Below are 288358 nucleotides of genomic sequence, written 5' to 3'. Positions count from 1 at the left end.
TTTGAGCACATCTATCACTGAGAGTCTTTAGGGTGGTGCAGGGCCTTTCAGACTGCTTAGTCTGTACTTTTTCACGAACTGTAAATTCAAAAGGAAGGAAAAAGTTTATCCGAGAAACATTGTCCACTTTGGGATCAGCAACTACAAGAAAATTTACTGGCTGAATGACTAGACCGTAAATAAGTAAAACTAGAAGTTTCACTAGTAAGAGCACATGATGGCATCCATAGACTAAAAGGATTGTCTCAGCTGCCTGCAAGAACTGTGACCCTTATCTTAAGTAATTGTATTGGTTTAACAAGGACATTGAAGCACAAAGGAGCATCACTGTCAGTGAGTACATTCATGTAGTGTTTGTCTGGGAATGCATCAAAGGTTTTATTCTGAGAATTCTGCACTTTCAGAGATTTATTATTCACCTGATTCACTGCACAGATTGGTGCACATTTGCTTCGAAACTGCTACAACATATTTCTTGCAAGTGACCATTTTTGCTTCACCTGTGACATATTACTCACTAACGGGGCCACAGACTGTTTTCATGGTAAAGTAAAGGAGGTAAACAGTGTTGCTGTTTACGTGGCCTGTCACTGCTGATATATGGCCAAGCAGTTCTAGGCGCTTAAGTCCGGAACTGCGCTGCTGCTACAGTTGCAGTTTTGAATCCTGTCTCAGGCATGGCTGTCTGTGATGTCCTTAGGTTACTTATATATGTGTGTTTGCACAAGTGTATACCTGTCCTTTTCCCCCCTAAGATAAGTCTTTCCACTCCCAGGATTGGAGTGACTCCTTACCCTCTCCCTTAAAACCCACATCCTTTTGTCTTTCCCTCTCCTTCCCTCTTTCCTGATGAAACAACTGTTAGTTGCAAAAGCTTGAATTTTGCGTTTGTTTGTGTGTCTATCAACTTGCCAGTGCTTTGGTTTGGTAAGTCACATCATCTTTCTTTTTAGATATATTTTTCCCACATGGAATGTTTCCCTCTATTATATATACTTGTTTATAAAATCATCCAGAGATTGAGCAACTGGTCCTGCCAGAAGTGGAGTGATATCCTGCTCGAGTGCCGCAGGAGTGCGAACAGCTGTGATGTCTCCTTCCAACGTAAACAAACTTTGGGCTACACAGCAAATTTTGTGGGTTTGATCTGTTTACTCAGTATGCAGTTCTCATTCTCAAGTCTGACATAAGCTGCATTATAACATCCCTGATTAAGGATTCTGTGTATACAGATATATGAAATTGCAATTTGTATTTTCCATGTAGACTAGTGGCTTCTGCCCACATGATTATTGTCAAAAAATTGTTTTTGTAATACAAAAAATATTCTAGACAACTCAGGTTCCACTGTATTTGTGTGTGTCTCCAGTTTCTGTATTAGGTAATACACCTTGGGACTTAGTGATAGGAAAGTGGTCTTTTATCTTTCTGTTTGGAAATTTGACAAGCCAAAAAGTATAAGTGTAGTCATGAGCATCTTCACACTGTGTATTAAATTGCAAAAAAGATATAAACCTCGGTGGTATGGGAGGTGTTACTGTTACATTTGCAAAAGCTTGCACTGCCTGTGATGTAGCATTAGTATATGTTGTACGTGTTTTATGGTTGAAAAACTGCACTCTCACATAATTAAAAAATATTTAAGTTCCAGTATGCACACACCATGGATTCCGTGCTCATTGCCACTTTTGTAAAAGGCAATGTATGCTCACACTATCATAATGGGTTGCCATGTTTCATTCACAACAAGAGATACATAGGGTGGTCCATTGATTGTTACTGGGCCAAATATCTCATGAAATAAGCATCAAACGAAAAAACTACAAAGAACAAAACTTGTCTAGCTTGAAGGGGGAAACCAGATGGCGCTATGGCTGGTATGCTAGATGGCACTGCCATAGGTCAAACGGATATCAACTGCATTTTTTAAAATAGGAACCCCCATTTTTATTACATATTTGTGTAGCATGTAAAGAAATATGAATTCTTTAGTTGGACCACTTTTTTTTGGTTTGTTATAGATGCCACTGTAATAATCACAAACGTACAAATATGTGGTATCATGTAACATTCCGCCAGTGTGGACAGTATTTGCTTTGTGATACATTACCTGTGTTAAAATGGACCATTTATCAACTGCATAAAAGGTCGAAATCATGTTGATGTACGGCTTTTGTGATCAAAATGCCCAACAGGCATGTGCTATGTATGCTGCTCAGTATCCTTGATGACATCATCCAAGTGTACAGACCATACGCTGGACAGTTACATTGTTTAGGGAAACAGGAAGCGTTCAGCCACATGTGAAATGTCAACCATCAACTGCAACAAATCATGATGCTCAAGTAGGTATTTTAGCTGCTGTCGTGGCTAATCTGCACATCACTAGCAGAGAAACTACGTGAGAATCGGAAATCTCAAAAACATCCATGTTGAGAATGCTACATCAACATCGATTGCACCCGTACCATATTTATATGCACCAGGAATTGCATGGTGATGACTTTGAACATCATGTACAGTTCTGACACTGGGCACAAGAGAAATTATTAGACGATGACACATTTTTTGGACGCGTTCTATTTAGCGACAAAGCATCATTCACCAACAACGGTAATGTAAACCAGCATGATATGCACTACTGGGCAACGGAAAATCCATTATGGCTGTGACAAGTGGAACATCAGTGACCTTGGTGGGTTAGTGTATGGTGTGGAATTATGGGAGATAGGATAATTGGCCCCCATTTTATCAATAGCAATGTATGCTGAATTCCTACATAATGTTCTACCAATGTTACTACAAGATATTTCACTGTAAGACAGAATGGCAATGTACTTCCAACATGATGGATGTCTGTCACATAGCTCACATGCGGTTGAAGCAGTATTGAATAGCATATTTCATGACAGGTGGCTTGGTCATCAAAGCACCATACCGTGGCCCACAAGTTCTCTGGATCTGACGTCACTGGATTCCTTTCTGTGGGGAACATTGAAGGATATTTGCTATCATGATCCACCAACAACACCTGACAACATGTGTCAGTGTATTGTCAATGCATGTGCGAACATTACGGAAGGTGAACTACTTGCTGTTGAGAGGAATGTCATTACATGTATTGCCAAATGCATTGACGTTGATGGACATCATTTTGAGCATTTATTGCATTAATGTGGTATTTACAGGTAATCACGCTGTAACAGCATGCATTCTTAGAAATGATAAGTTCACAAAGGTATGAGTATCACACTGAAACAACGGAAATAAAATGTTGAAACATACCTATGTTCTGTATTTTAATTTAAAAAACCTACCTGTTACCAACTGTTCATCTAAAATTGTGAGCCATATGTTTGTGACTATTATAGCGCCATCTATCACAAAGTGAAAAAAGTGGTCCAACTAAAACATTCATATTTCTTAATGTACTACACGAATATGTGATAAACAATGGGGGTTCCTATTTTAAAAAATGCAGATGATATCCATTTAACCTATGGCAGCGCCATCTAGTGGGCCAACCATAGCGCCATCTGGTTTCCACCTTCAAGCTAGACAAGTTTTGTTCTTTGTACTTTTTTCATTTGACAGTTATTTCATGAGATATTTGGTCCAGTCATGATCAATGGACCGCCCTGTATACAGGATGCTCCTTAAGCTCACATTTGAAAGCAAATCCAGTCCATGCCATATCACTGTTCTCCCTATGACCAGTAGTCCACAATATAAAGACCTTACCCAAATTGGCACACTCACTTTGCATATATACATCACATCACATCTGACACACTGGCCTGAGACCAGCTTATACACCAGATACTGCTGTTGTTTTGAAGCTGTTCCACTTGTTATCATTCTGATGCATTTGATAACATTTTTACTTCATATTTCAGCCAGTTGTACTGATACAAGCAGGAAATACACTCACAATGATCGATTCCTTATTTACATAATATTTCATTCATTCTGATAACTTGTGTGAAGATGTAGTAATTGCTGCTAACAGTGATATATTTAGTTTCACTGTAAACACTGTTAATTAAGAGACACTTGTGAACAGGCATTACAACAGAGTGCTATACAAAAATTAATGTAAGTTTATCAGTAGTTCTGAAAGAATTGAAACACTCAATATAAAACACTTATTTCATTCTTTCTGGTAACCTATTTCAGTTTTCTAAAATTAATTAACTTAAAATATAATTGTAATTAAAGATTAGCAAATTTACTTTCACCAGGTGAGCCATTATGCTTGATAGATTCAAGGATTTAACATTATACTTTTGTTGCACCAGACCCTAAATTATTCAGCTAGTCACTCACTGGGGATTTATATAAATGCATAGGATTTCAAATATGTCAACTTTACTTGTAAGTCAGTAATTCAAAGTGGTAGCATAAAAAATAGTTCTGTAATATTTTTCACTTTAACTAGACATATTTCAGTTATAACAAGTTCTTGTTGAAACCTATAGAACATCTGCTCCAATAAATTTTCGTTTTAGAGTTTTATGAACAAATATGTAAATTCCAAAATCCTAAAACATCATTACCCGACTTAATATACTTTGCCCACTAGAAACCTGTCAGTCAAAGCCATAGCATTCAGTATGTTAACAATATGTAGTCACTTATGCAGTATATTTATGAATCTCTTCAGTAAAAGGACAGTTTGCACCTAAACATCAACTATACATTGCTTTGAGCTTACCATCTTCCATAATTACAGTGTGCATTCCTCCATGTCAACTATGAGCACATACATTTCTGTGTGGTATTATCAGTTATCACAAAATGTATTGAGTCTACTGCCAGTTTATTTCTACAGCAACTTTGTGATGTTCATCTGACAGAAACCATATGTGAAGATGCCCTGTAGACATTTAACCATTGTTAGATTAATTTGGAGGTTATTGTATGTGTCTGCCTGTTGTTAATGTCCTATGTGAGAACAGACTGGTCCATGCATTACTATCATTGACAATAAATGTGAAAAGCAGTTGAAGTAATAAAATGCTGTGTTAAGTGCAGGTATTTCAGATTTATTCACAAAACCATTTTACAGTAATCTGACAAACTTCTGCTGATGAGACACTGAGTGCAATCTGGTGATCACAGGTTAGTACACTTACATCATGTGGTGCCACCATGTAAGGAAGCATTTCTGTTGTGGCACCATGAAAAGAACTTCCAGAATTCTGAATGATGTTGATGGGCAGGGGTTAAAATTAATGGAGAAGAAGTTATATTTAAAAATCAATCTTGCAAAGGTAACATGTTTTATGATTGGGAGCTAGAACTAAAATCAGGTGATTAAAAGGATGTAGTAATTGAACGTGAACTTGATCTTGATAGCGGGGTAAGATTAGAAGAACCACTCTTATACGATAAAGTGACTGATATATATTAGTGACACACCACCTAGAGCATTGCCTATAGAAGCTCTGAAGGCTAAAAAATGAAAAAGTTATTTTAAAATAAGAGATCAGGACAGTGAAAATAGACTAATGAAGATAGTGGAAGTCTATGTTCAGTTTAAATTCAAAAATGATCAACAGTAGTAGCACTCTTAGAAAGGATATTAAAAGTCATATTAGTAGTCAAGATTTGAAACTGGATCAAACTAACAGGGAACTTTGTAATTTAAAATCAGACTTGGATGGTAAAATGAAGTCAACAAAAGGGTTTAGAGAATAAGTTAGAAAAAACAAATGAAATTGAAATTAGATGCTTTTGGTAATAATATGGTACATAAGAGAAACAAAATTTGAAAAGTTGTAATAAGGAGGTGGAAGTTGTTGTTAACTCCTGCCAGCCTGAGGCCACAGAAACAGGTTAAACATGTTTGGTGTTAGTAATAACAAAGTGATTTCCAATGAAAAGCCAATGATACTGCTGATTTTCACATGCAATTATGTTGAAACAGGTGGTGCACAGATAACAAATGACTTGATTGACAAAGATAATGATCAGGGTGAAGAGCTATGAAAAAGTTGTGAAGCTATCCATAATGTAAATGAACTGTGATTAATGTTACAATGAAGTCTGTGGGGATAAGGAAAGAAATGACTGACAATGCAAATTTTGATTATTTTAGGAAGATTACTGCTAAATTACCTGTACCAGATGTATTTAAAATTTTTGAACCTGACAACGAAGTCTAAACAGTTTAAAGGTGCAGAATGCAATTTTCAGTTTGCATGCAATGTTTAAAGGAATTATATATGGCAAAATATGGAGTGTGCATAGAATTTATTGCCTGCCTTGTGGTGATGGCAACTGACTTGAATAATAAGATTATGATCTCAACCTAAATGGTGGAACTAGATGGAGGAACAGGAGATCCTAGTAATCATGAATCTGTGAAAAGGTAGGGTGTTCACTGAACTTTAGTGAATACACTACTTGGCAAGTAGTGCCTTCCTCCACTGGGTGGTTCCATTCTTTTATCAGATCACACCCTTTTCCAACTATTTAGGTGCTGAAAAAGAAAGGTAATCATCTTCTAAAATTTTCAATTGTCACATATAATTTGGTTACAATTAAACTTTCACTACTTGAGAGGGCCCCATGAAAAATGAGTGATTTTAAGACAATGCAACTTTGTGGAAACATTTACATGGACATGCAGAAAAGATATAATGAATAAATCATTGAAATAAATACATTATATATAATGAATAAATCATTGAAATAAATACATTATAACTCAACATGAGAGGGTAACATTTACTAATTGTGTACCGTATTTACATTCCAGGTTACAGACATTGCCCAATGTGATGCCCGTCAGCAACCACAGTGCCCTGGAACCTATAATGTGACCATTTAATTTAGGCACCCAACTCAAAATACTCAGCTATTATTGTCATCACTTGAGTATTTCAAGTGTATTTGCCTGCTCCTGCTTGTTCCACCTGAAAGTTAGATCTTGGATTGCCCACATTGTCAGGTAATTGTAGTTCGTCTTCTTGTATAAAATTATGTAGACAAAACATATAAATCTGTTTTATAACACTTGCATTGCAGCACAAGATGAATTCATACACACACTACAAAAGTCAATACAAGACTGCTTAAAAACCTGTTACAAAACTGACTGACTCTGACTGTTGGCGCTACAGATTCAAACAATTAGAACATAGCTTTTTACATTGTTTAACATAGTAATTTTGATGATTTCAATTAAAAGTTGTACAGTTAAACAAAATGGGTTACAAAATTTAGATTAATAAATCATTGCAAAAACTCCAGAATAACAAACGTGTCAAAAGAATATCATTTACATTGCCAAGACACAGACAATCTAGTTTTACAATAATATATGATTTACAAACTAAATAACTCTTTGAATTACAGCAGTGGTTTTATTACTAGCATGTTTCCTGGCTGTTTCCAGTAAACTGAATAATAATAACAAATAGGTTTTCCTCTAAGAATTTTATAAATGTGTGTTTTACTATTAGTTCTGATTCACTGAGTACATCTTTGAATAAAAACTGTATTTTGTAACAATTTTATTATTATATTTCATATCTGTGGTCAAAGTACCACTATTTCATAAATTTAGTCAGTTATCAACATTAAAACATGCTCATTAAAATTTGCTACATCGCATACATATTGCAGAGTGGTATCAAAAGGTTTATTTGGCCACAGATTGCAGTGTTTCATTAATTGGTTGGTTTTGGGGAAGGAGACCAGACAGCGAGGTCATCGGTCTTTTCATTAATTCTGTTACTTGCAAGTCACATTAGAGATTGCTCTGATGCTGTCCCGGACTGTCTCAGGTGGGATATTGGCTACCTTCCTTGCTATGCTCATGTTCAGTCTCCAGTGTGTATTAATCTTCCATTGTAAAACACTGTCCTTTAGCTAACCCCACAACCAGAAATCACACAGTTTCAAACCTGATGATCTAGGTGACCATGCAGATTGCAACGATCAGCCAATGATCCAGTTTTCTTCAACAGTGTTACAGAGTAACCAATTACTTCATAAGAAATCTGCCATTGAGCTCCATCACACATCAAAACAGTTGATTCCAAAGCACCATAGAGCAGGGCTCACATGTTCAAAAGCAAATAACTGTACCATAATGCAATTCATGCTGCAAGTCCTTGGTTCATGGGATCATTGTTCCTCAAAGAAAAATGGGCCAGATATGAACTGTGCGATGCAATCTCACCCCACACAAAGCAAGCACTATGCAGGGGAACATCATGAATGTGTGTTTGTGGTGACTATCGTGAAGTGTGACAGTTGTGAGCGTTCACTATGCTAGTGAGTGAGTGTAAAGTGTGTTTCTTCACTCCATGAAACTTTCCAAGGCCACACGTCATCAGCTTCAAAACGTCCAAAAAAATGTGACAGGAAAATCTACTCCAATGTCTCTGTCACATGGCAAAAGTTGGTGAGTAATGTGAAGTTTGTATGAATATCATTTTATACCTGCTAGCATCACTTTTTGAGTGGTGGGCCATGGAATGTTCAGCTGTTGTGACAGATCATGCACTGGTTGAAGATCACAAATTGTGTCCCACATTCTCAACCAGGGCAGCAGTAACTTCTTCTACAACTTGTGGCACAATTGCTTTCATCCTCGCCCTTGAGCAGTTATCAAATTGCCAATTAATTCAAACTTCTGAATCTTGATCTTCAATCCAGGTGCAGAAACAGGACCTCTCTGTGTTCTTATAATGCATGAATGTTATGAAGAGCAGCAGAACTATGCTGTTGTTTTCATAAAACAGCTTTATGTGTCAAGCACTGCTCAGCTTTTGCAAGCCCTTGTTGGCTATCTTGCAGCTGTAATGCAAACTAATGTTTGTGCTTCAAACCCATGTCACTGTATGAGTATTAGTGTCTAATGGCAAGTCATGACACTAATACTACTAAGAATACAAATCTCATACAGTGTGGTTGGGTACACACATGGCAAATAGAATGAGATTTTAACTCTACAGTGAAGTGTGCGCTGATATGAAACTTCCTGGCAGATTAAAACTGTGTGCTGGACCGAGACTCAAACTCAGGACCTTTGCCTTTTGCGGGCAAGTGCTCTACTGGCTGAGCTACCCAAGCACGACTCATGCCCCATCCTCACAGCTTTACTTCTGCCAGTACCTCATCTCCTACTTTCCAAAGTAGAACTCTTGCCCGCAAAAGGCAAAGGTCCATGGTTCAAGTCTCAGTCTGCACACGGTTTTAATCTGCCAGGAAGTTTCATATCAGGGCACACTCTGCTGCATAGTGAAAATCTCATTTTGGAAACATCCCCCAGGCTGTGGCTAAGCCATATCTCCACAATTCCCTTTCTTCCAGGAGTGCTAGTTCTGCAAGGTTTCACAGGAGAACTTCTGTGAAGTTTGGAAAGTAGGAGACAAGGTGCTGGCAGAAGTAAAGCTGTGAGGACGGGACATGAGTGATGCTTGGGTAGCTCAGTTGATAGAGCACTTGCCTGTGAAAGACAAAGATCCTGAGTTCGAGTCTCAGCCCAGCATACAGTTTTAATCTGCCAGGAAGTTTCATGTGGTAAATAGTTTTCCATCTACACTAGCTCAAGTAACAAAAGATAAATTATAACCACCCAGTAAATGGAAAGATGTACTTCACTGGCTGAAATTTCTTTATGTTAAAGGAAAGAAACAATATATGAAAGGATCAAAGCAAATGTTATTCCAATAGTACATTTAAAAAAGTTAGGAAAAATGTTTTTCCCTTTCGGATTCTATAATCAGGAAATTTCTGTAAACAATAAGTACTCATTTTCAGCAGAAAGTAATGCAAAAAGTTGAAGTGAACTAGAATTATGAAAAAAAGCAGGGGAATCTATAAGTTGTAATGAGACTGGTCTGACCACATTATGTTCTATGTACCAGTTATAATTTCTGATATAAGATATTTCATCATGGACTTTGTGATAACCTTTTTTAATTGTCGTAAATTTTGTAAATATTTCTTATAAAAAATTTTCTTCATAATTTTAACAAATCTAAATGTCAGAGAGGTATTTAAGCATGGAGAAATTTAATAACATTTGACCAATGTGTTGTTATCTTTGTATTTAACAATTCATGGTCTATCTGTGGATAAAGTAAGTTAGCTGTTGTAGTGTAGTTTGCAGAGAAGTTGTGTATAGCTGCATGTGGTCAAAGTTGGGCGAGTTTTGCCCATTATGTCTAAATAACACTGCTCAAAAGTATCTTTTTATAAGTGTCAACCACAAAGAGAAAGTGTTATTTTAAATCTGTGCAATTATTTCAAGAATTTATCAACAAAGTGAAAACCAAAACATGTTCATTGTTTTGATTAGAATTGATGCAACGGGATGAAACCTGTGAAACTCTGTAAATCCAAATATATTGTCTCTATTCTACAATAAGGTGAGAAAGAAGACCTCTAGACGTGAATTACGAGAAACAATGAAGAAGAATTTTACCAGCTAAATACCAATTATTTGATCAATCAACGTTTTGAACTTTCCACCCTGTTTGCTCAGTGTGCTGTTATGAACAACCAAGTATATGTCCTGAAATCAGCAGAGACAGAATTTAAATAATAAATTTGAGTCAGAAAGTACAACAAAGGGGTGCTAGGTATTTGTGCAGCAGCTGTAAAGGAAAGGTTTCAGGTAAGTTTATCTACTTAACTGAAAATGTTTGTCCAGTACTAATGTGCCACATTATTGCCCTTCAAGCTGAAAAAAAGAAAGCAGAAGTAAACAAATGTCATGTTGCCTGTAGTAATGCTTATGGAAGTAAAGATTTGCCTTTCTACAGCACTTTATGCTTGCGTTAAAAGAAATATGTTGTTTGAAGTAAATTGAGACTTTCCATCAGACAATGTTCTGTCCGATGAAAGAGAAATACTGACATCAGCCACATGTAGACATTGGAGTACTTCAGTGGCGACAAGGTAAAATTTTTACTAGACTGGGATTTGAAACCAGATTTCCAACTTTACTTGAATCATTGCCTTGACCACTTTGGCCATCTGAGCATGCCTCCCATCCAACCATTGCACACTGTACATTTTCCCTTTTCTTGCAGCATCTCACATGGTTCATGCAAGTGGTCACACCAAGGGTGCACACACATTGAAAATATCATGAAATGCGGTCAAGGCATAGACTTCACTATTATATGTGAGATGTCTGTTCTGAGTCGAAGTACTTAGCTGGGTTGTAAAGTGCTCGTCTTCCATGCAAGCTGACCCAGGTTTGATTCCCAGCCGGGTTGGAGATTTTCTCCACTCAGGGACTGGGTATTGTGTTGTTGTCATCATCAGCAGCGCCCAAGTCACCCAGTGTGGCATCTACTGAAATAAGAGTTCCACTAGGTGGCCGAAGTTTCCCGAATGGAGCCTCCTGGCCAGTGATGCCATCCACTCATTTCCATTTTTGTCTGTTCTGAAAGATATATGTATATGTTGAAAAACTTATCTTTCAGCTCCACAGTACTTCAAGTTTACCTTCTGCTGTAATTACAGTGTTAATTTCTCTGTCAACTACATTCACTTTTGTTTAGTATCATCAGTTATCAGTATACGTACTGAGTCTACTGACTGTGTAGTTAAACATGAAATCTTTGATGCTCTTCTGGAAGAATACACATGTGAAAGTATCTTGTAAACATTTAGCCATTGTCAGATTGATTAATATCCTGTATGAGAATGGAGACTTGTCATCATGTTACTATGAGTATTAATAAATGTGCCAAGCAGTTAAGGAAATTAAACATGGTGTTGAGTACATTTATTTGAGAATTCATAATGAAACCAGTTGATTCCAATTGAAGGAAGTTCCACTAATGGGACACCAAATGCATTCCAGTGATTACAGGTTAGTATACTTACTTCTTGTAAGAGGTTGCTCCTGATGACAAGTACCCTATGAGCAGTGGTCCTATGACGGTTGGCAGTAATGTGGCAGCAGCTATTCATTTCCATAGTGACATCAATTGGTGCTTATGCTATGGTCTTTCATCTGTACTGGGGTTGGACAACAATATGAAGAAACCATGAGAAATGCCCATTCGTGAACATAAACGAAGAGGCTAGCCAAGTCTGCAGGTTACACTGTTGTATCTGACCTCAAATGGCACATGTGCAATGCCCTTGATATACTGCAGGTGTCAGTCATGGTCAGAACAGTGTTTTGGGTAATTGTTTGTAAATTATGTCAGGACTAAGTGAATTTGAATGTGGGCAAAATGTTGATGCTCATATGGTGGTTTCCTCCACAACCGAAGTACCCAAAGTGTTTGGTGTTCCAAGAGGCAGCAGGTTAAAGATTTTTACCATATAAAAAGTGAAAAAATATTATCCACTAAGTCACAATGTGGAATAAAATGTGTGGTGAGTGAGCAATATTATGAAAAGAAAGTTGCTACTCACCATATAGTGGAGACGCTGAGTTACAGACAGACACAATAAAAAGTCTGTCACTGTATAAACTTTCAGGCATCAAGGCCTTTGTTGAAAATAGACAATAGACCCACACACACACACACACACACACACACACACACACACACACACACACACACACAAATGCAACTTAGCAACACTAGACAGCAGCCTCCGGAGCTGAAAGCCACACTGTTAGCAACAGCAGCAGTGCATTATTGAAGTCGCAACTGGGTGGGGGTTAAGGAGGATGCTGGAGTGGGGATTGGGAGGGATAGCAGGTTAGAGGTGGGGGACAGTGAAATGCTGGTAGGGAGTCACAATGACGATGTGGAGGGGGGAAGGGTTAGAGCAGCTAGGTGCAGTTGGGAGCTTAGACAGTGGGCAGGTGAGAGGTGGGGGGCGGGGGGTTGTGGAAAAGGAGAGGAGTAAAAAGACTGGGTGCGTTGGTGGAAAGAGGGTTGTGTAGTGCTGGAATGCACTGCTGAGTAGGCAAATTGCAACAGGGAATAACAATATTAATGTGCTAATAGTAAACTGCAGGAGCGTCTATAGAAAGGTCCCAGAACTGCTCTCATTAATAAACGGCCACAACGCCCATATAGTACTAGGGACAGAAAGTTGGCTGAAACCACATGTAAACAGTAATGAAATCCTAAACTCAGATTGTAATGTATACCGCAGAGACAGGCTGGACAGTGAAGGGGGAGGTATGTTTATAGCGATAAGAAGTGCAATAGTATCAAAGGAAATTGACGGAGATTCTAATTGTGAAATGATTTGGGTGAAGGTTACGGTTAAAGCAGGCTCAGACATGCTAATTGGATGTCTCTATAGGCCCCCGAGCTCAGCACCTGTTGTGGCTCAGCACCTGAAGAATAATTTGGAAAATATTTCGAATAGATTTCCCCACCATGTTATAGTTCTGGGTGGAGATTTTAATTTGCCAGATATAGACTGGGAGACTCAAACGTTCATAACGGGTGGCAGGGGCAAAGAATCCAGTGAAATGTTTTTAAGTGCTTTACCTGAAAACTACCTTGAGCAGTTCAACAGAGAACTGACTCGTGGCGATAACATAGTAGACCTTCTGGTGACAAACAGACCCGAACTATTTGAATCAGTTAATGCAGAACAGGGAATCAGCGATCATAAAGCGGTTACTGCATCGATGATTTCAGCCGTAAATAGAAATATTAAAAAAGGTAGGAAGATTTTTCTGTTTAGCAAAAGTGACAAAAAGCAGATTACAGAGTACCTGACGGCTCAACACAAAAGTTTTGTCTCAAGTACAGATAGTGTTGAGGATCAGTGGACAAAGTTCCAAACCATCGTACAATATGCGTTAGATGAGTATGTGCCAAGCAAGATCGTAAGAGATGGGAAAGAGCCACCATGGTACAACAACCAAGTTAGAAAACTGCTGCGGAAGCAAAGGGAACTTCACAGCAAACATAAACATAGCCAAGCCTTGCAGACAAACAAAAATTACGCGAAGCGAAATGTAGTGTGAGGAGGGCTATGTGAGAGGCTTTCAATGAATTCGAAAGTAAAGTTCTATGTACTGACTTGGCAGAAAATCCTAAGAAATTTTGGTCCTATGTCAAAGCGGTAGGTGGATCAAAACAAAATGTCCAGACACTCTGTGACCAAAATGGTACTGAAACAGAGGATGACAGACTAAAGGCCGAAATACTAAATGTCTTCTTCCAAAGCTGTTTCACAGAGGAAGACTGCACTGTGCTTCCTTCTCTAGATTGTTGCACAGTTGACAAAATGGTAGATATCGAAATAGATGACAGAGGGATAGAGAAACAATTAAAATCGCTCAAAAGAGGAAAGGCCGCTGGTCCTGATGGGATACCAGTTCGATTTTACACAGAGTACGCAAATGAACTTGCCCCCCTTCTTGCAGCGGTGTACCGTAGGTCACTAGAAGAGCAAAGTGTTCCAAAGGATTGGAAAAGGGCACAGGTCATCCCCGTTTTCAAGAAGGGACGTCGAACAGATGTGCAGAACTATAGACCTATATCTCTAACGTCGATCAGTTGTAGAATTTTGGAACACATATTATGTTCAAGTATAATGTCTTTTCTGGAGACTAGAAATCTACTCTGTAGGAATCAGCATGGGCTTCGAAAAAGACGGTTGTGTGAAACCCAGCTCGCACTATTCGTCCACGAGACTCAGAGGGCCTTAGACACGGGTTCATAGATAGATGCCGTGTTTCTTGACTTCTGCAAGGCGTTTGACACAGTTCCCCACAGTCGTTTAATGAACAAAGTAAGAGCATACAGACTATCAGATCAATTGTGTGATTGGATTGAGGAGTTCCTAGATAACAGAACGGAGCATGTCATTCTCAATGGAGAGAAGTCTTCCGATGTAAGAGTGATTTCAGGTGTGCCGCAGGGGAGTGTCATAGGACCGTTGCTATTCACAATATACATAAATGACCTGGTGGATGACATTGGAAGTTCACTGAGGCTTTTTGCAGATGATGCTGTGTTGTATCGAGAGGTTGCAACAATGGAAAATTGTACTGAAATGCAGGAGGATCTGCAGCGAATTGATGCATGGTGCACGGAATGGCAATTGAATCTCAATGTAGACAAGTGTAATGTGATGCGAATACATAGAACGATAGGTCCCTTATCATTTAGCTACAAAGTAGCAGGTCAGCAACTGGAAGCAGTTAATTCCATAAATTATCTGGGAGAACACATTAGGAGTGATTTAAAATGGAATGATCATATAAAGTTGATCATCGGTAAAGCAGATGCCAGATTGAGATTCATTGGAAGAATCCTAAGGAAATGCAATCCGACAACAAAGGAAGTAGGTTACAGTACGCTTGTTTGCCCACTGCTTAAATAATGCTCAGCAGTGTGGGATCCGTACCAGATAGGGTTGATAGAAGAGATAGAGAAGATCCAACGGAGAGCAGCGTGCTTCATTACAGGATCATTTAGTACTCGCGAAAGCATTACGGAGATGATAGATAAACTCCAGTAGAAGACTCTGCAGGAGAGATGCTCAGTAGCTCGGTACGGGCTTTTCTTAAAGTTTCGAGAACATACCTTCACCGAAGAGTCAATCAGTATATTGCTCCCTCCTACGTATATCTCACGAAGAGACCATGAGGATAAAATCAGAGAGATTAGAGCCCACACAGAAGCATACCGACAATCCTTCTTTCCACGTACAATACGAGACTGGAATAGAAGTGAGAACCGATAGAGGTACCCAGGGTACCCTCGGCCACACACTGTCAGGTGGCTTGTGGAGTATGGATGTAGATGTAGATGTAGAATGGGAACAGGGAAGATGCTGGGTGGGTGAGAAAAATGACTAACAGAGTTTGAGGCTGGGAGGGTTACAGGAATGTAGGATATATTGCAGGTATGGTTCTCAACTGTGAAGTTCAGAACAGCTGGTGTTGGTGTGAAGGATGAATATGGCACAGGCTTTGAAGCAGTCATTGAAATGAAGGATGTTGTGTTGGGCAGCATGCTCAGCAACAGGGTGGTCCACTTGGTTCTTGGCCACAGTTTGTTGGTGGCCATTCATGCAGACAGAGACATTGGTTGTCATGCCTACATAGAATACAGCACAGTGGTTGCAGCTTAGCTTGTAGATTACATGACTGGTTTTACAAGTAGTCCTGCTTTTGATGGAATAGGTGGCTGATCAGGTCCCACCCATGGTACAATGTTTGTCCCCAGTGTTTGGTGTGTTCTGAGATGGAGAACCCCTGTTTACACAGCTTGCATTGTCCTGGACTCATTTTGTGAGCACAAGGATGAATTGTCACATCGACCCTGGCCACCACAGTCACCAGGTCTCTGTATTTTTGAGCCTTTGTGGGCTACTTTGGAGAAAAAGGTGCATAATTGCTATCCGCCTCCACATTGTTGCCTAAACTTGTACTATTTTGCAGGAAGAATGCTATAAGCTTCCTTTGAATACCATACATGACCTGTATTGATTCATTCCAAGACAACTGGATGCTGCCTTGAGGGCCAGTAGGTTTCCTCCACAATATTAGGCATGGTAGTGCACTGTGTTCTGATATTCCCATCGTTTTGTATGTACCCCATAGAGGCAACAAGTTAAGTAGTGTATGATACCTGTTGGGTATTTGTCTTGCAGTGATTATGCTTGTGTTCTTCTACAATTATTAATAAATAATCTAATTTTGGGCATCTTAGAACATGTTATAGCAACCTTCATCTCCTCAGTTCAAACTTTGTCTTTGGGCTATTTCCTCATTTAGATCTTTCAGTGTGCTGAATGGATCTGATAATATTTTAAATAAATACAAACATCAAAAATAGTTTTGCATCACCCCAGTTCCCAGAACTTCTGAAGATAGACATTGACTGTGGATATTTAATCACAGACACAGTCCCCTTGACTGTTCAGAGATGTCACTAAACCTGCTGAAAGATGTAAACAATGATGCATGAGCAGCGCTTATTAGACAGAGGAGGTCCGACAGCTGATCAGTTCCAGACATGCCACCAGGAAGGAGGTACAAGGCTTGTGTTGTCTGTAGTTCAACCATGCATAGACAGTCAATACCATGGTTCAATCATGTTCACATTGGTTCTTTTTGCCAGGAAGGGCACTCAGCAAGGGAAGTGTCCAGGCATCTTGGAGTGAACCAAAGTGATGTTGTTCGGACATGGAGGAGATAAAGAGAGGCAGAAACTGTCGATGACATGCCTCGCTCAGGCCGCCCAAGGGCTGCTACTGCAGTGGATGATCGCTACCTATGGATTATGGCTTGGACAAACCCCAACAGCATCACCACCATGTTGAATAATGCTTCTCATGCAGCCACAGGACGTCATGTTATGACTCAAACTAGGTGCAGTAGGCTGCATGATGTGCAACTTCCCTCCCAATGTCCATAGTGAGGTCCTAGTGAGGTCCATCTTTGCAACCATGACACCATGCAGTGCTGTATAGATGGGCCCAACAACATACTGAATAGACAGCTCAGTATTGGCATCATGTTATCTTCCCCGATAAGTGTCACATATGCCTTTAACCAGACAATCTTTGGAGACATGTCTGGAGGTAACCCGGTCAGGATGAATGCCTTAATCACACAGTCCAGTGAGTGCAACAAGGTGGAGGTTCTCTGCTGGTTTGGGGTGGCATTATGCGGGTCCGACATACGCCGCTGGTGGTCATGGAAGACACTGTAATGACTGTACGATACGTGAATGCCATCCTCTCACTGATAGTGCAACTATATCAGCAGCATATTGGCAAGGCATTCATCTTCATAGATGACAGTTCACATCCCCATTGTGCACATCTTGTGAATGACTTCCTTCAGGATAACAAAATCGCTCGACTAGAGTGGCCAGCATGTTCTCCAGACATGAAATCTATCGAACATGCCTGGGATAGAATGAAAAGGGCTGTTTATGGATTACATGACCCACCAACTATTCTGAGGGATCTATGCCAAACCACCTTTGAGGAGTGGGAGAATCTGGACCATCAGTGCCTAGATGAACTTGTGGATAGTATGTCACGATGTATACAGGCATGCATATATGCAAGAGGAAGTTCTACTGGGTGTTAGAGGTACCGGTATATACAGCAATCTGGACCACCACCTCTGAAGGTCTCGCTGTATGGTGGTACAACATGCAATGTGTGGTTTTCATGAGCAATAAAAAGGGTGAAAATTATGTTTATGTTGATCTCTATTCCTATTTTCTGTACAGGTTCTGGAACTCTAAAAACCAATGTGATGAAAAAAATTTTTGATGTGCATATATTTTATTGGAACATAAGAACACAAAACACCTTTCTTATTCGCACACCCTGACATTTAATTACAGAATATTGTGTTTGATTATGGTCTACACTATTAGTCATGTGCAGATGTAAGTCAGTAACATGATTGTCTCAATCTTCATCTTAATTTCCTGTCCAGTAGATGAACTGTTGACACTTTAAATAATTTTAATTATCAAGTTGGCACCTTAAAAGTTAAATCATATTTGTTCACACAGAAAACTTCATGATGACCAACATGCCAGTAAAAAAGCTTGTTATATTTTTACACAGCAAGAGAGCACTGTACAAAGACTTTCAGAATTGTAACTATAATATACAAATGTCAAATTCCTTGGGTATAGGTTACTGAATTCATGGTACTTTACTCATGCAGTGCTGAACATGGACTTTATACACATGACTTTACTGTAACTAGATGGTGATTGCCTACAGAAACCTCACACAGTGAACATTCAATCAGTACTGAATATCTGTTCTCAGGATATGTTTAAAGAGTCACATACTCAACTTGTGACAAAACATTTAAGTACAGAGCTATCAATATTCAAATACAAAATAAAAGACAGGAATTGTAAGCAATACTTTAACTCGTCACCCCATGAAGTATTTTGGTTAAGCAATAGCAGTACATTCTTTAATTGGCTTGGTTCTGTTTCTATTAGAAGAGTTTTTGGCATACATTTTCATCACCATTGGTAAATTAGGACAACAAGAAACTTCTAGAATTGTGATCTTTACATTTGAAATATTTCATTAGCTAACATCTCTTTGTAGTAAAATTGTACATTTTTGGATCCAGAAAAATAGGACAACAACACAATAACACAGGAGTTTCAAAAGATTTTCTTTCATAAATTTGAATAATTATGAAACATCTTTCAGTGGTAATATTACTTAAATTATGAAATTTAGAAGAAATGCAAGATTTATTTTAAAAGGACAGAAACAGGACAATCGAATGAGTATGGTTATCCTAAAACAAATCAGTTATAAGTGATATCACATTTTTAAGTGTAGTGGTTTTCATGACTCATTAGTTATGAATGTTTTGTTTAGGAAAGTATTTCTACATGAAATATGTTCAGTGTTATCATCCAATCAAATGCAAATTATACTATGAACAATAAAGTTTAGGGAATTACAGCCTAGCAAACAACTTTGATATTTCATGTTTACCTGAATTATATATCCAGTGAGCAAAAGAAATACAAAAAGAAAAAAAATAGTACAGCAGAGTCCCACTAATGTGAACAGCGGTAATCCCAATGTTCGATTAATCTGAACATATAAATGTTAGTCTAAGTATGGGAAACTGTGTGGTAAACTGCTGTACATACACGCTATTTTAATTTACACAGTACAGTAAACATGTATTAGAAAAATTGGTAAGAAACCATTAGGTTTAAACACTGCATAACAATGAAAGAAAAGCTGTCAAGCTTACTGAAATACAGTGGACATTTTATCCCTATATTTTAGATGACAAAAACTCGGTTATTGTTTTTTGGCATAATGAAGACAGTCTGTTATATGATGCATTGTTGTGCCATCATCTCATAAGCATCAAATCAGCAAGTGGAGAGTGGGCTGTTGCTCCAAATAATGTAGTGCGAGGTCAAGGGCTTCTGCTGCATAACTGTGTGGCACCAGCTCTCCTTTGTCACTTTCAGGCTCATTGTCACTTCCCTCACAGCAGTCCACTTCTCCTTGGTCTTGAGTCATGGCCTCAACTAAATCAGCATCAGTAAGGTTCTCCACACATGCCCCATCCACTGCCATCCACTCATCTACATCTCCTTCACTAGCTTCTTCACATCCAGGGATTATCTGTATCATTTGTAGAAGATTTTCCTCATTTTCAACTAGGTTGTCCTGAAATTTAAGAGATGTCCACAGCTTTCTCCACAATTTTCTCAGAGTATTTTCTGAAATATTCTGCTATGCCTCAGTGGCACAATCAACAACATCCTTCACATTGGTCTTTTTTATTTTGTCCATTAAAGGAATGCTATCATCTTGTATCAGCATTCTTAAAAATTGTTTTCTGTAAATCAGTTTTAATGTTTGCATTACACCCTGGTCCATTGGCTGTAGAAATGGTGTAACATTTGGCAGCAAAAACTTTGCCACAATTTATCCATCACATAATTTCTCAGTGCTGTAGTAATACGGCCCATTATCAATCAAAAGGATGGCATGGAGAGACAAATGATTTTCCTTAGAAAACCAGTAAACAGAGGCAAACAGAGGGAACAAACTGGCCATGAAATCATTGTTTGAACAGCTACCATCCATCGATGCTTTTTTCTGGTTGCGGTAATATATGGGCAGGGACTTTGTGATCCAGTTTTTAAAAGCTCTGGGTCTATCAGATTTGCTGATCAGCATTAAAGGTAGCCTGTGATACCAGCAGTGTTGCTGCATGCTAATAAAGTCATATGATCTTTGCACATTTTAAAACCAGGAGCATGGTCTTCTGCTTTTAATGCAAAGCTTTTTGTTGGGAATGCCCTAAAATTAAGGCCAGCCTCGTCAGCATTATAAATTTGTTGGGAGAATAGTTTCCCTCTCTTATCATTTTTTCAAACTCATCCAAGTATTCCTTCACTGAATCATGGGCAGAAGAAAGCTTCTCTCCAGTAATTGTTAGCTGATGGATTTCATGACTTTTTTGAATCTGTCCAACCAACCTGTACTCACACTAAAAGAGTTATCACCATTCATTAACCTGTTTAAGTAAACAGCCTTCCCCTGAACCAGTGCTCCACTCAAAGCAGTTCCCCTTTCTCTTTCCTGCATAAACTAAAGGTAAAGAGCTTCATCCACTTCATTGTACTGGGACTGTTTCAAAGTCTGCCGAATTTTGAGAGCTTTTCCCGAAGGTGTTGCTCAGGACTGTTCAAGCTTCACTTGGTTCTTCTTCCAATCACAAATGGTTGCTTTACCAACACCCAGTTCTGTTGCCAGTTTAGGTACATTCTCACCATTGTCTATCCACTTCAAAGAATTTTTTTTTACACTTAACGTTTTATGTTTCCGTTTACTCATGGCGAAAATATGTACACCACTACACCTGAATGAATACAGTACAACTGTTATGCATGCCTGCAATCGATAACTAGTGTGACCAAGCACTTTGCAAGCCAACTGGCAGTGCACTGACCTCACACATTACAAAGGTCTCATAAATGCACAACAACAAGGGCAGGGAGTGTGAGTGAGCCATTGTTCCCACACTCATTCCCATTTGTTACCATGGTGTACCTACTTATCTGCTTGGCATACTTCATTCTAGAAACTCATCACTGTAATTCTGGCTAATCCAAACAAATTGGTAATCTGAACAAGGTCCGGTCCCAATTAGTTCAGATTAATGGGACTGTACTGTATTTCCATTACTAGTCAAATCGGAGTAGGTGGAGCTATTCCACCATGCTGTGCTTCCAAAATCACATTTTATATAAAATTCCTCAGCCCTCTTCTCTTTAAAAGCTTAGAAAAGGTAAAGTTTCACATTCTGAACCTAGACAGGCCAATTGGGCCTGACTGACTACTTTGGCATCCTTTGCCAAAGGCATCACTGGATGCTGTGTGGAGGGGCACATGGTCAGCTTGCTGCTCTCCTGGTCATTGTCAAGTTTCATGACCTTGGAACTCCTACTGCTTGATCAAGCAGCCCTCAGTTGACCTCACAAGGCCGAGTGCACTCTGTTCTATTCCTCTAACCAAGGACAAATCCCTGGTAGTGCCAGGAATCAAACTCCTGCCCCCCACATGACAGTCAGCCAATCTGACAAGTCAGCTACAGAGATGGACTTCTATGTGCAAGGGGTAGTCATAAAGTTTTTATTATCAGCTAGCTAAAATCAAGCTGTGAATATGAAATTTATTGATGGTGTTAGCCTTTCTCTATGTATTCACTCTTTAGTGGTAAACAATAATAGTATGGGCACTAGCATCTCCACTGCTGTTTTGATTGCCAGTTCTTCACAGGGAGATGTCTGCCACTTCATTCTTCATGATTCAGACTCATTTGATCACTGATAAAGCATCTGTATCATCTAACCAGTGTGTCTTGTGCAAAAACATTGTTGTCATACACTTCCACCAACTCAGAATGGCTTGTTGATGCATTGTTCTCCTTCAAATGGAAAATAACCAAATTAATGCAAGATGCTCCACATTATCAATGGTCTGCACCATTTAGTTTTAGCGTCTCTAGTGGTATGCTATGGTACAGTGATGTGAGGATTTCAATGTGTACCACCATTGCAAAGATGTATGCACAAAAATTTATTTATATATTGTCACTTATTTTATTTCTAGTAGGTGTATTTTGCACACACACACACACACACACACAAACACACACACACTCCATCACAGCAGGACCCACCTCCTCTTCCTCAAAATCACCCTCTCCAAACCTTCCAGGAATTTCTCACTTCCAGCTCCACTCCCCCCAACACCTCAAAATTCCAGTCAACACAATCTGGAACCACAACACCCCAATTCAGTAGTTAACCTTTCCTCCAAACCCCTCTCCCAATCCGAAACCTCTGTCCTATCCAAAGGCCTCACCTTCAGCCCCACTCCCAGGTTCAACCAAACTGCCCTTGTCAAGGATTTACTGTCCTACACTCGTAGTCTCTGCTGGAAATATCACTTTGCCACGAAGAAAAACAATCCTGATCCCACTCCTAATGATCCAACTCCCCAAGACACTATCCAAATTGAACCCTGCCTGCAACAGTTCCGTCCTCTATCACAGCGGGACCCACCTCCTCTTCCTCAAAATCACCCTCTCCAAACCTTCCAGGAATTTCTCACTTCCAGCCTTGCCTCTCAATCTTTCTTGAAAAACCTTAATCCTACTCCCAACATCACCACAGCCGAATCCCAGGCTATCCGTGATCTGAAAGCTGACCGATCCATCATCATTCTTCCGGCTGACAAGGGTTCCACGACCGTGGTACTTGATCGTCGGGAGTATGTGGCTGAGGGACTGCGTCAGCTTTCAGACAACTCTACATACAAAGTTTGCCGAGGTAATCCCATTCCTGATGTCCAGGCGGAGCTTCAAGGAATCCTCAGAACCTTAGGCCCCCTACAAAACCTTTCACCTGACTCCATCAAACTCCTCACCCCACCGACACCTCGCACTCCTACGTTCTACCTACTTCCTAAAATTCACAAATCCAAACATCCTGGCCGCCCCATTGTAGCTGGTTACCAAGCCCCCACAGAACGTATCTCTGCCTACGTAGATCAACACCTTCAACCCATTACATGCAGTCTCCCATCCTTCATCAAAGACACCAACCACTTTCTCGAACGCCTGGAATCCGTACCCAGTCTGTTACCCCCGGAAACCATCCTTGTAACCATTGATGCCACTTCCCTATACACAAATATCCCGCACGCCCAGGGCCTCACTGCAATGGAGCACTTCCTTTCACGCCGATCATCTGCCACCCTACCTAAAACCTCTTTCCTCGTCACCTTAGCCAGCTTCATCCTGACCCACAACTTCTTCACTTTTGGAGGCCAGACATACCAACAATTAAAGGGAACAGCCATGGGTACCAGGATGGCCCCCTCGTATGCCAACCTATTTATGGGTCGCTTAGAGGAAGCCTTCTTGGTTACCCAAGCCTGCCAACCCAAAGTTTGGTACAGATTTATTGATGACATCTTCATGATCTGGACTCACAGTGAAGAACAACTCCAGAATTTCCTCTCCAACCTCAACTCCTTTGGTTCCATCAGATTCACCTGGTCCTACTCCAAATCCCATGCCACTTTCCTAGACGTTGACCTCCATCTGTCCAATGGCCAGCTGCACACATCCGTCCACATCAAACCCACCAACAAGCAACAGTACCTCCATTATGACAGCTGCCACCCATTCCATATCAAACGGTCCCTTCCCTACAGCCTAGGCCTTCGTGGCAAACGAATCTGCTCCAGTCCTGAATCCCTCGACCATTACACCAACAACCTGAAAACAGCTTTCGCATCCCGCAACTACCCTCCCAAACTGGTACAGAAGCAGATAACCAGAGCCACTTCCTCATCCCCTCAAACCCAGAACCTCTCACAGAAGAACCCCAAAAGTGCCCCACTTGTAACAGAATACTTCCCGGGACTGGATCAGACCTTGAATGTGGCTCTCCAGCAGGGATACGACTTCCTAAAATCCTGCCCCGAAATGAGATCCATCCTTCATGAAATCCTCCCCACTCCACCAAGAGTGTCTTTCCGCCGTCCACCTAACCTTCGTAACCTCTTGGTTCATCCCTATGAAATCCCCAAACCACCTCCCCTACCCTCTGGCTCCTACCCTTGCAACCGCCCCCGGTGTAAAACCTGTCCTATGCACCCTCCCACCACTACCTACTCCAGTCCTGTAACCCGGAAGGTGTACACGATCAAAGGGAGAGCCACATGTGAAAGCACCCACGTGATTTACCAACTGACCTGCCTGCACTGTGACGCTTTCTATGTGGGAATGACCAGCAACAAACTGTCCATTCGCATGAATGGACACAGGCAGACAGTGTTTGTTGGTAATCAGGATCACCCTGTGGCTAAACATGCCTTGATGCATGGCCAGCACATCTTGGCACAGTGTTACACCATCAGAGTTATCTGGATACTTCCCACCAACACCAACCTATCCGAACTCCGGAGATGGGAACTCGCCCTTCAGTATATCCTCTCTTCTCGATATCCGCCAGGCCTCAACCTCCGCTAATTTCAAGTTGCCGCCACTCATACCTCACCTGTCTTTCAACAACTTCTTTGCCTCTGTACTTCCGCCATCGACTGACATCTCTGCCCTTACTCTTTGCCTTTAAATATGTCTGCTTGTGTCTGTGTATGTGCGGATGGATATGTGTGTGTGTGTGTGTGTGCGAGTGTACACCTGTCCTTTTTTTCCCCTAAGGGAAGTCTTTCCGCTCCCGGGATTGGAATGACTCCTTACCCTCTCCCTTAAAACCCACATCCTTTCATTTTTCCCTCTCCTTCCTTCCTTTCTGACGAAGCAACTGCCAGTTGCGAAAGCTCGTAATTCTGTGTGTGTGTTTGTGTGTTTTGTTCATGTACCTGTCTGCCGGCGCTTTCCCGCTTGGTAAGTCTTGGAATCCTTGTTTTTAATATATTTTTCCCATGTGGAAGTTTCTTTCTGTTTTATTTATATATATATTCACTAATTTTCCTGATTAAGCTCACAGTTATTTCTGTTACTGGAAATTTACAGGGAAACTATTTGAACTCCTTTCTCACCACTCCCCTCACAATCAAATACTCCTCCCTCTACTGCCTTAAGACTGGACTGGTTTCTAAAATAACTTTACAGCTTTCAGAACCAAACTTACTATTTTTGTTTTAAAATTGTTATTAAAAGAAGTGAAAAAGCATATAAATACAAACTGTTCATGCAACTGTTCTTGTAAGTGGAGATTTTTTATACCACTCCAAAAATTCTTCTGGTTTCTGCAGCTTTTGAAGTTTTGGAAATTGTAAAGCTGCTAAACTGGGCCCTCACAAATTTGACAGCAATCTTGCGGCATGCAAGAAAAATTGCACATCTTTATACTGTACTAATTATTTGTCTGCTTCTGTTGTTGTGCTCTTCAGTAAAAACTCTGGTTTTATGCAGTTCACCATGCTAGTGTATCCTGTGTAACTCTATTCATCTTTGAGCAGGCACATCCTTTTTATAATGTGTATGCATGATGTGTGCTTTTGTATACATGTAAAGAGTAGTAGTCTTTGTTACCAAGGTAAACAGGTACGAGCAAAATCACAGTTTAGTCTCAGTTTTATTAAACAGTGTTAAAATATGCTTACATTATGTGAGCTAAATTACTGCTTAATCAAACAATAATAAAATAAACCTTCATTATATCACTCTGTTGCCATATACAAGTGTTATCCCACAGTAATGGCTCACGTAAAATGTGAAACAGCATAGTTGAATCAAACCCCAGCTAACCACACTTATTTGCTTGTTAATTATCCTGCAGACAACTTCTTGATTGTGGGATTGTGCTGCTAGCTCAGAATCTGGGCCATTTTCTTGCACAGATAGTAAAAATTTTCCTCACTTAACTCACTGTTCATATTGTATTACTGCTGCCCACTTGGACATATGACAGCACAACTTACTACTGTGTTGGCTGTAGCAACAATGAAGGAATAGGTGTGGGCTTACTATAGTAAAGCAACAATGGAACAGCTGACACACTTCATACATTGGCATGCCCACTCGAAGGTTAATATCTTCATAACTCCTACAACCTACAGTCATCTTAATCTGCTTAGTGTAGTTAAGTCTTCATCTCCCTACAGTATTTTACCCCCTACATTTCTTTTCATTACAGTTATATTATTTAGTCTTATGCAATATTGGTAAATTTGTACAATTACTAGTTTTCAGTAGCATCAGTATTTCTCAAAAATTTAATTGAATATAATCTAACTGAAAAGTTACTATAATTTATGTCAATTGTTTAGTGGCCTTTAACAAACCTAAGCTCAGTTTCTGTGGCAGTAATCATTTACATCTAATGTAAAGTCTTTAGCAGTTGACACTTAAAATAAAATAAATTTGCTCCTAAAAATTGTGTGAATATAATGAGCTATAGATAATTTTAATCAATTTTTATAAATAATGTTATCTTTCATAAATAGTATTAATTTTCTCTCATTAATCAGTTTCATTATGCAAAGTAATTGAGCATCAAACTACATTTAAATTATGTAATGTAACTGTCCCTAAATAGCTCTCTCATTTTTAAACAAACTTTGTCAGACATTGTGTCTATTATGTGTTATAGTGTTTTGAACAAAGCTTTTTAACTGCAGTCTTAACTATCACCTCGGACAAGTGTGCAAACATCTACATAGATATTCCTGGAGCCGCAGTACACTGTGTGGTGGAGGATACCCTGTACCATTACTAGACACTGCCTTTCGTGTTCCACTCGCAAATAGAGTGAGGGAAAAACTACTGTCTATATGCTGCTGTGTGATCCCTAATTCTCATATCTTATCTTCATGGTCCTTACATGCAATGTGGGTTGGCAGCTGTAGAATCATTCAGCAGTCAGCTTCACATGCCAGTTTTCTTAAATTTTCTCAATAACAAATCTAGCAGCCCACTTCCGGATTGCTTTGATGTCTTCCTTCAACCTGACCCAGTACGGATGTCAAACACCTGAGCAGTATGATAAGAGGTTGCATCAGCACCGTTTATGTGGTCTACTTCACAAGTGAACCACTCTTCCCCAAAAATTCTCTCAGTCAACCAAAGTCAACCATTTGCCTTCCCTACCACAGTTCTCACATGCTTGTTCCACCTCATATTACTTTGTAATGTTATCCCCAGATATTTAAAGGACTGACTGTGTCAGGCAGGATACTGGTATTCCTGTATCCAAACATTACATGTTTTTTCTGCCTACTCATCCACATTAACTTACATTTTCCACATTTACAGCTAGCTGCCGTCCGTCACACCAACTGAAAATTTTATCTAAGTCATTTTGTATCTTCCTGTAGTCACTCAACGTCAGCACCTTAGCATACACCACAGCATTATCAGCAAACAACCACAGATTTCTGCCCACCCTGTCTGCCAAAAAATTTATTTATGTAGAGACCAACAGCAGTCTACCACACTTCCCTGGCTCACTTCTGATGATACCCTTGTCTCTGATGAACACTCGCTGTGGAGAACAACATACTGGGTTCCATTACTTAAGAAGTCTCACATATCCATGAACTTATTCCATATGCTCATACCTTCATTAATAGACTGCAATGGGACACCGTGTCCAATAGTTTCCAGAAATCTAGAAATATGGAATCTGCCTCTTGCTCTTGCTTCATAGTTCACAGTATATCATATGAGAAAAGGGCAAGCTTAGTTTCACATGAGTGAAGCTTTCTAAAACCATGCTGATTGAAGGACATAAGCTTATCAGTCTCAAGAACATTTAATGTATTCAAACTGAGAATAATTTCAAGGATCCTGCAGCAAACTAAAGTTAGGGATATTGGTCTGTAATTTTGTGGATCCATTCTTTCACCATTCTTATATACTAGAGTCACCTGTGCTTTTGTCCAATCACTTGGGACTTTGTGCTGGGTGATATAATCATGATAAAAGGAGCCAATGCTATAGAGTACTCTTTTTAAAACCAAACTGAGATTTCATCTAAACCTGGTGATTTATTTGCTTTCAACTCGTTCCATTGTTTCCCTATGCCAGGGATGCTTATTACTACATAGTCCATAGTGTAGTCTGTCTGATGGTTAAATGATGTTATGTTTTCACAATTCTCCTGTGTAAAAGGTTTCTTGAATGTGAAATTTAAAACTTTGGCTTTCATTTTGCTATCTACAACTGCCACAACAGACTGGCCAACAAGGGACTGAATGGAAGCCTTAGACCTGTATAGCATTTTCACAGAATTGTCAGGAACGTCAGTGTTATAACACTACCTTAGGAATGGCAACAATATTATGAAAATATAGATTGCTGCTCATCACAAAGATGACAAACTGAGTTGCAGAGAGACATGTCTAAAAGACTGTAACATACAACCTTTTGACCGAAGCCTTCTTCAGAAAAGAAAAAGACACACACATTTGCACAAGCAAGTACATCTCACACATTCTGGGTGGAGCAACTGGAGAAAGCAGCTGTGTGTGGGGGGTGTGGGTGGTTCTGTAATGTGTACACATTTTTCTTTTCTGCAGAAGGTTCAAATGGCTCTGAGCACTATGGGACTTAACATCTGAGGTCGTCAGTCTCCTTCTGAAGAAGGCTTTGGCTGGAAGCATAAATGTAGTAGTCATTTTGTCATGACTGTCTGAAACTCAATGTCATCTTTATGGTGGGCAGCAATCTATCCCTTTCCTAATATTAGTGATATTCATATCTGGCCTTTCCATCTCATGAGGAATGACGTTTATCACTTCTGGAGACACCATAATTGTCACTATTGCTATGTAATACTGGAAAAAGAGCAGCTTATCTTGAAACACTGAGCTGACTTGACAGTGGTGCAAGAGGAATTAGCAATTTTGCATGCTGCAGCAATAATGTTAAGTCAAGAACAGAAGATTGAATTACGGTCAAATCTTCAAAATAAGGAAAAGATCCAGAGATGTTGCAAGCCTGATTGCTTTGAAATGGCTGTTTCCAATAGCTTCAGTTCTTTGGGGAAGGAGGGGAGAAAGGCATTCAGACAACTCAAGAAGTTCAGAAGCAGTTTAACAGTACAGTGCATTAGGCATAAGCTAGGTAGGGCAAGAAAAGTTCCAAGAAGGCAAAGAAAGTCTTATTACTGGGTAGTAGTCATGGGAGGGTAATGTGAGACCTTATTCAGAACTCTTTGGGAAGTGATTGCCAGGTATATGATATTTTTAAGGTAAACACAGGACCCAGTGATGCCACCTGTGGTTTAGGATCTTTGGGGAAGTATCTTGGGAAAGAACATGTAATAGTAGTAGGGGGTGCAGGTAACTGTTTTGACTGTAACCTTAATTATGCAATTAATGACATCAGGCACACTAGTGTAAGCAATCCTCTCACTAGTGTGAAGTTAATGTTTAATAAACCCTTGAGCAAAGTCTTCTGTAGTAAACATTTATATAGAGCTTGGAAAATTACTCAGAGGAGAACAACATTCACACATGGGTGTCACAAATCACCACTCAATTGATCGCATTATAATGGTATGGTCTGGATCACAATGCTATTGGTAAGAGGTGTCTCACAGAGACTCATTCAGTTTTTCCAAAGCAGTATCCAACCTATCCCAATAATTTCCAAGGTGTTTTCTAGATCTTTTTAGGATCATAGCTGCAGAACAAATATATTTGCTACTAACACAACAAAATACTACTTCTTGGACAAAGCCAAGGGTATTAAAGAAACTGAATTTAGTGTCTTCTGTCAAAATGCCAGAAGTCTCATGGATAAAAAGGACCAACTTCTCATATTCATTCAGGAAAATAAAATGACAGATATAATTTCAGAAGTCTTGTTGTTCATTTGAACACATCATGTGGAAGTCATTGAAATTGAACAGATTCATCATGATCAATATAAGCTGATATCATAATGCTGTAGAACCAATAAGAAAAGAGGGGAAGTGGAGTTTAGTTCCAAGTCCTTCAGGTTAATGAATGTTGTGTTGAATAACTTTTTGAATATTGTGCTGTGATAATAGATTAGTAAACACACATTCTTGTAACACTGACAGTTTACGGGCCACCAGCAGGAATTATCTTAAGATTCATAAAGCATCTAAAAACAACTTTATTCAGGTTATGCAGAATTAACTGTAGAGTCATTAATTGTGAATATTTTAATGCTGATTTTCAGTCAGATAGTCTGGTCAAGGACACCTACAGCTATTAGTTACTAACTTTATGTAGTTCTCCATAGTAAAACTCCCCAAAATGAATCAAGGATGTAATGCAACACCTACTGACAATTTGATTTTAGACCCAACAAGCTGCAGTAATTATGTGGAAAATTAATAACTATTACAGTGCATACGGAGCAATTGTGGAAAGAATGGCACAGAAAAATATACAAAGCAGGCAGATTTGATGGAAAATTTAACTCTGTCTTAAACCTATTCCCATTGCATGTGGTGTCCAGTTTTCCTCTAACACAAATAATGCCAAATATTCATAGAAGAAGTTATAGAAAGGTTATATCTCCTGAAATTAACGTACCTTTTAGTAGAAAGAGATTTTTGTTGTTGTGGTCTTCAGTCCAGAGACTGGTTTGATGCAGCTCTCCATGCTACTCTATCCTGTGCAAGCTTCTTCATCTCCCAAACTGCAACCTACATCCTTGTGAATCTGTTTCCCTTGGTCTCCCTCTATGATTTTTACCATCCAATACTAAATTGGTGATCCCTTGATGCCTCAGAATATGCCCTACCAACCGATCCCTTCTTCTAGTCAAGTTGTGCCACAAATTTCTCTTCTCTCCAATTCTATTCAATACCTCCTCATTAGTTATGTGGTCTATCCATGTAATCTTCAGCATTCTTCTATAGCACTACATTTCAAAAGCTTCTATTCTCTTCTTGTGTAAACTATTTATCTTCCATGTTTCACTTCAATACACAGCTACACTCCATACAAATACTTTCAGAAAAGACTTCCTGAAGCTTAAATCTATACTTCATGTTAATAAATTTCTCTTCTTTAGGAACACTTTCCTAGCCATTGCCAGTCTACATTTTACATTATCTCTACTTCGAACATCATCAGTTATTTTGCTCCCCAAATAGCAAAACTCCTTTACCGCTTTAAGTGTCTCATTTCCTAATCTAATTCCAGCAGCATCACCCGATTTAATTCAATTACATTCAATTATCCTCATTTTGCTTTTGTTGATGTCATCTTCTATCCTCCTTCCTACACACTTTCCATTCCATTCAACTGCTCTTCCAAATCCTTTGCTGTCTCTGACAGAATTACAATGTCGTTGGCAAACCTCAAAGTTTTTATTTCTTCTCCATGGATTTTAATACCTACTCCATATTTTTCTTTTGTTTCCTTTACTGCTTGCTCAATATAGAGATTGAATAACATCGGGGATAGGCTACAACCCTGTCTCACTCCCTTCCCAACCACTGCTTCCCTTTCATGCCCCTCGACTCTTATACCTGCCATCTGATTTCTGTACAAATTGTAAATAGAATTTCGCTCCCTGTATTTTACCCCTGCCACCTTCAGAATTTGAAAGAGAGTATTCCACTCAACATTGTCAAAAGTTTTCTCTAAGTCTACAAATGCTAGAAATGTAGGTTTGCCTTTCCTTAATCGATTTTCTAAGATAAGTTTTAGGATCAGTATTGCCTCACATGTTCCAACATTTCTACGGAATCCAAAACTGATCTTCCTCGAAAACGGCTTCTGCCAGTTTCTCCACTCGTCTGAAAAGAATTCATGTTAGCCTTTTGCAGCTGTGGCTTATTAAACTGATAGTTCAGTAATTTTCACATCTGTCAACACCTGCTTTCTTTGGGATTGGAATAATTATATTCTTCTTGAAGCCTAGGGGTATTTCACCTGTCTCATACATCTTGCTCACTAAGTGGTAGAGTTTTGTTAGGCCTGGCTCTCCCAAGGCTGTCATTAGTTCTAATGGAATGTTGACTATGCCCAGGGCCTTGTTTCAATTTAGATCTTTCAGTGCTCTGTCAAATTCTTCATGCAGTATCATATCTCCCATTTCATCTTCATCTACATTCTATTTCCATTTCTATAATATTGTCCTCAAGAACGTCGACCATGTATAGATCCTCTATATACTCCTTCCACTTTTCTGCTTTCCCTTTTTACTTAGTACTGGGTTTCCATCTGTGCTTTTGAGATTCGTGCAAGTTGTCCTCTTTTCTCCAAAGGTCTCTTTAATTTTCCTGTAGCCAGTATCAATCTTACCCTTAGTGATATGTGCCTCTGCATCCTTACATTTGTTCTCTAGCCATCCCTGCTTAGCCATTTTGCACTTCCTGTTGATCTCATTTTTGAGATGTTTGTATTCCTTTTTGCCTGATTCATTTACTGCATTTTTATATTTTCTCCTTTCATCAATTAAATTCAATGTGTCTTCTGTTACCCAAGGATTTCTATTAGCCCTCGTCTTTTTACCTACTTGATCCTCTGCTACCTTCACTATTTCATCTCTCAAAGCTACCCATTCTTCTTCTACTGTATTTCTTTCCCCCGTTCTTGTCAATCGTTCCCTAATGCTCTCCCTGAAGCTTTCTACAACCTCTGGTTCTTTCAGCTTATCCAGGTCCCATCTTCTCAATTTTCCACCTTTTTGCAATTTCTTCAGTTTTAATCTACAGTTCATAACCAATAGGCTTTCAGACAGTCGTTCTTCCCGCAAACCATATGGGACTGGAACAGAAAAGGGAGGTAATGACAGTGGCATGTAAAGTGCCCTCCGCCACACACTGTTGAGTGGCTTGCAGAGTATAAATGTAGATGTAGACGTAGATTGTGGTCAGAGTCCACATCTGCCCCTGTAAATGTCTTACAATTTAAAACCTGGTTCCTGAATCTCTGTCTGACCATTATATAATCTATCTGATACCTTCCAGTATCTCCAGGATTCTTCCATGTATACAACCTTGTTTTATGATTCTTGAACCAAGTGTTAGCTATGATTAAGTTATGCTCTGTGCAAAATTATACCAGGTGGCTTCCTTGTTCATTCCTTACTCCCATTCCATATTCACCTACTACATTTCCTTCTTTTCCTTTTTCTACTATCAAGTTCCACTCACCCATGACTATTAAATTTCCATCTCCCTTCGTCTGAATAATTTCTTTTATTTCATCACACATTTTGTCAACCTCTTCATCATTGTGGAGCTATTTGGCATATAAACTTGTACTATTGTGGTAGGTGTGGGCTTCGTATCTATCTTGGTCAGAATAACATACACTGTGCTTTTTGTAGTAGCTTACCCACATTCCTATTTTCCTATTCAGTATTAAACCTACTCCTGTATTAATTCAGGAGACAATCTTGAAACTCAATTGCTACTAGTATTGTAGAATCCTCCATTCTGTCATTAAAAAAGCAAAATTCATTTATTATGCTAAAAAAATTAAATTCTCCAAGAAAAACTCAGAAACTGTTTGGAAAATTATTAAACAATAAACAAAAAAATTCGTGATCCAAATGAAATTCAAGACCTAGGAATTGTTCTGGCAGAAAGGGTGACATGTTCAAATCATTCCGTACCAAATTCAGTGATTACTTCCTCACACTGGCAGCTAACATTGCATCCACTACAATAGGTTAGGCAGAGTATTATTTATTCACTAAGTAATCCAGTTATGTATTGAATTTATCTTCACATGCCGGATACCAAAAGTTTCACTTGAAGTTTTCACACTCCAGCTTCATCAAATATGCTTCTAATCAAAATGGAAAACTTTGAAATACTATTTGAAATACCTATAGTTATTCAAGGTCATAATACTCATCCTATGTTCCTATATTTATCAAAGAGATCAAAGTTTACTGACAAGCCATAATTAGAACCATGACTGAGATATACAGTATTTAAAAACCAGTAGATTGGAAACAATTTAAATAGCAGTAGTAGTCAGTCTAGTTTGATAATGATCACAATGGTTTTGAGTAACTAAAATGCCATCTTACCATTTACCGGATATTAAAGAAATGTAAATTAATGTAATCAGCAAATATGCTCATTTATTAACATTAGTTACATTTTCAGATTTATAGGCCATCAGGAAGCTCAGGTGACAGAAGATCAGAATGCATTTTATTCTTTACCAACACCTTGATGGAGCATTGAGGCGAATCAGTGTGGGGTTAGGGATAGCTCTGAGGACAGCCAACTTACTCATATTTCTCTGGTGCCTGCCTGGACTATCAACAGATGGGGTTTCAATAGGCATGGGCTACACCTACAAACGACTGGGAAGTGAAGATTGGTACAGGTGATTCATGAAAGTATAGGGGGTGGATCTCAGTCAACACATGTTCAAATACCTGTTGTCATAGGTAGGAAAAGTAGGTCTTTTTTAGGATAAATAGGTCTTTTTTAGGATAAATCTAAACAACAGGTTGCCCTGCCTAAAGAGTATTTCCAGCACTTTAAAAAATATTAAAACAATCACTCACAAGACAGATTTTAACACCTCAAACATCACATATACCAGATGTCACAAAGAAAAACATACCATTGGAAAGAGTAACATGGGGAATTTCACAGACTCAAGAATCCTCCATCAAAACATGCAATCAATAAAAAATAAAATACAACTATTAGAAGTTGAGCTTCAATCTTTGAACTGCACAGTACTTTGTATTATTGAGTACTGGTGTAGAGACACAGAAATCCAACATGTAGTATTATCATTGGCAAACTCTTACTGCAGAACTACATCATGCATTTATATCAGAAAAGGAACACAGTTCAAATCAAGACTTAACCTCAGTACCATAAGTGAAGAGAAACACTTTGATATATCAGCTACTGAATTAACCAAGAAATTAATCATTTTGTGTGTATATAAATCTCCCAGTGGTAGTGTAGAACACTTTTCAAGAAGTTCACAGAAGTTCTAAATAAAGTCTCAAGTGAAAATGTCAGCATAATTCTGTGTGGGGACATTAACATCAACACTAACATCATAAATGAATCCAGCAACACCTTCATAAACATCCATCAAAGTTTTGGCATGTCTCTATTGGTCAATAGTGCTACAAGGGTTACTACAATGACTGTATCAGTAATTTACCATGTGGCCACAAACATGGACAGGGGAAAATGTGATGTAACTGTAAAAGATCTCAGGCTATCAGACCATCTCTGTCAAATAACAACAGTAAAGTCAGGAATCGAATCATTCCCTAAACTACGAGCCTACAAATGACATCTATCAGAAATCAAGAAAAAAGATATTTCAAAAGAACTAGAAAAACAAAGCTGGGATGAAGTGTATAAGGAAACCAATGTGAATATGAAATTCTCTAAATTCTCCACATTGTTTAAATTGAACTTTGAAAAGGCATTTCCAAAAGTATTCAACATCTCACAAAAACAGATGGATAGCAGCAGGTATTAAGAAGCCCCCCAAACACTTAAACACCTCAGTTCCATGAAAAAGATTCACAATGATTCAGAATTCTTAAATTTCTATCATAGATACGAAAAGATCTATATGAAGGTGCTGATTTCTGCAAAAAATCGTTTAATGACAAAATAATATATAATGCAGAGAATAAAAGCAAAGAAGTATTGGATGTTATAAAAAAGGATATGGGGAGAGGCAAACAAACACAGAAAACATACTGCTAAGGGAGGGGGATAAATTAATAAATGATTGACAGCACTTAGTAAACTATGTAAATGAGCATTTTTCAATTATTGCAGAGAAGTTACAGCAGAAATTCCCCCAAACAAATATAACAAATGTAAATAACGTTGCACTAAATACAATGATGTTACTTCCAACTACAGAGAATGAAGTCAGTAAAACAATTCAAAAACTAAAAAAATAAAAAGTCAATAGGCTTAGATGAAGTACCAATATGTGTACTGAAACAATGCATAGTGATTATACAAGGCCCCTCAACAAATATAACAAATGAATCCTTCATATCAGGGACATTTCCAGAGCAGTTGTACATTTGCCTAAGAAAGGTAATGCACAGGACATAGAAAATTACCGGCCCATTTCCCTGCTGTCAGCATTCTCAAAAATAATAGAAGCAATTATGAAAGACAGGGTAATGAATCACCTGAATAAATACAATCATTTAAGCGAATCACAGTTTGGTTTCTGAAGTGGCAAAAATATGGAGTCAGCCATAGTAGAATTCACAAAAGTTGTACTTGATGCTCTTGATAAAGATGAGTGTGTCACAGGCATATTTTTGGATCTTTCTAAGGCATTTGATACAGTTGACCACAAGATTCTATTAAATAAGTTAGGAGCATTAGGAATTAGAGGGATAGCTAATGACTGTTTTTGATAATACCTAACAGAGAGGGTACAAAGAGTAGAGATAACGCATACTTCAAATGGATCCAAACTTTTAGTAAAACACCTATCAGAACCAAAATACATTAATATAGGGTTTCTGCAAGATAGCATATTAGGACCAATACTGTTCCTGATATAAATCAATGACTTTCCCAGTAGTATTACTCGTGGTGAGAAAATCCTCTTTGCTGATGACAGCAATATTATAGTCACTGAGAAAACAAGAGAACTACTTGCTGAGGAAGCAAATGAAACTCTCAAGGAAGTGATTGGTCAATAAGTAATAAAGTGACATTGAGCATAAAGAAAACTAATGCCATGAATTTCAGTTTGGAGAGGAAAAGTGACAATGTTAAATTAAATGTAGATGGCACCTCTATAGACTGTGCAACAAATGCAAAATTTCTAGGAATGAATATTGATTCTCAGTTGAAGTGGTGTGAACACACAAAGGTACTTGCAAACAGAATGTCATCAGCATGTTATGCCCTTAAAATCCTATCATCAGTGTGTAACATGCAGTGTCTTTTAGTTACATATTATTCATATGTACACTCAATTCTTAGCCATGTATTTTTTTTCTTTTTTCTTTTTTTTTTTTTCTTTTTTTTCCCGAGCAAATGCACAGAATATGAACTCAATTCTCAAACTCCAGAAAAGAGCCATAAGAATGATAACCAAAATTACTAGTCAAGGTCATTGTATAGATCTGTTCAGAACACTGGGGATTTTAACTGCTCCATGTGAATATATTTATGAGTCAGTTGTACACACAAAAAATAACGTTGGTAATTACTCCACAAACAGCTCTGTCCATGACCATGCAACAAGAGATAGTCTCAACATACATTTACCAAGAAAAAATAAACATAAAACTGAAAACAGCATTTTCTACCAAGGAATAAAACTGTACAATAAAATACCAAAAAGGGTAAAGAAATTGCCCAAATACACTTATTTAAAAAGGCAGCTAAAAAGTACCTTTTATCCAATACATTTTATACATTGAAGGGTTACTTAGCTAAAACAGAGCAGGGGCTTGTGATTCTTGAGCTTCTCCCAGCGTATTTGATAATCAAAATATCCACGGGTGTACTGCCAGTCTACAGTGTCCAACGGGCACAATATTTCGGTGATCATACATGTCGCCATCATCAGGTATGATCACTGAAATATTTTGCCCATTGGACACTGTGGACCAGCAGTATACCTGTGGATATTTAGAGTAGGGGTTTGATAAAAAATGTTATACAAATAAATAGTAATAATAATGATTATAAAATATCCAACATTCCACATAATACCTTCACTTTATGTTTTCTCCTTCTTTTTCTCCTTTCTAGAAATACCTACACCCTAGCTACACATAGCACAATACTAACACCTCTTCCTCTTTCTTAGCTCAATGTCTCACTCATTATGGAGGGATGCTGACTCTGTTTTTCAGGACAGCAAATGGGAATTTGCTGCACAGAAAATGGTACAGAGATCACCAGTGTGTGTGTGTGTGTGTGTGTGTGTGTGTGTGTGTGTGTGTGTGTGTGTAATGAGTGAAGTGTTATATGTGTATAGTGTGTGCAGAGACATATAGTGAGATATGAGTGAAAAATGTGGCATTACATTATTTAATAAGTTATTTGTAAAGAAAGTATTGTATACCAGGAGTAAATCTGATGATTGTCTCTAACTAGAAGTCTGTAAATATATGTGTATACAAATTAGCTTATTTTAATTTGATCTAAACTTGTAAATACTTTGACATGTCCTATATCCTTGTAAAAAGAGATTAACCGATGAATAAAGCTACTGCTACTACTACTACAATTATCCTGAATTGAGAATGACATCAGGCACACTAGTGTAAGCAATCTCTCAGTAGTGTGAAGATTATGTACAATAAACCCTGAGTGAAGCCTTCTGTAAAACACATTTATACAGAGCTTGGAAAATTGCTCAGAGGAGAGGAACATTCACAGATGGGTGATATGAATCACCACTCATTTGATTGCATTTTTCTGAAATATGAAACATTTAAATTGTAAATCACTTAAAAATGCATCTGATTTGTGTTCTTGTTAGCACCAGAATTCAGCTTAGATTTTTAATTTAATAAACTTGAAAAGTCCCTCTCAAGAGAGAAGTGGACTTTAAAACACAATTTTGCCTAGCATTTCCAAAACAACTTTCTTGGTCAAATTACCTATACAGTTAATTCAACACCATAAATTGTGATTCCATAAATAATGTCCATTATGAAAACAAGAAATTTATTCATGAAAATCACTGTCATCTGATATAGTTTTATCATAATTATTGTGCTCTTTTAATTTACTTCATAAAGAAGTCAAAATGTAATTGTTTATTTGAAACTCGTTTTGTGTCAGCCATTTTTTGGTGTTGTGGCACAGACTGGTTGCATTTTTTATTGCTGTAATACTGGGTAGGTGTTTTTTTTATGTGCTCTCTTATGACAAGTGTCACACAGTCACATCAGCCATTGTGCAGTGTTTTGTTATGCTGATCTGGTGTTACTCTACATGTTAATAAATGGAAGTTATTAACTAAAGTACATGGCCATAGGTTTCTTTTTATTTCACAAGAACTCATTGAAATACAACACCTGTACAAAGTGGAACCTGAGATCCAGAAAGGTACAGCTTCTACATAAAGATTGATGTAAGAAAAGACAAGTATGTATCACAGTTTCCTCACAAATTTGGTGTCAAAGGGGAAAATCCAGATGACCCATGTGTTGAAATGGGCATTGATGTCATGTGGTAGTATATCCTCTGCAGTAGCATATTGTGTGTACACCTTCACTCATTTCATACTCTTCATGATTCTGTTTCTTGATGAGCTCTATGGAGCATGATGAATCAATGAATGAACTAATGACTCAGTGTTTGAAGAAGGCCAACTATTCCTTGAGCCTCCTTCTATTCTTGATGCGTTGTATTAACTTCTTCCAACTGAATGATATTTAAATATTATATTTCGTGTTGCAGAAAGTTACATTACTTACTATGATGATTATTAGATGAACAGTCAACATCTTAATGCCATTTCAGTAGAGACACTGTGAAGTATCTGCCCAGGATTCAAACACATTAATTTAGAGAAACATAACAATTAACATGAATTTCATTCCTGATCCATATGAACTTGAATTTAGTGTACTAATGACTTTACATCTTACTCAGCTATTGCATCTTATATCCTTGTGTCTACATTTTTGTACTAACCCATGCTGGAGTAACTACAGTTTCATTACAACCACCAGTTCGACGAGAAAACAGAGCACCAAGGACAGATCACCAAAGTTACACATTAACAAAAGAATAACAGTCCAGTCTGAGACAGGCAGAATTCATTATTGTGAAACTACAGAACAGTCCTTGGCAGCAAGTTGAACCTACTCTGAGCAAGGCCAACGCAAGAAAGAATAAGGCTGTGGTGACAGAGTGTCACTGGGAGCACTTAGCTGATGGTGGTACTGACAGCGAGTGATGCAAGTGCTCTCATTTTGATCTATTGTCAGTGGCACTATATAAAAATTGTGTAGATGTTGTGGAAGTGTAAATGGGCATATAAAAACTTCCCTCATATCCTCCGAACTGGCACTGCAGGCGTCACTGAAAGAAGTGGAGGGTCAACCAGGCAGGACTGCTGCTGGAGATGGGCTGGTGATGTAGGTGAGAAGGCCATGGGGTGCACCCAAGAGACTCTGTGGCAGTGGTGGTGGTGGTACCAGCATGAAGGAAGCTGTTTGTTTACAATGTTCATCTCCATTGTTTCATCAGCATCCAAAGAGACATTGATGTTACTATGTTTCACTATCAGTTGTCTTCAGCTCACCAGGGCATATGGCTGGAAGTGGCGCAGGTGATGCGCGAAGATCCCACTTATAGTGACAGTGAGGAATTCTCACTACTCAGTTTGCAGCAATGATGAAGGAGGTGACATCATGTATTCCTGCATGTGGGTGGCATTCAGGTAGCTGCTATGAAACATCATCTAAGGGATCAGCGCATCTGGTGGCAGCTGCTCAATGTCACCATGGTGGAGGTACCCCATGGCATCTGGCCCTAGACCAAAGCAGTGCCTACAGGCAGACTCTCTGCGAGCATCTGCTGGTGAATGTGGTCATGATGGGTCAGTGCCCCAGTGAGATCACAGCTGTTGCTGATGCTGGTAGCACAACAACCTCCTTGTATCCTTTGCTGGCCACAAATGACTCCCATCATTGTTGGCGCTCATCCAGGTTACCAACCAGAGGTATGTGACGGTGTTTCCCAGTGCATTTACAAAGGACACAAGTGCATTTCGGGCCATGGAAGAGGACAGAACAGGTGCAGCAGTGACTGGGTCTATTGCCCATTGAAGATCACTGCCAGGTTTCTGCCTTGCTGTGGCGTGGTCCTGTAGATGCTGAGAAACTGAGGCAGTGACAAGTCTGCAGATGAGTCCACCACACACATTTTAACTGCATTTTAAAGGTTTGCGTCATATACACCACCTCCCCATTCAGCTTCAGGTGAAATACTGGTGACATGAGATGAGTAACAGCATTTCATGTCCAGAAATCATGAAACAATGCCAAAGGGAGCTGTGAGCCATTATTGGAGATGACTGTCTGGAGCAAGTTGTCAAGACCTGGGTGAGAGCTCAGTCAGCATTTCCACCTTGGCACAAGCCAAGCACATGACATACATATAATATGACAGTGCATTGACAGCCACCAACAACACACAATTTCAGAAGGAGCTCAAGATGTTAATAGAGGTCCCACAGGTGATCTAGTGTGAGCTACAGAGCTAAGGCACATGTTGGCACTGCTTGTTGCTTAACACACAGCACCCATGAATAATATTCCCAGTAGCTGATTTGATGTTGAACTGTAATATATGGAGGGCTGGTACCCTGTGTGTTCATACACTACTCTCACATGTATGCCTTATGAGCAGGGTACCACCACTGCCTTACCTCAGAAGACTGTTTGTCAATGGAAGAGTCACTGAGCTGTTATTGCCAAGCCTTCTGCAGTTGCCAAGTAACTGGTGGGGTACAAGCCACGTGGATATGTCACATGCAGGTTGTGTTAAATAGTGTTGAAGTTGCAGACACCTGCCTGTGTCTGTGTCATCATATGTCCATGTGAGAGTGCTCCTATATTCCTTTGTGGATTGATACTTGGGTCAGTGCTCAGTCCCTTGAGAGCAAGTTCTGCCCTGTGATCCAGCTTAACATCAGCTACCTCAAACCTACACTTCAGACCACAACACCCAACAGGTAGCACCATCTCATGCTTTCACTGGGATCATAAGCTCCAGGATGCCCATCAGCCACTCCTGCTTCATCTTCCTTCAGTATGTTCTTCATCTGCATCTACATATATACACTTACACTGCAAGCCTCTGTACGGTGCTTGGCGGATGGTATTCTGTACCAGTACTAGTCATTTCCTTTCTTGTTCCACTCGAAAATAGAGCAAGTGAAAAATAGCTGTGTATATGTCTCCATAGGAACTCTAATTCCCCTTTTCTTATCTTCACAGTCCTTATGCAAAATGTACGTTAGTGGCAGTAGAATTCTTCTACAGTCAGCTTCAAATGCCAGTTCTTTAAATTTTCTAAGTAGTGTTCCTCAAAAAGAACTGCACGGATTCCCATTTGAGTTCCCAATGCATCTCCGTAATAACTGCACGTTGGTTCAAATCTATTCATAACAAATATAGCTGCCCACCTCTAAATTGCTTCAATATTTTCCTTCAATCCAACCTGGTGCAGATCCCAGAGACTCAAGCAGTATTCAAGAATGGGTCCTACTAGTATCTTATATGGAGTCTCCTTTACAGATGTACCATAATTTCTTAAAATTCTCCAAATAAAGCAAAGTAATCCATACACCTTCCCTTCTACAATCCACATACGCTTGTTCCATTTCATGTTGTTTGGCAATGTTATGCATAGATATTTAATTAAGTGTACTGTGTGAAACAGCACACTACTAATGCTGTATTTGAACATTATGGGTTTATTTTCCCTACACATCTGCATTAACTTACATGTTTCTACATTTAGAGCTAAATACCATTATCACATCAACTAGGGATTCTGTCTAAATCATCTTGTATCCTCCTACAGTCACTCAACAGTGACACCCTCTTGTGCACCCTCTTGTGCACCACAGCATCATCAACAAACAGCTGTAGATTGCTGCTCATAATAAGTGTGGTCCTATCACACTTCCTTGGAACGCTCCTGACAATACCATTGTCTCTGATGAAATCTCGTCATCTAGGATGATGTAGTGTGTTTTGTCACTTAAGATGTCTTCGAGCCACTCACATACGTGGGAACATGTCCCATACAATGTTCTCTTGTTAAGGGGACTTGTATGTGAATAATTGTCAAAAAATTGATATTTTAAATTTTTGCCTTAAAAAAACTGTCTGGTTTTCTGAACGAGAAAAATTTGACTTCCAGGAAAAAGGACCACAGAAAGTACAAAAATTAGAGGAATTTAAAAGTGCCTGCATGCACCATAACATCAACATGGCACACAATCAGATCTGTTAAAAATAAAGGTTTTCTCATTTGTTTCATTTTTATGACTTTTTAGACCCTTAAGTTGGCTAACCTGTGAAAGCTTTACAGTTGCTTATCTTCTGTAAATACAGAGAGTTTAGTTATTCTTTGCTGTTGTTTAGGTGTGAATATTTTGTTTACAGCAAAGTAACTGTGTGTGTGTGAGTTTCTTATTGTGTGCATGAGTTTCTTATTCCACTTGAAAGCAATAGGAAAAATTGAGAAGTTCAGTGTTAAACAATGTAAATTTTATGGGAATTGGTTCACCAAATGGGTTAACTCTGATGATACTGAAATACCATCTGATGTAACACTTGAATCAGCTTCAACTACTCCAGGTGCTTCAAAGCTAAAACTGAAATATTTGGGCAATGGGCTTGACAGATTAATGCTGGTGATAGAGAGACTCCAACTATTGATTCAGATCATGCTATTGTTGAACTCTCTGTTCTGTCTGAACTAATAAATAAAGCTTTGCAGGGTAAGGAGTGTGGCAATAATGGTGTGAAGGTAGTTGAGGAGGCATGTGCTAGAAGAGGTTGTGCATCAAAGTTAAGAATTGCTTGTAATTTTTATGATTTAAGCAAATGTGGTTATACTTGTAGCATAACTAAATGTAGAGTGTATAACACATATATTAAACTTGCTTATGCTATGAGGTGTGTAGGCAAAGGGTACAGAAGTGCACAAATTATCTGTGCTCTATTGGACTTACTCCCTCTACAAGTTTTGACAGGTACAATAAAATTATTTTACAGACTTTAGAAGAAATTGCAAATGATAGTATGAAAAATGCTGTTCAGGAAAGTGTAGACATGAATGACAGCAATGCATGTATGTCTGCAGCACTGGATGCATCCTGGCAATGAAGAGGTCATAGTTCCCTAAATGGCGTAGTGACAGCTACTTCCTTGGACAATAGTAAAGTCATTGACATGGAATGTATTACCAAGTACTGTCATGGCTGTATTAGTGGAACTGAAAATCATAGACATTTGATTAATTTTAGTGGTTATAGTGGAGGGGTGGAATCTGAAGGTTTGTAAAGATATTTCACAGGTCATTGGAGAAATATAGTGTGATGATACATCTTACCTAGAAGGAAGAGACTCAAAAGAGTACCAAAAAGTTTGTGAATCCAAACCTTATGCTGATGCAAAAATTGAAAAAAAAATGGAATGTGTTGGACATGTTCAGAAAAGATTAGGTATAAGATTGAGGATCCTGAGGAGGAATTTGAAGGGAATGAAATTAGCTGATGGTAAGTGCATTGTGGACGTGGTCAGCTTACAGCTTACAGATGAAGAAATAGACAGATTGCAATATTATTATGGGCCAGACAAAATAAAACTGATCTTGTGGGAATAAAAAGTATGGGCTACATTCTTTCACAAATACTCCACAGATGACAACTCATGCCATGCACCAATGGCAGTGATTCATGGTGTGGCTGCCAGAGGGCTGTTACTCATGGTGAGACCTATAACCATGAATGTTCTTTGCAGTTTGGTATAATGGAAATTATAAAACCTATATATATGGATTTTAGTGACACAAGATTATTAGAGAAATGTTTACATGGTGGGAATCAAAATTGAAGTGAATGTTTCAACAGTTGTATATGGGAACAGATACCAAAAACTGTTCTAGTAGGACTAAATATTTTGAAAATAGGCATGCTAGATGCTGTTCTATGTTTCACTGATGGTGCAGTGTCATGGCGTAATGTTACTAAACTGATGGGAGTGGCTGATGGACTAAATAAGCATAGGACTCTAATAGCCACTGACCAAAGGAGACTTTTCAAAGCAGTAAAATCAGTGCTGGAAGCTACCAAAGAAGCAAGAATGAGAAGAACTACCGTGAAAAAAAGGAGCAAGGAAGAAGAACAAACGAAACAAGATGAATATGAACCTGGGATGCATTAGTGCGATGCAAATTTAGTAGAAAAAGCAAGTTTTAACTTAAACTTGAATATCCCGAAAGTTAAATTATTTCGTGTTTTGGTACACTTTGGCTAAAAACTATAAAAGATAGAGAGCTGAAATTTTGTATACTGTCTTAATACATGCTTAACAAAAAAGTGGACTGCTCTTGTGACCTAACTTAGGAAATAAAATGGTTTTTTTTTGTTTTGTTAAGAAAAACCCTGAATTCATTTCCAAAATTTTTGATAATGATACTTAAAATATTTTTATACCGCAATTTATGACAGCACCATCTTCTCAATAGCCTGCTTTAAAGATAATAGCGTAAAAAACTTACAGGAAAAAATAAAACTTCTACTTTGCTTATATTTTGAGTTATATGTACCTTTGATGTATATAAAGAATTAGCATGTTTTATTAAAAAAGTGTGAGGGTTAAAGCTGTGGTTCATACATAGAAGTGTTCCCAAAAGATGTCTTAAGAGATGATAAGCATTATATGGGCTTACAAATCTTATTCTTTGTGTTGCACTGTTTAGAAAACAGACAATTTTTTCTAGGTTTCTCTGGTATTCATGGACCAGTCCCTTAATAATCTGCGGTGGAGCAACGTGTCAAATGCTTATCAGAAATCTAGGAGTGAGGAATCCACTTACTGCCCCTCATCCATAGTTCACAGGACATCATGAGAGAAAAGAACAAGCTAAGTTCCACATGAATGATGCTTTCTAAAACCATACTGAATCATACGTAAAGGCTTTTCCATTTAAGGGAAATTTATTATGTTTTAACTGTGAATATGTTCAAGAATTCTGAAGAAAACTAAGTTGAAGATATTGGTGTGTAATTTTATGGGTCTGTTCTTTCACTCGTTTCATATACAGGAGCCACATGCGCTTTTTTCCAGTAGCTTTAAACTTTGTGCTGGGTGAGAGGTGCGTAATAGATGCAAACTAAGTAAAGGGGCATTGCTATAGTGCCATCTTTGTAAAACTAGAATGGGATTCCATTTGGACTTGAAACTTGCTTGCAACTCTTTCAGTTGTTTCTCTGCACCAAGGCTGCTTATTGCTATTTGCTCAAGACAGGAATCTGTGTGATGGCCAAAGATGGTGTGTTTGTACAACTGTCTTGAGTGACTGATTTCTTAAAAGTGAAATTTAATAGTTGAATTTTCCTGTTCCTATCAACTACTACCATACCAAACTGCTCAACAAGTGACTGGATAAAAACCTTAGATCATCTTAGTGCTTTTATGCAGGACCAGAATTTTCTCAGTTTCTTGGCAAGTTCTTTTGCTAAGTTGCAATGGAGATAGTTGCTGTAAGCTCCACACATAGATCTTTGATGCACAAATCTGTGCTAACCTTCACTTATCATCATTTGTGCATTCCCTTGTGAACTGAGAGTGCAAAAGCCTTTGCTTCTTCAGCATATTCCAAATGATGTTGTTAAATCATGGTGGGTCTTCTCCATCCTTAACCCTGTTAGTCGGCACATACTTCTCCAGAGCACCATTTACAATCTGTTTAAACTTTTACCACAGTTCCCCTATGTCCAGCATACTGGAATTAATTATGTCAATCCATCATTGGAATTTAAGAAATGCTTACCTTTTCTTTCTAGCAGAAATACTCTCCTAGCCTTCTAACTTTAGTCACTATGATGACATCATAATCACTAATCCCTGTCTCTTTATTGACACTGTCGATAAGGCCAGCGTTGTTTGTAGGTACAGGGTCTAAAATATTTACACTGCATATGCACTGTACAACTAGCTACTGAAGACAGTTTTTAGAAAACATGTTAAAAAGTACACTTCACAAGGCTGTCTGTCTGTACTCCCTGCAATGAATCCATACATGTCCCAGTGTACACTCAGTGGTTCAAAGTCACCTTCAAATAATATCGCATGACCCAGTTTATTCCACACTACTGACCATAGACTGTCTATGAATGACTCTATAACTGTCACAGCAGAATCAGGTGGCCAGTAAAAATATCCAACACTGAACTTGGTTTCACCTACACTTGTTATATGTGACCGGATGACTTCACTGTCATACTCAATGTCAACCTCAATAGAGCCAATATTTTTGTCAACTGCAATGAACATTCCACCTCCTATGGCCTCTAATTTGTCTTTCCAATATTTGTTCGATGACTTGCTAAATATCTCAGAGCATTCCACTTTGGATTTCAACCAGTCACAAGAGTAATTTTAGTGTGAGAACTTTCTTGGAAGACAGAAAAATTCAGGAGCTTTATAATGAATACTTTGACAATTTACTGATTAAATTGTGACAGTGGAAGTGTCTTTATTCTGAATGCCATTTGGCCTTCCTTTCTGCATATCGACTGGCAATTGTTCATCAGTGTGGCTCAAGTACTCTTCTACCAGAGTAGCTGCTTCCTTTGTGTAGTGCACCACTGACCTATCAAGGTAAGTCCTAAAAGTCCTCACACCATAATGCAGCCAAGACTGTCAGAGTCAATGAAGCCTTTGGTTAAGATCATTGACTTGGCTCCAAACCAAAGGACCCTGATCAACTCTGGGAACAATGCTGCAAACTGCAAGCTCTGCTTGCCACCCACCTGAAAGTCCAGCAGGCTTCACCACCTCCACCAGCTGCCTGTATGAATAGAGGACCACTTATGAACCCATGTGACAGGTGTTGTTGGTGCCAACGTGAGCCACAACATGCAGCGCCTGTACCCTGTATGCTCAATAGCCACAGGGAAGACTGCCTCCACATCTCAGATGAGGACCCCCAGCAGAAATACCAAGTGCACATTGCTTTCTTTCCAGATTTGAATACTATCTTCTCAACATTGGAGCTCCAAGTAACTAGTAAACCCCTTCCACCCATGTGCCTGCTTGGACCTGGCTGAAGGACAGTCACCCATCCACTCGCAGGTCAGAAGGGTGACACCAGGTGGCCAATCTCCAGATTGACCCTCCATGTCACTCAACCTGCTGTGAGGGCAGATCAACTGCATTGGGTGCACTAGGAGGTGCCTTGCAAGCGAAGCTCATGGGCAAAACAAGCAACATCCGAGGTGTCCCATGTGATGTGCCAGATACTCTACCACCACTACACCCTGAGGCAGCAGCCTGAAGGTGACTGACCCTTGCCAAAAGCACATTTAGCAGTTTGTGAAGTGTGGCCAGCTCCTACTGCGTCTGCATACAGCATCACATATCCTAGCCATCCTTGCAAGACTAACTGAAGAAGTGGACTACAAAAGCAGACAATTGTAGATATGCAATGTGATACCCTCCTAATGGGTCTCCAATGCATGCTGATCCATTAATGAGCCACGTAGGTGGCTATTTAGTGAGCAACTATTGCGCTACAGACTGAGTGAATTTACACTTACAAAAATGCAAGATTAAACCTCTTAAACAGATAAACAAGCACAAAATTTAATAAATGTACTATTAGGAACAATTGACAGGAATGGGGGAAAGAAATACAGTAGAAGAAGAATGGGTAGCTTTGAGGTATGAAATAGTGAAGGCGGCAGAGGATCAAATAGGTAAAAAGATGAGGGCTAGTAGAAACCCTTGGGTAACACAAGAAATATTGAATTTAACTGATGGAAGGAGAAAATATAAAAATGCAGTAAATGAAGCAGGCAAAAAGGAATACAAACGTCTCAAAAATGGTATCGACAGGTGCAAAATGGCTAAGCAGGGATGGCTAGGGAACAAATGTAAGGATGTAGAGGCTTATCTCACTAGGGGTAAGATAGATACTGCCAACAGGAAAATTAAAGAGACCTTTGGAGAAAGGAGAACCACTTGCATGAATATCAAGAGGTTTGATGGAAACCCAGTTCTAAGCAAAGAAGGGAAAGCAGAAAGGTGGAAGGAGTATATAGAGGGCCTATACAAGGGCGATGTACTTGAGGACAATATTATGGAAATGGAAGAGGATGTAGATGAAGATGAAATGGGAGATATGATATTACATGAAGAATTTGACAGAGCACTGAAAGACCTTAGTCGAAACAAGGCCCCCCGATAGACAACATTCCATTAGAACTACTGACAACCTTGGGAGAGCCGGTCCTGACAAAACTCTACCATCTGGTGAGCAATATGTATGAGACAGGCGAAATACCCTTAGACTTCAAGAAGAATATAATAATACCAATCCCAAAGAAAGCAGGTGTTGACAGATGTGAAAATTACTGAACTATCAGTTTAATAAGTCACAGATGCAAAATACTAACGTGAATTCTTTACAGATGAATGGAAAAACTGATAGAAGCCGACCTCGGGGAAGATCAGTTTGGATTCCGTAGAAATGTTGGAACATGTGAGGCAATACTGACCTTACGACTTATCTTAGAAGAAAGATTAAGAAAAGGCAAACCTACGTTTCTAGCATTTGTAGACTTAGAGAAAGCTTTCGACAATGTTGATTGGAATACTTTCTTTCAAATTCTGGAGGTGGCAATGGTAAAATACAGGGAGCAAAAGGCTATTTACAATTTGTACAGAAAGCAGATGGCAGTTATAAGAGTCGAGGGGTATGAAAGGGAAGCAGTGGTTGGGAAGGGAGTGAGACAGGGTTGTAGCCTATCCCCGATGTTATTCAATCTGTATATTGAGCAAGCAGTAAAGGAAACAAAAGAAAAGTTCAGAGTAGGTATTAAAATCCATGGAGAAGAAATAAAAAGTTTGAGGTTCGCCAATGACATTGTAATTCTGTCAGAGACAGCAAAGGACTTGGAAGAGCAGTTGAACAGAATGGACAGTGTCTTGAAAGGAGGGTATGAGATAAACATCAACAAAAACAAAACGAGGGTAATGGAATGTAGTCGAATTAAGTTGGGAGATGCTGAGGGAATTAGATTAGGAAATGACACACTTAAAGTATTAAAGGAGTTTTGCTATTTGGGAAGTAAAATAACTGATGATGGTCGAAGTAGAGAGGATATAAAATGTAGACTGGCAATGGCAAGGAAAGTGTTTCTTAAGAAGAGAAATTTGTTAACATCGAGTATTGATTTAAGTGTCAGGAAGTTGTTTCTCAAAGTGATTGTATGGAGTGTAGCCATGTATGGAAGTGAAACGTGTACGATAAATAGCTTAGACAAGAAGAGAATAGAAGTTTTCGAAATGTGAAGCTACAGAATAATGCTGAAGATTAGATGGGTTGATCACATAACTAATGAGGAGGTATTGAATAGAACTGGGGAGAAGAGGAGCTTGTGGCACAACTTGACTAGAAGAAGGGATCGGTTGGTAGGACATGTTCTGAGACATCGAGGAATCATCAATTTAGTATTGGAGGGCAGCATGGTGGGTAAAAATCGTACAGGGAGACCAAGAGATGAATACACTAAGCAGATTCAGAAGGATGTAGGTTGGTGTAGGTACTAGGAGATGAAGAAGCTCGCACAGGATAGGGTAGCATGGAGAGCTGCATCAAACCAGTGTCAGAACTGAAGACCACAACAAGAACAACTGTTAGGAAAACACAGAAAAGTTAAACACATAACTTGCCACTCTGTTATTGTGCCAAGAGCTAGAGCCTGACTGACTGGCTTACAAAATGAAGGGACAGTTGCTTTCAAAACAAAGCAAAAATTCCGCTTATCAGAAAGTTGGCATAGGTTTATTTACAATGGACACAGATAAACCTGCACTTTGACTTAAATGCCAGAGGTCAGCTACCCATGCTTAATGGGACTGGCTTGCTTTCTTTTACCACAAGTGAAATTCATATGGGACACAACAATGTGGGTTTGCTTTAGTTAATACACACTGATCAACTCAGAGGTCTGAAAGAACATCATCGCTGCTGGATCTATTAATGGAGCAAGTTTCTGAAACACCTCAAAAGTTTTAGGCTTGATACAAGGATTTTAACAAAGCGGTGTCCACTATCTGAGATGCTGCAAAATGTTGCTGCAAATGCTACATGTATGAGTCCCATTATTCTTTCATGTCTTGGAATTGTGGAAAAACTGGGGGCTTAGGTAGGTAGGTTGAGGGCAGCTGCGTGAAAGATGGTATATAGCAACATGGTAACGGCCTACAGCCTGGTGCCAGTCACCATGCAAATCAGTGAGTGAATGTGAAGTAGCGTGTGACCCATGTGTGAGTCAATGTTGAGAGGAATTACTTGTTTAAGATGTACACTGGCAATAGTCCTCATTTCTTCTGACCATTCTGCTCCATCCAGTTTATTCAAACACATTGTTTTGTAAGCCTTTTTGCTGGTGTTGCACTGCACCACCTTAACTTATTGTGCAAAAGACACTGAACAAAATGTCTGATGTAAGTAGGGTGTTATGAAAGATGTCAGGCCTTCTGGCTCCTTCACAATATGTGGAAAAGCCATACAGTCTATTTGCATATCAAACTTTGATTTGCATAATGTGATCTGGTCAGTCTGATAGGGACATAGCAATGAACGGAGGCTCCAAATTTGCATGTGAGGAGTCTGTGTGTGCATGAATGGGAAAATCCATCTCTTGTCCACAAAAATATTTCTTATGGATCTGCTACAGAGCCAGAGAGATCAGACTGGCAGACTCGAAGCAGGTGGTTGCAGATTGCATTCCAAATGTGCAGCTGCACCTGGCCTGACAATGGGCACCAGAACCTTAGTGTCAGCCACGTGGTGAGGGAACTGTGAATTTCCCCACCCATTGATGGTGTCTTTTGAAGACTCTGACACTCACAATCCTAGCACCTCACAAAATAGCTTTCGATTCACAGTGTAGATGCCGTGAAACCATGGCTTGTGTTAAAGTATTGGAATGGGGAATGATGCTTGAGTTGGCGAGGCATAGTGATACAAGTTCTAGGAACTTGGTCTCACAACCACTTTATTCGTGCCTTGGTGTCATACAGAATGTTCCAGAAAAGTATCCCACAACCACTTTTAGTCCAGGTCATGATTGGCTGTCGTGACTTACACATCAGTGCTATAATTGGGTAGCCAGTGCAAAAAGTGGGAAGAGTTTCAATTGGCAGAAAATTCGTGCCTTGGTGTCACACAGAACGTTCCAGAAACGTATCCCACAACCACTTTTAGTCCAGGTCATGATTGGCTGTCGTGACTTACACATCAGTGCCATAATTGGGTAGCCAGTGCAAAAAGTGGGAAGAGTTTCAATTGGCAAAAAATTTGTTGCAGAGCAACGATTGGCTCCTCTCTCTCTCTCAAAAAAAAAAAAAAAAAAAAAAAAAAAAAAAAAAAAAAAAAAAAAAAAAGGAGAGAGAGAGAGAGAAAGTGGTTGTTGTGATGTGGAGAGTAGTTTTGGCAGCAGATCTATTATGGCTGTTGCAGAAGAAAGTGTCATTCAGACAATAAATCATTGTGTATTAATGAATTATAGCGTTTCTCCAATGTGCGTGCACTGTTCCCTGACACTTCCCACATGTCACCTTCTTTTTGGAGCTGTAACCAACTAGATAGGTAGGCAATAGGTAAATTAAATTAATCATACTTGTTGCATTAAGTTATCCAGCTCACCCAGAGCTGCACTGGGGGGCTAGTTGACGGTCCAGATCACTGTGCACAAGACACGTGCACTCCAACTGAATGTGGTATGTGGCCTGCAATAGTTAACTTACATAGGCAAGTGACACCAGACCCCAGCCATAGGCTAACTTATGTACAGTTTCCTTAGAAATACACTGTACATATTTCTGATGTTTTTTTAAGTGTTAAAATTGAATACATACTGTTTGAATTACCCCAAAATATGATTCCATATCTTATTACTGATTTGAAGTAGCTGTGACATGCTACATTCTTGCTTTTCATGCTGATTGCATTGTATAATTTCAGCATCACAAATTCCAGACTGTTTAATTTATTTGTGAGGTACTGTGTATGAAAGTCTCCAAGCCCATAATAAATTTTTATCCTACAGCTTTCCCAAAAAAGTCACAAAGATATCTTTATGCAAAATGAGTTTTTCCATGTTTGATTTTAACCCACATAGATACAACCAATTATATGATTTTTTGAAGGCATTTATGACAGTCTGAGGAATTATATCACTTAACAGTCATAGAAATACAGTGACAACTCCCTCCTCTTATGTTAATCTATGCATTACCTTTGTGGTGACTATTGGTAGTTTCACCAGTAATAGTCCCTGGAACTTTAGCAGAGGCTCTTTGACTGGGTGCTAGTTGGCTCCATCTTTTTCTCATGTACTGTTTTGTCTCTTGCATTATTGTAGCTTGTAATAAAACCTCAAATTTACAATATTTATTGAATCATTCTATTCTCCTGCAAACAAGGTACCCAATTTCCAACAGTGGTGACCACAATTTTACTGACTATGGATATTATTTTTATGTGTGCTAGATAGAGCCAGATAATGTATTAGTTTTCTGTGAGCATCCTGTTGTCATCTTTCACTCCAGACATCACCCTCATTTCACAGCCGTATTTGTCGGTGCAGTTACCGACTCAGAATCATAAGGCCCTGTCACAAGATATGCTGGTACATGTACATAACCTGAATGGTAAGAAACAACATGCCAAGCCACCACCACACACCATGGCTTCTGCCAGAAGCTATGATCTTGTGGACATTTTGCCTCAGGGACAAATGCCATTTCAACATGAACATAGTGCATTTCTGGCTGCATTGGTACATCCATCCGTGCCTTTAGCTATCCCATCACAGCTGGTAAGTGACTTATGTTCTGTACAAGAAATATGTCACCTCATTTTGTTTCAAGACTGGCTACAGCCAAATGATTTGACTTGCTTCCCAACAGTTATGGCTGTTGCATTAGTTCTGACTGTGTTCCTCATGTGGCCATCTCCTGTCCCACATCTTCACTGAGGCCTCAATAATGCTTTACTCAGGACATTGATGCTGCACTTTGGTTGTGTTTCAGATGCATCCAAAACATTGATGTGGCTGACAGGCACTCTGCCACCACCCCATTCTACTCTAGGTTCCCTTTCAGCGGAATAATATAACATTGAATGTTTCACCAAGCTACCTCAGTTGCTTAAAGACAATCCCAAAACATTGCTCACATTGATTGACAATACCATGGCATAAATGATGTCTGCAACAACAATGCCACATTCATATGCCTAGTAAGTCACCTACATCAACAAATAAACTTGACCAGTGACTTGATTTTGATCACTCCGTCCTCTCCAAAACATGCCAATGCAAGCGTGATTATCATTGAAAGATTGTCTTGTTCCCCTGCTATTGTCACATTCATGATGAGCACAGAGGAGACAAATCCACTTCACAGCTCTGGCAGAGGTTAAATGCTCTTGTGGACTTGCAGGTGATGCCTGATGTTCTACGGACATTATGGTTCGTCAAACTACTTCATGGCTTCCAGCTGCAGCTACTTCCACATGTAGTGGAGCTGTTGCACACTCAATTCTGGCTCCTTGATTGTGCTTATCAAATCATTCATCATCATTGATTCCTGCCTGCAACAAGTTGCTCTCAGACAGAGAAGGTTGGTAGCAGTGTTTCAACTTCCCCTTGTACTCCAAACACTGACACACACTCTGCCAACACTAGTCACCTTGATGGCCTGACAAATGGTGTGGGTGACATATGCCTTGTCCCACAACTTGCCCTGTGCTATGCTGGTTGCACGTGACATTTGACAATACTACAAGAAACTGTCAATCCCTGTGCATGCAGCACCCAAACTTGTCATGCAGGCCAGTTAAGGAGCCTTGTCCTTTTTTTGCTACAGGTCACTGTCTCAAGAGTCAGTCATGATCCTTTGTGTCTCCTTTCACCAGGAAATTTTATGTGCTTGATCAAGCAAGTAATATAGCGTGTCTCGTAAATATGGATGCAGATTTGAGGGTCATCCCACACTTCCTCACTCCTTTGAGCCTTCTTCCAACATCGACGTTTCTTTGAGAGGCTAATAGCCCTCATATCACCATCCCTGGTGCCAATGATCTCTGGCTTCAGCTTATGCCAGATCTTCAATTCTACTGGAACTTCCATGTGGTCGATGTGATGGGTCCTATTCCCAGGATCGATTTTAAACTATTTTGGTCTGTCTTTTGACCCACATTCTGCTGTCTTAGTCCACCACACATTGGATGTGTGCATTCCTGGTTCCTTTGCCCCTTCACCTATCTCATCTATGGTTCAGTATGAACCCCTTGCTCATGCTACCTCTGAGTGCTCTCATATGCCTGTTAGCCTTAACTCACTGGCAGAGCTTGTGACTCAGCATTGAGACATCAATGCCCTCCTTGTCAACATCATCTTCTGCCAGCTGATTGTCACCACATCAGCCAAACTGGCATGTGCTCTCTGCATAGTTTATGACCTGTCTTCTGCTTGGCCAACTCCTGTTGAGGGTTCTGGCTGTGCATTTGCTGCTACCTCATTGCCATCTATGCTGTAGACACCTAAGGTCTGTGACCTAAAAACTATGAACATTTCATAAGAAGATCCCTTCCCAGTTCCTGTAGCTGTATATATAGCACTCACAGGTACTCGAAAGACCCTCATTGTTGCGATATCTAATGTACATGCAATAGGTTATCCATGATGGAAGGTCATCCTGTCTGTTACAAAGTTACACATCTTGCAGCTAAAAAACAAAAAGGCTGCCATTCAAGAAATTTTAGATGCAGGTATTGTGCATGCACCTGATAGCAATTGTCCATCTGGATCTTAGGAAAGACAGTACCTTTAGGCTGTGTGGAGATCATCACAAGCTCAGTCCAAGTGCTGTTATGGGCCACAAGAGGCACTTATCTCAGGTGTTTAAAAATGCCCTTGGTCATTGGCATGGAGATCAACCACAAGAAGTTACAAATTTGATGCTGTAGTGTTACCTTCCTTGGTCACACTCTCACTTATGAAGGAGTCCGCCTCACGTTTGACCCAAAACTTATCATGACCTCAGACAGTTCTGTGGTATGTCTTTTTTTACCATACATGACCTGGTGAACACCAGCATAAAGGCTACCACACTCCTTGTGTCTGAACATTTTGTCTGGCCTGAAATGAAAAGTGACTGACATGCTTAGGCTCACGCTTTGTTATCCTGCCAATGCAGCACAGTTTATCAACAAGCTAAACCTCCTCTGTGACATTTTGAGATCTGTAAAGGTCAGTTTTATCATGTGCATCTTGACCTCAGAGGCTACCTCCTCACTTCTGCTTGTTTTGTTTACATTCTGATTGACTGTGCAAGCTGATGGGTGGAAGCAGTGCTCCTGACTGACAGATTGGCTCTCCCACTTCAGCTGCCTCTCCTCCATCATGACTGACCAGTGGAGGCAATTTGAGCAATAATTTTTTTTTCAATCACCCAATTCCCCCCTCCACATGCTCGTTCTATGCCTTATGTGTTTGTCCACAAGGAACTCAACTGGTGTGAGTTAGTTATGCTTTGCAATGACTCAGGTCAAGTGGCTTTGCAGCCTCCATACTTATGACTGCACAAAGTACTTTATGGTATGGACAATATGATGGATGTTTACCTGAATGGCAAGCACAAAACTCTATCCCTCAACAGAGTCTAACCAGCACGGCCTCTTGTCTGGATGACCTTATTCCTAGTGCCTCCTCCTCCAAGTGTCTCAACCTGGAGCCACTCATGTGTGACTCACCATGTGTGGCCTCAATTTCGAGTGTTGCATCTGATGTGTTCCCTCCTAGCACTCTTACTTCCTGGTGTCTTACTCAAGAGGTTCCCCCAACACTCCCACCATGTGTACCTACAGATACAAGTGCTTTGTATGAAGTGCCTCATCCCCTAGTGCCTTCTTCAACATCATCACTCCTCACTCCATCCAGTTGGCCACCTTTTGTGTCAATATTTAGTCATACTACATCAAGGACTTCACCCTCCCATTATGCTGTGGGATGCTCTTCATGATCTAGCACCCCTGCACTCACTTGATGACCAACCAGCACCCACATTATGCTCCACCATTCTTATAACCTTGCATCAGATGCTGATGACTAGAAGATTTTGCCAGTGCTGATGCCAATGGCCACCTTGCAGTCATCAAACCCTCATCCTGCACCATCGGCCTCCTTACAGCACTTTCCTGCACAGGCAATCCCCTACATATACCACAATGGTTACAGGCTATGTCATCTAGCCTTCAACATTGATTTACCATTGCACTCCACCAGAAATAGTCCAGTGATGTCTACTCTCAGGACCAGCCATGACATGACTGGTCATGCAGACATACAGGATTCTAACTGGTCATCACTTCTTCCTTCCATCTGCTGCACTGGTGCTTCTTATCTTTCCCCAGGCTTCACATGTCTGAGCATGGGTGGAGAGGAGAGGAAGGGGAGGGGAAGCTTTAGTCAAACAGTGTGTTGTGTAATAAAACCTCAATCTTGTAATAAAATTGTGAATCATTCTATTCTCCAGCGAGTATAGGACCTGATTTTCCAAACATCTACACTTCTAATTTCAGAACTTTTAAAGTTATTATCACTAAACCATCAATGCACAAATGCTGCAGTTCATCTTAGCATTTTAGTTTTGCAATCATAGATATTTTTGTTCAACTATGTTGCTTAGGCAAATGACAACTGTGTTGTTTTAGTTTATAGTGATCAAGGCCAAGTTACTTATGCAGTGGGTATTCATTTGGGCTACCTAGTTTTAGGATACCTGATAAGGAGAAGGGACAGGATGATAGGACATCTGCTAAGACATGAGGGAATGACTTCCATGGTACTAGAGGGAACTGTAGAGGGCAAAAACTGTAGAGGAAAACAAAGATTGGAATATGTCAAGCAAATAATTGAGGACGTAGGTTGTAAGTGCTACTCTGAGATGAAGAGGTTAGCACAGGAAAGGAATTCGTGGTGGGCCGCATCAAACCAGTCAGTAGACTGATGAAAAAAAAAAAAAATTTTTAGAAGTATGTTGCTATTATTTCAGTTGTTTTGTTTTTTGGTTTTCCTGTTGTATATTTCAGTCTGGAAACTGCTCTGATGGAACTCTTCATGGTAGTTTATTCTGTGCAAAGCATCTCTGTGTAATTACTGCACCTTACATCCATTTGAACCTGTGTAACACAGTCTAGCCTTGGTCTCCTTCTACAATTTTTACCCTCATACTTCCCTATAGTGCAAAATTAACTACTTCATTGAATCTTAGGATGTTTCCCATCAACCTTGTCATTTAATCAGTAATGATGTCCTATATATACCTTTTCTCCCCAGTTTGATTAATTATCTCTTCACTTGTTATCTGACCTATGCATCAAAACCCAGCATTCTTTTGTGACATCATATATCTAAAGCTTCTGTTCTATTTTATTCTTATCATCAGTTTTTTCATTCACATTTCACTTGCAAAAAAGGCCTCCGAGCACTTAAATTTGTATTAGACTTCTCTTTTTCAGGGAAGTTTCTCTTGCAATTGGCAGTCAGCATATGGTATTCTTTTTACGTCTGCCATCATCAGTTATTTCATTACCCAATTAGCAAAACCCATTTGCTACTTTTAGAGCCTCATTTCTTTGTCTCATTCAACTCAATTCAGCTTCACTCAACTAACTCTTTTACTTTTGCTGATTTTTTTAAATCTCTTTTTAAGACATTGTATTTCCCATTCTGTAAATCGTCATATTTATAGCATTTATATTTAGTTGTTTGTGCCTTCATGTCTTCACATTTTCTAACCTATTATGGGTGCTAAAATTATCCTTTTGTGTTAAATTTAATTCTTTCTCCACTGAACCAGCTTCACTCATTTTATTTAGTCCAATACTGTCACCAATTCGGTTTTTTGAAAAGCAGACAATTAATTCTTTATTCATTAGGACATTTTATTATGTATTTCAGCTTTTATAATCACTGTAAAATTCTCTAAATCACTGTTTTCATTTGTACTTAGGGTTGTGCCACATCTCTCTTAAAAGTTTAATCTTAACTCTTTACACGTTTTTATTGCACAATATTGAAAAAGATGTCCATTCTGATTCATCATTCCAAATCAGATATATTTCTACCAAATCACAGATATATTCATTTGAGAATCTGAAAGGTAACAGTACACCAAGAATCATTCATGGCGGTAGAGTGATTGTGTGATCTATTCTAGTACATGAGTATGCAACAATTTTAGAGATTTTATCCACATTTGTTTGTTTTAATGAGAGTAGGGGCACTGATAACCTTTTCATTGAGTGTCCTTAAGCTACACACAAACACACACACACACACACACACACACACACACACAGAAAGAGAGAGAGAGAGAGAGAGAGAGAGAGAGAGAGAGAGAGAGAGAGAGAGAGAGAGAGAGAAAGTTAGTGCTTGTTGTTATCCCATTATTATCTGCCCTCAATGCTGTTTTGATTTGAATGCCTGTGGGATTATATCTTTTGTGCAAATGAGAAAAATGAAAGAACCTATTACATTACCTTTTCATATTTGTATTTCATACTCAGTTTCATTTGCCATAATCCAACTTTAATTAGAAAGTGTTGTTGCAAGTTCCACAACTTGAGTTATCTTTTCATTTTAGCATTGTATTAGCTGTCTTATGTGGGTATTACATTTTCTTAATCCTGCTATAATTTACAAACAGTTCTGTTGTATATTTTCTCTATTTTGTATGAACCTCATTGTAGTTGCATCAAATGGAAATATGACTGAGGAAAATAGTAAATTATGAGACAGAATTTCTGGTGAATTCTTACCTTCAGGAGGCAACATAATAGTGTTTTCTCAAGTAAGTGTACTGAAACTTTTTTGTAGGCACTATTATTTCCATTCCTAGTATGAGCTTGTTTTGTAGGAAATTACTGTTATTTCCAATACTTTTAAGGTGTCACTCATAACCAGTGTAGGGGGGGAGTAAGTGTAATGCTGTAGCTCGAGAAACAGATAACTGTGAAACTCACTAGGCAGGGGGGTGGACAAGGAAGATTTCTTGCACAAACAGTACCTCCAAATTCAGTTTCTACTACATCACTACAATTTACATTCACCATACAGATTGAGTACTCGTCCTTTATATTTTAAAGCAGTCTTGGAATGGTTTTATACTTTCAACTCTATGCAAATGCCACTGCTCTCTATTGTTAAGGTGAGTAAAGGCCATCAGCCATTGTGTTGTCCATGTTGAGAGGTAATGCCAAAATTTGGTATTTTTGGCACACTCTTGACACTTTATATCTCAGAATATTGAATTTCCTTATGAGTTTCCAAACAGAATGCCCCATGTGTCTTGCTTCAACTACCATTCCACATTCATAGTCTGTTAATTCCAGTCACATGGCCATAATCATGTTGGAAATCTTTTCAGATGAATTACCTGAATATAAATGGTAGTTCCACCATTACACTGCCTTTTACATCTTGTGTATGTGATACAACCAAAATGTCTGTGCATACATATCACTATCCCATTACTTTTGTCACCTCAGTATTTGAATATGTGGACAAAGTGAGCCCATCAAGACCTTCTCGAGCATTCAGATTCACAACACAGCTGATGAGCACTGCTTGCTGCTATTTGTTTGTATCACCATTGTACTTATATTATAGACCACACCATTTTGTTGTCAAGACATCATTAACTTCATTTTCTGGTTCTTGAATATCCTACAATGTCATGTGCTGTGGTAAGCAGGCTCCAAGAGCCTTGTGACAGGCTGTACCTGGTAGGACTCTTGCCAGATTTCAACTACAAAGTGAAAGTGGCTGCAGTGGAAACAAAAGTTGTCTATAAGCTGCAAGAACACTGAGGCATCACTATAGTGACATAAAAAATGGTGTTCCACAATTATTTGAGACAGGCATATAAAGCAAAGCCCTCAGCAACTGTCAGGTATCTTCTTTCACTGACTGTGGTACAGTTATCTGTATTCACTAAATTGGGTTTTCCACAAAAATCAAATTTCATAGATTCAAGCTTTTTCAATTTCTTTCCAAAATATAGGTTCCGCTTACCTCTAATAGATTTTCAATCTATTGTATAAATAAGTCTTTAACATAATTTCCATTAAGTAATGGTTTTCACACTAGAGATATGTGAAACTGAAAGTCACGAATTTCAGAATATTTCATTAAGGACGGTAACTGTGAATAACTCTGGAAAACATTACTATTGGATTGACTGTAAGGATAAGGTAATTCCACTGTCCAGTCACATTAATGTAGCTGGCACCCATGTTCATCGTCAACCTGCAATAATAACTCACAGACAGCAGATGGCAGCACTAGCAGTGGAGGGTATATAAAGCTTGTCAACAGGATGCAGAAAACAGTGCAATCATTGTTGTAATTCAGAAACAGAGTGATTTATCTGACATCCAAAGTGGTATGATTATTGGCTTTTTGGGACAAGGTTGGGAGTTTTTCCAAAGTGTCTGAGTTTGTGAAAGGTTTGTGTGCTGCTGTATCTGAAGTATACCATGCAAGGAAAAATGGCACTATTCAAAATTAATGCTTAGGCATCTGTGGTGGATGATGTGTCATAGATGACAGTGGCGAACGACAGCTGCAGATATGTATACAGGTGAACAGAAGTGCAATGTTGACCAGCTGAATGCCCACATGAACCAACAGGCTATTTTGCATTCTCTGGGCGACCTTGTCATTCTGGAAGCTACATTGGATCAACATAAGTATGCAACTACCCTTGCAGACCATGTCCACTTCTACATGCAGTTTGTTTTTCCTTGGCTTGATGACATCTACCAGGAGGGCAATGGAATGTGCCATATATCTTGCAGTATACATGTGTGATTTGATGAGCACTTGAATGAGAGTATCATATTCCCCTGGCCAGCAAACTCCCTGGATTTAAACCCAATTGAGAATCTGTGGGATCCCTTGATTGGACTGTTCATGTCATGGAACCTGATCCGAGTACACATCTCACAGCAGTCAGGACTGCAAAGAATGGATACTCAGGCTTTTGGCAGGCAGTCACATTAATGTGACTGGACAGTATATAAGGTCTTGGAAGAATTTCCCCATTGAAAGTAAATTGTTTTCAAACAAATTTATTGAGTTACAATCTGTTTCACTGTAAGATAATTTGTCATGAAGTTATTGCATAGGGGTGTTCATATATGAATTCTTGCGAACTCTTTGGTGAAAAAATATCGATGTTACAGTAATCTGTAGGAAACAAATCTATCTTACCAATCAGTACCTGACTCACCTATAACACTTGTGCATAAGAAAAATGTGTGCTACACAATACAGTGAGTGTACAGTACAATAACTTCTCACTTTTTGTAGGGCTGCAGGAGCTGAGAAATCACTTGTCTGATGACTTGAGGTTAGTACTGACTTGTTTCCAATCATCCTCAAGCTCAATTATCAAACAGTACAGTGTGCAGTGATGTATAGTAGCCATCATGACTGCTGTTTCTTCTCCTGTTCAGTGCTATGTTTATAATGTATTGTTTTATTCAGAAATGAGTAATGGGGCATTTCCTGATCTTCACAAGAATGTAGGAACACATTAACTTTATTTTATATATTAGGAATGTAAGCTACCTACATTATGACATGAAGATTAGTGATGACCTGTTTGCTCAACTTCACTCTCCATCACCTAGCTCAAATAAATAACTGTGAGTGCTGAGAATGCAGTGATGGGAAATGGGGGGAGGTGGGGGTGAGGTACAGTGTTGCCAGCTTGCAGCCATCCATGCCTTACAATGCTCAGTCTGTATGTATGAGGGGTAATTATAAAATTACATCTATTACTTTGAAACAATGTACTTGTGAAGATGAGCCTTGATGATGGTGGTAGTCCTCTACATAACCACACTTCAGTGTGACAAATGTTTCGTAATGATGGATGCCTTTGTAGAGACCTTGGTTGGTAGAAATCTACATTTTAGCTGTCAAGCTATCCCAAAACATCACCAACTCATCGTTCTGGAAATACCTACCTAGCAATGGTTTCATCATCTGATGAAACAGGGAGAAAATATTCTGTGGCATTCATGAGCATGTAGGAGGTTAAGGCAAAATTTGATGGCCCAAAGAAGCAACTTGTCAGACTGTTTTCTCTGCAGGATGAGGTAGGGCATTGAACAGCTTCCCACAATACTTCATTCTGACAGCCTCTCATAAACGTTGTGAGGAGATTTCGGTAGCATTCTCCTGTGACATTTTGTACCTTTTGACCAGAATCTGTTAGCACCATCCCATGGTGCTCTCAAAAAGCATATTGCATCACTTTTACCGATGATGGTCGACACTTCATGTATTTTGGTGGTGCCAAACCACATATTTCCACTGCTTGCTAGGGTCTTACTGGTACATCCAGCCCTCGTCCCTGGTGATTAAGTGGCTTTGAATTGGTATTACAGAGCTGCAAAACTTCTGCTGCTGCCTTAGTTTGCTAATCATTTGGTATGAGTGTCATGTTAACAAATAGAGGGTGACAGACATTATTAAGTTCAAAACATCATGCACTGTGCTAAAAATTGATCCACAAGTGACTCACATTTTCCACTATCACTTCCACTATAATATGCCAGCATTTGAGCACCAGGATCTCCACTTCTCCTATGATCAATAGTTCTTCAAAGAAATATGGTTTGCCACATTGTTCCTCCTCACAGAGAGTTGTTTGATCACACTGGAAGAGTTTGTAATACATACGTACTTGTCATATGATGGCTGATTGTCACCTTCCAACATCTCAGCAAGAGTTGTTGCAGTGTCGTATCTATTCAAATACAGAAAACAAATTACTGAACGATACTACAGTTCATTGGTGGGTTGTGTCGCTTTGTTGTGGCTTCTCTTGCAGCTTGTTACAGTACTGTGATGTGGTGAGATTTCAATATGTACTATACTGTGGACATGTACCTAGAAATAAACTAAAAATTAACTTCTAACTCTGTTTTCTCAAAGTGATAATTATAACACAATGACTACCCTCGAACAAAAAAAGGTAATACAGTTGTGATCTTGCTGTGATTAAGAATGTACGATAATTTGCTGGCAACTGTCTCCTACCATTCAACATGCTCAAAACATTATTTTAGTTCAACTATAGCCCATGTGTATGATGAGGATTGCTCCCAGCAGTCCCTGTGAGACGTGATAAGCTATGCTACAGCTCTATACTGAAGCTGTTGAACACAAATGCTAAGCCATCTCTCATCCACTGGATCAACTACTACAGTCTCCTGTGCAGGAGAGCTATCACAGCTTTCTCATTCTCACAGTTACTCTACTGTGCTTTAATCTTGGCCCTACTGTAGGTCAACAATGCGGACAGCTTCCACACAAGCAGACAGAGGACAGCAGAGGCACAGATGGCGATGAGAACGATGAATCCGATGACGTCGAGCAGCAGCAGTTGCCACCAGTACAGGTCGAGAGCTGCACTACGCAAGTGAGGTGCCCCCCGGTGGCGTATCACGTACTCGATCCACCACACGGCACGCTCCACGGAGTCTGACTTGTGCTCCCTGAATACGCCCGACACACGCTTCATGTTCTCCCTGTACCTGCAACAATGACACTGCAGACTCAGAACGAGAACATTCAGATACACTGCACTAGTAACACTTCAGTTGAGACAGGCTGTGAACCCTGGACTACTGAAGACTCCAACAGATGTCAGGGTATCGTGATCCTATGTGGAGGTAGCTAATTCCATCAGACGGAGTAAAGTGAAAGCTTGTTATATCTTCAAGTGTCATTATCTTTGCACATCTTGAAACTATTACTGCATTTTCTTCCTTAATAAACGAGAACCTGCTAACTTCTTGCTCGTGAGTTATATGCGCTCTATAAAAAGTAATAACAATTTCCGCATTATTAACTACTTATACATGTACAGAGTCTGTATAAAAAGTATCGAGAACAAGGTTTTGTTGACGTGACTGTATGACTCAGCGTGCTTGCACCGTGCATGCTCGATGGTGGGGGATGTAACCTTCATCACAAGCGAAGCGCCAGACGCCGGTGAGCATTTGTTCAGGCAAGAATGTGTTATTAGTGAATGTGTTATTATCCTGTCCAGTGACTCGGTGCAAGCGCAAAATGCAGCTAATGGTTGAACTGTGTTGGACTGGGAAAATCGGGTAGTACGGAGACTCTGGCCATGATTTGCCAAGTGTCCAAGGATGAAAGCACGTCACAAACTGTAGTTTTTAAGCAGCGTTAACTCTTTGATAGATGGTCGAGAGAGTGTGAAAGACGATCCCTGCGCTGGACGGACGTGAAGTCAAGAATCACATTAAAGGCTAAATCCAGAGCGCCAGTTAAGTTTTTGCATGGTAACAGATGCAACTGGCACTAACAAGGTGGCAGTGCACACCATTATTACTGAAGATTTGGCGATCCAAAAGATATGCGCTAAACTTGTCCTGAAGGTCTTGGTGGACGATAAAAAGCAGAGGCGAGTGTCTGCTAGAGACGACCTTCACCAATGTGTTGAAGAAGATCCACTTTTTGGACAATTTAATCATGGGACATGGAAGTTGGATATCCGAATACTACCTGGAAACAAAGTGATGAAGTTCTGAATGGTACACTGCAGCACCATCCTGCCCAAAAAACGATCGAATGAGAAAATCCTGAGTGAAAGTCATCCCCATCGTTTTCTTCGATACTGAATTTGTATGTGCGGGGTGGACAGGGAATGATGCTTTTTTTCCCTAGAAGTGCTAAGAAGACTGAAGAGAAGGGTCAGCTGTGTGAGGCCAGTCATAGATGGAAATTAGGAATTGCATCATGACAATGCACCCAGCCACACCTGCTCCAATGTGAACGACTACCTAATGATAAGTGTCATCATGATGATTCCCCAACGCACTTACAGTCCCATATTGGTACCAGCAGACTATTTTCAATTCCCAAAAGACGTCCTCCCTAAAAGGACCTCACCATAGGACCCTAAGTGCCATAAAAGAAGCTTCCACATGTACCCTTTATGACCTACCAGAATCCATCTACTATGGGAAATTGGACCTTTGAGTCATGTAAAAGCCGCTGGTAAAAGTGTGTTGACGCTCAAAGCCTGTACTTCGAAGAATTTTGAGGTATTGTAGCAATATCTCAAATAAAACAGTTTTCACTAACTTTTTCCATATTTTTGCACAAACCCCGTACATCCAGTCAGTATGTATCAGTTACTGTGGCTCAGTTGATACGTACTGGCATACTAACTGAAAAGATTTTGTTCAATCCTGCATTGATTGTGTAATGTTTCCTTTTTTATTTATCGCTTTTTTCACCTGTGGCAGTGATGAGTTAATGTGAAAAATGCTTAGTTGCACTGTGATACCGAGTCCATATTAACTTGGATATTTAATAAATAAATTCGCCAAATAGCCATTAAAATTGCGAAGCTATTTTACTTTATTTTCGCTACCTTTTTCGGCAATTCAATATGCCGTCCTCAGACCTCATATGCACCTCTAAAAAATTATCGATATTGGGATACTGAAGATGCATGTTGAATTGCCGAAACTGGTAGCGAAAATAAAGTAAAATAACTTCTCAGTTTGCAAGGCTGTTTGGCGAATTTATTTGTTTAATATTTGACCAGCCGCTGTCCCACAACCACAATGCATTAACAGAGACTTAACTTGAATAAGTCAATTGTAAAATTAGGTTAGCATTCCTGTTACTCCTGTTTGGTACAGGTCCCACACACTTGAGATATACTCAAAGATGGAATGCAAAAATGTTTCGGAAGCAGTCAATCTCTTTTTGCCGACGCTCTCTTCAACAGTTCTTAGAAAACCTAGTGTGAAATTCCTTTTCAGTTTGGGTCTTCCATTTTTTTTTGCAACGTTGCACTGTTTAATCTCAAAGTTTCTGTATCGTAGTAATTCCGTGTTACACACAATGTTATGGAGTTTCTTCCTTATCTAATTTGCAACTGAAAACTGTGCACAATCTAGTTCTCATGCACCAAAACACATGACGCTTCAAATCAAATAACTCATGAAAACTTTTAAGACAAACGAACGACTAATCTGCCTTTCTTATAACATCATGAATATTAGCCAATCAAAGCCACATGTGCAACACACAGCCTGTCTCTGGTGAAGGGCAGATCACTTCATAAGGCGAAAGAACAACTCCAACAGCTGACAACGCAAATGGTAGCTGGAGCTTCCAAAGCTGAAAACAATAACCAACTATAGAGCTACGGTAACACTAAGGCGTTGCCACAGATATGAGAAAGAAATGACGTTACGTGACTGACTGTGGTAGATGTGCGAAACAGTTGCGCCCAGCCCACTGCAGCTGTCAGAGTGCTTTTTTCGCCATTCGACTAAAACTTTTTATTCTAGAATGAATTACTCACTGTGCAGCCTAGTGTGATTAATGAAATCATCAGATTTAAAAAGGTAAGAGTTTTGAAACCATTAAAGTATTCAACTTGCTATGAACAACTACATAAAAAAACAAAATCTGATTCATGTGCACACCAAAGTTAGTATATTACATTGTAACCATAATGAATTGGTAGTAACATAATTAATAATGCAAAAGTATTTTTTTATATAACACACCATATTGTAAGATTATTTTTTCTTAATTTGAGTTTTGAATTTCCACCTAAATCGCTCATGTTGGTCAAATGATCTTACTACGACGTTTTAAGTCAGTAAGCTATCTCCCAGGTGCCACGGATCATAAGATGTCTTGTATACTTGTCGCAATATCTCGTTAAGGAGTAACGAATACTGGAAATGGTTTTCGCCATCTTAAGAGCTCAACAATACTCATCTGGAGAGACGAAGTAGAACTTTTAATGGAACAAATACGCTTTCCGAGGAATCGAGCTCACTTCAAATGATATAAAGCAAGTGCCCACACACTGAGGGCAACGGGAAAATGAACGACGATGTCTGTGTCGATATTTTCGGTGGCCAAGTGTTGCCTTTTCTTTTACAGCTTCGTGATAAGCATTCTGTGGACACTCCCATCTTTCAAGACGACAACAGCCGTGTTCGCAGACCTGCACGCATATGTTCCTGGTTTGACAAACACTCAGGCTCCTTATTCCACCTTGACTGTCTCGCTAAATCACCCGATCTTAAAAATGTCTGACTATTTGTCAAGGAGGGGCGGGGGGTACGTAACAATCAACAACCACACAGTTTAAAAGCTCTACAATATCTAATCATCAATAAATAGCTTTAAGCTAACAGGGTAATTATAAATTCCATGCAACATTTCTAAGAAACGATATGCGCTGAAGAGCTAAAGAAACTGGAACACCTGCCCAATATCGTGTAGCGTCCCCGTGAGCACGCAGAAGTGTCGCAACATGACGTGGCATGGACTCGACTAATGTCTGAAGTAGTGCTGGAGGGAATTGACACCATGAATCCTGCAGGCCTGTCCATAAATCTATAAGAGTGAGAGGGGGTGGAGATCTATTCTGAACAGCACGTTGCAATGCACCGCAGATATACTCAATAACGTTCATGTCTGTGGAATCTGGTGACCAGCGGAAGTGTTTAAACTCAAAAGTGTGTTCCTGGAGCCACTCTGGAGCAATTCTGGACGTGTAGGATGTCGCATTGTCCTGCTGGAACTGTCCAAGTCCGTCGGAATGCACAATGGACACGAATGTATGCATGTGATCCGACACGATGCTTACGAACGTGGCACCTGTCAGGGTAGTATCTAGACATGTCAGGGGTCTCATATCACTCCAACTCCACAACCCCACATCATTACAGAGCCTCCACCAGCTTGAACAGTCGCCTGTTGACATGCAGTGTTCATGGATTCATTAGGTTGTCTCAGTACACTTATATGTCCATCCACTCGATACAATTTGAAACAAGACTCATCCAGCCAGGCAAAATGTTTCCAGGCATCAACAGTCCAATGTCGCTGTTGACGGACCCAGGCTAGGCCTAAAGCTTCGTGTCGTGCAGTCAAAAGGGTACACGAGCAGACCTTCGGCTCCTAAAGCCCATATCGATGATACTTTGTTGAATGGTTCGCACGCTAACACTTGTTAATGGCCTGGCATTGTAATCTGCAGCAATTTTCGAAGGGGTTGCGCTTGTGGCACGTTGAACGGTTCTCCTCAGTCACCGTTGGTCCCATTCTTGCAGGATCTTTTTCCGCCCGCAGCGATGTCGGAGATTTGATGTTTAGCGGATTCCTGATATTCATCGTACACTCTTGAAAAGGTCGTGCGGGATAATCCCCACTTCATCGCTACCTCGGAGATGCTATGCGCTATCGCTTGTACGCCTACTATAACAACTCATTCAAACTCATTTAAATTTTGATAACCTGCCAGTGCAGCAGCAGCTACCGATCTACGAACTGTGCCAGACACTTGTCATCTTATATAATTGTTGTTGACCGCAGCGCCGTATTCTGCCTGTTTACACATCTCTGTATTTGAATACGCATGCCTATAGCAGTTTCTTTGACCCTTCAGAGTAGATAAATGGCCAATAGCAGTGTAACATATGATATAATATGTGAACGATAAATTCTTAACGGCTTTTCTTTTACAATGTACATAAATGCTGTATGTGTCCACTCTTCGTCACGTGGGAAACGTCTAATTGGTCTATTTGGTAGTCCAGTTGTGCCCAAATCAGACACAGCATATCACGAGTGACGAAAGGAACAGCTACTTTGTTGCGGTGTTGCAAGTCTTTGAAACATAAATACTATCCTTGATGTGCACCTTAAGAAAAAAAAAATCGCAAAAGATCAAGTCCTGTGAGTCTAGTGGTTACCCAAATAGTGTCGGGTCAGCAGCCATAATAAGGCCTTTCTAACATCATGGCAATGTCTGACTCAGGTAATTTAGTATACAATTGGGGAAATGTGGTGGGGCGCAATCTTACTGAAAGGTGAAATCCCAGCTATCAGCTTCAAGTTGTGGCACGAACCACAACTGCAGCATGTTGAGATAGGTGATACCATTCTCATTTCTCTCAGTGAAGAAGAAGGGTGCATACACTGTCCCGTTCAATGCAGCATGGAACATGTTAACTTTGTGAAACTTGCCAGGAGTAGTGCTTTGACACTCACTAGAAGCTGGGAACGTGCAAATTCTAGCACACAAAATGTTTTACCCTTCTGGTTCACTGCCATTTTCACCAACTATGGTCGGTAGCGCCCCTGTCGATATCCTCCAAACTAACTTTCCTTGCACCCTGTTCAAACAAGGTTTGAGATTTTGTATTTCACGTACTGTCCCTTTTGTTACGTTATGTTTAGCCTTTACCTAAACTGATTTCGTAAAATGTTACATGTACTTTATATTTAGGCTGTATATAGCGTACCTGAAGTAATTTGCGAATCCTCTTCCTTTCCTAATCAAGACCATTATAAAAGCAGAATGTGGAGATACACGCTACAAGCATGACATCATCTGAGGGTGACCAGGGTCCAGAGTAATACGGGCCCAACAACGAAATAGTGATGTCACACTGTTCACCTCGTCCGCCATACTGCACGAATGCTCAGCTCCATTCAGTGTCCATGGGAAATCAGTAAGGCAAAGTCTTAACTTTGATGTGTGCTATCGAGAAGTTGCAACAATTTACAAGTGCAGACAAGAATTATTAAACTCATCCGAAATAGTTATGCGCTCTCCGCCACAGACATGTGCTGGCTCTCATAAGACCTGCAGTGTCACATGGTGCGACGTACGCCCTGCGGCCTGCCATTTTCAAGGGCCTCGGGGGTTCTAATCTTCTGTCCCAGGTGCTTGCTTTTGAAGGCAACAGGAATACCCTTCTTCCAGCGCAACAACTATAGATAACGCAGGATATGGTGGTCGTTGTGTAGTGACCAGTTTTCGTCCAAAGCCCTGGGTGAGTTCTTCACTTCTTCAGAAGTGATGTCAGACTCGAGATGCACACCGTGCAATCTTTCTCACACGATTTTAAAGAAACTACTCAGAAAAAACTTCATTTTTGCTTTACTTATAGCTTTATATGCCAGGTTTATGATGCTGCGCCCGTCATTTAGCTAATAGTCATATTTACGTGAAAGTAAGACACTGCGCGAAATTTGGAAATGTGTGCATTTAAAAATAGATGTCGCTATGATTTTGCATTTAGTGCATATTACATAATATGTTGTTGCGTATGAAATTTAGCAAACGTATTGAATTTTTCTTTAGACTTGGGTAGAGGTATCTATCTTCACCAGTCTAGAGAAAATTCATCTGATGTAGAACAGTTATCCGTGACCACGCCTCACCAGCGATAAGGTCAGAGTGAAATATCCACAAAATTCCTTATATTTCGTGAACGATTTCAGATAGTGAAATGAGATTTTGACAAATGATAGCACACAAAGAGAGTACTTCACCATATCGTTATTATGTAAAACGTCATTATCTACCGTATGATTCCAATAACTACAGACTTTTTTGGTGAAATAATGTAATTTTTAAGGGCCATCAATAGCTCGTGAAACGAGAAATGCTATGGGTTTTGAAACAACATATGTGAAGGCATTACAGTTTTTTTGTACCAAGGATGTGCTTTTTTATAAGCTTCTGACTTTACTTTTCGTCAGTTCCTCACTCAATAAGCTTAAGAAACCATGGTTCCAGAATTCTCTCGCAATTGTGTGTGCACAACATCTTAGTGAGGTGAGACAGTGCAAACTCCGCAGTGTTTTGGCAAAAGAAGTAAGTTTTGACATAGCAACCAGATAAATGTATAGATTTTACTCAAAATTCGGCACTTGTGACACTTTTCTGAAAATTAAAAATGGCTAATAAGCAGGCGAAAATAAATCGCTGCAGTTTCGGTGGTATTCTTTTTAGATACTAGTCAAAGAAGAGATGACAGTAGATCTTTTTGAATGGTCACCATGCAAATATAGGCATGAAGGGGCCCACTTAATATTTATAAAAAATGTGAGCGTAGGCTTCAATTTAGAATGGCACTTCCCTCCAATGCTCATGAACCCCCAGCAATGCCTCTCTCCCCCATCAATGCCGCTCTCCCCATGCTTCCCCAGCCGTCTGCGCATCTAGAGGCCACGGCATTTTGCGCGCACTACACCTCTAACTCATTTGTGTGAGGGAGTACAAGTCACGCCTTGTTTCATACTTACTTGCTGTCGTTCAGCAATGATTTCAGGTCTCGCAGAACCGTCTCCTTGCTGACATCACTGTATTCGAGCCAGACGCCTATCTCGGCCTGCTTAATCTTGGCGGCGTTGTGCGCCTGATCAGAGAAGAAGGGCATAACCAGAAGCGGTACAGCATGGTACGTCGCCTCGTTCAGGCTCTGCAGACCTCCCTGCATGATGAACACCCGCACGTTTGGATGGGCTGTAAGAACATAAACAATAGTTAATGGTAGTACAAACTGTTTACCTGGAAACAGCATTACACAATATAGAGCGGTCCAAATTGTTTGACATCTTCAGAAACATAGGTATATTCTAAAGGGAAAGGCCGGTCACATGGAACTACTACAAGAACCAAGAGGTTACAATAAGAATACAAGACTCAGAGGGAATTTCTTGGATTAAAACGTACATCGGGCGTGGATGCTGTCTTTCTCTTCTGCTGCTCAATTTCTATATCGAAGAAACAGTTAAGGAAATGAAAGAAAACTTCAGGAATGGAAATTGAATTCCGTGTGAAAGGGTATCAATGATAAGTATTGTTTATGACAATGCAGTCCCCTGTCACACTGAGGGAGAATTTCACGACCTGTTGAAAGGAATGAATGGTCTACTGTGCACAGACTGTGGATTCAGTCTAATCCAAGCAAAGCATAATGTATTGCGAAATGGGATTAGCAACAAACATAGCGGAGAAATTGGAGACTGTCTGCTACATGAAATGAAGGGATTCTGTAACTTTGGAAGTCATATAATGGATGGGGGACGAAACAAGGATAACAAAAGAATCAGAATAGCACAGGAAAGGCGCGCATTACTCGCCAAAAGAAGACACGAGTATCCCACGTACACCAATGTGCTAAAATGATGAGATGATTAGTGGTTTAGGACGCTAAACGGCGTGGTCATCAGCTCCCTTCCTTGAAAGAAGTAGAGACAAGATGGTGAAAAATCTATTAAAAACTAACAATAAAATTTAAAACCAAGCTGTATCGCCAAACGTGTATTGAAAATATAGCGTGCCGTAGTGAAATGTATAAAAGACCACCCACATATCTGGCAAAATACAGCAGTATTACTCTGGTAATATACCAGTATAGACACAGAAAAGAGAACCACTTGTATGAATATCAAGAGCTCAGATGGAAACCCAGTTCTAACCAAAGAAGGGAAGGCAGAAAGATGGAAGGAGTATATAGAGGATCTACACAAGGGCGATGTCCTTGAGGACAATATTATGGTAATGGAAGAGGATGTAGAAGAAGATGAAATGGGAGATACAATACTGATTTAAGAGTTTGACAGAGCACTGAAAGACCTGAGCCGAAACAAGACCCCGGGAGTAGACAACATTCCATTAGAACTACTGATAGCCTTGGGAGAGCCAGTCCTGACAAAACTCTACCATTTGGTGAGGAACATGTATGAGACAGGCGGAGTACCCTCAAACTTCAAGAAGAATATAATAATTCCAATCCCAAAGAAAGCAGGTGTTGACAGATGTGAGAATTACCGACCTATCAGTTTAATAAGTCACAACTGCAAATTACTAACGCGAATTCTGTACAGACGAATGGAAAAGCTGGTGCAAGGGGACCTCGGGGAAGATCAGTTTGGACTCCGTAGAAATATTGGCACACGTGAGGCAATACTGACCTTACGACTTATTTTAGAAGAAAGATTAAGGAAAGGCAAACCTACGTTTCTAGGATTTGTAGACTTAGAGAAGGCTTTTGACAATGTTGACTGGAATACTCTCTTCCAAATTCTAAAGTTGGCAATGGTAAAATACAGGGAGCGAAAGGCTATTTATAATTTGTACAGAAACCAGATGGCAGTTATAAGAGCCGAGGACATAAAAAGGGAAGCAGTGGTTGGGAAGGGAGTGAGACGGGGTTGTAGCCTCTCCCCAATGTTATTCAATCTGTATATTGAGCAAGCAGTAAAGGAAACAAAAGGAAAGTTCGGAGTAGGTATTAAAATCCATCGAGAAGAAATAAAAACTTTGAGGTTCGCCAGTGACATTGTAATTCTGTCAGAGACAGCAAAGGACTTGGAAGAGCAGTTGAACGGAATGGACTTTGTCTTGAAAGGAGGATATAAGATGAACATCAACAAAAGCAAAACGAGGATAATGGAATGTAGTCGAATTAAGTTGGGTGATGCTGAGGGAATTAGATTAGGAAATGAGACACTTAAAGTAGTAAAGGAGTTTGACTATTTGGGCAGCAAAATAACTGATGATGGTCGAAGTAGAGAAGATATAAAATGTAGACTGGCAATGGCAAGGAAAGCGTTTCTGAAGAAGAGAAATTTGTTAACATCGAGTATAGATTTAAGTGTCAGGAAGTCGTTTCTGAAAGTGTTTGTATGGAATGTAGCCATGTATGGAAGTGAAACGCGGACGATAAATAGCTTAGACAAGAAGAGAATAGAAGCTTTCGAAATGTGTTGCTACAGAAAAATGCTGAAGATTACGTGGTTAGACCACATAACTAATGAGGAGGTATTGAATAGAATTGGAGAGAAGAGAAATTTGTGGCACAACTTGACGAGAAGAAGGGACTGGTTGGTAGGACATGTTCTGAGGCATCAAGGGATCGCAAATTTAGCATTGGATGGTAGCGTGGAGGGTAAAAATCGTAGAGGGAGACCAAGAGATGAATACACTAAGCAGATTCAGAAGGATGTAGGTTGCAGTATGTACTGGGAGATGAAGAAACTTGCACAGGATAGAGTAGCATGGAGAGCTGCACCAAACCAGTCTCAGGACTGAAGGCCACAACAACAACAACAGACACAGTAACAAGGAGACTGATGATTGTGGCTGAGTGACTACTTAGAAATAATGGCTTTCTGCGACACATAAAAATTGCACACCCAATATTTTGGGAAGAAATCCTGTCATCACACAAAAACTGTTGTACGAACCACACTTACCTCATTGTGAGTTCAAATAAAGGGTAGGTCCTGGGGGAGATCCAGGTCTGCCCTCACGTCGTCAAATAAAACACACTCAGCTTCTGACAATCCACAGAATCTACTCAAGGACTGTAAGAAAACTGGAAAGAAAGTGAATAAGAGCGTTTGAAATGTGGTGAAGGATGCTGAGAACTAAGGGGACTGATAGGATAATGAAATCTGGCGGTTCTACGCAGAATCGACGACGAAAGGAATGTGTCGGAAAAGGGACTGGATGCTCCCCTAGTGTTGAAGTATATGGGAACAACTTCCATGGCAGTAGAGCGGGCCGTACAGGGAACTTATTGTAAGCAAAGGCAAAGATTTGAATATAAGCAGCAAGTAACTGAGGATGTTGACCGTAAGAGTTACTGTGAAATGAAGAGATTGACACAGAATACGAAATCATGGCGGTCGTGACAAACCAGCCAGATGGCGTTGTGTATCACGGAGAGGTTTACTATTGAAATTCCAAGAGAGTATTTTCCAGTAGAAGTCAAAAATCATACATGCTAAACCAAAAAAGAAAAATTGGTCACAAACTGATATTCATACAGATATCGAAGGATGATACAAAACTACAAACTTTGACGACCAATGGATGAATGTGTGCTGTTGCAGCACAACTACATCGCGCAGTTGGCAAGAATAGTAAATGGGAAACATATCGATAGCAGAGCATAAAGACCTTACGAATTTAATTCCCTCAGCTGGACAAAAACTATATCTGTCAGACAGGTGCATGAACAATGTACCCATATGTCAGCATCTGAGAGAGGATGTGTAGTTGGGCTCAGAGAAATCGGCTGGAGTAATCGGTGAATTGTTGGGCATTTGAATAGGTGAGTTGCCACTATTCAACGGTATTGACAGGAATGGGTGAACCATGGCCGAACACAGCATCAGGAAGGAAACGGGCGATCTAGAAAGACGTCAGAAGGTGAGGACAGAGGAATTGTCAGACAGGCACTCAAAACCCCGTATTCATCATTATCATCGATCCGACGTACAACTGGTACTTCAGTGACCACAAAACCATTAATAGACGGCTCACAAAAAGAGGGCTGAGCTCACGGCACCTCTTGAGCCATCTACCACTCACCTCTGTACACCAGCAGGCCGTCTGCAGCGGTGTCGGGCTGGAGTGTTATTGGCTGGAATAAAAATATCTTCAGTGATGAGTCCCACTTCGAACTGAGCCCCAATGACCAGAGAAGACGTGTCTGGAGACGCCCCAGACAGCAGTGCGATACCAACCTGACTGCTGGCCGCTAAACGGCCCGAGAACCAGGAGTAATGGTCTGGGGTGCCATTTCATTTCACAGTGGCACCATTGCGACACAACGGTAAGTCGACGTTAGTCTACGCCTCGTTCTGTTGCCCTTTGTGTCAAGCCATCTTGGGCTAACATTTCAGCAAGATAACGCCCGCTCGCACACAGTGAGTTTCTACTACTTGTGTTCATGCTTTCCAAACCCTACCCTGGCCATCAAAGTCGTAGATCTCTCCCCAGCTGTTAACCTTTAGAGCATTATGGGCGGAATTTTGACAATCTAACGCGCCATTTGGACAGAATTTTGCGTGATATCGCCAGGAGGATATCCCGTAACTCTGTCAACCAATGACAAGCCGAATAACTGTTTGCGTAAGAGCCAGAGGTGGCCCAGTGCATTACGTACTTGCTCAATTTGTGAAGGTCTCCCTCTTTAATGAATTATCCAATTTTTAGGAAACTGTAATCATTTGTTTGTATGTAGTCTGTACATGTGTATCACATCTACCGATTACCCATTCATATAGTTCCTTCGAGGTGCGTCTTCTTTTTGTAGAGAGTATTACTGCCTCCCAATACGAGATCTCACGAAATGACGACGGCGAGAAAATTCGAGAAATTTGAGCTAAAACAGAGGTTTATCGACAATCATTCTTGCTGCACACCATTCGTGAGTGGAATACGTTCGGCACACACCGTCAGGTGGCCTGTGAAATACTGCTGTAGATATAAATTACCAATGAAACAGCCGATAATTGGCGCTTCAGTAAAATATGTAGCGTGATAATACTGCTTAAGACAATGGTCGATGCATCCGTAGCATACCATAAGCTACACGTGTCTCTCGGGTGGGGCTAAAGAACAGTCACTTCGATGTGGCCAATCAATCATTGATCTTGATCGCTGATCTCCTGGCTAATTGTACATCGTATATCACAAATGTGAGTCAAACCATTATGACTGGCCTTAGAAAAGGGTCCTTTTTGAACCAACAGACGGTGCCCGCTGGACCTATCTTCAAGATTTGCCATATCAATATAGAAGGAATAAGCTCGGCTAAGTGGCAAGTACTAAGTAAGATTTTATGTGATGATAACGTGGATCTCTTTGCATTTCAGGAAACTCACGTTGAAGACGAAGACCAACTTAAACGGAGAGGTACAACCTAGTTGGTGCAACGTATCATCATGCATATGGTGTGGCTACGTATGTGTGATCATCGACTGGAGATGTTCACTTGTGCTTAGAAACTGTGCATGGAAACATACATGAAGTTGTTGTCTAGATAGGAGGTCTGCCAACGAGAAATGCGTACAAACCACCAACCATTCCCTTGCCTCAAGATGTCCTGCCATACGTGCCACCCCCAGCAATATACGTGGGGGATTTTAACAGCCACAATCCTCTGTGGAAATAACGAATAGCTGATGCAAATGGCGAGGCTCTTACTAAATGGGCAGATAATAATAACCTGTTCTTAGTTTTCGACCCAAAGGACCAAGGAACATTTAGGTCAGCAGCTTGGAGAAAGGAATATATTCCAGATTGATGCTTTGTGACGGCTGGCATTGACCATACTCAGAACTACACGACCTGTCCTAACAGACTTCCCTCATAGCCATCACTGCCCAGTCTAGATTGAAATTGGAATCAATATCCCACTAATAACAACCTATAACGCCCAAGATAGAATTTCAGAAAGGCAAAGTGGGATATTTAAGCGGAAAAATGGGATAAGTGCTTGGGATGGATTCCCCCATCAGCAAGTAGTTATGACAGACTCATAGATGCAATTAAAAGTGCAGCGAAAGCTGCTATCCCAAGGGGGTTCGGTAAACAATATCTACCAGGATGGGACAAAGAGTGAAACAATAAGTATCAGAGATTCCTTGAGAGTGGAGATCCTGAGATAGCAGAAGACCTGCTGCACAGCCCATTCAACAAGGACAGGACGCTCTCTTACGAGAAGCAAGGACAGGAAACAACATCATCTATAAACTGTGCGGCACCACTTGGGGCTCCAAAGCAAGCACACTCGGCACATCAGCAGTTGGGCTTGTCTACTCGGTGGCAGAATACTGCGCTCCTGTGTGGATTAACAGCCCGGATACAAGCAGGATCGATGTGGTACTAAATGACACCATGGGCATTATCAGTGGCACAATAAAATCTACGCCCACTGTATGGCTGCCAACCCTGAGCCACATACCACCCCCAGATATGCTGCGAAAAAACGCTCTTCTCAGCGAGTTCAGCAAGATAACTAGTAACCCACAGCTGCCCATACACAGCTATATAGCTCACTTGGAGCACAGAAGACTTAAATAGAGAACACCAGCATTACTACCTGCTAAAGAGATGACGAACTCCAACTTTGATGTCGACAGTCTGTGGAAACGACACTGGCAAGAACACTGGCCACCAAAATGCCAAAGTTTCATGACGGCTGAGGAACTGTCAGGCTTCAACCAGTCACGCAAAGAATGGAAGACTCTAAACCGCATACGTACAGGCCACGGAAGATGTACTAATGCTCTCTACAAATTGCGACTGCGGAGCTGAGAAACGAACGGTCCACACTTAGTGGAAGAAAGCCCGATTCGATCCTACAAGAGAACCTTCAACGATTTCCTTGCTGCAACAGAGGAGGCAGTTGATTATATGAAATCTCTTGATGTCATTCTGTATAAAATGTATAAGGATTGTGCGATTGTGATGTATGCCATACGATAAATAAAGTAATGCTTCTTAAGTGATGCTCAATCTCTTACAAGGCATTTCAGAGTGTTTTAGGTTATCTACAGCAATTAAAGAAATCATTGTAATCGCATGATGTTTTTGACAAATGTAGTTCTCTTAAATTAATGGCCTACGTATGAAAGTTGGCACAGATAATATAACTTCTGGACCACGATGCTCGTAAATTAAATTTACATATAGGTGTAGGCCATAAGACATATCTTAAAGCTTTGTACACAATTCTACCACCCATACAGATCTAGTCGTATGTCTCAAAAGGTACGATTGGTAATTGTATGTTCTCTACCTGCTTGGACTCAAACAGAATTTTTTTTTTCAAGCGTTGCGTCCCTCTTTACATCCTAGTTTGATTCACGGCACCTTTGCGATGCGTATTTTTTTTCTCGCATCTGTGCCGCCATGCCGTTAATACTGTACGAACACAAAGTTGGCTGTGACCGAAAGTGAACAGCAGCGGAATATTAAATTCAGGTTGAAATATACATCGAGAGATAGGCTAGATGTCAGTCTTGACGTATTTATTGCCGTAAAAAGCTCAATGGCATATTGTGAGGTTGTTACAGATTCATAAGGTGAAATAGTGTGGCTGAATGTAAGCTTCAAATATGGGCCGAACATGGTAATCGGATGCTTTTATCGTCGTTCTGCGGTACGAGTTGTAGTGTCGGAGAGTTCAGATAAAGTTTGGGGAACATCACGGCTAAGTTTCCTGACCATGTTATTGTCTCGTCGAAATCACAATCAAGTCTAAATCTGAAGGCTGGGTAGTCACTGAAGTACAGCATTTAGGACTGAAAGCACGTTTATTAATGAAGCTAACGTACAGACAGAACAGAACTCTGCCTCTGTATGGAAAGTACAGCTATGTACAAAAAACTTCGAATTTTCAAGAGTGTTAGTGTTTATACAAACATCAAATACTCCATAGTACACAAACATTACAACCATGTTATTTCAAGAACACTTCAGAAACGATAAATACTAAATAATACATAACTGCTCGGAGTTTGGTTTGAACTTGATACCTGTAGAATGCTAACCAGCGATGCTAACCGCTACACCGCAAGACATGCGCTTTAGCTCGCGGCACTATTGTAGTGTGGGATGACTTCATCTTTCCATCTATAGAATGGGAGAGCGAGTCAGTTAAATATGGAGTCAGAGAAAGAGATTCGTGTGAGATTGGTCAGAAAGCCGTCTCTGGAAATTACTTCTAGTAGACAGATAAAGAACTAATGTGTGAAAGCATTGTGTTAGATCACCTAGTAACTAACAGATCGGACCTTCTCAAAATAGCTACCGTCGAGGAGGAGAACGGTGATTACAAGAGTGTGAAAGCATCATTGATAATGTGCATTAACCGGAATGTTAAAAAATGTAGGAAAATACATTGCTTGACAAAAAAGTTAAGCGCCCAACAAGACATAGTCATATGGCAATGTAACTTTGTATACACATGCACCGTCCACAGGTATGTAAATAATTAGAGCTGCAATTCTCTGTGACAGGTAGAACAGCCACAAAAAAGAATAAGTATTGTTCGTGGTTAGCGTTGCTACCAGGTCTTTCAGGGTATACAAGGGACGTAAACAGTGTCAAATCTTGGATCACTGTGAAGTGCATGAAGATACCACGAGACAGTTTTAGCAGCACCTGACAAAGATTCAAAGAGGCCTCAGTATAGATCTCCATTTGACCAGCTCGTCGAATCGTGCAATATCCACATTTATGCGACGTTCGAAGGTGATAATGGTGCGATGTTGGAACGCAAGTGGTTTTAAGGATAGGCGTGCTTGTCGAAAAAAATAATGGTCTTCCTCTAACTTTATGTGGCATCCCACACCTCTAGTCGGAGACTAGCAGCAGCCAGACTAGGGAATTACTGAACCACACGGAGGCTATCGTCAAGGTTCCCATACACAGGTGGACCAGTCGACTGACTCGTCTGCCAAGAGAGTCGGCCGCAACCCATTTGCCTGTGTGTATGGGCGATGTGTTTGTGGTCAGCTCTATGGTTCAGACTGACGAACCTCTACCTAATCCGCCATCTGCCAGCCCACACTCCATCAGTGCAGGCATGCAGGGTTCACCAATCAGTCGCTGTTGCCCGCAGACAGTCAGAAGGGTCGACGAGCAAGTCGTCACACTGATTAGGCTGTGAACGAGCAACTTTAGCATCACAACACATGTGGCTGCCTGTGGAGCGGTATCGTGACCAAGAACCGTGGACTGCTGATGAATGGCGTCGCATTGTGCTCAGTGATGATTCACAGTTGTGCACTACACTGAATGAACACCATCAGCGTATATGGAGGCGACCTGTGGGTTGATTGCATTCTTTCAGTGTTGTGGAGAACACATCCGCGTTACTTATGGCGTCATCGTGTAGAGAGCAATCGGCTACGACTTCAGGTCTCAGTTGGTTGTGAGTGAAGAAAGTCTTACAGCACAACAGTACGTCACAGACAGCCTGTATGTTTTACCTCTCATGTGGAAATATCGTGGTGCCATTTTTGAACTGGGTAGCGGTCGTTCACACATGGCGCATATCGCTATGAGCATTTTGTGTGATGTTGAGGTATTCCTGTGGCCAACAAGAACCCCTGATCTGTCGATGATAGACCATGTGAGGGACCAGCTACGACATCAGGTCTGTCCCATCGCCAGTATACACGATATCAAGGGCCAGTTGCAGTAGCCGTGCGCGTCAGGAGAAGCTACAAGGGCTTTACGACACCCTTGTAAACCGAATCAGTGCATGTATCAGTACCAGACGAGGTGCAGCGTCATACGGGTAAGTTGGTTCATACATTCAAGTGTTTTGTAAACCTGACTCGAGTTTTCAATCACCGATATCATGTCACATACCCTTTCAAGCCATGATGTTCCTTTTAGTTTCCTCCTTCCTTTCTGGTGAGTCACTCTTTTTGTCTGGTAGAATTTGGTTAGCAAGAGTGATGTTAGACAAATTGCAGATTATCTGAGAAGTCAAATATTCATCTTTGAGAACGAAGACGTGGAGACAAAATGTGTACTACTCAAAAGTACTGTACAATGTGCCTTAGACACATTAAGTTCCGAACAAGGTTGTGACGGATGGAAAAGACCCAATGTGCTCCAGTCTCCATGTTATAAAGTAGCTGTGAAACCAAAGAGAGCTTCATCTCCGTCGTAAGCGAAGTCAAAACCTAGTAGACAAACAAAACCAGAATAAAGCCAAAGTGAGGTTGAACCTAAGAAATTTTTGTCTCAGATAACGTCAATAAGGAGATCGAAATCACATGTTCAGTCACTCAGTGAGCATATTAATGCTGAAACAGATGATGACAGAGAGAAGGCATAAATACTGAATTTGACCTTCAAAATTGTTTCAGCGCTGAATATCGTAATACAGGTCCACATTTCAATCATCATACGAAAGCCAACGATAGATATTATAAGCACTCCGTCTTCGGCCACAAATGGCACATCGGGACCATCCGACCGCCGTGTCATCCTCAGATGAGGATGCGGATATCCAGGGCGTGTGGTCAGCACACCGCTCTCCCGGTCGTGATGATGGTTTTCTTTGACCGGAGCCGCTACTATTCGGTCCTCAATTGATATCACGAGGCTGAGTGCACCCCGAAAAATGGCAACAGCGCATGGCGGATCGGATGGTCACCTTTCCAAGTGCCAGACAGCGCTTATCTTTGGTGATCTGACGGGAACCGATGTATCCACTGCGGTAAGGCCGTTGCCACATAGATATTATCAGAGATCATTAAATAGAAAATCAAATCATAATGGATGCTAGGCCACCAAGTCCTTTGAAAAACAACCATTAACGCAACTGTACTGGATAAGATACCTGTGATGATGAGTAACGACTGGTACCTAGCAAAGTGGAAAGAAGTGCAGATCATTCCCGTTTCCAAGATGGGGCATCGGTTATGCACGTAATTATAGGACGACGTCGCTGACGTCAGTCTATTTTAGAATTATGGAGCAGGTTTTAAGCTCATACTTTATGACGTATTTTGAAAACGAAAATTTCCTCCATGGAAGTCGAAACATGGATTCGGAAACTCAGCTTGCACTGTTCGTCTATGAGATCTAGAGCATCGTACGCGAAGGCACTTTTCCTGATGCCACGTTTCTTGACTTCTGGAAGATACTTGATACAATTCCTGACTGTCGTTTAGTGAAGAGAATACGAGCCTACAGAGTGTAAGATCAGCTTTGTGGCTGAACCAGGACTTCCTAAGAGACAACACTCAATGTGTGATTCCTACCTGAGGCTAGGGCAGTGGGTGTAAAAGTAATTCCAGAAGTACACGAAAGGTGCGTTGTGTATGGCTGTTACTGTTTACGTATAAATGATCTGATGCATAACGGGGGGAGCTCCGTGAGGCCGCTGGCCGTTGATATTGTTGTATATAAGAATGCTGCAACGCAGTGGCGATCAGTTGTCATGTTCTAATGTGTTACACCACACTGTAAATATCGCACTACAATTATATCATCTCTCTTTGAATGTGAGCTAGAAATCGCACTAAAATTGCACCATTTATCTTCAAATGCGAACCGGAAATTGCTCTGGAATTACGCCGTTTCTCCTCGAATGTGCCCTGGTATACATATAAAAAACGGACGAAAACATGTTTTGTAGTGCTCATTCCGCAGTAATTGGAAACAAGATAACACACACTCCCATGTCCGAGGGAGGACTCAAACCTCCGACGGGTATACCCGTGTGAACCGTGGCAAGGCGCCTGAGACAGTTAGTTAGTTAGTTGGTTGCGTGTTCCATTGATCAATCGCACGGTACGGCAGCCGTTATGATGTGGAACGTGTCAAGTGCGCAAGAAATGCACATATGAAACAAGATTTTTGAATATATATATATATATATATATATATATATTAGAATACAGAATTAAATATTAATATTTCAGTTATTTACCCCATTCCCTTTAAAGGCACAAAGTGCATGTACTATATTTATAGATTTATTTATTCCTCTTCAAGAATTTTTCTATGGTATAGAAGGAGGTGTCAGGGAGATATGATTTCAATTTATTTTTGAAGCTGTTACTGCTGTCTGTCAGACATTTTATTCCATCTGGTAATTTATCGAAAATTTTTATAGCAGCATCTTTTACCCCTTTCTGTCCCAAAGATAGGTTGAGTAAAGGATAGTGTAAGTCTTTCTTGTTTCTGGCATTATAATCATGAACGTCACTGTTGTTTTTAAACTGGTCCATGCTGTTGAGAACAAATTTCATTAGTGAGTAAATCTACTGTGCGGCTGTTGTAAAAATTCCCAATCTTTTAAAAAGATGCCTAATTGCAAAAGTTGCTGCACCTAGTCACCTTCGATCTAAAATATGAATTTGTCAATAAAGATTCTCATCTGTATTTACACCCAAAAACTTAGTATGCTCTACCGCGTCTACTGACTTCTGTTGATATTTATTGAAGGAACTGTACTTTTAGCAGCAGAAAATTAGGTGTACGGTGTTTTTTTCAAAGTTTAGAGCAATCCCATTTGCAGAAAACCAATTAATGACTTTTCTAAAGACCTTATTTGTACCATTTTCAACTGGAGTTTCTTTTACTGGGTTAGTGATTATGCTTGTATCATCAGAAAACAGTGTCAGTTCAGCTTCTTGTTTCAAATAAGAAGGGAGGTCGTTCACATATATCAAGAACAGAAGCGGACACACGATTGAACCCTGTGGAACACCTAATGTAATTTCACCCCAGTTAGATGAAGTGGCAAAGTTATTTAAATCATTTGACCCATATAAGGAAACTTTTGCTTCCTGTTCTGTAGGTATGACTTAAACCACTCATATGCTATTCCATTTATACCATAGAATTGTAATTTCGGTAACGTAATGTCATGGTTCACATAATCAAATGCTTTGGACAAGTCACAGAAAATTCCTATTGGTGACATTTTGCTATTTAAAGACTCTATTATGTGGACAGTGAAACTGTATTTTGTGTCTCAGTGGATAACCATTTTCGAAATCCGAACTGTGATTCACTAAGTATCCCTTTACTGTTGAGAAGCCTAATCACTCTTCAGTACATTACCTTCTCGAAGATTTTTGAAAATGCTGTAAGTCACCCCACGCAGCGAGAATTTTAGGTAAGTGTGGTTTATCTGTAAAAGAGATCGCATATAGGAGACAGTGCGACCCATTGTTGAGTACTGTTCGAGTGCTTGGGATCCGAACGAGGTCTGATTAAACGAAGATATCGAAGCAATTCAGAGGTGGATTGCTAGATTTGTCACCGGTGGGTTCGGACAACACGTAAATATTACTCAGATGCTACTGGAACTCAAATGAGAATCATTGGAGGGAAGGCGACGTTCTTTTGGAGAAGCACTATTGAGATAACTTAGGGGGCCGGCATTTGAAGCTGACTGTGGAGCGATTCTACTGCCACTGACGTACATTTCGCGAAAGGACAATGAGGATAAGATTAGAGAGATTTGGGCTCGTATGGAAACAGATAGAGGTTTTCCCCTCGCTCTGTTTGCGAGAGGAACAGAAAAGGGAACCACTAGTATTGGTACAGGGTACCCTCCGCCTCGCACCATACAGTGGCTTGCGGAGTGTGTATGTAGATGTAGATGTAGACTGCTCCACGTTCGAAGCCAATGAGCTCTGCTGACCGACCCATTCCGCTGTTACTGACAATACAGCACTCACCGCCTCCTTTTATACCGGTAGTCCCGCGTTCCGCGACGTTTAGTAGTCAGTTCTGCATTACAACGAGGTGTCCGGATACTTTCGGTAGATAGCTTAGGAGGAGATACCCCGGCATTATTCGATTACACAATTTCCGAACAGTTACTGGAACAGCCCCTACCTTTAGGTCCTAAATATCTAGGACTATACATAGAGGGCGATTCTGGGCAATCGCAGAGTGGGCAGACGTCAGTGTGAGATATATTGGAAGAACCCTAAGGAAATTTGATTCAATCAGAGAAAAGGAAGATGCAAAAGAATCGTTCGACCGATTCTAGAATACTTCTCATCAGCCTGGGGACTTTACTACGTAGTATTAGAAAAAAGATAGAGTACATTCAAAGAAGTGCGGGTTCCTTTAAGGGAGCCGGAGGTGGTCAAATCCAAAAAATTACGATTCGTTTTGCTACCGAAAGTTAATTGGAACATTCCTCTTTAATGTAAACTTTGAATTATTGTACTACTCGCCCTAGAAGTGGAGTTATTACTATTTTCCCCCACGCCTGCAGAGGAAATGGGCGGCCGCTGAACTGAAACCATATGGAAATGAATTTGTAGTTGAAAAGTTGGAATGCATTGGGCATGTGCAAAAGCGTATGGGTGCACGGCTTCGAAGGCTCAAACAAACTTTGGGTTCAAGTAGGCTCAGTGATGGAAAGACAATAGGAGGGAGAGGCAGGCTTACTGATGAGGTGATTGAACGTCTACAGAGATACTATGGGTATGCTATAAGGCAAAATACTAGTAATGTTAGTGACATGCGAAAAGCAGTGTGGGCATTGTTCCTTCATACTGCCTCTTCCAATGAATACCCTCAACACAGCCTGTGCCCAAAAGATTCCTGGTGCAAAATAATGCAAAAAAGGACTATGATCACAAACATGGTTTGCAGCAGCTGTGATAAATGCAATAAAACCAATTTTTCATGACTTAGCACAGCCAGAATTGTTACACAAATGTCTACACGGAAAAACGCAGAATCCTAATGAGTGCGTAAACAATTTGATTTGGAAAGTGATTCCTAAAAGGGTGTTTGTAAGCATAAAAACACTGCACTTTGGCATTTATGATGCAATAGCAACCTACAACCAAGGGAACAGTGTGAAGTGTGAAGTTCTGAAGGCATTAGGATTTACAGCTGGGGTGAACACTGTACGAGCACTAACAAAATATTGACAGACAAAGGATAAGAGGAGCAGAAAGAAGAGAAAGGCATATGAAGTATGATAGAACAACAGGCCATAAATAAGACAGAAGAGGAAGCTTTTGGAGGATGAAGAAGAAAAATAATTGGAAGGAAACTAGAAAAGATACTCCAAAATCCCTCTGTCATAACTGCAATACTAAACCACTCTATATGTAAAAAAATTTCCAATTTTTCTATTTGGTAGTTTATTCATAATGTTCCTCAAACTTAGTGATTTTAACATGGGCAGCATAGGCACCTCCGGCTGCCCTTAATAAGCTGGTATGTTTCACGGAGATATGATGAAACTCCAGTGACGCCGTATGGATATGAATACATTAGTACAGACAAATGAAAGGAAGTGCGTTTAGGGGAGCAGTGTGATTACATGTTTAACACTTATTCACAAACACTGTCGACAAACATGTTTAAGTGCACGGAAACAACACTGAAACAGCTTATGTTTTCGCTTCAGAAGGGAGAATAATTTATCGCAGAAATACAAAACAGCACTAACTAACGATCCTCTGCACTTATGTATCTTATTTTTTTAGGTTTATAGGTCGCTTCCAGCCTTCTGGAAAGTGAAATCCGAAGAGAACATAAACAGTAGTCTTTCTGTGAAAAGAAATTCACCACTTCGTTGAAAGGTTCCTCGTACATCCTTAAAAAATCCCGATAGTCATCTGCCTATGTTGCAAGTTCTATTTGGCTTATAAGTGCGGAAGTGTGGTGAACGTCTTTCAAGCTAATTTTTCGCCCTTCGCAGCTTCCTCTTGGTAACCTGATCGCAGCACGAAGCGACTGCAATCTCAGTACTGCGAGATCTGAATCATCTGGCGCTGATAAGTTCGCTACTAAGTCAGAGTTCTGACTCACGCGGGCCGGGAATAAATATTACGCAATAATGCCGTGCCGTTCCTGCTCTTGCACTTTCGCGTAATATACTGACACAATACTATTGCGCAATAAATATTGAACAACGGACACATCACAGTAGCAGCCTGGAATGTCAGAGGAATTCCAAAAAAAGGGACAGAACTAGAACTAATACTAAAAGGCATGAATGTCGATATTGTGGAAATCACAGAAACAAAAATGAAAGTGAGAGATGATAAATATGCAGGTGATAACGTTCTATAGCGGAGTGGAACAAAACGAAGAAGCAAACAAAGGTGTGCCATATGAAATGGGAAAAAGGAATCAATAATTGCATGTACATAGGTGAAAGAATACTCACAATCACACTGAAACTGAGAAGAGGCAATGCCACGTTTATACGTGTGTATGCACCAGAAGAAAGAGAAAAAGGATGAGTCTAGAACCTTCTATGAAGAACCACAGAAGACTCTGAATAAAGACAGAGCTACTGATAAGATTTTTGTAATGGGTGATTTCAATTCCAGAATAGGAACCATCCCAGTAACGAATATTATAGAGTTTTTTGGACAACCAATGTATAATGAATATAGAAAAATACTGAGAAGTTTGCCACTTACAATAATCTAAAAATAAAAAACTTACTTTTTGAGAAAAGAGATATACGTAAATATAGCTGAGCCAGTAGGGGTCTTGATCAATAATTGACTGCATTTTGGTAAATGATAAGCTAGCCGGACAAGTAAGGGATATGAGAATTTATAGAGGACGGGATATAGTATCAGTTCATTGTCTAGTAATCTCCAGAATAGACATTTTTGCGAAATGGAAGATAATGACGAAACAAATAAGTAACTAACACGATAAAACAGTTTATAAAGTATACCTGCTTGAAGAGAGCAGAATCAAATCTTTCCCAAAGCAGACTGAATAAAGAGCTAGCAAAACTTGTAAACTAAGGATATTATAGAAGAAGAATGGCAAAATCTAAAGAATCTGATATTTAGAGTAGCAGGAGAAACTCTCGGTAAAATAGAAAAAAATAAGGAAAATAAAGGGCCTAAAAATTTAGAATGAGGATGTAATGAACTCTGTTAATGAAAAAGGTGACTCCTATATGAAATACTTTTGACACCCCACAGCTGAGGGACGCAATCCTATGAGGGGAGATGAAATATTGCTAAATGTGTTGTACGAAATACACACCAAGAACACAGGGGTGTTCACAGGAGGCAGCAAATGGCCTATAACGTTTTAAAAACTTTAAACACAACAGAAAAATAGGAGGTAAAAATAAATAACAATGGGTTTATTATTGCTAAGGATTATGGTATTATGATACAGCACAAGAAACTGAAATTGAATCAGTAGATGAGAAGGAATGATGTGTGCTACACTCTTAAACGAATGTTGGGAAAGCAATAGTATTCCCAAAGACTGTAAGATTACTAGAGTGACGTCAGTTTTTTTTAAGGAAATAAAAGCCTACGCAGCAACTACAGAGGAATATGTTTACTAAACGGAGCATACGCGATGGATACTAAGATTTAAGCACAAGACTTAAAACCATAACGAAAGCAGTACTCCATGAGAAACAAAAGCGATTTAAGAAAGGACGCTCTACGATAAATGCAGTTTTTATTTTACAGCAGATGATAGGAAAAAAAGCAGAGAATATAATAAAGAAATACGCGTTGCTTTTATTGATTTTAAAACAACTTTTGACAATGTCGATAGACAGAAACTTTGGGAGCCAATGACGAATCGCGAATATCGGAAACTCTAGATCTCAACGGGAAAATGACTAATGATATATCAACCAACCGAGCAGTACAACAAGGCTGTTGTATCTCCTCAACTTGGTTTAACATTTACCTACGTGAATGGAGTGGTCCTAGCGCATAAAGATGAAGAGGCCTTGCAAAGGAATTTAGTTACCGAAACAAATAAATGCGAAATTTGTCATGGAGAGCTCAACACGAAAACTAAGACAATGGCCTTTATGGGGAAAGAACAAATGACAACCAAAACAGTGGTAGATCAGAACATTTTAGAGCAAGTAAATCACTTCAGTTATTTAGCGTGTGAGGTGACACAGCTACAGAAAGACACAGGAATGAAGCTAAGTAAATTTAGCCGGGTATGAGGACAAATTGACAGCAACCTTAAAAACAAAACTCGAGAAAACACTCAAATTAAATTCTACAGAACAATTGAAGTCCTCAGGCTGGTCTGGTTGATTAGCAAAAAGCAAGGAAGCCGTATTCAGGTACGAGAAAAGAAATTCCTGAAACGAGCTAAAGGCTGCACAATAGAAGACAGACTAAGGAATAAAGATATCAGAGAAGAACTAAAAATTTATGCTCTAAATAATAAAATTCTAGATTATGGGAGAAAATGGAACGAACAACTAGAAAGAATGGAGAGTAACAGATACCCCTAAGAGACAGAGGAAAACCCCAGTAACGAGGGGTACCGTAACAGGGAACTTCGTTTAACACCCGCAGAGAAGAAGAAGAAGAAGAAGAAGAAGAAGATGCAGAAGAAGTAGAAATATTGAGCGCCTGAGGACACTTTAAAGATGCTCACATGCATTGAAGGTGCGCTGACAAGTGGGCGAGTGGTCGCTAAGTGACGAAATGCCTTACATCTGTTTAGCGACGGGAAGCAACAGTCGGCACGTGTTTTCGAAATAGCTAAAGTGGAAACGTTTGTAGGAGTCGAAAGGCGAACCGTACTCTTTTCTGGAACATTCAGTGCAGCGCGCGTCGTTACCATGAGGGGTGTTATCATGCTTTTAACTTGGAAGGTAAAGGGCAAAGCATTAGAAAAAGCAACAGGCACAATACTTGGAGGAGAAAAAATATAGTTAAGTATGAGTACGTTCAAGCACTGTCGGCTGAGACAGATGATCGTAAAACTGCAAAAGAGTATGGACAGCAGACAAACATTAGAAATACCAAAGTGATGAGAATCAGCAAACATGAAGAGTACACTTATTTCATTTTACTTGTGCTAGAAGTCTACCTTTACACGACACACATTTATACGAGGGTCGCCCAGAAAGTAGTGCACCGAAGTCTCCTAACTGAGCGCGCCAAGTTTTCGTTACTTCCGACCCAATAGCGTAGCTGCAGGACAGTTACTAAATGGCTTCTGTAGATGATGTACGTTACAAGCAACGTGAGTCATTGACTTTCTCACTGCAGAGAAAGGTCCACCCCCAGCAGCTGAGTGGCCAGCACGACAGAATGTCAATCCTAAGGGCCCCGGTCCGTTTCCCGGCTGGGTCGGAGATTTTATCCGCTCAGGGACTGGGTGTTGTGTTGTCCTAATCATCATCGTTTCATACTCATCGACGTGCAAGTCGTCGAAGTGGTGTCAACTCGAAAGACTTTCACGCGGCGGATGGTCTACCCGATGGGAGGCCCTAGTCACACGACATTGCAGAGAAAGAAACTGTGGGGAATATTCACTAACACATGTGGAGCATCTATTGTCGACATAAGTTAGTCGCTAGGCACGGAGGGTGAGTTTATCAGAAGGCGGTTCGGCAGAGCTCCACGATTTGCAGCGGTAGGGGAGACCATCCACGGCTGTCACCTGACAGCCCTGACCTAGCCCCCTGGACTTCCACTTCTTTGGGCCACTAAAGGATGCCATTCGAGGAAGACATTTTGAAGATAATGAGGAGGTGATTTACACAGGGAAGCTCTGGCTCCGCCACCAGGACAAGGATTGGTACCGATAGGGCACATACGCCCTTGTTTCTCAGTGGAGGAAAGACGTAGAAAGGGATGAAGATTACGTGGAAAAATAGGGTGTGCAGATGAAACACCATTCTTTCGTGTGTGTAATTTTCATTATGTTCAATAAAGGATTTTTGAAGAAAAAAATGCGGAACATTACTTTCTGGGAAACCCTCGTACATAGTATATACATATTTGTAAAACAAAATAACACAGAGAAATATCATCTACAAGTTTTGCAAATCCGATGATACTGAGCCACACCTAGGGAAATGTCGTTTACAAGCATAACGCCCTGCGTTGAACAGGTAAACGGACAAAGAGGGCACTACACAGGTGATCCACAGTTAGTTCTTCTCCACTTTCTCACTTGCTATCCTGCGATATGAAGCCTCGTAGTTTAACACCATCTGAATACGCTAGTGGTTGCTGTGAAATGAGCTTTGGTACACATCAGCGCTTATGACTGATTTATGTGTCAGCAGTATAATTTTTGGGTATGATAGACCTCAAATCTTCTAAGTCTAGAGAACATAACACTTTTTCAAATACTGTACACTTACATTTCTTTTTTCTGTTACGTAGCACACAACACACACCTTTTTGTGAATTTTTTTCTTTCTTAGTTGCGTGTATACTTATCAAGAAATCAGCTCATTTTTTGCCTGAAATCTCATAACGTCAGAAGTTCTAAAAGGCTTTTTGCGGATGAAGCTGTTGTATGCAGAGAAGTCGCAATGGCAGAAAATTGTAGCGAAATGCAGGAAGACCTGCAAAGGATGGAGTCATGGTGCAGTGAGTGCCAGTTGACCATCAACATAAACTAATGTAACGCATTGCGAATACATAGACACAAATCCCCTTTATTGTATAATCACCCAATTGCAGAACAACCACTGAAAGCAGTTGCTTCTACAAAATATCTAGCAGTATGCGTATAGAACGATTTGAAATGGGACGACCACATAAAATTAATCGGCGGTAAGGTAGATGCCACACTGAGATTCATTGGGAGAATCCTCCCCTTACATGAAGTCATTAAAGATCACCTAACTCACGGTGAGTGAACAGTAGTGCTGAACAAAATGACTGACAAGGCACAATGCATCTTGTAGAGGGTATAGTACGGACGTAGTGGAATAATTAATGTTGGGTGATGGTTTTAAAGTAATTCACATGACATGAAAACTTTGTGGAAACGAGTCGCTTTACTGGACGCTCGTTTACCCCAGGGAAGTATTTGACCATGGCCGATTGGGGGAGCAGCTAAGGGAAGTGACAATAGGCAGCTTAGGGCGTCTCAAGCTCTGAGAAAGTGGTAACAGTACATGGCCTCCAGCCGCCTTAAGATCAGTGACAATGAGTGGGTGGTTGACCCCGACTCCATGCTGTTGTACTGGGAAACAGATGGAGAACTTGTACACCTGTTGATATATGTCTGTCGTCCCGTTTTCTGTGAAACATTGGAGAAAGTTGCGCAAAGCTGCGGTGGAGCGGTCAGCAGAGGTCAAAATATGCGTGTTCGTCACTATAGCAACTTCATGCTGTATTCACGGGCCGCAGAGTCTGAAGTAAGTCAGGTGAAGAGCGACAGAATGAAATACGCCGGCCTCTGATGGGAACGTAGGACCAAGGAATTCGAAGTACTCTCCTGGGAGTAAGAATTCCGGAAAACTTGGTGTTTGTGCAGACGCTAACCTTCATGGGTGGCCTGGGAGGAGTGAAATAGCAGAAGTTAAGAGTAAGGGACATTTTGCGGGAATTTGTTCACTTCCCAGAGCAGGCATTGGTCGGCACTGGGAAGCGATGCATACTTTACATGACTTGCGCTGCAATTGGCGTAAGTGATTTTGCTGGAGGGGAAACCAAGGCGAAGAGTGGACTGTGAGAAGTCTCCGAGAGTCTTATGTTCCCAGCTTTCCTAGAGTGCAGACGTAGAGTTCTTGACTCAGCGAGCCTGAGAAAGAGCAGCATCTCTGCAGTTTAGGACTTAACAAAGGGAACGATTGAGCTTGGAGATAGGAAGTTTTGGTTCAGCTATGTACTGAGCAAGATAGCTAGCAGTCAATAGACAAGCGCAGCCTTGCAGCACCACGAGGTCGGCTGACGTTCACACAACGACGACGCTCCGCCACACTGAATTCGGTGATATTGTGCCCGCTCCGGCCTCTGATTAGTTTGTTGGATCATGTCGCCAAAGTTTCCACGAGGGTTTCATGGGCCATGTACTGTAGAATTCATCTCGCACTTCGCATTACGCCTGGATCAGTCGATAGGAATTACTTTTGAGTTATCGAGCTTTACTCCACGCAAATGCAATTTATTGCCACTGCCTGGTAGGAGAGTCATGTAATGTGATGATTGAAGGTCGTGAGATAAAATAAATTTGTGATAGTCGACTGCATCTGTTTTCAATCAAGTAGTGGAAATCCCAAGTCACGTTCTTAATTACATCTACATCTACATCTACATCCATACTCCTTAAGCCACCTGACAGTGTGTGGCGGAGGATACCCTGAGTACCTCTATTGGTTCTCCCTTCTATTCCAGTCTCGTATTGTTCATGGAAAGAAGGATTGTCGGTATGCTTCTGTGTGGGCTCTAATCTCTCTGATTTTATCCTCATGGTCTCTTCGCGAGATATACGTAGGAGGGAGCAATATACTGCTTGACTCTTCGGTGAAGGTATGTTCTCGAAACTTTAACAAAAGCCCGTACCGAGCTACTGAGCGTCTCTCCTGCAGAGTCTTCCACTGGAGTTTATCTATCATCTCCGTAACGCTTTCACGATTACTAAATGATCCTGTAAAGAAGCGCGCTACTCTCCGTTGGATCTTCTCTATCTCTTCTATCAACCCTATCTGGTACGGAACCCACACTGTTGAGCAGTATTCAAGCAGTGGGCGAACAAGCGTACTATAACCTACTTCCTTTGTTTTCGGATTGCATTTCCTTAGGATTCTTCCAATGAATCTCAGTCTGGCGTCTGCTTTACCGACGATCAACTTAATATGATCATTCCATTTTAAATCACTCCGAATGCGTACTCTCAGATAATTTATGGAATTAACTGCTTCCAGTTGCTGACCTGCTATTTTGTAGCTATCTTTCTATGTATTCGCAGCACATTACACTTGCCTACATTGAGATTCCATTGCCACTCCCTGCACCATGCGTCAATTCGCTGCAGATCCTCCTGCATTTCAGTACAATTTTTTATTGTTGCAACCTCTCGATACACCACAGCATCATCTGCAAAAAGCCTCAGTGAACTTCTGATGTCATCCACCAGGTCATTTATGTGTATTGCGAATAGCAACGGTCCTATGACACTCCTCTACGGCACACCTGTAATCACTCTTACTCCGGAAGACTTCTCTCCATTGAGAATGACATGCTGCCTTCTGTTATCAAGGAACTCTTCAATCCAATCACACAATTGGTCTGATAGTCCGTATGCTATTACTTTGTTCTTTAAACGACTGTGGGGAACTGTATCGAACGTATTGCGGAAGTCAAGAAACACGGCATCTACCCGTGAACCCTTGCCTATGGCCCTCCGAGTCTCGTGGACGAATAGCGCGAGCTGAGTTTCACACGACCGTCTCTTTCGAAACCCATGCTGATTCCTACAGAGTAGATTTATAGTCTCCAGAAAAGTCATTATACTCGAACATAATACGTGTTCCAAAATTCTACAACTGATCGACGTTAGAGATATAGGTCTATAGTTCTGCACATCTGTTCGACGTCCCTTCTTGAAAACAGGGATGACCTGTGCCCTTTTCCAATCCTTTAGAACGCTTCGCTCTTCTAGAGACCTACGGTACACCGCTGCAAGAAGGGGGGCAAGTTCCTTCGCGTACTCTGTGTAAAATCGAACTGGTATCCCATCAGGTCCAGCGGCCTTTCCTCTTTTGAGCGATTTTAAATGTTTCTCTATCCCTCTGTCGTCTATTTCGATATCTACCATTTTGTCATCTATGCGACAATCTAGAGAAGGAACTACAGTGCAGTCTTCCTCTGTGAAACAGCTTTGGAAGAAGACATTTAGTATTTCGGCCTTTAGTCTGTCATCCTCTGTTTCAGTATCATTTTTGTCACAGAGTGTCTGGACATTTTGTTTTGATCCACCTACCGCTTTGACATAGGACCAAACTTTCTTAGGATTTTCTGCCAAGTCAGTACATAGAACTTTACTTTCGAATTCATTGAACGCCTCTCGCATAGCCCTCCTCACACTACATTTCGCATCGCGTAATTTTTGTTTGTCTGCAAGGCTTTGGCTATGTTTATGTTTGCTGTGTAGTACCCTTTGCTTCCGCAGCAGTTTTCTAACTCGGTTGTTGTACCACGGTGGTTCTTTTCCATCTCTTACGATCTTGCTTGGCACATACTCATCTAACGCATATTGTACGATGGTTTTGAACTTTGTCCACTGATCCTCAACACTATCTGTACTTGAGACAAAACTTTTGTGTTGAGCCGTCAGGTACTCTGTAATCTGCTTTTTGTCACTTTTGCTAAACAGAAAAATCTTCCTACCTTTTTTAATATTTCTATTTACGGCTGAAATCATCGATGCAATAACCGCTTTATGATCGCTGATTCCTTGTTCTGCATTAACTGATTCAAATACTTCGGGTCTGTTTGTCACCAGAAGGTCTAATATGTTATCGCCACGAGTCGGTTCTCTAATTTTATGTTCAAAATTTGCATCTGGTGTTCAATAGCTGCATGTAACATCAATGTGCACCCCTTTTTAATTAAAAGTGATCATCTCTGAATCAATGTCAACACTGCCACCGCAGTTTAATCAGGAGTCACAGGGCCTTATTACTTTCTGTGCCTTATCCGATATTGCTGCAGTTTTGCACTTTCTGTTGATCTGTTTGTCAATTAGCTGGAGTGAACACACGCCAAAACCAGATAAGTGACAGGTGGGGTGTTACGCCATCAACAAAGGAAGTAACTTAAAAATGGTTCAAATGGCTCTGAGCACTATGGGACTTAATATCTGAGGTCATCAGTCCCCTAGACTTAGAACTTCTTAAGCCTAACTAACATAAGGAAATCACACACATCCATGGCCTAGGCAGGACTCGAACCTGCGACCGTAGTAGCAGCGCGGTTCCGGACTGAAGCGCCTAGAACCGCTCGGCAACAAGCGGCCGGAGGAAGTAGCTTACAAAAACTCGTTCGACCAATACTAGAATATTGCTCCTGAATGTAGGATTCGTTCCAGATAGGACTGATAGAGGAAATAGAGAAGATCCATAGAAGAGCAGAGCGTTCCGTTACACGTTAATTTAGTAACCAAAAAAGCGCCACAGAGAGAATAAACGAAATCAAGAGACAGACGCTGCGATTCCGAGAGCGAACGTTCCTGGCGGAGACAACAAATATACAGGTTGAGTCACGTAACATTATGACTGGAAGCACTTCCCAAACCACAACAAACACAGAATAACCAGTTGCCGGTTGCTGTGACCGAGCGGTTCTAGGCTCTTCAGTCTGGAACCACGCGACCGCTACGACCGCAGGTTCGAATCCTGCCTCGGCCATGGATGTATGTGATGTCCTTAGGTTAGTTAGGTTTAAGTAGTCCTAAGTTCTAGGGGACTGATGACCTCAGATGTTAAGTCTCATAGTGCTCAGAGCCATTTGAACCATTTGAACAACCAATTCCGCAGAGCAAAAGTGAGGAGAGGGGCTGGTGTAATTGGTTAATACAAACCATTGACAAATGCACGGAAGTATGACTTGCAACACATACTTATGTTTCTTGTAAATGGACACCTGTTCTTACTTTTAGCACAACTGAAAATAAAAAAAAATACTTAAGCAATGCCGTTGCTTACATTGTAAAATGTTAACTACATCCAGAGTGATTTGTAACGTAAAGTTGACGCTTAAGTAACTCCTCCTCAATCTTATGTAAAGTAGGTTCAGATTCACTTGAACATCACATTACATCCACATGATAACATTTTTATCAGTCTTTTTAGGACAAAATGTACATTAACATGAGAATGTAGCTAAACTTACAATTTTCTTTTTTCAATTAGAGAATGTAAAAGAGTGTGTTCTGACATTTCAGGGCATAAATGTTCAAAGTGATGCCCATCATTTTCTGCACACACTTCGATTCCACCGCATAATGAACGTCTTACACGACGCAGTACGTCTGGTGTAATGTTGCCACAGGCTGCCTGAATACGATGTTTCATATCCTCTGTGCACATCACGGTACACGTTCTCCTTTAACGTTCCCCACAGAAAAAATCTAAAGATCAGGAGAACGGGATGGACAATTTATGCGCCTGCCATGTCCTGTGAAACGAACGTCGAATATTCTGCAAAGGGTCAACCTAGTGTGGATTGCAGATTGTTCAGGAACACCATCATGTTGATACCACATACGTCTACGCGTGAAGATAAAATTAGAGAGTTTCTATCCCACACGAGCCTTACCAGCGATCGTTTGTCCCGCGAACTATTCGCGACTGGAACAGGAAAGGGGCTCAGTGACAGCGGTAGATGAAGTACCTTCCGCTGCACACTGCAAGGTGGGTTTCGGGGTGTAGATATAGATGGGAGTGGTTCTCGCTTATGTTCGCCTGCAAACAGAATACTCAGGTAGTTCAGTACTCTCCCGAAGCTGCAGTGTGACGTTGGTCAGGAATTCGGTGTCTAAGGTTTTATTTTTCTATCCCATGATCTTGTGATATATAGCGAAGGAGCTGAAAATATGCACACAATCAACATAGAAAGATACTTTTTTTACATCCCTGCGATGTGCGTCGCATGACTGGGAAGGTACCTATCATCTAGTCCTGGTTCAAGGGCACTTTGAACTAGTGCTTGCATTTCCTCAGAATCTGAATTACTGAAATACAGATCACTTACTTCACTAGCTCTGTTGAAAACAGATTCACTTCCCACTGCAGCCCAGGACGTCTCAAGACACGTTTTCGCTGGTCCCGGGGTTCAATTCGAAGTGGGAGTCCTCGCTTAAAATACTCCACTCAGTGAGATTTCAGGCCGAAGGTGTGTATGGGGCGGTCGGATACCAATTTGACGGTGGCCCACCATACTATCCGACAGCCAGGAGTGTAGGCCTGGGGTCCCATTTCTTTTCATTGCAGGAGCCCGCTAGTTATTATCCGCGACACTCCTACAGCACACCGGTACGTCGACGATGTTCTACGCCACGTCATGGCAAGTAAATCTGATCTTAAACTGCAGCAAGATGTTGCCCAGTTGCACACGTCGCGAGCTTGTACTGTTTATTTTCGTGCTTGCCAAATACTACCTTGGCCAGAAAGGCCACCGGATCGCTCGCTCGCTAATTGAGAACTTTTGGAGCATCGAGTGAAGTGCCCTCCAACCAGCTCGAGCTTTTGACGTTTTGACGAGCCAATTGGACAAAATTTGTCAAGATACCCCTAAGGAGGACATCAAACAACTCTGTCAACCAATGCCAAGCCGAATAACAGCTGGCATAAATACCAGGGATGGAACAACGAATTATTGATTTGCGCAGTTTGTAGAGCACTTTCTATCGAATAAATCATCCCATTTCTCTGAAATTGTGATCATTTGTTTGTCTGTACATAACATCTACCGTCCCATTCGGATAAGTAATTCCTTCTTGGTGCGTCGTTTGTGTGTGTGTGTGTGTGTGTGTGTGTGTGTGTGTGTGTGTGTGTGTTTGCAGTGGGCTATGGGAGAGTTATGTATTCATTCGAACATGTGTTCTTAACTTCAGCCATTATCGTATGAAGCTAAAGTGCTGGGACACTTATAGAGACGACGCTGAAGTTTTTAAATGATTGCACTTCTACATTTTCATCAAACAAATAAAAACTGCAAACTCCACGAACGCAGAATTAAACTGCGCAGTAATGAAGTGTGAGTGTACTGCATATAGGCTTTATTGACGTGATCATTACTGCTACAGTGAAACATCGAATTAATTAGCTTTAATTAGTTTACGAATCTGATATATATACCGGTTATCTTTTCTAAGGTTAGTCAGTCATATTCTCTCAGGTGTTTCAGGAGATATTTGCCCGGTGTAAACGGGATACGTCCATTTGCTTCCCATTAAAATATGGCTCTGAGCACTAGGGGAGTTAACATGTGAAGTCAACAGTCCCCAAGAACTTAGAACTACTTAAACCTAACTAACCAAAGGACATCACACGCGTCCATGCCCAAGGCAGGATTAGAATCTGCGACCGTAGCAGTCGCGCGATTCCAGACTGAAGCGCCTAGAACCGCCCGGCCACACCGGCCGACGCTTCTCTTTGATATACCAGCCAAAATTAATGTACTGTGATATTCGCTTTCACGACGTAAGTTAACAGTGACATCAAACACTAAGGACAAGAAGAATTTAGGCAACGACTGTGTTACTCGACAAAGCGAACTGTGGAACAGGCTGTAGCGTTACATCTCTAATTACAGATGTGTTTCGTTTCGAAGATGCGCACATTGTGACATCGAAGTGCAAAAACGGAAAGTGATAGCGGAAAATCCCTTCGCAGGCAGTTGCTACGATTTGATCTTGACGTATTTAGATTTATTGACGATGAAAAGGTGAAAGGAGTGATAGTACGGCAGGAAAAGGTGATGGGAAGTGGAAGGTAAATGTTAAAGCTTAGTAAGTTTACAGTGTTCAAATTTCGGCAGAAGGGTTGGGTTGGGTTGTTTAGGGAAGGACACCAGACAGCGAGATCATCGGTCTCTTCGGATTTGGAAAGGGCAGGGAAGGAAGATGGCCGTGCCCTTTGAAAGGAAGCATCCCAGCATTTGTCTGGAGCGATTTAGGGAAATATCAGAACACCTAAATTAGGATGGCGGGACGCGGGATTGAACCGTCGTCCTCCCGAATGCGAGTCCAGTGTCTAACCACTGCGCAACCTCTCTCGGCTTGGCAAAAGGGACACGGTAGCAAGGAAATTCAAAAATCTGTCCCAAAGAAGAAAAAAAAACTCAACATTGTAAACATCTTACTGACGATACAGACAGATGTGTTATTAGGCAGCAATTTATGCGATATTCTGAGCAATAACAGGAAATGCCAACTTTCGTCGTGCAGATTTGAACTTCAAGGTTGACAAGGGAAGTCTCACGAAAATCGTTGTGGCTATGCGATTTGCTTTTAAAAAAAGCCAGACAAAGCCTATCATCATGTGCAGATGAGGCGTAGTTTCAGAAAAAAGGCATATCACATAACTTTTAAGAAAACTGATTCTTGCTGCTGCCTGGTATTCGACCAACGTTCAGCGCACGTGGTGTGAGGACAACATTCTTTCAAATAGAGATTGTAACATGCCCTTAGAAAAATTAGTGAATTACTGTGCTGATAAACCTCTTACGTTATTTGATTTTCAAACAGCTGAGCAAAACTGAGCGTAATCAGACATTTCTCTCTTTACTTATTCTAATCAACACTAAACTGACATACGAGATTTTTAGCGCAATGCAATCTGACTTTCAATAATCCCTACAAAAGAATGGCCCTGACTAACAATAACCTATACCTTCATGAATCGCTTACCTCACAAAAATCTTCGTTACTCGAACTACTGCAATACAGCGAGCACCAATACCGCCAGCTAAATAAAAGATTCTAACTAGTGAAGGCATAGTTAGCAAATGAAAGATTTTGATAGAGAACAATCAATGCATTTACCTTAATAGTATATATATATATATATATATATATATATATATATATAATTTCATGATATTCAGTATTTCAAATTTACTCTTTTGATGCACACACGCCCAGATCGCCTGCTCTCAAAATTCTGCCACCTCTCTCCCCACATCTACCACTGCTGACGGCTCACCTCCAACTGTGCAACACTACGCACTGTTCACATCCAACCGCCCAACACTACAATAGCGAATATTCCAACAATGCCAACCAGCCACGTACTGCACAAAGCACAGCCAGTGATTCTTATATGAGACTGTCACTGTAACAGAAACTGCTGTCGTAAATTTTTGTGTAACAAAGCTATGTGACCTTGATTTAATGGGTTGTGGATGCCCAGCTGCACCACTCGCCTGGAGAAAAAGCCATTAGGGAGAGAAAAAAGAGGCCATTAACCTCGTTATTGACATTCCTGTGTAGAAAGCATCTCAAATATGACACGTTATTACTTGGAAACATATCATTTTTGTGGGAAGCATGGGGGCTATGTAAGTAGGGTGTATAGGTTTTTATGTTGGTAACGTCATGTAGCGCTCTGTATGAGAATCACTGGCTGTGCTGTGTGCAGTCTGTGGCTGGTTGGCGTTGTTGGAATATTCGCTGTTCTGGTTGGATGTGAACAGCAGGTAGCGTTGCGCAGTTGGAAGTGAGCCGCCAGCAGTGGTGAATGTGGGGAGAGAGATGGCAGAATTTTGAGAGCGGACGATCTGGGCATGTGTTCAGAAAGAGCAAATTTGTAATACTGGATATCACGAACTGATATATAATGGATTTTGAACACTATTAAGGTAAATACATTGTTTGTTCTCTATCAAAATCTTTCATTTGCTAACTATGCCGATCAGTAGTTAGTGCCTTCAGTAGTTAGAACATTTTATTTAGCTGCCAGTATTGGCACTCTCTGTATTGCAGTAGTTCGAGTAACGAAGATTTTTGTAGGTAAGTGATTGATGAAAGGTATAGGTTATTGTTAGTCAGGGCCATTCTTTTGTAGGGATTATTGAAAGTCAGATTGCGTTGCGCTAAAAATATTGTGTGTCAGTTTAGTGTTGATCAGAATAAGTAAAGAGAGAAATGTCTGAGTACGCTCAGTTTTGCTCAGCTGTTTGAAAATCAAATAACATAAGAGGTTCATCAGCACAGTTATTCACTAATTTTTCTAAGGAGATGTTACAAGATAAAAGTGATTACCTCTCCTACTCCCACAACCCTCCCCAATTAAGTACACAGTGCAGAGTGTTTGATAACCACATAGACTGCATCACTTGGCTTTTGTGTTGTAAAGTTAGGACGAGTCGTCTACAGTTTGACAGCCAACCGACTCCGCATCATTTCAAATTTAGGATAACTGGATTTTCTCACCGTTTAGAGCTTATGGTAACTGGTATGGAGGGGTGAATTGTTTAAACTATAATGTCAGAGGGAGTGTGGCGATTGTTTGAGAATAACACAAATTGACTTGGGGAGGGGGGGGCGGGTGTCTAATTCAGTGTGTAATAGTACAGATGCTTGTGAACCGCAGGAGTGAGGAGTGGTGATGTAGGGTTGTGGGGGCGTCACGAGATCATGTATGATCTCCCCCTCGCCTTTGTTGTTTTTAAAAAAAGACGCAAGTGGATGGATCCAAACTTAGATGTAGGAGAAACAGAGATGGTACACCTCTGAGTGAATAGCTGCGCCAGCGAGAGTGGCCGATCGGTTCTAGGCGCTACAGTCTGGGACTGCGCGACCACTATGGTCGCAGGTTCGAATCCTGCCTCGGGCGTGGCTGTGTGTGATGTCCTTAGGAAGTTAAGTCTCTTAGTGCTCAGAGCCATTTGAACCATTTGAATAGCTGCTAGGTGGGGAAAAATAAGCCAAATAGGTCAGCAGACAGGTGTGGTCTTGCCCAAACATTCTTTGTCCCAGACGTGACAGTACCAGTATTCCAGAACTTGGATTCTGACGTAACAGAACCTGCCCTTGTATATCAAGTCTGGGTCAGTATGTAGGAGTTCTACCCTGTTATAAGCAGCCCAACGCATCTGAGCTGGATTGTGACAATATAGAGCTAGAGCCAGTATTCTATGACGTTATAGATAGCCCAATAGGTGTGAACTGGATTGTCATCATATCCTAGGTCAGCCACCTTGACAATGCACCATTCTGTTTTGGTGCCAATTTATACTTACGGCACAAAATATGTCTTCATAGGAAATATACAAGCGCAATTGGGCTACTTTTTGATATTCCCCCATAATTTGAATTTCCTGGCATTTTATGTGAAGGGAAATTGCCCATTGTCAAATGGGTTCAGGGTAGAGGAAGTCCGTGACATCATCGTTGACGTTATCAGTGACAGACACTGTGAAAGAACCGGCTATGCGTGGCTACTCACATACAAGGAAAACTAAGTCAGATTTTGGGGGCACTGTCTCTCCAAGGGACAAAGCATGAATTACAATGGCACCAATCACTAAAACAAGGGTCGGCCGGTGTGGCCATGCGGCTCTAGGCGCTTCAGTCTGGAACCGTGTGACCGCTACTGTCGTAGGTTCGAATCCTGCATCGGGCATGGGTGTGTGTGATGTATTTAGGTTAGTTAGGTTTAAGTAGTTCTAAGTTCTAGGGGACTTATGACCACAGATGTTAAGTCCCATAGTGCTCAGAGCCATTTGAACTAAAACAAGGCATCACATGCTGGGATCGTGTTTTAGAAGAATCTGTAGACATACAGCTCAGGAAATAGAAGAAACGACTTCAGCGTGTTCGTTGTCACAAAAATGCAAACGAACTTTTCCTTCTCCACGATAACGCAAGTCCTCAAACCACTCTGTACACCCGAAGAAGCTCGTAGAACTTCAAATAACGATGGCGGTTTCCACTCGAGTAAGGTTTGAAACACAGCCTTGAGTGTGCTCAAAGCACAACGAAAGTTTTTGGGAAGATCCACTCACGAAACGTCAGCTGAAGAGCTTAGGTCGTCAGGGCTCATTTAAGGCCCAAACGACAGAAGTTGCCGTTTGCGGGATTCCAGTCTGAGAGGGACACCCAAGTGCAAGATTTGCGTACAGAGAGTACCACAATTAGTGGCGAAAACTGATAGGGCTGGAAGTCAATAAGGGAAAGGTGGGCGTGTGGGAGGGGCTTCAATTGATGTACCGCTTGTATGTAAAAGTGTTTTCGAAGTGGGCCTGTACATCACGAGATAGAGATGAGCCACCTCAGCATCATCTGTGTCCTGACCCCAATGGAGGTGGCTCAGAGACTGCTTGCAGAAAACATTTCAAAATCAGTTATTATTCTGATCAAATAGCACAGCTCGTCTACTACTTACAGGGTCTCATTTCCTAATACGAGGGGCATTCAATAAATAATGCAGCCCACTTTTTTCCTCGGCCAATTTCGGTTGAGAAAATGCCGAATAGGGACATCATGGAATATGACTGGAATATGACTGTCTCAGGCCCAACAGTTTCATGAAGTCCTAATAGTTGACAATGCTATACGTAACCTTCAAAGTGGCGTCTGTAACGGAGGGCGTTCCAATCAGAGAGCTGCCATTTAGCGTTTTTGGCGAAAAATCAGATCATCGTAGACATTCAAAAGCGCCTGCAGAACGTTTATGGAGACCTGGCAGTGAACAAAAGCACAGTGAGTCGTTGGGCGAGGGGTCTGTCATCATCGCAAGAAGGTGGCAGAAATTCGTTCGAGCTCCCGAGTGCCAAACGGCCGTGAACAGCTGTGACTCCTGAAGTGCTGGAACGTGCGGACATTCCCGTTCGAGGTGATCGCTGGATGAGAGGGAAACATTTCGCTACCCAATTGGACATTTCTGCTGGTAGTGCTGACACACTCGTCCACCAATGGGGACACTCAATGGTATGTGCCCATTGTGTTCATTGCCGTCTAACAGAAGACCATAAAGAGCAACGAAAGATCATCCGTGCCGAATTGCTTGTGCTTTACGAGGATGATCGTGTCAATTTTTGTCAAGCATCATCACAGGTGATTAACATGGGTTCGTCACTTCAAACCAGAAACAAAACGGCATTCCATGGAGGGGCGCCGTACCAACTCTCTCCCGAAGGAAAATTTCAAAGTCACACCTACAGCCGGTAAAGTAATGGTGACAGTCTTCTAGGAATCTGAAAGGGTTATTGCGTTCGATGGCCGCCCTTGTAGAGCATTGATAAACAGAGAAGTGCACTCTACTATCCTCAGGAAATCGAAGAAACGACTTCAGCGTGTTCTCCGTGACAACGCACGTCATCACACATCTTCACACACGCGAAGGAGCTGACAGAACTTCATTGGACTGTTCTGCCTCATCCACCCTACAGCACGAATCTCGAAACTTCCGACTTCTATCTGCTTGGCCCAATGAAGGATGCACTCGACGGGGAGCAGTATGTGGATGTTGGGGAAATTACTGATGCAGCAAGACGTTGGATCCGACATCGACGAGTAGAGGAGTATAATGCTGACACACAATCCCTATCAATAAGGTGGCGTAAAGATTATGCTAAAAAGGGTTCTTTAGCCAAAAGATTGGAAAATAATATGGTGGATTGGAATCCTGAATAAAACCAACCTGCTTTCAAAATGAAAATATGTTGGATTACTTATTGACCGCTCTACATATTTACAGTCGTCCAACTTGAAATGCAAGAATGTATGATGCAAACCTAGTATATCCTGCTGAGGGAGCCATTTCCTGACCATCAGGTTGGCGGGCTGGTTGGGCAGCGAATCGCTCTCCCACTTCCAGAGTACCCTCTGGGGCAGCTCCCGGAAAGCCTCGATGAACGCTCTTTGCTTGTCCTCCGCCATCTGGTCGCTTCGGACGTTGGAGCCCAGGCTGAAGTAGATGACGCCGTGCTCTGCTCCGTCCAGGAACTTCTGCACTTCCTGCGGGCACCAAGGGGCATCGCGTCTTTAATGCAGCTGACAGTAACCAGACTAATATACGAGAGGCTGTCGTACGCTTTTAATCATTACCTTGGAAACATCAAATTATGCAATTAATTTTTTGTTTCGTTTCAGATGCAAGTGTCATCCAAATAATTCGTAGTCATATTAGGACTCATTCTAATGAAAATAATCAGTCATGATCGCAAATGACACTTTATTTCATTATCAGTGAACGGAGTCAGTCTTAGACCAGTGGGTGACACCATTGTTGATGACTGGTGCCTCCCAGCACATACTCGTACAACAGCTCCGTCGATTGTCTATGTCTGTCACCAATGGTGTCATCCACTGGTCAGAAGATGGTCTACTGAGACTGAAACCGGTTATCAGTAATGAAATAAAGCGTCATTTGCGATTACGACTGAATATTTTCATTAGAATTCGGCTATTTCTTCTTTTGTCATCATCAGACCCAAACCTCATAACTGATGCTTTCCTGTTACTTTGTCTCCTACTGTGATAGTACATTCCAAGGGAAAAAAGACACAGCATGGAGAAATTATCTGAATGGGACGTAAATCAAGAAAAAATGGTTCAAATGGCTCTAAGCACTTCCTAGACTTAGAACTATTTAAACCTAACTAACCTAAGGACATCACACACATCCATGCCAGAGACAGGATTCGAACCCGCGACCGTAGCAGCAGCTCGGTTCCGGACTAAGCGCCTGGAACCACTCGGCCACGTAAATCGAAAGATGCGACTTACAAACAAATGATTAAAATTTCAAAAAAATTGGATGATTTACTCAAGAGACAGAGCTTCACGAGCTGTGCAAGCCAATAGCACATTGACCCATGTCTGGCCCCTATACAAGCAGTTATTCGGCTTGGCTTTGATCGACAGAGCTTTTGAATATCCTCCTGAGGGATATCGTGACAAATTCTGTCCACTTGGCGCCTTACATTGCCCCGAGATGGATGGAGAGTTGGATGGAGAATCCTGCCCTTAATGCCCCAAACGTTCTCAGTTGGGGAGACATTCGGCAACCTTGCTGCCCAACATAGGGTTTGGCAAGCATGAAGACACGTAGTTGAAGCTCTCACCGTGTGCAGAAGAGCATTATGTTGCTAAAATGAAATCCCAGGATGGCTTTCCATGAGGGCCCACAAAACGTGGCATTTGAATATTGTCAACGCACCATCGGCTGTAAGGGTGTCGCGGATGACATCCAAGAGGCTCCTCCTATGAAATGTCACCCCAGACCATTACTGTTGGCTGTCGAGCCGTATGGCGGGCGGCAGTCGGGTTGGTGACCCAGTGCTGTCCTGGCCATCTCTTCGCTAGTCGTCTGGGCTCATTGAGATGTGGGACTCACCACTGAAGACAATTCTGCTCCATTCAGTGAGATTCCAGGCCTCCATGACCAGCGAAGACATGTCTGGAGACTGCCCAGACAGCAGTGGGTTGCCAACCTGTCAGCAGCTGTACAGCCCGACAGCCACGAGCAATGATTTGGGTGATTTGGGGTGCCATTTCATTTCGTAGCAGGACCTCTTCGGTTATCATCCGCCGCACAGTTACAGCACAACGGTATGTCGACGATACTCTGCGCCCCGTTTTGTTGCCCTTCTTGGCAGGCCATTCTGGATTTACATTTCAGCACAATAATGCCCGCCTGCACAGGGCAAGAGTTTCTATTGTTTGTCTTGGTACTTGCCAGATCTTGCCTAGGCCAGCAAGGTCGCCCAGTTGAGAACGTTTGGTCCATTATGGGCACATCCCTCTAATCAGCTCGAGATTTTGACGACGTCATGAGGCAGTTGGACTGAATTTGGCACGAAAGCCCTCAGGAGGACATCCAACAACTCTGAGAATTAATGCCAAGGCTCAGAGGTGGACCAGCGCGTTATAGATTTGCTCAGTTTGTGAAGCTCTTTCTCTTGCATAAATAATCTAATTTTTCTGAAATTGTAATAATTTGTTTGTTTTGGCATGTGAGCCATATCTACCGATTACCATAGCATTCGGATAATTCTTTCGTGGTGCTTCGCTTTTTTTCTCAGAGTATATTTCATATGTAACAGTCGACAAAATTGCCCGGTGGCGATTTCACACAAAAGCCAAAAGATTTTCATTTATTAACAAAGGCTATGTCGATGTCTGCGATCGAACATCTATATTTAAATCTCCATCTACGTGATTACTCTGCTATTCACAATGAAGTACCTGGCAGAGGGTTGAATGAACCATCTTCATGCTGTCTCTCTACCACTCCACTCTCGGACGGCACGCGGGTAAAACGAGCACTTAAATTTTTCTGTGCGAAATCTGATTTTTCGTATTTAACGTGATGATCATTTCTCCCTATGCAGGTGGGTACCAACAGAATGTTTTCGCAGTCGGACGAGAAAACTGGTGATTGAAATTTAATGAGAAAATCCGGTCGCAACGAAAAACGTCTTTGTTTTAATGATTACCACTCCAATTCACATATCATGTCTGTGGCACTATCTCCCCTACCTCGAGCTAATACAAAACGAACCGCCCTTCTTTGCATTTTTTCGATGTCATCCGTCAGTCCCATCTGATGCAGATCCCACACCGCACAGCAATACTCCAAAATAGGGCGGACAAGCGTGGTGTAAGCAGTCTCTTTACTAGACCTGTTGCACCTTCTAAGTGTTCTGCCAATGAATCGCAGTCTTCGGTTGGCTCCACCCGCAACATTATCTATGTGATCGTTCCAGTTTAGGACATTTGTAAGTATTTCAATTTACAGCATTCAGATTCGAGTGACTTATCGCATAATCGAAATTTAGCGGATTCCCTTTAGTTGTCATGTGAATAATATCACACTTTTCTTTATTCAGGGTCAATTGCCACTTTTCGCACCATAGAGATATCTTATCTGAACCATTTTGCAATTCCTTTCGGTGATCCGATGACTTTACAAGACGGTAAATAACATCATCTGCAAGCAATCTAAGACGGCTACTGAGATTTTCTCCTGTGTAGTTAATATAGATCAGGAACAATAGAGGGCCGATAACACTTCCGTGGGGGACGCCGGATATTACTTCTGTTTTACTCGATGACTTTCCATCTATTAGTACGAACTGTTACCTTTCTGACAGGAAATCACGAATCCAGTCGCACAACTGAGGCGATATTCCATAGGCACGCAGTTTGGTTAGAAGACGCTTGTGAGGAACGGTGTCGAAAGCCTTCCGGATATCTAAAACTATGGAACCAATTTGACATCTGTTATAGATAGCATTCATTAATTCATGAGTATAAAGAGCTAGTTGTGTTTCGCAAGAAGGATATTTTCTGAATCCGTGCTGACTACGTGTCAATAAATCGTTTACTTCGAGGTACTTCATAATGTTCGAATACAGTATAAGTTCCAAAACCCTTCTGCAAATCGACGTTACTGATAAGGTCCTGTAATTCAACGAATTACTCCTACTTCCCTTTTTCGGTATTGGTGTGACTTGACTTCCAGTCTTTAGATACGGATCTTTCTGTGAGAGAGCGGTGGTATGTAGTTGCTAAATATGGGGGGCTATTTTATCAGCACACACTGAGAGGAACCTGATTGGTATACAGTCTTGACCGGAAGCCTTGCTTTTATCAACTGTTTTAAGCTGCTTTGCGACACCGAGGATATATATCGAAGAAGGAAGGGGAGAAAATCAGGGTTACATGTTCCATGAATGACGTCATTAAAGCTGGGACACAAACTCAGATTAGGGCATGATATGGAAGGAAATCGGCCCCTTTCAAAAATACCATTCCAATCTAAGGAAACCATGAGTTACATAAATCTGAGTGGCCAGACAGGAGTCTGAATTGCCGCTCTCCTGACTAAGAACCTAGTGTTGTACCACTGAGCATCCTCACTCATTGCCTGCGATTGGAGGGTGTTAGTTGAGCTTAGTCCTCCGCAAACTGCCTGCACTGAAACACCCGCGTTCATTCCACTCTAAAGGCGTAGCTTCTGGTCTGATTAAAACTGTTACTGCAAAATTTGATCGTAACGATTTTCTGGATTGTATAGGCCTAGGTCACTGTGTTCAGTTGAGGCTTTGCAAGGAAAACTTGGAAAGTGTCCACTTGATCGCCAGATACCGAAAAAAGCGGCTATGTGTTGGGCGAAGAAGGAGCAGTGTTACTAAATGCTTAATATAATAGGAACACTGGCCACAAACAAGCAGCAAATTTAAAATCAATCCTGCACCTATGGAAAAAACAGAGAAAGAATGCCAAAACTATGAGATGACTTACGGTTTATGCCAAATATGAAACAGAGACTAGTAATGAAGCACCTAAAAGCCTCAAGAGGCCTGACACAGTTCTTGACGAGTCATGTGCTCTACGCCGCCTACTGGAAGTGAACTGGTAGAGGACAGACCTCCGAGTATGCCTGTGGTCAAGGGGGTACACCAAAATATAGTACCCGGGGATGTTTACTGTATACCGATGCTGCTGTTACTGAGCGGCAGCAAGTCAATCGGCACGGAAGACACGGTGTCAAGGAGATATTGCGTTGTGAGACACAGTAGCAGATCTTGGACAACACTGCCGATGCTGTTTCAAGAAAGGCTTGGGCAGCACGTTATCTTGTCAGTCGACCCCCGTCTACTGCATTACGAGAGGCTGCGACAGAAGATCGCGAAGCAACGCAGCCAAGGCAGCTGAGGTCAACAATAGCGGCAAAAGAACTGCCAACACTGTACGTGCAGTCATCATAACAACACCAGAGAGAAACGCAGCAGTGGGCCTTCTCTCACCACCCATGGAGCAAAAACCAATGTGACGTAAATCGGATTGCGGCTGTACACCTTACCAGCAACAATAATGCTTTCTTGGAACAGGGAAATCCTTCCCTCAACCAGGGAGCAAGCAAACAATGTAACAGGCAGATGCAACCAAAACGCCCTCCACAGCACCCATGGAACCGGTAGGGCCTGTCTATGTATCGGGGAGCGATGGAGCGAATTGTGGAATGCGACAGGCAAAAATTGTAGTTATTGTAAAGTAGTAGACACAGATCTGGTAGTAGGTGCAGTTTTTTTTAGCAAAATAGTATTTTTTAGATTATGTTTGACCATTTTTATTATTATTAATGGTAGCAATCGTTTTGGTACTGTGTAGGATAATATTAAGTATTAATGTATACTGGATAATTTGTGTAAGAATCAATATAGCCTGTGTTTAAATTATAAGTAACAGTCTACAATGGAATGGAATAAATAACTAAAAATAAAAAAAATAAGTCCTAGAAGATGGACGCATGCGACAACAATTTTGTCTCATCAGACGTAATTCTATACTTTTTTGTGCAGTAGTGGTTGATAAATAACCAATATATCTTGCTACCGCCTATGCCGACCTTCAGGTTGCCAGATAGCCCTCAGAATTAAATCTCTCTCTAGACCACCACGAGATGAACAACGTACACACAAAATTTAAAAAAGGAAGTTTAACAAACTTAATAAAGAAGCACTGCTTAACATACAATTTTCTGGCTTTTACCAGTAAAGAACTATCGAATGCTATAAGTGACATGAAAAAAAGAGCAAAACATCATGCTTTGACAGAGTGCAACCTGAGTTTCTTTTCTCGCCCAACACAAAGAATATGAAGGCACCGAAACCACTTTAACAGAAGGTTTGCTCACTGTGACATAGTACTTTAACAAATGGGTTTTACATCAAATATAACCAAGACCGAAACAAGTTGCTTTCATCTAAGTAAGAGATATGACAATCGTCAACGTGTACTTTATTTTAATAAAAACTGCTCAGACACCAAAAAAACCATAAATATCTATGAGTGACTTCAGACTTTCAAATAAACCTCCAAGAAAAGAACCCTGAATAACATTATTCAGAAGCTGAGTAACACTACATAGGGAGCTTCAGCAAACACACTTTATACTTCAGCACTGAGCTGAGGCTGGTTACTCCGTAGCTGAATGATCTGTACCATTCAGGTTGAATAGCACTTACTCTAAAACGATACACGTCCAGTTAAATACAGGGCTTCCACTCAAACCTCCAAGATTTCGAAGACCCAGGAAAAAAACCACAGCAGATACGATACACTCTCAACACCTCTCATTATTTCATTCATAAGACACCGTGGACAACTGCACTTCCAACGGGCTAGTTTAATGGCAGAAAGACATCCCGAGCGAAGAGGTTGAAAGCAACGAAGTAGGATGGACTAGAATAAGACATCAGAGAGGTTAGGTGGTTAACACACTTATGTCCGCGTCACTAGACCAAAAACAAATGTACATTAAATGTGCTCTACATTCGAAACTATTCGGAACAGAACATATGTCCCTATGAAGTTTTTTGGCTGTGAAAGTCCTGTCATATCCCTGAATACTGACAGTTCCTTCAGGGACACCCTGTTTATCTTGTAAGTACTATGCGTGCCAAATGTTAAATAAGTACAAATTTTCCTTAGGACTAGTAAAAAAGGCATCAGTCACAAAATCAAATGCAAAATATAAGCAATAGCTCTCTGATCAGGCTAGCCACCAAAACAATAACAAATCGAAATTTAACCAGGACAAATAATTAATGATTCTCCTCTCCCCCCCCCCCCCCCAACAGATAAACCCATATTTATATATGTAAAAAATAAATAAATAAAATAAAATAAAAACATTGACACACAGAAAAAATACGTACACATACACACACAGAGACAAACATATATATATTTAAAAAAGCACCCTCTCAGGAAGGAATTACACGATTACACACAGGAGATACACAAACACAACAGATAAAAAAACATCAAACCACGACACAAACAAAAGAAAGACAAAGACACAACATAGTTGGCAACACTACACACAGAAAACACACATATGTTGATCACAAAATAGAAAGTGCAAGTGATATTTGCAATGTGAAAAGTGTGGGTGAAAGAACGCCAGAAATCGGCCAGCTGGAAAATAGAAAATGACGAATACATCTCCAGGACTACACGCATGAGTTAACAACGCTGGAAATCGTAGCACCGAACGGTAAGTTCACATTACGAACTTTGTGCTACAAACGTTGATTTTAATTTAAAAAACAAGAGAAAGACACGACAAAGTGTAATATGGGAGCATATTATATCGCCATGGCCAAAGCCGCTTTCAACAAGAAGATGACTCTGCTGACCAACAAGTTGAGTTTGACATTGAGGAAAAAACTGATAAAGTGCTACATTTGGAGCATTGCCTGTATGGGCCAGAGTCATGGACCATGAGAAAGAAGGAGAAAAAATACTTAGAGAGCTTTGAAATGTGGTGCTGGAGGAGAATGGAAAATATCAAGTGGACCAGATCGTATAAAAAAATGACGATGAACTGCGAAGAGTAGGAGAGAAGTATTCTGCGTACAATTCTTCAGAGAAAGGGCAACTGGATTGTACATGTACTTAGACACGAGGGACTCATACATGATGTCATCGAAGGGAAACTCAGAGGAAACGCAGGACGAGGAAGAAGAAGAAGAATTCAACATCTGGACGACATGAAAGGTGGAAGGAGATACAACAGACTGAAGGAAGAAGCTGAAGACAGTGAACAGTGGAATCAGAAATTCTCCGTACCAAGAAACACGCGATCTAGTGTGCAGAATACTACATAATAATAATAATAATATCTACTACACAATACGTTTATTGTATGTAAAGAAAAAGGAAACATGTATTACAGGCCACTGATGATGCTTCCCAAATAAACGAAGCGAAACACTTAGGCAACAAACAAAATGCCTTCAATAGACGGTACATACCTCCAAGAACAAAATTTTAAGACTCTGTAATGTGCTTACCTGTGGCAATGGCTTTTGTTCAGTAGCGACATGAATTCCCGTGAGTTCGATGATATTCGGAAGGTGGGGCCGAGGATAGTTCATGATGAAGTGGTTGTTGATGATCAGGAGGCTAAAGTTCTTGTCCGTCTCGTGCACTGGCGGGGATCCAGACCGACGTATTTCCGCATGATCTCCTCCTGCATGGGAGCTATTTCAAAGAACCACTGGTACATGAGCCTCAGGTAGAAGTAGGTGTTGTACAGCCGCTGCCAGAAGTCCATGTGGTCGGAGAAGCCGAGCCACATGTCGGGCATGTAGGACGGGTTGGCGGGGTTGCCGTGGCTGTGGTACACCGACAGCGGCGGCGACAGGGTCAGCACCCCGACCAGCGGTGGGGACCCCACCTCGTGCACCAGACCAAAGTAGGCGAAGTAGCCCAGGCGCTCCACCACCACCAAGTCGAACTTCTCGCCAGATCTGAAATCCAGCCATCAACTGTACCACTACAAACTCACGACTGAATGCACACTCGACAAAAAACTAGTCACGTCTTTGAACATCACGCTAATACGGTGCAACAGGCCTCTAGCCATTATCAAATTGTCTCAATTCGCTGAGGAAAAGAGTACACAAGCTTCTTCAGGTATTCGATGCCCAACTGAAGGAACTCATTGAAGATTAGATCCCACAGAGCAGCCATATGGCATGGATATTGATACATTTCACCCACTGTTCCAAATGGTCACAGGGATCATTCCATGAAATTTCGGACGAACTGCCAGATGTCATCAGTGCGAGGGGCCGGTTGGTTTTATTCAGGATTCCAATACACCACATTATTTCCAACTGCTTTAGCTACAAAATAGGATTTTCCAACATAATCTCCGTTCAATGCGGAGGCCCTACCCCACCTAACTGGGAAGGCCTGTATGCCCACGTGGTACGAACCTGCTGGTAGAAGTCGGAGCCAACGTCTTGCTGTATCAACAACGTCCCCATCATCCACGTATAGCTTCCAACAGATTGCATCCGTCATTGGGCCAGCTACGTGGAAGTCGGAAAGTGTGAGATTCAGGCTGTAGGGTGGATGGGGAAGAACAGTCCAATGAAGTTTTGTGAACTTCTCTCGGGGGGGGGGGGGGGGGGGGGGGGGTACAGGCTTGTGTGAGGCCTTGCTTTATCTTGGAGAAAAATGGTTCAAATGGCTCTGAGCACAATGGGTCTGAGGTCATCAGTCCCCTAGTCCCCTAGACTTAGAACTGCTTAAACCTAAATAACCTACGGACACCACACACATACATGCCCAAGGCACGATTCGAACATGGGACCGTAGCAGCAGCGCGGTTCCGGACTGAAGCGCCTAGAACCGCTCGGCCACAACGGCCGGCTATCATGGAGAAGAAAAGTACATTTGCATTAATTTTGTGGCACCTCGAATGAGAGTGTCCGCACGTCCCAACATTGCAGGAGTTACAGAAGAGTGCGGCCGGCCGGCATGCTGGAGACCGAACAGGTATGCGCGATCTTATTGCGATGACAGATGCCTCGTCCAACGACTGACCAAGTTTTATTCACTGTTAGTTCTACGAAGACGTTCTGCGAGCGCGTGTGAATACCGGCGATGCTCATATTTGGTACCAAAATCAGCTCAATGACAGCTCCCTCCTTACAGTTGACATTTTGAAGATTAAATATGCGCCGCCACCCTTTGGAACTTCGTGAAACTATAAAGTCGAAGCGGGAATATTCCACGTTGCCCACAACAAATTCCACATTTCTTTCAACCAAAATTGGCCGAGAAAAAATGTGTTGCATTTCTCACTGAGCACCCCTCGTAGTTTTGAAAGATTACCGTCAAACCTCCTTGCCTAGGGACGCCAGATGAAAGTTGATGACGTCAAGCGCTGAATGAAAATTTAGCAACCGATAACTGGGGAGAGGAGCTTGAGAGCGCTACCTAGAGGACGTGCCCTTTCTGTACGATACTGGGTAAGGGGCTCGAGGACTCACAGCCTGATGTGTGGGTCCCTGCATTCTATATCTTTCATTTTAAATTAATTTCTTTAACTTGACTCCTATGTGATTTTTGGGGTATGTTAAAGATTGATGACAATTGATTACCTATTTATTTTAAACATTATCACTCGACTTTACAGCGATTGCAGCAATTGTTCCAGTTTAAAGATATTATAATTTTACAACTTATAGCTCGGGTATATTATATACTAATCTGCACGCACATTTCTACGGGCAAGACGGAATTTCATTGGCCAAATGGGGACAAACTGGGGACAAACTGGGGACCAGATAGATTAACACAGGGGGTCAAATTTCCGAAATTAAACGAGAACATTCGTTTCCTTACACAATCCGAAGCAGGAAATAAAAGAATTAGTACAAATATTCAAATACCTCTCTTCCACGCGTGAACATCGAGACAGACGCACAGATCCATCTTCTTGAACACTCCCAGAATATCGCGGGCACCCAGAGGTCTTCCTGGGCCTCGGTGGAGGGGATGGTCGAACCATTTGGCCGTGGCCAACCTCTCCACCCCAAACCTTGTGACACTGGAACGTCTTTGACTTTGACGTGCCTGTGCTGTCTCTCTGATCCCCTACCCAGGAGTAAGGTTGGCACTACTATACTACGGAACTACTTCCCAAGTAAGATTTGGCCACGCTTTATGGAAAGGTGTGAGGAGGATTAGGAAAGGTCATGTGCAGATTCACATTTACGTACAAGAAATGTATAATACACGACACATTTATTTCCACGCATCCACATGGTTTCTGTTGCACCCGCGGCCGACCGCGTCGTGCAATAAAATTGGCGGCGGAGCCGCCTCCGTTTGTATTTCCTGGTGCGAGGGAGCAGCGAAACCTGCTGCGTATGGAGAGGAAACTACTGTACCGTTTCAGATTCTGTGGGCACTACGGCTGTTTGATGAAAAAGTTTCAGTGCACATGCACAACCAACGTCTGAGGTTCTACAGGAATCATAAATTTGAACGGGAAGTTGGAACTTTTGGATCTGACGGAAGCCCTGTCCCGATGGCGCATGCGGTTACGGCAACCGGTCTAGAGTAGCGGGGCATCCACGGTCAATTCCCGGTCCGGCACAAATTTTCTACTCTCGCCGTTGCAGGCCTCAATGCCCCGTGCGGCTGGAAGTCTTATTTCCTTCCTGTCTCTCTCCTATTCCATTTCCTTTCCATTCATTTCACCCCAGTTATTCAGAGATGTCAGTAACTCACTGTTACAATGTTTCGGCGTAGAGTCTTCTGGCCATCTTAAGGTGTATACTGGCGAAAGCTCACTGAGCTCCCTTGTTTAATATTCCACAGGCAACTCCGCGGTGTACCAAGTTGTCAGTGCGCATGCGTTTCTTAAGGGCATATGCTTCTGCTGTAATTCTGTCCACTGCTCTGAGTGCCCTCTGTGGTGAAACCTTGCTCTTTCGATAACACACCAATCGTCTTCACACGATTAAAAACTGAACGATGCCTGGATTCCATGCATTATGTAACTGAAAACTGCCGGCCGGGTTGATCATGGCCTCAGACAGTCGTATTTTGAGTGATTCATATATGCAGGGTGTCCCAGGAGGTAATGGCCAATCTCCAGGGGTATTACAGGAACGCAACATCGAAACAAAAAGGTCTAGTAAACATAAGCTCCAAAATGCAGAACTTAAGAACTATGAGCACTATTTCATCTTCAAAACTATGAAACAAATTTCTTCTTCAGCATTCTCGTCCTTTCCGTATACTGAGAGACGGTAGTATGATCCAAAATAAGATAAAAATTGTGACGTGACAGTCACATATCGCTGTGAGATATCTGATTCAAAACTGGTTCAAGTGGCTCTGAGCACTATGGTATTTAACTACTGTGGTCATCACTCCCCTAGAACTTAGAACTACTTAAACCTAATTAACCAAAGGACATCACACACATCCATGCCCGAGGCAGGATTCGAACCTGCGACCGTAGTGACCGCGTGGTTCCAGGCTGTAGCGCCTAGAACCGCTCGGCCACCCCGGCCGGCGATATCTGATTATTTTTGCGCTTATTTCTTGTCTGTTTTTGAGGAGAGTATAACGCTTTCCAACTCAGGAAGAAGGTTTCGCGTTATCTTGTTAGAAATTACTGGCCTCGGGTATCTGTACTGTGATCTGACTCGGCCACTGGAGGTAAGTCACAGTGCTTTAGAGAAGGGATATAGCCCCCAGGAGCACTGCAGTTTGCAAAAGTCTGATGAGTTAAGTCACTGCCCCACACTTCCATCAGCAAATGCCAATGGATTTCCCGTTTGAGGGCAGTCTGCCGCTAAGGCACTGAAAGACTCTAGAGTACCACTGAGCGTGACGATTCACCTCCCTCTACGCAGATTTAAGAACGGACCGCCGTGGCTCTGCTCATCCGCTGTGAGAAAATTCGTAGCCGTTCTCTCCATATTTTGTTATCCAGTCAAATGTGCCTTGTTCGCCATCATGTTTTGGTGGCAAGGAGTAGTCCAGTAAGAGGAACATGGCCAGCATCCGGTACCAACCTCTAGCTTGTGAAGATTCGATCTGTATGTCAAGAACGAAAAATTTGTGGAGGGTTCCCCTGTATTCAAATACATAAAGCGAATATTCTCGCAGGTCACTTTGGCAACGGTTGCGAGTCCTCTCTGCAACGTAGAATTTTTCAAGAAGTGGGGAGTCAGTGTGGAGTCAGGTTTGGTGAAGGATAACTGGACGTACTTGTTTTACAAGAACAATATTCCAGAATGAGATTTTCACTCTGCAGCGGAGTGTGCGCTGATGTGAAACTTCCTGGTAGATTAAAACCGTGTGCCGGACCGAGACTCCAACTCGGGACCTTTGCCTTTCGCGGGCAAGTGCTATACACTAGAGCATTTTATGAAACCGTGCTGACTATTCATCAATAAATCGAATTCTTCGAGATAAATCATAATTATCGAACGCAGTATATGTTCGAAAATCCTTTCGTTTGACAGAACATAACTGGAGGCCATTGTCGGTTGACGCCCTCTAATGCACTCAAGCTCACCCGGGGCACCGTTTTCCTGCACCCGTCTCGGCTGTCCTAACCCTGTGCTCACAGGCGGAGTTTAGCGCACGCTTACTGAGTTTGGAGAGTTGTAAGGGTCACTTTTTTTTTCACGGAAGCGTAATCCACTTTCCGACCTGCTTTCAGATTTTACTAAGCAACATGTGTCCTCTGATTAGTTGTGTTTTTTTCTGAGTCCTGTACTTCTTAATTTTGCATTTGCGAGCTGTTCATATTAGGAAAGCTTGTTGCGTGTTTCCCTACAGTCCTGGGTCTTCTACGTAATTTGGTACCTTCACACTGTGTTAGGGCGATTTTGTAATTTCACTTGAGATTCTACAGAGCTTTGCCCTCGAATGTTGTATGTGTTTTTGTACTGATTTATACAGCGCCGAGTTCTTCGTCATTTCGTGTATTTTTTGTTCAGTTATTTGAGCGAATAAATGTGTATTGTATTCAGATTTGATTTGAATTTCAGTACCCGGAATTTTCTTGTTTTTTTTTCCTGGTTAGACGACGCTCTAAGTATAAATATGACCAGTTTGTCTGCATTTCTAATTACTTTGTTTCACTGGGAAAGTGTTCCGTTGCAATACAGTGACCAAATCTCCTGACAGTTCAGTTTATACGCAGATGTGATCAGCTGTTTAACTGACGCAATACGAGCATTGAACTCGCTCATCTAGGATGCTATTTATGATGATGCAAGTTCAGTCGGATACCTACCACTTTGCGCGACAAAGTAATTGGCGGTTACATTTCAAAATTTGGATTTAAAACGGTGTCTAAACTGCAAATGTTCAAATGTGTATGAATTCGTAAGGGACCAAACTGCCGAGGTCATCGGTCCCTAGACTTACACACTACTTAAACGAACAAGACACACATCCACGCCCGAGGGAGGACTCGAACCTCCGGCGGGAGGGGCCGCGCAGTCCGTGATACGGCGTCTGAAACCGCGCGGCTCTAAAGTGCATGCGTTAAGAGTTATGAGTAATTGTTCATCTTCGGTACTGCGAAACACGTTTGTTGTACTGGACAAGTGCTCATAGCCCTAAGGGATGCCTTTTAGAGCGTGGAATCCTGTTATAGGAAATTCATGCTCTGCATAGCAAGAGTGTTGCTCTACGATTTTACTGTTTGAATACAATTGATGTGATACGCAGGGCTTAAGCAAATTCCCGTTACAGAGTTGTAGGTCATGTAGAAGGGAGTTCGTAGATAATATTTTGAACTGGAATCCATGTCCAGTAACGTACCGTTTCCGTGCTACAAGCAATTGGAAACATGTTGGTAACGCGATCACTTTTACAGGTAATTCGTTAGGCGTGGCCCAGTACATCACTTGTTTTACAGTTCCACTCATTAATAGCTAAAGAAAGTGCTCGTGTACTAACTGACGGGTTCTCTTCAATGTGATGCAGTACGCCCTCTTAAAATTCTCCTTGGAGAATCACAGTCACGGGTGCTGACTATGAAGGTACCCTTGCTTGAAGCCGTTGCGTAATTGTGGCGAAAAGGGTATGCAATGGAGACGGACGTTGCGGAGAACGAGCTTTATAAAGGCGACGAACAGCTCTTCCGTTACCGCGATCTTCGCTATTCAGAAGGATCAAGTCGGTGTACTTCACAAATGTCTACACAACTATGATGCTCTGCACTCACAGATACGTTAATGTGGCTCGAAACGGGTGAGAGAGCTAGAATAGACGTCAAATGACATCATCCGAAAGAGAGATGGAACAGACGTCAAATGACATCAGCCGATTCGACGTACATCTACATCTACACGGATACTCTGCAAATCACATTTAAGTGTCTGGCAGAGGGTTCATCGAACTACCTTCACAATTCTCTATTATTTCAATCTCGTATAGCGCGCGGAAAGAATGAACACCTATATCTTTCAGTACGAGCTCTGATTTCCCTCATTTTATCGTGGTGGTCGTTCCTCCCTATATAGGTCGGTGTCACCAAAATATTTTCGCATTCGGAGGAGAAAGTTGGTGATTGGAATTTCGTGAGAAGATTCCGTCGCAACTAAAAACGCCTTTGTTTTAACGATTTCCAGCGCAAATCCTGTATCATTTCTGTGACACTCCCATTTTTCGCGATAATACAAAACGTGCTGCCCTTCCTTGAACTTTTTCGATGTACTTCGTCAGTCCTATCTGGTAAGGATCGCACACGTCGCAGCAGTATTCTGAAAGAGAACGGACAAGAGTAATGTAGGCAGTCTCCTTAGTAGGTCTGTTACATTTTGTAAGTGTCCTGCCAATAAAACACAGTCCTTGGTTAGCCTTCCCCACAACATTTTATATGTGTTCCTTCTAATTTAAGTTGTTCGTAATTGTAATACCTAGGTATTTAGTTGAATTCACGGTTTTTAGATTAGACTGATTTATCGTGCAACCGAAGTTTAACGAGTTACCTTTAGCACTCATGTGGGTGACTTCACACTATTCGTTATTCAGGGTCAACTGCCACTTTTCGCACCATTTAGATATTTTTTTCTAAATCGGTTTGCAGTTTATTTTGATCTTCTGATCACTTTACTAGTCGATAAACGACAGAGTCATTTGCAAACTAGCGAAGACGGCTGCTCAGATTGTCTCTCAAATCGTTTATATAGATAAGGAACAGCAAAGGGCCTATAGCACACCTCGGGGAACGCCAGAAACCACTTCTGTTTTACTCGATGACTTTCCGTCAGTTACTACGAGCTGTGACCTCTCTGACAGAAAATCACAAATCCAGTCACATAACTGAGACGATATTCCTTAAGTACCCAAATTCACTACGAGCCGCTTGTGCGGTAAAGTGTCAAAAGCCTTCCGGAAGTCCAGACATACGGAATTGATCTGAAATCCCTTGTCAATAGCACTCAGCACTTCATGTGAATAAAGAGCTAGTTGTGTTTCACAGGAACGATGTTTTCTAAACCCATGTTGACTGTGTGTCAATAGACAGTTTTCTTCGAGGTAATTCATAATGTTCGAACACAATATATGTTATAAAATCCTGCTACATATCGACGTTAACGATATGGGCCTGTAATTTAGTGGATTACTCATACTACCTTTGTTGAATATTCGTGTGGCCTGTGCAACTTGCCAGTCTTTGGGTACGGATCTTTCTTCGAGCGAACGGTTCTATGTGATTGTTAAGTATGGAGCTAATGCAGCTGCATACTCCGAAAGGAACGTATTTGTTATACAGTCTCGACCAGAAGACGTAAGCCCTCCACCCTGTACATTCCAGGCCATGGGTTCCTGTGCAAAATGTTATGTACTAACTCTCCTCTACAAGTCTTAGAAGTTTGTAACGGGAACTTCGGAACACCCTGTAGATGAGACTAGCGTTCATCACAGAAGGGGGCTCAGAGCAGCGCACGCAACTGCATCTGAAGCATATGTGCTCATGCCATGCATGTTACAGTGACAAGTAGTCACCCCATGCTGGTCCAGTGGGGTATTATATAGGGAAGCTCAGCGTACGTTCGCCTGCATACGCCCGAAGACAGCCAGCAGACTGCCCCGAATGTTTTTGCAGCAATGTACTGTTGTCCCACAGTTCACCAGTAAGGTCATGGAATAATCTATACTCCTGTAAGGTAACTTCACAGCCACATACATTTTCCAGAACATTAAAATCTGTTGATTTACCAGTCCATTTCAGGTGTAATTAAGTGCCCGAGTTTTCTTCGAACCAAGAATGTATGTGTACACCTTCTGAACCCAACTCTTGTCATCTTGGTAGACCAAAGAATCTACAACGCATTCTACATGACGAAAGGTAAAAACGTATCGACATCACTAGAATGGTCGCGACTTTTCTCGTAGGTGTGTTTCAGCTCTCTCTGTACCAGACAGGAACGTATAAAATTCGATGACGCGGACGCGCGTGCTACATAGGAAAGTACAACTACTCGATAACTCGATTCAGTCGAGTCGGCTGCTGAAAGAAACTATCTAGTAGTGTGCGGGCTGACTGGCGGAGGCGTCGCGGGTGTCAAGGGGAGACGAATGGAATATTCCAGAATTTGAAACACGAACATCTGCTAGCATGAGTTTCTTAGAAGTAGATACCTTAGGGATTGCGAAGCAACTCAAATCGCTTGATACGGGCAAGTCTTCAGGTCCAGATTGTATACCGATTAGGTTCCTTTCAGATTACGCTGATACTATAGCTCCCTACTTAACACTCATATACAACCGCTCGCTCACCGATAGATCTGTGCCTACAGATTGGAAAATTGCGCAGGTAGTACCAGTGTGTAAGAAGGGTAGTAGGAGTAATCCTTTTAACTACAGACCTCTATCATTGACGTCGGTTTGCAGTAAGGTTTTGGAGCATATACTGTATTCAAACATTATGAATCACCTCGAAGGGAACGATCTATTGACACGTAATCAGCATAGCTTCAGAAAACATCGCTCTTGTGCAACGCAGCTAGCTCTTTATTCGCACGAAGTAATGGCCGCTATCGACAGGGGATCTCAAGTTGATTCCGTGTTTCTAGATTTCCGGAAAGCTTTTGACACCGTTCCTCACAAGCGATTTCCAATCAAGCTGCGGACCTATGGGGTATCGTCTCAGTTGTGCGACTGGATTCGTGATTTCCTGTCAGGAAGGTCGCAGTTCATAGTAATAGACGGCAAATCATCGAGTAAAACTGAAGTGAGATCAGGTGTTCCCCAGGGAAGCGTCCTGAGACCTCTGCTGTTCCTGATCTATATAAATGACCTGGGTGACAATCAGAGCAGCTCTCTTAGATTGTTTGCAAATGATGCTGTAATTTACCGCCTAGTAAGGTCATCCGAAGACCAGTATCAGTTGCAAAGCGATTTAGAAAAGATTGCTGTATGGTGTGTCAGGTGGCAGTTGACGCTAAATAACGAAAAGTGTGAGATGATCCAGATAAGTTCCAAAAGAAATCCGTTGGAATTCGATTACTCGATAAATAGTACAATTCTCAAGGCTGTCAATTCAACTAAGTACCTGGGTGTTAAAATTGTGGAGAAGGCGAGCCAAAGGTTGCGTTTCATTGGCAGGACACTTAGAAGATGCAACAAGTCCACTAAAGAGACAGCTTACACTACACTCGTTCGTCTTCTGTTAGAATATTGCTGCGCGGTGTGGGATCCTTACCAGGTGGGATTGACGGAGGACATCGAAAGGGTGCAAAAAAGGGCAGCTCGTTTTGTATTATCACGTAATAGGGGAGAGAGTGTGGCAGATATGATACACGAGTTGGGATGGAAGTCATTACAGCATAGACGTTTTTCGTCGCGGCGAGACCTTTTTACGAAATTTCAGTCACCAACTTTCTCTTCCGAATGCGAAAATATTTTGTTGAGCCCAACCTACGTAGGTAGGAATGATCATCAAAATAAAATAAGAGAAATCAGAGCTCGAACAGAAAGGTTTAGGTGTTCGTTTTTCCCGCGCGCTGTTCGGGAGTGGAATAGTAGAGAGATACTATGATTGTGGTTCGATGAACCCTCTGCCAAGCACTTAAATGTGAATTGCAGAGTAGTCATGTAGATGAAGGCCATCATCTTGACTACATCTTTGTCTAGTTCATAGACTGTGCTAGAGCACCTAGGACATAGTGTGGTGTCACCGCCAGACACCACACTTGCTAGGTGGTAGCCCTAAATCGGCCGCGGTCCGTTAGTATACGTCGGACCCGCGTGTCGCCACTATCAGCGATTGCAGACCGAGCGCCGCCACACGGCAGGTCTAGAGAGACTCCCTAGCACTCGCCCCAGTTGGACAGCCGACTTTGCTAGCGATGGTTCATTGTCTACTTACTCTCTCATTTTCCGAGACGATAGTTTAGCATAGCCTTCAGCTACGTCATTTGCTACGACCTAGCAATACGCCATATCCAGTAATTAGAATGAATTCTGAACAGACAATATTGTGAATCATGTACCGTCGAGAGCGACGTTCATCATTAATGGATTAAAGTTAAGTATCACACTAATTACGTCCGCCTTCTGAATTCTAATTCCTTGTCATCTTCCAGACCTCACGTCAGTATAGTCCTTCCCTCCTCACGCCAGCCTGCGTGAGATAAAACGCGTGCATTTCGGCCTCCTCTAGTAACACGGTGTTGGCTCTTCAGCCAACACTACCCATAGATTCGCTACAGTATCGCAGTCATGGAATCGAGTACTATTCTGTGATCCCAAAGACCAGCTTGTGATGAAAAAATCCGAGCTGATTGGACGGCTCTGCCCATAATGCTTCGAACCTTCTCATTTCCAAAGTGATCCAATGATCTTGTCGGCCGAGACAAAGTTTGGTAAGCATGAGGACAGGCAGAAGAAACCCTCGGCTTGTGCGGGCGGGCATTATCCTGCTGAAATGCATGCTCAGTATGGCTTAGAATAAGGGGCAACAAAGTGGGTTGTAGAATATCTCAGCGTACCGCTGTGTTGCAGGATCCCGCGGATTACAGCCAAATGAATTGAAACGACACCCCAGACCACCACTTCTGGTTGTCGGGCCGTGCAGTGGGCGATAGTCAGGTTGGTATCCCACCTGCGTCCTGGGCTTCGGCCTGGAATCTCACTGACTGGAATAGAACTGTCTTCTGTGATGAATCCCTCTTGGAAATGAGCCCATATGACCAGTCAAGACGTGTCTGAAGACGCCCATTACAGCGGTGGGATACCAACCTGAATTTCACCTGCCATACGGCCCAACAACCAGGAGTAATAGTCCGGAATGCCATTTCATTTCGTAGCAGGACTCCTCTGATTCTCATCCAGTGCATCCTTACAGCACAACGGTCCGTCGACGATATTCTACTGCCCCTTTTGTTGCCCTTCATGGCAAGCCATTCTGGGCTTTCATTTCAGCAACATAATTCCCACTAGCACTCAGTGAGAGTTTCTGCTGCTTGTCTCCATGCTTAAGACACCCTACCTTAGCCAGCAAGGTCACTGGATCTCTCCCAAATTGAGAACGTGTGGAGCATTATAAGCAGGGCCCTCCTTCTGGTTAAGGATTTTGATGATGTAACCCGCCATTTGGACAGAATTTGGCACGTCATCCCTCAGGAGGACATCCAACAACTCCGCCAATCAATGCCAAGACGAATATATGCTTGCATTAGGACCAGAGGTGAAGCCACGTGTTATTAATTTGTTCAATTCGTGAACCTCTTTCTCTTGAATAAATTATCAGTTTTTTCTGAAAGTGCAAGCATTTGCTTGTTTTTATATATATACCACATCTAACGACTTCCGTCGCATTTAGATAATTCCTTCGTGGTGCATCTTTTTATCTATCTTAAAGTGTACTCAGGGTGTATACGTGGACAAGAAAAAAAAATTCCCGGATTTGCCGGTTAAAAATACACTTTCTCCCGGATGAAAATATACTTTTCCGTGTTATGTGATAGTATACTTTTCCTCGGAACTGTAAAACTTATCAATCCTTTGAATGGTTATGGTTCTATAAACCGATGTAGAATTTCCCGGCCCTTAAAAACCGAAACTCAATTAAGGGGGGTAGGAAGTCAAACGGGCCGACTTGGAGCAGGAGAGACACCACAGGACATTTTATTTTCTACTCTCTATACTTTTACAAATAAATTCATAAAACTTTGTCAGCATGACCAGGAAGGATTCAGGATTCACACTCATAACAGTGGACGTGCAAAAACATAACAAAATAAATTCTTTTTTAGATATGAAATTTCATCATTTTTTCACTTACTGTGGGCTGCATTTGTTGGTATAGGTACATTTTTCTTCACTAGTAAGAGAGATTCTTTGATGAATTTTGCACAGCATACAAACCATACTTACAGGTGTATGAAACTCTAGAATTTTCCAAATCTATTAAAAACTGTGGTAAAAAATGAGATAATTAATTACAAAATTTGATTTTTTTTTCTAAACATAAAGTTTAAAACGTAACAGCTCATTCATTTTTTCATAAATTAAATACATTCTAGAGTTTCTGACACCTGTAAGTATGGTTTGTATGCTGTGCAAAATTCATCGAACTGTCTCTCTCTTACTTATGAAGAAAAGTGTACTTATAGCAACAAATGCAGCCAATAGTATGTGAAAAAAAGATGAAATTTCACATGTAAAAAAATTATTTTGTTATGTTTATGAACTTCCGCTGCTCCGAATGTGGATCCTGAATCCTTCCTGGTCATGCTGACAAAGTTTTATGAATTTACTTGTAAAAGTATAGACAGCGGAAATTAAGATGTCCTGTGGTGCCTCTCCTGCTCCAAGTCGGCCCGTTTGACATCCTACCCCCCCCCCCCCCCTCCCCCCTAAAATAATAAAATACGTTTTGGAAAGATCTTTGATGTGCAGAAACATGTACACTGCATATTTTCGTGTAGTCAGCCAATAGCAATATCGCTGTTAAGTAGCGCGTATACACAAATAGGGAAAGTTAATCATTTAAATTAATATACATAGTTTTTCTACAAGAAAACAAAGCTTTCACGTATAATATTGGTCTCGAAGATTAATAAGCTGCAAGAGAAGCTAAGCTTTCACATATAATGTTGATCTTTTTTGGGCGCGTTACACTTTAAGATACATCACACAAATGTGCCAGTAAAATATTTTAATAACGACATAAATGTCTGATCTGGACTCGAAATTTTTTAAAATGGTCGTCCTCAAAGAGTTGATTTTTAATTGACAGTCAGACGTTCTGTGATTTAAGAAATTCATCGTACTTTCTCACATATAGTTCATCTTGCGTTAAAGGAAATTTACTTTGAAAGTAACGCTTTTCAAACAACCATTCGCAATATTTTCCCGCGACCTGTTAGAAATAGGTTAGTTTCAGTACTTGCCAGAGAGCGCCAAATATCAGGCGTCACCGCACTTGCGCAGCTACGATGATGCAGGAGGCCCGTATATTCGTACGTGTAAAACATTAAAAGATCTTACATTACGTCATGAAAGAAACAAGACATCAGAGGATACTCCAAAAGCATGGGAATTTCGTGAACCATGCTAAACTGAATAATTCGGTTTAAAGTGCAGATTCGTATGTAAATTTTCTTGGAGTAGCAGTACTGTTTTCTCATGTTTGGTTTTTCATTATGGCATAATGCCATAGGAGATAGAAGATGAAAACATCCATTTCTGAAATGCAGCGAACAGTTGAAACTAGCCAATAGTGTGGAATGAAACACTTCGTTTTTAATAAATTGACTGTCTTAATGGAAAAAATTAATAAAAGCGAAACTTCTTCAGCAGACCGACAAAAATGATGTGGTTTCTCGAGCTGATTACGTGTATTTTGTCACTGCCTACTAGGTAAAACGAAATAGGTCGGTCTAACGTTGCAGCAATTGTAACACACACCGAATAAACGAGACTGTTTTGGCACAAATTGTCATTTTTATAACACGACAGAATATAAGTCACAAAGTACCAATATCAAATGCTTATTAGGCATACTACAAGCAAAAAGCTTTAGATTCGGAAATAGTTTTACATTTCATTAATACGCTCCAGCTTCTGAAGCATAAGATCGAAAAGTAGTAGTACGAAATCTTTATATAAATTTGGAATCGTCATATTCTTCCATAATTTGTGTGATTCCCCCTTTATTCTCCTTCCTAGTTCTAACAATCTTGTCATCAGCAATTCTATAACTATTCGTGCCAGTGTCAAAACTTTTTTTTTTGTTAACTTCACTAACCCTGACACAATCAACGGTTTAATTATCCCACGTTTATTTTCCGGTTAGGCGTTATTACCTGTTCGTACAACGCGTTTTCCGCGCTACTTCCAGAGTAGAACTTAGGCAGCTGCTACCGGGGACTGTACAACTAGCCCTAACTAGTGTAGCGATCTGGCCAAAAATTTTCTGTCAAAATTTCATTTTCTTGGATACACCTAGAAGATAATACATAATCTTTCTTACCTGTTATTCCCGTTAGTCGTTTATTTCCATTCTGGTAGTCTGAATCTATTGATTTCGCTGGCAGTTATAACAAGGCTGATCATTCGCAAACCCAGTCAACCACATAAACAGCGATTGGCATTAACCCATTTGGCTTTAGACCGCTCAGCTCCTATATCCCCGTCTCCTTCTCTCTGCAGGAAAGTTTATTTTACATGCAACGGGGATTCCCTTGGCAGAGTCATCACATACACGGTGCACACATTCAAAAATCAGTTTATGATTCATTTAGATATCAACTTAGAATATGTTCCAAAATCAACAGGGATGCTTTTCAAAATCTTATGAGTAATCGACAGAGCAACGAGCGCTGGATACTAGGCGCTTTGTGAAACAAGGCTTTTTTCCTCAAGAATATGAATTTGCTGCTTGATGCTACTGCTTATATAGCTAACAGCAACACGTCTGTAGCGGGAGAAAGTACTACACGTGCACGACTCAATTGCGCATGCCCATAAGCCCTTCGCAAGTGCTCAAATGCATCTAATGTAAACAGTTGTGATCCACACTCATCGGAGGCAATTTGTTGTTATGAAGCATTGCATAATCATCCTAATGCTCTAACACATTTTGCTGTTGGCAGACGTTTTTTTTTACCATTGTATTTTATTATTGTATATGGCGCATTTCACTTGCAACTTAAGTTTTATTTTGGTTTTTTTTGCTCGTCCATGTTTTATTGCTGCAGTATTATTCAGTAGTGAGGGGATACATGAATGTCCTTTATTACAGTATTGTTTCTTACCAGTAAATCGTACAAAAATTTAACTGAATATTAAAACCAAAAAATTCCCGGAATTCTAAAAAATTCCCGGGTTTTTCCCGGTTTTCTCCCGGATGAAAAAATTCCCGGGTTTTTCCCGGATCTCCCGGTTGTCCCGGGTCGTATACACCCTGGACTACTATATTTAAGTACTTACCCAGTTAAAGTTTCACGCAATTAAATAAGCAACCAGTAGTTAAGTTTAACATTAAATACTGGAAATTTGAAATTGAGACATATAATACTGGTGTACGTGACTCGCTGTTGTAAGTGATTAACACTTCAGATGAGGTCGTTCGTCTCGGTGGTTCTTAGTGGAACAACAATACGCTACACAACACTAGCCAAATTGATCCAGACGTTATCACTTGTACGAGGGATGTTCAATAGAGTTTACCGGTAACGCGGAAAAGCTTTCAGTGAATAGGGCAGCCATGTACCTCCGCCTGAGAAAACTACGCGTTACACTTTGCATATTCTCAAAGTATCGTTCCTTCTGCTCTCTCAGTTAAGTTGCAGAGGTGAATGGAAGTGGCTATACATTTTTGGCGTCTTCAAACTTCATTACGTCTCGGCATTTCGTGAGCAGCGTTACACAATAAATTGTTGTGTTCGCCTATGCTCTCTCGTCAAGCCTGTTTTCCTTGGCACAAGACATTGCAATACAGCCAGGAAAGTTGCGAATTGCCCGAAGACGAGTGGCATCTATTCCGGCCTTAACAGAGACAACAGTCAATACTAGGGAAGCCATTACTTACAGTGATCCACTTCTGATTATCAGACAGCTTGCATTAATTTTGAGGAAATCGATTGGAATTATTCACATGCTTTTATAGGAACATTTGCACACGTCCAGGGTTGAACATGCTAGATACTACGATTAATTCTGCAGCAAAGGAAAAATAATGTTAATAGTGCCACTACTGAAAATAATTATTTGAAAATGAAGGTGATGCAGGGAGGCAAAGCATCATCTCTGCAGATGAAACGTGGGTGTATAGTTGTGACCCAGAAATGAAACAGAGTAGCTCAGACTGTGTGCAATATGGCCAACCACCTCCAAATAAAGGTGCATGGACATAACTCTGAGAGCAGGGCAATAGTCATCACATTCTGCAGCTACGAAGGCATGGCATACACTCCTGCTGTTCCAAGAGGTGCTATAGACGCTGCAGCGTACTGCGGACAGGACTGGAGCTAGAAGATGAAGGATCATATTTCAAAGAAGAGTAAAGAACTTCTTGGGCGTTGGAAGCTTCATCATGATGGTACCAGATCTATCATTGCCCAAGCTGTGTTAGAGGTTTTGAGTAAAAAACGCATTTGTATAATACCCAATTTACCTTCCATTTCAGGCCTAGCTTCGAGTGACTTTTTGCCTGTATCCCACTGCGAAAAATGACCATAGGTGACATAATTTTCATAACAAAAACCTACAAGTGAAGGATTTAGATGTAGTGTGAAGTACGTGCAATGTAAGGTCTTCCTCACATCTTCCAGGAGTATAACGGTGATGGGACAAGGACAAGGGGTGGAGAATATACTGAAGATAACAAAAGTGCGAATTAGGAAATTTCTGAAGTAAAATTTTTAGAAAATAGTAAGTACCAATCTTTATTGAACATAACTCGATTATTGTTGTTATTGTGGTCTTCATTCCGAAGATTGGCTTGATGCAGTTCTCCACGCTATTCTACCCTGCGGAAGCCTTTTCATTTCCGAACAACTAATGCAACCCACATCCATCTGGACTTACCTAATGCACTCATCTCTTGGTCTCCTCTGCAATTTTTACCGCCCAAACTTTTCTCCAATATTGAACTGGTGATTAGATTCCTTGACGTTGCAGCATGTATCATATAAACCGACCCCTTCTCTTACTCTTCTTACTCTTAGTTCCACCGTAAATTTGTCTCAATATTTGAAAGCTGGTTTCCTGAAACGTTACCCAAAAAAGCAATTACGAAGTCAAGTAAGCCATGGATTACTAAGGGCATTAAGATATAGTGTAAGAGAAAGAGGGAAATATATGTACAGGTGAGAATAAGTCAGGACAGACGTTACTTGCTTACTACAAAACATACTGTAATATTTTAAGGGAAGTCATTAAAAAGTCGAGAAGCTTATGTGTTCTGACAGAAATTACTAATGCGGATAGTAAGATTAAAACTATATGGAATATTGCCAAACGGGAGATGGGGCAGCCTGACAGTGCACAGCATCCATAGCAATAAAGCGAAATGATGATGTTGTGAGTGATAATTCACAAGTTGCAATTATTTTTAATAATCACTTTCTGAATGTAGGAGCAAAAATAGGATTAAAGGGTTCAGTTGAAGAACCAAAAAAAAAATATTATAAATATGTCATTCCCTAGAACTTTAGGCCTTTACAAATAGCATCAACATCCCCCACTGAAATCAAGGAAATTATAAATATACTGAGAAAGAAGAGCTCATGTAGTGTCGATAGAGTCTCTAACAAAATTTTGAAGTGTTTTTCCAATTTAATAAATGGAGTCTTGTGATGCTTCAATGGCATGGGGAATATTTCCAGACAGATTGAAACACGCAATTGTCAAACCTCATCATAAGAAATGGGACAAGATTGACTTAAATAATTATAGACCAATCTCACTGCTGACTTCATTTTCTAAAATATTCGAAAAAGTTATGTATGCAAGAGTAGTCTCTCATTTACGTGAAAGTAATTTACTCAGCATGTCACAGTTCGGATCCCGGAAGGGTTACTCGACTGAGAATGTTATCTACACATTTACCCATCAAATACTAAAAGCCCTAAGTAACAAATTATCGCCAGTGGGTATTTTTTGTGATCATTCCAATGCATTTGACTGCGTGGATCATGACACACTCTTAGAAAAACTAAGGTTTTAGGGAATTGAAGGCTATACACAGAGATCGTTTGAACCATACTTAACGAAGAGAGAGCAAAGAGTTGTGCTGAATAACACAAATGACGTTGGGAGGGTAGTAAATTCTCGTGAATGGTGAGTTATCACAAAGGAAGTCCCACAGGGTTCAATTTTGGGTCCTCTGCTGTTCCTTATTCATGTGAATGACCTCTCACTTAACGTTCAGCAAGCAGAACTAGTACTTTTTACAGATGATGCGAGTGTTATAATAAATCCCATTCCATAAAAAGCAGCTAAAGATATTTTTAAGGATGCCTTTCAAAGAATTATTAATTGGATCTCAGAAAATGGACTTACCCTTAATTTTGAAAAAAAATTCACTATATCCAGTTCTGTACACCGAATAGAGTCATACCGACAATTGATGTAGCATATGAACAGGGCTTAGTTAAAAGGGTAGATTTCTCCAAATTTTTGGGTGTTCACATTGATGACAACTTGAACTGGAAGAAGCATATTACTGAGTTTCTCAAACAATTAAGTTCACCTTCTTCTGCTCTTCGTATAATCGATAGTCTTGCCTCCTAACGGACTTCGCATAATTCACTCAATAGTGTCTTATGGAATAGAATTGGGGTAACTCACCACTTAGACATAAAGTATTGATTGCGCAAAAGAGAGCAGTGAGAATAATTAGTGGTGTTCACCCAAGGACGCCATGTAGGCACCTTTTCCAGGAGTTAGGTGTTTTAAGTGCACCATCAGAGTATACATATTTGCTAATGAAATTTGTTATAAATAATCCATCTCAATTCGCGAAGAACTGTGATGTTCATAAGTACAACATTAGAGGCAAAAATGGCCTTTACTATTCGTTACTGAAGCTGTCAGTTGCTCAAAAGGGAGTACAATATTTAGCAAAACAAAAATCTTTGATCATTTGCCCAACAACATAAAGTGTCTGCCAGGTAGCAGATCAAGTTTTAAATCTAGCTTAAAATCATTTCTTTTGGACAACTCCTTCTATTCAATGGACGAGTTTTTGTTTCAAAACTGGATAAAAATGTATCTCTAAATGTAGTTGCATGTGATGAACTAAAAAATTCTGTAATATTAATAACAGCACTATTTATGTGTGCATATATATCTTGTAATCTGACTTGTTCCACATCATATCGATAAAATAATCGTGAAAATGATCTACAGAACGTGACATTACTAAAATAAACTAAATCATCTGGACTTGCATGTACTCGTCTCTTGGTCTTCTCTGTAATTTTTACCGCCCACACTTTCCTGCAATATTGAATTGGTAATTAGATTCCTTGATATCTCAGCATGTATTATATAAACCGATCCTTTCTCTTAGTCATGTTAGGATATAAACTCCTTTTCTCAAAATTCTGTTCAGCATCTCCTCATTGGTTACGTTATGTACCCACCTAATTTCCGCGTTTTTTGTAACACAATATACACTTCTGGAAATTGAAATAAGAACACCGTGAATTCATTGTCCCAGGTAGGGGAAACTTTATTGACACATTCCTGGGGTCAGATACCTCACATGATCACACTGACAGAACCACAGGCACATAGACACATGCAACAGAGCATGAACAATGTCGGCATTAGTACAGTGTATATCCACCTTTCGCAGCAATGCAGGCTGCTATTCTCCCATGGAGACGATCGTAGAGATGCTGGATGTAGTCCTGTGGAACGGCTTGCCATGCCATTTCCACCTGGCGCCTCAGTTGGACCAGCGTTCGTGCTGGACGTGACCGCGTGAGACGACGCTTCATCCAGTCCCAAACATACTCAATGGGGGACAGATCCGGAGATCTTGCTGGCCAGGGTAGTTGACTTACACCTTCTAGAGCACGTTGGGTGGCACGGGATACATGCGGACGTGCATTGTCCTGTTGGAACAGCAAGTTCCCTTGCCGGTCTAGGAATGGTAGAACGATGGGTTCGATGACGGTTTGGATGTACCGTGCACTATTCAGTGTCCCCTCGACGATCACCAGAGGTGTACGGCCAGTGTAGGAGACCGCTCCCCACACCATGATGCCGGGTGTTGGCCCTGTGTGCCTCGGTCGTATGCAGTCCTGATTGTGGCGCTCACCTGCACGGCGCCAAACACGCATACGACCATCATTGGCACCAAGGCAGAAGCGACTCTCATCGCTGAAACGACACGTCTCCATTCGTCCCTCCATTCACGCCTGTCGCGACACCACTGGAGGCGGGCTGCACGATGTTGGGGCGTGAGCGAAAGACGGCCTAACGGTGTGCGGGACCGTAGCCCAGCTTCATGGAGACGGTTGCGAATGGTCCTCGCCGATACCCCAGGAGCAACAGTGTCCCTAATTTGCTGGGAAGTGGCGGTGCGGTCCCCTACGGCACTGCGTAGGATCCTACGGTCTTGGCGTGCATCCGTGCGTCGCTGCGATCCGGTCCCAGGTCGAAGGGCACGTGCACGTTCCGCCGACCACTGGCGACAGCATCGATGTACTGTGGAGACCTCACGCCCCACGTGTTGAGCAATTAGGCGGTACGTCCACCCGGCCTCCCGCATGCCCACTATACGCCCTCGCTCAAAGTCCGTCAACTGCACATACGGTTCACGTCCACGCTGTCGCGGCATGCTACCAGTGTTAAAGACTGCGATGGAGCTCCGTATGCCACGGCAAACTGGTTGACACTGACGGCGGCCGTGCACAAATGCTGCGCAGCTAGCGCCATTCGACGGCCAACACCGCGGTTTCTGGTGTGTCCGCTGTGCCGTGCGTGTGATCATTACTTGTACAGCCCTCTCGCAGTGTCCGGAGCAAGTATGGTGGGTCTGACACACCGGTGTCAATGTGTTCTTTTTTCCATTTCCAGGAGTGTATTTCAAAAGCTTCTAGTCTTTTCTTGGCTGAACTGCTTATCATCCACATTTCAGTTTCGTACATGGCTATACTCTAGACAAATGCAATCAGAAAAGACTTCCTAACACATATAAAACTCGATATTAAGAAATTTTTCTTCTTCAGAAACGCTTTTTTGTCGTTGCCATCCTCAACTGGTATCCACTCTACTTCGGTCATCATCAGTTATTTTACTGTGCTAGTAGCACAGCTCATCTCCTACTTTTTGTGTCTCATTCATAATGTAATTCCCTCAGCATCGCCTGATTTATTTCGACAACATTCCATTACCCTAGTTTTGCTTTTGTTAATGTTCAACTCTACCCAATCCGTTCAGCTGCACTTCCGAGTCCTTTGCTGTCTCTGAGAGAATTACAATGTCATCTGCATATCTTAAAGTTTTTAATTCTTCTCCCTGAACTTCAATTCCCTTTCCAAATAACTCCTTGCTTGCTTTCATATCTTGCTTGGATAACACTGGGCATAGGTTACAACCATTTCTCACTACCTTCTCAACCACTGCTTCCCCTTCGTCCATTTCGACTCATACAGCTGCCGAGTGCTGTCTTTACACGTTGTAAATAACCTTTTGCTCCCTGTGTTTTATGCCTGCTACCTTCAGAAATTTAAGGAGTGTATTTCAGTCAACATTGCCAAAAGCTTTCACCAAATCTACAGACGCTATAAAGGTAGGTTTTTCTTTTGTTGACCTATCTTGTAAGACGAGCCATAGGGTCAATATAGCCACAGTTCACCGTCCTGATGTATATGAAGTTCCCCTCTTCCACTACGCATTTGCCTAGGGTACCAATTTGCATTTAAGAAGATGTCCTCAACATTCATTGCTTGAATGTGGAACTTATATTTAGTTTTGAACGTTCTCGAAAAACAAACGATACTTTAGGTTGGACTGGCACTGTATTTTTGGTTAAATTTATACTTAGTTTCCAGGCAAAGAAGCTTACCTTATCAGTTGCTGAACTGCGGCTTCACTTAACTGCCGCTCACTGTGGGCATTGGCGGTTTCGGTCAGCATTTGGACTGAGACTGTTGGTGGATCCTCATACATCTTGACGAAATTATATGTCTTCCGGTTGAAGACATATGAGACGGAAACATCAATCTGAGTGAAGTTCTCATGGTGTATCTGAAACACAAACACATATGTTCGTAATATAAGCACTTCCCCATAACCAGAACCAGCAACCATAGTACAGTTCGCAACAGTTTAAAATGAAATGTAGCTTTAAAATGCATGATGAATCGTTGCATATTTCTCTGAATGTGTAAAAGTAATTTTCAGTATCAGTTAAAATTTATTGTCTTCAGCAATGGCCATATTCACGCCTCGACTTAAGATGCACTATTCGTTCCTTTGACCAATAATTTTGCGATACTTAAGAATATGGGACGTGTTAGGAGAAACAATTCTGTAGAGCGTATTTCACAATGCCTACTGCAGGATACTACGCAATGTTGAGGGGATAATGTCCGGTCATATTAATGTGACCATCTGTCACAAGTCTGTAAACCATATTTGCAGCGTGGACAGGTGCAAGTAGTGCAGGAAGAGCGTCTGTGAGGTTATAGAAGATATCGACTCTATTGGTGTGGGTAGTTGTGCCGAGTTTCTCGGTTGAGGACCCACGGCGGAACATCTCGATATAGATGGTCTCACGGATTCTTGATTAGGTTTAAATTCTGGGAGTATGGTGGCCGGAGAAGTATAGAAAACTCTTCCTGGTGCTCTTCGAACAACCCACGTACACTGCGAGCTGTATGACACGTGCATTGTCGTGCTGGTAGATGCCATCGTTCGGAGGGAAGAAAAGAAATGGCATATAGGGGTGGACCCGGTCCCAAGCATGAATGCAGCCTATTTTTGATTCATTGTGACTTGCAGAATGGCAAGATCACCCAGGGAGGCCACGAAAACAATCCTCAGACAATAATGCTCCCTTCTTTCTGCAGGATGTTTCTAGCTCTGTATGCCAACCGCCGTCTGTCCATTGGAGCGTAAAACGTGATTCATCCGAAAAAGGCAGCTGTCGCCCTCACTAGATGTCCAGTTGTGTTACTGGCGCGCCAGTTCTAGCCTTCGTCGTGATGAGAGGCAGAGAGCGTGGGTGCTTGAATCAGGAGCCTGTTGCGAAGGCGCATACGTAACAATGTTCACGGTCGTCGAGGACACACTGTTGGTTGCCCTTTGGTTCAACTGGGAGGTCAGTTGCTCAATAATTGCTCCTCTATTTACCCGTACACATCTCCATAGCCGTCCGCCACAAATTTCATCCATGACCTGTACTGCACGACTGTTGCCTCGGTGCCAGTTCTGGACAGCGCCATTTTGCCATACTCGGTGCACGTTGTTCCACAAAATTTCGGACGAACTGCTGGATGTTTGCAACTTCCTGCCACAATATTTTGGCTCTGAGTCTTCTGTCCATCTTCAGGTGATACTGGTGAACACTCCCTGAGCTCTGGTATTTAAGGCCCCTCCGCCACATGCGTGGTGGATTCACTTGTCGTTGCGTGTGCGCTACTTGAGCGAGTTAGATTCTGCTGTGTCGCGCGCCCTCTATGGTGAAAACTCGCCGCATCGATGTCAATTCGATTGTCTTCCTGCGGTTCCATCACAGAGCTACGCCGGCTACGGAGGACACGAAGTTTTTCGACAGTTGGATTCCTCCAGCTTCTTCCGGTTTGTGTCGGCGGCGTTCCCCCAGACGACGGCAGCGTATTGGAGTACAGGGCGGAGCAGCGCCTTGTAGAGAGTTATGCCCAGCGCGGTGGTAGTTGGGAGCCGGGTTTCAGCACCGGGTACAGGATGCGGAGCCTGTTCCGCACCTTGGTCTTCACGTTGCGGATGTGTGGAACCCACGTGAGTCGGCGGTCGATGGTGACACCGAGGTAATGCGCCGTTGGACGCCACGGGAGAGGGCTGCCACCGACGGTGAGTGGTTGCACATCTGCAGGAACGAGTCGCCTGGTGACGATCAGGAACTGCGTCTTGGCCCCATTGAGTTGTAGACGCCACTTGACGGCCCAGGCTGCCAGGGTGTCAACGGCGAGCTGCAGACGGCGGCGCATGACGGCGGCATTGAGGCTCCTCGTATATAGAGCCGTGTCATCCGCGTACAGGGCGAGCCGCACACGGTCGATCTTCGAAGCATCAGAAGTGTACAGCGAGTACAGGAGTGGCCCCAAGACCTGTGACACACCGGCGTTGATGCGACGGACAGAGGTCAAGCCATGCGCGGCCCGCACATGGAAGGTCCTATCGGCAAGATAGGAATGGATGAGACGGACGTGCGACGTCGGGACCCCAAGTTCAAAAAGTTTGAACAAGAGGCAGCGGTGCCACACACTGTCGAAAGCATGCGACACGTCCAGGAACACCGCGCCGAAGAACTCGCGCTGCTCGAGGGCGACGAACGCATCTTCCACTAGCCGAAGGAGTTGGTGAACTGCCGAGTGGCCCCTGCGAAAGCCGAACTGCTCTTTGGGCCGGAGGCCTTCCTCGTCAACGTGGCGCTGCAGCCCCCTGATGTACACCCTTTCAAAGACTTTGGAGATGGCTGGCAGTAAACTAATAGGTCTGTAGTTCGCGGGCTGACGCAGATCCTTCCCCATCTTCGGAATCGCCACGATATCTGCATGCTTCCAGGACTGAGGAAAACTGCAGGACCGGAGGATTACATTATAGACGTCGGCGAGATGAGTGACAGCCACCGGCGGCAACTTCTGGAGTAGTGCGTTGGAATTTTCGTCTGGGCCCGCCGCTTTCCTGGAGTTCAGGGCACTCAGGATGGACGACACCTCCTCCGCCGTCGTCTCTTCAATGACATCGTCTTCGCGTGCCTTCAAGTAGCGTGGGAGCCGGTGAGCAACCAGGTCGTCGTGGAGAGCGTCGGTCCAGTATTCGATCGGCGTAAACGCAGCCTCAAAGACGTCTGTGAGAGCATCAGCCTTCGCAGCTGGTTCACAGACAGCCTGACCGTGGGCCAGCAGCGGAGGGATACGTTGCGTGCTGAGTAGGAAACGCTTCGTCGTCTGCCAGGCCGTGCCGTCGTCAAGACAGAGGGAGGCGACCTTGTTATTCCAGTCGCGATTGCGATGGTTGTCAATGGTGGCCCAGATGTCCCGACGCATCCTGTTGAGGAAGCACTTGGTGGTGGCATTTTGCGTCCTCTGCCACTCCCGGTAGACCCTGTTCTTGTCATGACGGCAGCAAGGATGTCCGGCGGCAGCTGTCGGGAGTAGTCAGGTGGAGTGTGAGGTCGGGGCGGCGTTGCTATAGTGGCAGCGTCGATCGTGGTTGCCGCAAAGTGCAGAAGTGCTGCGTCCGCTCCAGCTTCCGTCACGGCTGCTTGAAACCTGTCCCAGTCGATGCCAGCAAGTGAGATGCCTCTCCTGGGCTGTTGGAGAGCGTCTAGGTCGATATCAAAAACCACTGGGACATGATCAGAAGACAGTGCCGTCCTCGTCGTGGCGGTGATCTGATGAGGGATGCCCTTGACGACCGCGATGTCGATTATATCCGGGAGATTGTCGGGTCATACGGCCCCACCACAAGCGCATGGTGATGTTCCGCTACCCGGAGGACGCACCGGCCAGCGGCATTGGTGATCCTAGAGTTCCAGGATACATGTTTACTATTAAAGTCCCTAACGACGAACAACTGCTCCCTCAAGGAGAGCCGAGCATCGATGTCAGCAGGGTCCAGTGGACGAGACGGTGGTCGATAGGAGAGCGCCCGACGAGGTGTGAACGACGGCACCAGTGGCCTCCAGCGTTGCCAGTGGTGGAAGTTGTATCACGTGATGACGAATGCCATTGCGGACGTAAACAGCTGTCCCACCACCCGCCGTCAGTCGATCGGTGCGATAGCAGGAGTAGTTTGCCGCCCTGACGTCGACCCCAGGCTTCAGGTGGGTTTCGTTGATAAGGGAGACGTCGACGGCTTCATCTCGAAGAATTTGGCGAGGTTCGCCGGCATGAGTGCGGACGCCATTGGCATTCCACGCGACGACCGTGAGCCCTCTAACGCTGCCCACGATGCAACCGGTGAATGGTGACAGCGGTCAGGGCCGGAGAAGCTATCGGCACTGCACCGGTGAGTTGCTGCGACAGGACTTCAATCAACTTCGTAGCGCTGGTCACCAGGGCAGTGAGCTGTGCGGTGAGGTTGGCCAGGTCAGCGGTGGAAGCAGCCGGCGCGACCCCGTCGCTGGAAGGGAGAGGCGTGGCTGCTTCGCTGTGAGAGTCCACCTGCGGCTGCTCGACTGACGGTGCTCAGCGCTGGGTACCCACGTGGCGCTGACCCCCGCGCCGGCGGTTGGCGAGACGCGGTCCGGCTGACGTCCCGGGAGAGGCAGTACCCGGGTCCGCCACTAGCAGCTGTGGTGGAGGCGCAGGAGCCTGAGGTGTCGGCACGGCCTCGGACGCGGCAGGAGCAGGAGCAGCCGACGCAGCCGGGACGGCGGAGGGCGACCCTGACGTTGCCGCGGCGAAAGAGACGCCGGGCCGTCTCGTTGCCGGCTTCTTCAGACGTGGCGCCGGTGTTTGGCCACGTTGGCGAGCGATGGCACGCTTCCACACCTCACACCCACGATAACTGGCCACGTGAGCACCGCCACAGAGTGCACATGTCGGCTTCTCGGTGGGCGCCAGCACATTTAACACATGTGTTCGGCATAGAGCAGTGGCGCGCGACGTGATTGATCCCCTGGCAGCCGAAAGCACTGCACAGGGCCTCTCCGCGAGCGAAGATCTTCAGTCTGAATCGGAATGTCGGCGACCCGCGTCAGTTGGTAGAGTTTGCGGTTCTCCACGGTGTCGGAGCAGACGACCAGGAAGAGCGGCATATCATCGCGGGATTTGGGCGACTTCATCTTCACGACTGCCAAGATGTAGAAGCCCAGGTTAGCGAGTTGACGATGCAGGTGATCGGCTTCCATGTTGAATGGGAGGTCGCGGATTACAATCTTCAAGACCTTGTCAGGTGCGGAAGCGTAGGTATAGAACGGGATACCACGCTCAGACGCCTCCTGAGTTACCCGGCGATAATCGTCAGCAGTGCGGAGTGTGACCCTGTACAGGTCACGCCTGGCATGCTTCACGGTGTACACGGCCGTTGTCCAGCTGCGCAACAACTTCTGCAGTTCCCCATAGGGCGGCCGAAACTGGAGGACCACCGATGTAAGATGGGAGTCTTTCTTCGACACGGGATCGCGCGGCAGCTGTTCCGGCGCGTCAGCGAGCGCGTCGAATGAGTTGGCGACGGCGGAAGCGTCGTCGACGACTGCATGTGTCGTGCAGTTCGCCGGGCTGGGACAAAACCGTCGGCGTCAGGGGCGAAATCTTGCTTGGCCCTCTTCTCGATTGGCGATCTGCGAACAACGGACGTCGCGGCTGTCGCCCTCCTCTTCTGTTTCCCGCTTCGTACGCGTGGCGGAGGGCCGGTGGAGCTCTCATCTTCAGAACCGGGGAGCGGAGCATACAGCGCTGTCTTCAAAGTTTCCGGAGCTGTGTCCATCAAATCCATAGCCGTAACACTGGTCGTCGTAAGTGGGGGGCCAGATGGGGCCGCCGACGGCGCAAGCGCGGCCAGACGGCGATCTGCCACACCCTTCGCGTCGCTAGCGGCTGCACATCTCAGCGACTGACCGTGTGGTGCGGTGCGTCGTACTGTTCTCTGTGGACTCCCGAGACGCTTTATATGCCCTCCACTGCTAGGGCTGCCACCTGCCACCAGAGGGTGGTTATTGGACGTCGGCGTCGTACATAAGCGGTAACCACATTAATGTGACTGGACCGTGAAGATACAGTTCAGAAATATAGCGTCTGAATGCAAAATAAGCAAGAAGACTGGATCACTTTCAGATCTCCTGCTTCACGTTACGGACACATACTAAGAAGAGGACACCGTCGCCAGTACTGTTTTCGCTCGACTACAACAAACGTAGAGAGAAATTGATACGTTCACAATTAAGGAGTTTCACTTTGCTCCCTTATTCCTGGTATTGATTCTGTGACCTGATTTGCTGGTTTGGAAGACAGGTATAATGTAACCTAGCCACAATATTTGTTTCTATCTGAAATTTAGCCCAACTTTATCTCCCGCTTACAAAATCTATGCATTATCAAAAACTGTGTACCCACAAACTATTATCCAATTTGCACAAGTATGCTACACTTTGAGTAAACAGAATCTGATATAAGCCGAATTGTAACTGATCTGAATGCAACTTGACTTTATGTTAAATGCACTACTCAAGTAAGACAATCATCTGCCCCTAATCAGAATTTCTACGTACCTCGCATTTTGGCAAAATTGTTGCAAATTCCTCGAAGCACAACAACAAACAGCAAGCAGGCTGCGTCTAAGTTATATTTCCACTTTCTAAATACGTATTCAAACAATTACATGTGGTAATTCGTAATGACTAAAAGTGGTGTGGGGAGAGTAACAATTCCTATAAAATGATATTCCAAGGCAACGATTTTAGAGTGAAGTATGTATTCAAAAATACAGAGTAAAACTTCGCGTGATCTTTACGTATAACATTGGTCTGAACAATACTACGCTTAACAAAGTCAACAATGATTTATATAAGGGTACAATGTTCACAGATAATTTCTGTAAAAACCAGACAGATTAGTCAATTAACACGTTAATTCATCAGTCAGAGAAGTAGGATAGTCTTTTCTCACCTCTGAGCAAGTCGACTAGCTGACAATAATCATTCCTAGCTGCGCAGTGCTACAGTCTTACCTCAAACTACTTCTCTTAAAAAATAATTACATTATTCAAAACTTATATTCTTTTCACTTTCCAATATATGCATCATATTCTTCCTTGCTGTCATTTCTTCATCTAACAAATACAATAACAAGTCCACACAGTAAATACGTCCATTACCTACTACACTTCAACTAAGAAAGTATCAGACTGCGCAGAGGTAAAGACCGTGCGACAACAAGACCAAAGATTGTTGAACATTAACGTAAATTGCTCTCTCTCTGACGTGTACATCGATATCATACAAAAACTAAAATGACATGACATGACTACCATACAATATTACTTATCATAAATTCCATTTAGGAATAAATAAATTGTGAAGCAATAGTTAGTACAACCAGATGTTTGAATCAGCTTCTGTAAGATGATCTGGCATACACCCCACAAGTAAATGGTATTATACGCTTCCCCAAACCGGGAAAGGCACGCGGGAAATAGACTATCGTTATGTTTCTATATGAGATCTTTAAATTTACAGCCGTTGTCATTTCACAAGGTGTATGTCGAGTGGCGGAGGAAGGAGGTTAAAACAATTTTCCTTAATCTTCTAGAACGTACGCTTTCGGAAATTTGAGGGTAAACCATTCTGTGACGCATAGCGCGTTGGCAGAACTAAATCGTGACGAAATGCGTTCCTCTCCCTTAGATCTTATCTACATCTTCTCATTTATCCTATCTCCTCACGTTAACGCTACCTTCGGTCTTCCTTACACTGACAGTATCGTTTAGAATTCCATTCTATGGTTGTCAGTATGTTCCGAGGAACGTTGTGGGGTTGGGAAAGACTCTTAGTGGTTCGACAGCCGTTTTCGAAATCTGTTACAAAAGTAAATGTAAAAGTAGCCAAACCGTGGCAGACAAATAAAAGCTGAACCGAGCCAAAATTAACGCAAGGTGCGCCATGCGCGAAGCGTAAACGAATTCAAACGTAAAATTGCATCTACCGACTTCAAATAACATCCGAAGGTTTGGTCTTACGTTAAAGCGTTAAACTGGTCGAAACCATATATCTAGAGACTCTTTGAACTTAATGGCATCGAAAGGTGGAATGTCAGATAGAATGGCGAAATACTAAACGTCTTTTTGCGCAACTGTTCCCCAAAGAACGATCAGGCTGCAGTTCCTTCTTTAAAACATCGCACGTACATAAACGGGCAGAAATTGGAATAAGTGACCATGGTGTAGACAAGCAACTGAAATCGCTCAACAGAGGGCAGGTCACTGGATCTGATGGGATGCCAATACACTTCCAAGAGGGATAATACTCTTTTTTTTTGGTCCCCGACCAGTCGCAGAATTGGAATTCACAGTGGAAATCAATAAGCTACATCTGCCAGCTACTTCTCCACATAATCGCCGCTCCGACTCAGTCATTTGTCGTAGCGAGGTACCAACTTCCCAATCTTCTTCCCACGGAAGAACCTGTGATTTCCGCCAATTCTCTACTTTGGTCTAAATGTCGTCGTCCATGCCAGCGGCTCATGAGAGCGAAGAGTTGAAAATCAGAGGGAGCCAAATGCGGCCTGCAGGGTGGCTGCCCAAACGGTTCCCATCGGAACCGCAGTACCTTCTTGCAGTAAGGGGCCAAGAGATGTCACGATGAAGGAAACACGTCACAGTTGCGGTATATGAACTGCATGAAATCCAACGGAAACCCTCAGCAGGATTTCATACTTGGTGGAAGACACGATTTTCTAAACATACTCACGAGTTTACTGTGCACTCAGAACTGAAAGTAGTAATAAGACACTATTGACGAGCAATCTACAGGCACTGCGTAACACACTGCGCATACCTTCACCGGATTTTCACTCTGGTCTTAATTTCGCAATCAATAGAGGGTTAAAAACACTAGCCTTGTACACAGACCATGCAAAGGGACTTTCCTCTCTTGTAGCAGCAGTGTACTGCAAGTCTCTGGAGGAGCGAAGTGTTGCTGATGATTGGAAAAGAGCAGACGTCATTTCAATTTACAAGAAAGGTCGTCGAACAGATGCACAAATATAGGTCTGTTGTAGAATTCTGGAACACGTTTTATGTACGCACATTTCTGGAGCCGAAAATCTCTCCTGCAGGAATCAACCTAAGTTCCGAAAACAGCTATGGTGTAAAACCCAGGTCAAACTGTTCGTCAACGAGACCCAGAAAGCAGAAGATACCGCTGTCCATGTTGATGATGTGTTCCTTGACTTCTGGAAGACGTTCGATACAATTCGGCACTGTCGCCTAATGAAAAAAAATAAGAGTGAGCGTAATGTCAGACCAGCAGTGTGACTGGCTGAAAAAAAAAACCACAGAGCACGACATTCTCAATTAACAGAAGTCTTCAGGCATAAAAGCAACTGCGAATGTATTTCAAGGGCCTATTGCAATGTACACTGAAGAGCCAAATATTGTGTAGGGCCCCCGCGAGCACTCAGAAGTGCCGCAAGACGACTTGGCATGGACTCCAATAATGTCTGTACTTCTAGAGGGAATTGACACCATGAGTCCTGCAGAGCTACCCATAAATCCGTAAGAGTACGAGGGGGTGGAGATCTCCTCTGAACAGCACGTTGCAAGTCATTCCAGATATGCTCAATAATGTTCATGTCTAGGGAGTTTGGTGGCCAGCAACAATGTTTAAACTCGGAAGAGAGTTCCTGGAGACACTCTGTAGCAATTCTGTATGTGTGGGGTGTCGCATTGTCCTGCTGGAATTGCCCAAGCCCGCCGGAATGCACAATGGACATGAGTAGATACAGGTGATCGGACAGGATGCTTACCTACCTGTCACCTGTCAGTGTCGTATCAGGGGACTCATATCACTCCAACTGCACACGCTCCACACCATTGCATAGCCGCCACCAGTTTGAGCAGTCCTCTAATGGTCCAAATGGCTCTGAGCACTATGGGACTTAACTTCTGAGGTCATCAGTCTCCTAGAACTTAAACTACTTAAACCTATTAACCTAAAGACATCACACACATCCATGCCCGAGCCAGGATTCGAACCTGGGACTGCAGCGGTCGAACGGTTCCAGACTGAAGCGCCTAGAACCGCTCGGCCACTACGGCCGGCTGAGCAGTCCTCTGCTGACATGCAGGGTCCATGGATTCATGACGTTTTCTCCGAACCCGTACACGTCCATCTGCTCGATACAATTTGAAACGAGTCTTGTCCGACCAGGCAACATGTTTCCAGTCATCAACAATCCTCTGTCGGTGCTGACAATCCCAGGCGAGGCATATTGCTTTGTATCGTGCAGTCATCAAGGGTACACTAGTTGGCTCTGAAAGCCCATATCGATAATATTCCGTTGAATGGTTCGCATGCTGACACTTGTTGATGGCCCAGCATTGAAATCTGCAGCAATTTGCGGAAGGGTTGCACTTCTGTCTGAACGATTCTCTTCAGTCGTTGTTGGTCCCGTTCTTGCAGGATTTTTTTCCGGCCGCAGCCTTGTCGGAAATTTGATGTTTTACCGGATTCCTGATGTTCATCATACACTCGTGAAATGGTCGTACGGGGAAATCCTCACTTCATCGCTACCTGGGAGATTATGTGTTCCATTGCTCGTACGCCGACTGTAACACCACGTTCAAATAAACTTAAATTTTAGTAACCTGCCATTATGGAAGCAGTACCCAATCTAACAACAGCGCCAGACACTTGTCTTATAAAGGCGTTGCCGACCTCAGCACCGCACTCTGCCTGTTTAGATATCTATGCATTTGAATACGCATGCCTATACCAGTTCCTTTGGCGTTTCAGTGTGTATGGTGTGCAATTTAACTGAATAGAAACAAGCTTTAACGCCATTACTACAGTATTTCACAGTTTATAGGTGTATGGGTCGGGAAGAGTATCAAGAAGGAAAGACAAGGTTTTGATGGGCCCTTTATATCAATAGCTCATCAAGAGATTACAAGTTGAGTAAGGCAAAATAAATTTAAAATGCATTTAAGTGGAAAAATAACTAAAATAGTTACAATATGGATAACAAAAATTACATCGCTTCAAATTTCGACGACGTCCGATAGAATGGTACGTACACACACACACACACACACACACACACATATATATATATATATATATATATATATATATATATATATATATATATATAGGGTACGTTCCGAAAGTAATGCAATTGAATTTCCCGCGCCGCTCCTAGTAGTCGGAGTGGGAGCGGGCCACATGGAGTAGGTGGGGGGGACGCTAAGCTTTGCCGCGAAACCGGTTTCAGTGCTCTCCGAGCTGTGGAAGCGGCAGGACGTCTGTTATTGTAAACCTCTACGCGCCGACCGTGTCACGGAAAAAATGGAATCGACGATCGAGCAACGTTACGCGATTAAGTTTTGTGCTAAACTGAACAAATCTTTTGAGGAGACTAACAAAATGATTCGTGAGGCTTACGGGGACTCTGCTCTGTCCTACTCACAAGTTTCGAGGTGGTTAAAGGCCTTTAAGGAAGGCCGGGAAGAGGTTCACGACGAACAACGCTCTGGGCGGCCGTCAACCAGCAAAACCGACAACAATGTGGCTCGTGTGCGACAGCTGTTGGACTCTGATCGTCGATTGAGTATCAGGATGGTTGCCAATGAACTGAACTTGTCGTCTACTGTTGTTTTTCGCATTGTTACTGAAGATTTAGCGATGAGGAAAGTGTGCGCCAAGCTCGTGCCCAAGGTGTTGTCAGACGACGAAAAGACCAACCGAGCGGAAATTTCAAGTGAACTTTTGCAACGTGTTGAAATTGAACCTGATTATTTGGACAACGTCATCACTGGTGATGAAACCTGGGTTTTTGAATACGACCCAGAAACGAAACGCCAAAGCTCTGAGTGGCACACTGATCAGTCCCCCAAGCCCAAAAAGGCAAGAATGAGCAAATCAAAAGTGAAAACAATGCTCATTGTCTTTTTCGACAGCAAAGGAGTGGTCCATAAGGAGTTTGTTCCTCAAGGACAGACAGTTAACGCTGCCTACTACGTGGATGTGCTGGAAAGACTCCGCAAAAGGGTCGTCAGGACGAGAAAGGACACCTGGCAACTCCATCACGACAACGCGCCTTGCCACAACGCGCTACGAGTCCGCGAGTTCCTGGCCAAACACCAGGTGCCAACGCTGCCCCACCCCCCCTATAGTCCTGACCTCGCCCCAGCTGACTTCTTTTTGTTTCCTAGGATTAAGTCAGCCCTGAAAGGAACCAGTTTTTCGTCCATAGACGAGATCCAATCCGCCGTGACGAAGACCTTGCGAGAGGTCCCAGAAGACGCCTTCCAGGGCGCGTACCGGTCATGGCAGAGTCGCTGGAAAAAATGTGTAGAGGCCCAAGGACAGTACTTTGAAGAATTTTAAGTGTTTGTGCAAATCTGTTCAATAAATTACTTAAAAAAAATAATTGCATTACTTTCGGAACGCACCCTGTATATATATGAGCGCGCGCGTGTAATTTTTTAAAATATTTATTATAAGAACATGAAACATGGACCTTGCCGTTGGTGGGGAGGCTTGCGTGCCTCAGCGATACAGATGGCTGTACCGTAGGTGCAACCACAACGGAGGGGTATCTGTTGAGAGGCCAGACAAACGTGTGGTTCCTGAAAAGGGGCACCAGCCTTTTCAGTAGTTGCAGGGGCAACAGTCTGGATGATTGACTGATCTGGCCTTGTAACATTAACCAAAACGGCCTTGCTGTGATGGTACTGCAAACGGCTGAAAGCAAGAGGAAACTACAGCCGTAATTTTTCCCGAGGGCATGCAGCTTTACTTTAGGGTTAAATGATGATGGCGTCCTCTTGGGTAAAATATTCTGGAGGTAAAATAGTCCCCCATTCGGATCTATCTCCGGGCGGGGACTACTCAGGAGAACGCGGTTATCAGGAGAAAGAAAAGTTGTGTTCTACGGATCGGAGCGTGGAATGTCAGATCCCTTAATCGGGCAGGTAGGTTAGGAAATTTAAAAAGGGAAATGGATAGGTTAAAGTTAGGTATAGTGGGAATTAGTGAAGTTCGGTGGCAGGAGGAACAAGACTTCTGGTCAGGTGACTACAGGGTTATAAACACAAAATCAAATAGGGGTAATGCAGGAGTAGGTTTAATAATGAATAGGAAAATTGGAATGCAGGTAAGCTACTACAAACAGCATAATGAACACATTATTGTGGCCAATATAGATACGAAGCCCACACCTACTACAGTAGTACAAGTTTATATGCCAACTAGCTCTGCAGATGATGAAGAAGTTGATGAAATGTATGATGAGATAAAAGAAATTATTCAGATAGTGAAGGGAGACGAAAATTTAATAGTCATGGGTGACTGGAATTCGGTAGTAGGAAAAGGGAGAGAAGGAAACATAGTAGGTGAATATGGATTGGGGGGAAGAAATGAAAATGGAAGCCGTGTTGTAGAATTTTGCACAGAGCATAACTTCATCATAGTTAATACTTGGTTCAAGAATCATAAAAGAAGATTGTATACATGGAAGAATCCTGGAGATACTAAAAGGTATCAGATAGATTACGTAATGGTAGGACAGAGATTTAGGAATCAAGTTTTAAATTGTAAGACATTTCCAGGGGCAGATGTGGACTCTGACCACAATCTATTGGTTATGAACTGTAAATTAAAACTGAAGAAACTACAAACAAGTGCTAAATTAAGGAGATGGGACCTGGATAGACTGAAAGAACCAGAGGTTGTAGAGTGTTTCAGGGAGAGCATAAGGGAACAATTGACAGGAACGGGGGAAAGAAATACAGTAGAAGAAAAATGGGTAGGTTTGAGGGATGAAGTAGTGAAGGCAGCAGAGGATCAAGAAGGTAAAAAGACGAGGGCTAATAGAAATCCTTGGGTAACAGAAGTATATTGAATTTAATTGATGAAAGGAGAAAAAATAAAAACGCAGTAAACGAAGCAGGCAAAAAGGAATACAAACGTCTCAAAAATGAGATCGACAGGAAGTGCAAAATGGCTAAGCAGGGATGGCTGGAGGACAAATGTAAGGATGTAGAGGCTTATCTCACTAGGGGTAAGATAGATACTGCCTACAGGAAAATTAAAGAGACCTTTGGAGAGAAGAGAACCATTTGTATGAATATAAAGAGCTCAGATGGGAACCCAGTTCTAGGCAAAGAAGGGAAGGCGGAAAGGTGGAAGGAGTATATAGAGGGTTTATACATGGGCGATGTACTTGAGGACAATATTATGGAAATGGAAGAGGATGTAGATGAAGACGAAATGGGAGATAAGATACTGCGTGAAGAGTTTGACCGGGTACTGAAAGACCTGATTCGAAACAAGGCACCGGGAGTAAACAACATTCCATTAGAACTACTGACGGCCTTGGGAGAGCCAGTCCTGACAAAACTCTACCATCTGGTGAGCAAGATGTACGAGACAGGCGAAATACCCTCAGACTTCAAGAAGAATATAATAATTCCAATCCCAAAGAAAGCATGTGTTGACAGATGTGAAAATTACCGAACTATCAGTTTAATAAGTCACAGCTGCAAAATACTAACGCGAATTCTTTACAGACGAATGGAAAAACTGGTAGAAGCGGACCTCGGGGAAGATCACTTTGGATTCCGTAGAAATGTTGGAACACGTGAGGAAATACTAACTTTACGACTTATCTTAGAAGCTAGATTAAGAAAAGGCAAACCTACGTTTCTAGCATTTGTAGACTTAGAGAAAGCTTTTGACAATGTTAACTGGAATACTCTCTTTCAAATTCTGAAGGTGGCAGGGGTAAAATACAGGGAACGAACGGCTATTTACAATTTGTACAGAAACCAGATGGCAGTTATAAGAGTCGAGGGGCATGAAAGGGAGGCAGTGGTTGAGAAGGGAGTGAAACAGGGTTGTAGCCTCTCCCCGATGTTATTCAATCTGTACATTGAGCAAGCAGTAAAGGACACAAAAGAAAAATTCGGAGTAGGTATTAAAAGTCGTGGAGAAGAAATAAAAACTTTGAGGTTCGCCGATGACTTTGTAATTCTGTCAGAGACAGCAAAGGACTTGGAAGAGCAGTTGAACGGAATGGACAGTGTCTTGAAAGGAGGATATAAGATGAACATCAACAAAAGCAAAACGAGGGTAATGGAATGCAGTCAAATTAAATCAGGTGATGCTGAGGGAATTAGATTAGGAAATGAGACACTTAAAGTAGTAAAGGAGTTTTGCTATTTAGGGCGTAAAATAACTGATGATGGTCGAAGTAAAGAGGATATAAAATGTAGACTGTCAATGGCAAGGAAAGCGTTTCTGAAGAAGAGAAATTTGTTAACATCGAGTATAGATTTAAGTGTCAGGAAGTCTTTTCTCGAAGTATTTGTATGGAGTGTAGCCTTGTACGGAAGTGAAACATGGACGATAACTAGTTTGGACAAGAAGAGAATAGAAGCTTTTCAAATGTGGTACTACAGAAGAATGCTGATGATTAGATGGGTAGATCACATAGATCACATAGCTGCATCAAATCAGTCTCAGGACTGAAGACCACAACAACAACAACAAGAACATCAGCAGTGTTATGTGCGTTGTCGCAACTCATGATTCTAAATACCAGTAACAATTTTTTTTAGTACTGAAGGTAATCCCACTAAGCCAACAGGAAAAATTGTTAAAGATGTTTTTCTAAGAATTGTTGATAGGTTCTCTGAAAAAGACTCTCCTTAGATTTCAAGAAAATGCACTATATTTAGTTTCTACAATTAGTGTACATTTTTACTCAATACCGCGCATCCTGCCTAAAACCCAAATTTTTAAGAGTAGACACATGAGTAGGACGAAAAAAAAAGTACCGTAATGATAAAACTAGTTGTATGGACCTATTCTGTATTCAACACCATTTCGATAAAATAATCGTTCGATTGATTTATGGAACGTGTAACAAATGAGCAGCACAATTACAGAAAAATAAAAGCCAAATCTAATGTCGAATTGCAGCTTAGTACATTGTTATACACTGAGGTATCAAAAGTCATAGGATAGCGATGTCAAAATATACCTATGGCGGCAGTATAACGTACACTAGGGATACAAGGACAGTTCGCTGGCGGAGCTGTCATTTGTATTCAGGTGATTCATGCGAAAAAAGTTTCCGACGCGATTATGACCGCACAATGGAAAGTAACAGACTTTGAACGCGGAATGAGAATTAGATCTAGACGCACGCGACATTCCATTTTGGAAATCGTTTGGGAATTCAATATTCCGAGATCCACAGTGTGAAGAGTGTGGAGAACACCAAATTTCAGGCATTACCTCTCACCACGGACTGCCCACTGGCCGATGGTCTTAACTTAATGACCAAGACAATTTCCGTAGAGTTGTCAGTGATAGCAGAAAAGTAACACTGGATGAAATAATGGCAGAAATCAATGTGGTACGTACGAAGAACGTACTCTTTAGGCAGTGCGGCGAAATTAGGTGTTAAAGGGTTATGGCAGCAATGGACAGACTCTAGTGTCTTTGTTAACAGGGCGACATTGCCTGCAGCACCTCTACTAGACTAGTGACCTTATCGGTTGGTCCCTAGGTGACTGGAAAGCCTAGCCAAATTAGTCGGGATTTCAGTTGGTAAGAGCTGATCGAAGGATGCGAGTACGGTTGATGGACCCATGTCGTCAAACAAGGCAATGTGCAAGCTTGTGGTGGCTCCATAATAGCGTGGACTGTGTTTACATGGAGTGGAATGGGTCCTCTGCTCCACCTGAACCGATCATTGACTGCAAATGGACCATTTGCAGCCATTCGTGGACTTGATGTTCCTAAACAGCTATGAGACTTTTATGGATGATAATGTGCCATGTCGCCGGCCCACAAATGTTCGCGACTGGTATGAAGAACTTTCTGGACAATTAGAGCGAATGATTTGGCTACCCGGGTCGCCCAACGTGAATATCATCGAACATTTATGGAACGAAATCGCGAGGTCAGTTCGTGCACAAAATCCTACACTAACAAAACTTTCGTAGATATGGACGGCTATAGAGGCAGAATGGCACAATATTACTGCAGAGGACTTCGAACGACTTGAGTCCACGCCACATCGAGCTGCTGCAGTACATCGGGCAAAATGAGGTCCGACACGACATTAGGGGGTATACCGTGACTTTTGCCACTTAAGTGTACGATATTAGAATTATATTAATACCGTCAGCTGCGCACGAGCGTTGATACAGATCAACGGGGACAGGTGAAAATGTGTGCCCCGACCGGGACACGAACCCGGGATCCCCTGCTTACATGGTAAACGCTCTATCAATCGGAGCCACCGAGAGCACAGATAATAGTGCGACTGCAGGGACTATTTCGCGCACGCCTCCCGCGAGATTCACATTCTTACTTTGTATGTCCACACACTACATTCGTAGTGTCCTACGCCAACACACTCATTACTCGTGGAAGACATTCTTCCAAGTCCCGTAAGAGTTTGGGGGATATGTCTGCATCCGCACAGAAGAAAAAAGTCATGACCGGTATCGCCATAACTATATCCATATAATTAAATAAGTGTACGATGGCGCACACTTGCATAATATAACACAAATTTCAAAACCAGTCCAAGATCATAGACAGCGTATAGTGCGAAAACTATTAATTTCCACTTCTTAAAAATTTTTGTCCTTATTATCATGATGTTTCATGAATTCCACAGAAAATACTTGTGTTTCATCCCCATTTGCAGAGAACATCTTTGATGGACGACCAATACACTACGTGGTTAGCTGCTAACTGAAAACAATTTGTATAACACATTTGTGACTCCACGTGATTCTATGTGTAAAACCCAAGTCATGGGTGGATACATTTTTAAAGACGTGGTAGGCACATCCCTCTGAGTATGTAAGCAGCAATGACAATTCATCTTAAACAATAGCAAGCCATTGCATGGCCGTACGTATAGACAGCGACGACTTCTGTCCCCACCTCTGTACCTCCTCCCATAAACACATTCCTATTACGATGCCAATTCAAGAGAATTTGGGACCATTGCGAAAGGCAATAATGTCTCTGTCAACAAAAGTTTCAAGTCCAGCAACACTTGGTACTCCAGTACCTCCTCGAACAATGACAACAGTAAACCATCCGTTACCATGACCAAAAGTATCGTTTATATCTAAGCTAAAATTAAGTCTACAACCGACGAAAACAGCAGGACCATCCAGTAGAGCTTGTGCAGCGACAGACTTAACTGGAATACGATTCTTCTTGTCTCCAGCTGTTGTAGCAAATTCGATGTTCTCGATGGTCTTGTAGACTGTTTGTTTAGAACGGCGGCGATATCTTCTGTAAGGCATCTTGGCAGCATTCAATGCCTTACAGAAGATATCGCCGCCGTTCTAAACAAACAGTCTACAAGACCATCGAGAACATCGAATTTGCTACAACAGCTGGAGACAAGAAGAATCGTATTCCAGTTTGCCATAAGTTTAAGGACATAAATGCTTATCCTGTTGAGAATGGTCTTTCAGATCATAGTGCACAGCTTGTTACAGTACATGACATAGCTCCATGCAGTATAATAAATCAGACTTTCAAAGCAGTGCGTTCAATTAACAATATAAATATTGCAAACTTTAGGGAAAGCCTACAGCAGCTAGACTGGGATGAAGTGTATAAGGAACCCGATGCAAATTTGAAATATAACTTATTTCACAATACATTTTTAAGGGTATTTGAAAATTGTTTTCCCAAGAAAATAGTTAAACATAATTCCAAGAAAACATATAAAAAACCTTGGCTAACTAAAGGAATAAGAATATCTTGCAACCGTAAAAGAGAACTGTATCTAACAGCAAGAGGGAGTACTGACCCCGAAATTGTTCAATATTATAAAAACTATTGTGCGGTACTAAGAAAAGTTATTGAAAAGTCCAGAAGCATGTGTATCATGTCTGAGATCAGTAACTCCGATAATAAAATTAAAGCAATTTGGAATATTATTGAAAGGGAAACAGGGCAACCAAGAGCACAGGAAGACTTTAGTGCAATAAAACTGAATGACAAGTGCACTAACAAACAATCAGAAATTGAAAATATTTTGAATAATCATTTTTTAAATGTTGTGGAGAAAATAGGATCTAGATCTTCACTAGAAGAGGCAAGGCTATTAATATAAGAGGCCATACCTGCGCAGTTTGAAACAACTGTATTTCCACCAACCTCTCCCTCTGAAACCAGTAAAATAATAAACTCACTGAAAAGTAAAAGCTCTTACGGAATTGATGGCATTTCCAGCAAAGTACTTAAAGCTTGTTCCCCACGGATAAGTAGGATTCTCAGCCACGTATGTAATAGCTCTTTGGAGCAGGGTGTTTTCCCTGATAGACTGAAATATGCCATTGTAAAACCATTGCATAAAAAGGGGGATACGTCGGATGTCAACAACTACCGCCCAATCTCTCTTCTGACAGCTCTATCAAAAATTTTTGAGAAAGTAATGTATTCAAGAGTAGCCTCCCATATTTGTAAAAATAAAGTACTAACAAAATGTCAGTTTGGTTTTCAGAAAGGCTTTTCAACAGAAAATGCTATATATGCTTTCACTGATCAAATATTAAATGCTCTGAATAACCGGACATCACCCATTGGTATTTTTTGTGATCTCTCAAAGGCCTTTGATTGTGTAAATCATGGAATTCTTTTAGATAAGCTAAATCATTATGGTTTGAGTGGGGCAGTGCACAAATGGTTTAATTCATACTTAACTGGAAGAATGCAGAAAGTTGAAATAAGTGGTTCGTGTAATGTTAAAACAACAGCTGATTCCTCAAACTGGGGTGCTATCAAGCACGGGGTCCCACAGGGTTCGGTCTTAGGTCCTTTACTGTTCTTGATATACATTAATGACTTACCATTCCACATTGATGAAGATGCAAAGTTAGTTCTTTTTGCTGATGATACAAGTATAGTAATAACATCCAAAAACCAAGAACTAAGTGATGTAATTGTAAATGATGTTTTTCACAAAATTATTAAGTGGTTCTCAGCAAACGGACTCTCTTTAAGTTTTGATAAAACACAGTATATACAGTTCTGTACAGTAAATGGCACAACTCCAGTAATAAATATAGAATTTGAACAGAAGTCTGTAGCTAAGGTAGAATTTTCAAAATTTTTAGGTGTGTCCATTGATGAGAGGTTAAACTGGAAGCAACACATTGATGGTCTGCTGAAACGTCTGAGTTCAGCTACGTATGCTATCAGGGTTATTGCAAATTTTGGTGATAAGAATCTCAGTAAATTAGCTTACTATGCCTACTTTCATTCACTGCTTTCGTATGGCATCATATTCTGGGGTAATTCATCGTTGAGTAGAAAAGTATTCATTGCACAAAAACGTGTAATCAGAATAATTGCTGGAGCCCACCCACGGTCATCCTGCAGACATCTATTTAAGGATCTAGGGATCCTCACAGTAACCTCACAGTATATATATTCCCTTATGAAATTTGTTGATAGTAATCCAACCCAATTCAAAAGTAATAGCAGTGTGCATACCTATAACACCAGGAGAAAGGATGATCTTCACTATGCAGGGTTAAATCTGACTTTGGCACAGAAAGGGGTAAATTATGCTGCCACAAAAGTCTTTGGGCACCTACCAAACAGCATCAAAAGCCTGACAGATAGCCAACTAACATTTAAAAATAAATTAAAAGAATTTCTAGATGACAACTCCTTCTACTCATTGGCTGAATTTTTAGATATAAAGTAAGTAAAAAAAAACTTAATCATTGGTGTCATGCAATATTTTGCGTAATGTAATTTCTTGTACAGACATCTTTTATTAACCTGACACGTTCCACATCATTACGAAGTGTCATATTCATGATCTATGGAACAAGTATTAATCTAATCTAATCTAATCTAATCAATAACATATCCACACAAGACACATTATTTTCTTAATAAAAATACTATCGATTTTATTAGAATTGAAGTGATAAGTTGGCTGGTTACTGTCCTGCTACAAATAATTTCACTATTTAGTGTTGGGAAGAGTTTTTTAAGTGTTCGCAAGAACTTTTAGTCTTTGACAGCTGAAAAATGTTACTTTATCGGTAGCTTTTTAAAGTTCCAGCGATTATCTTTTAGGTGTGAATAATTGTACGGTATTCAAGAGATATGAAGAAAAGCGAAACACGTCGCTGGAATATGTAATGAATCTAAACTGGACTTCCTGGGGCATTTTTAACCTTGTCTTTACGAAGAAGATAACGTTACTGACAAATTGAGGAGGTCAGTACGCTGCAGCACAAACCAATTTTCTTTAAAGTCGTCATCAAAGCTGCATAAGACCACAGATGTAGAAATATGCACTGGATCGACAGATCGACAACATCGTCTTTGTAACGCATTAACCAAACTGTTGTTCATATACAGCTTTCATCATCATTTTCTTCCAATTTCCAACGAATGAGTCAATATTCAGACCGTATAGCCTCATAGAGAGATGACATTCATCAATATAAAACGAGAATTTCACTTAGTATCTGCGAAAGGAACGTTGGAGTACCTCTTTTCTTTGTTAATATCTATAGTGTGTTGTCGTTTTGTTCTACATCCTTGACGATCTCCTCACTATTTGCCAATGGATCTGACAGCACATTTCATCTAATGTAATCTACTACCCTCCACACCTGAAAGTGCTTGCCTAATTGACTAGTCACTTACACTTAAAACCACTGACTTCACAAGCAAGATAATTTGGATGGTTGGTTGTTTCCTGGAGTCAAAGAGACCAAACTGCAAGGTCGTCAGTCCCTTTATCCCAAATGCTTCGTACCAGGGTTAACCCTCAGAAGGAGGATACAAAAAGCAAATCCTGGGAAGTCCGATTGTAAGCAAGAAGCAATAAGGCAGAGACAAAGTCAAGGAGAAGTAGTAGCAGAGTGAGAGGGAATGGGGAGGGGCTGCCGCTCTGCTCAGTGCAGTTGGAGGTCCTCAGAGCATGGTATGCGGTGAGAGACGCATCCTCTGCACCCCACCAGCACCATCACGCTGTCCGTTATCCCAAGGAAACGACAAACACAAACAAGTTGCTAAATATTGAGGAAAGATAAAACATTAAAAACGGCAAGCTTTAAAGAGTAGCCTAGACTATGAATATAAAGGGCAAGTGGAATAAAAAGGTAGCAGGCAACTGAGCAAGGGCCGCCATCGGACACTGGGCCAGAGCAGGTGAGGAGTGCCTCACAGACGGTCAGTAAGGCCAAAGTGCCCTACCGCACATAGACGACTGTAAACCACCTTCGTGGGTGAATAGTGAAACCAGGACAGCCGCTCTGGGGTCATCCGCTAGCACCAGATGTATCATGTCAGCAAGTTTAAGATATCACCACGAAATAAGTGGCTTATAAGGCGCTTGTTTGCTCAATTCTTGAGCATTGTTCATCTATCTTGGATCTCTGTCAGGTAGAACTGATAGAGGAGATAAAGAAGATCCAAAAAAGGGAGGCATGTTTCGTCATGGGATGACAGCTCATGGGGGAATCGACATTTCCGTTTCGGAAGAGGAGTCAGGGTAGCAGGCGTGGGTGGCCTGCAAAGTGTGCCAGCAGCACTTTCACGCAGCTGGTGGATCTGGGACGCTGGCGGGCGGGCGTGCATCGCGAACGTAAGGCGCGCCCGGCGCAGGGGTGTGGCCATCAGGCTTGCTCTAGACCAGTGCTTCCCAACCTTTCTCAGACCATTACCCCTGAGTGCAATTCGGCATTATCTAGCACCCTCACTCTTCCCCTCTCCCAACGTCTGTTGCCTCCCATCGTCTCCACACTATCACCAACTTGGCGCTTGTTCCCCAGATTCTTGAGTATTGTTCATCTATTTGGGATCCTTGTCAGGTAGGACACATAGAGGAGATAAAGAAGATCCAACGAAAAGCTGCTCGTTTCGTCACGGGATCATTTACCTGGTGAGAGAGCCTTGCGGAGATGCTAAACGAACTCCACTGGCAGACGTTGCAAGAGAGGCGTTGTGCATCACGGAGAGATTTACTATTAAAATTTGGGGACAGTACTTCTCAGGAGTCGGACAACATAATACTTTTTCCCACATACATCTTTCGTATTGACCACGAGGAGAAAGTCTGAGAAATTAGAGCCAATACAGTGGCTTACCGACAATCATTCTTCCCACGCACTATTCGTGAGTGGAACCGGGTTGGATCGATCAGATTGTGTTACCGAAAGTACCCTTCGCCATACATCATTAGGTGGCTTGCGGAGTATGATGTAGATGTAAATCGTCACAAAGCAGCCACATTTGGACAGTCACAAGATGTGGGCCACTATAATGTGAGCACTGCAGTAGTGATGAGGTAGACTTTCACATAGGAGAATGTGGTTGTATGATAGCCAAGAGTAGCCAACGCCGTATAGCCAACAAAGGACAGTGGATTCTTTGTAATAATCATGAAGGGAAAATGCCACATGGTTGTGGTCTCCTTTATCTCCATCAGGTTTGTTGTGAAGTCCAGGACGAACCATTCTGAGTTCCGCACATCCAACAATTGACTGTGTCGAGTGCAGCGAAAGTCCAGTTTTGGTACTCCCAATTCCAAAATCGGCATCCTCGTAGCCAACTTTGCCAAGTATTTGACATGTTCATTCCCTGAGATCCTAACAGGTTGAGAGAGGAAGAGTCACTGTCTCACTTATTTTCATATTCTAGGCTACTCTTTAATTTTGTTATTACACCCTACACATCATTTTTGTGAGACAACAGGAAGTTATGTACGAGTTATTGAACAGTAAATCTTGCAGTGAACATCTGGGGTTGGAAGTCACGTGCAGCTCTTGGGGAGAGGAACTACTCAAAGCACTTACTGGGACAGAGAGCTGATCCCATGAGTTTCTCGCGCCATTCTGCAGACAAAGCTTTCGGCCGTGTAAGCAGAAGAAACTTCCTATTTGGATCTACCTGTTAGGCGCCTCTGGCCACAGCACACTCAGGGAAGCTGGAGAGAAGTAGGTTGCCCGGCCAAGTATTTCGACTGTTCCACAAACGCCCATTGTGTAAAGAGATGGCGGCCATAAAAGTTTTGCGAGTTTCCATGTTCACCTTGTACCAGACGCTATCGAGAGAGCCATCAGATGGTGTTGTCCCTCAGCCTGCGGAGGGTTTGGGAAGCCTCAGGCCTTTGAAAGAATTTTGGAATAGAACGCACCATTTTTGGCAGCCCTGGGATGGTTTATGTTGGGACACAAAAGCATTTCTCTTAGTTTAGCTGAGGCCTCTGGTCGGACATGCTGTAACTTTCAGCCCATCCATATTATCACTGGATGAACGGGCTGTTCATATTAGGCCTAAACAAAAATTCAAAACACGCTGGCTAAAATGGTCGTGGAAAAAACAAGTTAGGAATTAATGTCTTCTCTTTGCAGTATAGGAGTTTATGATACAGAGAAAAGAATATTATTAAATTTGATTTGTATTGGCCGGTGGGTAGAGCAAACTAATTAGAGGGGAGATATGGAGCTCGTGAAGACTTGTGAATTGCACAAAACCCTTGTGGGTGCTGTTGAGTGAGTTGTTTCGATTTTACCGAGGTTTGATGGAAAGGGAGGAGCGGAGAAACGAGGTCTTCTGATTCAGACTCTGGTCTAGATAGGAGGTTCTAGTCTTGACTCTTCTGGTGAGTGAGTTGCTCTTGGGACACTGGCCCTGAGCGTGACTTTGCAATGTCATATGTCTTGACTAGGGAACCTGTGTTGGAGTCTTAGCTGAACCATCAGTTTAGACCTCAGTCATCTTGGACAACTCGCTGAAGCTAGGGCAATCTTATTCGTATCATATCTGCTGTCTTAAGTTTGATCTTGTGTGCACTGCTGTTCAGTTGACTCAAATTTGGCTGTGGTATCACCAGCGAACGGGAGTATCACATTCTGGAATCTGCCAAGATTTCAGGGCTCCATCAGAGAGTAATTGTGTTCCATGTAACAGATTGCCAGCCTGAGACCTTACATATACACTCCTGGAAATTGAAATAAGAACACCGTGAATCCATTGTCCCAGGAAGGGGAAACTTTATTGACACATTCCTGGGGTCAGATACATCACGTGATCACACTGACAGAACCACAGGCACATAGACACAGGCAACAGAGCATGCACAATGTCGGCACTAGTACAGTGTATATCCACCTTTCGCAGCAATGCAGGCTGCTATTCTCCCATGGAGACGATCGTAGAGATGCTGGATGTAGTCCTGTGGAACGGCTTGCCATGCCATTTCCACCTGGCGCCTCAGTTGGACCAGCGTTCGTGCTGGACGTGCAGACCGCGTGAGACGACGCTTCATCCAGTCCAAAACATGCTCAATGGGGGACAGATCCGGAGATCTTGCTGGCCAGGGTAGTTGACTTACACCTTCTATAGTACGTTGGGTGGCACGGGATACACGGGATACATGCGGACGTGCATTGTCCTGTTGGAACAGCAAGTTCCCTTGCCGGTCTAGGAATGGTAGAACGATGGGTTCGATGACGGTTTGGATGTACCGTGCACTATTCAGTGTCCCCTCGACGATCACCAGAGGTGTACAGCCAGTGTAGGCGATCGCTCCCCACACCATGATGCCGGGTGTTGGCCCTGTGTGCCTCGGTCGTATGCAGTCCTGATTGTGGCGCTCACCTGCACGGCGCCAAACACGCATACGACCATCATTGGCACTAATGTAGAAGCGACTCTCATCGCTGAAGACGACACGTCTCCATTCGTCCCTCCATTCACGCCTGTCGCGACACTACTGGAGGCGGGCTGCACGATGTTGGGGCGTGAGCGGAAGACGGCCTAACGGTGTGAGGAACCGTAACCCAGCTTCATGGAGACGGTTGCGAATGGTCCTCGCCGATACCCTAGGAACAACAGTGTCCCTAATTTGCTGGGAAGTGGCGGTGCGGTTCCCTACGGCACTGCGTAGGATCCTACGGTCTTGGCGTGCATCCGTGCGTCGCTACTGTCCGGTCCCAGGTCGACAGGCACGTGCACCTTCCGCCGACCACTGGCGACAACATCGATGTACTGTGGAGACCTCACGCCCCACGTGTTGAGCAATTCGGCAGTACGTCCACCCGGCCTCCCGCATGCCCGCTATACGCCCTCGCTCAAAGTCCGTCAACTGCACATACGGTTCACGTCCACGCTATCGCGGCATGCTACCAGTGTTAAAGACTGCGATGGAGCTCCGTATGCCACGGCAAACTGGCTGACACTGACGGCGGCGGTGTACAAATGCTGCGCAGCTAGCGCCATTCGACGGCCAACACCGCGGTTCCTGGTGTGTCCGCTGTGCCGTGCGTGTGATCATTGCTTGTACAGCCCTCTCGCAGTGTCCGGAGCAAGTATGGTGTGTCTGACACACCGGTGTCAATGTGCTCTTTTTTTCCATTTCCAGGAGTGTATACGGTGCCTGTGATAACGAATTACAGGCAACACGTGTTGCTACAGTGCAGGCTCTTGCACTACGATCATTACCTGAGACACTGCTACACATGGAGGAAGGTGTATAATATTTCTACTCCAGCAAGAAAAAGATTAATAACCCATCAATAATTAATTACAACAATTACAGGGCCACTATTTCATTTAATTATTTCAGCATTCAAGTTTTATTTAGGTTATGATAAAAGTAGGTACTGGGAGATGAAGAAGCTTGCACAGGATACAATAGCATGGAGAGTGGCATCAAACCAATCTCAGGGCTAAAGACCACAACAACAACATGATAAAAGTGGTAACCTTCAATGCAGGATAGCAATAACGACCACTGTGAAAAGGAAGAATCAATTTAGCAGACTCACAGGCCTGGTAGACAAGTGTAAGGCTTACAAGTTAAAGTGACTGTTGTCAAAGCAAAAACTTATCGTCGCCTGTAGCCTTTCAAATCAAACTGTAAGACCAGTGTAGTCATGCAATGTCCAGAGGCCCAGACAGAGACAAGTGGCCATCCAGGTTGACGGAAGTCAGAAAGAAAATCCTGGATACCTGTGACTAATGGTTGACGAGGGTAGCACTGGTCTATAGCCTGAAGGCTGCTCAGGGAGTCGCTGCAGATTAGAAGCTTTTTGTCAGTGCAAGAATGAGGAATTCTAAATGCTTCTTTGATTGATACCAATGCAGTAGTTAAGACACTGCACCCATTTGGCAAGGAACATAGTTCAATGAACCTTGCATGTCTGTATGTGAAACTTTTTCGTCCATCAGTCATTGAGAATCAGTGTATCCCACTTATGGACCGAGAAACGCATCGAGGGCAGCCAGGAACAGATGCCGAAATACCATGGGGTCAGCTGAATATTTCGGTCCAAAGGACAAATCGAGACAGATTCAACGTTGGGGTACAAGCCGTGAATGCATACATGATTGTTCCCTGACAAGAGGCGACAGTGGGGGAAGCTGGAGTTCAGAGATGAAGGACTCTAGTCGAAGAGCAATTGTGATTCAGTTCTGGGTCTCCATCGTGGGAAGTTGATCTTCCTGCTAGAGAAAATGACACATTAGTTGAATGCTTAGAGGAACTGTGATCATGTGTAGCTTAATTGAGTAGCTTTTGTTGGCATCTGATCAATAGTGGAGGGATCCCAGTGTCAGTGAGCAAGTTGTTCACATGGCTAATTCCAAAGGCTCCTGTTGCAAATTGGACCACAGAGTGGTCTATAAGATTCAGTGTCCACAATGTTGAGGGCAATGCCGAACCAGAACCACAGGCCAGAGTCCCATAATCAAGACACGACAGGATCAGGGCTTTGTAAAGCTGCAGAAGGGTATTGCAGTCTGCACCCCAGCTGTCGTTACTGAGGCAGCTGGCAAACATGGGGAAGGCACATCATCTGAGCATGGAAGACCAGTCCCAAAAAGCGAAAAGTCTCCACCCCATTGAGCGGTCATTGAGGTAAAGTTCTGGTTGTGGATGAATAGTACAATGGCGACAGAAGAGCAAGACATGAGTCTTGGCGGCGGAAAAGTGAAAGCTGTGGATGAGAACCCGTGACTGGATCTTTCGCATGGTGACCTGCTGTCAGCATTCAGAACACCCATACAAGAGCAGCAAGAGTAAAAGCAAAAATCGGTGGCATGCAAGGAGAGTGATGCTGAAGACACCACAGCCATTAATGAACACTAAAAGAAGAGGGAAATTTAATGCAGAAAACTACAGAACCTTATTCTCTTGCGTATGGGAGGTGGGGTACCGTGGGAAGCAACAATTCGAACACAGGAAGTACAATACGACAAGAATAGGTAAAAATCGGAAGCGGGTCCCAGGGACCCCACTCATGTGAGGTAGTGAGATTGTGGTGTTGCCATGTGATGGTTCAAACGGCTCTGAGCACTATGGGACTTAACTTCTGTGGTCATCAGTCCCCTAGAACTTAGATCTACTTAAACCTAACTAACATAAGAACATCACACACATCCATGACCGAGGCAGACTGTAGCGCCTAGAACCGCTCGGCCATACCGGCCGGCTGCCATGTGATGTTAGAAGTCTTTTGTAGATCTAAGAAGACAGCAATATGGTGTTGATGCTGGTCAAAGGTTATCCAGATGGCAGACTCAAGGCAAACCAGCAGTGAAAAGGCCTTGGTGAAAACCGCTGTGGGACAGAGCCAGACCCAGTACTCAAGGTGCCAACACAGCCACCAGCTCTCCATGTGTATGATCAACTTACAGGTAACATTGGTGAGATTTTTAATTGGGCCATAGGTGCCCATCTCTAGGGAAGGCTAATCTGGTTTCAGTACTGGGACAGTAATGCTTTCCATTAAGATTGGAGCTCATCCTCGCTCCAGATATGGTTGAAGATGATGAGGAAATGATGTGGACAATCCACTGATAGGTATTCTAACATTTGGTTGTGGATGTAGACTGGTACAGGGGCTGCATCAGGGCAAAGCACTTGGGTATTGAAGAATTCATACCCCTTGAATGAAGCATTGTAGGGCTCCAGGTGGAATGTAGTGAAAGATAAGTGCAATCGTTCAATCCATTGTTTACTGACACAAAAGACAGGTTGATAGTTCTCAGATACTGTGACTCGAGCACAATGCAGTGTAATATGTTCGGGTAACACAGCTGGCTCAGTGAAAACAGCACTCTTCAATGAAAAACCAAGAACATCTGCAAAGGAATGGTTTCCATAGAGGCGTCTGATCTCAGACCAAACCTGCAAAGGAGGAGAACGTGGTCCAATGGTTGAAACACACCGTTACCAGCATTCTTGCTTCCTTGGTTTTATTAAGTGGCAGACTCGGGCATGGGCGTGTTTAAGCCAGTGAGGTTCTCGATTGGTGTATGCCGCTTATGATGTTGGAGAGCCCATCTAATGGCCTCTGCGATTGCCGAGGTGCACCAAGGTACTACCTTCCGATGGATGAGTCCCAAAGAATAGCGGATCGCTAAGTCGGCTACCGATAAAATAGCTGCCGTTGCATTCTGGACTGCCTCGTGAATGCCTCCATATAGCATGGATCTCAGAGCGGTAATGGAGGTGAAAGCATCTCATTTGGCATTATGGGCAGCAATCAGGCAGGTGCCCAGGGTAGCGATTCTGAAGGAAGGACAGGAAGATTGGGAAGCGGTCGATACCACACAGGTCGTTGTGGACCCTCCGTTGCAAGGATGGGAGAAGACCAGGGATGCAAATAGAAAGACCTTTGGCCGAGTAAGCTCCACGTGCCACACTGAAGTGTGTGGAGCACCAGCATTCAAGATACAGAGGCAGAGATCTGGCAGTAAGTTTCTGATGTCTTAACCACAAAAAAATGTTTCAAATGGCTCTGAGCACTATGGGACTTAACATCGATGGTCATCAGTCCCCTAGAACTTCGAACTACTTAAACCTAACTAACCTAAGGACATCACACAACACCCAGCCATCCCGAGGCAGAGAAAATCCCTGACCTCGCCGGGAATCGAACCCGGGAACCCGGGCGTGGGAAGCGAGAACGCTACCGCAAGATCACGAGATGCGGGTTCTTAACCACAGCTAGTGATGGTGGTCCCACACTACAAAGAACTATGGGCATTCAAGTCGTCCAGAATTAGGAAAGGACACGGGTACTGAGAAACGAATGCAATGTTCTGAGGCATTCCACCTTCCAGAGGGAGATAAACGTTACAGATGGTGAACTCCTGAAAAGTCCTTACCCAAACAGTCACAGCCTCCAAAGTACAAGTTCGCTATATACAGAGTTCAGAACATTTGTGGAAACCCCATATGACACCCCATCATAGGAGGGATGATTCTTCAAATATCATCGGTAGCTACGAGGGGCAGGGGTCCATGTTGCTGGAAACCAATTCACAGGCAAGGCTATGCATCCGTCGGGCAACTCGCCGTAGATGTGTACGGCTGATAAACTGTAACCCACAACACTTCCAGTGACTTATGAAGTAGGTTGTACAACAAGTGTCCACTTTCATTCGTACGAGTTGGTGTGTTGCATTCCCTTTACATTCATTTATGTATATAGCTGCTCTGCACGATTAATGTATTCCATTCATGGCAAAGCATTAACATTAACGTCGACTTAACTTCTATCAAAAACCAGCTGAAATCCTGTTAGGGACAATCAGCACATAAATCCTAATAATGATAAGTGGACGGTGGAACCTCGCACTGTTCCATAAAAAGTAAATACGTAAATAAATAAATTCTGGGAAAAGCCAGAAAGTCCTGATCCTTTAATTGATTTTCCATTATAAACCGTAGTTGCTCGACAATCCTGACATTTGCCCACTGTGGGGATAAATAATGAAGCGTTAATTCGACATCATTATGGTCAATGAAACTCATGACGAGCATTTTCAGCCATGATAGTGGGGAAAATGCCAAACAGAAACAACCAATTTGTTGCTGGGAACAATGCTTGAGCATACATATGAATACTCTGTAATCCACAAACAGTGTTTGGTAGAGAGCTCATAGCACCACTTTCAGAACATTTACATCTCTCCATGTGACCGCCGAGTTCTATTATTTTATGACGATGGTCATTTCTCCCTACGCATGTGGGAGTTAATAAAATATTTACGTAGTGGGAGGAAAAAAATTTCTGATTGAAATATAGTGAAAACATTTCACGGCAACGAAAACGTCTTTGTTTCAATAATTGTCATCGCAGGTCGCGTATCATATCCGTGACACATGCTTCCCTTCTTTGCGATAATGTGAAACGAGTTACACATTTCTCGATGGCGTCCCTCAGTCGTACCAGGTAAAGAATCCCATACCACTCTGAAATACTCCAAAAGAGGACGGAAAAGCGTAGTGTTGGCATGCCCTAGCAGATTTGTGGTGTCTACAAAGTGTTCTGCCAATAGTCTTCCGTTCGTCTTCCCCACAACATATATCTTCGGTTCGTCTTCCCCACAACATATTCTAACTTCCATTTTAAGTTGGTCGTAATTGGAATCCATAAGTACTTAGCTAATTCGAGAACCTTTAAATCTTTGTGATTCATTGTGTAAGTGAAATTTAATGAATTTTTCAGTACTGTTGCGGAGGAGGTCGCAGTTTTTGTTGTCTAGGGACAACTGCCACTTTTGGCACCATACAGATATCCTGTCAAAATCATTTTTCAGTTCGTTTTGATCTACTACTGCCTTTTCTAGGTGATAAAGGATAGCATAGTTTACAAACATTCTAAGATGACTGCTCATATTATCTCATAAATACACTCCTGGAAATGGAAAAAAGGACACATTGTCACCGGTGTGTCAGACACACCATACTTGCTCCGGACACTGCGAGAGGGCTGTACAAGCAATGATCACACGCACGGCACAGCGGACACACCAGGAACCGCGGTGTTGGCCGTCGAATGGCGCTAGCTGCGCAGCATTTGTTCACCGCCGCCGTCAGTGTCAGCCAGTTTGCCGTGGCATACGGAGCTCCATCGCAGTCTTTAACACTGGTAGCATGTCGCGACAGTGTGGACGTGAACCGTATGTGCAGTTGACGGACTTTGAGCGAGGGCGTATAGTGGGCATGCGGGAGGCCGGGTGGACGTACCGCCGAATTGCTCAACACGTGGGGCGTGAGGTCTCCACAGTACATCGATGTTGTCGCCAGTGGTCGGTGGAAGGTGCACGTGCCCGTCGACCTGGGACCGGACCGCAGCGACACACCGATGCACGCCAAGACCTTAGGATCCTACGCAGTGCCGTAGGGGACCACACCGCCACTTCCCAGCAAATTAGGGACACTGTTGCTCCTGGGGTATCGGCGAGGACCATTCGCAACCGTCTCCATGAAGCTGGGCTACGGTCCCGCACACCGTTAGGCCGTCTTCCGCTCACGCCCCAACATCGTGCAGCCCGCCTCCAGTGGTGTCGCGACAAGCGTGAATGGAGGGACGAATGGAGACGTGTCGTCTTCAGCGATGAGAGTCGCTTCTGCCTTGGTGCCAGTGATGGTCGTATGCGTGTTTGGCGCCGTGCAGGTGAGCGCCACAATCAGGACTGCATACGACCTAGGCACACAGGGCCAACACCCGGCATCATGGTGTGGGGAGCGATCTCCTACACTGGCCGTACACCTCTGGTGATCGTCGAGGGGACACTGAATAGTGAACGGTACATCCAAACCATCATCGGACCCATCGTTCTACCATTCCTAGACCGGCAAGGGAACTTGCTGTTCCAACAGGACAATGCACGTCCGCATGTATCCCGTGTATCCCGTGCCACCCAACGTACTCTAGAAGTTGTAAGTCAACTACCCTGGCCAGCAAGATCTCCGGATCTGTCCCCCACTGAGCATGTTTGGGACTGGATGAAGCGTCGTCTCACGCGGTCTGCACGTCCAGCACGAACGCTGGTCCAACTGAGGCGCCAGGTGGAAATGGCATGGCAAGCCGTTCCACAGGACTACATCCAGCATCTCTACGATCGTCTCCATGGGAGAATAGCAGCCTGCATTGCTGCGAAAGGTGGATATACATTGTACTAGTGCCGACATTGTGCATGCTCTGTTGCTTGTGTCTATGTGCCTGTGGTTCTGTCAGTGTGATCATGTGATTTATCTGACCCCAGGAATGTGTCAATAAAGTTTCCCCTTCCTGGGACAATGGATTCACGGTGTTCTTATTTCAATTTCCAGGAGTGTAGTTTCCATAGACTAAGAATAGCAGAGGGCCCTGAGGAAACCCAGATGTCACTACTAATTCACGTCAGTTAGTGTCAACTGTGATCTGCATGACAAGAAGTCACGAATCCAGCTGTAACTCAGAAAGTTTTCGGGGATGTTTAGTTCACGTGATGAAGTCTCAGCAGTTGTCGAATCTGGTCTCATTACAAAGAGAGAGAAAGAGAAAGAGAGAGGAAAAGTAAACTATAACAGCGTAGCCAATCGCATATTGGTATTGCTTATGAAAGTACGAACTAGAACAGGGGAAAGGAATATAGTAGAAGGAGAATGGATAGCTTTAAGAGATGAAATAGTGAACGCAGCAGAGAAGCAAAGCAAATAAGTAAAACGACAAAGCTTACAAGAAACCTTTGGATAACACAAGATATATTGAATTTAATTGATGACAGGAGAAATTTTTAAAATGCAGCAAAAGAAGTAGGCCAAAGGGAATACAAATCTTTAAAAAATGTGATTGACAGGAAGCGCAAAATTGCTAAGCAGGAATGGCTATAGGGTAAATGTAAGGATTTAGAAGGGCATTTCACAATGAGAAAGACAGATACAGCCTACAGGAATATTAAAGAGTTCTTTGGCAAAAAGAGAAGCAGTTGTATGAATATCAAGAGCTCAGACGGTAAACCAGTCCTAAACAATGAAGGGAAAGCTGAAGGGTGGATGTAGTATATAAAGGGAGATGAACTTAAATGCAATATTATGGAAAGGGAAATGGTCGTAGATGAAGATGAGATGGGAGATATGATACAGCGCTAAGAATTTGACAAAGCTCTCACAGATTAGCCGAAACAAGTCCCCAGGAGTAGATGTTATTCCCTCAGAACTTCGGATAGCCTTGGCAGAGCCAGCCGTGACAAAACCTTTCCATCTAGTGTGCAAGATGTATGAAACAGGTGAAATACCCTCAGACTTCAAGGAGAATGTAGTAATTCTATTTCCAAAGAAAGCAGTTGCTGACAAGTGTCAAAATTACCAAAATAACAGTTTAACAAGTCATGGTTGCGAAATATTAACAAGAATTATGTACAGAAGAATGGAAAAATTGGTAGAAACTGACCTTGGGGAAGATCAATTTGGATTCCGGAGAAATTTAGAAACACGCGGGCATTACTGGACCTACGACTTATCTTAGAACAGAAGTTAAGGAAGGCAAATCTACAATCTACATTTACAGCATTTGTAGGCTTAGAGAAAACTTTTGACAATGTTGTTTAGATTACTGTCTTTGAAATCCTGAAGGTAGCAGAGGTGAAATACAGGGAGTGAAAGGCTATTTATAACCTGTACAGAAACCAGACGGCAGTTATAGGAGTCGAGGGGTATGAAAGGGAGGCAGTGGTTGAAAAGGGAGCGAGGCAGGGTTGTAGCCTATCCCCGATGTTATTCAGTATGTACTATGAACAAGCTGTAAAGGTAACCAAAGAAGAATTTGGAGTATGATTTAAAGTACAAGAGGAAGAAATAAAAACTTTGAGGTTTGCTGATAACACTGTAATTATGTCAGAGACAGCAAAAAGAGTTGGAAGAGCAGTTGGAAAGTTTGGCAAGTGTCTTCAAAGAAGGAGATACGATGATCGTCAACAAAAAATAATGATAACGGAGTGTAATCGAATTAAATTAGGCAATGCTAAAGGGATCAGATTAGAAACAAGAAACTTAAATTAGTACATGAGTTTTGTCATTTGGGCAGAAATATACCTAACGATGACCAAAGTAGAGAGGATATAAAATATATACTAACACTGGCAAGAAAAGCATTTCTGGAGAAGAGAAATTTGTTAACATCGGATATACATTTAAGTGTTAGGTATTCCTTTCTGGAGGTATTTATCTGGAGCGTAGCCAAGTATGGAAGTGAAACACGAATGAGAAACAGTTTAGATAAAAAGTGAATAGAATCTTTCGTAACGTGGTACTTCAGAAGAATGCTGAGGATTAGATAGCTCGATCACGTAACTAACGAGGAAGTACTGAATATAACTGGGTGGGGGGGGGGGGGGGATGTTGTGGCATCAGTTAACCAGAGGGAGGGATCGGTTGATAGGACATATTCTGAAAGATCAGGGGATCACCAATTTAGTATTGGAGGAAAGTGTGTGGTGAAGGGAGGAGGGGGTGGACGGGAAATCGTAGAGGGAAACCAAGAGATGAATACTGTAATCAGATCCAGAAATATGAAGGTTGCAGTAGTTTTTCGGAGATGAAGGGGTTCGTACAGGATAGAGTAGCATGGAGAGCGGCATGAAGCCTGTCTTCGACCGAAGACCACGACAGCAACAACTATCTGAATAATATCTTTTGTTTCATCATACACTTCTTTAGTTCTTCATCTCTGCAGAGTTAGTTGGCATGTAAATTTGTACCATTGTGGTGGGTGCGAGCTTTGTGTCCATTTTGGCCATGCTAATGCGTTAATTGTGCTGTTCATAGTAGCTTACCCATATTCTATTTTTTACTCAATATCAGAACCTACTGCTGCGTTAGCCGTATTTGATTTTGTACTTGTAACCCTATATTCACCTCACCAGAAGTCCTGTTCTTCTTGTCACCGAAATTCACCAATTCCAGTTCTACCTAATTCAGCCTCTCCATTTCCTTTTTACATTTTCTAACCCACCTGCCAGATTAAGGGATCTAACATTTCACGCTCTGATCCGTCGAACGTCAGTTTTGTTTCACCTGCCGACATCCTCCAGAGTAGTCCCCCGCCAGAGATCCGAATGGGGGGCAGTTCTACCTCTGGAATATTTTACCCAAGGGGATGCCGTCATCGTACAGTACAGCTCTATGTCCTCGGGAAAAATTAGGGCTATAGCGTTCACTCGTGTTCAGCCTGTCGCAGTACCAGTGCAGCAAGGCCATTTTGATTGATGTTATAAGACCAGATCAGACAATAATCCAGACTATAGACCCTGCAACTGCTGGAAAGGCTACTGCCCCTGGCTCTGCCAAGGCTATCCGAAGTTCTGAGGGAATAACATCTACGCCTGGGGACTTGTTTCGGCTAATCTGTGAGAGCTTTGTCAAATTCTTAGCGCTGTATCATATCTCCCATCTCATCTTCATCTACGACCATTTCCCTTTCCATAATATTGCATTTAAGTTCATCTCCCTTTACATACTACATCCAAATTACACTGCCTACAGGAACCAGACGTTTGTCAAACCTCTCAACAGATATCCCTCTGTTGTGGTTACAAATACGGTATTGTTGTCCGTAAAAGTAAGGCAAGGAAGTCAACCCGCCAAAGGCAAGGTCCATGGTTCATGAGCGGACTATCGAATGGCGGCGGTGGTGGAGCATTTTTCGTCATCACCAATAATTTAATCCATAAAATATCCATGACGGCCTAGATCCGCAGAAGTACCAGTGGCCACTAGTTTCAAATTCAAGCCAAGACAACAGCTTCGCCGAGGGACACCAAACCTTCCCGTAGTCGGACAGCTGGTGCCACTCAAGGACCACCAACCAGCGCGTGGGCGGGTCAAATTGCTTGTCAGCACAAAACCTGAGCGACAACTGGCATGTCTGCCCCCAGTTAAACTGGCCATAGGAACTTTTCGCTCTCTGAGGAAGCACGCTTCTGGGCGGCGCCCGATGTAAGAAAACTGCTGAGAGATATCCTCTCCGTCTCAATTCCTTCTCTTTCTGTTCTTGGTAGCCATGACTTAGTGGCTAGCAAAATACCTGAACTGTGGTTAACGCCTTTTTCGTGACGCACGTATTGCTTTAAACCACCTTGGAGGCAACCTTGCCCAGCCACGTCGAGATTTAGTCAAGACGTTCGCGGTAGAATGTTCGTAGCACACCCGCCCATTTTCAAACTGCAAATATGTGATTTTCACCGCGAGGAATTAACTTCCCGTTATCTGCAATGTTATAGTGGTAATCTTTGTCGGGCTGCCCCTGCCTGCGTGTTCACAATTCGTGATTACCCATAACCAGAGTTGCGCTCTGTTAGAGCTACGGTTAGGTATTTTTCGTACACTACATAAATAACATGCTAAATGATAAGCCTACTGGTACTATTGGTAGCTTTGCTACGGAGAAAACATAAATGAGCGTAAATGATAATTAACTGAAACCCTCAGCTGCCGACAGGTGGTGTTGATATACCTCGATAGGGACAGCTGAAAATGTGTGCCCTAACCGGGACTCGAACGCGGGATCTGGAGCTTACATGGCAGAGGCTCTGTCCATCTGAGCCACCGACGACACAGATGAATAGCGCGACTGCAGGGCTTTTCCCTTGCACGCTTCCCGTGAGACCCACATTCCCAACTGTCCACAATCCACATACGTAATGAACCTAATAGATGTCTGCCCATCCACTCATTACTCGAGCACACTAAGGTGACGATTCCCGTAAGAGTTCGAGCATCCTGTACGCTTTCGCACAGACGAAGGTCAATGGCTGGGTATCCTTTAACTATATATATGAAGATAGTAAATCAGAGTGTGAAAGAGAAACTGGGAGTCGACGACTTCTCTTTGTATTTTGTTTGTTTGTTTGTTTTTCTTGCACATAATTAGAACCGCACATCGTTCAGTGATATTTCATTGTGTATTTTATCTCCTTACCAAGCATAAATTGGATTTTACAAGTAGTAAAAATTCGTTGATCGTGTAGCTTCTGCGCTTTTATATAACCGAAACAATTACTTTTGTTGCACGTACAGTCTGCATGCACAAACACAAAAATTCTATATTATTGTTGGTGCTATTTTGTACTCAATAGAACGGTTTTCGTCATGATGAAAGGCAAAAGTTTCCTGTTGGTATCGAGAGGTGCAAAAGCTATTTATGAACATCGGAAATATATTTTATAAGCTCTTGACGAATTACTGAAGCGATGTTTCACATGTTTTTGTTTTGCGATTGTCTTTTTATATTTGATCCTTTTTTGAGGACATTGCGTTTTCTGGCGCTGTGAGGTAAGGGTGTACTTTTCTTTTTTTGTAATTTTTACTGCACCATCCCTCTGTTTCACCTTACGAATCAATAATTTTCGAATAACAACTGAATTAAGAATAGAGAATTTCCATTTTGCAAGAAATACTAATTATTTTTATGCAACAGACAGGAGGATAATTACGAGTACATAGAACAAAAATGTTTCTTAAGTCACGCAGCCCTTGATGTGTATCCTCACCTAGTTTGTAGACGGTTCACCGCTTCCAGTCTACAGGGAAATATACTAAGACACTTATCGCATACGCCAACAAAGCGATCAAAATGAAGTAACGCCCAATAGGCATGGAACACACCTAATGTGTAGGTAACGCACTTACGATTTTAACTGACCAGTTCTAGGAAAATGTCCGTAGTCTACGATAGCCCATGGTAACCCACTGTAGTTTTACATCTTCACTCGTGGCTCATTACTAAGCTCTCGGGTCTAAGTTCTCAAGGTTATTCTCCGATTATCTTATTTTCTCTCTAGGTACTGGACAAGGGATCATGGTTTGTAATGTGTTTCTTTTCATGTACATTTGGCAACCCCACAGCAAGCCTGCGTGTCACCATGTAGTCCAAAATGGTGGGTTACCAAATTCCCACTTTATCTTTCGAGACTGCCTCGCATTTCTGTGTTTCTTTAATAATATTTCATATTTAATTGCTGTTGTTGTACGTCTGTTACTGGTCTGTAGTCTCCCCTTTTTCCATTTATTAATCAATTTATTTATCTATCTCGGCAGCTGAATTCCCTGACGTAACAGACAGGAGCCGCTGCCTCGACGGTTCAGGGGCAGCAGATTGCCATATGATGCTAATTTAATTCTATGGCAGGAGAAGAGTGAGAGGCAGAACTTATTTATTTCTTGCAACTCAATGCCTCCAAGTTCTTAAACACCTACACAGTGTACAACTCGGACGGTGCTCTACAGATATGCAATTTCGTTGGGAGCCTAGAAAGGTGGTACCTAGAAATAAGGACTTGGCAATGCCATTTACCCAAGATATTTATAGCTGAGTTGTGACTATTTTAACCTGTGTGCCAAACAAGCAGCATCTATGTACCAAATATGCGAGTACTGATCATTGCCTCTCATTTTATGTCAGTAATGTCGGCCACAACGGTAAATTAACACATTACAGGCAAGAAAGGCGTCCTGCAGGCAGAACTCTTCCAGCAATACAATAGTGCAAATGAATGACAAAATTTGAAATCGATGTGTTACAAATCCAAACAAATTGTAGAAAATGGGTGATGGATGTACATACGTATGTATACAGGGTGTAAATTTTAAGTTGACAAACCCGAATAACTCGAAAAATAAGTTTCACACGAAAATGGTCATGGGTATATAAAAAGTGGGATATTTTGTTAATTAGTTAGCTATTCAGATGATTTGTTTGATAATTAAAAGTTGTGTGGCCTCATAACCACGAAACAAACAAAACTTATCCGAATCTGCGGAAAAAATTAATACAGTATTTGGCTCAACATTTGTAAACTCTAATTCCTCTCTCTCAAACCTCACCCTTTGGGGAGAGATGGAGAGTTTTAGTTATCGCGAATCAAAATTTACGAAGTAAGTAAGTGTTTTTATTTTATCCGTAACCATTTTTCACGCAAAAATGAGAACATGTATTTTCTTGAATTACAATGCCAACTACCAAGAATCAAAACAAATGTTTAAGACAAAATGTACGTCGTTTTTTATGTAGAATCTGATTCTGCAATAAAAAATGGGTGTTCCCATTCGAAATTTTAAAGTTGCCTCCCGCCCCAACCCCAGGGGGATGGGGTGGCGGGCTAATTTTAGCACCAGCCGATGTCCTCCTCGAAAATAATCAACTTTGGATTCTACACATTTTTTCGTGTGAAGCTTATTTTTCGATTAACTCTGGTTTGTCAACTTAAAATTTACACCCTGTATATGTATATATGTATGTATGTATATGTATATCCCACATCTCCTAAATCACTGCACCGATTTCGATCTAAGTCAGCACACACATAATTTACTGCCTGGAAACAATGATTGTGGTGTAGGAACCATCTGCCTATCAAAGGGGTGGGGGTAAGGTCGGCGGGGGGGATGGGAAGGGGCTGGGAGGGGGGGACTGTGTAGCCCAAGACACGATAATACCCATACTTCAGTTATCCAGCACTTGGAGACTTGCAAAAGAGTTTAAACATAATGTCAAACCCTCACGAAACTTTTTCTCGCTGAAGACCCCCACAAAATGATAAAAGGAAAAAAGTTTGTCACACGAAGCATGACGTTTTAGTTTATTACTTCTTTACTGCTAACTTTATTCGTGACACATTTTTGCAACAATATTCTCATATATCACCGAATACCATAAAAATTACATCATTCTGCAACAATTACTTCAGCATATATGGTGTCAAAAATGACTGAGTGGAAAACTACCACATCATGCAAGACGTTTAAATTTATTACTTCGTTGGCATGAACTCTATTCACAACACTTTTCACAGACTGTGTCCCCATTTTCTGCTGAATGTACTAGAAAAATAATCATTGCACGACACATAGTTATGATATCATAAACACTGAGATGCATGAGAAACTGCCGCCTCATGCCTGATACTTTAATTTATTACTGCTTTACTACTCACAGTGTTCACAGAAATTTCAAAGGCATAGGCACCTATAACACTGAGTGTACCTGCAAATTTATATCACTGTACAACACATAGTTCAGAAGATACGACGTCATAAACAAAAAACTGCGTGAAAATGAAACATCAGGGCGAAATTCGCTGGATATGCAGGTGAAATATGTAAAAATATGTGTGAAATATGTTAAATGCATGTGAGATATGTTTCACATGTGCGTATGTGACCAAAGCCATCCCTGGAACGATTTTAATCACCGAAATTCGCTGGATATACAGGAGAAATATGCACAAATATGCGTGAAATATGTTAAATGTATGTGAGAAATGTTTCATACGTGCGTACGTGACCAAATCCACCCCTGCAACGATTTCAAGCAAATTTGCTACATGTGTTAGTTACAATCTGGAAATAAATATTGTAGCCACAAGAACCACCAGTCAGCTGTTGAGGTGAGTGTGATCCCGTGCAGAGAGAAGGGAGGACGAGGAGATGGACAGACAGCGAGGAGGAAGGAGGAGATAGGCACAGATGGGAGGAGAGGAGTGAGGGGAGGGGAAATGGAGAGAGAGGAGGGGGAGAACGAGATGAACGGGATAAAGGAAAGAGGCGGAGATGGCCAGAGACAGGGAGAGGATGAGACAAGCTGAGAGATGGAAGACGAGGAGATGAACAGACAGTGGGGCAGGAGGAAATGCACAGAGAAAGAAAGAAATGTAAATGTCGTGTGATGTGACTAGGGCCTCTCGTCGGGTAGACCGTTCGCCGGGTGCAAGTCTTTCGATTTGACGCCACTTCGGCGACTTGCGCGTCGATGGAAACTCAGGGAGAAAGGATATCAATGATACGATTCGATAATGACATTGTTACCCTCAGAGAAAGTGAAGAATTGCGTGATCTGCTGAATGGAATGAACACTCTAATGAATACAGAATATGGGTTGAGCGTAAAACGAAGAAAAATGAAAGTAATGAGAACTAGGAGAAATGAGAACAGTGAGAAACTTATCATCAGGATTGATGGTCAAGAAAGAGATAAAGTTAAGTATTTCTACGTCTAGGCAACCAAATATCCAATGATGGACGGAGCAAGGAGGCAAAAAGGGTATTCCTGGCCAAGAAAGGCTATTAGTATCAGACAGAGGCCTTAATTTGAGAAAGAATTTTCTGAGAATGTATTGTATGGTAGTGAAACATGACCAGTAGTAAAACCGGAAGAGAAGATAATCGAAGCATTTGAGATGTGGTGCTACAGACGAAAGTTGATAATTAGGTGGACCGATTAAGGTAAGAAATGACGAGGTTTTGCGCGGAATAGGAAAGGAAAGGAGTAAGTGGAAAAGGCTGACAAGAAAAAAGGGACAGGATGATAGGAAATCTGTTAAGGTATCAGAAGCCTGGTGCCTGAAAAAAAAATTAAAAAAAACTAGCTCGAAGGTCATGAAAAGGGAAGCAGTTACAGAGGAGGGAACGAGGCAGAGTTGTAGACTGTCCAAATGTTTGTTCAATCTGTAGACTGTGTAAGCTGTGAGGGACACCAAAGAGAAATTTGGAACGAAAATTTAAGTACTTAATCAAATTGGAGTAAAAAGAAATTTATATATAAAAAAAATTCTAGGTGGTTAACCGATTCTGGTTTCTAGGGGATCCTAGTAAGAGACTGACTGCATACGCAAACGAAGTGATCGAAATTAGACAACGCCCAATTGGTATGCAACGCACCAAACATACGGATAACTCGGTTACAGTCTTAACTGACGAAAGCTATTAGGAAAACCGCTGTAGGCTTCGCTTGATTTCAATAGTCTACAATAGCCTACCGCAGTTTAACAACACTAGGCAGCGCATATGTAATTTCACTCTTTCTGTCACTTTTTATTCACTGGCTCCATCCAGTTGGAAATGAGTTCAGTGAAGCGTGTGTTACCAATGGAACAAGCTTTCAGAGAAAGAGAAGAGGAGTACATGAACAGAGATGTAGGAGACAAGTAGATGGACACAGGGAGGACAGGGGAATAGATGATCAGGGAGAGAGGGAGGAGGAAATGGACTAATAGAAGAGTGGAAGTAAATATCCTGGCAACGCTGGCTTTCTCCGTCAGTAAGCCAGATAGAATGCCCTAGACACAAGGTGTTACGACAGGACTTCAGAAAGTAAATTACACATTATTATAACAGACCATGTATCTTACTGAATGCTGTGCTACGCTTCGAAGTGTTACAGGCACATGACACTATGTTTCAACGTAGTCACGAAATCTTTAAAGAACGGACGGAATTTTCTACCAATCGTTAAATTCCTCCACGATAGTAACCCACTCCTTGGTCGTGGAGACGTTCGAGTGTCACTGTGTGATCGTCATCGTCTTTGCAAAATAATTTCCTCGATTGCTTGGACATTGTCGTCTACCGACGACATCGATGGCCTTCCTTGGTGACCAACTTGAACCCTGTCGGTGCGGTCTTCGTCAAAATGTTGAAACCATTTCACTACGCCTGGACGCGACGTTGCATTTGGTCTATTCACGGCCAGAATTTCACGGTGATTTTGTGTTTTGACCGCAATAATGTTACTGTCACCCGTATTTCAACTTTGGAGTACGTTTCCAGTTAAAGTTCACTCGCACACTGAGGTAACTGTTACCGATATCTCAGGAAAACTGCCTCTGTTCGAAACCTAGAACATCTCTTCTGATCTCACAATGAGACACATTTTTTGCGCAATGGTCTTAGCGTAACTTACTTTTTGAAGTCCCCACTCCCGTAATACCAGGAAGATCGTGTTATTCAGCACACATCTTGTGTATGCTATTATACTGAAGGCCCAAAACGTTATAACCATGCCCACCGCGAGATTGAATGCCTTGTCGTAGCGTTGCGGTCATGTAAGGCGGTAATGGGAGAATATTACTGGAACAGAGACAAATGGGTAGTCGCTAAAGCGAAGATCCGGAGAGCAAATACGGAAACCCACCGGTATAAGCGACTTTGATAAAGGTCAGGTTCTTACTGCCCTGAGAATTTCTGAAATGGTGAAGCAGGGACGGGTTTTCGGGTACTACTGTCGTGAGAACCTGCTGAAAATTATTGAAGAATGATGAAAAAACGACTGGGCCACTTGATATTGCACGTCCACATCTCATCAAAATGGTTCAAATGGCTCTGAGCACTATGGGACTTAACTTCTGAGGTCATCAGTCCCCTAGAACTTAGAACTACTTAGACCTAACCAACATAAGGACATCACACACACCCATGCCCGAGGCAGGATTCGAACCTGGGACCGTAGCGGTCTCGCGGTTCCAGACTGTAGCGCCTAGAACCGCTCGGCCACCCTGGCCGGCCCACGTCCCATCACAAAGCGTGGAGATCAAGATCGACATCAATCCCCCGATTGCCTGATGGGTAAAGCAGGACAGGCAGCGATCTGTGGCAGATCTGACGGGAGAATACAATGCTGGTGCAGGCACATGTCTTTCGTAGCAAACCGTTCAAAGACAATTGTTAAACATGGAGCTTCACAGCACGCGACCACTACTTTTTCCCGTGTTGATCCAGTGACATCGTCAATTACGATTGCAGTGGGCACAGCATCACTGAGCTTTTACCGTGGATCAATAGACACGTGTCGCCTGTCGAATCAACCGCATTCTTGTTACACCAAATCGATGGTTTTGTTCTTACACGCCGTCATTCAGGTGAAAGGCCGCTTTAAACATGCGCCGTGCCACAGATGCAGGCTAGTGAGGGCAGAATTATGCAGTGGGGACAGTTTGAGTTGGGCTTGCGTGAGGCATGTGGTAGTAATCGAAGGTACCGTGACAGCTGTGGATTACGCGAACGTTATTGACGACCAACTGCATCGCTTCACACTTAATGTCTTCCTCTACAGCGATGACATCTTACGACAAGAAAGGAAGAATGAATTGATTGTTGATGTTAATAACGGCCATCCTCCTCTACCTACTCTGCATTACAGCAGATGACGTGTCACTGAGCACATTTGTTCTGTGCATGCAGTACACGTGAGGCGCCTAGTTGTTTCCACTGCCCTGTGTGGAATACGAAGGTTCTGTTATAGTTCACTAACCTGCTGTCTTCAAGTTGATGTTCCCATCGCAGAAAACAGCTCATAGGTCGTAGGCTCTGTATATTGAGGCTGGAACTGACTTTTTAGCGAGGTTCTGTTCTGAAATAATGTATCACTTCTTTGGGATGCCACTCGCGTATTTTAATATAGCCACACGATAAGACTACTTGATCTTGATACAACACCTTCTGACACAGCAAAGTACATGATCAAACACAATGTTTACGAAACTGTATCTTTACACTATTTGTGGCACGTGTCTGTGCCTCATGACTATCGGAGTGAACCTTTTAATACTGAATACTGGAAAACACATCCTGCCACGGACAACATGACTGTACATCACGACTGCCTAATCCAGAGTGACGAACAGGAACTTAAATAAAAATTGGAAACACGTCCTACGACAGACAACATGTCTGTTCTTCTCGACTGCCTAATCCAGAGTGACGAACAGGAACTTAAATAAAAATTGGAAACACATCCTACGACAGACAACATGTCTGTTCTTCTCGACTGCCTAATCCAGAGTGACGAACAGGAACTTAAATAAAAAATTGGAAACACATCCTACGACAGACAACATGTCTGTTCTTCTCGACTGCCGAATCCAGAGTGACGAACAGCCCGAAACACTTCGTGCACCATACCAGAAAAGACATGACCCGAACGCTTCCGAAGTGCTTCGTCTGCAATTTCGTCAGTCTTTTGTTTTTGTTTTAAATTGTTTTTAATAATTCTAAAATAACTGATTGATATTCAGCTGTTGAGAGATATTTATATTCAAAAGTGAAGTCATTCCAATGAGTAGTTTAACTAGTAATAATAAATATACTTTAAAGTTTTGGCTCCCTTGCTCCGAACACAGCAGCCAATCACAGAGCAGTAGCTTTATGCAGGCAGTCTTTCTCCCGGGAATGGTACCGAATCTAACATCTGTAACAGGTACCACACCCCACATTTCGGCATCTACATACTTCTTGCATCTCCACTGCTCTGGGAACTTCTTTGAGCCTAATATGATTAAGCCAGAAACATTACAATCTTCCAGCAGGAAAACTGTTCGTTTAACAAGGCCAGAACCGTGCAGCAGTGGTTTGAAGGGCATGATAGTAAACTGACGTCCATTTCTTGGCAAGCAAATACTTCTGATCTGTACCCGCTGGAACACATATCGGGAGTCAGCTGCGCACACAGTGACCTGTTATTTATGGGAATTGCCTGAGCCAAGCTGTGTCATACGGTGTCGCATACATCCGTAAATTTACCAGGGACTTGTCGAATGCACGCCAAGCAGAATCGCTGCTGTATTCTGTTTGAAAAGTGGACCAACACGCTATTAAACAGGTGGTCATAATATTTTGGCTCCTCAGTGTATGTGGACATCACCTTATTTTTAAATTATGTTTCTTTGTCCATACCTCCATTGGGTCGGTGGTAATGAAGGTAATAACATGGTCCCTTTGAAGCAGCGCTTTGGACAATATGTGGAATGGCAGCTGATGACTGAAGGACGGTGTTGGAGCGATGATAAGAATCTTGGCGGCCGATGCACCAGCAACCAATGTCAGCATACATCCAACAAGTCGAAGCATGGCTGTCGCTGCAACAGAATCATGCCGTTTGGAAAAATTACATATAATCGCGAACAATCGCTTCACAGAAAAATCTCACATAACTGCACATGGCAATTAGTTTTGTTCCACGACTTTCAGTTCTCATGGTATCTTCATATGGTATTTATTTACTTACTTACTTCGTTCATTTATTACATTAATATGAAATCATAGGGACCATAATAAACACACAAATCAGGATGAGGGATCCAGCTATCAGTCTTGAGTCTCCATTCCAAGAGCAATATATCCTAAACAGACTACACATATCAATAATAGTGTTGCCCCACCCCGATGTATAGAGCAGGTGTGATGCTGTTGTGACTGTTCCTGTACCGATTTGAAGGACATTCCTGATGTTTGTAAACACACATACAGTGTGGCACTACCTACATGTAGAACACACCGCTCGAATGGATTCCAGTATTTCAGCTGGAAGTGGAGAACCAGTGGGGAGACATTAGAGACATCTGTGAACAGTAGAGTTTATATCCATCATGCCACGAAGGACAGTTGCGACCAATGAACGAATCCGTATCCTCACGTTGGCTGTCTTGGCAGGAAAGTTGTTCGATGTGTACACCGTAGTCAAGATGATGTGGTGTGGACACGAAATCGATTCTAAGAGAACTTACACAGCACGGGCCATACAAGTTCGACAGGTGCACAAGAAATCGATATCTACGGCTTTTAAGTCAAAGGAACCATGGGAATACAATGTTAATTATAATCCATCTTGATTGCAAAAATGTTTATTCACATGACCGGTTTCGGTTTCTCTAGAACCATCCTCAGATCTGAAACGATAATGATATTAATTTACTGCTTCACAAATGCAAATCTTTTTCATCCTATTGGGGTGGGGGTGATAACGTGGAGAGGGAAAGGATGGAGGAGATGGGCAGACAGAGAGGGGGAAAGAGGAGGTGGACACAAGTAGGGGGGAAGGAGGTGGTGGACAGAGACAGGGGAAGGGGAAATGGACAGACAGAGGGGAGTCGAGGAGATCGATAGAGGAAACGAAGCAGGTGGACATCGAGAATGGGGATGAGCAGATAGAGAGTGAGTGGAGGGAGGGGGGGGGGGGGCGATTAAAATGAGATGAACAATGAGAGCGGCATGAGGAGGAGGTGTAGAGGGAGAGGGGTGGAGAAGGTGGCCAGTGGGGAAGAGGGGAAGAAGGAGATAGACAGAGAGGGGTGGAAGAAGGAGATGCACTAATAGAAGACTGAAATAAATGCGTTTTCGGGCAACTCCGGGCTCTCATCTAGTATAGTCTAATAAAAAAGAAGGTGGTTGAAGGAAAGGGAAACATACAGAATTAATATCAGAAAATTCTAGGAGTAGTCAGAAAAATTTCAAACATCGCCTAGGAAAAATTACGTAACTAATTTTTTGTTTGTCTACAGCTGAAAGTCTGCAATCCTGGTAGATTTTCAAATTCCTGCGCAGAAATTTTGCTGATTGCCACTATGGGAGCCAATACGAGCCGTGCATTGATAAAGCCGAGTATCAAGCGATGGTTCGTTTTCTGCGTTTGAAGCGGAACAACGCTGTAATAATTGATGCTGATATAGACGGAAGTGTACTGTAACAACTTCGTATACTTCTTTTGGAGCGGACTATCGCCACGCCCATCAGATTGGGTTGATTTTGTGGAAGAGACCAAAAACGAGGTCATCGGTGCCATGGGATTAGGGAAGAATGGGAAAGGATGTCGGCGTACCATTTCAAAGTAACCATCCCGGCATTTACCTGAAGCGATTTAAGGAAATCAGGAAAACCTAAATCAGGATGTCCTGACACGGGATTGTACCGTCGTCCTCCCGAATCCGAGTCCAGTGTGCTAACCACTACGCTACCTCGCTCGGTGTGTAACATTTACCCGTCATACTGTATATGAGGGTGGTTACGTGGGCTTAGAAGCTAGAATGTGGACAGACAAATATGAATAACGAAGTGGCACAGCATCTCTCAACGAAAAACCGCGGATCGCAAGAGAATTTGTGGCCTTGGTGCTCGAACGCTAGTGTATCACTATCGAGGCGATAGTGGAATAAGTAAAAACTGTCACAGGCCTGTTTTCAACATCTCGCACGACGTTTTCAGCATGTCAAGAGTCGCCTGCCACTAGGTTCTGCAGCTGCTCACACTTGTGTAAAACACTAGCCGAATCCAGGTACCAGAGAAAACGTTGCAGCTCTGTTGAGTCAATCCATATGGCTTGACTGTCAGTCTGATAATCATGGGGTATCACTACGACCCCATCGACTCCTGACCGAGTTCGAGATTTTCCTCCTCACGGACTTTGTGTGTGTGTGTGTGTGTGTGTGTGTGTGTGTGTGTGTGTGTAGCGGAGACCCGTCCGCAGACGCCCTTGGCAGTGATTGGATACCAAGTTACCAAGCAGACTAGCGCCCACCATACGGCCCGACAACGAGAGGTCATGGTCTGGGGTACCATTTCCTTTCTTTGCAGTACTTCATTTGGTGCACTGTTACAGCCCAACGTTGCCTGCCCGCACTCGACGAGAGTTTCATCTAGTTGTCTTCGAGATTGCCAAACCGTACCTTGGCCAGAAAGGTCGCCGGATCTCTAACCAATGGAGAACGTTTGTGGCATTATGGACAGGGCCCTCCAACCGGGTGGGGATTTTGACGATCGAACACGCCAATTGGAGGCAGTCTGGCACCACATCCCTGAGGACGACATCCAGCAACTGTATCGATCAATGCCAAGCGGAATAGCTACTTGCATAAGGGGCAGATGATGACCAACGTGTTATTGAGAAGCTCAATTTGTGAAGAACTTTTCCTCAATGAATCATTCAATTTCTCTGGAATTGTAGCCGTTTATTTGTCCGTATATTTACAGCACATCTACTGATTTCCTTCCCATTCGGACAATTCCATCATGTTGCGTCGTCGTCCTTTTTTGTCTTAGTGTGTACTTTATGATATTCTGTAAGTTTTTAGAGATTTCACTCGATTAATCGTTAGACGACACAAAAAATTAATCCATTTTACGGTATTTTCACGAATCTCCATAGTCCCACAGTATCAATATTGATACAGTGAAACAGTTATTCATTCCATCGTACTGTTGTAACAGTTGCAGGCAATACAACTCGAGAAGAGTTATGAAAACAGTCCCACTGTTGTGCCGATTACGACAGTCAAATGGTTCAAATGGCTCTGAGCACTATGGGACTCAACTGCTGTGGTCATCAGTCCCCTAGAACTTAGAACTACTTAAACCTAACTAACCTAAGGACATCACACACATCCATGCCCGAGGCAGGATTCGAACCTGCGACCGTAGCAGTCGCACGGTTCCGGACTGCGCGCCTAGAACCGCGAGACCACCGCGGCCGGCTACGACAGTCATTATCAGAATACTATAGTTCTTGATATTATGTCAGACAAGCTGTAACGGTGGCACCTCATACTAGTCTTATTGTTGCCACTGGATTGCAACAGGCAATGCCGAAACGAACCTGCAAATTCTGTGAAACTTATTTAAGGAGAGGAATGTTATCAAGATAGGTCACTCTGATTACGAAGAAGAGTGTTCGGTATATAACTGTTTTACTAGTATGAGTGACATAGTTGATCACGCTAAGTCAAAGAAACACATTAACAAATTTAGTGCAACGAGCTATAGTAAAATTCTCCTTTTTTTTAAAAAAAAAAAAAAAAAGAACCTCAGTTACGTGATGGCACTAAACTTCGATCAGCCGAGTTTACACTGGCGTGTCGTAAGGTAAAACATCATCAGATCTTTACATCTACTGACTTTACGAGTAAGGTTAATGGCGTTATGTTTTATGATTCTTCTACTGCAAAAAAGTTTAGTTCGGAAAGAATTAAAGTGTCAGTCTTAATAAGAGGAGTTCTTGCACCCCGGAGTTTGATGGAAAGCCCCGAGAACATAAGAAAAAAGCTTTCTTCCTACGGAATATCCACTGATGCCAGCGATCATAAAGATGCTAAAATATTTTGGTTTGTTGTTCAGTTGTTCGATATTAATAAAGGAAATCAGTTTTGAAGGTGAGTTCCCCCCAAAATTAAAAATTTGACGAAATTTCTACTTTTCTCATGAATCCTGTTCAAATGTTTGATATTGAAGAAAATAAATGTTTGGAATTTTGTGTAGACAAGATGAACAACAACTTTGGTGGGTTAAAGAGATAAGATGAATGCAGTATATTTAACAAATTAAAGAAACACTCCTTTAACACATAGAAGGGACACGATGCCCTGCACAAGTTTTACACAACTGGGCGCAGACATAGACTGATTGTTTGAGCTGTGATTTTGAAACTACCACTGTGAAGATATTCTCGTATTTTTCTGTACAGGGTGGTCCATTGATAGTGACCGGGCCAAATATTTCACGTAATAAGCATCAAATTAAAAAACTACGAAGCACGAAACTCGTCTAGCTTGAAGGGGGAAACCAGATGGCGCTATGGTTGACCCCCTAGATGGCGCTGCCATATGTCAAACGGATATCAACTGCGTTTTTTAAAATAGGAACCCCCATTTTTATAACATATTCGTGTAGTACGTAAAGAAATATGAATGTTTTAGTAGGACCACATTTTTCGCTTTGTGACAGACGGCGCTGTAATAGTCACAAACGCATAAGTACGTGGTATCACGTGACATTCCGCCAGTGCGGGCGGTATTTGCATCGTGATACATTACCCGTGTTAAAATGGACCGTTTACCAATTGGGGAAGAGATCGATATCGTGTTGATGTATGGCTATTGTGATCAAAATGTCAACGGGCGTGTGTTATGTATGTTGCTCTGTATCCTGGACGACATTATCCAAGTGTCCGGACCGTTCGCCGGATAATTACATTATTTAAGGAAATAGGAAGTGAACAGCCACATGTGAAACTTCAACCACGACCTGCAACAAATGATGATGCCCAAATAGGTGTTTTAGATGCTGTCGCGGCTAATCCGCACACCAGTAGCAGACAAACTACGTGAAAATCAGGAATCTCAAAAACGTCGGTGTTGAGAATGCTACATCAACATCGATTGCACCCGTACCATATTTCTGTGCATAAGGCATTGCATGGCGACGACTTTGAACGTCATGTACAGTTCTATCACTGGGCACAAGAGAAATTACGGGACGATCACAGATTTTTTGTACGCATTCTATTTAGCGAAGAAGCGTCATTCACAAACAGCGGTAACGTAAACTGGCATAATATGCACTATTGGGCAACGGAAAATCCACGATGGCTGCGACAAGTGGAACATCAGCGACCTTGTTAATGTATGGTGGGGCATTATGGGAGGAAGGATAATTGGCCCCCATTTTATCGATGGCAATCTAAATGGTGCAATATATGCTGATTTCCTACGTAATGTTCTACCGAGGTTACTACAAGATGTTTTACTGTATGACAGAACGGCGATGTACTTTTAACATGATGGATGTCCGACACATAGCTCGCGTGCGGTTGAAGCGGTATTGAATAGCATATTTCATGACAGGTGGATTCGTCGTCGAAGCACCACACCATGACCCGCATGTTCACCGGATCTGACGCCCCCGAATTTCTTTCTGTGGGGAAAGTTGAGGGAAATTTTCTATCGTTATCCACCGACAACGCCTGACCACATGCGTTAGCGCATTGTCAATGCATGTGCGAACATTACGGAAGGCGAACTACTCGCTGTTGAGAGGAATGCCGTTGCACGTATTGCCAAATGCGTTGAGGTTGACGGACATCATTTTGAGCATGTATTGTATTATTGTGGTAGTTAGAGGTAATCACGCTTTAGAAGCATGCGTTCTCAGAAATAATAAGTTCACGAAGGCACATGTATCACATTGGAACAACCGAAATAAAATGTTCAAACGTACCTACGTGCTGTATTTTAATTTAAAAAAACTACGTCTTACCAATTATTCGTCTAAAATGGCGAGCCATATATTTGCGACTATTAAAGCGCCATCTATCACACAGCGAAAAAAGTGGTCCAACTAAAACATTCTACATCTACATCTATATTTATACTCCGCAAGCCACCCGACGGTGTGTGGCGGAGGGCACTTTACGTGCCACTGTCATTACCTCCCTTTCCTGTTCCAGTAGCATATGGTTCGCGGGAAAAACGCCCGCCGGAAAGTCTCCGTGCGCGTTCAAATCTCTTTACGTACTACACGAGTATGTAATAAAAAAATGGGGGTTCCTATTAAAAAAAAAAAAAAACGCTGTTGATATGCGTTAGACCTATGGCAGCGCCATCTAGCGGGCCAACCATAGCGCCATCTGGTTACCCCCTTCAAGCAGACAATTTTCGTTCTTGTAGTTTTTTCGTGAGATACTTGGCCTGGTCGCGATCAATGGACCACCGTGTATACACAGTTTGAACAGAGAGGTTTAAGGACTTCCGCGATTGAGTAGGGACTGAATATGCAAGGTGTTCGGAAGTTGCTGTTACAGACTTCTAGGACTTGTAGAGAGGAGTGAGTATATAATATTTTGAATAGGAATCGATGTGCGGCAATGTTATTGAGCGCCACTCCAGAGCGTGAAAGTTATAGGCGCTGGCGCCTGTAAATGTATCTATATACAGACTGATTCCGTGATGATGTTAGAAACTGTCTAGGACGATGGAAAAGGATAAAAGTATCAATTTGAGGTAAGGTACCCTGTACCAGAAATGAACGAGTCTAAAGTTATAAGTGAAAAGCGTTCTGATACTTCTGACAGTGGAGTGCATCTACTCGTAATGTTGTTGCTAAGATTTTGAGGTAGGCAACTTTCAGATTTGATAGTATTGATCAAAACAAGAAAAAAAGTCTAGTAATCACGGGATCTAAAGCGCGTACCTTAAGAGCTATGAGCACTTCTTTAATAGAGATGTGTTTCACAATAGCGAATGTGAAAATATTGCTCATAGGTCCTTTGGGATGCATTTTGGAGACCATTTTTACTGAAAATTTTTTCCTCATTCCGGTCCATAACACCACCCTTGCAAGCTGCCTAGCCAACAATCTTAGCAACAATTGTACCAGTCGCTGTATTTCACTGTTAGAGGCATCAGAAAGGTTTTCGCTTATAACTTCCTACTCGTTCGTTTCCGGTACAGGGACCCTTACCTCAGATTGATACATTTATCCTTCTCCATCATCCTAGAGAGTTTTTAACATCAAAACGGAATCAATCTGTATATGGATACATTTACAGGCGCCAGTGCCTACATCTTCGCCGTTGGATGACTTTCCCAGACGTGGGTTTCTATTCCAGATATTAAGTACTCACTCCGCTCTACAAGTCCTAGAAGTCTGTAACTGGAATTTCCGAACTTCCTGTATGAATGTAATGTGTCACTCAAAAACTCGCTGGTTAACATTATTTCCAGCAGTTGAACGAGTCATAAGGCTGTTTGAAATCTTAAAAGATTTTTCCCTAAATCAATACAAAGCCCCAAAAATAATGGTTAAAATTTTCAGGACTCCCTTAAGTGAAGAAGACTTACGGTTAATTCACAACCATCTTAGCATTTTGTAGCATGGAATAAAAGAAACTGAGGGAAACACGAAAAGTGTAAGAAGGGTAAAAGACGACGTGAAAAATTCTCCTGTAACTAAGAGAAACCAGCAGCAGTTCTTTTATTTTAATGTTAAAAACATTCTCTTAAGAACAGGAGTAACGCAATCAGCAGGAAAGGGCTTTAAAGAAATTGACAGACTGTACTACTCATTCATAGACTATGTGAGGAAGTTGAGCACTTCTCTTATTCACTATTAGACTATTGACAGTGTAACTGAAGAGTGTGCCAAAATGGGAAAGTGTTGAAAAGACATTTGAAGGGGGAAAATTGAAATCGATGACTCATTTTCTCTTTGATCAATTCATTACACTCACAAATTTGGTCGAAAAAAATCTTCACATGTGAAATGAAGAAAATGAAGCACCATTGTAGTGTCATGCCAAGTGGGTTAGATTTTTTAAAAGCTGTGGCCATCTTTGGCAGCACTCTGAGATGATAACCATTGCAAGGTACTTGTTTGCAATACCTTCCCACAGCGCCAATGTAGAAAGAATATTTACATTCATAAATATGCAATGGACTGATCGAAGGAACAGAATGGAAGTGGAATCTCTTCAGGCAAGCCTTCCTACAGATCCTGTACAACAACTAAATCGGCTGTAATTTTGCCATAAAGACATGATCAAGAGGGCTGGGAGCAATGAAAAATTACCTTTTCCCATCTACAAGAGCTTAGTAATATTTAAAGCTTACGTTAATTTTATTTTAGTAAAAATTCCATGGCTATAATATTTTGAAAAATCACAATACATTTAAGACACTGAAAACCAGAAGGGTCTAATCCACACAGATGTCGATTTTGAGATTGTTCCGCGTATGCATGCTCCTGACATCTGTTGATCTTACGGTGAACCCGCTTTGTCAGTGCTGTACCCATGCGCTGTGTATATAAAATTTGTGGAAAGCTGTCTCGCGCCGATTTTCTGATATTCACTTCCACAAGGGCCCAAAGCTCCAATTTTCATTGCTGTAAGAACGTCCAGCTGCTGTACAGAAGCCCATTTCTTAATGAAAGCTAGAAACTCTTGAAGAGGGAGCTCTTGAAGGAGTGTCCCCACAATAACCTCGTGGTTAACCCGTGGTTTCAGCATTACAGTTTGTACAATAGACGCTGAGGACTTCAGAAGCTTTAAGAGTATTACCGACCTCACTACAAAACGAAAAGGTGATGTGCGTGGCAACAATGTACATTTCAGAAATTTTACAATGATGAAGTTTCCAATAGGTTGCTATGAACTGTTCTTTAAAGTAACATTCTTCATTGGAGTCTGGGAGGCCAACATTTTCTTCGAGTCACATAGAGGGAGAACATAATTTATTATTTCTCCACAGTTTGTGGATGACTTACAAAAACTGATGCCCAAATACGTAAACGGAAGACAAATATCAACCTTGAAACATAAAGAGTTTGCAACAATACTAGATAAAACTAGAAACACATATACTTAACAAGTAAAGTAAACAGAATTTTTATTTGGACTCAAGTCAGAGAGTTGGCGTAATGAAAACGGTGATAAAGACGACGATGGGGTGTTGGGATGCATAATAATTGTATGCGTGGTGCATTTAATATCTGTAAAGTGGATATGTGATTTTTTTGTAGCAAATATAGGCTGCTGAGACTTATAATAAATAAACTCGTTTTTATACTTTCTACTAATAGAAAGTAGGCGATCAGCGGCTTAACAAAACATTAAAACTAAAAATTAAAAAAATTGAAGAACCTGGGTACTTTTGGAAGAGGGACGCGAGACCATTCGAGCACAGCTGATTGTGTCCTGGTGTTCCCCGAAAATAATTTGGCTGCCCTACCATATAGAATACACGAAATCATCAGACGCCCATATTGTCGGCACTGAAAACTAAGACGAATCACGAGTCTCACAAAGTAAGGAAGAAAGTAAAACATTTTCTGTACAGAGGCTGAGGGGCCGCCGTCTAGGGCTTTAAAAGTAACATTGTATTCGGCATTGTAGAGACATATAACCGGTACAAAGTATACGTTAATCGTTTGCTTTCGTAGTTGGACGTCATAATGTACAAAGCAAGTCAAACATGCTGTTGCCGTTGGGTAAGGAGCTCTTTGATGTTTGTTTACAAATGAATAGCGCGAGAGTTGGCGGAGCGGAAGTTGCAGATAAATTTGAGCTAGACTATTATTTTGCGATGTCAACTACCGTAGTTAAAATTATTTTTTGATATCAGATATGATTTCATAGTTCTTAAGATAAACTGCCCTGCAAGGTGTTTATCGTATCGTAGCTTGGGTACGACGGAAACAAAAAAAAAAAAAAAAAAAAAAAAAAAAAAACAGTCTCAAGCCGCGGCTGCATTAAGACATCCAAACAATGCACCGTTTTGGTACGATTTGTTAAAATAAAGTGGCGGAAAATGGCATATCGACATCAACTCAGTGTCAAGTGAACCAATATCACGATGGTATTGTGTAATTGGGTGCCAGGTTCTGTGTTGTAATTCAGTAATACCTGAATACTACACAACAGAAAAATGCTGCAGATCTTTTGCTGTAAATTTCAGGACTACGTCGTTTTTTCCGTACCACATTCTACGTATTTTTACGAAGCCTCAGAAGTGTATCTGTACTAACTTTTTTTGGAAGGGATTCCTCATTGCACAACACGCGGGCTGGTATCTGTTTCCTGTACAATTTTACATTGTTGACTCGACGACGTAACGATGCAAGTGATAGTATAGAAACTTGTGGAAGATGTTGCAGCTCAGATTGAAATACACAGTCACCGGTATATCGGTGTTTCGTTAGCAAATGTTTTATTCAGATTTATTGTGGACTATCCTCTGACTGGATGTAACTGTCGACATAAATCACATTTTGCTTCGTTTCCTGGCCCTTCTTTGAAGAAGAGTTTTCTTCTTTTCCGCTCCACGACGATTGCATTACACAAAGATAAAGTGTACCCACGCACCATCCCCTGAACAGCTACCGTATGGACTCATACGAATAATATAACGAATTATTGTAAAATAGACAATCTCTCCACTCATCTCAAATCCAAATTTGATCTTATGCATTCGTGAAAAATAAAACAGTGTGCCGTTAGGTCAAACTAATGAGACACAGTTGCCACTCGAGTCACGAACGGTATCTACGAAATCCATTTGGGAGTAAGAAATTGGAGGATCTAGATGTGAATATACATCCATACTCTGGAAACTACTGCGAAGCGCGTGTCAGTTCCCCTTTTACCGATATTAGGGCTTCTTCCCGTTCCATTGACGTATGAGCGCGGAAGGAAGATTGTCTAAATATCTCCGTGCAGTAATTAATCTAATCTTGTCCTCAAGAGCCCTGCTGGAGGGATGCGTTTAAAGCTGGTTCTTGAATTCTTCAGGTAGGCTTTCTGTGCAGAGTATACATCTACCTTCAAGTTGCTGCAGGTTCCGTTAATTCAGCATCTCCGAGGCACTCTTTCACGGATCAAACAAACCTGTGACTATTCGTGCAGCACTTCCCTGTATACGTTCAATATCCCTTGATAGACCTATCTGATAGAGGTTCCACACACTGCAGCAATATTTTAGGATGGGTCCCACGAGCGATTAGTGAGGTACCTCCTTTGTACGCTCGTTGCATTTCCCTAGTATTCTGCCAACAAACTGGAGTGTGCCATCTGCATTATCTGTGCTGAGCCTACGTGGTCGTTCTGTTTCTGTACAAAGTGTTACACCCAGCTACCTGTACGAGTTGGCCGATTTCAACTGTGAATCGTTGATGCTGTAGTCGTAGGATAATACGATTTCTCGTTTTTTGAAGTGTACAATTCTGCATTTGTGAACATTTAAAGTAAGTTACCAATCTTTGCACAACTTTGAAATCTTATCAGTCTCCGACCGAACATTTTTCATCTCCTTTCAGACGGTAGGTCGCTATAGATAACGTCATCATCTGCAAAAAGCCTTGCTATTTAGTAGGCTTCCTCTGGATAGTTTGCGTCTATCTTCAGGTGACTGAAAGTTCAATTTCTTCAGCATCTGTGAGACACTCTCCCACGGGTCTGCAAAGTCATTAACACACAACATGAGAGCAAGCGTCCCAAAACACCTCCCTGCGTCACAGCCAACATTATTTCTAAACCTGTCGATTGCTCTGCATTCAAGAAAATATCTTGCACTCTCCCTAACAAGAAATCCTCAGTCGAGTCACAAATTTCACTTGATAACCGATAAGGTGGTGCTTTCGATAACAAACATGGGTGTGGTACAGAGTCAAATGCTTTTCGGAAATAGAGAAATACTGCCAAGGCTCGCTCAAAAAGTAATGCATCTGAATTTTTATGTGCTTACTCTGAAATCTTTTTAAATGAAACAACTGTATTAATATTCTACACCTACACTGAAGAGCCAAAGAAACTGGTACACCTGTCTAATATGGTGTAGGGCCGTCTCGAACACGCAGAGGTGCCGCAACACGACGTGGCATGGACTTGACTAATATCTGAAATACCGCTGGAGGATTCACACCATGAATCCTGCATGGCTGTCCATAAATCCGTAAGAGTCCGTGAGGGTGGGGATATCTTCTGAACAGCACCTTCCAATTGTCTCGTTCTGTAGCTGGATAAGAACTGTGCGAAGTAGCGACATAGGAGAGTTGGTGATTCCATTTCTACAATTTCTTATAAGGCTCACATCTGGCATGACCGAAAAGCAGCGGCGAAACAGCCATCGCGACAAGAAATAAAAACCGATGTAATTTCCCGTAGATATACTGGCAACTAAACTAATCAAAGCTGTGTAGTAATCGCTAAAGCCACAGTGTCTCTCTTCAGCACTTGACAGTTCTAAGTATGCAGTGCAGCAGAATAATTACAACCAATTATCTCCAGAAATATTGAAAAACCACTAATGAATAAAAGCCTGTACCCAGATTCGTGGTACTGTAGGTTGTTAACACCAGTTTCGGCGGTAAGTCAGCCGTACCACTTAAACTGCCTTCCATACAAAATACAAATATTGGCCAAAAATACGAGCACATTCTTTCGCGATAATCTACGACCTACCTGTCCGTAGAAGTATCTTCCGCGCTAACCGGCCGAAAGCGGTCCTAGCAGTGGGCTAACACGCTCTCGCAGGCGCCAATAACGCGTGGAAGCTGCTGCCACGCGAGGATTACGTAATCTCAGCCTCTGGCGCTGCTACGCGATGTTGTGCAATAGTGACTGCGCCAATGCCACTACACTGACGGGAAACTTTTGTCAGTGACCGGTTTTAGCGAGACGGCCGTACGCCTTAGCTAAATGTGGCCTCCCACTTCTCCAACAAATTATTTAGTAAAAGTAAAAAAAGGGAGGGAATGCTAGGATTTAACATTCCATCGACGGCAAGGTCATTAGCGATGTAGAACTCCATCTGGTAGTCTAGCGCATGACTTCCATAGCAGACATAGAACACAATTGTGCAATCATTTTCTTCCCATAAAGACGCACTCCAGCAAAGTCACGTTGGCGTACGTATCTTAAGCGAGAGATAACACCAAGAGAATTCGCCGCCAACCTGCCATCAATCTAGAGTTGTCAAACAGCTTGCATTGCTGTGCTACACTCTCTGGGAGTGGAGACATCCGTTCAGCACTGACCTTGTCGCCTGAAGTATTTCAAGCCAGACGCTATATCATGTTATTTCTGCTATGTCTCCATGGGTTGGGTAGCTAACTTACGTTAGTGGCGTGGCCATCTATCCGGAATTAAACGGTTCGAGTCCTGGTGGTGGAAGAAATGCTTATCAGTAGCTTTTTCCCGATGAGGCAGAGCTGTACTTAGAATCCACAAACTTCTAGGCTGAAACTGTGGTGAGTCCTTGTAAGTGAGTAGCCTTTACTTGTTTGTATGTTATCGTAAATACAAATCTGGAAATTTGAACCGACGGCCTAAATGTGCTCCTGAGCTCAAACCTACATCCCTTACATGAAATTCAAAAGAATCGTGTGTGCTTGAAAACCGATCTCATTCACAAACAAATAAATAAGCAAACCAATAATTGCACTCTCAGTAGACTTTATCAGTGCGAGCTGTTCGAAAAACCATAACTCTATATAAAAAACGGTAATGTCGACATGTATAGGAACGTAACCTAAAACACACCAGAGTTTCTTCTCTGCCATAGGGCCCTGGTAAAATAAAGAAACTGAGAGAACCTACATTGCGCAAAGGAAACGAAACAACTACACTATGTGATCAAAGTATCCGGACACCTCGCTGAAAATGACTTACAAGTTCGTGGGGGCCTCCATCGGTAATGCTGGAATTCAATATGGTGTTGGCCCACCCTTAGTCTTGATTACAGCTTCCATTCTCGGAGGCATATTTTCAGTCAGGTGCTGGAAGATTTCTTGGGGAATGGCAGCCCGTTATTCACGGAGTACTGCACTGAGAAGAGGTATCGAGGTTGGTCGGTAAGGCCTGCCACGAAGTCGGTGTTCCAAAACATCCCAAAGGTGTTCTATAGGATTCAGGTCAGGATTCTGTGCAGGCCAGTCCATTACAGGGATGTTATTGTCGTGTAACCACTCCGCCAAAGGGCGCGCATTATGAAGAGGTGCTCGATCGTGTTGAAAGATGCCATTCTCGAATTGCTCTTCAGTACAGGGAGGCAAAAATATGCTTAAAACCTCAATGTAGGCCTGTGATGTGATAGTGCCACGCAAAACAACAAGGGGTGCAAGCCCCCTCCATGAAAAACACGACCACACCATAACACCACCGACTCCGAATTTTACTGTTGGCACTACACGCGCTGGCAGATGTTCATCGGACATTCGCCATACTCACACCCTGCCATCGAATCGCCACATTGTGCACCCTGATTCGTCACTCCACACAAAGTTTTTCCACTGTTCAATCGTTCAATGTTTACGCTCCTTACACCAAGCGAGACATCGTTTGGCATTTACCAGCGTGATGTGTGGCTTATGAGCAGCCGCTCGACCATGAAATCCAAGTTTTCTTACTTCCCGCCTGACTGTCATAGTAATTGCAGTGGATCCTGATGAAGTTTGGAATTCCTGTGTGATGGTCTCGATAGATAGTCAACAGACGAGGTCGGCCCGTACGCATTTGTGCTGTACGTGTCCCTTCACGTTTCCACTTCACGAACACATCGGAAACAGTGGACATAGGGATGTTTAGGAGTGTGGAAATCTCGCATACAGACGTATGACATAGGTGACACCCAATCACTCGACCACGTTAGAAGTTCTTTAGTTCTGCGGTTCGTCCCATTCTGCTCTCTCACTGCTCACTACTGAGGTCGCTGATGTGCAGTACCTGGCAGTAGGTGGCAGCACAATGCATCTACTATGAAAAAGTATGTTTTTGGGGGTGTTCAGATACTTTCGATCACATAGTTTACATATTGTGAACTTCACCTGCAACACCCCAAGACTTCGCAACAGCTAAAAGAAAATTGGGTTCATAATTTTGACATAGAATGCCAATGAAAAACATGACTCAACCTTTAAGTTCTGAAATTTCAGTTCGGAAGGAACTTATCAAAAAAAAACAATTATAGACTCTAATATGAAAATTCACTTAATCTAATAAATTCCATGGTATAGTAAAATAAGTCAGAAGATCAATCAATAGAATAATTATCAAAAACTGAACTGTGACGAGGGTGAAGTGCACCAACAACACAAGATTACAAAAATAAAAATACACTTTTGACCTCATCACATAATACCTTGTTCTTTATTTCATAACCTTTTCTATGTCCGTATGCTATCCAACGCATGTTTTGAGTCATCATTCCTCTTCGTAATAAATCTGAAACTCAACAGTTCCAAAAATGCGTCCATGAATTAGAGTGTACATTCAGCGAAACAAAATCTGCCTGCTGCCCACCGCTACTATCCACTACTGGCTGTCAAATTCTACGAATCCATAGTGCTGCCATTGCAGACACAGATATTGTTGCCTAACAACTGCTTCCCCGGCCAGAATTCTTCAAATATATCGTTTCCCTTTACAAATATTAACACAGCACTGAGCGGTTACATCATGTTTCTGAGCATGGAGCTACTAGGATTGAAATACCAAGCTTTGTGGTGACAAATTGACAAGGCCGCCGCACGGTCGTTGGATTTTTCTAGTCCCATGGGCTGACTCCTCTTCTCGCTAAGCTCACAACTTTTTGATTTGACCATAGCCTAAGGTTAATATTTACATTTGCAGATTGCTGTCGTCCTTTTGCTGCTGTTATGTGGCCCACATTAGCAGTGTCTCTACCACATTTGCAGTTACATTGTAGCACTGTCTATTTCACGCGCAAATACAACGTTCATTGTCCAGACGACCACACCTGCATATGAACTACAGACTGACTCTAATGAACTGTTCATTGGGATGACGTAGTTGCGTTTGTATAGCACATTGGTCTCGGAAATTGGTTGTGTTCCAGAAAGGACTCGGCAGCTGTTGATGCTCTGAGGTGCTTGATGGTGCAGTGTTTAGACATGTCACTTACCTCAAAAATTCCTGACCTTTCCTGTGTCATTGTCGCATTGACTCGATGTTTTCCTGATGCAATCTTGTCGCTTGGCACTTGCTGCGACAGGGATTAGCGGTGTCATTATGGCAGTGACAAGTTCTTCTTGTAGCTAAGCAATTAGCGGGTCAGGTACAACGGATTCTGTTTGTCAGCCGCTCCAGCCTGCGCCGAACGGCACTCGTTCGCAGGTTAACTGGCCTAAGTCGTGGAGAGACCATCTGTGGGCTTATCTCCCTACGGCAGCGACCGGCGCTCGTTTGGGAAGCGGCTGCGCTTTCCGTACTTATCAACTCGCTCTCTCAAGTAACAAGCGGCTTCAAGTAGCCACTATTTATCGCACTCGATGTCCAAGTTCCCGGAATATGAACGTCGCGTTGTGCCTATGTCAGGTGTGTGGCTCCACATGACAAGGAACTTTACGCGAAAACAGTAGGAAGACAATCGTTAGAATCTTAAAACTGCTGAACACTTCACAATAAATTAACCACACTTTTTGAAATCTTTTTTTTATTAAGCACTGCAGCGCGTCAGCAATCATAAGTATCTAAATAATTATGAAAAATCCGCCTTGATTGCACAAACTACCTGGTGTTTACCTAGGTTTCAGTGTGGGTAACCACGCCTTCTTAAGAACTAATATAAAACACCTTGCCTAAATAGGCATAGTCAAAGGCTAAAATCAACACCTACAGCGGCAAGACCCCATATTTTTTAATACAAATACACGTTACCAAGTCAGTAATATTACTTACCTCAGCCCTGTTCGGTGGAGAGCCTGTGACCGTCGTACGTTAGTTGGGGACAAACAAAAATCTGATACTGGTTTATTCTGACCTCCAACCTTATTTCAAATTTACTTTCACCTTGATTCAATTCTAACAAGCTTGTTGACATTCAGTGCTTACAATGTATGATGATTTGACTGCACTGTTATTATGAATATTTCCCGGAACAAGTATTCTTTAAACTTCAAAAACAAGCTGTTTGCCTTTCTTTTGTCAATCAAGCATGCTCAGGATTGGAAAGAGGGTGGCATTGGCGGTAGCAGTTGCGGTTAGAAAACGAGCAAGCGGGAATTTTTTTTACTACTCATATGTGTGCGAGCGATACTGTCTCGACATTCCACTGTAACACCAACTAATAGACAAAAATAACTAATTTTTTTAAAAGAAAACTGCGATTTTAACTCCCTCTATTGTGGTTTCAGCTTCGTTCGACATCATCTCAGTGATCTTAACTTTTAAGATATTTTGCACTCCATCGTTCTCATACAAATTTTTCCACAAGCTTGTTTGCAACGTTTTGTACCTCGTTTAATGTTAAACATTTTCTGCTGGATAACCTAGAAGATATACTTAAAAAAATAATGCACAAAAATGGGTTACACGGTCTTACACTAAGGCTATGTAAATGATAATCAACGATTCTTTTCATTTTAATACTTCCAATGACGCTACTTTTTCTTTTTCGATAGCGGGTTTGCTCATATGATTTTTTTCTTCATTTTCAATATTCCTTCCATCTCACTTTCAAAACTTTAATTCACATTAGCTGAGCGGTAAATTTCGTCGTCTCCGTTTAGGAATTCTGTATGTTCCTGGGTTTCGTTCTGCAACTTCGGATTGGCTTCATCGATAGTACTAGCTTAAATTTTTCCTTCTTGCAACGAGTTCTATCTGTAAAAATACACAGATAAAAACTCTATTAATCCTTGTAAACATTACTTAAGTTAAACTTCGTCGTTCGTTCTAAACTCCGTCACAAAATATCAATACAATTACTACCGCAGGATATACCACCGACCCACACATGAAAGTCATCGTCCTCGTCGTCGTCTACATATCGTAGAACTCTTCATATATAATCTTCTTTGCCGTCGTTGTCTCATGTAAGTTTATACACTGAGGTTAAATAATTCATGGGACAGTGATATGCATGTGTATGAATGGCGGCAGTACAAAAAAAAAAGAGGCTCTGAGCACTATGCGACTTAACTTCTGAGGTCATCAGTCGCCTAGAACTTGGAACTAATTAAACCTAACTAACCTAAGGATATCACATACATCCATGCCTGAGGCAGGATTCGAACCTGCGACCGTAGCGGTCGCTCGGCTCCAGACTGCAGTGCCTAGAACCGCTCGGCCACTCCGGCCGGTGCGGCAGTATCGTGCGGGGCAGTGCGTTAGCGTAGCTGTCATTTGTACTCAGGTAACTCGAGTGAAAAGGTTTTCGACGTGATTATGTCAGCACAATGGGAATTAACAGACTTGTAACGCGGAATGGAAGTTGAAGGTAGACGCATGACTCATTCCATTTCGGAAATCGTTAGAGTAATCAATATTCCAAGATCTACAGAGTCAAGAGTGTGCCTAGAATACCAAATTTCAGACATTACCTGTCGCCACGCACAATGTAGTGGCTCACGGCCTTTACTTAACGACCGAGAGCAGCAGCGTTGGCCTAGAGTTGGCGGTGCTAACAGACAAGCAACAGTGAGTGAAATAACCACAGAAATCAGGGTGGGACATGCGACGAAGTATCCGTTAGGACAGTGCAGCGAAATTTGGCATTAATGGATATGGCAGCAGAGAACCGACGCGAGTGGCTTCGCCCGAAGGTCGGCATCGCCTGCAGCACCTCACATGGGCCTATGAACGTATCAGTTGAACACTAAACGACTAGAAAACCATAGTAAGGTCAGATGAGTCCTGATTACAGTTGGTAAGAGCTGTTGGTGGGATTCAAGTGTGGAGCAGATTCCACAGAGCCATGGATCCAAGTTGTCATCAAGGCACTCAGCAAGCTGGGGGTTGCTCCATTAATGTAGGCTATGTTTACATGGAATGGACTGAGTCCTCTGGTCCAAATGAACCGGTCGTTGACTATAAATGGTTAATGTTCGACTACTCGGAGACCAGTCGTAGCCATTCATGGACTTCATGCTCCCAAACGTATTACCTGACCACATTTATTCGCAAGTTGTTTGAAGAACATTCTAGACAGTTCGAGCGAATGAATGATCATCCAGGCTGCCCAATGTGAATCCCATCGCACATATATGGGACATAATCGAGAGGTCAGTTCGCACACAAAACCCTGCACGGGCTACACTTTCGCAATTATGGACGTCTACAGATGCAGTATGGCTCAATATTTCTGCAGGGGACTTCCAGCGACTTGTTGAGACCATGCCACTGCTGCCGTACACCGGGCAAAAGGAGGTCCGACACGACATTAGGAGCTGTCCCTCAACTTTTGTCGCCACAGTGTAAAACTCATCGTAAACTCATAGTCTTCTCCACTTCAACACATGTCGTTTTCACTTCATTTTACTGGAGATGCAATGCTCAATAAGCTTCACGTATTCCAGTTTGGAATCCAGATTCAGGCTTGCATTTGCTAATAACTTGATTTCAAATACGAATTGTTCGATGTATTTTCATCTCTGAGTCGTGCATTAAATTCAATAAGTTGCTTTCCACTTTTTTTCACAATCAGTCACAGGTGCCCACTTAACTACATAGTAAGGCAGCGTTTTTGAGTGCTTCATTTACTTTGAATTCAGATTGCATTTATAGACTCTTCAACCTTTCAATGTTAGATTGTGTATTAGGACCCATTAATTCCAATTTAACTTGAAACTGGGTATCAGGCACCCAAAACCTTATTCAAGCTCGTGTTAACTCTTTGGTAGTAAGGTTTTATGCGATTATATTTCTGAATGCAATTAAGAAATAAGTTATCTTACGTATGAGTGTAAGACTATTCTTCCTGTTCAGTTATCTGACAAATTCCTCTACAGTGGGAGTTGCGGCGGGTTTTTATAAAGTGTCCAAACGCATCCCAAGGCAGGTAGCCCACGGATGGTTGAACAGTTCAGTAAAAGATCTGACAATATGAGTTACATCTTACACTTGTATGTAAGCAATTTCTATGGATATGCTGTACAACAACCTATCATTGCTGGAGTGTTTTGATGGCTGTCCAATGATGAAATCGTCGGATCATGTGATTTCACATATGTTGAAGCGGATTATGATGTAGAATACGTCATGGAGGTGGACATAGCATATTCTAATAAGTTGCATAAGACAAACAGCGATTTTCTGCTTTGTCTGGAGCACCCAGTTCCCAAAGCTGATTGTGAGGCTGAGGAATCAAAAGAGGTATTAAGGGGCAGTCAAATCAATAATAATCACCACATGCGTTAAGACATTTATCGCACTGGGGGACGATACGATCAGTTCGCCTGCTGATGGATCCACAGCACTACCCAATCTTGCACTTACTAGTCTGAATGAAACGACATCTACGCATGCCCTCAGGTCGCCAAAGGTGTGAAAATGACATAGAGAAGGTTTGGGCTGTACAGAGGACGTTGCAGTGTTTCCCAACCAAATCATTGAATTCGACCAATCACATTGGCTGAAGAAATACGTTGACTTTATCACAGCTAAGAGGGCTCTTGCATTGCGTGATTTTGAAAAAGATTTTTTGTAACATTTTATAAACTAGCCTTTTCCCCAGTGGCTTTGGCCATGTATATGTTTGATACATTTATTGAACACACTTCCTCCTCCCTCCCCCCCTCTGTGTACACCTCTTCCTCCTTCTGTTCTGTGTACCTCGTGCCCACCCTACCTCTATATGTCTATCTCATCCTTCCCAGTGTCTGTCTCTTTATATCCTCTTCCCCCTCCCTTTGTCTATTTCCTTCACCATTGACCATACCTTACCCCTTCCACTCTCTGACCATAACTCCTCCCCCTCTCTCTTTCCATCTTCACCTCCTCTCTTGCCTTTCCATCTGCCCAGTACCTACCTACACGTCCACCTATCTCACTCATTTCCTGCTCCTCCTCACTCTGTTCATCCCCTGCTCTATCCATCTCAATCCATCCCCAGCCTTGCTCATCGGCACTTGTAGCCCCTGCACTGCAGTTCAGTAAAGCAGGCAGATACTATTCCCACAACATGCCTGTCATGCAGGTCAGATTACATTTCAGGAGCCTGAAAATCATTTAATTATCTTCATGTACAGGCTACTATTTAAGGCTGGTCGATAAAGTAGGCTGATAGCACTCCAACACAACATGTCTGTCATACTGGAGCCCAGAAAACCATTTATTGCCCGTGACATGTAGGCTGCCCGGCATAGCGTATTGATTTGGATGGCTAATACTGTTGTGACACAGCATATCTGTTATGCACTGCAGCCTGTACATCAGCCTCTGAGTAAAACACATCTTTGCTCATACCTCCACACCTATTGGAGCTAGGCAGTTATATACCCCATATTGCTGTTACTCATCAGGCCTGCTGTTTCTGTGCCAAATTTGTTGAAATCGAGCCTGAGGTTTGGGGGGAGATCCTGGACATACACACCTACACACTGCTTTCTATAACATGTGAATATTACATATATCTGCCGTTGCTACTTTCCTATAGACTACTGCATTATCTGCGAACAATCTTAAGGAGCTTACGACGCTTTGTACTAGATCATTTACATACGTTATAAACACCAATGATTCTACAACACTTGCTTGGGGTATTCCGAAAATTACCTTCGCATCTATCGAATTGGTTCCGTTAAGGGCGAATAAGTTCCGTCCTCAAGAGAGTCCTGAAACCAGTCGTTAATATGGCGTGATACTCGATAAGCTCGGGTTTTTTTTCACACACACACACACACACACACACACACACACACACATATATATATATATATATATATATATATATATATATATATATATATATATGTGTGTGTGTGTGTGTGTGTGTGTGTGTGTGTGTGTGTGCGTGCGTGCGTGAGCGCGTGCGCTTACGCGTGCGCGTGCAGATTACTTTTAGTCTGTATACTGGTTTAAATTTTTTTCGATTTTACCAGTCATTATTACTTTTAGTCTACAAAACTGTTAGGGCTTTCGTGGCAATTTGTTGACATATTGTCTGTTGGCTTCTGTTTTGAGTTCTTTGGCCAACATTCGTTTGATGATCTCTCTGATGTTTTACCAGTGTGAGTGTTTGGTATTGTCAAAGTTTCACCCTCCATTGCTGTTGGCAGACTGCAATTGAGCTCATGGCCACATTTTAAATCCACTTGGCACGCAAATGTCTGAGGGTTTTTCTGTAGCCATTACTGCTGTGATCCTTTTGTTACCAGCAACAGTTGTTAACTGCTACATGGGAATCCAGGATCCATTCACCTTGAGGCTTTGCTCTATCTTGTTGAAGATATTATTGTTTTTGTAGATTTCTGTACTTCTTCTGAAAATGCAGGTGTGGTAACTCCTCTCCACAGCAGTAACTTCTTTGGGATGTGTTTTTTATTGTGTGTTTGTTCTCACAAAGTGCATGTTCTACCATAGCCGATTTCTCCACCTGTCCCAACGTGCAATTCAGTTATGTTCACTTATCCTGGTGTTGACTGATCGTCCAGTCACTTCAATGTTGACTTTTCCACATGTGCATGATAAACAGTACATTGCCCAAATTGTGAGTCTCTTTTCTCCTATTTCAACCTGAGACACTCTTAGATCTCCTTTGTTGGTTTATAAATTGTCTTAACACCATGTTTACGCAACATGTGGACATGGATAAGATGGGTCTCAGCATACTTGAAGCTGGATTCATGCTTAGACCTGAAACCACAGTAACATCTAGATGGTGTTTGTCATGAAATCGGAAGCCCAAGGGTTCTACAGCACATAAAGAGTACAGCCAGAAAGCGGTACATGCATAGTCTCAGAGGTGGCACTCAGGTGCCCACCCAGCAAGCAGAAGATGGTTGCTTACAGCCAGTTGGTTTGGCCCTTCGCCAGAAGGTGAACCAGTAGGACCACATCGTTCATCGGCCACAGTTGTGGCCCATCGGTAGTAGAAGGAAAGATGAAATCCAGTCATTGCCAGCAGCCTGCAGTCTCGTAACTGCAGTCTACAAACAGGCAGCAAGCAGTATATATGGTCCGTCAGTAGAGTTTACTTGTAACTAGCAAGACTAATATTATGTTGGGATTGGTATTACAGAAAGAATGACCTGACGCTGAAGACGAGATGTCCAAAACAGGGGATTGAAAGTCAGACATCATTTACTGTAGCCCCCATTTCACCAGAGCCAGAAACGCCGTATCTGGCATTACTGACATTTCTTCTTCCAATGTGTCACTTTTCTGATTGTTTAATTCCGTGACACTTTATGTATCTGATAGTACTGACTGCTCCTCGGAACGTTTCTACACCATATGATCAAAAGTATCCGGACACACCCAAAGACGTATGTTTTTCATATTAGGTGAATTGTGCTGCCTCCTACTGCTAATACTCCATATCAGCGACCTCAGTAGTCATTAGACATCGTGAAAGAGCAGAACGGGGTGCCCCGTGGAACTCACGGACTTTGAACGTTGTCAGGTGATTGGGTGTCACTTGTGTCATCGTCTGTACACGAGATTTCCACACTCCTAAACATCTCCAGCACCACTGTTTCCAATGTGATAGTGAAGTGGAAACGTGGAGCGACATGTACAGCACAAAAGCGTACAAGTCTACCTCGTCTGTTGACTGACAGAGAACACTGAAAGTTGAAGAGGGTCGTAATGTGTAACAGGCAGACATCTATCCAGATCATCACACAGGAATTCCAGACTGCATCAGGATCCACTGCAAGTACTATGACAGTTAGGTGGGAAGTGAGAATACTTGGTTTTCATGGTCGAGCGGCTGCTCATAAGCCACACATCACGCCGGTAAATGCCACATGGTGTCTCGCTTGGTGTAAGGAGCGTAATCATTGGACGACCGAACAGTGGAAAATGTGTGCAGTGACGAATCACGGTACGCAATGTGGCGATCCGATGGCAGGCTGTGAGTATGGCGAATGCCCGGTGAACGTCATCTGCCAGCGTGTGTAGAGCTAACAGTAAAATTCGGAGGCGGTGGTGTTATGGTGTGGTCGTATTTTTCTGGAGGAGGCTTGCACCCCGCGTTGTTTTGCGTGACACTATCACAGAACAGGCCTACATTGATGTTTTAAGCACCTTATTGCTTCTCACCGTTGAAGAGCAATTCGGGGATGGCGATTGCATCTTTCAACACGATTTAACACATGTTCATAAGGCATGGCCTGTGGCAGAGTGGTTGCACGACAATAACATCCCTGTCATGGACTGGCCTGCACAGAGTCCTGACCTGAATCCTACAGAGCACCTTTGGGACGTTTTCGAACGCCGACTTCGTGCCAGGCCTTACCGACCGACATCGATACCTCTTCTCAGCGCAGCACTCCGTGAAGTATGGTCTGCCATTCCCCAATTCCCCAAGAAACCTTCCAGCACTTGATTGAACGTATGCCTGCGAGAAGGGAAGCCATCATCAAGGCTAAGGATTGGCCAACACCATATTCAATTCCAGCATTATAACACAGACTTGTAAGTCATTTTCAGCCCTGTGTCCGGACACTTTTGATCACATAGTGTAGGTTCTGTTATTTCATGTTAATACACATGCTGCAGTATCTTTGAGAAATTCAAAATCTGTATGGACATCTGTTGGCCCTGATTTCACTGTGTCGTTCTGCTTTGAGTAATATATCATGACGATGAGTGCTAATTCTGTAAATTTATGTGGGCTGAGCAAGGATATTAATTTATCTTCCTTAACATCAACATAGTAAGAATGTCAAAATCTTGTATAAATGTCAAAATAACCAGATGGAGATTGGGTATAACTCTGAATTAAAGTATACTTTAGTGCTGGTTAACTGACAGTTGCTGAATGTCCTTGAATTCCATATTGGGCTCCCCTTGCTGGCAGTCTGTAGCACTAGTACAATGAATTGAGGCACTTCTAATTGAACAGTTGTTATAACAACACACGTTTGGCATTTATCAATGGTGTTGGATATTCAAACAGTATAAATGAATCGAAAGTCAATGGGGGCTCAATACCAGCATTCAGTACCTAAAAAATCTTTTAACTTTTTCATCAGTTATAGAAAAACGAGAGATTTACCACATTCATTTCTGCAGCAAGATTTTTATTCTCTTCGGTCTCACCCTCATCTCTGAATCTATGAGTTATTATCCATTGCACTTCATACCAAAATTACTTCAAGATTTGCGTTATTGATTTGTTTCATTTCTACAAAATATCACATCAGATGCTTGAGTAGCAAACACAAATTAAAGCAGTATGTGAAGGTTTTTTTTTTAAATTACCGCTACCAGTGACAAACTTTGTCAACTATTGTATTATTTATTCATTTAGCGACATGTTTCGAGGTAATACCTTGAAACATCCCCTTAGAACAATTTATACACGACTGTGCTTAAACTGACACACAATAGTTTTTAGCGCAACGCTATCTGACTTTCAATAATCCCTACAAAAGAATGGCCCTGACTAACATTAACCTATACCTTTCACAAATCACTTACCTCACAAAAAATCTTCGTTACACGAACTACTGCAATACAGCGAGCACCACTACTGCCAGCTAAATAAAAGATTCTAACTACGGAAGTCACTAACTAATGATAGGCACAGTTAGCAAATGAAAGATTTTAATAGAGAACAAACAATGTATTTACCTTTATAGTCACAATATATATATCAGTTCATGACACCAATTCTTACAAATTTCAAAACTCCGCCATCTCTCTCCCCACGTCCACCACTGCTGGTGGCTCACTTCCAACTGCGCAACGCTATGCGCTGTTAGCATCCAGCTGCCGCTGCTCAACACTACAATGGCAGACAACAATGCAAACTAAACACAGACTGCGCACGGCACAGCCAGTGATTTTTATACAGAGCGCTACGTGGCGGTGGCGTTACCAATAAAAAAACCTAAACAGCTTACTTATGCACACACTTATCGATGCAATGTTGGTCAAAAGCTAAAATTTTCTCACAGTCCATAAAGACAGTCCTGATCATTCATCAAAGTAAAATTGCAGTGTTTTTCTCAAAGTATGAGTAGTAAAAGAAAATGCACTTGGAAATAGTGGATTTCTAAGCAGTCTTGAAGAAGTAGTGTTGTCCTTCCAACGGACAGACAGTGCTGACTCTTGACATGCAGACAGTTAATGGGCCACAACAGAGCAAACCCACTGTAGTCCTGGTAGAGATTAGGGTATTGGTGGGCCACGAGAGGTGCAGACCCGCTGCAGTCCTTGTAGAAATAATGGTATTGGTGGGTCATCAAAGGTGCAGACCCACTGTAGTCCTTGTAGAGACAGCCAGCAGCCATCTGTAGCAACTGTGCAGGTGCACAATCACCATTGAAGAGGCTTGCAGAGAATACAGCAAGTCCATAAACCACCACTTGTCCACTCACAAAAATTGTTTTTGAAATGTCCTTAGAACCAGCAATGCTGTTATCCAGTCCCTTACTGAATTATTAACACACGTGCAAACACTATCAGTCCCTACTTCTCACATATTGTCCATATACTATGACCAACAGAAATGTGTGCAGTGAAATGTAATTTACAAGTTACTTAATTTGATGAACTGGTATCAATTACAATTTTATAACATAAGAATACAATAACAAAGGTACAAAATACATCATTAAAGAACATAACAAAACAGATAACATTTGCAGTAGTACAGGCTTTACAAAAGAATCGAAATAGCAAATACATCAGTGTTACAAAAATTACGACATAAGTACATACATAAAAGATCAGAATAACTTTTGAAACATCAACTTCACACATGAGCATTCGAAAAAAACAGAATAAATAATGTGTAAACATCTTTACGAAGTAAATAACATGTTATTAACGCAAATTATATTTGAGGATAACAGTATTCCTCATCATAGTGAATGTAGCTTAGTATTAGAAGAGAAAAAATTCTATGAAACAGCACACAGAGACAGGAAGAAAACAAATACACAAGGGTACACAAACACATAGTGGGATAACGCAAGGAAAGGACAGGGATTGTTTTACTGCAGTATTTTGCATAGAGATCTCCCTTAATTCATCATTATTCCCAAAAAGTCCTATCTAAACCTGCTTTCTGTATTCTGTTCACATCCTCTTTCAAAAATAGTTTTTCTCCACTGTACACTACTTTTTTTGGCCAAATAATTTTCTTAAAGCTTCTCAATGCTTTTCTTCCAATTCATCATAGTTAGTTTCTTATATAGTCTACCCCCTCTTAAGCTAACTTAAATCTACTGACCTCAGATGCTAAACTAAGGGATGAGGCAATGCAGCAGCACAAAACAATTTACACAAACAGCAATGTTAAAAAAATGGAAATTGGCAAAAAAAGGCAGCAATATTACAACTAATATAAGGCAATGCACAGCAAACAAGAAAAAATAAATCCGTAGTAAAACTGGCTTAAGAGAGTAATACAAAGTGACATTCAGTAGCACTATGCCTGGCACACAGCAGCAGCAAATGCAACAGCTTATAACTAAACATGACAAAGCTCAAGCAGAAAAGATATTTCAGTAAAGACAACAATGCAGAAAAGGGAGATGTCGATTCACATCTTAATGTCCATATAATTAAAGTGGTGCACCACAAAAATTTATTTTAAAAAAATATTACCATGTACTTGAAAAGACAATTCTGTATGCAATTTCTGTGAAGGGAAATGTCTTTTTGTGCTACTTCGTTTTTTTTTAAGTACATCATAAAGTTATTATTTACTGGATCTGTAGGCATAAAATATCTATATTAGTACATCCATAAAATTTATTTTAACCAATGCTTCAGTGCAGTTAGAAACTAGATATTAAACAAAATGAGTAAATAAATGCATAAAGCAAGCCACATGGCATTTCTCTCAACTAGCAGGACAATAGCCATGAAATGTTACTCGTCATTTCATTAGGCATTTTAGTAAATATCATAAAGTAAGAGCTCCACAGTGTAATCATATGTTTTCAAGTCTGAGCGTGTCGTATTTGCGACGCTTTCTACAAAGAAATGTCAACGGCGAGGATAATAACACCCTTTTTTTTTACCTGTGCCTCTGAAAGGCACACACTAATGGCTTGTTTCCTGGTGGCTGTCGCCCAGCTGGGCGCCCACGACGCATTACGTCCAGGTGGTCACTTAACTTTCTTACCGAAATATTTACGACACCAGTTTCCGCTACAGTGGCTGTTTCATATAAAAAATTTCACAGGTCAAGCATTTGCGTTACAAATATGTAGAAACAAAATCCTGTAAATATAACAGTGTCCAAAAATTTTTGGCGGCCTTGTGATGCATTCACGCGTATACACACATTTCATAACTCTTAAAGTACGATTCTTGGTTTCCAACATCCTTTTTCACAAACCAGAGTCCCTAACCACTACTCATTATTCCTTACCTTATTACAAATTTGTATATTCGTCGACACTTCTTCAATATGTCATCATAACAGATACGTAGCATAACCAAATAACTCATATAGCATCAGCTTAAGCATACTTCAGCAGCATAATTCACATCGTCGTCGTAATAATAACATCATAACACCACAGTCAAATTCTCAAAATCTCCGTAGCTTCCTCCAATAATTTCAAAACCTAAAAAAAAAAAAATTCTCTGCTCATGTCAAAAGTGTCATCTGCCTCAAACGTACTTTAAAAATCGTGATCCCATACCAAATATGTCATTCAAAGCTCTCATAGTATCACAATGGTTCAGAAAAAATATGAACAGTTCACAAAGTACAGACAAAATACAATTTCATAGGTGTTAAATCATCCAACTGTGTAATTGCGTAAACATGTGTCACTGATGATGTAGTAAAAAAAATGTTTATCTCTCAGTTAAATGACCAGATAGCTGTGTAATTAATGTGTTAGAGAAATACGGTACCGATGTGTAAAGTTGTATAAGCAAATACCATATTAGCTAGGGCTCCTTGTGCTTGCCACACACATGGTACACAAAGTAGGCGTGTACCCCCCCTGAGGATTAATGTAATTATATCCTCAGGTGTTACCGATTACAGCAATGGAATGAAATGTATACAAAAAACTTTCTTTTTAATTCAACAATATTGATAAATAAATGGTTTAAGTACCAAATTACTCAAATGCGTGCCTTGTAGTGCTAAATGTGCGTTTTGCTGTAAGATAATTCTGTGGAACTGTCGTAGTTATCGTCCTCTGTAAGCAAAGTTCTGCTGAAGTCAATGTACTTACCTCATCATAAACGAAGGTGAAATGCTTTCCGTATAGATATCGTAGTTATTACATACCTTACCGTGATCAAGAAAGTACTGTAATGTAACGTATTGTTGTGCTACGATAAAGGCTGTCTCATTGTAGCTATACCACAAAAGTTACTACTAAAACATGTTTTACTTTCCAGAATAATACAGAAAAACTGTGCAGATATAAAACAGATACACCGCAAAAGCAACAATGTAAATTGTGTCACATATTAGTAGCGTCGTGATGTAATCGTGTAGCTATTATAGAAACCAAATGCTAAGTCATCTTTAATCTCACCGAATGAACTTCAAATAAAGAATGTGTTTTCAAGTAAACCAAAATGTTGCATTAAAATCTCATTAGCAATACTGGTAAATGTTCTAAGTATGTGAGCCTTATAGTCGTTACCTAATCGTGCAACTAACAAGCAGATTAACATTTTATCTCTTAATAAACAGTTTTACATGTAAAATGTGGTGTAAACCTTTACTCTTCCTAGTACGCAGACTGTCAACTGAAAAGCAATTATCATGTGATTACGTCGGTAAGGAACACTGGAATTTTGCTCAGGGTTAGCTTATGTTATTTTTCTCTGAGCCAGCCGGCGCACGCGGCTGCCTGCGGTGCGAGTCATTGTCTGTTTGTTTGTTGGCGCGCGTCGTCAATGGGATTAGGAGACCTAACTTCTACAAATTCACCTTGCTGAGAGGGCCCTGCTCTGTTTCAATCCCGCCAGTTCTGATGCAATTCAGGTCTGTCGTTACGATCATATCGTCTGTTGTCATGTCGGTAATTTCTGTAATTAATTTGTTGTTGGTCACGTGGTGGAGAATTTCTCCCTGAATCGTAACTGCGCGCTGGACCGTTGCGTCTGAAGTTATTCCGTCTCCCTTGATAGTAATTGTTTTCGCTCCCATATTGTCTGTTTCTACGATTGTCTCTGTTATAATCATTACTACGGAAATGCGATATTTTTCTGTAACTATTACTCTGCCAGTGGTTGTCATATGGGTGGTGCCTGTTTGGTTCACGATTTGCGTTGTAAGAATAGCCTTGTCGTGTCCAGTTATTGTTTCTGTCGTCACGGAATTGTGACGGATGTGAACTATAGTGATTGTTTTCCTGTTTCCGCATCCCGCGATTGTCAGTGTCAATTTCTAATTCTTGTAAGAGTTCCTGAAAAGCTTCAATGTCGTCTTTGCAACGGCCTGCCAAAATAATATGCCGTAAATGTTCAGGCAATTTGATTAAGCCAATTGCGGATGAGTTCTGACGGGCTGTATGGGTTTGACAGGTACTGATTCTTGTGCAACATGTCTTCAAAATATTTCATAGGACTGGAAAATTCAGATTGTTCGAAATGTTTCATCATAATGATGCTATGTTTTACTCGGTCTTGTGTAGCTTGAGACCAATATGCTGAGAGGAAGGCATGATAAAATTCTCCTTCACTGTGACAATCGTGAATGACCGATCGCATCCTTACAGCTGGTTCATTCTCTAAGTAGCCACACATAAATTCTAATCTGTGCTCTAGTGACCAGTTGGGAGGAAAACAATGAGAGAATTGATGGAGCCACGCTTGTGGATGAATGTCGTTGCCAGAATTCTTAAATGTTTTGAATTTACGTGTAGTAATGAACAGCTTATAGTCAAAATCATCGTGTCGGCGGGTAGCATATCGTTCATTGTTACGTCGTGTCGGCAGTTCCATCTCAAAATTCGGTGCACCTTGCCAATTTCTTCCATAATTTTCGAAGTCCCTGTGTTATTATTTTGTGGCTGTTCCGTATTTCTATGTCCCTCTTCCCGTATTGGAGCCCGAGTGTCCTCTGAAATACGTAATTGTTGTATTACCTGTGACAGCTGATCTTGTACTTCCCGGATTTCTCTTTGGTGTTGCGTACTAATTTGATTCTGATTTTGTTTGAATTTCCTAATTTGTTCGAACTCTTCTGTGTCATTAAAGACTACCGGTTTTGTGTCATTCAGATTATCATCTACCTTCGTAGACAAATTAGTGAACTGATCCGAAAGTTCGGCTACTTTCTCCGATAGTGAACACATTTCCTCAGTGTGTTTTTCCGAACCAAGTTTCAGAGTGTCCATTTGTGTTGAAATCGAATCTACTGTGTCCTTTAAGTTTTCCTGAGTTCTTGCAAGTTGCGTAACCGAATCGGTGGATGCAACTGAGTCCATTTTAGCTTGCAAGGTGTCGTGATTTTCACGAACAACAGTTTCCAATTCTTTTATGGCTGCTTCGTGATTCTGTAATGAGTTTTCATGCCGCGAAAAAATAGGTTGAAAATGCTCACAAATTTGTGTTTTTACGTCATTACAGATTTTTTGACATTTCGATTCAATGTTATGTAACTCAGTAGTTAAATCTTCACGTGTTTGTTCAAGTGTGGTGTCTAACTTCCGAAGATTATGTTCCATTGTGTCCAACTGTTGCTGTGTTTGTCTCTGATTTTGTTCCATTGTGTCTAACTTTTGAAGATTCTGTCCCATTTGTTTCTGATTTTGTTCAAGCGTTGTGTCTAACTTTTGAAGATTTTGTTCCATTGTGTCTAACTTTTGAAGATTTTGTTCCATTGTGTCTAACTTTTGTAGCCTTTGTCCCATTTGTTGCATTAACTGTAATAACAGTGCACTGGTGTCTGAAACATGTTCCTCAGTGCTTTTCGGCAATGCATTTGAACCGGCAATATTCGCATTTTGAAAAGCAGAAAATGTGTCTTGATTTATTTGAGAAAACGGTGAGGACGCAAAATTTGAATCTACAGTATTTGCAAGATTGTGTCCTGTCATTTCGGAATCCTGAGGTGAGCTGTTGCCGACCGATCGATCGATAATGCTTCCCTGTTCACTAATTGTTTCACTGCCTACACCATTATTTGCAGCCCGCTCCTTTTCCCTATGCGCTATTACCAAATTACTACTTTGAACGTAAGTGAATTCATTACATGGTGACGCTAACACACTGCTTTCGTCTTCAATGTCATTTCTCAGTTTACTTTGGAGCGTAGTGTTACGTTTTTCACATGCCATTATTGTCACAATTTTTCACACGACAACACAGAAAAACACAATTTGAAGAACAAAAATAAGAGAACACATTAACATAGCACTGAAAATAATATCTAGTTAATTGCAAGCGAAGCTGCGAAATACTTGGTGCAACTCTACATGCATGCCACAACTGTTTTACTGTACAACAATGAAAGACTGCAACTACAAAGGAAATTCTCTCTATGATTACGCGTTAGCAATAAACAATGGCTACACTAACTACACAAACTACAAGAAAAAAATCAGAAGATTCCAGTGAGGTATCCTTGGCTAAGGGTCGACATATGAAACGTCCCCTTAGAACAATTTATACACGACTGTGCTTAAACTGACACACAATAGTTTTTAGCGCAACGCTATCTGACTTTCAATAATCCCTACAAAAGAATGGCCCTGACTAACATTAACCTATACCTTTCACAAATCACTTACCTCACAAAAAATCTTCGTTACACGAACTACTGCAATACAGCGAGCACCACTACTGCCAGCTAAATAAAAGATTCTAACTACGGAAGTCACTAACTAATGATAGGCACAGTTAGCAAATGAAAGATTTTAATAGAGAACAAACAATGTATTTACCTTTATAGTCACAATATATATATATCAGTTCATGACACCAATTCTTACAAATTTCAAAACTCCGCCATCTCTCTCCCCACGTCCACCACTGCTGGCGGCTCACTTCCAACTGTGCAACGCTACGCGCTGTTAGCATCCAGCTGCCGCTGCTCAACACTACAATGGCAGACAACAATGCAAACTAAACACAGACTGCGCACGGCACAGCCAGTGATTTTTATACAGAGCGCTACGTGGCGGCGGCGTTACCAATAAAAAAACCTAAACAGCTTACTTACAACCTCATCTTCAGGCTAAATGGAATTACAAAAACAACTTTACAATAAGTCCATACTCACGTTACATAGTCTTTTCGTAAATGCTTTGGTCATCTCCTGAACACGCCAATATTCTGCCGATATGGTAGCACTATCGGTCGGAGGATGACATTCATGTATCGTACAGCCATTAGAACGACTTCTATGACCAGCAGTGGCGTACCTCAGCCTCACATAATGCCAGCCCAAATCGGCAGGGAACCTCCATCTTGCTGCACTCGCTGGACAGTGTGTCTAAGGCGTTCAGCCTGACCAGGTTGCCTCGAAACCCATCTCCGACAATTGTCTGGTTGAAGGCGTATGCAACACTCGTCAGTGAAGAGAACGTCATGTCAATCCTAAGCGGTCCATTCGGCATGTTGTTGGGCCAATTTGTACCGCGCTGCATGGTGTCGTGGTTGCAAAGATGTACCTCTTCATGCACGTCGGGAGTGAAGTTGCGCAACATGCAGCTTATTGGGCATAGTTTGAGTCGTAACACGAGGTCCTGTGGCTGCACGAAAAGCATTATTCAACATGGTGGCGTTGCTGTCACTGTTCCTCCGATCCATAAACCGTAGGTATCGGTCATCCACTGCAGTAGTAGCCCTTGGGCAGCCTTAGGGAGGCATGTCATCGACGGTTCCTGTCTCTCTGTATCTGCTCCAGTCAGAACAAAATCGCGTTGTTTCACTCCGAGACACCTAGACACTTCCCTTGTTGAGAGCGCTTCCTGGCACCAAATAACAATGCGAACGCCATCGAATCGTGGTTTTGACTACAGACAACACGAGTCTTGTACCTCCTTCCTGGTGGAATGACGAACTGATTGGCTGCCGGATCCCCTCCGTCTAATAGGCACTGCTCATGCGCGGTTGTCTACACCTTTGGGCGGGTGCAGTGACATCTCTGAACAGTCAAAGGGACTTTGTCTGTGATACAATATCCACAGTCAACGTTTTTCCTCAGGAGTTCTGGGAACCGAGATGATTCAAAACATTTTTGATGTGTGTATTTGTACAAATACGTGTGAAATATGTTGCATACGTGTAAAACATATTTGACATGTGCGTATGTGTGCAAAGCCAGAGGAAAAAGTTCATCCCAAACCCCTGGAATTATGAGATGGACAGACAGCGAGGGGGAAGAAGCAGATGGACATAGATAGGGGGAAGAGGAGATGGACAGAGAGGGAGGGGCAAACGGACAGAGAAAAAAGGAAAACGAGGAAATGGACAGAGTGAGGGTAAAGAAGGAGATGGACAGAGACAGAAAGAAAAGAAAATGAACAGGCAGAGGTGGGAGGAGCAGATCGAATAACAGAGGGGTGCGGAGGAGATAGCCAGGGAGAGGGAGAAGGAGGAGATGGACTAATAGATACATGCCTGGGCAATACATGGTACTCATCTAGTTCTTTTTTACAGGCACCTCGGAATATTTTACCTATTTTATTTTCACGTTAATGTTGGTCTAGCTGCAGACTTCTATTTCTACGTCCATGTGCTTCTCTACAGCGCCTCTTTGCTGAAAATACCATTTTTATGTATTTTTCCTGTTGTCTCGTGATTGATTCTTGTGTGTATGAGTAACGAGAGAAGTATGTTGTAGCTGTTACAACATTATAGAAGGAAATTGCTCTCCATTTTTATCAGTTAAGCCGCACTGATAAAAATTATTATTGTTTTGCTTAACCAGTCCTTAGACATGCGAAAGATATCAGTCGAGTTGCTGAAGTTAAAATCTTCTGGTTTTTTAGGCCGCTTCACGTTTCTTCTGAAATCACTGCTAGAACACAGTGTTCTAGCAGTAGTGGACACAAGAAGATCCTGAAGAGAATCCCAGCAGAGGGGTCAAACGTCGATCATTTTAGAAGAAACATGACGCGGCCTAATAACCCACAGGATTTTAATTTCAGTGACAACGGCCACGAAAGCTTGCAGGCTTACATAGTCGAGTTCCTGTTTATCTTCCTAGGCTTTTCTGGAACAGTCCGTTTTGAAAGTGCTAAGACACTTGTAGTATGTAGCTAGTTAGAAGACCTAATGTGTCACATTATGGTGACACACACAGATATATTTCAGACCATTTTTCACCATTCCCAGAAAGAAATATGATTTAATTAACTTAGAATTTGTCGTTACTATTCTCAGCATGGTAATGTTCTCAAAGCAAAAAGAAGTAGAATCTGGAGTAATTACTGTAAAATTAACTTTTCTGTTACAACTGTCCATATAAAAGTGAATTTGCAACTTTTACTATGGCGTCCTAGAGCCCTCCCTGTAATTCCTCGATCAGTTTGCTCATATGAGTCGTACGAGGTTCAGGTCATCTCCACTTGTCCACCAGTGGCTACTCTGTGCTATCACCACCTCCATCGTGTCACCAAGCTACAGCCACCACTCATCGGAAGGCAAGTCACATAAATGCAATTCTTGTTATTATTTTAACGGCGTTCACATACATTCCTGTTTACTTGAATCCATACTCCCAATCAGTGAAAAATCACCACTTCACATGTGCATTTCTGAAGTAGTAGAGGTGAAGTATACAGTCTATAATTATCTAAGTAAATAAAAAGTACTGTCGTAACTGACTGACTCATCACTGTCCAGCCCAAACTGATAAGAAAAGAAACTTGAGATTTAGAGAGGGTGTTGATCTTATACAGTTGGTCACCTTTAAATAAAAATAGGGCTTGAAAGGTTTTTTTGCAAATATTCAGACTATTAATGGTAGTCTGAAGACAGGCTTACGAAAATTGGTGTTCGGTTTCTCGATCATAAATAAAGAAATACATGTTTCAGTATTTTTGGAGAGTTAACCCTTGTGGGGGTGAAATAGTTGGTGAAGGGCTTTTTTAACTAAATTATTATTAGATAACTGTAGGGTAGGCATATCGTTTTTATTATTGTAAGTTACTGTGTGCACATCAGAGACAGAAAGTTACGTTACTGCTAAACAATCTTTGCTCTTGTTGTGACACAGTCTTTACCTCTGCACAGTTTATTACACTCTTAGTTGAAGTGTGGTAGGTGATTGACGTATTCAGTAGCGCTGTGTTAACTTGTGATAGTGTCTGTTACATGGAGAAAGATGCATAGTAAAGGACAGCAAGGATGAATATCCAGTGTATATTGAAAGGCAAAAAGAATACTCATTTTGAATTATGTTATTTTCTTTTAAGAGAAGTTTGAGATAAGACTGCAGCACTGAGCAGCTAGTTTGTCAGAATCATTATTGTCAGCTACTTTACTTTGTTCACTTGCTCAGAGGCGAAAGACCGCTCGACTTCCCTGAGTCATGCATTAGCGTATCAACTCTTTAAGTTGTTTGGTTTCTGTAGAATTCTCTGTTAACGTTGTACCCTTTTTAAATCATTGTTCACTTTGTTAAGCATACAGCACAAAGTTTTACTTTGTCTTTTTGAATACATACTAGAGCGATTTGAAAAGTCCGTGCAAAAATAAAAACTACTTACGTGTATGGGGTAAACCATTTTTATTTTTTGATATAGTATCCTTTTAGACTTATACACTTCGTTCAACGCTGTTCTAATTTGTCAATCCCTTCCGAATAATAGGAATTGTCCAAGTTTGCAAAATAGCCGTTAGTTGCTGCAATCACCTCCCAGTTTGAATATAATCTTTGTCCCGCCAGACATTTCTTCAAACTGGGGAACAAATAGCAGTTCGAGGGAGCCAAGTCTGGAGAATAGGGGGAATGTGAAACGAGTTGGAATCCTATTTCCATTAATTTTGCTACCACAACTGCTGAGGTGTGTGCAGGTGCATTGTCGTGATGAAAAAGCACTTTTTGTAGTCTAATCGCTGGTGTTTTTCTTGCAACTCGGTTTTCAAACGGTCCAATAACGATGAATAAGATGCACCTGTAACAGTTTTACCTATTTCCAGATAGCAGTTGAGGATTATCCCTTGCACATTCCAAAAGACAGTCGCCGTAACCTTACTGGCAGAAAGAATGGTCTTCGCCTTTTTTGGTGCAGATTCTCCCTTGGTAATTCATTGTTTAGATTGTTCTTTAGGCTCAGGAGTATAGTAATGTATCCATGATTCATCCACAGTGACGATACGACGCTTAAAGTCCTCCGGATTGTTCCTGAACAGCTGCAAATCATACTTGCAACACTTCACACTATTCCGTTTTTGGTCAAAGGTGAGCAATCGCGGAACCCGTCTTCCGGATAGCTTTCTCATGTCCAAATGTTTATGCAAAATATTATGTACCCGTTCATTCTCGATGCCCACAGCACTAGCAATCTCACGCGCATTAACTCTTCTGTCATCCATCACCATATCATGGATTTTATCAATGATTTCTGGAGTTGTAATCTCCACAGAGCGTCCAGAACGTTCAGCTTCACTTGTGCCCATAAGGCCTCTCCAAACATTTTTAAACCACTTATAAACGGCTCTAATCGAAGGTTCAGAGTCACCATAATGTTTATCAAGCTTCTCTTTAGTCTAGTGAGGCGTTTTGCCTTTCATAAAGTAATGTTAAATCAACACACGAAATTCTTTTTCGTCCATTTTTTGACTATCATTCGACTTCCTTGATTCACAAGAAATCCAAACACAGAGTAGTAGATCAATATGGCTGAAACTTCATGTGCGTTCTTTCCAAAGATGCTACCAATTAAACATGACCTCGATACGCGCCGGTGGAGCCATCTCTCGGACTCTGCATGGACTTTTCGCTCTAAAATCGTTGTGTTGGAATATTATTTCGTAGGAATATTTACCCTTCCCCTTCCCACTGTTTACATAAGGTCTATCATTACGCATTACTACATTCCACCATATGGCCTACAACAGTCTGGAGAGTGATTCGAAGTTTTGTTTAGAAACAGAAATCAGGGTTAGCCGCTGCCTGCTTGCTGTTTGGTCGTGTGCTTTCGAGTAATCTGCAACAAAGTTGTTAAAACGCAAGCTAAGTGGAAATTCTGATTAGAGCTAGATAATTGTTTTGTTCCGGCGTAACATCAAGCGCAGGAACGGCGGCCTGGAACGTTACAGCAGAGAGGGCTGTGGGACGACGCCAGCCAATAGTACGCTGACTATGATGACACCAAGACAAGATCGGCCTCTACACGTAGAGAACAAAAGCTCCGCTCCGCCTAGCCGCGGCCGCAATAGAATACGAGCCGTGATGGTTGGTTGGTGTGGTCTTCAGTCCTGAGACTGCTTTGATGCAGCTCTCCACGCTAATCTATCCTGTGCAAGCTCCTTCATCTCCCATTACCTACTGCAACCTACATCCTTCTGAATCTGCTTAGTATATTCTTCTCTTGGTCTCCCTCTACGATTTTTACCCTCCATGCTGCCCTCCAATACTAAATTGGTGATCCCTTGATGCCTCAGGACTTGTCCTATCAACCGATCCCTTCTTCTAGTCAAGTTGTGCCACAAACTTCTCTTCTCCCCAATCCTATTCAGTACCTCCTCATTAGTTACGTGATCTACCCACCTTATCTTCAACATTCTTCTGTAGCACCACATTTCGAAAGCTTCTATTCTCTTCTGGTCCAAACTATTTATCGTCCATGTTTCACTTCCATACATAGCTACACTCCATACAAATACTTTCAGAAACGACTTCCTGACACTTTAATCTATACTCGATGTTAACAAATTCCTCTTCTTCAGAAACGCTTTCCTTGCCATTGCCAGTCTACATTTTATATCCCCTCTACTTCGACCATCATCAGTTATTTTACGCCCTAAGTAGCAAAACTCCTTTACTACTTTAAGTGTCTCATTTCCTAATCTAATTCCGCCAGCATCACCCGACTTAATTCGACTACATTCCATTAACCTTGTTTTACCTTTGTTGATGTTCATCTTATATCCTTCTTTAAAGACACTGTCCATTCCATTCAAATGCTCTTCCAAGTACTTAGCTGTCAATGTCATTGGCGAACCTCAAAGTTTTTATTTCTTCTCCCTGGATTTTAATACCTACTCCGAATTTTTCTTTTCTTTCCTTTACTGCTTGCCCAATACACAGATTGAATAACATCGAGGATAGGCTACAACCCTGTCTCAGTCCCTTCCCAACCACTGCTACCCTTTCGTGTCCCTCAGCTCTTATAATTGCCATCTGGTTTCTGTACAAATTGTAAACAGCATTTCGCTCCCTGTATTTTACCCCTGCCACCTTTAGAATTTGAAAGAGAGTATTCCAGTCAACATTGTCAAAAACTTTCTCTAAGTCTACAATTGCTAGAAACGTAGGTATGCCTTTCCTTAATCTTTCTTCTAAGATAAGTCGTAAGGTCAGTGTTGCCTCACGTGTTCCAACATTTCTACGGAATCCAAGCTGATCTTCCCTGAGGTCGGCTTCTATCAGTTTTTTCATTCGCCTGTAAACAATTCATGTTAGTATTTTGCAGCTGTGGCTTATTAAACTGATAGTTAGGTAATTTTGACATCTGTCAACACCTGCTGCCTTTGGGATTGGATATAAATGCTATAACAGTAGCTTAATTATTATTTGTTTATTGGGAATAGTATACATTGAAGTACATTGATTATTTACATGTCGCCATTTGCTTGGGACCCATCTTTGTAAATACGCAAAGTTAAGTATTGTCAATTTAATTTACTGTAATAAACTCCACTAATTAGATTTACTTGAATTGTTGTCTGGCTATCCGAGAAAGCAGCTTCCTAGGCACCCTGTATTGGATGAGTGGGCAGGATACGACATTCGATAACGAGGATTCACAAACAAACCTGACGCCTCAAGACCACAGAATGTTCCTTCGTGTTTTGCTGGCGCCTTAATTCTCTCTTGTCTTTACTTTGCGGGGGTGTTTACTTGCTTTAACAGTCTCTTATTGTGTTTTTGCTAAGCAGTGATTTCAGGTGGACTTTGAAGAAATTTTCTTTGCTTTTGCACTTATTTTTCTTGCTTTCCTTGTCTGCATCTAACTAGCGCACCGTTATATCCACAGTCAAACGGCAAAGCGGAACGTTTTTTGAGTGCCTTCAAGCAGCAGATGCCCAAACTTCGCTCCGCATGTACCAGGGTTCAAATGGTTCAAATGGCTCTGAGCATTATGCGACTTAACATCTGAGGTCATCAGTCCCCTAGAGCTTACAACTACTTAAACCTAACTAAGTATTTCACACAGATCCATGCTCGAGGCAGGATTTGAACCTGCGACAGTAGCACCAGCGCGGTTTCAGACTAAAGCACCTAGAACCACTCGGCCACACCGGCCGGCCAAGCACCAGTGATCAAGAATGCCGGCCGCTGTGGCCGAGCGGTTCTAGGTGCTTTAGTCTGCGGTGCTGCTACGGTCGCAGGTTCGAATCCTGTCTCAGGCGTGGATGTGTGTGATGTCCATAGGTTAGTCAGGTTTAAGTATTCCTAAGTCGGAGGGACTGATGACCTCAGATGTTAAGCCCCTTAGTGCTTAGAGCCATTTTGGATCAAGCATTGCAAGTATTTCCTGCCTCCTATCGTTCGCACCCACGAGGTGGACCATCACCGGCGGAATTGCTTCACGGCCGCCGGCATCGGACCCTGCTCCACCTGCTGCACACACCTCAGCATCCGGCGCCGAAGAAAGGCCCCAAGTATCGCATTGCGCCGTATGATTTTGTCTTTTACAGAGTTTTTAGCGGCAGTAGGCGGTGGGCGCGAGGCGAGATCGTTCATCGACTTGACGCTTGCATATACTTTATTTCAGGTCCAGATGGCTTGCAGCACCGACATCAAAATCAACTTCGCTTTGTCATGTGCACGACGATCTTTCAATGTTTTTCCCCCCAGATTCACGGATCCAGAGGACTGCGCGGCTACAGCTGCTGCCAGAGGGTGTCATCACGACACCGTGGACGACCCCATGGAGACGGAGCCTTCGTCTCCTCTCGTCCTAACGATGGAGCTGGACGAGCCCACACCGCAGCTGCCGACGCCTTCCGCATATGGCTATCGGCCTCCGGAGGTTGATGCCTACCCTTCTGGTCGTTTTCCTGGGGACGTTTCTGCCAAAGCGAAGACCGGATGGCGGGGTACGGCTGGAAGCTTGACGTCCCCTGCAACCACAACTTCCGGTACAGTACAGCGTCTACCCTCCAGCCTCCCCCGCCATTGTCGTGCTCCCTACACGACGACGGTCCGGCGCTTTGGGGCGGGAGGGGGGGATGGTGGTGGTTGGGGGGGGGGAATGGGGGGGTGGAGGGGGGAGGAATGTTCCGGCGTAACATCAGGCGCAGGAACGTCGGTCTGGGACGTTACAGCAGAGATGGCTGTGAGACGACGGCAGCCAGTAGTACGCTGTCTAGGATGACACCACGACACGAGTAGCCCCTGTACGAAGAGAATAAATGCATCACTCCGCCTAGCCGCGGCCACACTCGAAGACGAGCCGTGATGTAAACGCTGAGATGAAAGAGGATGTAGATAAAGATGAAATGAGATATACGAAAATGCTTCAACAGTTTGACAGAGCACTTAAAGAGTCGAAACAAGGCCCCAGGATTAGACAACATTCCATTAGAAATACTGATAGCCTTGGGAAAGCCAGCCATGGCCAAAGTCTACCATCTGGTGAGCAAGATGTATGAAACAGGGCAAATACCCTAAGACTATAATATAATAATTCCAATCCCAAAGAAAACAGCCGGCCGCGGCGGCCAAGCGGTTCTAGGCGCTTCAGTCCGGAATCGCGCGACTGCTACGGTCGCAGTTTCGAATCCTGCCTCGGGCATGGATGTGTGTGATGTCCTTAGGTTAGTTAGGTATAAGTAGTTCTAAGTTCTAGGGGACTGATGACCTCAGATGTTAAGTCTCATAGTGCTCAGAGCCATTTGAACCATTTGAACCAAAGAAAACAATTGTTGACAGATTTGAAAATTACCGTACTATCAGTTTAATAACTCACGGCTCCAGAATACTAACACGAATTCTTTACAGACGAATGGAAAAACTGGTAGAAGCCGACCTCAGCATTCAAATGTGCATGCATTGTATTGACAGGTTCCGGATCTCAGTTTGTGGGATGGAGTTCCATGCCTGTCGCACTAGGTCTGTGGATACAATGACGGTTAATCCTGATTGTAAATGACACTGAAATTGTCATCCGATAATGTTCCACATGTGCTTGATTGGAGACATATCTGGCGATCGAGAGGGCCAAGGCAACATGCCAACGCTCTGTAGACATGTGGGGTTACAGCAGCGGCAACTCGGCGAGCGTTATCCTGTTGGAAAACATCCTCTGGAATGCAGTTCCTCAATGGCAACACAACAGGTCGAATCACCAGACTGACATACAATTTTGCAGTCAGGGTGTGTGGGATAACCAAAAGAGAGCTTTTGCTGTCATACTAAATCGCATCGTAGGCTATAATACCATGTGTAGGACCAGTGTGTCTAACACGCAGATACGTTAGTTGCAAGCCCTCACCTGGCCTCCCTCTGACAAACACACGGTCGTCACTGGCACCGAGGCAGAACCAGATTTCATCAGAAAGAAAGAGCAGACTTCTACCCTGCCCTCCAATGACCTCTCTCTTGACACTACTGAAGTCGCAAACGGCGGCGATTTGAGATGAGTGGGATCCTCGCTACAGGGCGTCTGGCTCGGAGCGGTCCTTGAAATAACCCATTTGTGACAGTTCGTTGTGTCACTGTGGTGCAAACTGCTGCCCAGATTGATGCCTCAGGTGCAGTACGATGCACCACAGCCGTACACCAGACATGATGGTCTTCCCTATCGGGAGTGCCACGTGGCAGTCCGCAGCCCGGTCTTCCTGCGGCTGCACAACCATCGTTGCCAGCAGTCATGTACAGTGGCTACATTCCAGCCAAGTCTCTCTGAAACACTGCACAAGCAAAATGCAACTTCTCGTAGCCCTATTACACGATCTCTCTCGACAATTATCTTCATATTAACCTTAAACCCCGCTCAGGCACCATTCATACTGCTAAAACACATTTATAACATTTTACATACACAAAAAGACATAACAACACTTTATGAAAATACTAGAACAGTTTATGAAAAACGTTATATTACTTTAGTGCACTCTAGTGGGCACAATCGAAACTAAATCACAGTCCGCTATCCAATACCGTCATCTATCGGCTGATACATGTATACGTGCGCGTCCAGTCTCGCATCACCATCTGTCACTATCCAGCCGTGAGACACATCTCCCACTTAACAGCCTGCAAGGCAGGAAGGGTATACGGCGCTATGCCTCACACTACGCCCAAGCTGAATAACATATGATGGTTACTGAGAATCCCCAGGTAGTTCCACGTTACTGCTAAGGGATTCCGAGCTAGGTTCATAGGTGTTGCTTGAAGGTCCGTGTTCAGTGCGTCTTTGTCGGCTTACTGCGTTCTCAACTCAGCACGTCCAGTCTCAAAGGTAACTAATGCTCGTGACCGTTACTCCGTTTATTTAAAGCAAACCTGTATTTCGTGCTCATATTGGCGCTACGACTACCATTTCTATACGACTGGTGCGAAGTAAAAACAGACATCATCTTTCAGATGTAAAAACACGCCTATGACCTTTCGTTTATGCCACACAGCTGCTCTTTGTTACTACTATTTTTTTCCGTCCGTGTATTTATTGGTGATACTAAGGAACTGTAGAAGTTGGAGTAAACGCTTAAAACCTGTAATACATTTGTAGGAAGCGTTGTTGAAAAGTTAACTGCATCTGTAAAGGAAAGCGCGACCAGTTCAATAGTACAGTTCCAGCTTTTGGAATGCTTATTAAATGGTTCAAATGGCTCTGAGCACTATGGAACTTAACTGCTGTAGTCACCAGTCCTCTATACCTTAAAACTACTTAAAAATAACTAACCTAAGGACATCACACATATCCATGCCCGAGGCAGGATTCGAACCTGAGACGTAGAAGTCGCATGGTTCCAGACTGTTGCGCCTAGAACAGCTCGGCCTTTACGGTCGGCAATGCTTATTAAGTAGGCGTCACTGAAGACATAGAAAGATTTAAGGGACACTATTAGCATCGTAGTATTAAGCTATAGGCCACACAAAAATGTAGTAGAAGGGCTCAGGGAACTTAAATTAGTAACCCTTGGTAGAAAGACGACGCTTGTTCTCTCATGTTGTATAAATTTAGAGAAGCGGTATTCAGAGAATACTATGCGACCATTTTGCTGTAAACATCACATATCTCTTGCAGAGAGCATTAGAATAATAGCTGAGAAATAGGACACTTAAAGAGGTATGTAGATATTTATTTATTTTCCCTCGCTCATACTCCACATGCACATTGAACAGGGTAGATAATCATTATACAGGGTGTAAATTTTACGAGGGTCAGTCAAAAAGTAATGCCTCCTATTTTTTTTCTACGTTTAATTGTCAGGAAATTTAAATGCAATTACATAGGTTGAAAACCACTACATTGAGGATCATTTTGTCATTTTTCAATGTAATCTCCGCCCATCTCTACAGTTTTGGTCCATCTTTGAACAAGGGCATGTATCCCAGCACGGTAAAAATCACAGCTCTGCTTCCTAAGCCATTGACGCACGGATGTTTTGACAGCCTCCTCATCTTCAAAATGAATCCCACGATGAGCTTCTTTTAGTGGCCCGAACAGATGGAAGTCTGATGGTGCCAGATCAGGGCTGTATGGGGGATGAGGCAAAACCTCCCATCCAATTTTGACAATCTCGTCAGAGGTGTGACGACTGGTGTGTGGTCTGGCATTGTCATGCAAAAGAAGAACATCTGCCATTGATTTTGTTGGGCGAACTCGCTGAAGACGTGCTTTAAGTTTTTTGAGGGTTGTGACGTATTGAACAGAATTTATTGTGCATCCCTGCTCCAAAAAATCAACCAGAATCACACCCTCTGTATCCCAGAAAACTGTTGCCATAACTTTCCCTGCCGATCGCACAGTTTTGAATTTTTTCTTCCTCGGCGAGCTTGTGTGACGCCACTCCATTGACTGCCTCTTTGATTCGGGTTCAAAAAAATGCACCCATGTTTCGTCTCCGGTCACAATTTTTTTCAGAAACTCATCTCCCTCCAAACGGAAGCGCTGCAAGTGTTGGGAAGCTATTGTTTTCCTTGCCTCTTTATTCTGATCGGTTAACATTCTTGGAACCCACCGTGCACAAACTTTTGAGTACCCCAATTGTTTAATAATCGTGATCACACTGCCTTTACTAAGAGAAATAATGCGACACACTTCATCTGCAGTCACCCGACGGTCACCACGAATGATGTCATCAACTTGCTGAATGTTGTGTGGAGTCACTGCACTCACCGGCCTGCCGCTCCGCTTTTCGTCAGTCAACGGTGTTTGTCCTTCAGCTTCCTTACAACGACGAACCCATCGTCTAACAGTGCTGACATCCACTGTCACAACACCATACACCTTCTTCAGTCTTTCATGAATGCGTATGGGCGTTTCACCTTCTGCATTCAAGAATTCAATCACACAATGCTGTCTCAAACGAACATCGATGTCGGCCATCTTACAAACTTCTGCTGGGCTGCCACCTGTTGACACAGAAAGTTACTACTGCAGTGGATTGCAGAAGAAGGTTTGAGGAATGGCGCCAAATTCAAATTTTTCACTTAACTTAATTTTTTTAAGTAGAAAAAAAATGGGAGGCATTCCTTTTTGACCGACCCTCGTAAGTTGTCAAACCAGAATAACTCGAAATTTTTATTTTCAAGGGGGACATCTGCTGGTGCTAAAATTAGCCTGCTACCCCAGCCGCTTCCGGCTGGAGTCGGAGTCAACTTTAAAATTTCAAACGGGAAAACCCATTTTTTTATTGCAGAATCAGATTCTACATAAAAAACTACGTACATTTGCTCTTAAACATTTTTTTAATTCTTGGTAGTTGGTGCTGTAATTCAAGAAAATCCATGTTCTCCTTTTTGCGTGGAAAAAGGTTACAGATAAATAAAAAAATACTTATTTACTTCCGAAATTTTGAATCACTAAAACTAAAACTCTCCCTCTCTCCCCATAGAGTGGGATTTGAGAGAGAGAAATTGTAGTTTTTCAAATGTTGACCCCAATATTAATTTTTTCCGCAGATTCGGATAAGTTTTGTTTGTTTCGTGGTCATGAGGCCACACAACTTTTAATTATCAAACAAATCAGCTGACAGTCTAACTAACTAACCAAACATCCTACTTACTAACGAGTGCACTCATTAACTAAAATACTAACTGACCTGTGAACCTAATTTCTTATTAGATTCGGAGTAATCGCTCTTTTTTGTCGAGAAGTCTCACAACTGGAGTTCTTGCTTAGTTTGAGTCTTTTAGTTTCGGGTGAATAAACGTAGAAAACGACATTCATAAATTTATTGACTTAAATCCATGGTCGCAGGATCGGCGTGCTAGGTCCTGTGAATAGGCCAGCCAGATCGCCTGGCCTTACCTCGCCAGATTTTTTCTTATGGGCTTGTCTAAAAGATATCGTTTATCAGGAAACGCCTACCACTCGCGAAAACATGATGCAAATAATAACAAAAGGTTGCGCTGCAATTACACCAGACACGTTATCAAGATGTGTGCAGGGAATGACAGTACGAGTCAATAAATGCATCGAAGTTGGAGGTATCCCTTTGAACATTTGATTTCATAAAATGGGGAGATGCAAGGGATTTACGGTCAACAAGCAGGCCGAAAGTGAGAGGTGAGGGGACTCACTGGAAACAAGCACCCCGAAATTCATTTACTTGCAAATATTTGAAAATGATCAACAATGAAACGAATCAAATCGTTCCTTTTCAGGATCACCAAATTTTAAACGGGAATTGGTTCGTCTTTTCCTCAGTTAGTCTTTTAATTTGTTTACTCTGTGGGTTAATGAGTTCACTCGTTAGTAAGTAGGATGTTTAGTTAGTTAGCTAGCTAGTCACATGATTTGTTTGATAATTATAAGTTGTATGGCCTCATGACCACAAAACAAACAAAACTTATCCGAATATGCTGAAAAAATTAATATTGGGGTCAACATCTGTAAAACTATAATTCCTCTCCCTAAAACCCCACCCTATGGGGAGAGGGGCAGAGTTTTAGTTTTAGCGAATCAAAATTTACGAAGTAAATAAGTATTTTTTATTTATCTGTAACCGTTTTCCACGCAAAGATGACAACATGGATTTTCTTGAATTACAGCGCCCACTACCAAGAATTGAAAAAAAATGTTAAAAGCAAAATGTACGTAGTTTTTTATGTAGAATCTGATTCTACATATTTTTTCGTGTGAAGCTTATTTTTCGAATTATTCTGGTTTGTTAATTTAAAATTTACACCCTATATATTACTCTCCATCTTTCACGTACAGTTATTCATTTTTGAGTTCTTACTATGACAGAGTTGAAGAAACGATACTTGTCCAGTCATCGAAAGTGTGTTTCTGGTCTTTATTGGGAATTTTTTAAATTTTTTATTCACACGTCTAGATCTGTAGGAGAAAATTGGAGGAGCATACCTCCAAGGTCATGGAACGTGTCAGAACATGAAATTACAACATAAATGTAGTAACAGATAAAACAAAATGTTTATGATTCCGTAAAAGTCAATTAAATTTACGTCACTTTAACTCATTTGAGTAGGAACGTGCTCATAACAACACGAGCGTTGCATTGTTATCTGATCAGTGAATCCCATAGCGAACAGATCATGGTTAAGAACTTCAAAAAGCGTATTATTTTGAGTTGTGTAGTTTATTAGCATTGAAGTCACAGACTGCAATGCGATATTTCTGTTTGTGTCTCTTTTGTTGAAGAAGATAAGTGTATAACGGTGAGGTAATTTGGACTGTGGCAGTTTTGAAGAATCATTTCAGGGAATATCGAGTTATGCCAGTTTTAATGAAAAAATCAATGTGTTCGATTTCTGTGCTTTGGCCATTAGGAATTCGTTATTTTCTAATTTACTTGTTGTTATTCTTCCTAAGAAAAGAAGATAGTTTTGATTAAAATATGAACCGTATTATTTGCGATGCTGTAGTGTTGAAATTTTGGTTTCCTTTTCTATAGATCTTTTATTTTTTTCTCTAACGCATTCATTTACGTCGGTTTTGAAGAAGATATTTTGAGTTGTCCCTTTTTCAGGAATATACCCATACATGTTATTTTCTGCCCCATTTCCATGTAGAATAATGATGTTATTATCAGCGCATTCGCGTGTCATACTGCATGACAATATAGTCAAAGGACATTCTGATACTCTGGAATGTATTAAAGGAAAATAAGCCCACGAACCAAATTCAGGTGATGAAGTAGCAAAGGAGGAAAGTAATAAAAACTTAATGAGCTACATTGTCATAGAAATGCGTCATCCATAATTAAATCCGTTAATGAAATAGGGTAAGTTGTCACTGCTACCAGTTCTGAAGGAGACAGAAGTGACACTTGCGCCGTTGCATGTAAGTGAGAAAGCAGACAGGTTAAAGCTTATTCTACTCACTTTCTTTTGCCTGAAGGATTTTCAACATCTCATCGATATAAACATCATGCCAAAGAACTATTGTGGTTCTTATTACAAAGACGTTCTCAGTATTTGCCGAATATTTGAACTGTTCATTATGGTTCACTCAATTCAGCTTTAAATAACTGTTAAACTTTCGCAATGCAAAACGATACTGTCGTTACTCTTCTGTTGTTGTTGTTGTGGTCTTCAGTCCTGAGACTGGTTTGATGCAGCTCTCCATGCTACTCTGTCCTGTGCAAGCTTCTTCATCTCCCAGTACCTACTGCAACCTACATCCTTCTGAATCTGCTTAGTGTATTCATCTCTTGGTCACCCTCTACGATTTTTACCCTCCACGCTGCCCTCCAATGCTAAATTTGTGATCCCTTGATGCCTCAAAACATGTCCTACAAACCGATCCCTTCTTCTAGTCAAGTTGTGCCACAAAATACTCTTCTCCCCAATCCTATTCAATGCCTCCTCATTAGTTACGTGATCTATCCACCTTATCTTCAGCATTTTTCTGTAGCACCACATTTCTTGTCCAAACTAGTTATCGTCCATGTTTCACTTCCATACATGGCTACACTCCATACAAATACTTTCAGAAACGACTTCCTGATCCATAAATCTATACTCAATGTTAACAAATTTCTCTTCTTCAGAAACGCTTTCCTTGCCATTGCCAGTCTACATTTTATATCCTCTCTACTTCGACCATCATCAGTTATCTTACTTCCTAAATAGCAAAACTCCTTTACTACTTTAAGTGTCTCACTTCCTAATCTAATTCCCTCAGCATCACCCGATTTAATTTGACTACATTCCATTATCCTTGTTTTGCTTTTGTTGATGTTCATCTTATATACTCCTTTCAAGACACTGTCCATTCCGTTCAACTGCTCTTCCAAGTCCTTTGCCGTCTCTGACAGAATTACAATGTCATCGGCGAACCTCAAAGTTTTTACTTCGTCTCCATGAATTTTAATACCTACTCCAAATTTTTCTTTTGTTTCCTTTACTGCTTGCTCAATATACAGATTGAATAACATCGGGGAGAGGCTACAACCCTGTCTCAGTCCTTTTCCAACAACTGCTTCCCTTTCATGCCCCTCGACTCTTATGACTGCCATCTGGTTTCTGTACAAATTGTAAATAGCCTTTCGCTCCCTGTATTTTACCCCTGCCACCTTCAGAATTTGAAAGAGAGTATTCCAGTCAACATTGTCAAAAGCTTTCCCCAAGTCTACAAATGCTAGAAACGTAGGTTTGCTTTTCTTAATCTTTCTTCTAAGATAAGTCGTAAGGTCAGTATTGCCTCACGTGTTCCAACATTTCTATGGAATCCAAACTGACCCTCCCCGAGGTCCGCATCTACCAGTTTTTCCATTCGTCTGTAAAGAATTCGCGTTAGTATTTTGCAGCTGTGACGTGTTAAACTAATAGTTCGGTAATTTTCACATCTGTCTGCACCTGCTTTCTTCGGGATTGGAATTATTATATTCTTCTTGAAGTCTGAGGGTATTTCGCCTGTTTCATACATCTTGCTCACCATCTGGTAGAGTTTTGTCATGACTGGCTCTCCCAAGGCCGGCAGTAGTTCCAATGGAATGTTGTCTACTCCCGGGGCCTTGTTTCGACTCAGGCCTTTCAGTGCTCTGTTAAACTCTTCACGCAGTATCTTATCTCCCATTTCGTCTTCATCTACATCCTCTTCCATTATCATAGTATTGTCCTCAAGTACATCGCCCTTGTATAAACCCTCTATATACTCCTTCCACCTTTCTGCCTTCCCTTCTTTGCTTAGAACTGGGTTGCCATCTGAGCTCTTGATATTCATACAAGTGGTTCTCTTATCTCCAAAGGTCTCTTTAATTTTCCTGTAGGCAGTATTTATCTTACCCCTAGAGAGATAAAATTCTACATCCTTACATTTGTCCTCTAGCCATCCCTGCTTAGCCATTTTGCACTTAGCCATTTTGCACTTCCTGTCGATCTCAGTTTTGAGACGTTTGTATTCCTTTTTGCTTGATTCATTTGCTGCATTTTTATATTTTCTCCTTTCATTATTTAAATTCAATATTTCTTCAGTTACCCAAGGATTTCTACTAGCCCTCGTCTTTTTACCTATTTGATCCTCTGCTGCCTTCGCTACTTCATCCCTCAAAGCTACCCATTCTTCTTCTACTGTATTTCTTCCCCCTATTCCTGTCAATTGTTCCCTTATGCTCTCCCTAAAACTCTGTACAACCTCTGGTTCTTTCAGTTTATCCAGGTCCCATCTCCTTAAATTCCCACCTTTCTAAGTTTGTGAAATGTTTTGTTAAATATATGTTATTTCCAGAAACGTAAGAGTCTGTAGAGATGGACATCAAAAACCTATCAATCAAGACATATCCTGCACAGTACGCGACTTAATTAGAAATCAAGCTTTATTAATAAGCATGTGTAGACGTTTTATACTAGGGCAGTGACAGAACTCTAAATAACCAACTGGTGTGTGTCTCATCATAATAATAAAAGTGGCATAACTATAAAAAAAAGATAGCCCTTGCGGTTAATGTTAGCAGAAACAAGAACACCATTTGAGTCTGGTGTTATATCCATTCTAGTTAGTGCCGATAAATTTGTCTGTATTAATAATGTTTCATTGTTGTTTCATTGTTGTTGTTAATAATGTTTCATTGTTGTTTCTTTATGGAAAACATTACATTTGACGTTGTGTCCATTTTGTAGCAAGAGTCCGATGACGTAGATGTAAGGAATTAATTACACGGTGGAACCAAGACCAACAGGAATATGCTGCAAACTGAAGAAATGAATTCGTCTCCAGAATTTTGAACTGGAAGGTAGCTGGTAGCTATTCTAACATCTGTAAAACTTTTAAGTCTAAAAAAGAATGGACATTTTTAAGGTATCGTCCTTTCGATTGATGCTGGCAACCATCTGTTCCTAACTCGTGGAAATCTTGCCATCTCTCAATTTTAACTTTAGGTCTTTTTCAAATAATTACAACAAACTGAGGGGGGAAAGGAATTGGGAATACTGGAATGGGAATTACGTTTCGACACTTTCCTTATAATCAAGGGTGTTACAAAAAGGTACGGCCAAACTTTCAGGAAAAATTCCTCACACACAAAGAAAGAAAATATGTTACATGCACATGTGTCCGGAAACTATTACTTTCCATGTTAGAGCTCATTGTATTACTTCTCTTCAAATCACATTAATCATGGAATGGAAACACACAGCAACAGAACGTACCAGCGTGCCTTCAAACACTTTGTTACTGGAAATGTTCAAAATGTCCTCCGTTAGCGAGGATACATGCATCCACCCTCCGTCGCATGGAATCCCTGATGCAGCCCTTGAAAATGGCGTATTGTATCACAGCTGTCCACAATACGTCACGAACAGTCTCTACATTTGTTAACGGTGTTACGTCGATAAGAGTTTTCAAATGTCCCCATAAATGAAAGTCAAGAGGGTTGAGGTCAGGAGAGCGTGGAGGCCATGGAACTAGTCCGCCTCTACCAATCCATCGGTCACCGAATTTGTTGTTGAGAAGCGTACGAACACTTCGACTGAAATGTGCAGGAGCTCCATCGTGCATGAACCACATGTTGTACCGTACTTGTAAAGGCACATGTTCTAGCAGCACAGGTAGAGTATCCCGTGCGAAATCATGCTAACGTGCTCCATTGAGCGTAGGTGGAAGAACAAGCTAAAATGAGCTCTCATAGAAATTAAGCGTTTCCGGACACAAGTTCACATAACATCTTTTCTTCATTTTTTTGTAAGGGGTGTTTCCTGAAATTTTGGCCGTACCTTTTTGTAACACCATATATATATATATATATATATATATATATATATATATATATATATATATATATATATATATATATATATATATATATATATGTGTGTGTGTGTGTGTGTGTGTGTGTGTGTGTATGCTCTAGCAAGATGAACTTTATTATGATATGATACTGTTTTTCATCAGTCTTCTCTCAGGTTTGTTGTGACCCGCCACGATGTCCGCTTCTGTGTCTTCATCTCAGAACTGCAGCTACATTCAGCGTCCTCAGTGGTCATATAGTTGATAAGTATTTTAGAATAAAACATTTCTTCCTACAGCTGCAATCACTGGACAAGATTTACCGTTCTCTGCCTGCTGATCACATTCATTTGCGGGTCAATGTGAAATAGCGAGGTTTTTGCATATTCTCGTCTGTTCTGTTGATTTCAAGCACGTGTAAAGAAATACAAGACGCATGGAGGTCAATGGAAAGGGAAATAACAGATAATTAGAGATGGAAGGGAAAATTAAGTAAAAAAGTAAAGGCTAGAAATTTTTGGAATTTTTTGTTTATTTGCAGTAACGCACGCGCTGCGAAGACCGCGGCCGGAGAGAGACCATGGATCGACAGTCCACCTGAAACACAAAATACCAAAGAATAAATCTGTTGTTCGGAGAACTATACTGTTCTCTTACATTGCACGTAACACCTGTAAGTCGATTCTATGACCAAGTGCGACTTAATTCCTCTCCAGTACAAGACAACGTTGCATACAAAATGCAATAAATGCAACTAGAAGAGAATACGTCCAGATGAGAAAATACTGAAGGTCATTTAGTGACATCTGAAAGAGACAGACAATAGAGAATACTGAAATCCACTCCTGGAAATTGAAATAAGAACACCGTGAATTCATTGTCCCAGGAAGGGGAAACTTTATTGACACATTCCTGGGGTCAGATACATCACATGATCACACTGACAGAACCACAGGAACATAGACACAGGCAACAGAGCATGCACAATGTCGGCACTAGTACAGTGTATATCCACCTTTCGCAGCAATGCAGGCTGCTATTCTCCCATGGAGACGATCGTAGAGATGCTGGATGTAGTCCTGTGGAACGGCTTGCCATGCCATTTCCACCTGGCGCCTCAGTTGGACCAGCGTTCGTGCTGGACGTGCAGACCGCGTGAGACGACGCTTCATCCAGTCCCAAACATGCTCAATGGGGGACAGATCCGGAGATTTTGCTGGCCACGGTAGTTGACTTACACCTTCTTGAGCACGTTGGGTGGCACGGGATACATGCGGACGTGCATTGTCCTGTTGGAACAGCAAGTTCCCTTGCCGGTCTAGGAATGGTAGAACGATGGGTTCGATGACGGTTTGGATGTACCGTGCACTATTCAGTGTCCCCTCGACGATCACCAGAGGTGTACGGCCAGTGTAGGAGATCGCTCCCCACACCATGATGCCGGGTGTTGGCCCTGTGTGCCTCGGTCGTATGCAGTCCTGATTGTGGCGCTCACCTGCACGGCGCCAAACACGCATACGGCCATCATTGGCACCAAGGCAGAAGCGACTCTCATCGCTGAAGACGACACGTCTCCTCACGCCCCACGTGTTGAGCAATTCGGCGGTACGTCCACCCGGCCTCCCGCATGCCCACTATATATACGCCCTCGCTCGAAGTGCGTCAACTGTACATACGGTTCACGTCCACGCTGTCGCGGCATGCTACCAGTGTTAAAGACTGCGATGGAGCTCCATATGCCACGGCAAACTGGCTGACACCGACGGCGGCGGTGCACAAATGCTGCGCAGCTAGCGTCATTCGACGGCCAACACCGCGGTTCCTGGTGTGTCCGCTGTGCCGTGCGTGTGATCATTGCTTGTACAGCCCTCTCGCAGTGTCCGGAGCAAGTATGGTGGGTCTGACACACCGGTTCAATGTGTTCTTTTTTCCATTTCCAGGAGTGTATGTCGCTATTTTGTCAGATGTTTGAAATCTCACTGTCAACTGAAACTGAAACTCTAATGGGAATCAACAAGTGTGACAGTCTGAAAATATGAAGAATATCGAATTTTGCGGCAAAGTAGAACCACTGTTTGTATTTGCAATGCAGTGATTTTTGTAGACCATTTCCCTTATGGTCACAATGAGTTTAAGTCTGACATCTAGGTGTGGTATTAAAAACAACCAGTCTCTTAACAACTGGTTTGTGTTAAGGGAATAAAGTTACCAGTTTTGCTGCTATTTTAAACGTGTAAGTTGGTTTTCAGAGCCGGCCGCGGTGGTCTCGCGGTCCTAGGCGCGCAGTCAGGAACCGTGCGACTGCTACGGTCGCAGGTTCGAATCCTGCCTCGGGCATGGATGTGTGTGATGTCCTTAGGTTAGTTAGGTTTAAGTAGTTCTAAGTTCTAGGGTTCTAATGACCACAGCAGTTGAGTCCAATAGTGCTCAGAGCCATTTGAACCATTTGGTTTTCAGAACTTTTCCTAGTTACATATTTTGGATACTGTTTTGCGGAACATGTCTTGCGATAGCACTTTACCTTAGTCTACAATCCTGTTCTGATTATATCATCTTGTTTCTTGTGGTAGCTAGCGATTTTCCCTGGAATGGATTCGTTTCTGAGATATCAACAAGTGCTAAGTGTGGCTCTGTATGGTGTGGTGCTACCTAACCAACATATAACCCTCCCCCCCCCCCCCATTCCGACTCTGTACCCTCCACATCTCAATTCTGGGCAACATCAGCAGAATCCCTCTCCCAAATTTTGGAATCCATTTTGAAGTATATTATCCCCACTCGACTTTAATCAGTCCTCTTGATCAGATGATTTTTAGTACACAATTATAAACATTTTTTCTCTTCACCTCATCGCTGTTTATTAATATCATATTCCGTGTACAACACCTGCATTTAGATTCAGTGTAAACATATCCCCCCCCCCCCCCCACCCAAAACGATATCGTATTTTATATCCAATCACACAAGCAGACTTCCAATAAAGCATCATTTAACATAATCTTTCCTAATATTCGCTTGCGAAGTTTGACTCATTCATTTCCAGACCAGAGTTTCCGACCTGAAAACTCATTTGCCCTTCTCCATCAATTTATTTTTCAGAATGGTTGTGTCACCAACACGTAATCACCCTGCACGTAAAATTTCCCTATAGAGTCCTCTGGTGCCATTTCTCTGTTGTATCTAGAGATACATCCAATTTTTATTTATGATGTATGGCTGGAATCAACCTAATGATGGAACGTCTTACACGATGTTCAGTGTGAAAGGGAAACGGATAACTTCTTCAAACAAAATGTTGTCTAAAATGTATTTTTATGTGCCCACTCAATCGAGAAGCCTCAAATTCGTCTGGTAGGACACTCCGTCCAAAGATATTTACTCAGGTGACAGGAAAACACAAAAAAAGTCCACTGTAGCGTCACAAATCGGCTTCAATGTGGAACCGTGTTGTTATCACGGCTCCATTATAAAGGCCTATAACATGTCATGCCCCAAGAGCAGTTCTTATTTGATACGGACGCATATTTACAAAATATAAAATACTTGTGCTACGTAACGGTTAGTTATTTCTGCTGTGAAACACGCCTACGTTGTCAAAGTCACTATCAAGAAAGGATGATTTCAGTTTGATACCATAGTACACTCTGCTATCCTTTAAACCTATTTTTTGTGTGTATTGACTATCAAGCAGCGTAATTAATGTCTTTTCTAACCAAATTTAAGAGAGAGAATAGTGGAAATCATATTTTTTTCGGATGTTTGAGAGAAGCGAAAACAAGATTCCGTTCGAATTTTACCAGCCAAATGAAGAGTGGGAAATGGACAAACGGAGTATCAAATTAACCAGTGTGAGGTCTTGACTTGAAAACATTTTTAATTGCTTGAAAGTAATCAGTGTAACTAAGAAAAAGTTAACTAATAATACGTCGGAAAACTGAAATACTTCACGAACAGCTACGTAAATGGCTCAAATGGCTCAAAGCACTATGGGACTTAACCGTCTGAGGTCATCAGCCCCTAGACGTAGAACTACTTAAACCTAACTAACCTAAGAACATCACACAGATCCATGCCCGAGGGACGATTCGAACCTGCGACCGTAGCAGCAGCGCGGTTGCGGACTGAAGTGCCTAGAACCACTCGGCCACAGGGGCCGGCGCTACGTAAATGAGGAGACAAAAAGTTCATTTCTTCAAGGTGTAGTATTTTGTGTAAGAAAAGTTGCATCAGTGTATCAGCGTGATATTTGATTTCTAAAACGGTTTCCTTCGAATCGGGTACTAAGTTTGTGACATTTCGAGAACAGCAGACACTAGGAAGACAAATGGGATGTCAAACAGTTTATCTTTTCAAGGCCTGTCTATTTTGGGTATAGAAAGTTACATTGGTGTGTTACTTAACTGCCAAAATTTGCTTTCTGATAATCAAGTGCTAAATCCAGGTCGATTAGATAACAAAAGACGCTAGGAAAGCAAATAAGATGTCCATAAGAAAACGCTTTGCAAACAAATCTTGGAAAAAAGGAATGCTTGGAAAAGCAGTCAAATTTTGTGTGAGATGGTTTGCCCAGAAGTAATAAATAAAACATTCGAAGTGCTTTTGAATAATGACCGAAATCCTGTACAGCAAACGAGGTGTGTCAAATGTTTCTCTATTCTATTTTCTTTCTTACTTTTAGACTAATCATTTCACAAACATTTGACCGATTTTTTCAATTTCTTAATTTTCTAATATTCTACTTGTGCTTGTTACTTAGTTACATGTTTCATATATCACTGAACGATGTTAATCAGTTCACAGGATATGCATACATGATTAGTTTCAGTATCTGGCTAAATACTAGCAGTTTTCAAGTTTCTAAATGGCATACTGCACTAATTCAAGGTTAATAAACATATTTTAGACATAATTATGTATCTACACTAAAACTGGTTTCCTTATAGGCAATCAGTTTTTAAATACAAATTCGTCCATGGAATAGAAGGAGTTGCCCAGAAGAAATAATTTTATGATTAAATTTTCGTTACTACATATCAGAAAGTTGATATACATGGCAAGTAACTTCTGCTGTTGTAGTTGGGAATATCGCAATTCTTCTCAAATTGAGATGGATTGCTCACGGCGAATTTCATCAAGTGAAAGTGCAGTTAAATGCCAAATTCTCTGAATGGCAACTGTCCTTAAAATAAACTGTTTTTATAAAGGAATGTATTGTTAGTATTAAATTTTGTTTGAGAACAGATCTACTGCGAGGCTATTGCGAGCATTTACTATTGCCTGAATAAATATTTATAATGCATGTCCCATTGTTATAATTACTTTCTTCTTTACTGCATATACTGCCTGTGTAACAGAAAATTTACCGAAAGTATTATCGCACATAAGATCAGTGAAAGAAAATGAGCAAAGACACTTAACTTAATTACCTCCATATTCTCAAAGTTAACAACTATTCTTAGAGCAAAAAAGCTTAGAACAAAGTTTCTTACCTTTTTAAGTCTAATCAATATTTATCGCCAAAAATTCAATTATTTGCCTTGCTTATTACTTTCTGCTGCTGTACCACCTGTATTCATTGTAATGTACAACATGCTTAGAATTATTGAACGTTTTAATATGGCTCCATATCTTCATCTACGTTGAGCAAAAATACGCGAGCTTGGCACCATTTTATCTTCTTCCAAACAGTTTCGCAGTCGGGTTCTGTGCTAACCTCATCAAATACTACCGTGTTGTTAAAAATACAGTTACAAATACACCCACATGTTCAGCGTCCACCTTACGTTTCCGATATAACTGCAATTGTAATTTAAAATTTCATTGCTATTAACAGCTGCTTATAGGACGCTTCTATTACCAGCGTTTATAAGAACCTCACCAAGGAGGCTCTTCAGTTAACTAATACTCTATTAACACTCTTTTTCTTCTATCTGCCAATACGAATACTATACTTTGTAATTAATAGAGTTCATATTTTTCCTCTGTGAAATCGGAGCATATTATCAGGTCTCTGGAGGGTTTTCTCTATCTTAAAAGGCCCGTTCTTTCCAACACACTTACTCTGTTACCCTAGTAGCTGCTTCCTACATGTATTGTACCCATGACCTATTAAAAGGGGTAATACGTTTCTCAACCACATAGCAGAGGTCGAGAAATCCTCACCGCAGATCGCCACTGAATTGCCTCAATCTGTTATTTGAGCGCCTCATTCGGCTCCAAAACAGAGGACTGCAGTTGGTTCTGGGAACGATGCTGAGATATGCTAGCTCTACTTCCATCGAAGGTGCAAGGCCAGCTAAGTTGACCAATGCAGTTCGCCATCTGCAGATACAGAGGATAGCCTCTAAATTTAAGCGGTAGGCATCATCCCTGCCAACACTTGCTACTACCTGCAGCCAGCTGCACGCTCAATAGCTGTTGACAGTAGCTTTGGACGAGATCCCCTGCAAGGCAAACAGAATGGACACTGAACTTCCTCCCGAACTGCCACCTACTTCCCAATGAGGCTCCGTCTCCCGCATAACGTTGGAGCTCTCAGTGACCATCACACCCAACCTCTTTTCTTGTCCAGTCCCTCACGACGATCAGCCCCAGTCCCAACAGACGAGGCGTCCAGAGGGTGAGATGTAGTTTCAGCAGTGGACAAGACCTCAGACCTATTTTTAAGGTGTAAGGGACAGCCTTGTGGCCACTATCCACTTTCGTCTTCTGGCCAGAGATTCATGACCCCACCACTGTCCGCCATCCACACTCAGGTGAACGCGGATCGGCCATGTCGACCATATCGGAAGGCACTGCGTTATCAGGGTCCCCAGCAGACGATATAAGCACGAGAAGTACCAAAAGTTTCGTCTCGGGTGTCTCGAAGCCACCCCAGATCATCACAGCTATCTCAAGCCCGTCAAACATGTCCAGCACAGTTTCCAACAGTTCCTGGACAATCGCCAGTTTAAGCTGCATCCGTCCACAAGACTCACAGACCCCCTCCATCTTTAATTTACGTTCTTATTTATAGACAGTACATAAAGTATTTCCTCTCGAGCTTAAAAAAGAAACTCGTAGAATCGCAAATACCCTGCATCGTTGATTATGGTGATCCTATCCACCAAGGACTTTCATATGAGAGCTCACTTCGTCGAGGACCTGTGTATGATACATTTGTGAGGCACGCTACTTCGACTAATTAGCTCTGCCTATCAACGGCCATCCTGGCTATGTACTGTTAAGCGTAGAAATTATCGTACCCAGTGTTTGCTTCATCGTCTTCTCAATCATTGCACTACTTTCTATTTATCTTCAACCTTTACAGTACTAGCTGAACAACACAGCCGAAATACTTGTTCCCAACAAAGTAAAATCCCCTCTGTACGACTACACACATTGCCTTGTTATCTAAATCATTTTCTGTATAAGGAACCCGACTTTGGAACAATCTTCCTCAAAATATTAGAGACATTAAAATTGATTCAGACTTCAAAATTCAGTTAATGACCCACCTTCTGCTACAATAGCTATCTCTTCTTGCAGCTCACTCTCGTCAAACCTCCGTCTCCCACCACCTTTCTCTCCACTTGTCTACAGAGTTCTCTATTGAAATTCTGTCCTTTTCTAGCAACAACTGTCACGTTCACTTCAGTGTTCTCCTCTTCCACCATCTCTTACACTTCTAGTAACAAACAAGGCTCCAAAAGTGCTAAACTAATAATATAATTCTTAATGCTACCATTATTTTACCATTATTATTATTTCTGTTAAGAAGGCAAATTATTATTACTGTGATTGTTCTGTAGTACGTTTTGTATGTGTTGTTCCTGGTCATATGCAAGACAGTGTCTTGAGGACCTAATGTGTTCAGGCTAAATAAACAATAAATAAATAAATATAATCCTAAACCAAGCACGCGCCTGATGCATTCAGATATCACTATGCTATAACGTCAGCTCACGTAATACAGAAAAGTTACTAAACACTAGTCATCACAGTTACACACAAATGTACTCTTCGCTACTTCATAGAAGCATGTGACAACGAAGGATAAACTAAATGCTGTATAAAAACAGATACTTCTGAGGCAACTGAGGGCTGCACTCGATTCGACGCCTCGAGCTCTACTCGTGCAAATGTGAATGAACTGTGTTTCCAAAATTTGAAGCAAGGTTAGGATAAATTTGGAAAAGGCACAATGCTTCAAGGAGAAGAATTGAAAACTTTGACGTTTAATATATGGTATCGTAATTATCTGAGGCAGAAAGTTCTTGGAAGACCAGTTGAATGGAATGGATAGTGTACTGGAAAGAGACTATAAGATGAGCATCATCAAAAGTACAATAACACTAATGGAATGTAAACAAATTAAATGAGGCAATGCCGAGGGAATTAGATTAGGAAGTGAGACACTAAAAGTGATTATGGCTGAAATAACGAGGATATAGCATGCAGATTGACTGCACCACAAAAGACATTTCTGGAAAACAAGAATTTCTAAACATTGGACGTAAAATGAGGTGACAAAAATCGTGGGATAGCGGTATGCTCTTATACAGATGGCGGTAGTATCTCGCACAAGAGGTATGAAAGGGCAGTGCTGGAGCTAACATTTGTACTCAGATGAATCTTGTGGAAAGGTTTCGGAAATGATTATTGCCACACGGCGAGAATTAGCAGACTTTGAACGCGGAATGTTAGTTGCTGCTAGACGCAAGGGAAATTCATCTTCGGAAATCGTCAGGGAGTTCAATGTTTCGTGGTTGACAGTGTCAAGTGTGTTTGGGAGAATACCTAATTTTAGCCAGTACCTCTCACCAGGTACAACGCAGTGGCCAACGGTCTTCACTTAGTTACCGAGAGCAGCGGTGTTTGCGTAGAGTTGTCAGTCGTAACAGACAGCGTGAAATCATAGTGGGACGCATGACGAACTCATCCGTTAGGACAATACGGCCAAATTTGGCGTTAATTTGCTATGGCAACAGACGACCGTTGCGAGTGCCTTTGCTATCGGCACAACATCGACTGCAGCGCCTCTCCTGGGTTTAGACCATATCGGCGGAACCCTAGAGGACTGGAAAACCGTGGCCTGGTCATAAGAGTCCCGATTTCCGTTGGTAAGAGCTGACAGTAGGGTTCGAGTGTGCACAAATCGCACGAAGCCATGGATCCAAGCTGTCATCAAGGCAATGTGCAAGCTGGTTGTGGCACCATAATGGTTGTATTTACATGGAATGGACTGGGTTCTCTGTCAGACTGCCCAGATTATTGACGGGAAATAGTTATGTTCGGCTGCTTGGACAATATCCGCAGCCATTCATGGACTTTCCGTTCCCATACAACGATAGAACTTTTGTGGATGGCAATCCGTAATGTCACAGAGCCACAGTAGGTAACAGTACACGTGTTCGTCCACTGCTTGAATACTGCTCACCGGTGTGGGATCCGTACCAGGTAGGGTTGATAGAAGAGATAGAGAAGATCCAACGGAGAGCAGTGCGCTTCGTTACAGGATCATTTAGTAATCGCCAAAGCGTTACGGATATGATAGATAAACTCCATTGGAAGACTCTGCAAGAGAGACGCTCAGTAGCTCTGTACGGGCTTTTGTTGAAGTTTCGAGAACATACCTTCACCGAAGAGTCAAGCAGTATATTGCTCCCTCCTACGTATATCTCGCAAAGAGACTATGAGGATAAAAATCAGAGAGATTAGAGCCCACACAGAGGCATACCGACAATCTTTCTTTCCAAGAACAATACGAGACTGGAATAGAAGGGAGAACCGATAGAGCTACTCAAGGTACCCTCCGCCACACACCGTCAGGTGGCTTGCGGAGTATGGATGTAGTTGTAGATGTAGATTGGTTTGAAGAATAATCTGGACAATTATAGAGAATTATTTGGTCATCCTGATCGACTGACATTAACCCCATCGAAAATTTCTGGGACATATCGAGAGGTCAGTTCATGGACAAAATCCTGCTGCTGCAACACTTTCGCAATTATAGACTGCTATAACTGCAGCATGGTTCAATATTTCTGCAGGGAACTTCCATCGAGCTGGCCGTTGTGGCCGAACGGTTCTAGGCGCTTCAGACCGGAACCGCGCTGCTGCTACGGTCGCAGGTTCGAATCCTGCCTCGGGCATGGGTGTGTGTGACGTCCTTAGGTTAGTTAGGTTTAAGCAGTTCTAAGTCTAGGGGACTGATGACCTCAGATGTTAACTGCCATAGTGCTCAGAGCCATTTTTGAACTTCCATCGACTTGTTGAGTCCATGCCATGTCGAATTGTTGGACTACACAGGGTAAAAGGAGGTCCGACAAGAAATAAAAAGTTCCCCATGACTTTTTCACCGCAATGTAAATTTGAATGTTAAGAAGCCTTTTCTGGAGGTACTTGTCTGGACTGCAGCCATGTGCAGAATTAAAATGTGTATAAATTCGTTATAGACAAGATGACAATAGAAGGTGTATGAATGTAACGCTGCAGAAGAATGTTGAAGATTAGATGAGTAGGTCGATTAATTAATGAAGAGGAATAGTTAGAATATGGCGAAAACGAATATATTGCCTGACTTGACTAAAAGAAGGTTAAAATGGCTTTGAGCACTATGGGACTTAACTTCTGAGGTCATCAGTCCCCTAGAACTTAGAACTACTTGAACCTAACTAACCTTAGGACATCACACACATCCGTGCCCGAGGCAGGATTCGAACCTGCGAACGTAGCGGTCGCGCGGTTCCAGGATGTAGCGCCTAGAACCGCTCAGCCACCCTGGCCGGCGACTAAAAGAAGGGATCAGGTGATTGGACACTTCCTGATGCATCTAGGAACAGTCAGTAGGGTATCTGAGGGAAATATTGGTGGAAGCTGGGGGTGGAGGGTTGAGGGAGGGGGAGGAGGGTTGAAGTAAAAATTCTAGATAGAACCAAGGCTGTACTGCTGTAAGCAAGTTCAAAAGGATTGAAGCTGCGATAATTACTCAGATATGAAGAGAGTTATGTACGGTAGACAAGTGTGGGGGCAGCACAAAATCACTCTTTGGACCGAAGGCAATCACTGCAAGAAGAAAAAAAAAACAAGTCAACTGGTGCAGAACGAGTCAGTGGTTTTTCTGCAGGACAGAGGAGTGGATAGTTGCGTCAGTGGAGATATCTTCGATATAACTTACTGGTGAACTGTTGCTGAAGACCCGGTCTTGAGAAGTGTAGCCAGCTGTAGGCGAGACAGTCGTGGTTGTGTTGACACGGATTTGCTCTTCCACCACGGTGCAAGGTTCTGCGTGCACCACGACACGCTAGTCTACACACTGGATACTCTTATTCGTTTTAGTTGTTGGAGCCGCAGCGGCAAGCGGTCTTCGGATTAGTCAGGAATCCCTCGATGCACATTTTAGTTGATGGCAGATGGTCGGCCGGTTAGCCCCTCAGCTACGATTTGGATACATGTGCACCACCACAGTCAGCACTGCAGGCTAGGGAATGGTTCAGGACTGTATAGGACTTAACTAGCGGTTTCTGAAAGTGTAGCCTGTCAATGGGTGCCAGCTGAAGGCGAGACAGTCGCGGCTGGTGTTGACACGACGTTTCTCTTCCACCACGGTGCAAGGATCGGCATGCACTACACGCATACCGCGACGCGTCATGTCTACAGACTGAGCACCGAGTGCAGTGCAGGTCTGCCTGTCCCCTCACCCACCCTTGACAATATTTCCACTATGACCGAGATCTCGTTGGCCATATAACTGGGCAGACCTTCGCACCGGGACATACGAGATCTCAACCGAGCTGATGTGGTCAGACCGACCGAGACTGCAGGGCCTTGAAAAGGAGTAGGAGTAGGAGTTTTTGGAGCATGTTGGTACGGATACCGCGTGGTGCGCACTTCGTTTGCTCGGTGTTCGGAGCGACATGTGGGAGAGGACGTCCGTGGACTGGGCGAAGTGCGTTCTGATGTATTTGTTGGTGAGTAAAACCACGGAAAACCCCACCCGGCGGTACCCGGGAGCCGGACTGAGAGCACAGGAAACCGCACTGGCTCTCCCTTCCAGCACAGTGTACTCTCCTGTAGCGCGTGCGCCACTGCGTTCGAGGTGACACTGGATGATCGAGTGCGAGGAGAGGACAACTCGTCTCTACGGCCGATCAGGACCACAAAGGCATTCTTAGGGGAGGTAGCTCGAATGTCGGACAGGTCGACAGCTTTCAACAAGGTTCTTCGAGCAGCCTTCCGTCTCCAGACTCGACGCCTGGCCGACAGTTATGGCCAGACCTCTTACATAAACTGAAGAGGACAGCTGCTAATACAACCGCCAGTATTAAAACAAGGGGTACTACTGGAATGGGGGCAACTAACTGGATCTTTTGGACAATGTCATTTTGTGAGTGTGGTGGAAGGCGTGCATTGCTAGCAGTGGTGGTGGCGCCGGTGCTGGTATTTTTTGTGGCACTTGTTTGAACGTCGCAGTATACGCTGAGACGCGGCCAGTATTTGCGGAGGTCCTGCGTAACTTGATCACAAGGTAGAGCGTGATTGCCGCGTAGATCCAACTCACGCAGCTTCTGAAGATGCCTCAGCAGTTGTGGGCCGAAACTGGTGAGCGCACAGTTCTGCAGGGAGAGGCTTTTCAGTGACTGGCTGCGAAGGGCAACCAGCTGGATTTGTGGATTGTCATCCAGGACCAGCCTCGTCAGGTTGTTGTTGCAAGCGATGCTATCTTCATCAAAAGATTTCAGGCTGCAAAAGGAAAGAAAGAGTTTTTTTAGCTGACAATGAAAGAGAACAGTCTAGGATACTGAGAATACACTCACTACAATGCGGCAGTAAAAAGCGTGAGATTTCGTACGAAGGCTATTTATAAATTAACCTCCAATTGCGTGTTAAATATTCTCATAGCTTCATCACATTAGCGTAGATGGAAGAGGTGACTTTGAAGGTTCAAGGTGCTTCTTTCAGTTCGCTGTGGCATTTGCCAGTGTGTAAGCAATCCCGACGGTTGTTAGGTATGTTCCGTCATTCACTTCCCGCAGCAGAAAAAGTCAGTACTACCAAGATTCGTTGTCAGTTTTATACTGTTTATGGGGGCCGGCGTTTGATGGTGTCTTGAGAGAGAACTGTAAAAAATTCAAGACTCATCGCACACATTTTTCTTGATGAAAGTGGTCGAGAAAGACATTCACTGGTGACTAATGAACATACTGACGAAATTGTGCATCCGAGGCTACGATTAACAATTTCCGAACTTTATCAAGATGTGCCTTAGATTTCGAGGAAAATCCTTTTCAACAGTATCACACAGAGATTAGGTTAACACAAGTTTTCGGCATGGTGGGTACCAACATGACTGAGCGATGATCTCAAAACTGAAAGAATGGGTTCGGCTTTGATATTCTTTTAACTCTACGAGGAAGGGCAGCAGGAATTCCATAGCAGAATTGTGACTAGCGATGAGTCTTGGATGCTGTATGTAAACTCTTTCTCCCGATAAGCCCAAAAAATTCAAAGAGACGCTGTCAAACTGAAAACAGGGTTACAATTTTTTTTAATCGTAAAGGAACTTTGGCAACAGATTTCGTGAGAGTAAGGCGTGAGAATACTGTGACGTCATAGGTTTACTGCGACATACTTGCAAAACTCCTTAGTTAAAAAAAAAAAAAAAAAAAAAGCGGCGTGCGATGATTGCCGAAGGAATTAAGCTGCTTCACGACAATGTGCGACCTTTACTGCGAACCGAATTAAAGGAAATCTCAGACTTCTTGGCTGGGATACTTTCCAACATCTGTTCTGATGCCCTGACATAGCGCAAAGGGACTTTCATCTCCTCCCCAAGATGAAGACGCGGCATGCTACTCAGTACTTCACGATCGACTGTGAGGTCAAGGATGCTGAACTGGCTGAAGCACCGGACGACACCACCCTTTGATGGAGGTATAATGAAGCTGGTGCCACGGTACGACAAATGTTTGACTTTGGATGGCAACTGTGTGGAGAGGTAATGTGCACATGTAAGTGCAGATTGCTTACAAAAAAGTTACCTGTTTTTAAAAAAGAGTCGATCGTAAGTTAATCTACGAATAGTACTCATATAATGGGAAGGTAGACAGTACATGCAGTATCAAATTTGCTCGTAACGTTTGACAATGTTAGCTTCATTCGCCCTTTAACTATCGAAATGTAGGCTCCTGATACAACTTTTGCAACGGTATCGTGCGCTTAAATGGCGAAACAGTCACGGTCCTGCGCTTTGCCATGAAATAGGCTGGCCTGCCCACTTTTCCTCTGGCACCTACTGAGTCTCTCTGTGGGTCTGCATAAGGCAGTTTTTCAATTTTATTAGTTTGGTAAATTTGACTGGTTGATTCCGTAGAAATGTTGGAACACGTGAGGCGATGCATTTGTAGCCTTAGAGAAAGCTTTTGACAATGTTGACTGGAATACTCTCTTTCAAATTATGAAGGTGGCAGGGGTAATATACAGGAAGCGAAAGGCTATTTACAATTTGTACAGATACCAGGTGGCAGTTATAAGAGTCGAGGGGTATAAAAAGGGAAGCAATGGTTGGGAAGGGAGTGAGACAGGGTTGTAGCCTATCCCCAATGTTATTCAACCTGTGTATTGAGCAAGCAGTAAAGGAAACAAAAGAAAAATTCGGAGTAGGTATTAAAATCCAGGGAGAAGAAATAAAAACTTTGAGGTTCGCCAATGACATTGACAGCTAAGTACTTGGAAGAGTAGTTGAACGGAATGGACAGTGTGTTGAAAGAAGGGTATAAGATGAACATCAACAAAAGCTAAACGAGGATAATGGAATGTAGTCGACATAAGCCGGGTGATGCTGAGGGAATTAGATTAAGAAATGAGACACTTAAAGTAGTAAAGGAGTTTTGCTATTTCGGGAGCAAAATAACTGATGATGGTCGAAGTAGAGAGGATATAAAAAGTAGACTGGCAATGGCAAGGAAAGCGTTTCTGAAGAAGAGAAATTTGTTAACATCGAGTATAGATTTAAGTGTCAGGAAGTCGTTTCTGAAAGTACTTGTATGAAGTGTAGCCACGTGTGAAAGTGAAACATGGACGATAAATAGTTTAGAGAAGAAGAGAATAGAAGCTTTCGAAATGTGATGCTACAGAAGAATGCTGAAGATTAGATGGGTGGATCACGTAAGTAATGAGGAGGTATTGAATAGAATTGGGGAGAATAGGAGTTTGTGGCACAACTTGACTAGAAGAAGGGATCGGTTGGTAGGACATGTTCTGAGGCATCAAGGGATCACCAATTTAGTACTTGAGGGCAGAGTGGAGAGTAGAAATCGTAGAGGGAGACCAATAGATAAACACTGTAAGCAGATTCAGAAGGATGTAGGGTGCAGTAAGTACTGGGAAATGAAGAAGCTTGCACAGGATAGAGTAGCATCAAACCAGTCTCAGGACTGAAGACCACAACAACAACAACAACAAGTTTACGAATTTAAAATACGAGTCCCATCTCCAGAATGAATACACGGATACGCTTTCCCAGCGCAGTAATTCATGGTGTACACCTGGAAAGACGACATCGATTTTCATCTGATGACGGCATATGCCACCTGAGGGACAGTAGATGTGCTGATAATGACTTAAACGTCGCCCGCTAACAGATATCGTAGTGGCAGAGCTACGAGAGCGCCATCTGTGTCTGCGCTTTAATAGGGAATGCTCACATAAAGAAGGCTCATTGTGGTGCAAACGTGTTGAGCCGTAGTTGTGTCCGGCTCCTCGAGAAACGCGCCAGACGGAGTGCTTTCGCCTCGCGTATAGTGTTTGCGGTGGCGCTTGCGGTTTGGCGCGCTTTTTGGATCGCTACTGCCCTCTGGCGGGAGGTGGAGCAAGTATAAGGTCGCGTCACGATCGGGGAGTACATACTGGGCGGTGACCGAGAGAGGTGGTGGCGCGAGCGGGGCCCTGTCGTTGGGGGTCGTCAACTGCTCGCCACGTGCTTTGCCCAAACTCTTGGCTGTCAGGGGCTAAGTCTGCCTTACCCGAATGTACGTGGCTCATGAAGCTTAGAAGCAGTGGTGCAGGAGATCAGCACGCGGTACGTATGTCTTCTTATCGGCAGTTGAAACCACTGACAGCGGTTGGCTCTGGCTCTGGCTGATCATATGGAAGTGCAACGTGTTCCCTGCGCTGTGGTGGAGTGTGAGAAGGGGTTTTTTCAAGTTCTAGTGAAGTGTGTGAGTTTCTTCACCAGTGGTTTTGTTGGGGTCTTCCCACCACAGTTTTTGTTTGCCTGTCCGTGGGAACATGGTAATTGCTTCTTGGTCGGCCGTTTCATTCACACCTAGATTGAGTGACTTAGGGTCAGTGTCGTATGTCTCTGTGGTTCGTAGTCTGTGCAGGCACCGCCCTTGCTACATCTTCTGATTTTGGGTAATTCTGAGAGGTGGTGTCTTGTAATGGAAATTTTGGGGCTGATCTGCTGTGGCCCTGTAGACCACCAATAAATATCCCGCCTACTGTGATCTGGGCCCCTTTACACGTGTCACTCCCTCACCGGCAACTATTTTAGTTTTAGTACAAACTAGCTACTTAAAGGTGTTTTTTTAAAGGAATTGTTCTCTCATAGATATAACAAGTTTAAAATCTTATGATTGGGAAGATGTTAACGTCATACCTTTTATATCCTTTACATAGAGAAAATTTGCCAGCTATTTAAAAGAGTTTTTTAACTGTTGTCATATATATATATATATATATATATATATATATATATATATATATATATATATATATATATATATAACCTACTGTTGAGAAGTTGTTAACGTCATACCTGGCAATCTCCTTTTCATAAAGAAAATTTGTCAGCTATTCGAAATTGTTTTTGAATTTTTTTTTTTGTTAAAATGCCAGACTTAAAATTTTTTATTGAGAAACCCTTTAAAATAAAAATATAATCGTAGCAGTGTGTGTTGTTTCACCCCCTGGCCCCTACTTCCACGATATCGTTTTTGGAATAACATGTGTACTTGAGTTGTTGTTTGTGAACCGGCCTAATTGATGGTTCACATGCGAAGCAAGAAGTGAACCGTACCAAACGAGTGAGTTTGAAAGGGCTCAAATTGTGGCTTACTGAGTGACGGGACGGTCCTTTCGAAGAATTGCCACACACCTAGGACGTGCTCCGTCAGTTGTGCGACGATGCTGGTATCAGTGATCAAGTGAATATTCTCACACCCCTAGGCGAGATTCCAGACATTCGCGCAAGACAACGCCCGCCAGGATCGTCGTATTGCAAGGACAGCAGTAGCAGAAAAAAAAGAGGTTCAAATGGTTCTAAGCACTATGGAACTTAACATCAGAGGTCATCAGTCCCCTCTTCTTAGAACTACTTAAACCTAACTAACCTAAGGACATCACACACATCCATGCCCGAGGCAGGATTCGAACCTGCCACTGTAGCAGCATCGTGGTTCCGGACTGAAGCGCCTAGAACCGCTCGGCCACAGCGGCCAGACAGCAGCAGCAGATCCTACAGCTGCCACAGCATAGGTAAGAGGGCTTGTGAGCCCAGACATGTCAACTCGAACTACTGTGAACTACTTGTTAGCAGTGGGATTACCGGCACACCTCTATCCCGTCTTCCACTCACGCTGCACCATCGACGTGCACAGCGCGACTGGTGCCATCAGAGGAACACATGGAAGATGGAATGGTGTGCACTAATCTTGAGCGTTGAGAGCAGATTCTGCCTGCACACAGGTGATTGTCGTTTGAAGGTACGACCTCGGCCTGGTGAGCAGTCTCTTAGTGCGACCAAACCCCAGCCCTTATGGCGCTCGGATACCCGAAGTGGTTAAGGCGACCGCTCGTGTAAAGCGGTAAATCACGGTTCGAGGTCCTTCTCTGACACAAATTTTCACTTGTCGCCCGACTGGCCAATAATTTCGTTGCATTTCATGATATAACAAAAAAAAATTGATGTCATTTACTTCCAGGACACCAAAAGAAAAAAAGGAAACGTACGAATGGATTTGAACACAGGTATTACAATGAGACTTTGTGCATTTTTACACTGCGCCAGCGCTTCACTTCATTTTACATCGCTCGGGCGGCTTGACGATGTGGCGTCGAAACTTTGACCGTCATTTTCATGCAAGCTACTGAGAGTTGGCACCTAGGCCGAAATATAGTTCTCTTTATTTTCGCCGTACTTTCACCCTGAGAAGTTTAGACTGTATCAGAGAGCGACCTGTGGTTGGTTCCCCTTGAGAGACTTTCTTTCTGCTAGTATTGTATCAATTTGCACCACTTGTTACGTAGCACCCTGTATATCCGGTATAATACAAACTTCGGCGTGGATCCTGGCATCCGGAACAGGTAACATGTTGATATTTCTAGGGCATGTGGTTTGAGGTAATGGAGATGAAGAGAAAGTGGAATTTGCTTGTGTGAGTACGTTGCTGAGGACCAGAGGAAAGGTAGATTGTTGAGTGATTAGTTTGCTGGATGTGTACTGGGGAGGCGGCGGTGGGGTGGGTAGACTGCTGTGGCCTACTGTGGGGCTGTAAACCACGGAGAGCTATGGCGGGACGAAGCCTCTCCGTCGTTTTTAGGTTCCCCATTTAATACACAATGGGTATTCGAACTTCATGAGATAAACTGCTTCTTCACCCCCACAGTGATTCTTAACACACAGTAAGTGATGGTTTTACCAAGTTTGATTGAAATCGGCGCAGTGGTTTAGAGGGAGATTTGGAACATACATATATAAATATACACATACATATACTTGTATTTTGTAATTTGTATGGATGGAACACTGTTTGTTCATTTCCCTTTCCACTTTATTGTACATATTCTCAATAAAAGTTTTGTGTTTGGATTAATGTAATAGATTAAAATGGGACAAAATATTACATTATGTTTTTGTGATTCATTCCAAACCTGACATTAATGAGGGTAAAAGGTATGTAAGTGACATCGTTAGAGGCAGAAGGGTGTAAGTGGCAAGCAGATTAGTCGTACAAAAAGTACTGACTACATCATTCTCAATTTAATTCACTGACATTGCATAATTAATAACCACTGTATTTTGTGGCTATTGCAGGCAACGTAAAAAATGAACATAGAAATTTGAATCTGATACAGACTTTGGAGACCATTTTCGCAGATCATGAATTTGTCACCTACACCTCTTTTCTTCTAACCGCCTCTTCGAAGATGGGCCCCAGAAGATTTTGCACCTTTTTCAACTAATTCCACAGACAGAAGGTGGAACGCAACGAGAAAACTGAGCGCGACAGCTAAAAATTGATTTACTTTTCAAATTGAGCACTCACGAATTAGCAAAGAATACCATCCATAGTCTTTCTAAAAAAAAATATGGGGGCATGACAGGTATCTACAAGGGTGAGTTTAAGTAAGATGAATCAGTGGTACTCACTTGTTGGCTGATAGATCCAGCACCATCATCCTCTTCAGGGGACACAGGTCCGAAGTGTAGAGAGACGTGATGCTGTTGTTGTTCAGGTAGATGGCTTTGAGGTGCGCCAGTCTGGACGAGACGAAGTGGATGTTAGAGACGCGGTTTCCGGCCATTCTGAGGCGGGACACGTCCGTCGGTACGTTCAGTGGCAGGCGTGAGCAGCCAACACAGCGGTACGTGGCGGCTTTTTCGTTCCAGCACTTGCACTGCATCGGACTGGACGCCGACACACTGGCCAACAGCCAGACTGCCAACAGCAGCCGCCAACACTGCGACCGGGCCAACGCAGATGGGACATCAAAGAGCAGATCCATTGTCTGCAAAAAACAGAGAAGGAGGTTCGAGGAGCTGTGGCTACTGTCAGGACCGGCTACAAGACGCGCGGACCTGTGTCACTGATGACCTGCAGAGCCCCGTACTCAGCAACATACAGGGCGTTACAAAAAGGTACGGCCAAACTTTCAGGAAACATTCCTCACACACAAAGAAAGAAAATATGTTACGTGCACATGTGTCCGGAAACTCTTACTTTCCATGTTAGAGTTCGTTTTATTACGTCTCTTCAAATCACATTAATCATGGAATGGAAACACACAGCAACAGAACGTACCAGCGTGTCTTCAAACACTTTGTTACAGGAAATGTTCAAAATGTCCTCCGTTAGCGAGGATACATGCATCCACCCTCCGTCGCATGGAATCCCTGATGCTCTGATGCAGCCCAGGAGAATGGCGTATTGTATCACAGCCGTCCACAATACGAGCACGAAGAGTCTCTACATTTGGTACCGGGGCTGCGTAGACAAGAGCGTAGTAACCAAAAGCAATTGCGGGAACGCCTTGGGCTTCGGATCGGAGCCGCCAGGTGGGGAAGCCGCCGGTGGTGGAGCACGCACCACTGGGTAAACACAGGACGAGTCGGACGACAGACCAACGACAACTGACAAAAACCCACCGCGACCGACTATGAGCAAGACAACAAGGAAGAGATAAACAATGCAGGCTTGTGGATACCACAGCACCAAACACCAAACGCAAATCCACTCGGAACCAGAGCCAGGCAAATGTCAACAACTAGCAACGAACAGAACGCAGTACCGCCGACATAGAAACGAAATCCAGAGCGAGTACCAGACTGACTGGACTAGGTTTTTTTTTTCTTTATTGTATTTCAATTCCCCATCGGGGCCGGCTGGCAGCAGCATATGCGCTGCTCTTCAGCCGAAAGACATAGAACAAACAATAGAAGACATTTAAAAATAACAGAGGAGAGAATATGGTGAACATAGATATAAAAAAGGGGAACATCATGGAAGGCAATAGACAAAAAACGGGGTGACTGTAAAATGGAGATAAAAAACTGTTTAAAAGTAGCACACACAAAAAGCCACACACTGCGACGATTAAAAGAACACAAGGCACAGTATGACTATTTCACCTCAACAGTTTCTTTTAACTGTCGATTTTCTCGACAACGGCTAAGAAGTGCATCTTGGTGCTTTGCCACATTATACGTCTGGCCATGAGCTTTTATTATGCGCGGTATGAATCGAATGTCAATAGCACAATTGGCGACCTCCCCTTGTTAGTTAGATATTCCAAACACTTCTCTACTTTGTCGTCAGTCTGTTTTACTCATTTATAGTACACCCTCGTAACAGAAGACCACCTGTGCTAACTTCTAATTCTCCGTTTTGGTCCACTGCTCGTTGACTGTGCCAAAGAGATGAAAATCTGATGGCGCCCAGTACCGGCTGTATAGGAGGCGATCAAATACTTGCATGCCCCATCAACGTCTGTACGTCCTGCTTCAAAATTCCTGCATCACTACCACACTTTGCTGTCACACATGACAGGTACGTTATGTGGCCTGCATGTAATCAGGCGGAACTCCTCGACATGAAGAAATCGAATAACAGCATTCACTTCATACTGGGCAGGAGCCACAATTGTTTTATTTATGTGAAAGAGAGCGTGGGGAAAGAAGGGGAGGGTTGGGGGGAGGGGGCAACTAGCGACTTCCATCCGCAGACGGCAGTATGGTGATGCAATGGTGAAAGTTGAAAATTTGTTGCCGGACCGGGACTCGTGACCGGATTTACCGCTTCATATCAGCGGTTGTCATAACCGCTTCGGCACCAGCCGCGTCATCACCATTTGGGTCTGTTCTGTCGGACAAATGTATACACTACTGGCCATTAAAATTGCTACACCAAGAAAAATTGCAGATGATAAACGGGTATTCATTGGACAAATATATTATACTAGCACTGGCATGTGATTACATTTTCACGCAATTTGGATGCGTAGATCCTGAGAAATCATTACCCAGAAAAACCACCTCTGGCCGTAATAATGGCCATGATACGCCTGGGCATTGAGTCAAACACAGCTTGGATGGCGTGTACAGGTACAGCTGCCCATGCAGCTTCAACACGATACCACAGTTCATCAAGAGTAGTGGATGGCTTATTGAGACGAGCCAATTGCTCGGCCACCATTGACCAGACGTTTTCAATTGGTGAGAGATCTGGAGAATGTGCTGGCCAGGGCCGCAGTCGAACATTTTCTGTATCCAGAAAGGCCCGTACAGGACCTGCAACATGCGGTCGTGCATGATCCTGCTGAAATGTAGGGTTTCGCAGGGATCTAATGAAGGGTAGAGCCACGGGTCGTAACACATCTGAAATGAAACGTCCACTGTTCAAAGTGCCGTCAATGCGAAGAAAAGGAGGCCGAGACGTGTAACCAGTGGCACCCCATACCATTATACCCGGTGACACGCCAGTATGGCGATGACGAATACACGCTTCCAATGTGCGTTCAGCGCGAGGTCGCCAAACATGGATGCGACCATCATGATGCTGTAAAAAGAACCTGGATTCATCCGAAAAAAATGACGTTTTGCCATTCCTGCACCCAGGTGCGTCGTTGAGTACACCATCGCAGGCACTCCTGTCTGTGATGAAGCGTCAAGGGTAACCGCATCCATGGTCACCGAGCTGATAGTCCATGCTGCTGCAAACGTCGTCGAACTGTCCGTGCAGATGGTTGTTGTCTTGGAGTCGTCCCCATCTGTTGACTCAGGGATCGAGACGTGGCTGCACGATCCGTTACAGCCATGCGGATAAGATGCCTGTCATCTCGACTGCTAGTAAAACGAGGCCGTTAGGATCCAGCACGGCGTTCCGTATTACCTTCCTGAACCCACCGATTCCATATTCTGCTAACAGTCATTGGACCTCGACCAACGTGATCAGCAATATCACGATACGATAAACCGCAATCGCGATAGGCTACAATCCGACCTTTATCAAAGTCGGAAACGTGATGGTACGCATTTCTCCTTCTTACAACGTTTCACCAGGCAACGCCGGTCAACTGCTGTTTGTGTATGAGAAATCGGTTGGAAACTTTCCCCATGTCAGCACGTTGTAGGTGTCGCCAACGGCGCCAACCTTGTTTGAATGCTCTAAAAAGCTAATGATTTGCATATCACAGCATCATCTTGCTGTCGTATCTGTAACACGTCACCTTCGTGGTGAAGCAATTTTAATGGGCAGTAGTTACATTTCTGTAAAAGTATGACGACTCTTTGAAGTTATTTCCAGTGCAGATGCACTAAATCGTCAAAAAACTCGTACTGGAAGCAATAAATCGCAAATATTGCGTTGATGGACGAGGGACGCTGTATTGCAGCGTCCGATGATTGGGATGGCCGAAGCGGTTAAGGCAAGCACTCATGAAAGGCGGTAAATCTGGTTCGAGTCCCAGTACAGCACAGATTTTCAGCTTAGCTATTGCATTACTACAGTGCCCTGTGTGGCTGAATGTCATGAGTTTCCTACCCATCCTTTCCCCATTTCTTTCCCCTTCCTATAAACTCACAAAAAAAATATTCGCCAGCAGCGTCATTACGTGTGCACCTGTTCTTCCTGATAGACCCCACAGAACAGGCACCACTCACATATATACTATTGTTCTGGGCATATCTGCGTTCTCACTGTGTGCTCAGAACTAAAAAGTGCGACGTAACGCGATCGACTGACATACTAGAGACACTGCGCAATACACATGCGCAAAGTTTCGGCGGATTTTCACAGTGGGTTTAATTTTGTGACCGATAGACCCTTGAAAAGAAAAACGCTCGTAAATAATAATTACATGACATAACTGTTCGTACTCATAAGTGTGTAAACAGAATTATTTCCAGTTTCAGAACAAGTGTTATAGTCAGTCTGACGGCCTATCTATGAGTTCACCTCTTAGTTCTATACTATATGGAATTCTCATGGACAGTTCCGAACAAATTTCCTAACAGAAAAACCACTGTAGACCAAAGTTAAGCACTGGTTCAGGAAAGTGGATGATGTTCTGCATTTATGGACCAGTACCAACAGGAAATTAGGTAAGTTACTGAAATATTTAAACTCGCAACATAAGGAAATACAGTTTAATATGGAGCTGGAAGCTCTCCTATAAATTCTTGGTCTTTAATATAGACATTAGCACAAGGAGACACTTATTTAGGCTTAACAGAAGAAAGCATAGCTACAGATGCGGTAATCCAGATAGCCACAAACATTCAGCTTTCCATTCGATGGCGGGTCCCTCACATCCGTTCCATTATCTAAATCAGCCTTTCAGACAGAACTACAGACCATGAAACATATCGCTTCCGGCATTGACTATCACTCTGTTTTGATTGATAACATACTACGAAAAAAGAAAATAAGTAACATTATACCAATTTCGTACGCTGTACAACGGCAGTCAGACAATAGTTGCAAAACCTGGTGCAAACTCCCCAATATTGGCAGCATTTCTGATAATCTTGCAGAAAATCTAATGTCTCTCAACTACAGATCTGAATGTTATAATACCAACCGCATATCAAATTTTTTATTTAATTGCAAAGACAAACTGCCAGCCTTGGCACCGTGTGGTGTGTATAAAATAACATGCAGGCAATGTGGGAAAGTATATATTGGTCACTCAGGCAGAACTGTGGCAATTAGGTTATCTGAACATTAAAGAAACTGGAGATGAAGGAAGAAAGTTTCAATCTTTGCCGATCATATTTTAACAGTAAACGATTCATTTGATGTGGAATGTCAAGTTTTACATTCTGTTCAGAAAGCAGAAAGATGACCTTTCACTCTCTTGGAAATACTGGAAATCAAGAAACATTTGTCACAAAATGCCAGCTTAGTTTTAAATGACAAGACTAAATTTCCTTTTTCACCTACGTTAAACTAAGTTTTTGTTACAAATGCTACATACAAATTGTAGATTCAACTTATTTCTCAGCAGTTTTTAAATATATCTGTCCATAAAAAACCTAATTATTTCTGTCTAACAAAAAATGATATTTCCCTCGCCATTTTACCCTTCTGTACAAATAATGTATGTGTAAGTCGCACATAACTTTATCTGTGTCTACGACATTCTGTTGTCACCCGAAGATGGCCTAAAAAGCCGAAAACCTTTCCGCGACCACGAAAAAATCTAATTTTGCCACTAAAACTCCAATGAGGCCATTTGTAAACTCATAAGGCACTTAACATACCATTTAAATGTCACGTAAAAAGCATTATAAGAAATCGATATGATAACATTTTTTCCTGTTAGTAGAGACAAATCTCATCGCCAAGAAACATTAAACGATTGGCTGAGTACGGTTTGTCCTTGTATGATTAGATCCATTAACAATCGTGATAATTTGCAATGCTAGGAATCGATTGCAAGCGTGGTTCTTCTTAATCTCATAAGGAAAATCCGTTTCAGACTTATCATTTAATGGTTGGTGATATGATAAAATGTTTGTCTACAACAACACGATATCACATAACAAACAGATACTCTAGAATTTATTGGGAGTGACTCATTTGCAATTTCAGCCGCACTGGAAGATGCTCCTTCAGCACAATATCCTTAGCGTTTTGAAATTAAGCAAATTTCTCTTGAAGATTGCAGGAGGACTACTGGAAGTTCAGTGAGATGGTGCAAAATATTTTCACTGCGGGACGTCAATGAAAACTTATTCATCTCCTCCACTTCGGCAAAATATCTTTGTCTGCAAATAAAAGCACATCGCACGAGGCTGGTTTTACTTATTGTACACGCCCGGGTTCCCGGGTTCGATTCCCAGCGGGGTCAGGGATTTTCTCTGCCTCGTGATGACTCGGTGTTGTGTGATGTCCTTAGGTTAGTTAGATTTAAGTAGTTCTAAGTTCTAAGGGACTGATGACCATAGATGTTAAGTCCCATAGTGCTCAGAGCCATTTTTTACTTGTTGTATTGGGGCGTCGAGTAGCCGTCATAAGCTCTGCCGTAAGAGAAAACTCGTGTAACTTAATGATCAGTTGTCTAGTGACCAAAGAACTGATGACATGGTAATAGTACTTAGGTTGCAAGTGGAGCATACGTCTCAAGTTCACAATGGTAGGCAAAGAACTATTCGGGTTGGTTTGTAGGGTCTATGAATCTGTAGATTTACCTTCCTACTTTCGGAAAGATGTCATGCACACAATCCTGAAGATACCAAGGGCAGATAGGTACGAGAACTATGGCGCAATTAGCTTAACAATTCATTCATCCTAATTGGTGACACGAACAGAAGACTGGGAATGAAAATTGAGGCTCCATTAGATGACGACCAGTTTGCTTTTAGGAAAAGAAAAGGCAACAGAAGTGCGGTTCTGACGTTGAAGTTGATTATGGAAGCAAGACTGAAACGAAATCAAGACACGTTCATAGGATTTGTTGACCTGGAAAAGACTTTCGACGATGTAAAATTGTACAAGATATTCGAAATTCTCAGGAAACATAGATCTGTTCTGTACGGAAAAGTGGTTGAGATATAGCGCGTACACGAACCAAGAGGGAAAAATAACAATGAAAGACCAAGAATGAAGCGCTCAGATTAAGCGTTTGAGAATTGGTGTTGCACAAGAATGTTGGAAATTAGGTGGAGTAATAACATAAGAAATGAGGAGGTTCCCCGCAGAAGCAGTAAGGGGAGGAGCGTTTGGGATACATTGCTTGCCGCGCGGGAACACGTTTGAGAATTGGTGTTGCACAAGAATGTTGGAAATTAGGTGGAGTAATAACATAAGAAATGAGGAGGTTCCCCGCAGAAACAGTAAGGGGAGAAGCGTTTGGGAAACATTGCTTGCCGCGCGGGGACGCCGTGCGGTCTAAAATTGGTATGTGCATGCGTATTCGAATACAGAGATATGTAAACAGGCAGAATACGACGCTGCGGTCGGCGACGTCTATATAACACAACAAGTGTCTGGCGCTATTGTTAGATCGGTTACTGCTGCTGTAGTGGCAGGTCATCGTGATTTAAGTGAGCCTGAACGTGGTGTTATAATCGGCGCACGAGCGATAAAGTGGGGATTTTCACGTACGACCATTTCACGATTGTACCGTGAATATCAGGAATCTGGCAATCATCAAATCTCCGACACCGCTGTGGCCGGAAAAAGATCCCGAAAGAAAAAAATATGCTGCAAGAACGTGACCAACGACGACTGAATCGAATCGTTGAACGTGACAGAAGTGGAACCTCTCAGCAAATTGCTGCAGATTTCAATGCTGGGCCACCAACAAGTGTCAGTGTGCGAACCATTCAACGAAACATCATCGATATGGGCTTTCGGAGCCGCAGGCCCATTCGTGTACCCTTGATGAGTGCATGACACAAAGCTTTATTCTTGGCCTGGGCCCATCAACACCGACATTGGACTGTCGATGACGAAACATGTTGCCTGGTTAGACTAGTCTCGTTTCAACTTGTATCGAGCGGATAGACGTGTACGGTTATGGAGACAACTTCATGAATCCATGGATCCTGAATGTTAGCAGGGGACTGTTCAAGCTCGTAGAAGCATGTTGCCTGGTGGGACAAGTCTCGTTTCAAATTGTATCGAGCGGATGGAGTTGTACAGTTATAGAGACAACTTCGTGAATCCATGGATCCTGCATGTTAGCAGGGGACTGTTCAAGCTCGTGGAGTCTCTGTAACGGAGTGGGGCTTGTGCAGTTGGAGTGATATGGGACCCATGATACGTCTAGATGCGACTCTGACAGGTGACATGTACGTAAGCTGTCTGATCACCTGCATCCATTCATCTCCGTTGTGCAGTCCAACGGACTTGGGTAATACCATCAGGAGAATGCGACACGCCACACGTCCCGAATTGTTACAAAGTTCGTCCAGGAACGCTCTTCTGAGTTCCAACGCTTCCGCAGACCACCAAACTTGCTAAACATGAACATTATTGACCATATCTGGGCTGCCTTGCAACCTACTGTTCAGAGGAGATTTCCACCCACTCGTTCTCTTACGGATTTATGGACAGCCCTGCTGGATTCGTGGTGTCAGTTCCCTCCAGCACTACTTCAGACGTTAGTCGAGTCCATGCCACGTCGTGATGCGGCACTTCTGCCTGGTCTCGGGGGCCCTACACGGTAATAGGCAGGTGTACGTTTCTTTGTATCTTCAGTGTATATTGGCAGTCGTCAAATATAAATGCACTGAATGCTGAATACTGTGAAGTCAACCACGCGTCACCCCATCGCGGGTTGAAGATTGCGGCATCGAGCAGTAGAAACCAAATTAAAAGGACACGCCAACTGGACCCTGGAAATCGCAGTAACAAAATGGATCTCAGTGTTAAATAACAATCCAATACAAGAGGCAGTTTCGCGTATGAGAAGTAATATACACTTAAAATTACTTACAGCTGAGGAAACTGATCTATCTGGTTAGATCCATAACGAGATAACACAGCCCGACTGAAGTTGTAGTCCTTGATGCCCTAGTGTATTAAACCAATAAAAATGTGAAATATATAGTGTGTTTTGTTGTGACTTGAGACAACCAAACATCTCGAAAACGACGCACCGTACAAAAAATATGTTCTAGGTGAAAAGTTAATATAAGTAAAGTGGGCGTTGTTTGTACTACACTCTGCCACCTCGTAACCACCATAATACCCCATTTTTGCTGCATATTCTGGCCCTGCGCCAAAAAATACATACAGTTTACTCAAACTACTGTTTTTCGTTCGTGGTAGATGGCGCTGTAATCGATTAATAAACGGCTTTTCTTTTCATTTACGATGTAAATGTGAACCCGTACCATAACAGGCTCCAGACATGAGTGGTGTCGAGGCAGTGGGGTGTTCCGCGTGCGTGGAGAGTGAGCGATGGGGCGAGCGAGATAGTGTCTTACACGATAGGTGTGTATCCATGGCAGGTGGGTCAGTCACTATCAATTCATAGACATATTACTACTCGACCACGGTATTACCGCACTTGGCCTCCCTTGGCAGTCATCGGAAATATGCGGGGACGTTACAGTAGGCGAGTACAGTGGTGACTAAGGAAAACGCATTCCGCTCTGAATGCTTTCAGGACACTTGCGCACCAACTATCAAGAGGTTCAGCATATGTCCTCGTAAGATAACACGATAGCAGCTCGCGATTGGCTGACCGAAGCGCCCTCAGCCCCAGACGCAATAATATAGTGATCGACTAATACCTTATTACAATGGTTGTGGTTTGTATTTCACAGGCAGCCGCGTAGAAACCAGCGCGAGAGTTATGGCGGTTGGCTGCAAACAAACACCGAAATCAGTCACCCCGGTGGCAGGATCCGGGGGCGGCCACCGAAATCAAGCATTCCAATAGTTTGAAGACGCACCAAGATCAGCACCGCAGGAAACAGAAACCTGCGTTACCATGCGAGAAGCGTATTTGCCAGAAATGTCTAGCCATATTATTTGTACTATATAATCACATTTGCAACATTCAAGAAACGTTTCAACATTGATAACACCCGTCAGAATACAAAGGCAAACATTTACATCCTCAATGAAATGTAGGATCAAATACGTCGGTTCTTAAAAAATGGCTCTGAGCACTATGGGACTTAACTTCTGAGGTCATCAGTCCCCTAGATTTTAGAACTACTTAAACCTAACTAACCTAAGGACATCACACACATCCATGCCCGAGGCAGGATTCGAACCTGCGACCGTAGCGGTCGCGCGTTTCCGGACTGAAGCGCCTAGAACCGCTCGGCCACCACGGCCGGCGTCGGTTCTTAATTGCAAAAACGGGCACACTTGATATTTGTCGACTACATCGCCATCTACCAAGAATGGAAAACAATAGTTTGAGTAAACCGTACGAATTTTTGGCGTAGAATGCGTATATGCAATATGAATGGGTAGGGGGGAGGGAGGGGGGGGGAGGGGAAAAGAGTCGATTTGAAAATAGGAAACTAACTTCCCAGGAGGGAGGGGTGGTTAGGAGTTGGCCGGCTGTAGCACAAACGATGTCCACTTTCCTTGTGTTCACGAGCGATCTAGAACATCGTTTTCGCACGATGCTTCGTTTTCGAGATATCTAGTTGTCTCGAGTTGAAATAAACACCCCGTGCATATAAATTATCTAGTAGAAAGTGCTGGAAGCTCCGTTACGCTGTTCACAGATTTTGCGATTGTCTGCGAGAAGGTAGCAACATCAGAAGGCTGTAACGATTTGCAAACGGACCTGCGGAGGACTGATTAGCTCTGGCAGTTGTCCCTTAACGCAGACAAAGTAATGTAATGCACATGTGTAAGAGAAGGAGTCCTCTATTGTATAATTACACCATTGATCTCATATTTCTGGAGACAATATCTCCCGTAAAATATCTGGGAGTAACCATACAGGAGTGACCTCAACTGGAATGACCGCTAAAACAAACATCAGGAAAGGTATATGCTAGAGTGAGACCCATGGAAATAATGTTAAGGAAATGTAACTAACCCACGAAGAAAGTGGCTTATAAGGTGCTTATCCGACCTATCCTGGAGTATTTCTCATCTCTCTGGGACCCTTACCAGGTAGGACTAACAGTAGAGATAGAGAAGGCCCAACCAAGAGCAGTGCTTCGCCACAGGGTCCTTTACCTGCGAGAAAGCGTTACAAAGGCGCTCGGCAAACTCCACTCGTAATCACGACAAGAGGGGCAATGTGCGCCATGGATTGGTTTAGGCCTACTATTGAAATTCCGAGAAAAGTTTGTCCCGGGAAGACTCGTCCAACGTGTTACTTTCCCCCACATGCGTCTCGCAAAATGACCTCGACGAGAATATTCGAGAAATTAGGTCTAATACTGAGGTTTACCGACAATGATTCTCCTCAAGCGCTATTCGCGAAGGGAACAAGAAAGGGAGGGGGGATCAGATAGTGGCACCAGAAGTACCCTCCGCCATACACCGTCAGGTGGCTTGCAGAATACTGATGTAGCTTTAGATATAGGCAACAAACCACAGTAATTGTCGTACACTAGAACAGACGCGCAGAGATTCCTTCAGATTATTAAGTACCATGAAATGTCAGAAACCTGAAGAGTCTCGTGAAATTCTGATATGTCGGTTATTTACCATGATCACGTAAGACCTATGGACAATGCCTTCGGAAAAAATAATATGGAATCTGTTACATTTTACACGTGCAACTATCGTACGACAGGGTTTTTATTTTATTTTATTTTACTTTCTGTAATACTCGATTTTCACTGCAAGAACTTGCTGGAACGTATATTGTACTTTGACCGTAGTTGGCTTTATAAGATAAAAATGTTTTATCAACGCTCGACATTCACTTTTATCAGTTTTTTGATAGAGCGCGTGACACACATCACTTAAGATAAAGACCAACAAAGAAATGGGCGTCGGATCAGTTTCAAGAAAACTTGGCAAGATAATTACGCTTCCCAAAGCTCATCAACACAATTTCGTAGAAAAATTTTATTCCGGTGATTTATTTTTTGCTGTACTTCTTCAAGTAACTCAATCCACAGCACGGACTTAAACCACAGGTACCATGTATAAATTAATGCAAACTAAATTTATCAATCTGTCTTCATACGTTTTGCGTGTCGTATTCAGAGAAGATTTTTCTTCAGTTGTGGTTAATGTCCCACCAGCTTTATGTCACAAGGAGCGAATAATTTATTCCGGGATTCTCCCTGCAAGCACTGGCACACAGTGGTTTATCGAAGCCAGAGAAAAGTGTGCCAGCGACACCGAAGCAACGTTCTAACTACGAGTATCTGTGTACGGACCTTTAAGGACCCAATGATTATTTCATTTAAAAAATATAACGTTAATTAGTGATAGGGAGAAAATTCCTGGAAGATTATATTTCTGTATAGTACAACGCGGCTTCCTTAAATATGCAGATAAGGAATTTTATTCCTGATAAAACATTTGCTGTTAAGTTTTTCACTAATAGGCGGCGCCGTAGCAGTTCTATAGCATGTACCCCTATTATAAAGTAGTTCCAGTGACGGGAATGAGAAGTGTTACTCCAGGAACACCTTAACCGAACGTTACCAAACTCATGAATCAGTATTTCCATGCCTAAACTAAACTTTCAATCTTATGCGAGGCTACTTTCAGTATAGATTAAAGGCCCTTCCTATAGCCGAAGAACGGGGTGAGTACGAGTTACGTGATCGTGGAGACAGAAAAAAAAAATAGTTTTATTTTATGGCAAAATTCGGTGTTACTTTTTACCAGATTCGGTGGAATTTTTTGCCAAATTCGTTGTTACCTTTTTGCCCAATTCAATGTCGTTTGTCAAATTTGATGTTGTTTTTCATCAGATTCTGTATTTTCTGCTAAATTCTGTGTTGCTTTTGCTACTTCCGACGCTATGTTCATCGTCACATCAAAGTTCGTTTCAGGGGAAATGAACATCAGTTTGAGATTATACACGAACCTCAGCCTTAAGAAAATTAGAAGCGGAAATGCAGTTTAATACTCAGTAACTATAAGTCACGAATATTAGTAAACTCTTTTATATGACAAAATTACAAATTTCACGAAATCCCGCAAAAACCACCGATTTTGCGTTATTTCGCTTAAAACCGCTACTTTCGTGTTACCGTTTTTGAGAAATTTTCCTTTCTCTAGCTACAAGGGTGAGTCTAACCTATTAAATCTTCTCAGGTGGAGATCGCAATACATCATTTCCAGACCACGTGCAAGTGGAGCTTATCGCCATCTTTTGGACTTCGGGAAATGTCGAATTATTGTTATGCGGCACATGGGAGCATCAGGTCGACATATCACACAGACAGTTGGTGTGTGTATAACTGTGTCGCCAAAAGAGTACTCATGGGAAACAACACACCAGGAAAATCTTAAGGTCGTTTGGCTGGCGCTGACGAATTGACAGATGGCAATGACTGAAATCCGGGCGAAGGTTACAGGCGGAATGTCACCACGCACCATCAGTGGCAGATTACTGGCAGCTGATTTGAGATTTCTATTTGGCAAGCATCTTTTACCATCGGGACCATAGCATAGACAAAAGAAACAAGGGTGGTGTAGAGCCAGAATCAACTGTGACATTGAGTGGTGTCTTATCGGTAGACGTCATGGGCAAAGGTCACTTGAAACAATGATTCTCGAGACCGGTACTTCCCCAACTCCTGGAATCACTGAGTGAGAAGCTGCTGAAAACTACAGCAGTATTGATATAGAAATTGCTGAAGCGTGGTTGAGTGATCTCCAGTGTGTAGCAAGAAAGGTGGACCCTTTTGTCGCATCCTCCGTGAATAGGGTACAAAATGGCAAATTTTAGCAGGACAATGCAAGACCCGACATTGCAGTTCACACCACGTACGCCTTAAGAAATTTATGGATCCTTCACTGACCTGTCCGATTCCCTTATTTAACACCTACAGAACATGTCTGGGACGCGATGGGTAGACGTATACTTCCTTATCAGCCTCTAATCAAACATGACAAGAAATACCTCAAAATGACATCTGAGCCCATTTCCTTCTACGCCACAACGAATACATCAGTGTATTGGTGGTCTCGGGGGCACACCTCGCAATTAGCTGACACATTTTGTTAACGATTCTAGCATCATAATAAACCCAACTAGAGAGAAAGTCACAGAAGACATTGTTAATGATGTTTTTCAAAATGTTATTAATTGGTTCTCTGAAAATGAACACCGCCTTAATTTTTAAAAAGAAAACGCACAATGTACAGTTCTGTACAACAAAAAATTATACCAACAGTATTGATGTAGCCCGTGAACAGGAGTCAGTAAATGCAGTAGAATGGTCCAAATTTTTGGGTGTACTTATTGGTTACATTTGAACTGAGAGAAGCATATTACTGAAATCGTCAGACAATTAAGTTCTGTTGCTTTTGCTCTTTGTATAATTGCTAGTCTTGGAATACTGTGGTCCGCTCCAATGGAACCAAACTGCTGAGGCCATCGGTTCCTAGTCTTGCATACTACTTAATATAACTTAAACTAACTTACGCTAAGGACAACACACACACACCCATGCCCGAGGGAGGATTCGAACTGGGCGAGCCACGCGAACCGTGGAAAGGTGTCCCAGACATCGTGGCTACCCCACTTGGCGCTTTTCTTGGAAACAGACGAATTAACGTTGTGGCATATTTTGCATATTTCCGCCCAATAATATATTACTAAATAATTTTCTGGGATAAGTCACCACTTATAAAGAAGGTACAAATTGCACAAAAGCGAGCAGATACAATAATATGTAGTGTTCAAATGGCTCTGAGCACTGTGGGACTTAACTACTGATGTCATCAGTCCCCTAGAACTTAGAAGTACTTAAACCTAACTGACCTAAGGACATCACATACATTCATGCCCGAGGCAGGATTCGAACCTGCGACCGTAGAGGTCGCGCGATTTCAGACTGTAGCGCCTAGAACCGCTCGGCCACCCCTGCCGGCAACATGTAGTGTTCACCCGAGGCATTGATGCAGTTACCTCTTCCTAGAGTTATGTATTTTAACTGCATCGTCGCAATAAATATATTCGCTAATGAAATTCGTCATAAGTAACCCAGCACAACACTAGAGGAAAAAAATAACCTCTATTGACCATTACTAAAGCTCCATTGGCCCAGAAAGAAGTTCAATATACAGCAACAAAACTTTTTTATCATTTCACCAGGAACACAAAATGTCTGACAGGTAGCAAAGCTAGTTTTAAATGTAACCTATAAATCCTTCTTCCTGGTCTACGTCTTCTACTCTACGAACGAATTTATATATACTAGTTTTAAATGTAACCCACAAATCCTTTTTCCTGGTCTGCACCTTCTATTCCACGAACGAATTTCTATATAAAAACTGATAGCCTATAAAAAGATTCCTTTCTGTATGTGGGACTGTAAAATAATGTGTTCATTAATGTTAACGTTAGCCATGTATACATACCTTGTAAACTGACTCGTTCCACGACATTTCGAATGAAGAATCGTCCAAATGATCTATGGAACATGTAACTAATTACGTATGGAGGTTGACATCAGTACGGAATGGAATAAAAGTTGAATCATTTCATACTTGCTGTGTGATGGACATTTCAACAAAATACGATAAATATAGGACTATTGCTGTATGGTGTAAAATTTTCTCTCGATGTGTTTTGAAAAGGTTGAGCAATGACGCTTTGGTGCTACGTGACTTTCCCTCGTACTGCACAGCAATATTAATCTTTCTGCAGTAAACGCTTCTAGCTGGAGGTAGACGCTGAGCTGAAGTTCTATAAGTGTACCTAATGAAACAAAGCGAGTTCGATAAAATTGTACTTATAAGAACTTCAAACGTGTACCTGCAGTTTAGCCCAGGTGTAATTCAATACGGGTCATTAGAAATGTAGATGGACTCATGTCTCGTCGCTCGTTGGTAGCTGCGATGAATAGCTTTGGCAGTACATACAAAAAGTCAGAGGGCCAAAAATCTGTCGTAATTGAGCACGAGGTAGAACAACGCGCAAGTTTCTGCACATAACAAATGTGATGCAATTGTATTTTCCAGACGGTAAACGACTTCATAGTAAACATTTATGCTGGGTGCAGTGTCCAGCACATCTCCCTTTCCATCCAGAATGTGCTGCGATCGACAGTCAGTCACTTTTTCCCGCGTGAATTGACGACGAGCTTGTAGCTCATGGTCACGTGGCACCGGAAAGAAACAGGGGTAGATAGAGATGCCGTCCGCCACCATTGGCCATGACGAAAGGAGGTATTTGCTTCCGTGTGTGAGGAACACCAGCTCCACTTCTCTGTATAGAGCATAGTACCGAGTCTGAAGGCTGTTTCAGTTAGCTGCTAGTCTCCACAGAGAAGAGGTATGTATCTTTCGATACTTAATGCGGAAACTACACCCAGCTACTTGCAGAAAGTTTGGAAATTTTGATTTTTTTCGTTGCTTCTACGGCTTTCCCAGATCTATGACCTTCTTGGAGAACGAAAATCTCCTCTATTAAAATCAACATGGATTCCGCAAACAGAGATGGAAAACGCAGTTCGCTCTTTTCCTCTGTGAGATCCACAGGGCTGAAGACAATGGCGCTCCGGTTGATACCATGTTCCTTCATTTCAGGAAGGCATTTGACACCGTCCCGTACTGCCATTTAGTGAAAAAAAAAACGAGCTTATCGAGTATCACGCCATATTAACGACTGGTTTCAGGACTCTCTTGAGGACGGAACTTAACAATTCGCCCTTAACGGAACCAAATCGATAGATGCGAAGGTAATTTTCGGAATACCCCAAGTAAGTGTTGTAGAATCATTGGTGTTTATAATGTATATAAATGATCTAGTACAAAGCGTCGTAAGCTCCTTAAGATTGTTCGCAGATAATGCAGTAGTCTATAGGAAAGCAGCAACGGCAGAAGACGGTATCGATTTGTAGAATGATCTGCAGAGAATTGATGAATGGTGCAGTCTAGTAGTTGACGCTGAACGTGAATAAATGTAACATGTCTCACACGCATAGGAAAAGAAAGCGACTACTGTACAACTACAGTATTGATGACGAACTATCGGAAACAGTGTCTATCGTAAAATATCTGGGAGTAACTATCTAGAGCGACCTTAAATGGGATGAGCAATAAAACAAATAACAGAAATAGCAAACACCAGACTAAGATTCGTAGGAAGAACCTCAAGAAAATGTAACTCGTCCACGAAGGAAGCGGCTTACAGCGTGTTGTTCCATAGATTCTTGAGTACTCTTCATCAGTATGGGACCATTACCAGGTAGGACTGATAGAAGAGAGAGAGGGAATACCCAAGGAAGAGTGGCTCGTTTGGTCTAGTCAGGGAGACAGCGTTAAAGAGATGATTAACTAGCTTAAGTGTCGGATATTACAATACATGATTTGTGTGTTACGGAGATGTTTACTATTGAAATTTCGAGAGAACCCTTTCCGGGAAGAATCGTGTAAAACATTACTTCCTCACACGGACGCCTTGCGAAGTAATCAGGACGAGAAAATTCGAGAAATTAGAGCTAATTACCGACAATCATTCTTCCCACGCACTATTTACAAGTATAACAGGAAGGGGTGTAAGTTATTGGTACCAGAAGTAACCTCCGCCTCGCACCGTTATGTGGCTTGCAAAGTACGATATAGATGTGGAAAATACCGGATTTCAGGTTTCACAATAATTGATGGATGGAGTACAAAATAACAAAAAAAAGTGTAGAATGCTGAAGGAGCTAGAAATATGAACACCTCAGTCAAGATCTGTCGAGCAGTTTCAACGTATAACGGTTGCACCACATTGGCTAACTATCACGTACTACAGTTCATCAGCCGAAGACACGTGTAACTACTGACTTTAGCGGACTGCCAGCAGACCGGGCAGCTTTTAAAGTTAATACTGGAATACGACTGACGTCAGCTATCTGATTTGCTCTTTAATTAACCAAATCCTCAACTCAACTATCAAAAATGGCTCTAAGCACTATGGGACTTAACATCTGAGGTCATCACTCCCCTAGACTTAGAACTAACCTAAGGACATTACGCACATCCATGCCCGAGGCAAGATTCGAACCTGCGACCGTAGCTGCAGCGCTTTTCCAGACTGAAGAACTCAACTACCGTCGTGATGTTAGAGATCAAGAGAAAGTATGACCGACAGAAGGCCTCTAGAAGTCGAGATATTTCTTCTTCTTCTTCAGTGGTTGCAATTCATTGAGCACCACGTTTATTATTTTATAAAAGCTCATACGACAGTTAGATAACATCCACATATGACTGGCTACTCTACAAGGGTAAAAAACAATCTTGCAGGAACTTACCATTTCTGTAGCTGAGGGGCTACCAAAATACATGTGCATACGAGAGGTTCTCCTACTAATCACTTAACCTTGCAAAATCCCTTCACTTATAGGGTGCCTTATCGAGTAAAAAGATAACACGAAAGTTATCTCAGCAATAGCGTTGATAATGTCTGCTTCTCCGACACTAAGGTGCTTCAAAGAAACGAGCAGGAAAAACCTATTTCAACCGTCGAAAAAACTTTTAAGGGGAATATACTGTACATTGAGATTATTGCAAAATAATTATAAAGTCGTCCCAAGTAATAGTGAACGGACAGCCTTATTTTTCTGATGTATTTACGTATTTAGGAAGACATGCATAACGCACAAAATACGATTCGTATTGTATCTCAGTTCAAGTGCTCTCTATAGCACCGAATCTTACCACGGCAACTTGGAAAGAAGTTCGTTGCTGAAAGAAATTTCTTTTCAAAAAGTAAACTAGCTAGACTACTACTTACAAACGTGGCGATATTCCAGTATTTGTATCGACGCTTCAGAATAATTTTGTGTAACGAAATGATTTGACGATTTGTACTGGAAATGTACAAACATCTGTGGACCTGAGTCCGTGCGGGTGCCGTGCAATTGCAGATTGGAGATAGTTTTCTCTTAGAAGTAACCTCTAACACGTGCTCAGTAGACCCTGGAATGATTTCGGGAAAATACAGTCAGCGTACATCGGAGATAGTGCGATGTTACTTCTGGCTTCTGAAGATTTGGTTTTGCTATTTATAACGTTGCTCGGAACAATAATTTTCAAAAGTACAGTGACCGTATAAGATCTCAGAATTTGAAACGTGATACAACTCTTTTTTGTTTCTTTTAGTTGTAGAATCATTTATCGCCATAATAGGGAAGCAGCCGATCTGTTAATCCACATTCACATCTACATATACACTATGTGACCAAAAGTATCCGGACACCAGGCTGAAAATGACTTAAAAGTTCGTGGCGCCCTCCAACGGTGATGCTGGAATTCAATAAGGTGTTGGCCCACCTTTAGCCTTGATCGCAGCTTCCACTGTCGCAGGCTTGCTTTCAATCAGGTGCTGGAAGGTTTCTTGTGGAATAGCAGCCCATTCTTCACGGAATGCTGCACTGAGGAGAGGTATCGATGTCGGTCGGTGAGGCCTGGCACGAAGTCGGCGCTGCAAAACATCCCAAAGGTGTTTTATAACATTCAGGTCAGGACTCTTGCAAGCCAGTCCATTACAGGGATGTTACTGTCGTGCAACAGTCCGCCCCCGGTAGCTGAGTGGTCAGCGCGACGGAGTGTCAATTCAAAGGGCCCGGGCTCAATTCCCGGCTAGGTGGCAGATTTTCTCCGCTCAGGGACTGGGTGTTGTGTTGTCCTACTCATCATCATTTCATCACCATCGACGTGCAAGTCGCCGAAGTGGCGTCAAATCGAAAGTTTTGCACCAGGCGAACGGTCTACAAGACGGGAGACCCTCGACACACGACATCATCATCACTGTCGTGTAACCACTCCACCACAGGCCGTGCAATTTTGAACAGGTGCCCGATCGTGTTGAAAGATGCAATCACCATCCCCGAATTGCTCTTCAACAGTGGGAAGCAAGAAGGTGCCTAAAACATCAATGTAAACCTGCGCCGTGGTAGTGCCACACAAAACAACAAGGGGTGTAAGCCCTTTCCATGAAACACACGACCACACCATAACACCACCACCTCCGAATTTTACTGTTGGCACTACACACGTTGGCAGATGACGTTCACTGGGCATTCGCCATCCCCACACCAAATGGTTCAAATGGCTCTGAGCACTATGGGACTTAACATCTTAGGTCATCAGTCTCCTAGAACTTAGAACTACTTAAACCTAACTTACCTAAGGACATCACACACATCCATGCCCGAGGCAGGATTGCGGTCGCGCAGTTCTAGACTGAGGCGCCTAGAACTGCTCGGCCACTCCAGCTGGCATACCCACACCCTGCCATCGGATCGCTACATTGTGTGCCTTGATTCGTCACTCCACACAACGTTTTTACACTGTTCAATCGTCCAATGTTTCCGCTCCTTACACCAAGCGAGGCGTCGTTTGGCATTCACTGGGGTGATGTGTGGTTTAAAGCAGCCGCTCGACCATGAAATCCAAGTTTTCTCATCTACCGCCTAACTGTCATAGTACTTGCCGTGGATCGTGATGCAGTTTGTAATTCCTGTGTGATGGTCTGGATAGATGTCTGCCTATTACACATTACGACCCTCTTCAACTGTCGGCAGTCTCTGTCAGTCAACAGACGAGGTCGGCCTGTACGCTTTTGTGCTGTACGTGTCCCTCCACGTTTCCAATTCACTATCGCATCGGAAACAGTGGAGATAGGGATGTTTAGGAGTGTGCAAATCTCGCGTACAGATGTATGACACAAGTGACAGCTGATCACGCTCGAATTCCGTGTGTTCCGCGGAGCACCCAATTCTGCTCTCTTATGATGTTTAACGACTACTGAGGTCGCTGAAATGGAGTAATGGAGTACCTGGCAGCAGATGGCAGCACAATACCCCTAATATGAAAAACGTATACGTTTTTGGGGGTTTCTGGATACTTTAGTCCCCTTTTTTCTGTTCCAGTCGCATACGGTTCGCAAGAAGAACATTTGCTGATAAGCCTCCGTGTGAGCTCGAATCTCTATAATTTTATCTTCATGGTCTTCTCGCAAGAATACGTAGGAGGAATCAGTATGGTGGTTAACTCTTCTAAGAATATACATTCTCTGAAAGTTACCAGTAGACTGTAACGTGATGTGCAGTGCCTCTCTTACAGCGACTGCGACTGAAGTTGGCTGAGCATCTCCGTGTCGCCTTCGCGCTTACCACATGAACCTGTGACAAAATGTGCTGCTCTTCTTTCGACCTCCTCATTGTCCTCTATCAGTCGTATTAGATTAGAGATTAGATTAATACTTGTTCCATAGATCATGAATACGACACTTCGTAATGATGTGGAATGTGTCAGGTTCATGAAAGATGTCTGTACAAGATATTACATTACACAAAATATTGTATGACACTAATGTTTAAGTTAGTTTTTTCCCTCCCTTAATTTATATCTAAAAATTCAGCCAATGAGTAGGAGTTGTCATCTAGAAATTCTTTTAATTTATTTTTAAATGTTGGTTGACTATCTGTCAGGCTTTTGATGCTGTTTGGTAGGTGACCAAAGACTTTTGTGGCAGCATAATTTACCCCTTTCTGTGCCAAAGTCAGATTTAACCCTGCATAGTGAAGATCATCCTTTCTCCTGGTGTTATACACTCCTGGAAATTGAAATAAGAACACCGTGAATTCATTGTCCCAGGAAGGGGAAACTTTATTGACACATTCCTTGGGTCAGATACATCACATGATCACATTGACAGAACCACAGGCGCATAGACACAGGCAACAGAGCATGCACAATGTCGGCACTAGTACAGTGTATATCCACCTTTCGCAGCAATGCAGGCTGCTATTCTTACATGGAGACGATCGTAGAGATGCTGGATGTAGTCCTGTGGAACGGCTTGCCATGCCATTTCCACCTGGCGCCTCAGTTGGACCAGCGTTCGTGCTGGACGTGCAGACCGCGTGAGACGACGCTTCATCCAGTCCCAAACATGCTCAATGGGGGACAGATCCGGAGATCTTGCTGGCCAGGGTAGTTGACTTACACCTTCTAGAGCACGTTGGGTGGCACGGGATACATGCGGACGTGCATTGTCCTGTTGGAACAGCAAGTTCCCTTGCCGGTCTAGGAATGGTAGAACGATGGGTTCGATGTACCGTTCACTATTCAGTGTCCCCTCGACGATCACCAGAGGTGTACGGCCAGTGTTGGAGATCGCTCCCCACACCATGATGCCGGGTGTTGGCCCTGTGTGCCTTGGTCGTATGCAGTCCTGATTGTGGCGCTCACCTGCACGGCGCCAAACACGCATACGACCATCATTGGCACCAAGGCAGAAGCGACTGTCATCGCTGAAGACGACACGTCTCCATTCGTCCCTCCATTCACGCCTGTCGCAACACCACTGGAGGCGGGCTACACGATGTTGGGGCGTGAGCGGAAGACGGCCTAACGCTGTGCGGGACCGTAGCCCAGCTTCATGGAGACGGTTGCGAATGGTCCTCGCCGATACCCAAGGAGCAACAGTGTCCCTAATTTGCTGGGAAGTGGCGGTGCGGTCCCCTACGGCACTGCGTAGGATCCTATGGTCTCGGCGTGCATCTGTGCGTCGCTGCGGTCCGGTCCCAGGTCGACGGGCACGTGCGATTTCCGCCGACCACTGGCGACAACATCGATGTACTGTGGACACCTCACGCCCCACGTGTTGAGCAATTCGGCGGTACGTCCACCCGGCCTCCCGCATGCCCACTATACGCCCTCGCTCAAAGTCCGTCAACTGCACATACGGTTCACGTCCACGCTGTCGCGGTGTTAAAGACTGCGATGGAGCTCCGTATGCCACGGCAAACTGGCTGACACTGACGGCGGCGGTGCACAAATGCTGCGCAGCTAGCGCCATTCGACGGCCAATACCGCGGTTCCTGGTGTGTCCGCTGTGCCGTGCGTGTGATCATTGCTTGTACAGCCCTCTCGCAGTGTCCGGAGCAAGTATGGTGGGTCTGACACACCGGTGTCAATGTGTTCTTTTTTCCATTTCCAGGAGTGTAGCTATGCACACTGCTATTACTTATTAACTGGGTTGGATTATTAACAATAAATTTCATAAGTGACTATATATACTGTGAGGTTACTGTGAGGATCTCTATATCCTTAAGTAGATGTCTGCAGGATGACCGTGGGTGGTCTCCAGCAATTATTCTAATTACACGTTTTTGAGCAATCAATACTTTTCTACTCAACGATGAATTACCCCAGATTATGATACCATACGAAAGCAGTGAATGAAAGTAGGCATAGTAAACTAATTTACTGTGATTCTTATCACCAAAATTTGCAATAACCCTAATAGCATACCTAACTGAACTTAGATATTTCAGCAGACCAGTTTAACCTCTCATCAATGGACACACCTAAAAATTTTGAAAATTCTTCCTTAGCTACAGACTTCTGTTCAAAGTCTATATTTGTTACTGGAGTTGTGCCATTTACTGTACGGAACTATATGTACTGTGTTTTATCAAAATTTAAAGAGAGTCCGTTTGCTGAGAACCACTTAATAATTTTGTGAAAAACATCATTTACAATTACATCACTTAGTTCTTGGTTTTTGGATGTTATTACTATACTTGTATCATCAGCAAAAAGAACTAACTTTGTATCTTCATCAATATGGAATGGTAAGTCATTAATGTATATCAAGAACAGTAAAGGACCTAAGACTGAACCCTGTGGGACGCCGTACTTGACAGCCCCCCAGTTTGAGGAATCAGCTGTTGTTTTAACATTACATGAACCTCTTATTTCAACTTTCTGCATTCTTCCAGTTAAGTATGAATTAAACCATTTGTGCACTGCCCCCCTCAAACCATAATGATTTAGCTTATCTAAAAGAATTCCATGACTTACACAATTAAGGGCCTTTGAGAGATCACAAAAAATACCAATGGGTGATGTCCGGTTATTCAGAGCATTTAATATTTGATCAGTGAAAGCGTATATAGCATTTTCTGTTGAAAAGCCTTTCTGAAAACCAAACTGACATTTGATTAGTACTTTATTTTTGCAAATACGGGAGGCTACTCTTGAATACATTACTTTCTCCAAAATTTTTGATAGAGTTGTCAGAAGAGAGATTGGGCGATAGCTGTTGACATCCGACCTATCCCCCTTTTTATGCAATCGTTTTACAATGGCATATTTCAATCTATCGGTTAAAACACCCTGCTCCAAAGAGCTATTACATACGTGGCTGTGAATCCTACTTATCTGTGGGGAACAAGCTTTAAGTATCTTGCTGGAAATGCCATCAATTCCCTAAGAGCTTTTACTTTTGAGTGAGTTTATTATTTTACTGGTTTCAGAGGGAGAGGTTGGTGGAAATACAGTTGTTTCAAACTGCACAGGTATGGCCTCTTCTATTAGAAGCCTTTCCTCTTCTAGTGAAGATCTAGATCCTATTTTCTCCACAACATTTATAAAATGATTATTGAAAATATTTCCAATTTCTGATTGTTTGTTAGTACACTTGTCATTCAGTTTTATGGCACTAAAGTCTTCCTGTGCTCTTGGTTGCCCTGTTTCCCTTTCAATAATATTTCAAATTGCTTTAATTTTATTGTCAGAGTTACTGATCTCAGACATGATACACATGCTTCTGGACTTTTTAATAACTTTTCTTAGTACCGCACAATAGTTTTTATAATATTGAACAATTTCGGGCTCAGTACTCCCTCTTGCTGTTAGATACAGTTCCCTTTTACGGTTGTAAGATATTCTTATTCCTTTAGTTAGCCAAGGTTTTTTATATGTTTTCTTGGAATTATGTTTAACTATTTTCTTGGGAAAACAATTTTCAAATAGACTTAAAAATGTATCGTGAAATAAGTTATATTTCAAGTCTGCATCGGGTTCCATATACACTTCATCCCAGTCTAGCTGCTTTAGGCTTTCCCTAAAGTTTGCAGTATTTATAGTCTTAATTGAACGCACTGCTTTGAAATTCTGATTTGTTATACTGCATGGAGCTATGTCATGTACTGTAACTAGCTGTGCATCATGATCTGAAAGACCATTCTCAACAGGATAACCATTTATGTCCTTAAACTTATCTTTGTCTATAAAAAAGTTATCTATCAATGTCCTGCTGTTGTTTGTTATCCGAGTAGGAAAATCAATGACGGAGCTCAAACTGAAAGAACTGAGTAATACTACAAGGTCATTCTTCCTATTAGACTCTTTCAGGGAATCAACATTGAAATCCCCACAAATGATAATTTTCTTCCCCCTGTCTGACAGATAGCACAACAAAGCATCCAAGTTTTCTAGAAATAGCTGGAAATTCCCTGAGGGGGACCTATACACTGTTACAATTATGAAAGTGCCATCATTTAGTTTTAGTTCAGTGGCACATGCTTCCATATGTTGCTCTACACAAATTTTTTTTAGTTTCTAAATTTTTTGCGCTGCGGAAGCTTTGACATTTATGGCAACTCCTCCTCTCATCATATTATCTCTACTTACATGTGCAGCTAATTTGTACCGATTGATGCTAACCTTTTGCATATCAGTGACAATGTGATGCTCAGACAGGCATAGTACGTCTATTACATTCTCAGTTTCTATATCTTCTAAACAAAGCAGAAGCTCATCAATTTTATTCTTCAATCCCCCAATATCTTGATGAAATATACTAACATTATTTTTCATTTTACTTTTGTGAGTATCTTGAACTTTTTTAACATCTTTAGTACTTGCCTGTCTGAATTTCCCACTGGACATCGATCTTACTCTAAAAAAGAGTTACCACCATGAGATGTAGTTCCTCCCCCCTTTAAATTTCCTGCTATCAGCCCAGCCAGTTTACCCTTCCCCTTCTTGTTGAGGTGTATGCCATGTCTAGTATAGTCCCACCGACAGAGTGAATCAACAGGAACCACACCAATGTATGACCCCAGATCCAAGTAGCCGTTCCAACTCCAAATTAACTCTCCTGACAGAAGAGCTCAAATGAGGCTGGTCGTGGCGCTCTAGAACCGACACAAACCCAACACTGGTATGACTCGATGCCGATGCAATATTTGCCATGTCACACTCTATGCTGTACCCCGGATCTCTGTCAATACTGTTGCCCGGCCCACCCACAATAACCACGGTATGTTCCTTAGTAAAGCCTCTACATAGTGAACCTAAATCCTCCCTAACCTGCCCCAGTCCAGCACTAAGTTTGAAAAATTTTGTGACCTGGTATTCTGACCATAATTCATCCTGCAGAAGTTGGCCCACACCCCTAGCATGCGAACTACCTACCAACAAGACTTTCTTTCTCTTCGCAGACTTCCCTACCTTCTTATTCAATTTGCTGCTGAAAGCTTGTTGAGCCCTGTCTACATCTACTTCTGTGAGAGGCTCATCAGTTTCTGACTGAGGCAACAGGTCAAACGTATTTTGTACATTAATAACAAAGCTGTCAGAAGAATTTCTTGGCCTGTTCCTCATGCCTGTTGCCACTTCCCACCCCTGTTAACCCTTCTCCCCCCTTAACCTGCCCAGTTCTCGCCTAGGCTCATATAACTCAGCCTGAAGGGCAGCAATTTTCCCCTCCTGTTCCACAATCTTTCTATCTCTACTGCATAGCCTACAGAACCACTCATGAGTCTCGCTTATTTTCCCAGTTCCCACGCCACTACAATCGCCCCAATGAAAAAAGTTACTACATCCATCACGCCAGACCCCGGAGCTAACGATTCTACGGCACGTCAAGAACTTTACACTCATGGTACAAATCGATCGTAGTGACAGAAAGACAATTAAGGTACCGGAAAACAATGAAAATACGTGTACGAAAAATTAGGCCTACTCGCGACAATGTAAACAATGGTTCAGAAGTTTATTACTGGAAATTACTTAAGAGATGACGATACTCTACAGATATAAAGGGGCAGCAAACGTATTTAGCACACTAAACTATCAGTAAATGCACTTAAAATTGCGGTATGAAGTTTAATCTGAAAGCTCAAAAGTTCGGCCTGACCGCGATATGTAAACAAAACGAACTTTGCGTGATTACTGTGAAAATACGCGAGTAAGACAAAAACTTTTAATGGTACGCTTGAAGAGCACTATAATTAACGTAATAAATTAGTTTAAATTGTTAGAAACAGTTTATTACTACTAAAATTACTTATCTTGTACGGGAGCTGTGACTCAAACGTCCGTATAGCAGGCGCAGGGCTACGGTTTCCATGCCGACGAGCATTTTCCAGATGTCGGTCGAACGAGTGCTTTGTAAGCCACCTCCTTCGTTGATGGAATGCATTTCCTGGGGATTCTTCCAGTGAGTCTCAGTCTGGCATCTTCTTTACTCGCTGTTAATTTTGTAAGATCGTTCCACTTCAAATCGCTCCGTAACCATACTCATAATTTTATGGAAGTAGATGCTTCTGCAGTTGTGTAGTCATACGATAAAGGGGCTTACTTTGTATTTATCAGTAATACTTTACATTTGTGTACGATGAGGGTTATTTTCCGCACCCTGACGATCCTCTTCATTTCGCTGCAATTTTCTAACACTGCGAATTCTCTATACAGAACAGCAGTATCCGCGAAAGGCTTCGTGGAACTTCCGACATTATCTGTTAGGTCATTTATAAATAATGCGAAAATTAATGGTCTTATAACATTCACCTGGGGTACAACCGCAGTCATTTTTACGTCTGAAGACTGCTCTCTGTTCAGTATGACATGCTGTGTTCTGTTTGCTAGAAACTGTTCAGTCGGTTTGATATTCAATGCGCTCGTGTTTTGTTCTGTAGCTGGCCGTCCGGAACCGTATCGAATGCCTTGCGGAAGTCGAGGAACCGGCATCTTTCGGGGCGCCGGTATTTACCGCCTTCTGGGTCTCGTGGACGAACAAAGTGAGCTGACCCTCACACGATCGTTGTTTTCGAAACCCGTTTCGATTCCAACGGAGGAAATTTTCGGTCACCAGAAATGCCATAATGCCCTTTCCATATCATTATTATCCGTCGTGCAAAATGATCCATGGAACAGGTAACTTACTAGCTTACTTGCTACCAATTACTAACTAGGTAGCATAAAACACGTTCTAAAATTCTACAACTCACCGACGTCAGATGTATAGGCCCTTCTTGAAAACGGGAATGACCTATGTCTTTTTCCAATCATTGGGAACGCTTCGGTCCTGAAGAGACATAAAATAGACTGCTGCTAGAAGAGGGGCAAGTTATTTCGCATACCTTGCTTGGAATCGAACTGGTATCCCATCAGATCCAGTGGCTCTTCCTCTGCTAAGCGATTTCAGTTGCTTTTGTTTTATTTCGATTACTGCCATTTCGTCATCCGTACGATGATCTACAGGCGTGACTACAGTGTGATGTTCGGCTGTTTTGGAAAAAGGCGTTCAATATTCCTTTCTGTGTCACTCTCTGTGGCAGTGCCATTGTGGTGACGGAGTGTTTGGATGGATAGTTTCGATCCGTTTCTTGATTTAACGTAAGACTAGAAATTCTTAGGAGTTCCTGTCAAGTTGATAGATAGAGTTTTACTTTCGTATTCGCTGAACACTTCATCTGTAGCCCTCCTTATGCAAATTTTGGCTTTGTCTAGTTTTTATTTTTCGGCGAGGCTGTGGATACGTTTAAATTCGCAGTGAAGCTCTCTTTGCTTCGGTAGCATCTTCCTGACACGGTTGTCGAACCACGGTGTGTCTTTTCCACCCCTCACAGTTTTGCTAGAGACATACGTGTCTAAAGCGTATTTAACAATGTTCTTGAACTTTGTTCATTGAGGTTCAACGCCAGTACTGAAAATGAAATTTTCATGGTGACCTATCAGCTAATCTGAAATCTGTCTATTCTTTCTTTTGCTATACAGAAAGATTTTCCTGCCTTTTTTCGTGTTACTGTTTACAGTTGTATTCAGTTACGCTGTAACGGTCTTACGATCATTGGTGCCCTGTTTTACGCTGAGTCGAAAAGATCGGAGCTGTTCGTCACCAACATGTCTAAGATATTAACTTCACGAATATTAACTTCTCAAAGTTATTTTAGGACAAGGAGCTTAGAACAATTTCACGTAATTCTCTGTGCCTTCCACACGTCTTAATAACTTGAGTCTCCCAGTCTATAGCTGATAAGTTAAAGTCTCCATCTACAACTATTGCGTGACCTGGAAATTTACGCGAAATATTCTCCAAGTTTCCTCTCAACTGCCCCGCAGCAACTACTGATGACGCAGAAGGTCAATAAAAGCGTTCGATGACCACGTTTGATCCACCCTTAATACTTACCTTCACCCAAATTATTTCACATTCTCAGTGTGTACTAACCTCACTGAAAATCATCGTGTTTTTTATTGCTATAAACACGACACCACCACTAGCGATCAACCTATCTTTGCAGTAAAGATTCCAGTCGGAATTTACAACCTCATTACTGTTAACCACTGGTTTCAGCCAGCTTTCTGCCCCAAAGGCTATGTGGGCATTGTTACTTTTTAGATTAGTTCTGGGGCCCTTCTATGTATGTTCCTGCCGTTAACTATTACTATATTAACATTTTCTTTCTCCGATCTGCTACGACGAATGTTTATCCAGAAGGCGGCATCTTATGGAGCCTGTGGAGATATTTCTCGATAGCGGAGTCGAGAAAGTTGCTTCCCATCCATCGGAGAACTGCGTGAGCTTCTGGTTTAGATCTTCCACTCTGCTCCAAACCAGACGACTGTGATCGGTTCTGGGAACGAACCGCAAAACGATAGTTCTGCCTCCAACCCATGGGCGAGGCTAGCTGGCTTCACCAAATCAACTAGCTGCCTGTAGAAACAGAAGATGATCTCTGAACCCCGGCGGCAGAGTAATTCGTGCCTACATGAGCCATGATGTGCAGCCAGGTTCACCCAGTGTGCTCAAACAGAGTGGACACTGGCCTTCTTTTTCACCCTGCCAATTACTTTCCTGAGGGACTCCGTCGCCTACCTAACACTGGGAGCTCCCAGTGATAAGCAATACTATCATAGAGCCTTGTTCGGACTTCCCAGGAAGATCGTTATCACATTGGACTCGCATTCGGGAGGACGACGGTTCAATCCCGTCTCCAGCCATCCTGATTTAGGTTTTCCGTGATTTCCCTAAATCGTTTCAGGCAAATGCCGGGATGATTCCTTTGAAAAGGGCACGGCCGATTTCCTTCCTCATCCTTCCCTAACCCGAGCTTGCGCTCCGTCTCTAATGACCTCGTTGTCGACGGGACGTTAAACAACACTAACCTAACCTAACCTAACCCAGGAAGATCAGCCCCAGTACCAACAGTCAGGAGTCCCATGTTGGCTCAGACGTACTTTCAGCAGCAGGTAACCCCTCGAAACTGTTTTTAAGACGTAAGGGGGCATCGGTGCGACAAGTGCCTACTTTCACCTTTCACTCAGAGATCGTAACCCTGTCACTGTGCGCCAATCACCGTCAGCTAATTGTCGACAGACCACGCAGTGCGAATCGGGATGCACAGTGGCATTGGGGATCCAAGGCGATACTGTCGGCTAAAGACATGCCAAAGCATTCCCCGCAGCTGCCCCAAGGCCACCACAGCTCAGAGCTGCAGTTTGAAGCCTGTCGACAGTAGTCAACGCAGCTTCCAGCTGTTTAGGACAGCCGCCATTTCTCACCGCAGCCATTGCGTTATACAAGAACATGAACGTAATCGATGTTGTGTCTGTCAATTTACGTCCAGTGTCATTCCCTTTTGGTGTAATAAATTTATATTCACTTAAAATCTCATCTGTTATTTCAGAACATAATTTTACTCTATTCATTTATTCATTTTCTAGTACCTTCCGCCGCGGAAGTCGAACACGCGGCAGAACAAATGGACGTGGTCATCCCATAGAGGGCTCCGCCTCCGCGGCGACTATTCCGTGCAGCGGCTATCGCGCAGCGAGGGCGCCACCGGTACACCACGTGCAGACAGCGGCCAATAGCCGCTCCATCTGCTCTGCACTAGTCCAGCTCACACTCGACCGCCACCTCACCTGGACTCCCCATCTTCTTACCATTCAAAACAAAGCTCACAACCGCCTCTGCCTCCTGAAACTCCTGTCCGGCCTTACGTGGGTCTGCATCCTTCCACCATCCTTCACACCTACAAATCCTTGATCCGCCCCATCCTCTTTTATGCCAGCGTCGCTTGAATTTCCGCCCCTCCCCGGTTCTATAAAGCCCTCCAAATCCTCGAACGCCATGCACTCCGCCTCGCCTTGCGTCGCCCACGCGCATCCTCTACGACCTCATCCCCTTCCCCCACCTTCTCCTTTTCCTTGAACACATCCACACACTATATATTGTCCGCCGCCTTGATCCCCCTCACCACCTGGTTTCTCCCATCCTCTCCACCCCTAACCAGTTGCCGCGCCTTTACCATTGTGTCCCACCCTCTCTCCATCTCCACACCCTCCATCTCCTTTCCCAACACAACTTCCACAATCTACCCCTCTCGGATGATGAGCTTCGCCCTGACATCTACCCTTCATACCAACTCTAACCCCTTCTTCCTGCCTCCTCCTCTGGGCTCCCTTTCCTCCCCCTCCCTCCTCCTGAGCGGCTTCCCCCTCCTACTCCCCCACCATCTCTCGTGCATCCTTCCAGTGTCTCTGCACTCCCTCCTGCCCTGCCTTCTCTCTTCCTCTCCCACCCACGTGTCTCCTGCCTCTTCGTGAACCCACTGATGCTCCTCCTCTCTTCATGCCGCCGCTTCCCCAGCTGCCCCATACTCTCCCCTCCTTTTCCATACTCTCTGACCTTTTCCCTCGGCAGGTCCCACCTGGCACTTTTATTGTTCATCGTGTGTGCTCCAAATGGGTTTTAAGTGTGTTGTTCCGGAGTGTTTTTACTACTGTGGCCGACTTTTAACCTGTGATTGCACATTCAGTGTCTTCTCTGTGTTTCAAGATTCGCCAACTGTGTTTTTTAACTTTCTGGTGACTTTTTTTAACTTTCCCCCATGAACGTCTCCATGTCAGTGTATATTTTACCTCCATTTTCTCCCTGTACTGTTTTATGTTCCACTTTTTTATCTCCTTATGTATCTATCATTTTTAGTTGTAGCGTCACTCGGCTGAAGAGCGGCGGATTGTGCCGCTGACAGCCCTCCCCTGCCCATATGGGGCAGGGGAATGAAATTACAATAAAGAAAAAAAACCTAGTCCAGCCAGTCTGATACTCGTCTGGATTTCGTTTCTGTCTCATCGGTACTGCGTTCTGGTCATTGCTCGTTGTTGACATTTGCCTGACTCTGGTTCCGAGTGGATTTACGTTTGGTGTTTGGTGTTGTGATTTCCACAAGCCTCTGTTGATTATATCCTCCTTGTTGTCTCGCTCATAGTCGGTCGTGGTCGGTTGTTGTCAGTTGTCGTTGGTCTGTCGTCTGACTCATCCTGTGTGTAGGCTTTTCAATTCTTGTGTTGTTATTTTGCAAGAATAGGAGCTAATTGATTCAGTTCATAGAGGATCGCGTCAATACTTACAAGAATCAGAGCACGAATAGAGGGCGATAAGATTATAAATAGAAATATTGCTGGTATGTATCAGGAGCAATGTACAAAGGTAATCGAGTCCAGTGATATTCCGTGAAATTTTAGTGCGAAATAATCAGATAGATGCGCTGACAATATGGACAAGACAGCTTCTGCCTGTGAGGGACCGGACATTTCATCATAGTAAGGATAAAGGGGAGCTGACTCCAGCCATGTTCACACTGTAATCACAATAAGAAATGTTTCAGGAAGGTATAGTGATTGGTGTGCTTCGCCACAGAAGAGGTGTAGCGCAATGAGTTCACGACTGCCTATTCCAGATATATCCACAGGTAAGAATAAGCATAGGGATACAATTTCAGAATTTTTAAAGCAAATAGAAGAGAGGCAGAAAAGATTTAAAGAAGGCAGAAGAGATGAGGCGGAAAGAAAGTAAAGAAAGAAAGGAATTCGAGAACGAATTGAAGAAAGACATAATCAAGACCAAAGGTGAGGTGTCGACAATTACGAAAATGTCAGTAGAGGTGAAACAGTTAGCAGAAGACGTGAGGAAATACGCAAGAGTAGCCAGAAACGAAGCATTAGGAGCAAGGAAAGAGGCTCTAGTAGCGAACAGAGAAGCAGACGGCCAAAAATGAAGTCAGCCAAATGAAGAAGGTTCTGGCTGTGTTACAGGAACAGGGAAAGAAGATAATGAAGCATACACTAATTTGCAGAGGATAGATTAATTAT

At 42.3% G+C, this 288358-nt stretch overlaps 3 protein-coding genes across 3 annotated transcripts; all 3 read right to left on the bottom strand.

Moving 5' to 3' along the window:
- Nucleotides 1–62311: 62311 nt before the first annotated feature.
- On the bottom strand, nucleotides 62312–114507 carry LOC126281744 (UDP-glycosyltransferase UGT5-like). Its single transcript, XM_049980931.1, has 4 exons — nucleotides 114424–114507; nucleotides 106348–106570; nucleotides 72379–72598; nucleotides 62312–64805 (listed from the first exon to the last, which is right to left on the bottom strand). The coding sequence occupies exons 1-4, from the start codon at nucleotides 114505–114507 to the stop codon at nucleotides 64526–64528; spliced, it is 807 nt and encodes a 268-aa protein (XP_049836888.1). The 3' UTR covers nucleotides 62312–64525.
- Nucleotides 114508–114527: 20 nt separating this feature from the next.
- LOC126281746 (UDP-glucosyltransferase 2-like) lies at nucleotides 114528–195947 on the bottom strand. Its single transcript, XM_049980932.1, has 4 exons — nucleotides 195874–195947; nucleotides 183051–183232; nucleotides 136947–137128; nucleotides 114528–114882 (listed from the first exon to the last, which is right to left on the bottom strand). The coding sequence occupies exons 2-4, from the start codon at nucleotides 183222–183224 to the stop codon at nucleotides 114528–114530; spliced, it is 711 nt and encodes a 236-aa protein (XP_049836889.1). The 5' UTR covers nucleotides 183225–183232; nucleotides 195874–195947.
- Nucleotides 195948–236313: 40366 nt separating this feature from the next.
- On the bottom strand, nucleotides 236314–273514 carry LOC126281743 (reticulon-4 receptor-like). The gene is made up of 4 exons (XM_049980930.1): nucleotides 273427–273514; nucleotides 255211–255569; nucleotides 246958–248522; nucleotides 236314–236396 (listed from the first exon to the last, which is right to left on the bottom strand). The coding sequence occupies exons 1-3, from the start codon at nucleotides 273463–273465 to the stop codon at nucleotides 247991–247993; spliced, it is 930 nt and encodes a 309-aa protein (XP_049836887.1). The 5' UTR covers nucleotides 273466–273514; the 3' UTR covers nucleotides 236314–236396; nucleotides 246958–247990.
- Between the last annotated feature and the right edge of the window lie 14844 nt (nucleotides 273515–288358).

Source organism: Schistocerca gregaria, chromosome 7 (assembly GCF_023897955.1).
Source record: "Schistocerca gregaria isolate iqSchGreg1 chromosome 7, iqSchGreg1.2, whole genome shotgun sequence".
Classification (NCBI taxonomy): Eukaryota; Metazoa; Arthropoda; class Insecta; order Orthoptera; family Acrididae; genus Schistocerca; species Schistocerca gregaria.
The sequence above is the reverse complement of the archived record's forward strand: the minus strand, read 5'-3'. Positions and strand labels throughout refer to the sequence as shown.

Excerpts from the sequence above, each read along its gene's own strand:
- LOC126281743 (XM_049980930.1), bottom strand. The coding sequence starts at position 273,465 with ATGCACATGTATTTTGGTAGCCCCTCAGCTACAGAAATG. Across the intron at positions 255,570-273,426 it reads GCCCCTCAGCTACAGAAATG|ACAATGGATCTGCTCTTTGA; the intron begins GTAAGTTCCTGC and ends TGTTTTTTGCAG. Across the intron at positions 248,523-255,210 it reads CTGGATCTATCAGCCAACAA|CCTGAAATCTTTTGATGAAG; the intron begins GTGAGTACCACT and ends TTCCTTTTGCAG.
- LOC126281744 (XM_049980931.1), bottom strand. The coding sequence starts at position 114,507 with ATGAACTATCCTCGGCCCCACCTTCCGAATATCATCGAACTCACGGGA. Across the intron at positions 106,571-114,423 it reads AACAAAAGCCATTGCCACAG|GAAGTGCAGAAGTTCCTGGA; the intron begins GTAAGCACATTA and ends TGGTGCCCGCAG. Across the intron at positions 64,806-72,378 it reads TCATTGCTGAACGACAGCAA|GTACAGGGAGAACATGAAGC; the intron begins GTAAGTATGAAA and ends TCATTGTTGCAG.
- LOC126281746 (XM_049980932.1), bottom strand. The coding sequence starts at position 183,224 with ATGCTTCGACTTGTTGGATGTATGCTGACATTGGTTGCTGGTGCATCG. Across the intron at positions 137,129-183,050 it reads TTACCACCGACCCAATGGAG|ATACACCATGAGAACTTCAC; the intron begins GTATGGACAAAG and ends TTTGTGTTTCAG. Across the intron at positions 114,883-136,946 it reads GCAGTTCAGCAACTGATAAG|ATCTGGCGAGAAGTTCGACT; the intron begins GTAAGCTTCTTT and ends GCTGGATTTCAG.